This window comes from Actinia tenebrosa, unplaced genomic scaffold, assembly GCF_029948245.1.
Source record: "Actinia tenebrosa isolate PJP-AT-01 unplaced genomic scaffold, QUT_ActTen_1.0 PGA_scaffold0__85_contigs__length_37466705, whole genome shotgun sequence".
Taxonomy (NCBI): Eukaryota; Metazoa; Cnidaria; class Anthozoa; order Actiniaria; family Actiniidae; genus Actinia; species Actinia tenebrosa.
In genome coordinates this window covers 33908541-34127709 of record NW_028292569.1, presented here as the reverse complement: position 1 = coordinate 34127709, position 219169 = coordinate 33908541, and the positions used below count along the sequence as shown (strand labels likewise).

At 35.2% G+C, this 219169-nt stretch overlaps 7 protein-coding genes and 2 pseudogenes across 31 annotated transcripts; 2 read left to right on the top strand and 7 right to left on the bottom strand.

Moving 5' to 3' along the window:
* Nucleotides 1–1866: 1866 nt before the first annotated feature.
* Nucleotides 1867–63785, bottom strand: LOC116307365 (histamine H2 receptor). Of its 11 annotated transcripts, none has more exons than XM_031717567.2 (6): nucleotides 62293–62475; nucleotides 39768–39921; nucleotides 26446–26491; nucleotides 8234–8436; nucleotides 5926–5978; nucleotides 1867–4641 (listed from the first exon to the last, which is right to left on the bottom strand). In XM_031717567.2, the coding sequence occupies exon 6, from the start codon at nucleotides 4615–4617 to the stop codon at nucleotides 3130–3132; it is 1488 nt and encodes a 495-aa protein (XP_031573427.1). In that variant the 5' UTR covers nucleotides 4618–4641; nucleotides 5926–5978; nucleotides 8234–8436; nucleotides 26446–26491; nucleotides 39768–39921; nucleotides 62293–62475; the 3' UTR covers nucleotides 1867–3129. The 11 variants fall into 11 exon arrangements, 10 of the variants coding, with proteins under 10 accessions (XP_031573427.1, XP_031573423.1, XP_031573421.1 ...); XR_004198391.2 differs by lacking the exon at nucleotides 8234–8436 and having other exon boundaries at nucleotides 1868–2157; nucleotides 2251–4641; XM_031717563.2 differs by lacking the exons at nucleotides 8234–8436; nucleotides 62293–62475 and adding an exon at nucleotides 63670–63785.
* On the top strand, nucleotides 40369–200162 carry LOC116307366 (histamine H2 receptor). Of its 12 annotated transcripts, XM_089024779.1 has the most exons (11): nucleotides 64001–64069; nucleotides 66422–66514; nucleotides 109533–109635; nucleotides 125497–125611; nucleotides 134747–134840; nucleotides 137549–137792; nucleotides 146156–146271; nucleotides 155301–155394; nucleotides 157140–157167; nucleotides 164884–164986; nucleotides 167626–169376. In XM_089024779.1, the coding sequence occupies exon 11, from the start codon at nucleotides 167726–167728 to the stop codon at nucleotides 168830–168832; it is 1107 nt and encodes a 368-aa protein (XP_088880905.1). In that variant the 5' UTR covers nucleotides 64001–64069; nucleotides 66422–66514; nucleotides 109533–109635; nucleotides 125497–125611; nucleotides 134747–134840; nucleotides 137549–137792; nucleotides 146156–146271; nucleotides 155301–155394; nucleotides 157140–157167; nucleotides 164884–164986; nucleotides 167626–167725; the 3' UTR covers nucleotides 168833–169376. The 12 variants fall into 12 exon arrangements, 9 of the variants coding, with proteins under 9 accessions (XP_088880907.1, XP_088880905.1, XP_088880899.1 ...); XM_089024781.1 differs by lacking the exons at nucleotides 64001–64069; nucleotides 157140–157167 and adding an exon at nucleotides 40369–40487; XM_089024773.1 differs by lacking the exon at nucleotides 157140–157167.
* LOC116307367 (alpha-1B adrenergic receptor) lies at nucleotides 67266–100382 on the bottom strand. 4 transcript variants are annotated; one of them, XM_031717588.2, is made up of 5 exons: nucleotides 100313–100382; nucleotides 97078–97165; nucleotides 81364–81453; nucleotides 71262–71451; nucleotides 67266–69302 (listed from the first exon to the last, which is right to left on the bottom strand). In XM_031717588.2, exon 5 carries the CDS (start codon nucleotides 69267–69269, stop codon nucleotides 68184–68186), a length of 1086 nt encoding a protein of 361 aa, XP_031573448.1. In that variant the 5' UTR covers nucleotides 69270–69302; nucleotides 71262–71451; nucleotides 81364–81453; nucleotides 97078–97165; nucleotides 100313–100382; the 3' UTR covers nucleotides 67266–68183. The 4 variants fall into 4 exon arrangements, with proteins under 4 accessions (XP_031573448.1, XP_031573452.1, XP_031573451.1 ...); XM_031717592.2 differs by lacking the exons at nucleotides 97078–97165; nucleotides 100313–100382 and adding an exon at nucleotides 93751–93878; XM_031717591.2 differs by lacking the exons at nucleotides 97078–97165; nucleotides 100313–100382 and adding an exon at nucleotides 87572–87780.
* On the bottom strand, nucleotides 170355–172064 carry LOC148914146 (52 kDa repressor of the inhibitor of the protein kinase-like). Its single transcript, XM_089026484.1, has one exon. It carries the CDS (start codon nucleotides 172062–172064, stop codon nucleotides 170355–170357), a length of 1710 nt encoding a protein of 569 aa, XP_088882610.1.
* LOC148914145 (uncharacterized) lies at nucleotides 176416–179745 on the top strand (annotated as a pseudogene).
* Nucleotides 179808–182702, bottom strand: LOC148914144 (uncharacterized; annotated as a pseudogene).
* Nucleotides 182978–184996, bottom strand: LOC148914143 (uncharacterized). The gene is made up of 2 exons (XM_089026471.1): nucleotides 184991–184996; nucleotides 182978–183921 (listed from the first exon to the last, which is right to left on the bottom strand). Exons 1-2 carry the CDS (start codon nucleotides 184994–184996, stop codon nucleotides 183055–183057), a joined length of 873 nt encoding a protein of 290 aa, XP_088882597.1. The 3' UTR covers nucleotides 182978–183054.
* Nucleotides 187069–190602, bottom strand: LOC116307364 (uncharacterized). Its single transcript, XM_031717560.2, has one exon. It carries the CDS (start codon nucleotides 190511–190513, stop codon nucleotides 187883–187885), a length of 2631 nt encoding a protein of 876 aa, XP_031573420.1. The 5' UTR covers nucleotides 190514–190602; the 3' UTR covers nucleotides 187069–187882.
* A 4401-nt stretch (nucleotides 200163–204563) lies between the features above and the next one.
* On the bottom strand, nucleotides 204564–216254 carry LOC116307394 (uncharacterized). The gene is made up of 7 exons (XM_031717644.2): nucleotides 215915–216254; nucleotides 215629–215678; nucleotides 214926–214998; nucleotides 213229–213382; nucleotides 212626–212763; nucleotides 210848–212174; nucleotides 204564–206634 (listed from the first exon to the last, which is right to left on the bottom strand). Exons 1-7 carry the CDS (start codon nucleotides 216168–216170, stop codon nucleotides 205792–205794), a joined length of 2841 nt encoding a protein of 946 aa, XP_031573504.2. The 5' UTR covers nucleotides 216171–216254; the 3' UTR covers nucleotides 204564–205791.
* Nucleotides 216255–219169: the final 2915 nt, after the last annotated feature.

The window sequence follows — 219169 nt, the reverse complement described above, 5'->3', positions numbered from 1 at the left end:
CAATGTTTATCTCCGCGTCGTTTCCTTGCGCCTTCCTTGATTTGCTTTCAGTCTTAAATCATAATTTTCTTAAAAGGGAAACAACTTTCAATTTGTATATGTAATCGTATTTGGCTAAGTAAAATTAAGGATTAATTTCACGATTGTTTTCAAAGTTTTGAAATTGCCCGATTCGCGAAACGTGTTTCTTCATTACATGTCCTCTCTTCTTTCATTTGGACAAAAATACTCCATGGTTTTCTCCTGTACAAAAGAATATCATCGATCACTGAGTTTAAACAATATTCATTTGGCAATTTTCCCTTGAATCCCGCTGAATGAAATGTTAAAGTCTTGAAAAAAAGTACCGAAGGAATGGAAAACGTAAAATATCACGTCAAAACCCATAAAACATGCATTAAACTAGATTTCCTACCGACAAAGTTCTTAATCTGAATCAGAATCCAAAGGAAGAAGCCGAATAAAGTGGCATTTTGACTGATTACGTCCAGACCAAGATGGTTTTGCTGAATTATGACTTCCAGCGATGGCGTTCAAAGTCACATTTGAAGCTGGTGAAGTTGTGCACATTTGAGACTACTTGAGTGGTCTTTCCCAGGCCCATTTGCGGAAAACATTTATCCAAACACCTGTACTCTTTCTAGTGTTCTCATTTTCGCTTGAACATTTTAGTTTTATTGTGGTTTCTTCGCCATTTTGTTTGCAAGAATTGAAAGAAAAGTTTACATTTTATGAGCGTTGCTAGGCAACTGAACTACCAATCATTTTCTAGTAATTCGGCCCCGAATTACGGAAAAAAGCCCTCCTTCATTAGCCAATCAGCATCGAGTAATTTTGCCCTGTATGTGATAATGTTTGAAACATGAAGTGGTTTGTTTAGGACGCGAAATTTTGGCAACCTTAGAAACTTGACGTCACACACGAATTCATGAGTATTTATAATTCCGGTTGATTTTATTTCAAATATGGCCTCTTAACTAGTTCCAGTACTATTATGTTTTTTTATAATCCCCGGTCGAACCGAATAACGTTTCCTTTTTAATAGAATAAAGCTTATATATAAAAAAATTTCCGTTTCCAGAAAAAAATCCCAATGTTTTCTATCATGATTTTGAGTATTTCAAATCCTGACATGACAAGTACTATTAATTGAGATATCAGTGAATAGAATCCATAAACAAGAACACGTAGTTGATTAACAAATGGTTTCTGTTTCGTTCTTTCTCGTAACTAGTTTTCTAGCAAAGTTTTCCCGCCAGTCAAATGTGTTTTTCCATTATTAGATTATTTGCTGTGCATTCATTTGGCGCCTGAAATCTTTTGTCAATGCTTGTTTTGAAAAACAAAAAATGGTTTAGGATGTGCCGAATACGGGGTAAAATTAGTTGGGAAGATTTTAATCTCTGGAATTTCCGTTGTCGTGCTGTGCGTTTTGAAAACGATAATTTTCCCTGCACGATATTTCTTTCAATAATTAGTCGTGAGTTCGTAGTGTAGAGAAAACCGCATAAGTTAGGCCCGTCAGTTATATCTGTGTTTACCTGCTTCACTATATATCAGTACCATGCTTTCAAAGGATAAGACTGAACTCTGAAGTGCCCTCTATTTCTTGAGAAACAAACTATCCTAGCCTGCTGACTATTTTCTAGTGTTCTTTGGTTTTCTTTTAATGTGTGTTGGCGGGAGTTGGAGTTGGGGGTGGGGATTAGGGATTAGTTATGTCATTTTTCTTTATTTTATTCGTCTATTCCAAACGCACGTACTAGCAATTTGACGCCGCTGGGCACTTGAAAGCATAACTCCTTTTTTTATTCATACACGCGCACTTAAGAGCACTTAAAAACTAATTTACAATTTTTCGCGAATGTCTTTTCCCACCGTGTTTTCGTAAGCATTAATTCCGAGCCATTTTGTTTATTACAGGTGTATTATTTTTGCTATGTTGTTTTTATTAAACATCGTAGTACGCGAGTAATTAAAACTAATAGCCACCGTTTTGTTGTTGAATGTCCTGCCGATTTTTTTTTCATTTCATTGCACTAGTCAGCTTTATTCAGTCGCGTCTATCATATTGCGCTTGTTTGTCTGGGTTCAAAACGAAGTTTGCGGTAGTGTCGAAATGGATTTCTGAAACCACCACTGAGGATTCAAATGATACTGAAAACAGAAAATACAGATGTCTGAGCTATGAAACAAAAGGCAATTACAGTCTAATGATTTTAAGCTTCTTATCAGTAGCGTTTTACGTACCTTTTAGTAGTGTCTTTTGAATCTCAACACACGACTTACTTGACTTAGAAAACAAAGTAGGGCTTATACTTCATTTGATTTGAATAATATTTTGTCCCCTATAGTTTTCTTTGATGGATATCACAGGATCATAATAAAGGAAAACACATAAAGGATTGACCTAAGATACTGGCCTTGGTGTTGTAAGATCATAATATGACAAAAACTAACTATCTTGAACTGACAACCCGTTTCTTTCTTTCTCTCTTTTTTAATTTTATTTGTCCTTGATGAATTAATAACAGTGCGTGCCTGAAGTAATTTGTGAACTGTTTACTGACGCAAGTATGTTACGATCTCCAGGCATTACTTGAAAAAATCCTTTAGTTGATTGATATGTATTTTTTATCATTGGGAGATAAGTAGAGGTAAACAGTTGTATGGTCACAGATTGTTCCAACCTATTGCTTCTACTCAGATTACCATCTCGTTCTTTTATTTTTTTCCATATAATTTATTTTCTATTGATGAGAAATACAAAAGTGTTTTCTAGCGTCGTGAATTCTTTGCTAAAGACATTTTTTAAACCTAAAAGAGCACGTCCGTTTCTTCAGCTTTAAATACATGAAGAAATGAGGTTTCTCGTCGCCCCAATGGGGTTGTGAAGACAGGACTTTATAAGAGGAAAGAAAGGGGGTATACACCCCCTTATCTTCTATATACTTAGTGCCTACATTCTATAGAGTCTGAGTTGCGTCAGATTAGTCCCATAAAGCCTCTACACTTTTCTTTTTGAGGTACAATGGTGCAGCTGCTCCATCCTTTGCTTCTTGCATAACATAGATAGTATTTAGCGAAACTCATTGCATATATATTAGCTTTCCCCTTTTCCTAATGAGGTCATACATCAGTGCCTTCATCGACTGTCGGTAACATAGCGTTCCTGCCATTTGCTAAATAAGTTCTTGTTTTAAAGTTCGAAGGGTAGCCACTTACATGCGAAACAGATTGTCTTTGATCAGTGTTGTGCCATGTACTTGCACTTGAACACTCAGACTCCCGGCGAATTTTCTTCCGGCATCGAGTAAATAGCTTTCTAAATGCTCTTCTGTATGTGCGATTAAGACACGTGTATATAATGGGATTGAGACAACTGTTGAGATATTCTAACCACTTGGTCAAATTGTAGATTTGAAATGGCATGCGGTACCCCCTCCCATTGTATGCGTATAGAAGCACGACCACAAAGAATGGGCACCAACAACACGTAAAGACACCAATAACGACTGCTATCGTTTTGGCTGCTTTGATATCGTTCGCGTAGTTCTTTCCAATGCGACGTGCGTGGTAGCGAGCAATTAGATAAATTCGAGTGTACATGACGAGCATAATCGACAGCGGTAGAAAAAAACTAAAAGTTGCTACGAAGTGAAGATAGCTTGGAAAGGGCCACTCTATCAGTCTGGCACACGCCATGCCCGTAGCGTAGAGCCATACGCAACATATGAGTAAGATAGCACGACGTCTTGTCAGTATCTTGGGGTACGAGAATGGGGATGTGATTGCCAGCTGTCTATCAAAGCTTACCGCAGTGAGATTCATGATCGATGCAGTACCACATAGTATGTCCATACAATCCCAAAAGGCTTTCAGTGTTGGGTTGTAATTCCACGCATTGCTATTGAGCTGCACAACTAACCAAAACGGCATAGCGAACAACGACACAAGAATATCAGCCACACTCAGTGATATGATAAAATAGTTACAAATCGTCCTGAGATCGTGAAAAGTGTAGAAACTCGCACACACTATAGAGTTTCCTCCAAGAGTAAGAATGATAAGGATCCCAGTGAAAATCGCTGCAATGACGTTCGATACAGTAGGGTTGAATGCACCCATACCACCGTGAATGCCCGTCCCGTTAGTAACGTTAAAAAGGGTATTAACCGTAGCTTGGAACGACGTATCTGATACATTGCTCGTCGTGAAGTCAGCCATTGTTTTTACGAATGAAGTACTCGGTGTAGAATTGCTTGAGAAGGTGGCCAGTGTCATTAAAACGGCGGTCGATGTAGAGTTGGTAACATTGGCCAGTGTACTCGCTAATACAGAACTTTCTGTAGAATTTGCCGTCATGTTGAGCAGGGTATTGGTGGGTATATAGGTGCTTTGTGTAGTATTCGCTGTGATGTTGGCCAGGGTATTCATCAATAAAGGTTTCACAGTAGCATTCAACGTATTGCTGGCCAACGTATTAACTACTGCTTGTAAGGCATTCCCAGTGGCATTTGCAGTGATGTTAGCCATGGTGTTCATACTTGCTAATAAAGAGTTCGATGTAATGTTGCTTGTTGCTCGAGAGGAATGATCTTTTGAATTGATTTTCATGGACGCATTCCGTCAGTTGTCGCCCTGTTGAGATTACGATAAACATTAATGCAAGAAATGTTAATCTTTTCCGCCTCACCTCAAAAGGCATCCCGGCCCCAAGTATCTTTTGTGCCACCGTTGGTTTCATTTAGTGAGCAAGTTAAATACTCCTCGAAGTAGACTGACTAGTCATTACTTACCTCGGATCACAAAGGAAGTCGTAGACATAGACGCGCAAAACTACTTATCGCAAATAACTATAGGCTTTGTTTTATTTTTACTTTATGCTCCATTAAGAAGCTGTATGCAGGATGTTTAATCTTTGGCATTACTAATGACCTCATTAGATTACCTCTTGAAAGTCTAAATGTGCTTTACAATTAGAACTTTCACTATATTTTTTATAGTTTGCGAGCGCATGCTCCTCATTCATCCTTCAAAAATATCTTTCATAACACTTAGTTGTCCCTCCAGCTCGTCCTACTGTTTTACACCTATTTCAAAAAACGTCGGTTAATTATCTGAAATCAGAAATCTGAGACCGATTGGAAATGTGAGGGACTGAGTGTATTCTCGTTAAAAATTTAATATACACTTACCCAGATAGTTTGCCCGCGCAGGTCATCGTTCAAAGTTAGTATGATCGAGATTTTAACTTTTTGCGAACTACTTATTAAAACCACAAAACAATTTACAGCTTACAACCCACAATTCCTTTCGTTCTCAGATTTCAGATCTCCGACCGACAATGTTTTTTATAATAGGTGTATACGCCTGACATTGTGAGCAACTGCTATAGGCATCATATATACTGTAGTAGTATTCGTTCAATACATGAGTGAATGTCTAATCGCAATCGAATCAAATTCTTCACACGAACAATTACATAATTTGGACATTTTCAACAAAACACAGAGAATTACGTATTTATCTGTTATCAACTCGACGAAGTGTTCACCGCCACGTTTCTCCTACGCCATAGCCACCGGATGCCGAATCCACTCCGCCATAGAGTTTATGAAGTGTTTTACGTATTTCAATTGGCCAAAAATATCAGCAGTTTTATGTCAAAGAACGCGATTATCAGTGTTTCGTTGTCAAGGGTATTCTGAACTAGTCTGAGATTTTCAGGCGACTAGACACTTTTGTGATTTTACTATATAATATTAATTTTTGAAAATCGAGTTATCACTTTTTCTTTCCTTTTTGTACTAATTTTCCACGACGTTTTAGGTCAAGATTTTAGTCCATCTAAGAACAGCACTTGTATTAATCTCTAATGCAAAGTTAGATCATTAGATATAGATTGTGTTATATTATTCTTACCTTTATAGAAACCAGCATTTGACGGCTCAGCTCTTGGGTTATCTTTTAGTTATCTGTTAAAACAAATAGACATGGTTCAGTTTAGAAATATATGCTACGATGTTGGGCCAAGTAACACGTACCCTAAGTTAATAGATGCGCTAATGCTTCTATTTATTATTTATAACGTGTGAAAATAAATATAACCTTGTTTTCTTTGCATTGATATAATGCCATTTATATTATTGTTCTTGTTTTCGTCTGCCTGGGTCGTAAGAGGCCACTAGAATAGCCAATTTAACAATTTATTGTCATATACTAGTAGGAATGTAATGAATTTGTGCCTCTAGAGCCTTTGTTCTACTTTTAAAATGATTTACGAGTCGCTATCTTTGAATAGTAAGCAATGACAGAGCATTCAAGATAAAGATTTGGCATTGACTATATTATCAGTTCTCTAAAGGGGGTTTCAGTTGTCAAACCACGATAAAGATTTTCTATGATTCATCTTTAATATTTTTTTTCCACATGCCTATTCTCTTTCTGCTGAAAACTATATTTACTATTCTTTTCTTGAGAGTGCTTTCCACTAGCCCTGTGTCTTGAACAATCCACTGCTTTCAGTGTGTTTATCTGCCTTCGTATCTAAAATACCCCATAAAAAGCCAAGACTCGTGGAAAAAATTTCATTCCTACGGTTATGACTAGCCCGTGGAAAACATAAGTTCCTTTGTTTTCTACTTATAAGATCCCTTAGTTCAATAAATCAATAGTTTGCCTTATATTTTTACCTTATTCCCACTCCAGATAGCAATATTATGGTTGAGTTGTTATTCCATATCTCTTGTTTTGATTTCTGTCGTCACCTTTTAGCCCGAGCCGTTTTAAAAAAGCTAAGGTTAATAGGCCTACCATACAGGGCGTTCTTGAATCTATAGGGTTATCCCTTTTCTTTCTTCTATTCTATAACCGTTTTTCCTTCCAATCAAATCTGCTTTGATAATGTGCACTAATATCTTAGTTCTTTAGTGTTTTATCGAAGTCGACATCTCTGTCCCCCTGCATCAGATATGTACTTCCTAACACCTCCTTCTCACTGTCATGTCTGTTGATTATTGTCACTGACCCGTGATGTTAATATTTGCCGAGCTTTTAGCCATGAGTTATCTCTGACTTCTTATCAACCACTCTAACATCTACTCTCTCAGTAGAAACCACACCAAAACAAATACAAAATGATCAGTTCAATTATTCGTGATTCTTGAAGATTCGTTCTCAGAAATCACGCGTTGGAATGCTTTTCTTTTTATATTTGTCGAGTGTCTAAGATTTGACTTTCTGGCTGCTCCATTAGGTACGCATTAGTATGTTAAGACAAGCTTGCCACTTGGCCTATAGATTCCTTTTAGGAAATATATATAAATGAAATTATTTTAACTTGTGCTATCAAATTTTGGTTCTTAATGAAATTGCCTTGTTATTGATTGAATTTACATAGTGACATTTCCGACCCCAACAGAAAGCACACGGCTAAATGTCTTCCTTTAATACCCAACCAACTGTATCTCAACTTAAACTTAACGCTAATGTAAGAGATCTTAAAGGAGTCTTTCCCTTAATCATCATTAATGGTCTCTCACAAGTGGTCCATGTTTTTTTAGCGAAAAAGGTGAAAACGGGTCGACTTACTTGTGTTGGCTTGTCTGGATGAGGAAGCTGTAGGCATATACCTAACACTGTCCACATCTATGCGAAAAACAGTGCGCTTTGGAGCAAAATCTCCATCGGTTTCACCCGGGAGAAAATACTGAATATAACAGGTGTATTGCACTTCTTTTTTATCATAAAGTCTGGTATTGGTTGGCTGGTGTGAATTGGAGATTAATTATGAAAAACCACGGCACTCTGCTTATGTATTTACTGCTTGATCATAGCATGAACAGCTAAAAGCAAAACATGTACATACGGCGTGTTTTCTTTATGCTTGGCTGACTAAATATACATTGATATTAGCCCACGTTGTCTAGCTTTCTTTTAATCTTAAAATATAAATAGGTTCTATGGGCTGACATTTATAAACCCTGTTTTATTGTAAGATTAAATAGCTCTCCGCTTTCCTAAGACGTGCTTGCTTAAAGAGATTGAATTAAAAAGGAAAACTTTAACGCTTGGTACCGATAAACACCCCGAGGCTGAAAATATAGTATTCAATAGGAATTTATTTAATTACGTCAAATTTTTTTCGGCACATAAAAATCTTTCTTTGATTTCTTGAAACAAGTGATTTCGTCAGAAAGCCTAAAGGCTCCGACAATATATATCATTTTACCTATATTGCCCGGAGAAGACTTGTATAATGGTACTTTTATCGACAATCTTGTCAGAAGATTTAGGATGTATAACAACAGATCAATCTTGCTTTTCGGTAAAATGATCTCTCTTAGCCTACTCGCGTGATTCTTAGTTTAAATGCTTTGACAGAATCTTCACTTCAGCTCGTCAGCCTCTCCATTGTTCCACGGGGACCCCAAGCTGCGGAGAATATACTTAGTCTTAGATAAACCTGGAGAAGTAACCGCAAAAGGAGGGGTTTTTCTCAGGTAATAAATACGTGTTAAGTCTTAATAAACACAGTGTTTAAATTTATCAGTTCCAAAACTAGTCGATTTTGTAACCCCGAAAATGAAGTAGTTTTCCCCTTAAGTAACAGTTCTGTAATGTATCTTGAAGGAAACATTTACTACTATTTTCCATTGAGTGACGCATTCTAGCATGTGCTTTTACATAGACCAATTTTTAATATAACTATCTGACTGGTAGAAAAGGATGCGGTTATGTTATTACAAAATATAACAGTTAATTGAAATGAATTGTGGATTTATGCTCGACTTTCAAAACAATGACGACTCGAAAATCAACCCCAGGGATGATATGCTATTGTAAAATAATAATGCTCGCATGATATTTTAACGTGGCTGTGTTTGTTGGCTGATGTCAAAATTGGAACCTAGAGGGACATGGTGATCCTAACATATAGGAATGAGAGAAATGGTTAACGTGTGTTAGATTTTAAGGCTCCCTGCGAATATGACTTATTGCCAAGTATGATTAGTAACAGGTTGTCAAAGGAGAGAAGTGGTTAAAGATAGAAGAAGCCCTGTCAGAAAGAAAGAAAGAATGAAAGAAAGAAAAATGAATGAAGGAAAAAATGAATGAATGAAAGAAAAACGGGAGTATGTTAAAAGCTACTATAAAACACAAATTAAGAATAAAAATTAAGAGGAAGAATGAAAAAAAAAAAAAAAAAAAAAAAAAAAGGAGTAGTAAGACGGGAATATGAAAATAAGATATTTGTAACTATAGTACTTTTAAGGTCCCAAAACTAGGCTACTGCTTACACTATTTTTTAAAAGTTTTTCTTAAAGGTAAACTTCGCCATGCGATCGGTAACACCACCTGACCCACACTGAAAATATTTAGTGGTCGGTAAAACGAGAAGCCGCAGAAAACCTTTTAGTAGAAGACCGTAATTCCCAACTTTTTTTTCTTAAAAAGCGTGTGTCGATTGAAATACTTGAAGTTCTTATTTATAGCTATCCGCTTACTAGCAACACTTGTCTGATATTACTGTTAGTTGTTTGCAATACTTGAAAAGTGCACGTAGCTCATTAACTAAAAGATTCCTGTACACACTTTACGTTTCGAAGAACTGCATTGTTCCAAGCAGAGGAAAAAAGATGAACACGGGTATTTTAAGAAAAGCAGGTCTTAACTCTACAGTAGGTTCTTGTCATGTTTTGTCGTGTTACATGGTATACGTCGATAGAACTTGCCCGAGCCAACAGCGAGCGAGTGAGCATGTTTCTAGTATTGCGTGCCATAGGGGCTAAAATTTCTCTAAAGCCCCGTTTACACTAGCGATTTTTGCTGCGATTTTTGCTGCGATTTTTGTGCGTTTTTGTCCATAATAAATAATGGTAAAGAGATTTCCCTAGACGAATGTCTCTTTTGAAGAAGGAAAATTCCCGAAAATTGCCACAAAAATCGCCGCAAAAATCGCCAGTGTAAACGGGGCTTAACAGAAGTTAGCTTAAAAGTCCTGCGTAATAAGTAAATTACGAGCCTTAGATGAAACGACTGAAGAAGAGTGCCATACAAGCCTTTCACGACTTCAAGTCGCGTAAAAAGTGAGCCAGCTCAACTAGAAACTGTGGACAGCTGTTTCGGCCTGTATTGGGCCTCGTCAGCACAGTGTATCTAGTGAGCTGGCAATCCCACGAAAAAGTAGTACTAGATAGATGTGGCAGTGCGCCGTGTGGGATGGGCTCGGATATCAAATAAGAACATGCGTAATAAGTAAATTACGAGCCTTAGATGAAACGACTGAAGAAGTCTTCAGTCGTTTCATCTAAGGCTCGTAATTTACTTATTACGCATGTTCTTAAAAGTCCTGGTTGCTTGTGGGCATATAGGTGGAAGTAGATAGCCATATTGTACTGCATAATTCAGTGTATTTAAGAGTGAAAAGTTTTCTCTTTGTACACATGTAGGCGTAGCGTATAGCAGTCATGGTAAAAAAATGATAATGTCATAATACCTGTTTCTATAGGATAGAAAATGGTTGATTTTTAAGAGTGAGGTGCTCTTTTCGTGCACACTTAGACGTATTTCAGTCCTATAGAGTGGTAGGTGGTGCATATGGCATGATAGTGTGATAGTTGTTTAGATCTAGAAAATGGTCTGTCAGGTTTATTTGTCAGGTGTGTGGTCACCCCTGTGGTTGGTTCCTTTGCATAACTCTTTAGTCTACTTTAGAATGTTTCGGGAAGAGCTTCGAAAATACACCCGTTTCAAATAACAACACATATCAAATTTACGGCTTGTCCAAAGCTAAAAAAATTCCTTTTAAAAACTACGATTTTAAAAACGCTTTACATCACGTACCTTCTTTGCCCACGATATGGGAAGTTGAAAAAGACGTTTTTTCCCCCGAATATCAAATTTAGTTTGATGAGAGTAAAAAAGAAACCTTTTAAAAGCCTTTTAGAGGCTTATGACTTGAAAACCGTGGAGCACTAGAAGCTCAAAAGGCACTTTGGACTTTTATGGTTTTATATATACCTACATGGTATATTTGACGCTTGCTTTAACTTCTTTGTCACAGTTCACTATTTTTATCTCCAAAAAAATTCGTTAAAAAATCAGTCATTGTTTCTAAAACTAGAGCTATTATAGGTGATTCGCTTTTTATTGAAAGTAAATGACAATCAGAAGTTGACACGTACACAAAAAAACTGTATTGTCAACGTTTTAAATTTTGAATATTATGTGACAAGCTTTCATTTTTAGAGATAATCAATATATACACCAATAAACTTTTATATGCACAAATAAACTTTTGTAAAGTTTTTTTCGATTAATTTTGCATGCATTTCAGTTGTATAAATTTATTAGCTATGTTAGATCCATAGTTAAAAGAACTATTAACTATGGCTACTCCAAGTCGTTATTTTTAGGCGAATATTGCATATCTTTAATATTGCTTTTTTTTTTTTCATGACAATGAAGGTGATTTTATATCTGATATAGATTCGTCTTCATTTGCATAAACTTTAACTTGGATTTTCTCTATCAAACTTGGTTCATTTCGTAAAGAATTCAGTACAATATTTTTATTTTTATTTTAATATCTTTAATATCTTTAATATTGCTGGAAATATTGGTACTTCACTCATCCTGTCAGTGTTATTTGTAAGATAAGTACTATACTTCCGGTTTGACTTTATAGTTCACTATTATTGATAATCTATTAAGTCCTATACTAATGAGTTTTTTTTTGCCGCATTTCATTCTTGCTCCTGTTTTTTAATATAGTTTCTTTTTTGTACGATCTCGTGTATAATGATAGTTCGATTAAGGTACTTGGACTGTTTCAGAGTGGGAAAAAAATTTTCAATTTTTGGTCAATCCCTAACTGCTACTGTAATAGTTAAATACGTTTTTCATGGACTTAAGTCGATACTTCAAAGCAATGCGAAATAAAAAAGCCAAAAACTTCGTATCTATGGAAGCCATTTTGATTGAAATATGAGAGAAATTTATACGACTTGACCTTTCTGGGTACAGAGTGTTGACAAACACGGCTAGCGGTTAGGAGATACCTTAAAGTGCTACTATGACGAAAATCGCTCAAACTTGGATTCAGCTGAAACTTCCTAAGAATACTCTTTAAAGGTCCAATAATCACTGTATGAAGTGTTTTCTCGATATTCAGTACGAAAGTATGATATTTTTACGATTATGTTTTGGAGTCTGTGACGTCATACACTCAACATCAAACATTGCTACATATATTTCTTTGTATATAAATCCTTAATTTATTTTATTCCTATGAAGCCCAAAGGGTGGCTAATGTTCTTATTTCACATTACTTGTGACTATAATTTATATTTTGGGGTGTTTGGGTATTTCTTTCTCCCTTTACTACTGATATTTTGATCATAAACTACAGCTATGATATAAAAGAAAAAACTAGTGTTTATGCGTCCGATTTGACTCGGCTGTGCCACTCTTATCAAATTCATTGACCATCAGTTAGGCTTAGGGTATATTGCAACTGAACACATAACTTTGATCAAAGGCATGTTTTACAAATACAAACTTCTGCACGACGCAAGGAGAGTTCGCCCATATACTTACAGACTGTAGATGCCCCCTTTCCGAATCTATACATTTAAAGTTTGTACCAAAAGACTGTAGTTTGTTAGCGGCCTTATCTTTATCGACTGAATAGAATTTTGTACATATATACATCGCATGTTAATGTCATTTCACCTGAGCATCAGTAGGGCTGGGGGTGATATACTTATATACTTATAATTCGTCAGCATTCCTCAGTCGTATTGGCTGGAGGGCTTAATAATCATTATATCTTATTTCTGAGCGCAAATGAATCGTAAAATAGTCTTCTTCATTAGATGTAATCTAATGTCTTTTTGCGGAATTAATTAGAATTGATGGCTATCATAATCCGCGTTAACTTTAATGTGTTTGTGCGTGAAAAACAGCACTAAAATTGACGAATGCTACACCGGAGTGGGAAAACTGAAGGAAGGAGAGAGAAAGGACTAAAAAAGGGGGAAACATTTAAAAAAAAGAGTGAGAGAGAGAAAGAGAGAGAGAGAGAAAGAGAGAGAGAGAGAGAGAGAGAGAGGCAGAAACAACGGAAAAACTAGAGTAGAGAGAGAAGGGAGAACCAGGAAAGAAGAAAAGGGAGGAGAGACAAGAATGGCTTAAAAAAAATAATAAACAGGAATATTTAAATGCCTGTTACGCTCACACTGAGTCTCTTCTTAATAAAAGTAAACCTTGGTATAAGCACTTCAATATCTTGGCAAATTTAAGTTATTCAGCGGGATTCTTTTTCTTCGATCTTTCCTCTATTAACCAGCCTTGTGCTCAGTTTCTTCCGCAATACCAAAAAAGCGTTATCCCTAAAACTGGAAGTTGTTTGGCTACAAGAAAGGAGCGCAGATGTTATGATGTCATAATAGATACCGGGGAAAAAATGGTTGTTCTTTAGTGCTAAGTACACAGCCATTATCGCAATATATTTGTGTCATTCTTGAAACACACTAGTTATAAATAGGCTTTCAAAAGTGCTATGGCTTTAGGTTATCGAATAACATTAGAGGCTACACAAAACACTTCCTTTCTGATAGATACCATCCAAGTGGTGTCATATGTCTTAATAATCGTTAATGATTCGAAATTTATCTATTTTTGATTGGTTTCCATTTGGATAAACCGCTAAAAGCGATCAATAAGAATTCAGGATCACCCGCGCATCATACTTGAATTGGTCACGTTAAAACTGCTTTTTTTTGAAGCATTCATAAGACGATTTTCTTGTCATTCATTAGTAGAGCTGTCTCGGTTTTCCCACTTGAGTGAAAAAAAGAAAAAAACGCGTAGGTTCTAATGACAGTTATTATTATTTTTGTTAGATTTTAACTAAAGCTGTCAATCACGATAAAAATTACGGCGTTGGGCCGCACGATTTCTCCATTTTTTCTCTCGGTTCTTAAAGTTGCTCAAAATCGACTCCAAGCAAAGTAAATATTTCAGTGCTAATTTAAAAATAGTCTCTGCGTGCTGATATTACCGCTCCATACCGATTTACTCTTTTTCCTAGCGGTGTCCTTGTCTTGACGAAAAAAAATATAGTTGTGTAGATAAAGCCCACGTAAATCATAAATCAACAATATACGAATGCGGGGACCTACAAAAATAGCTTTTTCTCATTGGCTCTCTATCTAGGGTACTTTTTAAAAATTCTGTTCACTTGGTTTTCATACATAGATCACGCAAATTATTTGTTTAATTATTAATGCATAATAACTATATGTATATTTTAATATACATCCATCCATATGTAATGAACAAATATCATAGGTTGGTATTTTCCAACGCGGGAACCTAGTCATTAGATCTTTATCTTGTTATATTGTAACATTATTCAACTCTCAAACTCGGATAATGTTGAAACAAATATAGCGTCGTATTTCCAGTCTTTCTTAGGGTGAATTGGTTAAAATACTGACGAAATGCTACAAAAGAATTATGCTGTTACGAAATATGCGGTGTAATACACCGAATCGAAATATGGCGACCAATTTGAATAACTATTGTTCTGCACTGACTAGCGACTGACTAGCCTCCTATACATGTGAAAATGCTTTTATGTTTCCACGTGAACACGAGGCTAGTCAGCGCAGAACAATAGTCATTCAAATTGGTCGCCATATTTCGATTCGGTGTATACTGATAGTTCCTTTGACAGATGGCGCAGGGAAACTTCCAGGGAACTGTGAAAGGAACTATTATGCAATCACTTTTTTTAACATTCAGATAACTCAGAGAACTTCAATATAGTGTTATACAGTCCTTTGACTAAACGTTGTCGTTTGATCGGCTTCATCCCTACGTGCCTAGACCGAAAAGGATCATGGTGATAATTTATTCACAGTTACTAGCTGCCGCATATGTTATCTAACACGTCTTGAGCTCGCTTTTTTCGATCCCATTTAATTTGCTAAAACCATGCCTCGAGCATACGGCGAAGATTTAAACTGGCGAGCAGTTTGGATGACGCAAGTTCTGGGTAATTTACCCGTTATCCTTTTCGGTCTAGGCGCGTAGGGATGATCCGATCAACGACAACGTTTAGTCAAAGGATTGTATACGAATGTGCTTGTGCGTAGCTTCCTGTTCGTTTCCACAAAATCTGCGCGTCATTATATTATTATTTTCCCCGCTCATGGCGGAATTCTTAAACAAACTGTTTCATGCCCCGCCGCATTTGCAGCACTGATCCAACAATATTCCAATCATACTAGTTTAGTTTGTTATTATACCTATATCATTTTTTTCCCCCGCTCATGGCGGAATTCTTAAACAAACTGTTTCATGCCCAGCCGCATTTGAAGCACTGATCCAACAATATCCCAATCATACTAGTTTAGTTTGTTATTATAGACTAATTTGATTTATAGTCGGCAGTGGGTTCTTCATCAGACCTTCATGATTTTGATGTTCGGTATGTTTTGAAGGAGGCTTCGTTAACAATAAATTGGCTCATGCGGGGGCTTTGATAGATATTTTCTAGAGTTAACTCATTATCTGCTTTTGTTTATGGATATTTATAATCTTTATGCCAAATTATTTGAAACTACGAACATCATGAATATAGATTGCTTATAGTGTTGTTAGCGATAGTATTGTATCTCTACTAGATAGGTAAAGGCCTGGTAAATTATTATATTTGTCCTATTAATCTTTATCTTGTTATTCGCCCCTCCATTAATTCACCTGTTATCTGTGTCAAAGATCTTCAGCCCCAATTGAAGAATGCATTGTTGTTAATAAGACTGGTTTTCATCTCATATGTCTTAAGGATGTTTTGACTATTGTTTTGTATAGGATTCATTACTAAAAGTAGGAGGCAGCCTCAAGATCCATTTTTAAAAGATATCAGCTTCTAATATTCAGTAAAGGTCTTGTAGTTTATCATTTATCTTATTTGTAATGCACGTGTCTCATCTGTGGAGGAAGGGAATTAGTTTTTCGGCTCTTTAAGGCAGAGTTCATGTGCAAAGACAATTCTTTGAATCAATGCCGCAATTGTCCCTTTCACAGTTCCCTGCGCCATCATGAAAGGTAGCCGCGCTTTTACATCGAAGCGAGACGAACGGCGAGCTTGCAATGACAGAGATATTTTCTAACACCTTGAACAATTATTATTCACACGTCTCTATCATTGCAAGCTCACCGTTCGTCTCGCTTCAATGCAAAGGCACGGCTACCTTTCAAGATGGTGCAGGGAACTGTCAAGGGGATTATTACATTGTGCCAAAATAAAATGTATATCCGACCAGAAATCATGCCATATCATCATCTGCGCATGCGAAAAATAGACGTGCCGGTGTAAATTCCAAAGTCTGCGTTTTGGCTTTCCACGCTAAAACGATAGGCACCCGCTTTCAAATGTGTCCACTCTGAAGCGCATTTTCAAATAAATGCGTTTTTAATCGTTTTTTAGTGTTGAGTCGCGCAAGGGCAAAACCCATCACAAAGTATGCGTTTTCAAACGAAAAAAGGCATTAGTGTGGGCGGGGTCTTACAAACCTCTGTTCTTCCATTCATCTGCTATGTATGTTCGATATAATGATACGATCCGATAACCTACATTCATCCCCAGGTTGTAATAATCTTCTATCAATGATGATTAGCATGCACTGTACTACTGTTGCTTAATTAGGCTACATAGGTACGCTTGCCATGATGATCTGCACAGCATTTTATCCAGCTTTATATAAGCCAGCTCAGACAGTGGACATGGTTTCTTACCTTAATAATTAATAGCCAATAATTGAAAACTTTAACATAACAACCCTAATTATTACCTTAATAATTAAAAACTTCGACATAACAACCATGAAAAGCTCAAATTAATCCCTTCGGGAAACAAAGTTGTTACCTTTTTAATTAGTATCGATTATTCTTATGTTTTACTAGCGTCTAAGCTTAAACGGTACGTTCGATCCTTTATTTGTTGTTGAATTCCTGGTAATTAAGGACCGCCGTGTGGAATCCAGCGGTGGAAAAGCTGGTCTATTTCCTTTGTTTACCCTAAAGTATCTTCAAAACAATTCGATATTATGCCTATATTCATTAATTGGTATAGCGAAATAGCGAACAAAAAAAAGCACTCATACTGGACACATGCTAGGTGAATAACGTAACCACTATATATAACCTGTAGAAGCTGTAACGTAACTCGGATTAGAGTTTTAGCTGCTGCCTAGCTTTAAAGACAGTAGTACTCTGTACCAATCATTGAAATGTCTTAATTTAACTGTCATTCTTTTCGTTTACATCTAATCATATTGTGACATCACACGGGCTATTTTCAAGGTTTTCCACGCACGCAACACCGCTTAATCACCGAACGCGATATCACTATTTTTGTTGCTGTTCGCCGGCTTTATGATCGAAATCGCACCCGTAGCGTCAACCACTACACCTCGATCATTGCAGCCTTTGTGGAAAAATCAATAGAGGAAGCTGATTTTCTTTATTTTGACTTAACAGTTAACAGGTTTCTCTTTAATTATTTGATACTCCAAAATTGAAGAAAAAAACAACAAAAAACCCCGAAATCCCCGATTACTGAAATGTTTCCCTTTGTGAGGATCAGTATCCCGTGTTGAAGCTTAATTTCTCGATTGATTTTTATCCAGCTCTCTTGCAACTCGATGATTATTTGTTGGTGTTTTTTTTTGTTTGCTACCGGTGAACAGCTGGTTGTGAACTCGCGCTACATATTGAGGTAAAGTGTTATATCCCCATAAAACGAACTCAGGGTTGCCACTGGGCTTGAGAAAAACGTGAGAACAACTAGCCAATGAGACAGTAGCTATTCAGTAATTTGCTTGGACCCGAAGTCTATTTGGTCTACTAAGGGTTATTTTTCTCAGTTAGTGACTACTTTCTACTAGCTTAAGGGCCAGTAATGAAAAATATTAAGGTTGAGTAGTACGAACTATGTTTTTAATTATCAATTTTTATGCGGTCTGATTGGAATTCACGTATCATCGTATGTAAATATGGCGACCAATTTGATATTTCATACATGTGAAAACGGTTTTATGTTTCCACGTGAACACGAGGCTAGTTAATCAGTCCAGGGCCCGGTTGTACGAAGGGTGGATAGCGCTAACATCGATGGATAAATCTTATCCAGTGGATAAATTTATTGGATAACAACATCTCTTTATCCACTGGATAAGGATTTATCCGTTGGACAGTTCTATCCACCCTTCGTACAAACGGACCCAGAACAATTTTTATTCAAATTGGTCGCCACATTTCAATTCGGTGTATACATCTTCTGTCACCTTACTGAGATTATTAACTCTGGTACGTGCATGCATCGTTAGAAACATAACTAGCCTTTGACTTGACAGCGTACCAAGAAGTTATTTCTATACTTATTAGACTAGAAGTCTATAAACTTGTAACCAAAAATAAATAATGACAAAAAATCATAGTTAGGCCTCGGAAACTAATAAAAATGTCTTACAACATTACTGACGCGCGAGAGAAAGCTTGGACACATTTTGGTGTTTAGATATAACGCTATTTGATTTTCAGCTTATTTGAGTTCGCCGATGTTTGTTAGGACCAGACTTTACGCAGAATATTAAGAGATCTATAAATTCATTATAATTTACTTGGATTTTGGCGGAAAAAAAAGGGCAAAAAAGCACTGCCATTTATGAAGCACTTAAAGTATTCCATTTAAAGTTTAGATAATTAGTATAGGCATAATTTTCTAAGTTACTACACCTGAAGCTTCGATACGTTCCCTACTCAAAGACGTTAACTTGAATCTTAATTTTCTCTGAGTTCAGTAATAAATTGACGCCTTATTTCAGTTCATGTTGTAAACAGTCCTACCATTTTTTCCATTAGTCATTACGCGCCTACAAGCAGAACACCCTGTTTACATGCGCAGTGTAATCAGTTGCGACCTTTTTCTCACCTTAGCTCAATGTCTGCCCAGTTTGTCGTTGTGATGTCGAAATAAATTAGTTTTTACACACGAATACGCTTTGCGTTATACTCAAGTAGAGTTCCTCACAAGTGGCAGCCAGGCTATTCACATTGGAATTTAGATGGCTATCGTATGTGCCATTGGTACGCAACCCGACGTTTGAGTACTTAAACTTTGCTTAGCATTACGCCTTAAACTTGGTTATGTGGTTGAAGCAATAACAGCTGTGTGCAAAGATTAAAATCGATAAACTAGTTACCATCGATTCTTCGAGCTATAATTGAAAGAACAACCAATCACCGTTCTCTCATTACATCCTGATGCTATAGGGTATATTCATTTACATATTTATTATTTACAAGATCGTTTTTAATTACCAGAGTCTTTTTTATTCTTTAATATATGTGACATATGTTGGTTCGTGAAAATATGCTTCCTTACCTATCGATATCAAGAATTTAGGTATGGTGCTTAGAACTATTGCCATCCCATTCGCACAAAAGCGTCATCTCCGAAAGTAAACCAAGCCTATTTTTCTTTCTCTTTTTCCCTGTAAATATTACCAATGTGCGAATAATCTGAAGAGATCTTTGTGACTATAGTTTGTACCCTTTATTTTCTAAAGTGTGATCAGCTTGTAAAAATCAGTCCTATTGTACTAAACTCATTTTTGTATCTCGGGCGTGTGAGCATATACAGTTTGCTTCAAACGTGAATCTTGAAAACGTAATTGGTTTGAACGAGTAATCGCTCCCACGTCAGAACAATTAGATTTTCCATCTCTATATTCCGTCGAAAATGCAATGCGTTTTGATCGATAGACGTACATTTGTTTAGCTAATACAGGCTCGCTTCATTTATTCTATAAGGTTTTCTTTTTCCCTTATTTTTTCCCTTGTGTAGAATAATATACCAGTTTTTCATGAGAACACAATAATTAAAAACAGAAAATAAAATTATCGGAAACAATTTAGTATTCTGATCATTGAAAATAATAAATATGAGACATTTACCGCAATTTTTTTTGTGCGAATTAAATACGTTTAGGCGTCACGGAAATATCCGGTAAAAGAATTCGTTTTTGTCTTTGTCTTATTCTTCTCGTAATTCTATCTGGTTACTATTAAATAGTCCAGTACTTACTTTGTGCGCTAGATCTTTGATGTAAATACATTTATCAATGCAATGTTAAATGTTACTCACTCGAGAACCCTATATTTTGTCACCTCCTAGTCCTGCAGGGGTCGTTTTCGTCGCTCCCTCTCAGGGAGTCTAAACAGGTCTGACCCCATAGCATCTCAGGGTTACGACTTGTAACATTTATTGAACTAGATTTGAAGGTTAAAGTACGCTTTCTTGTTACCTTAGCTGGTCCTCGATGTCTTGGTGTATATGGTAAACTATTGAACTCTTTGGTCAGTTCAGCTGTCTATACTTGTCTGACGATGAATAATGATCGAATAAATAAGGTTGTGCTCTGTCTACACTAGTGGCTTGAACAACAACAAAGCTCACTTGGAAATTCTATTCAAATAAACGCGCTTTTAGTAGTGATGCAAAATAAATACGCATCGTTCGCCAAGTGCCGGCTTTACACGATTAATTGTATCATCGCAATTTTATAGCAAAAATCAAATATTAATATGAATGAAATGCAAAATCAAAAAGAGATAAATATCTTCCTATTTAACGTAAGGAAAAAAGTCTTAGTATTTACTCCTGATGGCGGTGGGAAAATAGCCAATTGTGTTTGTTTAGCAAATTGATTCTGATTGGCTGTCGCTACCTTTTCCAGTAAATTGGTAATTGAATGAACCGGATAACTGGACTGAAAAGCATTATACGATGACGTCATGATATTAATAACCAATCAGCGAATGGCATTATAGCATTAATATCAATACAGTATCAATATCCTTTTGATATTGATATTTGGTAAGCTAGATAAGATTTACGATAAAAAAAAGAAGTCATTTTCTTAAAGAAGATCGTTAAACAAGATTTTTAAAATAATTATTGCAGTTGACCAGTAAAGTACGTAAATTTCCTGGTCGTTGTTTTTAGAATAAGGTACCAAAATACCGCGACATTTTACTAAAACCTTTCGTATACCGACCATTAATTAGACAGAGCGATTATTTAAATTATGTATTCTTAAGATTTTAGCCTGTTTAATCCGGGCCCTAAACGAAGCCTATAGTATTTTAGAAACATCAATATTTTAAGCCGGATACTGCTAAGGGAGAAAAACCGCTCAGTTGATGCAAAGGGCAAGTTCCTTTACAAATGAATATTAAAATATTACGACTTTTAAACAAGAATACTATTCAAAAGAAAAATACCATTGAAATAAGAAACTGCTTATTGTGGACATGGTAATTAAATCATATAGAAACATATAACAAGACCGTCGCTTTGTATATGAGATGGAATACCGAAATGCTTTGTAAACTATAAAACTGAGATCATAAGGAAGTGCATTGACCATCCAGCATCGAGTCCTCGCACTAAAACCATCCATAATATCCAAAGGCGATAAGCGATAGGTCATTCTGACATGGAAATGGTTTCGTTGAATACGAAGAACATTGAATCAGTCTCAATAAGAATAAATAACAAATAATAAATTTATTTATATAGCGCTAATTCACTAATTGTTCTAAACGCTTTATATTACTAAGTATATAAAGAAAAAATAATAAATAACAATCTATGATTATGTAATTTTACATGAATAAGATTATAAAAAGTACTAAGGTCCATGTTCTTGACGAGAATAAGAAGCAGAAACACGAGTCATTCCAGGTATTCTTGGATCTCCTATTGCTTTTTGCCTATTGCCTATCGCCTTTGGCGATGACAACGATATATACCCAATTGCCGCACTAATCATTTGACCCTTCTCTCGAGACATCGATATTTTTAATCTTGACTTGTGACCCCTAAATAGGTATAATGCAAGGAGCTGAGTCTATCAATGAACTGTGCTATAAATTTATGGTTCCCTTGATCCACCAAGTCTAGTGTTTTGTTAGTTGTGTTGAAAGAAATTGCTTAAAACTGAGGAGATTCGTGGCAAGACTTTAAATTTCATTTATCTTTAAACGATAGGATTTTTAGAAATTCAGTCAATGTAAGGCCTATCTACTTTAAATGAGAACTTCATATGGGCTTCTGAAGCTATGGGGGAAATGTTTGGTCAATCAAGACTTATCAGGAAAGTCGAATGGGACAGTGAACGATAAATTTACAGTTGATAAAGGTGAACTTCCTATAGCATACACGTGAATACACATAACACACGAGCGTCAACAACAGTCTGAACAATCAAAAGTAAAGAAACGAATGCGAAAAATTTGGACATGGAGGTCGGCAAAACGACAAAGCATATCATATGACAAAGAAATAGAGGCTTTGAAAACTAAATGCACACCTGATACTGCAGTTGTAGCTTATATTTATCGATGACTGAAGCGTGTAAGGCAAAAAAACAAAAAAAACAAAAAAAAAGAGAAACTACTGCAAGACCATATCGATTAAAACCGATCTAAGCATTCTATTTGTAAGATGAAGCAACTGGCATTTGATCAATAAATTAAGAAACTAAAAGATATCGCTGGCCAAAACCTGTATGTAACGACCGCATTGAAGCGCATTGCCCTGATTTACTGACCATTGCCGATTAAAACCAATCTAATACCCCATTCACACCTAAACGTGTTTAATTAAACTGTGTTTTCATTAGGAAAAAAAGAGAAACTAGAAACCTACAATATAATGAAACTTTCTAAAACATTATCAGAGCAAGATAAAGGATAGTTTACATGCATTTCAGCAAAGATTGTGCAGTGTTTGTGGATAGTAGTTTCAAACCTGCTTAGTTAAACCACTTTAAAGCATGTTTAAGCCTTAATGTGAATGGGGTATGAGACTACCAAATGACCAAAACCAAAACCAATGGCAAATAATTGTATATAACGACCTAACTGAACCGCGTTGCCTTGCTCACGGACCGTTGCTGATTAAACCGATCTAAAACCAAATGACCAAAACCTGTACATAACGAGCACATTGTTGAAAGGTTTTTGCCCTGTTCCGCATTATATTGACCACTACACCATATAGGTTACGCCGGATCTTTGTTAATCTAACTTATATCAGAGTACTGTTCGTTTTATCGGGGTAGCATCACTAGATATTTCTTTCATTATTTCATCATTAAATCCATTTCCACTCAGTTTCATTACTCAGTGCGCTGTATCTCGACAAGAAAAGAAGCTTATTCTAAGGTGTACATAAAAATAATCCGTAACCTATTAAATCCGTTTAAAACTAAACGTTTTCTTTCGTTCCTTTGATAAAAAGATATAACTGAATAATACCAAAATGCAGTAAAAATAAATTTCCAGATAAGAGTATCTAATCACACTTTTTTTTCTGTGTTTACTTTATAACCTTTATAATGTCTTTTTAATCCATTTTTCCCTCGTCTATCTTGTAAAGTAAGCTCTTACTTTGGTAAACAGATTTGTTGCTGTGTTTTAAGACCAATTTACTGCGGTGGGGGTAAATCTGTTTTTATTTGCTTTCCTTCTGAAATGTGTGGAAGTCGGCTTTTGCTTATAAATATTTTCCAGGTTTTTTACGTGATAACGAAAGAAGAAAAAGAAAGAAAGAAAAAAGAAAGAAAGAAAAAAAAAAAAAAAACTCAGAAAGGAGAAAAAGGGATATTAAATTCCCCTAAAGAATAAAACTACTTCTAAGAGTACAAGGATATATAAAAGAAGTACTCATAAAAACACATAGAAAAAGCATTAGTTGAAGGAAGAAAAAAAAGAATTAAAACCAACGCAGAAACAAAATTATTTTGATCTTCTTAAATTTTGCGTATTTTTCTTTTTTTTCGTTTTTACTTGGACTGGAGGATATATAAAAGAAGTACTCATAAAAACACATAGAAAAAGCATTAGTTGAAGGAAAAAAAAGAAGAATTAAAACCAACACAGAAACAAAATTATTTTGATCTTCTTAAATTTTGCGTATTTTTCTTTTTTTTTTTCGTTTTTACTTGGACTGGAGATCCGATTACCACTTTAACGATTTTAAGTGAATCCTTAATGTTGCCGTGTCATTAACACGTACTTCAGCTGCCCTAATACCTTTGATGTAATAAGGCTGCTTTTGTGAATAATTTATGTGATTTATGCTTTATTAATATAACCTTACTACCATATACGAACACGGACCAGTAAAGTATGCATCCACCCCCAATCCCTTCTCTCCCCTAAAGACAAATAACTTGATCAATCAAAATTTGGAGAAACTAAATCAGTGTTTTGTCGTTTGCTTTGCCACTTGAACCGAAGCTGACGGTGCGAATTTTATCTCTAATCATGGTTAAGCTATCCCACTTCTTGTATTTAAGCCCTCTGGCGGGATGCACGTTTGAGAGTGAAAGAAAATAGGTTTAAATGAGAGTATGAGGTCAGTTAAGACCTCCAACATTGCTAAATGTTTCAGCACTTGCTAAATTGGCAGGCTGTCAGGAAAAAGTTACACGGCGGTAGCCGCAATCTGATCGGATGGGAAATCTCCAAAACCTTTATTTAAGGAATTCGATTCTCAAGTTAAGGTTTGGATTTAGAATATGATGAATTACATTGAAATACAAATAATGACCATGCAGCAATATCTTTTTGTAGTTTTAAATTTTAGCGTGAAATAATATTTCCTTGTTATGCAAAGCTCTTCCTTGTTTTCGACACATTTTTGTTTGGCAAGAGAAACTTAAAACCTGGAGAGGTTTTGTTTACTGTAAAGTATGTTTTTAACAGCTGCTAATGACTTCTTGAAGAGAACAGACAACTGAATCTAGTACTGAGCTAGGTTTGCTTTTGGTCACTATATGATATTTGAGTACTGTTGCACATACCCATCATTTCTTCAAGTACTTCAAGGTCTTCGTGGAGGTAAAACTTCATCATATCTGGCATACATATATTCTAAGCATGAGCACGTACAAGAAATATAGCATTATTTTAATCATCTAACGCTGACTGAATTGGCCTCGGGCAACGGAACTAATTGCTTCAAAACACTCAATTTTTTAAATAATTACTTCTTCAGTGATGTTTTGATAAAGTTTTTTTAAGGCGGTTTTGGTTTTACTTCCTTCGTTTCCGTGCCAATTTACCTCTTGCAGCTTGGTGAGGTTTTTACCCATACTGAAATGTATGAAGCTAAAGAACAAAAATGAAGACCAATATTTATACTTTGTTTTCAGTCCACTTCCTAATATCACTTCCTATTTAATTTATAACAGTAATTCATTATTTTGATTGAGGCCATATTCGACGACCCATCACAAAATTCTTTTTTTTTTCTTATTCATCTTGCCTATTTTAACAGCAAATAACCACTCGCTGCCACAGAAAATCCATCTTATTCATCATGATATCAAGTTATATCATAAATTGTGCACTCATTGGACTACTATTTATTTTCATGTTTTCTATTCCAATATATATTTTAGCAAATTGGCTCCAGGCTACTTAGAGTACAGTATCTTTGTCTTCCTCGCAATACCAACTAATATAAATTTTATTGTTTTCTTAGTATTTCTTTCCAATTTTCGATAAGGTGTTTGGCAATACTTTTTCCAGGAAACCACCTTTAGGTAACTTTATCTTCTTCATTCATTATGATCGTACCGAACGACATATACCGAACGACTTAATTTTACTCGCTCTCATTTCTTTTCCTTTTCAAGCTAATTTGTCATCTAGATTTTTTTCAATCAATATTTCCTCCTATATTGCTTTAAAACCAGTATAATTCTAATAATGTACTCCACCTGATATCATTTTTGATCAAGCATTTTGCTTCGAGCAATATCATGGTTGATTTTAGAGCTCGTACGTGACGGGAATCCCATTTTTAATAAAGGAAACAGCAATGTAGGCCTGCTTCCTGGCAAAGGTAAAAGAAAAACCGTTTTTACTTTAGTTTTTAAGATTAGTTATTCAACTTTTAAATCCGTTTGTCAACGAATTCCTGATAATTTTACTGAATTAAAAGTTTTAGACGCATTTTAATCTGAGTTTTCGTATCTCATTTCATCGACATGGAACAACTTGACGCAGTGTTTTATGAAAGACGCAATAGATGATCACATTCTATCTAGAGTCATCTCCAAGATATACGATTTACATTCATTAATAAAACCAGCAGACCTTCTCGGTTTTTTTCACGTGTAGCTCCCAGTAAATAGAAAAAATATGTAAATATAATCACTATAAATGCTAGATCTGGAAAATGAAAAACCTTGAAACCTCGAAACCTTGAAAAGAGTGACAGACAGAGACATTGAGAGTCCGAGAGAAAATTTTATGTACAACAAAATAGTCAAGAAAGAATTTACTTACCAAATTAGAGAGTGCTTTCAAAGTATAGACTCCTCTATTGTTGTCCCTGCAAAAAACAGAAACGAGATTGAGCGTTCCTGTTAGCTTTTATAGGAGTGCTCCAGAGAAAATATCAATACCTGACGCCCCTCGTCAGTGTGACAGTTAACACTGGCAATGATTGACAGCCTTGTATAGAGTTAGCGCCAGTTGATTTTAGCACTGGCTACAAAAAATACATCAATGTAGTGATCCGTGGCATAAGTACACTAATGTCCGGATCCATTAATGAGTTTCATAGCAGGGATGTTTAATGGAACACACCTTGTCTTCTTAAAAGGCTATTTATTAAGAGAATAAACGAGAAGGGTTAATTAAAGCTAGAAAGAGACTAGTGAAGTGATGACTGTGTATGACACCCAACTTAAGTGCTCCATAGTGAGTAGGCAACGAAATGGGCAAGCAAGTACCTAAATAGCTGCGATATATAATGTGTGTGGGTCTATCGCAATATATCTCAGTGTCGAAGTACATTTATCAAACACATCTTAAAAAATCTACTTCTGATCCATACCACACAAACAATCCGCTTAAAAAACCCAAGGCCATCTTTCATCCTTTATTATATATTCTGCTATCGTTTTGAAGGACTCATGATAACTGATCTATCAGTTCCAGCATCTTTGAATAGAACACTGTTATCTTGTGGCAGTATTTCACATAAGTAAACAATTTTACTAGAAACTTTTAACCCGCGATTTATTATGATTCATATTAGTAATGTATTTACTTCATAGTGCGAAATATATTGTCATCTATTTATCAAGGCATTGTCTATAAATGAAGTGTCTAAATGCCGGGGTTTTATGCAGTCTGTAACATATAAATATCACAAACTCCCAGTAGCACCAGGAAAACATCTGCGCAGATTAAATCCTCTTTTTAAAAAGAAATTACATATTTTATCCGTTTTAATCCTAGTCATAACGCTTAAGCTATAAAAACCCGAGATTCTAAGGCTGATAGAAACTAGAAAATTCAAGATGCCTTATAGCGCATGCGTATGACATATCAAACGTACCGCATTACACACCTCGATTCATGCCGAGTATTACAAATAAAAATCTTGTTGATAGATTTAAACTTTACTTCTGTTTCTTATTTGTTTGTTTATATGTACTAAGAGAAGGTGTTGCAGATGAGAGAAGGAAGTGTACAATCGACTGAAAAAACGACTTTATACTCGAGGTTTGATGATCCTGCTTTCGAGGAAGACCAACCAAGGAGGTTCCGGACTTTCAAGATAGTAAGATTGATTCTTGATTTATTAAATTGATATTCATTTCACACGTCAAAAACATATATATTATACCATGGATGTACTACACTAAACGGGTTTTTTTTGGTGCTGGAAATAATAAGGTATTAAGTTAAGAACAAATAAGATAATAAAAGAGCATTGTGTTTAAAAAGCTTATTAATCATAACAATCTTATTAACTTTATATTTTCGCAAGTTGTGTGAATTGATCCATCTTAGATACCACGCTATCGCTGCTGCTAGAAACTGACGTTTTCGGTCAAATCCTGTAATTTCTTTCCTAAAATTGTTTTCTTCCATCAGGCTAATGGGTTGGATTAAAGTGATGGATGAAGCTTCGAAATAAATATCTGAGCAAAACTAATATAATAACAGTAGAACCGTAACAAAAGGAAACCGCTCTCTTGTATTCTTTACCGTACAACCTCAAATCGTTCTTTCATTAAAAACAAGAGATATCTGAAAAAAAAAAATTTTGCTAAAAAAATTTATATTTTCAAAAAAAAATTTCGTTTCTTATTTTTGATTATGAAGGGAAATTACCATCGTTTCACTTGAAGTGTTTCATTAGAAAAATATAATAAAAGAAAAGAAAAAAGCCAAGGAAATAGGAAAGAAATATTAATGGAAAAACGTTGTGAAGGTAATATTGATATTTATGATATACAGGTATTTCAAAAAAGGTTGAATACTTTAAATACTTGAATACCAAAGGGCATTAATTGTTAATTTGAAATAAACTAGTAAATATACAGTAATTAACTCTCTACATGTAGTTAGCATATTGTTTTAGATGGAATACACTAAAAATAGAATAAATAATAATTATTAATCCTACTTTAGACAATGTCACTATGACCCACACTGCACTTGGGACTTGGAATGCACTATTCAGTATTCAACCTTTTTTGAAATAACTGTAGGCGTGTTAACGCGCAAACAAACATTTGGAGAGAATACTTTGATGACAGTACATCACATTTTTTGTTTCGCAGTAGCGTTAGAGAGGTTGACCCACTTTTCCATCCCTTATTTCTTCATTCTCGAACTGATTGATAATTCATGAGGACAAAACAAAGAAAATAAATAGCGTGAAGGAGAGTTGGAAATGGGATCTCATTAGCATAAAATTTGGGCAACTTATGCTTTGAATTTCTCCAGAGTCATTATAGTTTGAGAAGCCATATCAGCACTTCAAAGAGTGCTTCATCCTCTATGCAAACACCTCGAATTTGGTTTTTTTCCATCAAACTTCTCTGTGTTTGAAAATCGGATAAAACACTCTTTCCCGTGTTTGATATGTTACGTAAAGACGAGTTTCAGGGATTATCCTGGAAGTATAAAAGAAATGAGGCGAGTTTCAGCCTTTTTGGAGTCTCTCCAGCAGGAGATGGATGACTCTTGGTACTAGATTGCTTATGGTGATACTTAGGGGGAAAAATTATCAAGTTTGTATGTGTTCACATCTGAGCCTGAGATAGTGATCAGGACCTCTAATATAATACTAGCATTTTTTTCAAGGAAAATTGCTAAGCGATTTAGTACTTCTCATTTGGCAAGTTTGCCATTGCCTTACTGGAGCCTTAGAGGAACGAAAGCTCGTACTTACAAGCACTCGATATATAACAGTATAAGTTTATCTATATACCATGTTCAGTGTCCAATTACTCAACTGACACTGAATTAATCCAATCTTAGCTCTGACTATCAACACAGTCGCGTACGAGACCGTGGAAGCAAAACAAAAAACGAATATCAAAAAAATGCTAAACATGAATTTCAGGCCAAACGGAACGAGAACTGCTCACTAAAAGGTGTCATTCGCCAAAGGATCGATTCTAGTTTTAAGCACTCGAAGGAAAAAGACACACGTATAGTGATCGATTAAGATATTAAACAATATGATTGTATAACAAGCAAATAGTCTTTTTGTTAATTATGCATGGTGTTCAATTTTCCGGCTATAATCATAATTTATCTCCTTTACCTCTCATCATTTCTCGTTGACGGAAAAAGAAAAAAAGAAGAGCATTTTTGCAATGTCTTCTAATTGCTTTTGTAATTGAACTTCGTGCGGAAGATCGTTCATGTTGACACTTGATTAGTTCTCACTGGTGTCTCCCCAGGGCATTTCACATCATCATCCCTTTCGTCCAATTTGTAATCATATCTTGTTGTGCTGTATACAATGATAATCTCTTAACTGATCAAGGTCATGCACGAAAATGGTCCACTCTCTTTTTATTTCTTAATTTTCAAGAACTGAATGCTTTAAAAAATCTGGAAAATGGTAACTTCAGGTCCTCATTTATAAAATTAATCTTTTCTAATAAATCGATTTTTTTTTCTTTATTACTTATCATATTCTTTCATTTATTGATTGAAGTCTTTCCAATGAAGTGCTGCCAATTGTCGAAATTCGCACTACTTGATGTTTTTCTTATCTTCAAACGCGACCACATTACATTAAACCTAAACTCACAGTAAAAATAAAGATAACATTACTTATTAAATGCTAGTGCAAGCCTTAGTAGCAGTATATATATATTTGAAATCCAAGTAGGTGGAAATTGCATACAGAATTTAATAAATAATAGGAAATTAGGGTGAAGTAAGATTACTTATTGCGGCTCTAAGCGAACTTTTTTGAACTTTGGGAGTCAAAATGTTACCTATCTTCCAGTGAGTGCGCCGCCTTGTACATTTTGGCTCCATTTTGGCGTTATTCCGTAAAATGCTGGTCAGTTTCTAACGCTCGAGACAACGCGCCAACACCTAATGAGTTCAAGAATCCTCATTTTGAACTTCGTCTTCATCATATTTCCTATCATGCAGTTTGTAAACTGCCATTTTCAAATTTCATTAGTTATGGATCATAAACATCATTTTCATTATCATATTATGCCAGTGTGGCACGTAGGGCCGATATTTCTATTTCTATCTGGAGAAAAAATTTAAGAAAAATCAGACACTTTGAAATAATACAACCAAATCAAGAACTGAAATGTGGTATATAGTTAAAAATAGGTGTAAAGTTATTATTTTGGACATATATCGTGCAGTATTAGGATTAAGGGACCTAAACTCGATCTCTGCGGCACTCCGATATAACGCCATCGAATATTTTAAGATTCCATTTCGTTTTATGAATAACGTGTGTTTGTTAGACTAACATAGAGTATCACTTAATGCGGACTATTTAGATATGACAAAATGGTAAAGTTACCCTTAAAGCAAATCTGAAGGCCACATTAAAATGTCAGCAAAGCTTTCAAAGAGCTTTTAGGTTAATAGTGTGATACTCATATCATAACCTTCTACAAACTTTAGAACTGATAAGATTATCCAAGGATTACTGATCTAGCTAGAACGTTAGGGATGAGTCATTAGATAATTGATGGGGGGGGGGGGGGGGGGGTTGCAGGAATTTTGGTTGCATGGTATTTATTTTTTGGCTCAACCCTTGCACGTTATTATTTTTTTTGCGTACAGTTAGATATCTTTCTTCTAGCAGAAGAGGTTGAACGATTTTTTTTTGAGGTTTAAGTGCTCGCTCGATATTTTTTGGGGATTTACGCAAACCCCCCCCCCCCCCCCCCCCTCAACTATCTCATGGTCCGTTCCTTATGAATGTTGGGCATAGCAAGTATCTCATGAAAGGATCCTTAATCAACGGGCCATTAATCTTTAAAAAATCTAAATCGTGATGCTGGAAATCAGTAACCTTTCCAAATCCGTCTGACTCTTTTATCCTTATAGTCGAACTCATAAAGTTTATAACTTTTATCTGTTGGATGTACTTGTTCTCCTATTGTCTAGAATTTTGAATATTCGTTAATCTATGAAATATTTGGCTTGATTAAGACTGATTTGTAGGGTCGAGAGATCGGAATACCATTGACCAAACATTTGCTGAATCATGATTCTTTGGTTGGATCCAAAACCGTAAATGAGAATCGTCAGCCAGAGTATATCAGTGCAGCAAATAATTCCAGACCATTTATGCCGGTCAATTAAAAAAAAAAATCGACATTAAAATGTGTATTAATGACCTTGTTACGTTCTTCGTTATATCAGTGAATTTTGACGTCGGCCTGGTCTACATCATTAACGACCTCCGTAAAAAATCTCGGGTTATGAGCTATCTATTAACTCTGGAGCTATTAACTGCCTTTACTATCAGGCATTGACTTTTACTACCAGAAACGACTTAGGGGAAATTAATTACTGTAAGATTGTTTATAAAAAAAGGTTTGTAGTATACGGTCATCAATTTGTAGTGTTATGCTACCGCTTTTGTAGTATCAAGGCGTTCAATTTACTGACAAATGTGTAACATTATACTATATTCAGTATACATTTAGTGATTTAGCAAGTCTTTGCTCTGTTGCTCATATCAATGGTGCCTTCGTACGACCTCTCAGATTAAAAACAGGTTCTAGACCTCATTTAAATCAGTCTTTGATTGATTTTCCCGCCTTCTTTCTGTGGCTTAACTACAATTTTTTTATCGTATTGAGTTGACCTTGTTCACAGCCTTAATTTTTTGCAAGCCTCTTGTTCTCGCCTCAGGCTAAATGAGACTTCAAAAGTTGGCTTAATAATTTCGAGTTGGTTCAAGACGTGTCAAGTGATAGAAAATGCAGCTTCTTCAAATTAAATAAATTGTACTCTTGACCTCTGAAAAATTTCAATCGACATGTTCCTAGTATTTTTTTAAAAAGCAAAATTCTTTTTTGATAAAAGGTGGTGATCCTTAGTTTCGAAGGAAAAACTGAAAGTTGTTTGTGCAATAGTCTCCTTCACAGTTCCCTGCGCCATCTTGAAAGGTAGCCGTGCCTTTGCATCGAAGCGAGACGAACGGTGAGCTTGCAATGATAAAGACCTTTTTTTAACACCTTAGACAATTATTCGCATGTCTCTATCATTGTAAGCTCACCGTTCGTCTTGCTTCGATGCAAAGGCACGGCTACCTTTCAAGATGGCCAAGGAACTGTGAAGGGGACTATTGTCCAGATGATGCTCTATGGAAACAAAGCACCAGCAATTTTAAGAGTTTTCGCTAAAGCAGAAAGTATTTTATCTCAGCTCAACAATAAACTAATGCTAAAAAGCGGTAGAGTTAGAGGTCCCAGCATGAACGGTCGTCACTCGCGGAACCTTTAGCACTTACTTAGTCTAGCCTTAGAGTTAAAATTACTAGTTTTTGGACGGTTGAATGGTGAAGGTCATCTGTCAGTACTTGTGAGTCTTGTAAGCTACGATGTTATGAAGTAATAACGTCCCTAATCGAAATTCCAGAAGGTAATCTAAGATCCCAATAAGCTAGGCGTAAGTGGATTTTCAAGATTCACTTCTAAGGTCTGTCTTTACGTATTACAGCCATACGCTATCTGTAAATAGTTTTAAAATAGTCTCCGTAAGATTTGTGTCAAATGCATAATAGTTATTTCGAAACCAATGCATGACTTATAAGAATAAATAATTATGTATGGCATAATGATATGTGCTATATTTTTAAGATGAAAGAATTAGCACCAAATTAATGTCAAGAACGTTCAGCAGTTCTGCTAATCCATCATATCATAAATATCAAATAAACAGCATTGAGTTTATAACATAATCCATGCAACATAAGAGTTTTAAACAAAATCTGAGACCAATGCTGCAATGCTCACCGACTCCCTAAAATCCATAGTATATATTCACGAGAATGGAAATCTATGTATATCCTACAAGTTCAGAAACTAATTTTTTTATGAGACTTTGTAGAGTAAGTTTATAGTCGATAGCCGTTAAAGGCAACACTCGAAGATAACTGCGGTCCTCATGGTTAGTTAAACCTGCAAGTACCGCTGAGCACCTGGCTATTAGAACAGTCAACAAAATCTTCTGTTGTGAAGAGTTCTATTAACGTACGAAACATACTTAAACCTTACCTTAGACCAAAAGGGTTTCTTCGAATATTTCACACTTAGGATCCAATGGTCAGAGTAAGGCGACAAAGGACCATACAGCCGTAGAAATGTTACTTGTGTGTGTGTCCTTACATGAACAGAATTCCATCAGGAGATCGCATGAGCGGAACATGATCTATTGACCCAGAATCTAAACATCAGTCTATTTTAAAGTACTGCATTATTATGAGTTTAATAAACAGATCGAATACTTGATAAGTTCGATTAATTAGCCATCGGCTCAGCGGCAAACGTCCGACTGCTCTTCAGTTTTGTCCGGCAATGATGATTTGCCAATAACAGAACGATCCCAGAGATAGAAGCGGTTTCCTCAAAGAACATCAGGTTCACGACAGTCATATTTCATTCACAGCAGCAGGCCAAAGAAAAATTTATGTCAGTTCATTAATAAGTTGCTCGTGTGCTGTAGACGTAATGTTCTCCCTCAGTAAGAAGATAAGCCATGTGAAGTCAGTCACGTGACAGTCACATGACTATTTAGCTAACCAATTATTTCAAAGCAAATAAAGTGCATACCATATTATCCACGACAAACATTTTAAGAAAATGCAAAAATCTGCGCAAATTAGTATGTTCAGTAGACTTCAGTAAACTTTGCACTAATTTCTCCAATTTTGTAAGCTAACTTTGTCACGGAAAGCCGAGAAGGGTGGGAGAAAGGCATACACTCTATGATTAAAACGCTTTGTGGAGTTTGGCTCTGAAATAAAGCTTTTCTTTATCAATGTTTTACACTCGTATTTATTACGCTTAATAGAAACCATATGCTGGTTTTTTTATTTTTCTTAATGATTCGTGATCAATCGATTTACCTTATCAGTCCATTCGCAAACGCCGGGGTTTCTTTCTAAAACCAATCGCTCATGATACATCTATCGATAATGTCTAGAATCATTACCTCACGATTACCTTTCATAAGTTTTTCCCCCAACCGATTGGTAAACATTTTCTTACTAAACCAGTCATTGAAGAAAGTGATGGTCCTTCAATCTAAGTAGAACTGCTCCGGTTGGACCCTACCAGGAGGGGCCATAAGCTGAACTCGATATATTCAAAACAGAAGAATGAATGATACTGATGGATATAACAGCTCTAAAAAGGTCAACCATTTAATCTAGAAATGTGCCCCCGGCCTATAGAGTTGTAAGGATAATCGTTGGACTATGATACTTAAAAAACACCCGGAAACTTCTACGACTTCAAAAAACGATATAAACGTGCTTGATTACTCACGGCGACTTTAGTTGAGCCGGTATCTGTTAGAACCATATGCATTGGAATTGTAGTCTAAGAGGTTTCATCAAATGAGCAAACACCAGTAAGATATAATGATCAGTCATTAACAGTGCTGTCCATCCATGGTTTTAGGACAGTGTTGATTAATTTCTAAGTATAGTTTCAAAGAATGTGAGTCAGAAGGATATACTTTCCAAGGCTTTACGAAATGCTCCTTGGCATCGTTATGTAGATATAGATATGGCATATATAGAAGTAATAAAGTCTAAAGCCATGTATTTCTAAAAGGATATCTCGACGACTTCCAAGAAGTTTGGCCAGCGGCCGCATACTACATAAAAATAGCAAAGCCAATAGAACTAGTATTTATAGATTCAGAGGATTGTTTAAGAAACACATACATATTGTGAAATCTAGTTCTTATTTGTCGAATTGATTTTTGAGTCTGATCAATCGTTAGTTTTTTTCTTATATATGTAATATTTTATTCCCTTTTTTTATTACTCGGATTAGTCAAGTGATTAGTCAATTTCAAATCTCAAGCTCTTACCTTTTATAGATAGTTAGGCTGCAATATCAGCTCGCTAGCCTTTTTCGAGTACTAGTGTACAACACCTCTGAGCAACGACGCATTTGTTGATCCCTTACTGAGACAATTTTTCAATATCGATCGATCAATTCGTAGTAACTGAACCAAAGAAACACAGAAACATCAATAGCATGCGCCTGACGATCTTATACAGAAAACGACGTCGGTCTCTTTAGTTTCTTCAGTAATGTATTAAGCGAACATGTCGAAAATTACGCCTAGTTCATTAGTGACCATCCAAACAATCTTGTCAAACTCGGATGTGAAGACTGGGTTCTATTCTCAATTAGTCATTAAATCTAGCTAATAACTAATGATAATTTCAGCGCACAATATATATCTCTAGCTAATCTTCTGTCATCAGGGCTTACGATCATGTTATACGTTCGGTATGGTTGTCGCTTTCGAGTGGGAGACCCGACGATCCAAATTTTAATAGCAGGTAATTTACCTCAAGACTGGTCCAATATAACGGCTTCTCGCAAAGTGATGTAACATCCTAAAGCCTAATTTGATAATGAAACGTTTCTCCAAGAAACCTTCTGGAATATTCTGAAATTGACAATCGCATGAGCGCATGACATGGCTGTTTTATGCCGTTTATATATTTATCGTGTTTAAAATATTCTGCATATTAATTTTTTTGGTCACTCAGCTTTTGGTTTTAAATTTTTATAATTTCGTCAAATGTTCACACTAATCGAACGACTTATGGATTTCGTTGCATTTTATTTCTTTTATTTTCTTTTCGTTTTCTTTTCGTTTTCTTTTCGTTTCGTTTCTTTCGTTTTCTTTTCGTTTTCTTTTCGTTTCGTTTTCTTTTCGTTTTCTTTTCGTTTTCTTTTCGTTTTCTTTTCGTTTTCTTTTCGTTTTCTTTTCGTTTTCTTTTCGTTTTCTTTTCGTTTTCTTTTCGTTTTCTTTTCGTTTTCGTTTCGTTTTCTTTTCGTTTCGTTTTCTTTTCGTTTTCTTTTCGTTTTCTTTTCTTTTCGTTTTCTTTTCGTTTTCTTTTCGTTTTCTTTTCTTTTCGTTTTCTTTCGTTTCTTTTCTTTTCTTTCTTTTCTTTTCTTTTCTTTTCTTTCTTTCTTTTCGTTTTCTTTTCTTTTCTTTTCGTTTTCTTTTCTTTTCTTTTCTTTCTTTCTTTTCTTTTCTTTTCTTTTCCTTGTCGTGTTTGTGTCACTAACACCTAACTAACACCTAATTTATGGAATAAATCATATATAACATTTTACTATCTTACTAAGTTATCATTCTAGTCATTGGTCAAAAATGTTGTCAATACATTTACCCACTCGTGTTTCCGATGTATTTAGATTTACAAATTTAATTTACTTACAGACTCCCCTATCGACTCCTTATTTAGCACGGATTTAGACCATTTAAATCGTTAGTTGCCTGTCTTATTCGCTAAATACATATAGGCTATTTTAGACAAGGCCAATTTCAAAGACGACTAAATTGTTTCGGAAAAAATAAAAAGACTCGATGGCTTTTCCTGGTCGTTCACAAACCATAAACGACGTCGGCACAAGATCCTTACTCGTCTAATCCGATTAGAATAGACCAGACAAATCTTAACGATTTTATAAGTATATTTTTGTTTCAGAACACCTTATTTTCAACATAAACACAGATAGCCTCTGCTGTCACCAGCACGACGAAAATAAAACATAACGAGTCGAAAAGGGAAAAAAATCGATTGTCAAGGCTTTTCAGGCATTGAAATTGAGATATCAGACGCTAATACCCTTGTATCTGTATTGAATGTTTTGTTATAAAGTGGGCAGAGTGTAGTCTACGTGTCTGAGCAGACAATTTTTGTTTTTCATCTTAGATTATATTCAAATAAGAAATAACAGATTGAAAGTTATAGTTGGCGCGTCAAATTATCGACTGACGTCTTACCGTCTTTGGTTTACTTGAAATATAAATTATATAGCGATGCCGTTGGCAGGAAATGTTTTGCGGTAAAAGTTTGTCATTAGTTCAAGTTACAGGTTTGGGGTGGATATATATATATATATTTGGTGATCTTTTTTTCTTTCTTGAACATCTTTTTCCTTGCGGAGGCAGATGCCGGCAAACGACGAATTCATGACAATGAGCGCAACGATGATGTATTTTTTACTTGTTTTTTCGTGGGTTAGAAACCGATCGAATTAGATAAATACATTATGACGAGTTTTGAAGGCGTCTTAAACACGCGAATCGACAGTCGCACTAACTTTCTGGTGAATGAAAGACTTGTGCGCACCCTGAAGAAGGGACGCAGATAACCAAGTAGGACTGAAAAGTTGCACAGTATTAAGTTGAAATTCAGCGCTCCGCATTAGATAGTTTCAGTTATTTCTAATTCATCACCCAATGCTTTTTTTCTAACTAATATTTTCTTACCGGTTTGCGTTGTTTGATGGTCATGTAACCCTCTGGATTTCAAGGTGTTCGTGGCATGAGCCTGGCACTTTTATCAGCTCGATTGCCAGGCTTGCCCTTTTTAACTAGTATTTTGTCTTATCTTGATCATTAGCGCCACCAGTCATCAGGTCTTATTAGATGAATGATGGCATACAGTTGCCTGAAGGTAATTTTTCAAGTCAAGGCCCGCCGACTGATACAGCATAGATTCATTCGTACGATAGATCTATTGTCCTTTTGCCAGATTATGACTTGGTGGCTCATTCTTTTTTTTTCGAAAACCACAAAAACTCAAAACCAGCTGTAATTGTGTATATCGGTAACAAAATATTGCTGCTTTCAACATGAGAATGTTCCATTAACTGAATGCACTTGGACAGCCTTGTATAGTAAGAATTACAGCTCCGTATAGCACCGGTGCAGCTCATCGAACTTATGCTATTTTCGCTTTGTTTCTTTAACACTTGTTAATGTTCATTTATTTGCTTGTTTGATTTATGTTTTTGAATTCGGAACTCGAAAGTAGGAAAATAATGTACAGCAGGGTATTGCGGTATTTTCCCGTGACCCAAGTTTTTTTTCATTATTCCGGATCCATCACTAAATAGATTATCAAGGACTGCTTGATGCAGACTGGTCTGCTCGATTTTGATTTTTAATCCGCAGGGCCTCGTCCGCCTGGGACAACTATCAATCGATCCCTTGATCTAATGGTCTCGATTATTTTGAAACAAACATTCTCTCTCAGTGTTTAGTTTATTGCCGATCAAAATCTCATATAAGACCAAATATATAAGAAACCAAAGCAATATCGTCAATATTACTTACTCTACCTGTCAGGAGGGAAATAGCTCAATATACAGGTTATCAAGAAAAATCTTGACGTTATTAAATAAATCTTATATCACATTTTTGATTAAAAACTTCTGGTTCCACTAGAAAGTTTCACAGTGTTGTATAATGACTGACTGACGGTGGAGATAAATTTAATCACGCGCATGATACGTATAAAAGGGTCGTATCCTCCTACAGCTTCAACTACGCAGCAAGAAATCCGGCAGGTTAATAAACTGGTTACGCAATAGAATATTCTAGTTTTCGTTTTATAGATATAATGAACGACGATTTTAAGACTGATCACGAATCTCTCAAAATCTAAAAAAATAGTTTTAAATGATGATTTTTAAACTTAAAGTTTTACTCGAATAAAGCAAACTAGTGAAAGACTGCTTCCACGTTGGAATACTATAAGAGGAATAAAAATAAATAAAACTAAAAGTGATATCTGACTTCAAGTGGATTCTAAAAAATATCCTCTATTTAAAAATAAAAATAAAAATAATAAAATAACAGGAATTTTCCTTTCCGGCATTTTCCGTTTACGTTTAAGCGTTCGTACTAAAAATAGCGCAACGTGCTTGCAGCGACAAGAGAATTATTCTGATAAAATAAAACATACATGCAAAAAGAAAACCAAAAGAATTCCGTTTAAAAAAAATAGGCATTATTTGGACTTGAGTTGCAAATCAAACATATAAATCATTATTTCATACTTCCTAAGTTTTAGTTTTCCTTATGAACAACGTTTGCGCACTTCAATCCTTTTATGGTGACCAAAAATTCCAAAGCTGACAATGCCCAACTGAATTGTCTAAAAATATCTTTGGCGTTTCATGCATAACTTTTTCAGATTGTGTTACAGTTTATCACCCACCAACGGTACCGTATACATATAAAACCCCAAGTCCGTTGTTTAATAATGAAGCATGCCAATTTATACTTATGTATAAAGGCCTTCAGTAACCCACCTTTGATTAATAAGTCTTGTTTCGTGGTACGTGTAGTAAAGTCCAAGCCGGAAATATCAGACCTAGAGGTTGTACACACAGAGCGGTGGACAGGTGGAGCACTTCTCTTCAAGAAGTCTTTTTCCTATGGCGTTTTATTGTTAATACGAAAAACCTGTAAACAAAAGACAAGGCCTATTAGAACTCTGCAGACACTTAGATTATAATGATACGATATTAATATGATGTATCTACAGTTTTTAATAAAAATCGCAACGGGAGGAACCATTCTTTCAAAGAGTGTTCATGATAAAAACATTTTCCTTTGACTCAAACATGCATAAATACATACTTTATATGAATTATTGACTATATCCAGAGAGGTTTCAATATTGTTTTTAGACTCGTATGTAATATAGCAAACGCATCGAAACGTATTTCTAAATATTAAACTGCGATTTTTGTTTCCTCGTGCCAGGGAATCATGTACAGTTAAACCGTTGTTTTTGTCTTATTCCTCAAGATCATGTGCTCTTTTGCTGTCCACATTTTCTTTTCAAACTAATTATCTTCAGTATGGAAATAATTTATTGTCATCAAGGTTAGTTTGCTCATGCTTATTAAAAGCTTTTTCTGTATTGAAACCGCAGATCACAGCCGCATAAGATGACCGTCGATACCACAGATTGTTATGTACCTGGGGGTGTACGACAACTATAGGCAACGAAGCATTTGGCATTGGTATGTATGATTTTTTGATTACACTACTCTATTTTAAAGCAAGCAGCAAAGACGTTTGTATGGTGTATAATATTTTCCCGATGTATATAATATCAAGACAAACCGGCTCACATGCATGTGAACTCATATTCAGTCTAATGCACGACTAGACACTTAAATCAAAGTGATTTATTATTTTTACTATTTTATTTTAAAGAGTATCAAGTCATAATATAGCTAATCACTGAATTGCGACAAAACCGTCTCACTCAAAATCTTCTCTACGATGTGATATGGACGGTAATTTTTGCATGCAATATACTTAAGTCTGATTTCTTTATTAAAAGTGGTTTCGATTCAGACGAAAAACGTTGCATGATCTACAATGGTTTTACTGGAATAAAATAGCAGTCTCAAACACTTCCTGATCTGAGCAAGTCTGTGACATAAATATAGATTGTTTCCGCAATAAGAGTAAATAACTCGCGCTATAGATTGCTTAGGGAAATATTTTCGCGTCAAAAATCGGCATTGCTCCGCTAAAATTCGTGTTTTTTAACCCTGCCAGAATGCTTGGAAGCTGTAGCGTGCGCCCCCGTTGTTGACCAAACTTTTAATAATTGAATGTCCAAAAACCATTGGGAAAATAAAATAAATGACTCTTAAGTCACTACGATGTTTTAAGATTTTTGAAGAGAAAATTCAAGTATATTCTAAAGTTTGAAGGCCTTTTCCGGGCTATTAGGAATTTCTATGGATAAGTTTGAGGTTTATCGCTTTAAAAAATCTGTTTGACAAGCGATAGACGCAAGTCCACTCGCGGCTCCTTGCCTATTTGTTTGTTAAACAGCTTGATCATGTATATATGACACGGCAGTACGGAAGTAACTGTACGCTTACACTTGATTGGTGATTACAGGAATATTTTAAGAGAATAGAGAATTTAAAGATTAATTAAAGACACCTGCATGTCACGCATTAAGCAATTTCACTTAAGTTCCAAGTTCTTCCTGAGTTTCCTGTCATATTCAGGGTTTCTACTTTCGTATTGACCGAAACTGGTTATTATGGTCGTCAAGAAAGACAATACGCGGGCTTAACTCAGTGCAATTATATCTTTTGTTATAAGTCTACAAATTTGAGTTTTTTTGTCATAAACAGGGTACCCCATTCAGAATCCCAGCGGAACACCCCTACCCAAATCCTGGCGGAGTCCCCCCTCCCCCCTCCCCCCCCTCGGGATTCAATGATATCCAAGCTGAAATTTAGCCTTACCTATTACTCATACAGCGGTGATACTGTAGGGGATTGTCCAGTGCCAATAAAAAATTCGTTCTTGTCGAGAAAGATAACGAAAGCCTTTGTTTTGTTTGCTAGCTTGTAATGCAGAAACAATTGAAGCAAGCCACAAACACGACCTAGTTGACTCCTTTAACTGACACGATTAGTTGGTGCATGAAAATTTGTTATTTTTCGAGGTCAGTGTCTCACGGCGAAGTAACACATCTGTTTTAGAAAGTCTGCTGATCAATGTAAATGATTACGTGTAGCGCACTAAGGCTTTTTCTAACTGTCTAACGCTTTAAAAACCACAAGAAGAACCCCCCCTTTTATATATATATATATAAAGCAATTATTTTTCAAGAAGCCGACAATGTTTACAATTCACAGGTGTTGTGAAGTGCTTAAACACTCACCAAAAGCTATCGAATTGCTTCGTAAACTAGACTCCTGTGGATTTTTCTTTCAACGAAAGTCGCAGTCATATAGATCACATTAACTCACACATCTATGATAATTTGAAAGATTTATATAATATCATAGTCAGGCACTTGTATGATTCATAAGTAGTAACTATAGTTATCAATGCCGGAAGGTGAATAAAAGTATCAAGGTATACAGTATAAACGGCATATTAATTTATTTATTGCGTGTGTCGATTAAACCTTTATTAGTATGTATATTCCATGTTTTCTTAAACTTTTGTATGTGGCCCTTTACTTTCCAATTCATACTTAACGTAGCTATTAGCTCCATAAGTGTCCTTTAATTTTATCCAGTATAATTTGCTTTTTTTTGCCCTAATTTATCACCATCCATAACTGGCCAAACGGCAAAGCATTCATTCGCACTACCTGTATTCGAAACTACAAGATAGTTTAAAAGATTACTTAATTTTGTATTATGCAGACTTGTGTTTGAGGAGTAAACCGATTTGTGGAAGGTGGTGAGATCTTGTTCATTCCAAAATAAGAACGAATCCATTAAATATTGGAAAGAAAACAGTAAAAAAAGCGAAAGAAAACAAAGCATATGATATTTATAAAAACGTTAATTTGTAATTTCAAATTGAATTAAAACACTCATTAATAATTCATAAGCTTATGGTCCAATTGGAGCCACTATACACGTCACGTGCATGAACCTTTATACCCGATAAAGTCCTCTTCATTAGTATTCAAGTGATTTTATATAAAGACACATGTGATCTTTATATAAAGACCACTCGAATACTATGAGGATGACTTCATCAGGGATGAAGTATGCATCCAAGTTTAGATGAAGACATAGAGCTTCATCAAGGTCTTAGCCAACCCTAATGATCTTTGACTAACGTGCCTGTCTTTGCCTTGGCACGCAATATCCAACGTGTGGGAGCTTCTATTGAATCTGGTTGCGCATGCCCGTGACGTCAAATCTCTACCGAAGTATAAAAATCCATGTTCGTGACGTGTATGGTGGCTACAGTTGAACCAAAATCTTATAAATTGTTCATGAGTGTTTTAAGCAGTTCAAAAAACTCGTAGATCGTGTTTTATCAGGTATAAAAGCACTCGGCTACGCCTCGTGCTTTTATACCTGATAAAACACTCCTACTCGTTTTTTAAACAGTACTTAAAAAAAAAAAAAAAAAAAAAGAAAAAAGAAAAAAGAAAAAGAAACTAAGTGGACAAACAAGAATAATTTTTTGCTCTGAAATGAGTAGTAAATTGAATCCAGGTGGGTCTATAGTCTCTAGAGGAAGCTTTCCGCTCTCCCAGTCACCGAGGACTGATTTCCTCTTCCAACTAGGCCAACATATTTCTTTTCTCTTCAATTGAATTAGCTGTTTTACAGTTAAATTGGTCAGTCTGTTTGCTGTTCGATTATTTGTTTAAGTTATAGAATATATATAACAAGTATGTTTAACTTATGGTTCGTGAGCTTGTTTCTTTATTCTTTATCAGTCTTTAGACTAGTCTAGTCCAACTAAAGTCGAGAGGAAAAGTCGTCTGGCATCAACTAAACACAAATAAAAGTATATCAAAACTAAGACATATATTAATAATTCTGTAACTTGTTAAGTAATGATCAATACGTTATTTGTATTTGTGATCACAGATTAGAGATTCTATCGTTTTGTAAATAGGTTCAAGCTATGCTGGCATTTGGTAGAGTCTAACGTGAGTGCCAATTTCTTTTGAGAGTGATATCAAACAAAGCTATGTCTACCCCGGCCCATTATATTAGATGCATCTTGAATATTCATATCAATCGAGCAGATTCTCTTGAGATATTTCTCAGTTTGTGGTGCCCGCCCTCTGTAAGATTCAGCCAAGAAAAGATAAAAGAGCAGGGCTAATCGAAATTGTCATTCTCTAGATCATTGATTTATCACGAGAATAGGAGCTTTTTAATTTGGAATGAAAGAGAACCGGAACTTCCTCAGAACTTGAAATAATGAGTGACGATCGAATTGACGTGAAGTGGTTTTTAACGTTTCCTAAAACAAATTAAAAAGACTTTTTTTATATATTTTTTAACATGCTTAGTCTATACATTTTCCTTTTTAGGTGGAGAATATACAAGTATTTTGTCTGATAATGAAGAATGTTTGTGAGTGGACATAGGATCGAAGAGAAAACTATATGAAAAATGTATAATGCACACGAAAAAGGCGGATTTTTCGTGTCATGCATAAAAAAATATTGTCATGTTTGACATAAAGTTCACAGAGGTGGAGGCACTTGTATTTGTAGATGATTCAACTAATCGATGCAGACTTCTTTTGTGCACTTGAGACATTTCATTTCCACTTTTGAACCCCTTAGAAATAATATGACATATCAACAACCAAATAGACTATACAAACAAAATGCCAAATGAAATGATAAGAAACATCTCTACGCATGCATATCAGGATAATATATAAATAATGAGACGGCTTGGCCAATTTCCGTTAGTGGCGCGAGACTGTTGAAGAAGACTTCTTATTAATGTCACTGATCATGCTGTTCCATCATATCTATATAGACTATATAGATGTATCGTAGAAAACCAATGCGATGTGGTGAGTAGACATAACGATATACAGTGTGTATCGTGAATCGATTGGATGGAAGCTGAAGTATTCTCATGTTTAGACAGGTCTGTCAATATCAGTCGAGCAATCGATTGAAATTACAAAATAGCCTGTGGCCGAGATCTTGATATTTGACTGCACCCTAAGGGCTTAATTGGTTATTTTTTGACAGGTTTTGAAAACGATGAATGTGGGTATATAGATAAAGCTACATTGATAGATATAGAAAAACATAAAAAGGAGACAAAATACTTAGGCAGTAAGATGAGTGGACTTTGGTGCACCTGCTAAAGTGATAAATTCATATATTCCGTTCTCTCATTCGATTCAAGAGTGTCATAATTAAGGTATGAGGTTGAACTAGGCTTGATATCCTAATGGAAGAAAGCTAGTTTTCATATCAAAACTAAGATCTTTTTTTTTTTTTTTTTTTTTTTTGGTGGCATATAGAACAGTCTAGGTGCTCTTATAACTTCTTATTCGAGACCCGCAAAAAAATTTTTTTCAGAGGTTTTACTGACAGGTACTCTTTATAGTCGAGTGCCTTCGAAATACTAATATTGGATGTACATGCAGGCTTTCTAGTCTTTTATTTAACTGCTCCACATAACGCTGCCATTTCATATTAAGATGCAAACAAAAACTTCAAACGCCGGAGAGACATAAACAAAAAAACTGTTATGACTTGGAAATGTTATTAACAAAAAGACTAGATAAGAAAATAATGCAAAACTTACTGAATAACTGGAAAGATTATTTGGGTAAAATTTCTTCCGATTTAAATTTTTCTTTCAAAGCTGAAGTATACTTTTTTTAGTTACGTACAGGGGGAAATACAATGCTTAGTTGAAACTGATATAAGCGACATATCTGATAAGACTTGGGATTTACATATAAATATTATTATGTTTCAGAAACGGTTATCAAAATATTTGTGGACCGCCAATATTATTTTTTTCTGACAATACATTTCCTTGTCTTTTTTGCTGCCTACACGGCGGTTTTGCCTGGTTACTGAAAAGCTTTGCTGGCTATTCTAGTACATTTTTATTCCTTTTCATTCCTTTTAAAGATTCGAACAAACATAGCATTCTGTTTAACCGCTACGAAGATTATACGAACCGATTTTATTATTTTTACTTAAAGTTACAATAATAACCCATGTAAGCTAAGATCAACTGCGATCGGCTGTGAAAATTATCTATTGAAAGTAAACTTGTAAGTTTGTTTGTCCGAATTTCGCCTTTGTCTTCGTTTTTATGACGTCACGGTTGCGCTGCGCTATTAAGTTGATCAATTTTGTTGAGCGTATTATAAACAAAAAATCGCACAATCTTCTCGTACAATTCGGAATTTATAGATACTCGTGATGTTTTGAAAGTTCTCAAATTGGACTCGTCTAAAGGCTCGTCCAATTTTGAAAACTTTCAAAACATCACTAACTCCGAATTGTACTCGAGATCGTGCGATTTCCTATACTAATAAACAGACATTAAAAAACAAAAACAATAAACAACAAACAAACATAACAAACAAACAAACAAAAAACCATAACAATCAAACATAATAAACAAACATAACTAACAATTAAACAAAGCTAAAAAGCAAACAAGCCTTACAATTAGACAAAAGTAACAAACGAACATGACAAACAAATAAACCTAACAAACGAAAAATGAAAATAAAGAACAAACCTAACGAATAGCTAAACAAACAAACATAAAAACAACAAACAACAATGACAAACAAACTATTAAACTTTACAAACAAACAAACAAACTAACAATCAATCAAACAAACCTTACAAATAAACAAACAAACAAACAAACAAACTAACTAACTAACTAACAATCAATCAAACAAACCTTACAAATAAACAAACAACAAACAAACAAACAAACTAACTAACAATCAATCAAACAAACCTTACAAATAAACAAACAAACAACAAACAAACAAACAAACTAACTAACAATCAATCAAACAAACCTTACAAATAAACAAACAAACAAACAAACAAACTAACTAACTAACAATCAATCAAACAAACCTTACAAATAAACAAACAACAAACAAACAAACTAACTAACTAACAATCAATCAAACAAACCTTACAAATAAACAAACAACAAACAAACAAACTAACTAACTAACAATCAATCAAACAAACCTTACAAATAAACAAACAAACACTAAACAAACTTCCAAACGAATACAATCTAACAATATGACATTAATCTTTTCTATCTATATGAGGAGCTACTCAGAACATGGTTAACGAAATTTTGGCCTTAAAAAAATGCATGCTTAGTTTCAATTATTTAAGAAAGTGTTGATTTACTACCATTATCATTGAAGTGCGACCCACGGTCCTTAAATGTTAGGCTTGCAAGGACGTCCGTTCGTTTACACTGCCCAAGTTCCTAAACGATTCTGCTTTGTAGCAAATCAAACAAGTACCACTGGACGTCGACACTTTCCTGTGAGAAATATTTTTTTAATGTAATGTTTAAGTTGTTAAGTACTATATGTTCGAGGTCAGGTAAGTATACCATCAACGTTAGAATTAGTTCAACATAGCTGTTTTAAGGATATGTGTGGGTGGTGTACCTCAACTAACAGCCTCAAAACGTGGTCGTGATTGATCTTATCGTGGAAATCACTCCGAAACAAATTTTACTGAAATGCTAAATATGCACTGACTTGTCTCATACTCATGAATATTTAATGAGGAGAAAACAAAGCAAATCACTACTGTGACGGTGGTTTGGAAATGTGTTCTTAATTTGCATTAAATTTCGTAAACTTTTTCTTTGATTTTCTCCAAGAAATATTCATTACTTTGAGAAGTAATTTCAAACACTTGAAAGAGTTCTTCCTCCGATTTCCAAACACCTCAAAGTCAGTTAAAAAAACCCGGCTGCGCCTCGTTTTTTCAACTCACTTTTCGGTGTTTGGAAATCGGAGGAAGAACTCTCTCGCGTGTTTGAAATATTACTTCTCACTTTAAAGATCCGTTTTATTATTCTTTATCAATTCAATCTTTAAAAACTTGTATTTTAAATCCAAAAGTCCTGCAGATTTGATCTTTTGATTCTGGAAGCCTATCATATTCATAGTATTCCTTTCAGCTTGATCACCATAACGTCTTAGTCTTTGACAAAATAGGGATTTAGTTCATTACCTCGCCGCTCATGTCGTGTCAAGAACTCTTATCATAGCCTTGTCATCTATTTTTTGATCTCAAGTCACTGACTAAAAATCACTTAATTCTGCGGATTTTCGATAATCAGAAATCTCCTAGGATATTTTAAACTAAGCCAAAAAGCGTTAAGAGTATTAGTACTGCTTCTAGTGATAGAATCCTCTCAGCTGCCTGACTGCCGCAGCAACTGAGAATTCTCAGTGTTCAACCAACTGCCAGACTAATGCAGCTCCTATGAAATAAGTCTTACATCAGTGAGCGCTAGTATTGCCAAGCTGTTGTCGATATTGTTAGAAGATCTCAGCTGCAAGTTTTTTTTTTCCATCTGGCCGACGACAACAGGAGCTAACGACTTAACCTTACGAAGAGTTGACCGGGGGAGGGGGGGGAGGTACTCCGCCAGAATTTGGGTAGGGGTGTTCCGTTGGGATTCTGAAAGGGGTACCCTGTTTATGATAAAAAGCTCAAATTTGTGGAACCTGTTTATGATAAAAGATATAATTCATTGCACTGAGTTCCTGTTTCAATTATAATGTCATCTCGCGTATCGTTTTGTTACGACCATAATAACCAGCTTTGGTCAATACAAAATCAGAATTCCTGAATATGACAGGAAACCCAGGAAGAACTTAGAACTTGAGTGAAATTGCATACTTGTTTATGACAAGAAGCTCGAAAAACCATACCCTGTTCAGCGAATCATCCCCGCGGTATATAGTCCATATAAGGGGAGTACCCCCCCCCCCCCCCCTCCGGGAGAGTTGAGAAATCATGTATGCGTGACTATTAGAAACTGAAATCCCCTATCAACGATATTAAAATGTTTTGAACACAACCGCTACTGCCGGCTGCTCCAGAAACAATCCTCATTACAATTTCCCTGTCTGACCAATCACGACGATAGCTGATCATGTTGCTAGTCCTATAGCAATTAACCTCTCTTATCCGATCGATTATGACAGCAGTCACTATATCTGCTGTGATATCTTTGTAAACTCTCAGTAAACTCTCTCATACCCGATTAATCGAGACAGCTGAGCGGATCCTTCGATTAAAAGCTGTTTTATCCGATTGATTAGCACAGCTGAGCTTCTAGATTATATAGAGTCCAACTCTTAAACCTGTTTTATGCGATCGATCAAGACAGCTGAGCTTGTAGAATACATATAGAATCCAACTGTTAAACCTGTTTTTTCCGATCGATCAGGACAGCTGAGCTTCTAGATTATATAGAGTCCAACTGTTAAACCTGTTTTATGCGATCGATCAAGACAGCTGAGCTTCTAGAGTACAGATAGAATCCAACTGTTAAACCTGTTTTATGCGATCGATCAAGACAGCTGAGCTTCTAGAACACAGATAGAATCCAACTGTTAAACCTGTTTAATGCGATCGATCAAGACAGCTGAGCTTGTATAATACTTATAGAATCCAACTGTTAAACTTGTTTTTTCCGATCGATCAGGAAAGCTGAGCTTCTAGAATACATATAGAATCCAACTGTTAAACTTGTTTTATGCGATCGATCGAGACAGCTGAGCTTCTAGAGTACATATAGAATCCAACTATTAAACCTGTTTTTTCCGATCGATCAAGACAGCTGAGCTTGTAGAATACATATAGAATCCAACTGTTAAACCTGTTTTATCCGATCGATCAAGACAGCTGAGCTTGTAGAATACATATAGAATCCAACTGTTAAACCTGTTTTATGCGATCGATCAAGACAGCTGAGCTTGTAGAATACATATAGAATCCAACTGTTAAACCTGTTTTATACGATCGATCAAGACAGCTGAGCTTCTAGAGTATAGATAGAATCCGGCCAACAGTAAAACCTGTCTCATTCGAACGGTCAGGACAGTTGACCTGCTAGATTAAAACCTGTCTTATCCGATCGAACAGGACAGTTGACCTACTACAAAATAGAATCCTATAAAACATATCATATCTGAACGGCATACATCACTTGTAACCTCTACAACTGTCAACACCCACAAACCATCCTCTTTACCCCGACAGCAATCTTTGGTTGATCAATTATAGAATACTAAATTTTTAAGGCAAATCTATGATATATACTAGGTGTGTTCTATACTATTTGCACATATATGTGCATATTTGTAGCCTGTCTTTTTCCCCAACAATGGACAACTCTCTGTATATATCAGTTTTAGTTGTCGATATTGTATTACCTGATTTGCGTGAAGTGTGGAAAGGCACAGAGTATGGATCACGATGTGCGAACGATCCTCTTCAATGAACCTCCTATAAGTGCTAGCTGTATTCTGCTGATCTCTGTTACAGTTAAACTATAGTTACTAAATTTATAAAACTACTAACCTCGTCAATAAAACTAAACTTTTTTTCCGTGCGTCATGACACTCAACTGGTTAAAAATAATATATATATCTTCCTCAGTCTTAAAATCAATTAAAGCCACTGAAGTACTATACACGTGATCAATCTTTTATAATAAGATTGGCGACAGAAAAGAAGGGTTCTCTAAAAAAAAGCCACTAAAATGCTGTTAGTTTACGTAAAGCAGTTATTTGAGCAGACGCGAAATGTCATGAAAATGGCTAAAATTGGAGACTCTTATTTCCAAAAGCCTTTTTAAGTGCTCTAAGAGTTTATGTTCGTGTGTTATACGAACTCAAGTGCAAAATAGTACTTGTAGTCTTAAATTTACATAGAGTGCCCAATTCAATTTAGTATGAATATTGTTTCATTTAGCGGTTATTGTTTTTACCATGTTGTGGTTTTGTCTGTGGGCACTTTTGGCCACTTTTTGCTGTCATTTACTTCTAAACTCAGAACAACATTTTTCTCCTCCCCTCCCCAAAATAGAGCGAGATAAAAGAATGGAAAGAACCCAGTTGAAATAATGACCTGCGTGAGAAGAAGGCTTTAGTAATAATGAAAGATATCCCAGCTGGTATTTGCGAATATTAAGAAGAAAGTTACTTTGAATTTAGCGCGAAGCTTAGAAGCCTTCGCCCTTCTCTTTGCGACCGGTTTAGAATATTTGCAGGTGAATGACTTAGAATTCATTGCTAACATCTTCGTGCTAATCTTGTTGTTCTTGCGAAAACAGACGGAGACATAATCACCTGTAAGTCCTCGAATAATCATAATAATTTTCGATCTTCAATCAACATGCACTAAAACATACTTGAACCACTATAACACTAGTGTAGTAAGAAGAAAAGAAAAAACTAATGAGGAAAACTAGTGAATGGAATTTGTTTGGAATCAAAAGCATTGAAATATACATGTATCTTATTAGACATTTTAGGGTGCACTGAGTACGGGTTGATATTCTTGATCTGTGATTCTACTTTTTCTTCAAAGAAGCCTTCAAACAAGTGCTACGAGTTTCCTTTGAGCTAGTTTTCAAAAACCTGTTTTTTTTTCTATAAAAAATAACCTAGAATTTCTCCTGCGGTATTTGTACGGCTACTAGTTTGATAATAATTAAGAATACTGAAATAAATAGTGTTCATGCTCAAGATTAATCGATTTATGATCTAGAATTATATCTAAATCATGTACTGATCCCTATGCAACTGCTGTAGTGCTGTAGTGCTAAAGTGCTGTACCTACCATTGTTTCATTTTAGTCCTAAACGAGAGACAATGAATAGGAAGCGATTAAATAACCAGGGCATTGATAAAGATTCTAGTTCGTACCGGCTCAGTTGTCCTCTGAACAACCAAAGGAACTCAGGAGAGATTGAGAGAGACGGAGAACACCAGCGTTCACCGCGAATGGACCGCGTCAGTTGCTTTTATACTTCGTGTGAGTAAGTAGCGTAGTTTTAAAGACCGCCGCGAATTCTACTAGGCAACTAAAATAACCAACCAATTTTATCCATGGAATCCATGCTGGAGTCCTTTGTGGGGAAATTTCGAGAACGAATCAACCCCATTATTATTTTTTGTTTTTCATGATAAGTTTATGTTTCGGTAAAACAAGTTTATATTTTGGTCAAAATTTAGTCAATGATCAGAGATATTTTTTCCTTACCGACTGTTTCAATTGTTATATCTATCAAAAACAACACTTTTATGATAACGTATAATGAGTTTAAATCCCCGGCCGGCAAACGAAGAAATAAGCAATCAGAAGCGATAAGTGAAAAGTTTACGAAGCTTTCTCTCTAAGGTATTCTTATTTATGTGTCGTCTCTTCTTATGGCTTAAAAATAGAATTGTTTTTAAGCAAGAAGTAATATTGCGAGAAAAATTTAGTGGTTTTTTATTTGATAACCTTTGGCATAATTTTTGTTTATTTCAATATAAACTTAATTTACTACAGTACAAGGGTTTGCTTGCTGCGTGTTTTTGCTAGCCTCCTTTGCAGCCGTTCTTAGGGTCGTCACGCAACATTTCCACGACCCTAAGAACGGCTGCGAAGGAGGCTAGGTTTTTGCATGATTACGTTCATCTACTAATGTCAATCGTCTAGTCTAACTTTTATTACCTAACAAATTATTTTTCTGTACTAACTTACCCGGTTTTACGACGTAAGAAAAAGTATCTGGAATGACTTCCTATAGTCAGTAGAAGTAGTGAATGTCGATTAAAAACAATAATTTCGATTTAGCTGGAAAATAATAATAATAAACCTAAAAAACAAACTTCTAAAAATTTCACTGATTGAGGGGCATTTAACATTGGTATAGCTTTATGGAATTCATTAAAGAGAATGATTCAAGGCGGTAGAGTTTCTCGTTTGATATAGTGTCTTTCTCTACTTCTTGTCTCTCCATCCCCCATGAAGAAAATATACTTCCGAAGCCTATCATAGAATCAAAACATTTTTTAATTATCCTGGCCTCGAAGGGGCCTTTAAGCCCCAACCCTAGCTGTTCGAACGATGTTGAACAATATGTAGTGTCCATGGAATTAAGGGAGCAGATAATTGATATGATGTTAAAATAAAGGAAATTGCATTTTTACCTCTATGAGTTGGTCTTCTTGATGAAACCTTGTTTTGAAGGAGGCCATCTTCAGTTTTTAATATTTTTCTCTTCTAATTATGCCTTATATTAGAAAAAAGATGCTGCTGCCTCTAATTGGATTCAAATATTTTCGCTTCTTTTATTCCCGTAATCATAATCGCCGTCATCAAAGAGAAAGAAAATATTATCAGTCAAGTCATGTAGGCTTGGAAATATGCAAGCCGGGAATAAGTATGTTTCAGAATGATAGCAGCCAAATTTAGAAGAAATCAGCCTCTCCATTCTGTCTCAAGTAAATTGTATTTGATTGGTAAAGGCGTGTTACTCATAGCTTATCGGAACTATCTGTTCTATTTGAAGTGGACTCGCGGGGGCGTACAAATCGTAGCTGAAGGAAGGAGAAAACATCACTAGAGTATTTTATTAATCCTATCAGTAAGAAATAAAAACACTCCATTTTCTGCTCAGCTATCCTTAAGCCCAATAAACAAACTATTTGACGTAATTTCATTTCAAATAAATCCATTTTTACAGCAATTTGTTCATATAGCACAAGAACTTATAGGGGCTATTAGATCGCGTCGACCCTGATTTACTGACTTAGTTTCACACGAGTTCGTCCAATCATTTTTCTTTTTCTTTATTACTTGTCAACAAAAACTAGATTACTATCACTTTCCAATGAATACTTCTGAGAAACAGTGTATGTTTATTTTAATTTAAAGCTCATCATTGACATCTAATTGTTTCCTGACGGAAATCGCGTCGCTTGTCGAGTTCTTTAATTTCTTTGAACTTTCGTATAATGACAACAATAAGCAAGCGATGGACTCACATTATCTGTGTTTATCCTCGTCTCACTGACACAAGGAATGTTGAATAGGAATTAACTATGGAAATGCTGTATTAAACTAAACAAAAATATTACTTTTAACAAGATACATTTAAACGAGAGAAAATAAAATTCAAACATAAGAAAGCGAAAAAAAGGAAAATCTAAAAAGTATATATTTTTTGTATTTCATTTATGCTTATTCTGAGTCACTTTCTAGGAACATTTTTCTTCTGTTTACAAAACGAAGCAAAGTAATAACGAAATAATGATTTGCCGGTGTGTAGTTTTATAGTTTTGTGGAATGGAAATTACATCAAAACTGTTAAAAAGTTTATCTAGACTTAAGACTACACCTGTGGATAACATCCCATAACAACAACAACAACAACAACATCAAAAACAACAACAACTGCTTACTACTACCACTAATACCACAAGGGCGGATCCAGCCAAAATTTTAGGGGGGGGGCTAATTGAGTTTCCTCCGTCAACACAACGGAAAACAATATAAAAAAGCATCGTTTTTTTCTGCTGAAGGGAGGGCTTCAGCCCACCTTTGCCCCCCCCTGGATCCGCCCTTGTACCACTAATACTCAGGCGGCTTCTGACTACTACTATTACTGATTTTAAGATACTTCTGAATGTACCACAAACCTATTTTATTATTAGTTGTCCTTTTTCCTATTGTGTGCCTTTTATTAAAACTTCAGTCGACTGCTACTGATGATGATTATAAGTAATAAATAATTCTTACGGCAACCTCTTAAGCAGTAGGTTGTACCTGATTTATCAGTTTTAATATCCGCGGCTTTGTATGGTTCTAAAACTGAAAATAAGTTTTTTTGAAATGAAAGGATGCTCATTATTATTTTGTAATATAGTGTCAATTGGATTAATTGCATGTTCTCTGATTGTCTAAGTAAATAAAGAGGCACTTAGTTTTGAACTGTAACTATGGCAACGTGATCTTTGAAGTGACAAATATCTAAATCAGAGGAAGGAAGAGAAATAAACAAGTGCTTAATAGAAACCATAACTCAAACCAGAGTACAGAGAAAGAAAAGAAACTGTAGGAAGATGAAATACTCACACTGATCAGCACTTCCAGGAGCACTTCCTGAGCACTTCCCATGAAATAAATGAAGGGAAGTAAATCAAAAGAAAAACGAAAAAGAAACGAACGAATGAATGAAAGAATAAAAGTAAGAACAACAATACTTCGTGATCGCTATCAGAGAAAAACATTTTCTACTTTTGCTTCTAGTATAGATTATTTTTTAAGTTTAAAAGATATAGTATTCGTGTAAGAGATAATGTACTCTTTTCAGTGCGCGCCATTCGCTCGTCGGTTAAATTTCTCGTTGTTTCCGGGAATCTCAGTCCTCACAGCATTATTGCAATGCACTTTTTTTGTAGTTTTCTAATTCTTTGATAATTTTGGCGATATTAATCTTTGAATTAATGTAGAAGTTTCAAAGGTAATTCGAATCAAAATAGGTCGCCTTGAGCAAAGTATGGAGCAAAGAAAAGAAATGTTTCGAAGCGGATAATTGTTTGAAGATTCAAGCGATAAGCGATTATTAAAAGTGCCATTTATTATCAGTGTCTTTAATCTGTTATCGGTATAGTCAGTCGTAGACATGATATTCTTCTCAGGCAGTCAGTGAAAAGTAATATCGTTTAATACAATTATTACAAATGTTTAATTATTAATTCACATTAAGTAAAGAAAAACGGCACGTCAAGAAAGAGCGGATCACGGTTTTCATAAAACCAATCGTTTACCAATGGTTTCTCTTTAAAACCTTCCTTAAATACAAATAGGCTGTCAAACTTATAAATAAATTGTGGTATAACCAACTTTTCCCAGAATGCCTTGGGGGTAGAGATAAAATGACTCGCATGCAAAGTAAGCCGGAATGCGATTCTTAATTTAATAGTATAACGTATCTGCAAAGAGGAAATGAAGCCAAATAACACGAAGGAATATTAGACAACAGTATGGGGTAGCTTGATATTATCTTTCAAAGAAATTATAGCTTGATAGTAGATTGATATAGCTGTCAGCCACATGAAAGACACTAATGTTTGCCTCGCGGGAACTAAGTTAAATTCAGTCCAGTTAATCTATCATGGCATTCATCTTTTGTACTTGAGAGCAATGCCATCCTTCTTCACTAGTTAGACCCATATCATTGTTGTGCATGTATTTAAGTCTTAAGAAACTTACTCACAGCTTATAAGGCTAAGAGCCAAAGTGAATATTAGTCAAACACCTTAAGCTTAAAATGACTGTGAAATATTGGTTTTGATCTAATTCAGCATCGACTTAAAGTTTTAAATTTCTTCTAAGATTTTCAACTATAAATGTTTCGTTTTCCGGCTTCCGTATTTGACGCAATGCACGTCCTTAAACTTTGTTCACACTTCGCTGAAAAAAACGTTTTACCATCTATTCCATACTGCAATAGTCAGAAATGATTCAAAGCTGCGGACTTACAAGTCATTATTACCATACCTTGTTATAATTAACAAATAACTCTTTACAGTCCCGAGTAAAATCCATACCTAGGCTAGCTTTACCATGTATCTTAAGATTGACGTCCACTATACAAGACTGTTGGAACCTCTTTCTCTGCACTAGAAGCCCATGGACGAAGGCTCCAAGTTCTAAAACGTACCAGAATGTACACTGACTTAGTTGCGGTTATTCAAAATCTAATCTATACACCTCTTGACCGGTTATTTTCGTGTCCTTATGGCAGTACTCGAGTTTGATGAGGCGGTCATTTGAGACAAAAATTTTCATCGATCTTAATCCTGTAAGTGCAAGTTGCAAAAAGCTCATAAATCTGTATTATTTTTATGACCTTTTTTTAGGCCTGACACGTCAGATTTGAATTCACTATTTTTTTGTTGTTGGAGGGATGCCATTTTTAATTGAAAATAAGTAACAAATGATGAAGGAAACGGGAAAACAATTTTGGAAATAAAGAAAAACTGAGAGAGAGAGAGAGAGAGAGAGAGAGAGAGAGAGAGAGAGAGAGAGAGAGAGAGAGAGAGAGAGAGAGAGAGAGAAAGTTAAAAAGGTTACTGAGAACTTATGCTTGATGGAAAAAAATATCTTTTCTTAGATGTCAAAAGTGCTACTACTAAATATACATTATAAAGATTTTCTTGACACATTCAATTGCACTTAGATAAATACTCCACTTTGATACTATTATGACATCGTTATGGTCTTTCATCTAAAGTAAGTTCGAAGTGTTCTTAGTATCTTAAGCTGAAACAAGTATACATCGTTATTATCTGCTAAGAGTTTCGGCTTAAAGGTTTTATGGTTATAGTATAGTTTTAAGAAACTGTTTGTTGGCATTTATTTCTCAAAGGTCACGGAAACCAAACAGCCGCGCAAACCACGTCTCCTGCGTCGTTGACGCATGCAAAGAGTAGTTTGTCAGTGTGGATTTGAAGCTAAATATAGCCAGGTCCTTTTGATATATATAGCTCTTTTTAACTATGCAGTCAGGGGTTTTTATTAAGTTCTGAAATGATAGAAAAAGGTCATAAACTAGCCGGAGAGTCGAAGGGATGGACCATTTGATAATTGAGAGGGAGGGGGGGTTAGAATTAGGAACAGGAACTTTATGTTGCGAGATTTTTTTTTTGTAACGACCTCTACATGCAAGTTTTGTTGTGTTTGCTCGATATTTCTTTTCTGAAAGTTACAACATTTTTTTCGTAGGTGAAGTGCTTGCTCAATCATTGTTATTGGGATTTACGCAGCCCCCTATCCCCTCAGTTATCTAAAGGTCCGTCCCTAAGCAAATATTTTACAAAATACTAAGCTATACATGGTAGTTTAAGGCGGAGAATTTTGCTCGTTTACCGGAGTATTTTCAGATCCCTGATCCTTAATGATACTGTATCCCTGAATGCTAATCCATTCTTACACAAAGACAGAAAGTGGTGTAAAGCTACCTTTGAGTATATCAGGATTACTTAGTGTCAACCTTGTACGATGGTCAGAATATGATATTTTTTAAAGATTTTATGATAGCCAGCTGTCAGATAAAAATGCTGAGAAAATAACTTCAAAGACGTCAATACTCTATTTCGGAAATATTGATTGCGTGTCTATTTTTTATGTTTTTAAAAGTACTGATAGGGACGGGTTTTCTTGGATTTTCAACAAACTATTCTAAACACTGACAGCAACACTGTCATCACACATCAGCACCATGACAACCATGACCACCACTACCACCACCAACACAAACAACAACAACAATGACGACGAAAAGAGTAATGTCATCACCATCATCACCATTAGCACCACCACCAACACCACCATGCCCATCACCTACACCGCCAGAAAGCAACAACTAAAATAACAACGAAAACAACAACGAGAAGACGATGACGATGATCGTGATGACAAAAAGAACATGGATTAAGATGAAAAAGAAGCATAACAAGTTAAGTGATGATTGGTTTCCTACAGTCTTAGCACCAAGTGGGTAATATCAAGTACTACTTCCTAGCAACTCGTGAATTTATCAAACGTTGGGTCAGTAGTCTAAAATATTAGGTTAGGTTTCATCTTTCGAGTGGCTGACTCAATAATGATCATTTGCGTAAAGGAAGGCATTTTTATGGATTTAAGAAAATATTAGCAAAATACATTTTAAAAGTAAACCAAACTGTATTTTCCTTGCTATTAAGGTTAACTTATTTTAAAGACTTGATGGAACTTGATCTAATCGATTTAGCTTGTTAAGAAAATTAATCATTCCCAGTTTCAAACTGTTGATTTATACCGACGTTACAGTGCAAGAAAATAGCACTTGAAGACGATTTGAAGACGTAATATAAGTACATAAAAGATTAAATACTAAAATTAATGAAACTAGGAATACATACTCATTATTTTTAGCTATCTTTACTTATACCGACTAAACCCTACTTCCTCTGTCTTCTTTGGATTATTGAATTCAATAGTTTGTGGTTCTATTGTCTTGTCACTGAAATTATTGATAAAATAATAATTCTTACCGACAATTCACAACACTTATTTGACTCAAAAATACCTTAGCTACTTTGAAAAACTGTAACAATCTTCCCACCTTGCATCGCCAAAGGTCCGGAGTATAGTCTGAGTAAAGTAATAAAATTAGGCACTGACTTGAGCCTCTTATTGATCAGTCTGACTTAAATGAACCCCTTGTAATTATAGCCATCAAGTCAGTGTTTTGTAATTTCTGAAATTGTATCTTAATTGAAATGACTTAACAAAAACTCAAACACCGCTCTCCAGACCAATCAATTCTAATTGTCCGAAGCATCTTTGATATAAAAAGCCATTTAGATGGCAAATGCTAAATTATTATTTCTTTGTTAATTTAATTACTTCTTATTTTTTTGGTACTTTAAACATGCTTTCAGTTCCATAGACTATTAACTTGCCTTTGATAGATTTAAGATAATAGCTAAACTAGAAAACACTATATTATGTAATCCCATAGATTAGGCTACGAGCGTAAGGACTAGATATCTCAGCCAAGGAAGAACCAGTTTAGTCTTATTTCGTTATATATTTTTAAAAAATCAATGAGATAAAAAAAAAAAGATAAAGAATTCACCAAAATTAATACTTTAAGTTTGCTTTGGAAAAATGGTCCTAAACTAATTTTGGAGCAAATAATTGCAACCTTCCAGCTGTACGGAACTGAATGTTACGAAATGATTGGTTGGTTATATAAGCTCGGTACTTCGTTGGGTTTCTACTTCGATAATTTCAAAAAGCATGCAGGATAAAAGTATGAAGTGCCTACTAAGGGGAAAAATTTTACGTAAGCAAGTTCGATCTAGAACAGTCTTATCTACATTTTCGTGGTTTTACCTAATGTTTCAACCTAGTTTGCAATATTGCAAGAATCGAGAAGATGAAAGGAATAATTGAAAGTGAAATTGATTCAAACCAGAAAGACCGTTAAATGGAAAGGACGTTCATTTTTAAAGATAAGTGAACACTATTTAGTATCCATTTAGAAACAAACATATATCAATTCAATTTAATAGAAATCTACGAATAACTGAAACAATCACACACATTTAAAACCCAATCCGTCTGTCCTGGCGCCCTTGAACGAGCAATCCTTTCTTGTTTTAATCAATCAGTCGCAGCACGCGATCACACACACACACACACACACACACACACACACACACACACACACACACACACACACACACACACACACACACACACACACACACACACAAAATAATGAATATTTAATAGGATATTTTACTTGGAATTACATGCTCCATGTGTAGTCTTTTTAAATATTCTATATTCGAGCAAATCATTAAATGTCTAGATATTGATATTCTTGCTTTCTTTTTTTTTTGGGAAAGCTGGTGGAGGGAGGGGAGAAGGATGGGCACCTCGGCCCTTGTAGGCGTTACAGCTCTGTTATCATGTGGAACAACTGGAAAATGATTTGTATGACAAAAGCAGCAAAAATAACTCCATGAGTTGTTGTATACAGTTAGATAATGAATGGCTGACTAATGAATAATTACTATCATGTACTAATATTTTACAGAGATAAAAAACTAGACAATTTCACTTTCACAATCATTTTGCAGTCCTGGAATTAAGGTTTAGGTATTTATTATTTATAATAACTATTACATTCAGAGATAAAAATTAAACAAATCTGCTAAATGATGACCAACGTGGCGCTGGACACAATCTTACTTAGCGACACTATCGACAGATAACATGCTTGCTATTTTTATAATTTCATTAAATAAGCACTCTGCATTTCTGGTTTCCGGACACCCTCCAGGATCCTCTAGATCCCAGCAGCTCCCTGGCCTAGCCATGGAGAAGCAAGGTAGACAAGCCGGCAGTGAAGTTGACGGGAAAAAAGACCATTACTTCTCAGTGTGAACATTTTTTAGTAAGCGTTTTTGCAAAAGAAAGGCGTTTTAAAACCCATTACCTCAGTTGATAGGCTATATATAGTAAAGGATTCACCATCATTTATGGGCTCAGTACGTAATGATATATAGATAATATTGTGTGTATTTGGTGACCCCATTAGCACACAAAACAAGGTAATCCAACAACTGGATAATATTGGGCTCCGCACTCCTGGACAGACAATTCAAATTTTTTGTTTTTCTTTTTAAACTTAGAAATCTGAGAAATCCTTAGAAAACTGGAACTCTAGAAATTTCTATCTTCACCTTGATCCATTCATATCGGAGCTAGGAGTAATTAATAAGCCCATCGCTTTTCAGTATAGATATTGTATTGCATTAAACAATCTCGTGGTTATGATCATTACTGATTGATTACCAATATCTTTTTCTTGCTATTAGTGTATATCACTATGTCTTTAGACAAATATAGAAAATTCATTATTGAAAAGTCACAAAATGACTCAAATGAAAGAAAACTGATCTTATATACAAAATACGAAAAAAAACATTGACAAATTCATATGAAAAATATCACCAACACTTGACATAAATTTTTCTCAGTTTTTTTTTCTTTCTCTCTTTCTTTTTTTTTTGAATTTCAGTTTTGAATCTTGACTTCCTGCTTCGTTAGGCCATTCTCGACCGCCTTTAAAACTGCGTCAGTTACTTCCTTAAAAAAAAGTTAAAACTAACATGCAACATTGAAAACCTGCTCTTTAATAAAGCGTACAGTTTGTAGATTTAGTCAAGTTAAAGTGATTCTACAAATAACCTACAAAAAGCGCCGGCCTACCATTTGAATAATTAGGTATGGAAGCCGAAATTCCACGCAAGCTTTCCATACTTTGAAAATGCTTCTTCCTAACTTGCTATATTTTTCTACTTAGTGCGAGAAAGTGAATATTCTGTTCTGTTTTTGCCTGGTTTTATTTTCCTCTAGGCGAGCGTGATATCGTTTTCCTGTATCTCTAATCTAAAGTTTTGTATTTTGAATATTATATTTAATGAATATATAATCATTGTAAGGTTCTATCCATGAATAGTATTTATGTCAATGATAATAATATTCGTTAGCCAGCACTTCTCTCTTTGATCCTTTCTATCGTTAGTTACCCTTTTTAAAGCACTTCTAATTTAAAGTAAAAATCTAGTTTATGCGGACCTACTTACTTGCTCTCAACGTCAGTAACACCGCGGCCAGGCACTTAAGCGCTCATGAGTCTACTGATTTGATGTGGATCTGCACTCGGTTAGTAAACTATGGTCATGATGTCTATCATACTATAGCGTCATACTAGTATATATATATATATGGACAATACTCGACACTCCCATATAGTTAGCTCAGTCAGGATACAAGTCTTGTCTGGTCCCTATTGCCCACACTGAAAGCATTGTTGTCAGAATAATACTGATACGCCTCTTAATATAGAGAAAAATCGCAGTTGTCAGTATAGGTATAACAATTAAGGCAAACAGTACCTTCATATGCACTGAAGTTGGCATGTTGTATGGAGACTAAAATTCTCGACAGAGTTTTTCCTCACTTCTCTACACTGTGCAGGTATAGTGCATGTGTCTTACTGAATTGGCACCCAACACTAATGTTTCTTTTAATATCGAAATAAAGGAAGACACAGTATGTGCTGCGCAAACGCAAAGAATGCCGATTTGTCAGCTATCCAGCCCAGATACCAAAGAACTCAAAAGGTCATCGAAAATAGGCTCGTCTAGTTCTCATTCCCAAACATTTATCTATCGCTGTCAGATGAACTCTATGTGTTTATCCATTGCCTTGTCTTGTTATTTAGTCAGACGCACTCTTTGTTTGTTGAAAGAATACTATTAACAGGCAAGCAGGCAGGTCATGATGAGGGGTATAGTCTATACGAACACAAGGGACTACCACAAAATACTGTCGCTATACAGAGTATCTTTGTTGACGTGAATTATTAGCTCATTTTAGATGTTAAATAGAGAATATCATCCCGTATTGTTTTCTGAAATAATTGACAACAACTCAAAGTATTGACGGGTAGGCATTGTGGTGTGTACATTGAGACCAAAGCAATTCACGTTTCATATGGAGTATTAACGACCTTTTCGATTTGTTCATCGGAATGATTTGCAACGGAAGAGACAAGGTTTTGTCGATAAGTCAAGAAACAACTCATAGATTGTTCTCATAACTTGAAGAGAAAATTAATTGCCATGATTGTCTTTGATTGGGGAAATGAAAAGTAGCCCCCTCCCCTCCCCTCCCTGATACTGAGAGAAAATGGTAACTAGTTTTACTACGCACCTTTTACCCGACGACAAGTCTAAAAAGAATGTTGATTCCTCTGTATGGATGGCATCATAACTACAGTAACCTTTGCTTCTAATCTCAAGTAAAGTTTTTACATATCACTGAGAATGACAAGCAGTGCACTACCATGTGTTTCTGAAGTAGCTAGATAATTGTTTTCCGGCTCAGTATTCAAAGATAAGACTTCAGAACAATCTTAACCATCTTATTCATCTCGCCAAAAGAAAAATTATTTACTTTATAGCAGATATAAATGGTTGAAAACTAAAATACACTTGCTATATAATTGTTTAAACCATTACGATAGCTTTAGCTTGATGGCGGCTTTAGTTTGTAAACCGGCGTTCTTGAGCTGACTTTGAGCGATAGCATTTACACAACTATTGAATTAACGCTGCTTACTAACCAAGGCATGCCTTAATAATTTTGTGGCGGAATCGACTCTCAGGTACCCTATACAGAGACTTTACTGGAGGAACTTTATATCCTAGTAGTACAGTTGGTCCCGGTCTTGGCAAGAGAGGACATCCTTTAATCTCTAATCTTCTTACCTTGTTCAAGATATGTTATCCACGGCTTATTCCAGAAACACTGAAGCTTATAAAACCACGCCCGATTCACAGACACATTCCGATAGAATTATATACCTAATTGCACCCCTTGTCCACACATGAAATTCTCGTTTGCGTCGAGGCAATAAAACACATGTTTAAATACATTTTGATAGCGTCATCAGGTGACATTGTTTTCTTTAGACAAACAATAAATAGTCAAGCAGTCCCAAAAGTAAACATACCAACTAATTATTCGTTACTTGTTACGTTATCAGTCTCAGGATCACACAGCAGGGTTCAACTGGGGTCAGTTTGTTTGTTCAATCGAGTGATCCACTGTTTTGAATCTTAACATTTTTGGTTGTGCAATTCGTCAAGACAGTTTTTTACTATCTAGGTCAGTATTATATTGCAACTAATATTTCTATTATTTACTATTATTATATTGGTGTAAGCATAAAGGTAACTAGGGGTAACTTTTTGACATTCTCGCTAACTTACAATTATATCAAGTAAACCCTCAGATGATCATGAGCTTCAGTAATATTTCAACTTTATTTCGATTATCAAACTCAATGTATTATTGGTTTAAAACAGAGAGAAGAAGAGGGACATACGCGTTTAAACTTAGGCTTGCAACTGGATGCATAATTGATTGAAAAACTATAAAAAGATTACTAGAAATCTTGCGATGGTGCAATACACAATCTCGATTGGTCATATATATAACTGCGAGCCCAGCTGCCTGAGTGATCATACAACGTTGTGTAGATCTAGACGCCACTGGAAATTTTGTATTTACTTCTTCGCTGTTCATCGCTGAGTAGACTTACATGTAATGTTCATAAGAGATGAGGCGGCAAGCCGTGTGGGATGGGCTCGGAAATAAGAACATGCGTAATAGGTAAAATACGAGCCTTGTATGAAAAGACTGACTTCTTCAGTCTTTCCATACAAGTCTCGTAACTTACCTATTACACATTCTCTTATGTGATGTTCATAGTTTAGCTTACTAGTCTTTAATAAGATTCTTATTAAAGAATACACCATATAGTGCGAAAGAACATTTCTTATACTTGCTGGCTCACAGCAATCGGTTAATGTAGCTTTCAGTAAGGCACTGAACAACTGATTGGATTTGGCACGACTCATTGATGCATTGATTACATCCTTCTTTAATAAGATTCTTATCAAAGAATACACCATATAGTGCGAAAGAACATTTCTGATACTTGCTAGCTCACAACAATCGGTTAATGTAGCTTTCAGTAAGGCACTGAACAACTGATTGGATTTGGCACGACTCCGTCGCTAATGTATTGATCACATCCTTCTTTAATAAGATTTTTATTAAAGAATACATCATATAGCGCGAAAGAATATTTCTGATACTTGCTGGCTCACGACAATCGGTTAATGTCGCTTTCAGTAAGGCACTGAACAACTGATTGGATTTGGCACGACTCGTTGATGTATTGATTAAATTTTTAACCAACCTTTTTATTTTCTCCAAACTTTTTCTGATTATGGCATTGCGGAAGACTGATCCTCGTTAATGTTAGCTTATTTATGCCGTGACCATGCAGTCAATTCTTTTGCCCACACAACCTTTTTGGAAAGTCGTTTCCACAACAAAAACGCGCAGCGTCACCGACTTGCTATGGTTTGTTATGATGGCATATGTTTATTTCAACATTTTTTTAAACTCTCCGTTCTCGAATCGCTGCATTTTAGAGAACATTTTCGAAGTGGTTTAATCCGTTTCAGTTTGAAACTCTAAGCAATTCAGCATGCCATATATTGCACACCATCCTTTACACTCTACAGCGTACTAAACAGGACACTGTACGGTACGTCAATTCCACAACCTATCGTACAGTGCAAAGTACAGTAATGATGAAAAGGTAAATTATACACCGTGAAAAGATGAAAAAACTTACTGACGTTTCGGACGCTAGCTCTTTTACTCCGACGAAGGACTAGCGTCCGAAACGTCAGTAAGTTTTTTCATCTTTTCACGGCTGTATAATTTACCTTTTCATCATTACTGTTTCATTAGAAACACCGACGCAGCTCACACTAGTTTTTAGCTAGTTATATCTTTTTGCAAAGTACAGTGATCAGTGTACAACACAATATATAGAGTATAAAGTTGTGCGTTCGTCCCCCTTTCGCACAAATAACTGTACTTTACTGTGTACATTCCACCACCCATCGTACACTTGCACAGTACAGTGCTCAGTGTACATCACATCATGTAGAGTATAAAGTCATGCGTTCCCCCTTTACCAAAATTAACTGTACTGTACTGTACTATACTTTATATTCCATCATTCATCGTACACTGCACATTACAGTGATCAGTGTATATCCCCACATATAGGACCTGGGTATTTAGGACATAAAGTCGATCGGGCCTTTCTTTCCCCTTTCCCACAATGAAACAAACCAGATCATTGTCAGCTCATTGTTATTTTATTGTTACAAGTGTTAATAATTTTCAAACCAATTTATAGACTTCGTATAAATGGATGAAATGGAGCTTATATCTGATTAAAAATATTACTTTTATCACAGCATGCATAAGATAGAAGACTAACCTTATCTTACTATAGATTGAACTAATTAGACAGTCTTGCGCGGTACGTGCCTGTCTATACTAACAATGTCTCCATACGTGGTTTATTATATCCGTTACGTTTATATATATTATATATTTGTTTTAACTTAAATAAATGTCTTTATTTAGACAGCAATTCCATCAAGATCAGATATCTTGGCGTCAGTGGATGCTGTAAATGCAAGTAGAGAAATGTGTCACTGAAAGTTTGTTCACCTAAAGGTAAGGGATTGTCTTTTTATAATCCAAATAGTCTTTATTAAGAGATACAGTACGTAAGGGAATAGTCATTCGGCTGATACTTAGAGTGTACATGAAAGCGTACAAAATGGCCTTCCAAGAACCATTTTTTTTAGAATTTAATAGAAAGCAAAGCATTGGGACTGGCGGGGAACAGAGTGAGAAAAAAGTGACTTCAAACTGGAAGATCATTTTTTTACCCTACGACTGTACTGTCATTCATGTAGTGTAAGTTAAGGGGGGTTGGAAGTATTAACGATCAACTGTTATGCCTCAGTTCAATATTTTCGTGATATTTTCATTAGTTCGAACCGATTGATGGTAGAGAACTCACAATTTCAATTTTCATATAGAAATTGATGTGTTTTATGTCAAAGATAATTGAGTAAAATCATTATAGCTCTAGTACTTTCATTCGAACTTATTGTCATCTCAGTTTTGCTTGAACGCGGAGACAATACACGCCGCGCTAAAGCGTTTGATACTTTCAACTATAAAATAATTCGCCAAAAATATTATTTTACTACAAAAATCTGTTTTGTTGAAATAAATGGTGTCAGCGTTCAATACTTTTACTCTGCGTCGGCCGGAATCATGTAAACAACCTCGAGTAAAAATTAAAATCTTGAGTGATACTATAATATCGAAAGGGTAAAACTAGTACATTAAAAAAGAAAAACTGATGACTTCATTCATGAGACGTAGATCTGATAATCATTTCGTAATGGGCATATTTGTCATCATCGTCATTATCTTTTTATTCAACATTAATTAACGTAACATAGATCTTAGTTAGATACTGTAGGCCTAGATGAAAATTACTTATGCAATTTCATTCATCCAATAAAGTGTATTTACTATAGTTTGAATGATGGCGATTCTGCAGACAGTATGGGAGCAACATATACATTGTAGGCCTAGATGAAAATTACTTATGTAAGTTTATTCACCAAATAAAGTGAATTTACTATAGTTTGAATGTTTGCGATTCTGCAGACTGATATGGGAGCAACATTACAACATCCATTATCCTTTTTATCTCCTGCTTATCTATCTAGTCTGCACCCTTTCCTTTTATGCTATCTTTTATTGAGCTACACATAAACACTGTTCATAGTCTCGTTATCGCTCACGTAAACTAGGTTAATCTTCATCAGTAATAACGACATTTTGTGCAGGCTGAATGCTGCATGAACATTTGCGTCTATTATATGGTATGTACACTTTGCGATTCTTTTTTTTCATCATAATCTGAGTGATCATGGTGCCTCCTTTTCCAATATATATCATAATTAGTTATCATTTTATTTTATTAGTATGATATAAGTATGATCTTTCGACGGCCCACAAAAAGTAGTCAACGAATGACATCGCGTAAAACATCACACATTTTGACATTTCCTCTTTAGCACTATTTTGCAGTTTTTTGCAAGTTACCCCTTTAGAATCAGTAAGATAGATGTCTTGATGGTACTGTCACTTTGTGCAACTTGTTATGGCACATTACGCCCCAAATACTCTGCTCCGGAGCCTGTGTTTGTCTTCTTAAAATCTAGAATTTAAGGGCGCTTGTTTTTCTCTTTTCCTTTTATCTTCGAATAAAACTCGTTGGCTTTTCCTCTGCATTTACTTATGGATCTAAGTATGATTCTCATACACCGTGGCCTTGGCTCGATCCATTCATAAGTGTGACCTTAGCATTTTGTTTCTTATATTCAACTGTTTCACTAGAATTGTCTGGCTCCTTGGTCAGTTTAGTTAGGTCTCCATTGTGTTCAACTGGTCTTTGATATTCACTGACATAATTTGATGATCGGTTATTACTTCCATCATAATTCTTTCCTCTGAAGCAGCTCTTAAACATCTGATGAAAAGCTCTCCGATATGGTCTATTTAGACAAGTATATATTATTGGATTCAAACAACTGTTTAAATATGCCATCCACTTTACAGCCCTTAAGGCTGGAATAAGCTCTGGTCTGTAGACATGAGGTCTGCAGCACAATAAAAGATAAACCGACAAAGTGATCAGGAAAAAGGGCAGCCAACAAACAAGGAAGGTTCCTATGACAATAGCTATTGTTTTTGCAGCCTTTATATCTCTGCTGTAGTTCCCCAGTCTAACTGCTTGCGAACGGGCAACGAAGTAGATCCTTGTGTACATAACGATCATGGAGAACAAAGGAAGAAAGCAACCGAAAGTTACGACGAGTGGAATGTATTTCTCACGCAGGAACTCTTGGTTCCCTATGACTCGACCACTGGTGATAATGATTGAGTAAATCCACGTTGCAATAATGACCACAATCACTCTGTTGTGAGTCAAGATACTTTGATAACGAAATGGTGAAGTGATAGCCAGCTGTCTATCAAAACTGACAGCAGCTAGGTTCGTAATTGATGCTGTTCCAACCAAGATATCCATGCTGCTCCAGAACCTGTAGACAGCAGGACTGATGATATGCAAGTAATCTCTTTCCATGTCTTCTGTTAGCTGTAGAACAAGCCAAAAGGGCATGGCAAACAAAGCGACACATATATCAGCCAAGCTTAGACTGATAATGAAATAGTTACACTTGGTCCTTAAATGATGAAACTGGTAGAAGCACACGACCACCATAATGTTGCCAACGAGGTTTAGTATTATTTGCAAGGCAACGAGTATTGCTGCTGAGATGTTGCTGCCGTTAAATATGAAGGCAAAAGGAGGTGACGTAACATTGCCACTCTGATTCATCTCTGCGATATTGAAATTGCTTACCAAGGTAACCTACAAAAAATTAAGAAAATAGGATCAATAAACTGTTCATGTATATGAAGACAAGCTGATTTAAAAAAATGAATAAAATGAATAAGAAATAAAAAGTAATAATAATAAACAACAACGCACTCCTTTAGTTTATATAGACTTGCAGAAGGAAGGCACATGTTATGAATACAATTTAAACGTTATAACCCGGCTATATCTCCTCTCAGAAATTTACTTTTAGTTTTTTTCATACTTTTAACTACACATCGGGTAAGATAAACACAATCCAAGCCGGTTCGTAGAAACACGAAATGATTAAATGAAAAAAACTTCAACCTTTTATCAAAGCACCCAACACTTTTCCCTGTGAAGCAAACCGACGAAAATGAAAATTGATCAGTTAGTCACGTTAGCTATTAGGGCAAGATAATTAATAAAACCCTTTCCCCCCGGTTAATTCAAAACGGAACTTTTCGAATACGGTCTCCAGAGTGGAACAATTTGAAAACGCCGGCTAGCCGTATTAGTGTGGACGGAGAACATTTCGTATCCGGAACTTTTCGAATACGATGACGTCATGATTGTCATGGAAACTTGGTCGAAAGGCTCAATTTCAGCTTCGATGCACATGCTCAGATAAGCAATGAAGCGTTTTTGCCGCCTCTGATCGGACTAGTGTGGACGCGAAACATTTTCTCCGTTTTTATGTGTGGACGGAAAAATTTTTTTTTCGGTTTCGGTGTGAAAGTTGCAGATTAAAATTTATCCGGCATAGTGGGGACGGGGCCTTAGTTGTACGAAAAGAATATATTAACAATACTGATTTTTTTTGAAGTTTTTTTGAGTTCGTACTATACTGGATACTTTCCCGGCACGGTTTAGGTGGTTGAGATCTCAGTAGTATAAGTTAAAAATAGCTCAATCTGGGTTTGGGTTTAATAGTGGTCAGGTAAAAACTGATGAATGTTTTATGACTTTTGCCTCAAGCATTAATCAAAGATCTCCGCGTGGCGTTATAGAAAACTAACAAACACGAAGCATCCTGTTTTATATTTTCGCGTGATTTACCAACAAAGTTAGATGTTTATCATCTTTAACAATGAATATTCAATTGCTATTTTGTTCAGAGGCAATTTAAAAGAGAAAATCGTAATTATGAATAACGATAGCAAGAAATAGAAGTAAAACTGTTTGCGTGAAACTGGGAAAAATTAAAGCAGAGTGAAAGACCGGTAGTGAAAGTGTAAAGAAAGTAGTAATAGCAAAAAACATAAAGCAGATTGAACACTGCCGTAAGACGAAATCAAGTTATAATCAGTAAATGTGAACAAAAAAAATTGACTTCCAACAGTGATTCAATTGATGTAACCGTTATGCAAATTTTATAATATTCCTTAGCGCAGTGACCCCTTTTTTTAAACTCTAATGATGAAATATTTTATACACTAAGAAACCATTGCTTGGAATAAATGAATACAAGGCTGAGAAAAAAAGGTCGATCGAAGAACATAAAACCCTTGTTTCTTCATAGATACATGAAGTCAATAACGAAGTAAGTCATGATTTGATGAGGGTTTGCTGTAATCGGTGCAAATTCTAAGCGTGATTAACAAGGACTTGTTATTGTCTCTCACGAATGGTGGAAGAGAATGAACATCTTGAGACTATCTTGACATTCATTGTTCTTTGTAACTGTTTTGGTCAAATATATCAAATTCATCCTCAGAGACCCGCAGCTGTTCCACAGATTTTGATTTTTTATCAAAACTAGATAATCACTTAGCTAAAACATGTTATCATGAATTCCAGTTTTTCTTTTAAAAAAACACCATGTAATCCTCTCTGGATCATTGAGGATAAGGGATTTTCTTGTCTAAATCAATCTACTATAGTTGCACATCCCAATAAAGAATTATTTTAATATTTATATCATAATAGAACTCTTTAAATTCATTGCTTTACACTGAATTAATGACTTACCTGTTCAGTGTTTATTACGAGATCTGTAAAACCCGGGCACTTTCAGTGTGGCCCAGATCATCAGCAAATGATAGGGATGACGCTTCCCCTCTCTTTTATGCCACTCTTTAACGGCCTTTAATATTACTGTTTCCCTGCAGGGCAAATGGTTATCTCATCGACCAAATCGCTTTCTGTTTCGGTATCCTTTCTGTCGATTTCAAACAATTTTCGTTTAGTCGTAGAATGAGAAACTCTAGATACATAAAATACGGGCTTAACAGATTGCCCTTGCTGCGAACGCGTTCAGCAATCCGCTTTCAAACCAAAACCCTCCGGTGCGGTAAGTGGAGTTGCACTTAGGTCGGGTTATTTAGTTTTTGAATATTGATTTCAAGAATTATCAATGTCAGACAGCTTTAGAACATCAGTTTTTACCTTGTTCTTAGTATTTACTACCTCGTTTCCATATTCATATGGAACATTCTAGGTATTTATTTCTTATCAAAAATGACAGGCATGCAAGTAGCGCAATATAGAAAACAAGCAAGTGCAGTGTCTCCTTTATATCGTATAATATCTATGGTAGCTGACAACATTGTAATTCACTTGAACTTACAAGCACTTAGGAAAACAGACTAGAGCTATAGATATCACCTTATGCTGGCTTACAGATTGTGGTTGATATAAACTGTTCATTACAAGAAACATTCTATTATGAGTTTCATTTGTGACTTTTGTTTCAGATGTCTCAGGACGCACATATACTCGTGTTTTGACAGTGTCTCTAGTTATTCCAGGATTCAATAGATTAATAATTGTAATTGCCCTCGAGGATAAAAAAAATATTGGAAAATGCCAAAAAGAAAAAAGCTGTTATATAATTACTTATTAATGATCCCAGAAATAATTCACTTTATGGATATTTTAGCCGATTCTTAGATTATTTCTTTAATACCAATACATCCAAAAAAGGGTTGAACAACCACTTGACGATCTTTCATTTGCGGTCAGTTTGGTTTTAAAAAAGTAAAATTCCTTTAAAGTGGATTTTACATAATTAAGAAACATGATACAGACCAGGACCGCAGACATTGATTTAAGATGGTGAGGTTTTCACGGTCATTGATTGGTTTAAGTTACAGTATTCTCCTCAGTAAAGGTTGGACCATTAGATAAATGAGGGGGGGGGGGGGGGGGGGTTGCGGATTACGGAAATTTATGTTGCACGATATTTGCATATTTTTTGAAACAGACCCTGTACGCATTTTTTTTTTTTTTTTTTTTTTTGCTTTTGCTCGATATATCTTTACTGAAAGGAGAGGTTGCACCATAAGTTTTTCCGAGGTGAAGTAATTGCTCAATATTTTTTTGGGAATTAACGCAGCCCCAACATCAATTATCTTATGTTCCGTCCCTACTGAAATTGCTGAGGTAAAACAGGCACTGTCGGAGATCTGAAATCTGAGACCGAAAGGAATTGTGGGTTGTAAGTAAGTAAATTGTTTGTGGTTTTAATAAGTAGTTCGCAAAAAGTTAATATCTTGATATACTAACTTTGAGCGATGACCTGCGCTGGCAAACTGTCTGGGTAAGTGTATATTGAATTTTGAACGAGAAAACACTCAGTCCCCCACAATTCCAATCGGTCTCAGACTTCTGATTTCAGATATCCAACCGACAACGTTTTCTGAAATAGGTGTATAAAAGTTGGACTGAAGGAAAGACGGACGGACCAACCAATCAATTAACAGTTTTCTAAGATAGAATTTGACTAGCTATGATTTCATAGGGGATACATTACACCATTATTAAATTGTTATATGCATGTTTTTTTCCCATGTCAAACATGTCTTTACCCTTTATAGAGGATCTAAAAAAGAAGGCTCTGCTAAAAGGGTAACATATTTCCTGTTTTGATTAATAATGGAGTTTGCACTTGACATCATGATCTAGCTCTTCTCTATGGTTTTTCCTGTTCAAAATACATCCATGTGACCGACACGATCTTACGATACTTACATAATCCTATGATCTTTTACTAAAATCAGATAAGACGGGATAACGTTATTATCCACTTTGAACGTCATATTAGATAACGTGTCGACTTTAATTCTGCTTACGTATGCAAAAGTAAAAAGCTATCGAGATTTGATTTCATTAAGCTGTTAATATGAGATATTTTTTAGGGTTAAAATCGTTCCTTTACGGATGTAAAAAATATCAAATTTAACGCTAAAGGTATTCTACAAATAAACTGTTGGATGTTGGAAACTAATTGGTTATGTGACGTCAGTCCGCTAGAATGTGAAGGTCACCGCGTGGTCTGATTGTACAGAGTTTGTTTTAAATACCGTTAGCTTGTGAACGATTAATAAATTAATTGTCACTTGGGTCTATAGTGTTGTGATTTCTGTGCAGAACGATAGCCATATCGAGGTCGAGCAATAAAACTGTGTCGAGTTCGGCATTCCAGTGCATTGTGGGACTGTTTTAGGGATACAAAACAGACACCACCTTGGAAACTGTCTCTTAAAACAGTCGAGCAACAAGAAACAGAACCAGAACTATAGTAGAAAATAATATACATCTATTGAAAAGCTTTGTTGTAGAGCTAATGTCATTTTTGATAGCCTCGTTACTCTTGACATTGATTGAGTTCGACATATTTACGAAAAATTCTTAAGAAATGCTCTGTGGCATGTCTTTTATTGCTATTCAACCCCTCGAGGCGAATTTTATTAGTTTATTTGGAATTGAATACTTTATCGATATGAGGCATTAATTAAGAAATTCGTGCTTGATACTTTGATGCTTGATGAAACAACCAAAAGACTAATGTTCAAGCTCAGTAAAACTTATCAATGCATAAACCTAGGTACTATAAGACATCCATTCAGTTTCTACTGAAACAACGTATTCCAAAGCTGACCCCTGGTCAACTGCTTAGATCCTTCGGCTGAACTAGCTGGGCCTTCAGGCTTGCGATTCTACGATAAAATACTTGCTCAAAACCATTTACGTGTTTTTTTTTATATTGTCTTTGCCGACATGGTTGGACCTTCACGAGAGGTATATTGATTAATTTTGAGCAAAGAAAAGAATCCATCTTAATTTTAGAATACTGAATAGAATTTTATATCCTATTTCAAGTCAAGGAAGCATCCAAAACAAAGTCAATCAGTAGTACACTGTGGTTTGATTTAGTGACGTGAGATAATATCATATAGGTCTAAAGTTATTATTTATTAATATTTATAATCACAAAGCCAAGGTGTCAGTTTTTATAGATTTTTTTTTTTTGAGATAATGTTTGATCAGCATGATTAGCTATCTGAGTCTTACGGATCAAAAGTAACTTGTACTGGGCACATTCATTCGCAGATTTACAACAAATTGGGTTGTGTAATTTTCAAAGAACCACTATGCAAATAAACCGACTGTTAGTTCATCTTTGCCGTATAAAGTGCAGCTTATAAGGGCTCAAAAATTGAGAGAAAAATGAAAAATTTCGAATCTTTGTGTGCTCAACATAGACTAGACCTGTATCTACACTTAGTTTTAGACACCTGAACGAATAAAGTTTTAAATCAATTTTGGACCACAGGTACTGTAGATGCGTTGAAGTCTAATATAAGCAATATAAGTTAAATATAGTTCGTTTTCGAAAATTAAGGTGGGCTTACTTACACTTTGAAATTGAGGATTAACTCCGGCGTTATTTAAAGATAAGCATGAAAGATTTAATCCACGAAAAAGTAGAAGCTTACCTCTGCAGTGTGCTTGCAATAGCCTGTACCGACTTTTATATAATTTAACGATTTTTACCTAAATTTAATGGAGCGGCTCAAAATCAAAGCGAAGGCCTGACTTCCTGCTGTGACCTCGAATGATGTATTTTTCATCACCCTGTTCTAATTAGCTCAAACTATAGTTATAAGTTTATGTTGTACGACAGGGTTAATAAAGCTGAAGACCTCCACGGATACAAGTAGAAACAAGGAATGAGATCGATAGAAGACACTGGAAGGTTTTTGAATTAAATCAGTCGAAATCCAACACTGGCCATGGGTTCATGAGCGAAAGTAATTAATCGGCCCTCGGAACTACCACTTGAAGTTCAATAAATCGCACTTGTTTTTGAATGATAACTATGTCATGTGCTTGAGTAATCTATTAAAGAATTTTACTCTTAGTATACGGTTGAATTCAGATCGGCGTGGCAAAATCTTTCTAGTTAGTAAGAGCTAAATTTGAGCATTACTATTTACTTTTCTTCCAGACTAAGTGCTTTATTCTGGGATTAAAACTTATGACATTACTATAACTGATGTTTCAAGAACTAAGACAAACTCGTCTTCATTAAAGTTCATAATGTATTTTGAGTGCGGATGTAAAAGCCTACTGAAACCATATCCTGTAAAAGCTTTTATGGGGAAAAAGACCTTATTAATTTGATATAAAATATAAAATATAAACTAAACTAGGTTAGACGTCGAGATGCCTGAGTGCAGGTTTCGCATTTTGTCGCCAACGCCCATTTCTATGTCTCGACGTAATATTTCAAACACGCGAGAGAGTTCTTCCTTAGATTTCCAAAACCGAAAAGTGAGTTGAAAAAACGAGGCGCAGCCGAATTTTTTTAACTGACTTTGAGGTGTTTGGAAATCGAAGGAAGAACTCTCTCAAGTGTTTCAAATTACTTCTCAAACGCATGAATATTTCTTGGAGAAAATCAAAGAAAACATTTACGAAATTTAATGCAAATTAAGAACACATTTCCAAACCACCGTCACAGTAGTGATTTTCTCCTCATTAAATATTCATGAGTTTTAGAACTATATTCAAAAGACCGAATTTCGATCCATGTTACTGATAAAATGATTGATGAGACCATGCCATGACCACGACGCATTGCGATATGCCAAATTAGAACCATGCATGATATGTTTCACGTTAAGATGCATGAATACTATTATCATAATCACATTAGTAATGATACATTTCGTTTTCAGAGTTTGTTAGTCACAGATATTGGCAATGTAACGAACACTCTCATTGGCTGATAGATGATCATGTGACACTGAGTAAACTAAATATATTTCGAGCGGGAAATAATCAATTTAATTTCCTGAAAAGGTAAATGCAGGTGACAAAACGATTAAAATAAACCAGTGCACGTAATCGGCAGAAAAATACGAAAAGCCTGTGGCGTGTTGTTTTGTAAGAATATGAACAACGAAGCGCGAACAGGCATTTTGCAATTTACGCAAGAAAGAATTAGTTTTTTTTATAGTCTTAGTTATAAATAAATGAAAATAAATACACATTCTCATTGAGAAAAAGGATTCAGATAATGAAATACCAAAAAGCCACTGAAAATATTACTGCCACTCCCCTAGCATTTCAGTGAAATAGAAGACGGTAGGTAGTTATCGGCTTATTTTATTGGAAAAAATTATTAGCCACCTTTATGGCTTGCTGAAAGTAAAGTCCTTATCTTATGAATTGACTTTAGCTTCATTATTTCACGGTTGCTCGGGAAACATCGAAACTTTCGGTAAAAAAAAAACAACTATTTTTCTGGTGGCCCGAGGTACAAATGAAGACTGATGACCACAATACATTTCTTTTATCGGTTAATGATTAATGGTTTGTACAATAATACTTCATTCTTTTGAGGACCCGAAGTGAATATCGGGAAATATTATTCAAGCTTGCGAGTCTTCCTCATTTAGCTTCGGTCCTAGATCCCTCACGGGCCGAGAGGATCTGGGACCAAAACTAATGACGGCTTTGGATTAAAAAAAAAAAAACAGATTTAAAAAAAGAGGATTTAAAAATGATTTTAATAAAGCATTTTAAAAAAATCACTCAGAATCACTCAGTGGTGGCTCGACCAATCACAGCGCGCGACACTATATTGACTGAGCTTTAAGTGTACTACATTTCTTAATTAACGTCCAACGTTAACCTAATATTTTCGTGATAAGATTACCGCGATTCTCAATATTCTGCGAACTCAGACTTTTCAACGGCTTGTAGAACTTGGTTTATTGACGCCAGTTTATAATATAAAAGTTACCAACTGATATTATTTTGGTTCAACGGCAGCAAAAAACAAAATTTCAGCGTGCAGGTCACTAGTAGAGGCTGCCGAGTTCGTCGAGTTCGCATCAGATATTGAAAAGTTAACTGCCAGATAAAAACGTTTTTGTAAAACTGGGTATAAGGAAAGGATAGTACAAAACAACGAAAATGATAGGTATTATTGAAAAAACCATAATCATTTACAAAAAAAGAGGAAAGGTATAGACAAGTAGAAAGTAAAGTAGAAAGAAATATCCTACCTTTCCTTTCTTGTTCCTCCTTCCTCTTGCCTTAGTTGCCTCAATGATCGATGAGGACAAGAACCCGTAATTTAAAGTCAAAAAATCGCCTTCAGCGAATCTAATGAGCAATTATTCGACTAATGCACGTAAAAAATCATGTTTTATTCATCTCTATTTTAACTTCTGAGGGTTATTTTTCAGTACAGTTTTATTGAACTCTTTTTTCTTAAACCAAAGCAGTTTTCTTAACTTTGAAAATACTTCTAAAACAAAATATTTTTTATTCTTTTTCTTTCGTTTTTCTTTTTTCGACCCCGAGGCATCAAACAAAAACAAACTAATGGAAACTTAAGGAAGGAAGAGAAAGATTAAGTTTCTTGATAAGGAAAACTCTGAACTGATTTCCTCCAACGTAAACATCAATTTAAAAAAATGCACTCTAGGGCAAAAAAACCAAAGCAAGTCAGAAACTTGAACATTTCTTTTTGAATTCTCTCTAATCCGATAATAAATCGCTGTACTATCTTAAATTTCGATATAAATAAATCATGTCCTATGTCTATCTTATAATAAATACAGTTTCAAGGTATTCTATGAGCTTCTTCGAGTTGAGGCGACGAACTGATGGCACCTGAATTGGCCTATTTATTTATCTTTATTCCATTCTTTATCGATCGATTCATGCATCGATCAAAAAAATAATTAATTAAGTGCTCGTGCGAACAGAACTGATTTGATATAGAGAAAGGAAGAAGAAGAAGAAGAAGAAAGGAAAAGAACGACAATTAGCGGTAACAATAAATAAACAAAAAGACAAACTAATTAAATAAATATCAGAACAGATGTAATTCCTTTTTTCACGAAAACCCACAAAAATATCAATGAATATTTCATATAGTAGCCAGAATATAAATGTTGTTAGAACTTCCTTCTTAATACTAAATTTATTTTTTCTTTTGCCCTTCAATTTTCTTAAAAAAAACCCAGTAAATATCATGATTTTTTCAATATGTTCCAGTGCTTTTCAATTTTGACAAATGCACTTTAAGGCTTTCATTTACTTTTCCATCACGTATTTATATATATAGCACAGGGACTATTTATGCTAACAAACCCTAAAACCTTTTTTGCCGTGCCAACAAACCTGCTTCCTGTAAGCATAGATAGAAATACGACTCTGTCTTACTTGAAGTGAGGGGATAATCTGCAGCCATAATGGAATTGAAATCTAAACAAATGAATAACGGTAGATCAGTTTGATCAAGTGATTTGCTTGTTCGGCTATAAAACCTTTTTCTGAGATTTGCTATCAAAGTTCTTCTTTTTTTAGCATGACAGCCAAAAAATGATTCCGGTTTCATGATGTCAAACCCGTTTTCTTTGGTACTTCAATCAGTGCTTATACTAATATACTAACATGTATAAATACATCACAACATGCAGTATAATTCGTCTTTCTCATAGATTCTGCCCAATAAAACAGAAAATCCTATTATATCATTAACTCCAGCGTAGAAAAACGATAACGTGCTTTAAATGAAAATTCGAGATTAATCACGGCTTCTTACTAACCTGCTTTAAACGAAAATTCGAGATTAATCACGACTTCTTACTAACCTGCTTTGAACGAAAATTCGAGATTAGTCACGACTTCTTATAATTACATAACCTCCTTTGAATGAAAATTCGAGATTAGTCACGACTTCTTACATAAACCTGCTTTGAACGAAAATTCGAGATTAATTAAGTACTTGTTTAACTTCTTACTTTTCAATTTAAAAGTTAGTATGCTTGATAATGCCATACGCGAAGCCAATCATAAGCCCCATAAAACAAGAATAAAAACACCTCACCTGATTCATACACAGAGATAACAGAGGGAGGTTAATGTACTAGTCCCAATTACTTTTTGCTAAAAGCTCGTTTAGTTAAGATGCCGTTAAATATGGCTAGAGCCTTTTAGAGATAATTAAGAAAAGAATCAGTTCAGGGCCGTAGCCACCGGTACGGTTGGTCCGGTTTCAACCGGACCAACTTTCGGTGAAAAAATATAAGAAAAATATTTTTGAAATGTAAGAAAAACTCAAAAACCTCGAAAACCGGACCAATCACAAATTTGTAGCTACGGCCCTGCAGTCCCCAGAATATATTGTAAAGTCAATGCTTTTTGTAATTCTATGATATTACTATATGCAAGTGGCTGTCTTTGAATGTTTTTATGTTATCAATTAAATTTCATTTGCGCGTTAACTAATATTAATTTTATTAAAAGAACATCCATTTCGAGTAGAATCATAGTTAAACTCTGCATTAGAGAACGTCGCTTGGTTGTTCCGGCTTGAGAAATGCATGAGTCATATAGGCGATCCATATATTATCGAGGTCTTCGTTCACTTTATCGGTAGTTTAATGTGAAATAAAATATAAAAATAAAAGCTGAATTTAAGTTATGTCCAATCAATGTGTTTGTTTTATAGAAGTTTTCATGCGAATGTAAACCGTTTCAAAAGTTGTCAATCATGAATTTTTGTCCTATTGCTTACTATCAATCACGTGACTTTTTGGAGTTGACTGGGGGCAAACGAGCGGTTGACTGAGGGGCAACTAGCTGATGTAAAGTCAAAACATATTAAAATAAGTCCTCAAACTATTGCATTTGACTATTTCTACGACATGAAACCAGAAAACAAGAGACCAAACTGAACAACCTCCAAGATTCTACAAGCCATCAAAAAAGAGCTATTACCTGAAGTGACGTCTATTGATAGCAACCTATAATAGGCCAGGTTAGATATCAGGCTCTAGTCGAATGATACTTCATGTATTATAAAAACAAGTCGATCATAAATACATTTATTGGCAAGAATAAAATAATGTGCCATATACAACGTTTCTACCTTTCGGCAATAAAAAGAAAATTAAATTAAAAATGCTCATTGTCAGCGGTTTACCCCTCAAAAATGTTGTATGATCGAAACTACAGCACTATACCTACTTATCCTATCGAGAAACTTGATTTATTTATTTATTATTTTTTCCACATTGAAATTTTGAACATATTATTTCTCAGTATCCTGCTAGAATTTTCTTAATTTAATTTAATTTAATTTATTATTATTATTATTTTATTAATTTTTTTCCACATTGAAATTTTGGACATATTATTCCCCAGCTCACTATCGTGCTAGAATTTTAATAATTCGAACTTGACCTATTTAATATATTTAATACCAAGTTGCCCTTGTAAACCAGACTAGTAACATCACACTTATTCATAATCGTAAAGCACCGCATTAAGAAAGTCTACAAGTCAACTGCTAATGTGTTCGTTTCTTACTTATGTTTTTTAAAATGTTTTCTTGAAATATTTTTTCTTTTATTATTTGAGAGTTTCGTTTTTGTATATCTTGTTTTTGCATCTATCTCTTTATGTCAAGATCGATCAGCTGCTCATTCGTGAGCGAACTTATGTCAGTCAGACATTTAATATTAAGATCAAAGGATACGGACGCGGATTAGATAATTCAACTATTCAGAAGATTTGATATCATAACTAGTATTGTAATAAAATATTTCTGCGCAAACTACATCAATCTAGTGACGCATATATTTCTGGTTTTTATAGCCGCCATCTTGGTTGGATTCAACAAAAAAATTGTCATATCAACCAAAATGGTCGCCGTATCTGTACATAGTAGATTTCTCTTCTAACATGTTCATTTAGTACCTAGCTTGTTAAACTGCATTAGCTATCACGTACATTTTATCGTTAATTAGAATCTCTTACTAACCTGGATTTGGGGATTTTCAGTTACTGGTTCACCAAGTCCTTGCACCGGCACTTTGACTGCGGTGTCTTGTATGATTTACAGTTCTCCTTCCTAAATCAAATAAGTACACATCTCAATTAATTTTCGGCTTATTTCTTGGGCTTTATTTATTAGATATCTTCGCCGCCTTCTTTGAGCTTCATCGCAAGACTTTGTTTTTGCACTTCTGTGTACATGTCGCACAACTGATACGAGTAGTTCAAGATAATGCTAGGCAACACCAAATGTAATCATGGAAATATTTCATTAATTTCACGATTTGAATGCAGTCAACCTTTCTCCTTTTTCACTTGATTGAGACTTCAACTCTGAAGATTAAGGCGTATTAAGTGGAATTTTGGGTATCCCAGTTTTTCTTCTATGAAGACTAAAGCTGTTATATAATCAGTCACCAAGAGAGTAGTTATTAACAAACTCGCTTTGCGATTGGATGATATCCATAGGCACCGACTGGCGATTGCTAGTTATTATAGTCAACAGCCACAAGTTCACTCATGTAATAAGTTTTCTCGTAAGTATATACCAGCCCATTGCTTTAGGCGAAAAGCAATCTTTTGATTGTAAAATGTATGTTCAATACACGTATGGACGGTTGTTCTATGATAACATGACGTGGTCGGCAGACGTAGTGGTATTTTATTGATTAATTCATATTCGAGTAATCGCCTACGAGTACGTTCACTCACGTAATTAATTTCTTAATTAACACGCTTTCCCGTTGCTTGGGTACGTGAATCCGGCTTGACTATTACTTTTTCATGCGTACAGAGTACGCATGGTCAGTTGATTTTTATGATGCCAAGATCAGAATTAGTTGTAACATTGATTAAATTATTTGAATCTCAGTCATCTCGGTTCTTCAATAAACAATGATTTGAAACCAGAGTTCCAATATTGCATTGCAATTCCCTAGTAGCCCTAGTAAGGTACTAACACTTCATGTAAACCTATCAAAACTATTACCAAACAACGCACTGACTAATAAAATTACACCAAAATATATACAAGGGCGTATCCAGGGTTTTTTGAAGGGGGGGGGGGGGGGGTCTCAGGTGTAAATTTTGTGGGCAAAGGAATCCCAGTCGCATTTTTACCACAGGAAGCCCATTTGACCTCAGGAATGACATGGGGGTCGCGACCCCCCCCCCCCCCCCCGACCCTCCCCCTAGATCCGCCCTTGATATATTATATTATTATACATATTATGCTGAAAATAACACCAAAAATGTCATACACGAAATCACTTGCATTGCATGGCTTATTTTCCCCCTCCTTCATGATATATTAGTATAGATTTATTTATTATTTATGCCAACGAATTTTACAATAAAACAAAGCACGGTAAGATGTAACTATGAATAAATAGAAAACGTAAAATCTCATCCTTTTGTAAACAAACATTACTCGTTGAAATTGCCGAAGGGAGTCACAATTTGTAAATCTAGATATTCAGATTCATATATTCAAATATATATTCTATACTTGCATATAAAGTTTTGAATGGTGTTGCACCATCTTACTGTGAATTAATCCAGCCATACAATGTAATTTACGTTCAAATCACCAATATCTTCTTAAGGTGCCTTATTCAAGAACTGTTACTTTTGGGGACAGATTATTCTCTGTGTGTGCCCTCAGGCTATGGAACATTTTACCGCATGACATAAAGACTTCACCTTCAATTGACATTTTCAAGAAAAAACTTAAAACTTCAAAACAATAATGCGACGTTAAATAACATTTTACGAACATTCTTCTGATCTATTATGCCTGTATAAAAATATTTTTCCTATTTTATTTTTCATTATCTAGTTATTTAATTTATTCTGCTTTATAATATTTAATCCTATTATGTATTTTTTTAGAGTATATATATATTGTAAAAGCATTGAGATTTTTAAATGCGTTTTAAGAATTAAAGTATTATCATTATTATCATTATTATTATATGTTTATTTCAACTTCAGACATTTTTGCTACATGAATACAGAATATTGCGGGCATGAATAGTCTAAGCAAATATTATTATTATTATATTATTATTATTATTATTATTATTATTATTATTATTATTATTACATATAGATCTTTACCGAGTGACAAAAACACATTTCAAAAATTATTATTATTATTGTTATTATTATATATCACATCATAAAAAATATATTCACATACATATATTCCAGAAAAAGATCGTTGGAGCCAATAAGCCCTGATAAGTGATCGCGGAACATAGGTCGTTCGAAGTTCCAAGAACAGCTGGAATTAACGGTGTTTCCTACTTATTATACTCTTCAAGAACACGGTTGCTGTTTTATCTGATTTGTAATGAAATGGATGAATGAAACTTTTATAAACACCTTAATCAGGTCGTGCTTAGATGTATACCCACAATTCCTTTCGGTCTTGAATTGGTCTATGACTCCAACAATAGGTGTAAAATTTATGTGTGTATTTTCTAACAAGTTCCTAACTTATTATATAGAGAAATGATCACTGTCAAACATAAGCTTTCCCCCCTACAAATGGATGATTTATCGCGGCATATTGAGTTTTATATCTACGTGTATGTATAATGGGCTAGTTTTATTGTGCATTTTCTTTTACTTTAATGGATTTTGCCACTATCAAAACTAGATTAGTATTTAATGTCCAAGTTCAATCCAATTAATGAGTGTGTCCTAGAAAAATCAATTAGCGGTCAATTTTATAGATTATTTGTTAAGCCGAGAAAGAAGTTTTCCCCTTTGGTTAAACAGCATTTTGTATACCTGGGTAGAAATTAAGCGGTATTTCGGCCGATAAAGGATAGAAATGAGAGAGAAAGAGAAGAAGAAGAAGAAGAAGAAGAAGAAGAAGAAGGGAAGAGAAGACAATAGAAAATAATAATCTATGCCACATTTTTAATATGTTTTTTTTGATATGTTCAACTAGAATATTCTTAATATAAATCAATATTGATGAGAATATCTAGATTCTTATCGCCACGTATCTATTCAATTTATGATCCATGTCATCAAAACTTTGATTTGTCTAGAACCTATTTCCAATCCTAGATATAGCTCACTTTCTTCTCAGTTTAATTATCTGTTTTTCTCGATGGTTTACTAAACTGTGTCGTGAGTAACGAACAAAGCCAGAAAATTCTCGAAGCCTTTTGTTTTCTGCTTGTTTTTGTATACTGTTTTCTTGTTTTGTTTTGTTTCAGTCGGTTGATGAAAAAGTAAGCGCACATATTTGAAAACGAAAAGTGAAAACATCAAAAAATCATTAGGAGGAAATTGGTATAGTCCTATATAGTTGAATGCATATGTATTTTAAAAACAAGTCTCAAAAATATGAGTTTGTTGATAAGCGCTGTCTTTCCTCCGAAAATAACCCATGTTATCTTATGACCCGTATCTGCCCGGGCGCGCGCTCTTAGAAGAACCTTCGGGAAAATGGCGTGAGCAGGGCCGTACAAATCCGTACGGCCCTGCTCGAATCCTGCGACCATATTGACATAATTTGCAACTTTTATTAAAAATATCTTTTTTATTTAGGGTCATGATAAAATGCTTATTGACTGAGTTAGGTCGGGCCGTACGGGAAAATATTTGGCTCGAGGTGATGCTGTACGGACCGAGCGCAGCGAGCCCTCCCACTCAGCCAATAAGTACATATTATTTTCCATTACATTTGAGAGCCCACGCTGTTTATGGCAAGCGGATTACTGTTTCCGATTTGCATGCATAATTCCGTCCAACTAAAGACCCAACTAGATTTTCTCAGTCTGTGTAAATTTATAAGCCAGGTAAACATCGAGTAAACATTCTCCTAATTTCATGCCGGAATCATGAAATGTTGATTCAGGAAAATATCAATCCAATAGGTTGCTCTCAATAGACGTCACTTCCGTTAATAGCTCTTTTTTGATGGCTTGTAGAATCTTGGAGGTTGTTTTGATCTCTTGTTTTCTGGTTTGATGTCGTGAAAATAGTCAAATACAATAGTTTGAGGACTTATTTTGATATGTTTTGACTTAGCATCCGCTAGTTGCCCCTCAGTCAACCGCTTGTTTGCCTCCCAGTCAACTCCAAAAAGTCACGTGATTGATAGTAAGCAATAATAGTATAAGTCTTGATATACCGCATAGGAGCAATGACCATATATACGTAATGATTTATAGAAGGTTTGAAACTCTAAGTCATTCAATATTCTACTCAGAAACGCTTTCCCAGAACCATTTTCTTTATGCACTGTATTTAATTAATGCATGCATACTAAATCACGGATATCAGTATAGGATTTTATTAATTCAAATGCTGATGTTTGGATGTAACGAGTGTACCGATGCGATGCCCACATGGCATCTTTGTCCATGCTAGCGCTATATACAGTCAATTCAAAAAACGTTGTCGTTGACCGACTCAAGCCTACGCTACTGGACCGAAAGCGAACATGGGTAAAAATCACTGAAAGTGGTTAGATATTCGTTCTAAATAAATTGTCCCGCTAGTAGCAAAGATAATAATGGCGAGTAAAAAAAATTAAATGCATGTCTTCTTGGGTTTTAGGGAAAGAAAAACAAAGTAGTTGTTATTCAGTTCACAATTTTGAAAAACGTCTCCTTCAACACTTCCCGCTCGCCTACGAGGGTTCGTGCTGTAAACCAGGCATAACGAGTCAGATGAAATTATGGAGTCAACTCCGCTTCAATGATTGCTGCCCAGAGTTCCTTTCGGTCCAGTCGCGTAGGCTTGTGATGGTCGACGACAACGTTTTTTGAATTGACTGTAGACAACAAAACAATGTGCATAGCACCTTACATTTCATTATAAAGCATGTCTTAAAAGAGACAAAGTAAAAAGAAGTTTAAGCTCTGCTTGTTCAGTGTGTCGAGGTATAATAAATATATTATAGGTATATTAGGTCAAAGAGGAAATGCAAATTAGCGCCTTTTCATTTTATTCCGCAGATTGTTATGGCGAGACTCAGTGTAGTAACAATAACAACCTTTTTTATGAGCCTATATATTTTCATCAGTACTGATACCAGGATGCTATAAAAGATTGTCGAACGTCAGAATACCGACTTAATGGTTTTTCTATCAGTTGAAGCGTCATTCGTGTCTTTAAGTACTTTGGCTGTAGAAGCGACTGGAAGTTTATACAATATGTCATAGATCTTACGTTTAATAACTGAAGTCGATAAATCATTGCCCAAAATCACTAAACAAATTCATTCTACCAAACCTTCATATCCACAACTGCTGTTGTTAAAGCTATTTTTAGCGGCAAAGGTTTAATCATTGGTTTAAAAGCGACTGTGGCTTTGGTTTCTGTTGGGCGGCGCTAAGAAAGGAAGTTAAATTAATCCAATAAATATTGCAATAGTACAAACACAGATTGTTATTTTGAAGGAGGTATTGTTACTCCATTTTCAGAAAGAAAACTATTTCTAAATAATCAAAAAGATGAAAGGCAATCGAGCTATTGGAAAAAAATGAATATACGAACATAACTACTCCGATATATGATACTCAGATATTTCAAAACACTGTCCTTCAAATGGCCGGAGACTGCACGTAGCCACTTTCCTATGTTTCTCCCAACTACAGTACTATACACTTGATTCTAATAATTCATCGATAACTCAGACCTTTTTAGCATGCATAAATGGAAAATGTACGGTGCCTTTCGCTGCGGGATGCAGCGTCTACTCCTCCTTTCGTTCTTATTTTCAGAAAAGTCTCATGAATTTCGGATTATTGTTGGAAAATCGAGAACAAATTCTAACAATCTTGACTAAATACTGTACCATAATACTGAAGAGCCTTTTGAAATTTCAATTGGCAGGAATAATACTTGTAAAAGCTTGTAAATTAATGATCGAATGTACTGATTTCTTGCAGGACAAGTATTATAAGTCAGTCCATTGATTGAATGAGCTTATAACAAAAGTATTGACCCAATTGGTTCATAAAAACTGAGGTTTAAAACTCTGATTTATATTCTCCAAAGATAATCGCATTGATTAAAACAGGAAAGTACAAACTTACTTATCACGGACTCGAAAAGTAATCATAATGAGAAGGGGATAAAGGTTAGCGAATGATTCGCACTTGAAATATTCCTGCACTTGATCAGGCATCACGCTAAAACCTCTTAGTAAAACTTGTCCTACGTACCTCTGAATAATGTCAAAAGCTTACAGAGTTGCGGACATTCCTTTCCCTTACGCACCTAAAACACAGGCACTCAGTCATAAGTAAGACACTGAGAAAGAGGAAGCATATGGTAGCTGTTATCGCTATACAGAACCGGCTCAGCTGGGAGTTGTATGTAAATGTACCACTACAGGATATTGGCGAGATTTAGGAAGAAAAACAAGATCGCGTAATTGCTTATTGGTTTGAACGGGATATTTCATAAACAAGTGTAAACTGTAAACAAGAATAGTTTTCTTTAATCATTCTGTTTTTAATTATATTTTGAAATGAAATGAAAGTTGAGAGTACTAGATCACTCAGTTGCCAGATGCAAAACCGATCATTGAAAGTCATAACGATTTTGACTCTTAAACCACCAAAACACCACAAGACCAGCCATACTGGAGTTCTTTTGTTTGATTCAAGAACTCTAGCGTACATGTCCGGTTGAAAAAAAGAACAATAACGTCGTATTTCTAGCAGTTTTCTTTTGAAATAAACAACTAAAAGGTGATTTAATATAGTACAATGCTACGCTGGGTTTCAAAGGTAGATTTTCTCCGTTCGTATGGAAATTGAGATGAATCTGTTTTGACAACTGACAAGTTCAATTTGTAATTAGAAATCTGTACTAGAAATCAGCTTGCTTAGTCGTTATCAGATTTAAGATTGGTGATAATAAAATTCATTACTTTATAATAGAACTTTTCGACCTTTTGCTGCGTTTGCAATTCAAAGCTAAGTAATTTTCCTCTTAGTTAGTTTACGTCAGGGTGAACTTAATCTGTGTTTACAAACCAAGCACTTCAGTTTCTACTTTTCACTTAGGACTGATGTGATGTTCATGTGACAGCGAAGCGAATTGAAGATACCAGGCTACATCACTAGTATATCTGTAAAGAATTTCTCTTATTTGAAAAATATTTTTATCATTTTATGATTGAATACTGATTTCAGGTTTACGTATGACAGTACATATCTCTGTTCAAGATAGTGACGACTTGCGGTTTTCTGGGAGGATGCTTTCAATTTTTTTTCTTCTTAAATAACGATCTTTTCAATCGAAAAGATCAATAGCAACACATTCAATTCGTTTTTTATAATCGAGGAAGCAAATCATTCAAAATTAAAGCATTGTCTGAATAACTTTAGGTCCATCGTCGAATTCACAGAATTTAATTTTGATCTAGTAATAAAACCATCAATTGCAATTATAAACCATTGCCTGAGTTTGTTTTTTTTTTCACTGCGTACGATCCGCGACACATTTCCATTTACCTCCGCTGACACCATCTGAAACACATTATTGGCTGCGAACGTAACAATCTATTGTAAAGTGCACAGAAATCGGTGGGAGAAATTCAATAAGAATACTTGTGATAAAGCTGATTAAAGCAAATTCACTAAGAGATTCTGTGTAATTGCACTTGAGCGGTGTTACACTTTTGTTCTGTTGTGAAAGGAATACAAGATGTACGTAGACAGACAGGCAGGCAGACATACAAAAATATAGAAAGAGGAATAAATAGGCGCCTTGGTGACCCCTATACTACAAAGTCATTAATTTGATAAATCTTAATTTAATTTAACATTTAAATCAAGTTAAATCAAAAATATTATCTAAATATTTATTTTTATCGTTTTAACTGAAGCAGGGGGGTATTTTGGCTAGGTAGAAACGTAAAACAATAATTACTGCAAATATAAAATTATATAAATAGAAATATTTTATAATCTGAGTGACCCCTATACTACAAAGTCATTAATTTGATAAAACTTAATCTAATTTAACATTTAAATCAAGTTAAATCAAAGATATTATCCAAATATTTATTTTTTATCGTTATAACTGAAGCAGGGGGGTATTTTCGCTGAGGTAGAAACGTATAACAATAATTACTGCAAATATAAAATTATATAAATAGAAAATATTTTATAATCTGAGTGACCCCTATACTACAAAGTCTTAATCTAATTTAACATTTAAATCAAGTTAAATCAAAGATATTATCCAAATGTTTATTTTTATCGTTTTAACTGAAAGAGGGGGGGGGGGGGGGGGGTATTTTGGTGAGGTAGAAGCGTAAAACAATAACCACTACGAATATAAAATTCATAAATAGAAAATATTTTAGCGTAAAAATAATCTATTTTGGAATATCATCTCCATGTCGTTGTATGTCCTGCAGCGACTTAACTTTCTCAAAGCCCTCCGTATTGGTGACCGCCTTCCGTGCGCTCCTTTGTTGTTGTTGTTTGTTTGTTTGTATGTATGCCGAGACGGAAACGCGAGGGCAGTGCTAGATTATCCTGCATATCGTCCTCATAGAACTTTAATTAATAAAGTAAGAGCGGTAGTGATTTTGTTTCTCGCGATCGCCTCTGGGTAATCGGGTTCGATTCGATTGGATTCGGCATTGTACTTGAATTAAGTTAGTTAGGTCTCTCCTTGGACTTGATTCGGGTTTTTTCTCCGAGTTCTCCGGTTTTCCCCACGTTCAATTGCAATTCGATCTGTGAGTTAGCCGTGCCTTAACAGTGACTCTGAGAGCTGTTTTAGGACATCGATCAAAATCCAGTCACTCACTTTGGCACATTCACCCAATCTTTATGATCCCTTAGAGACATTTTACTATCCATACTTCATTTAACGAACTTTTAGGTCCTTGAAGCATTTTAACCTCCCACTCAAGTCAACGGTATTCCTGCCAGATGTACTTTTGCCTATAATACCTTGAAAAATTTCGAATCAATCTCTATTAATAGGTTTTAATCATATGTAAGGTAAGTAGAACGCTTTTAACTCAGACTCTTCAGTATTAGAACATTTTATACAATGTGCTGAGTACCTTACTATTTACGATGTAACAATACTATCTGCGCTGTCTTTAAAATTATCAATGAATGATACGTTAGCTGTAAGGTATAATCAGTAAATAATGTTAAGGTATTAGTATGTACATTAACATCAAAATCCATATGTAACATATATACACATTTACACAATGCAGTTACTAAAAAGTACTACTTACAACGTATATATTTCCGAGTAAGGTTTCTTCGGTTAACGATAGAAAAAACGTCTTTTAAAATACCAGTTTTCATAAAAAGCCTCTTCAGAAAACCGTGAAATGTTTGCATGGCAAATTACCAGGCAGTTCTTAAGAATTAGAGTACCAAGGCCTCATCATGAAAATTTGAAATAAGAAATTGCAAGCTGGCTTATTTTTGAGTATCGTAATCAATCAATTGCATGTTTTGGCACTTACGTGTTGGAGTGAATAACTTCCTTAACAATAACATGATAATAATTGCGGTAACTCATGAATGGCTTTTTCCGCGACTATCCACATGCTGTCATTTCGCCCATAGGTTCACATTTTATGGAACAGCAAGAATGATTGAGGCTTTGCAATCACAATTAAGGTTTTATTGAAGAGTTTCATCAGCTGTAGCCAAGCATTTGGTTAAGTTTTATTCCGCACTTTATGATAAAAAATTTCTATTAGCTGTCGTAAAATAGTAAAATTTTGAAGGTTTCCGCCGACTTTCGTTATGATAGTGATATGCACAATTTGGTTAATTGATTAAGAATAAGGATGCGAAACCCATATTAGAAGTAAGGATGACACTCGAATGCATCTTGCAGTTTTATATCCTAGACATAGTACTGTATGACTCTTTATTTTATTGAAAGTTTCATTAGCCAGTATTCTAGTTTCTAGATTGAAAAAGGACATTAATAGTCTATTTCATTTTGAAACCAAGGAGACGTACGTCAGTTTACGTTGCAGTAAAATGGTTTCTCTAATGTAGTTTGGTATCACGAACGACACTTAAAAAGGTTTTCGTGGACATTTGTCAATAATTGAATGAATCGAATCACTGGTCAAGGCAGTTTTTGTGGTATTACGTATAAAAAAAGTAACAGAATATTCCATTATTTGATTGTCGTATATATTTAATCCAGCTGTTCGGACATTCAATACGAAGCTAACGTCAATGGACTATGATGTTAGCTTCCGCAAAAATACACTAATTGATATGTCACCCACAGGCTAGTAATCGACAAGTCTAACACTTTGTAAAGCTATTTCCTAAGACTAATCCCTATAAAAAGCAGTTTAATAGCTTTCTCCCCCGAAGACCGGTGGCATGTAAATTGTTTTTCCCCTGCCGCGCTATCCAACGCTACTCATTGAATGCCTTTCGTGAGAAATGCACTCATCAAATTTGAATTAATTACTATCGAATGTTTCGTAAACAACGAGCCATGACCTCGGTAATGGGTCTCAAATATATATATAACATAACCTTTGGACATATAAGGGCTTTATGCGACTTATGGCGCTACCAGAAATGATAATTAACGATCATTGGACTTGTATTTGTACAGACTACCAACATCAAATCCCATAAATGAACGAACAATCGTTTTTTTATATACAAAAACGGCCGTTTCACCTCTGTTGTTAATTGACAGCAGTACTGATAACATATGACTATATACTACGTTTTGGAAATTGACATATTTTTGCTGCTTTCATTTATCTTTAAAAAAGTGATTATGTATGTATCGAGTGGCCTCTATAACATAGTTTTCTATTAGTTTTTTTTAAGCTTTGGTTTGATCCATTGAAACTTATATTAAGCTTTTAACATTAGAAGTGCCAATAAAGTGTGCCTACCCTGGTTAAATAAAGTCATATCATTATTGTTATTATTTATGACACGTTTCTCTAATATTTACTATAACCCTTCAGTGTAGGGAAAATATTCTGATTAATTATTGTTTTTAATTTCTTATAGCGCTTTTTCACTTATCGCCAATTGCGTTAACGTGTTATTTAGGTTCTAGCATATTTTTCAGACAAAAAAAAAAAAAAAAAAAAAGAGGGGTAATTTATGTATGTTTGTGTATTTGGCCCTATTTGGGCAGTAACTCCTAACCATCAAATGATTATGATTGCCCAAGATTGCAGATTTGAAGATCATTTTCTTTACATCGCCGAAACGATCATATCGGTTAACTTGGGGTTGGACTTGATGATAAAATGGGAAACTGAAAAGCATTCCTGTGGTGACTGACGAGAAAAAGAATCTAAAAATACGGAATATATCTGTATTGGAGTTTGTTGCTTGAGCTGCGTCGTGAGTTGAATCCATTCTCAATTCACTTTTAACCGAGTTTGTTCGTCTTGCGGTAAACCATCTTCCACTCAGCAGCTGCCCCATTATTACGGATTCATGATCAATCGACTGACGTTCAACGATTCGTTTTTATGGAAAAAAAAAACAAAAAAAACAAAAAAAAAAAAGAAAATAAATAAAAAATAAAAATAAAAAAATAAAAAGATGCCATTAAGATTTCATGGCAAATAATCCTAATCTACTATTCATTTTTAATTACGTATAAATTTGGTGTTTTGTGGATCTTCATAATTTTTGATTCCGGATATCAATGATCGATAAAGATCAATTAGGAAATAACCAAGAAGAACGAAAACAAGGCAGAAAATTAAATACCGCCCTCGTTTGTCAGTGGACGGGATGTACGTTGAAAATACTTCACGTTTAAAATTTTCACCATGAATTTTGTTACTATTGCGTAGAAAAATCCAGTTTCAAAACGCTCGTGCTGCAAGTCAAAAGTCTTTAACGATCTTGAACTAAAACGATGTCTGAGTGCATTGGATAATTAGGCAAAAAGTTTGAAGGCTTTGATTGCCTGGAGTTGCTGTTGTCCCTTCCTATTCACTCGGCATCTTTTAAAACCCTGTCTACGCGAGAAAACGTTTTCCCAAATAACACGTTAGCCGCCTTGGGTCGTATTATTTTTTCTAGTCTTTCAGTATAAAATCGAACGGTAATATTTACAAACTATATCACTCTATCATAAAACAACAATGACGATCGGAAAATAGTTTAAGCGTCAAGTTTTACTAATGAGTCAAAAACTTGAAGAAAGTCAGTCCTTTGAGAAACTAAACGATGGCGCGGCCTTCTCAGCCTAGTTTAGTTTAGAGTTCAATATTACTTCTCGTCAGAAGGCTTGGGATTAGTTGAAAATCTTTCGAGTATATATTAACAAAGCCAAAAATTCAATCCGAAGTTTGTAAACGGCAGCAGCAATATTTGTCTTAAATGAGATCTCTTACCGTACTCAGACGATGGTAGCTAAGATGATGGTAGCTACTAAAGATGATGGTTGGTTTAATTTTCCTCTTCACGATATAAACAAATAGGCCGTTTGGACTTTCCTTTGCTCTGCATAATACAGCTTATCTAATAAAACTTTAATCATCTTTAATTTCTAAAGCATTATTAAGCTACGCTCGACGGGGTGGGAAAAAGGGAATGACGATCCTACGATATATCTATATCTATATCTATATTGCTCTATATTTAGGCTCTTGGGGGTTCACCGATATGGCAGTAGAACGAGCTATAGCTATCAGGAAAATGACAGGATAAGATAAGGAAGCTTTCAGGAAAAAAATATATATATATATAATCTTGAAGTTGAGTGTCTTCCTTTAAATAGCATGCACCTCACCATCCCTGTCAGGCCGTCATCTTGGGATAATGATAAACGTCTTATTTAATAAGACATATTCATCGATAACATAACTTAAGCCACAAAGATATATACTCCTCAAATAGTTAATAATAAATGGATCTAGTCTAGGTTTGAGAGTATTATGGCTATGTATCCCAGATAAACCTTAACATAATCCATGTGATACTGATAACAACAAGTAATAACTCTACGTCATCATGCAAGACTCGGGAAATGTTTCGGTATCCATGGTAATCATTGTTCTCTTAGTTCTAAGCAAGTCATGACAGCAAGGTACATTTTTAATTTTCTTTTATCTGTTCCATTAGTAATAAGCAGTTAACACGGTGCCTGTGTTTGTTTTATTTCTATGATTCTTTGAGGTACAGTCATCGTGGAAATTATGGCAAACAATTGTCTTTCATTTAGACTCACTGAAGGATGGAAATGAACTGAACTAAATAAACATGTCATGTATGTATTAATAGAATCATTGTAAATTGAGGGACTGACAAATCGGACAACCATGGATTGAAATGTTTGAAAGGCAACCCGATCTATTATTATTAGATTATAATTGATTTTTCGTGCACTATTCCAGAGGCTATTATTACGGTTGGCCACCGAAGTAAACAGGAAATGTGACGTCAGAATCCTTAACGGTCCCGCTTTGGTTGGGAAGGAACTTGAGGTACGAATTTGCTAGGACCGTTACTTTCAGTTTTTTCACAAGGCAATGAAACTGCTTCTTCCTTTTGCTGTTTTATTTTAAAAGGCTTTCACTCGATGGAAATTAGAAATAAAGACTCGTTCAGTTATTCAATTATGAACTTCTATTCATGTGCGCAAACAGCGAATACTGATTTTAAATATTCTGAGAAGATATTTTGACAAGAGAGAAATATAGCCAAAACGCAATGAAGTGCTTTTTCTATCAACTTCTATAGCTAGTCGGGACTTTCTTTGACATATCGTCCTTCTTACGGTTCAGATAACCGCAAACCCACAAGGATCTAGCGCGGTCTATCTAACGGCTTATCAACAGCATTAAGTTCGCTATAAGAGCAATTTAGTACAGGATGATAAAGTAGGTAAATCTTATTATTTTTCCTTCAGTTTCTATCTTAAGTTGTACCGCGCTATTTATATTAAAAAGGCAATAAAACCAATTTAATGAACAAACACCAGCCGGATAACCTGAGATATAATGATTATAAAGTCACGAAACGTCTTTTAGCTATTCAATTAATTCAATTTATTACTTAGTTAGGATAGTACGCACGCGCTAATTGGTAGAAAAATGTGTTTTATTAGTGAACGGAGCAAAGTGCTGTCGCCATCAGCGCGCGCGAAGTGCTGCTAGATCCTGCGACCGTTTTTCTTTTAGCGTAAATAAATTCAATACCGAAATAAAATTATTAACTATATAATAAAACTAATAAAAGAAGCTTTTTCCATGCTCCGTTCAGTAACAAAGCGATTAGGAAGCGCCGTAAGCACTCTTTCGTGCTTACGCCACTTTCTGCGTGCTTTATTACTGAACGGAGCACGGAAAAAGCTATTTTATTTGTTAAACATTAAAAATAGCATTGGAGGGGTCTGTATTGATTATGAGTTGGGGAGTAAAAATACTCCTGTTTCGAGTTCCGTATGTTGCTCAGGGATAGCCTCTAATTTGTGCAGAATATTCATGTGTTCTAATGAAGGGCCGTGGAATTTCAAAGTGTTGTGTCTATATTTACTTTCAATCAATCATCCAATCCAATAAGCTATGAATCAATCTACCCGTCGCTATCCAATTACCAAAGTCACCTACAAATGTAATGAGTGTTGCCGCTGAACGTTGACCCAATACGTAAGTGACCAATCAAAAATGTAATGTAATGTAAGCGACCACGACTACTATCTATCAGTTAACCCGATCAACTGAGCGTTACACCAATCATGGTGGTTGTTCTATCATTAATAAAACTGAGCGATATATTCTACTAAAAACAAATTAGAGTAGCTATACAATGATAGCCACAGGAAGATAGCAGCCTGTGATGAATTATAATTCCAATGTAATTATAGGATTTTATTCAAAAACCAGGACTTAACTATAATCTTTTAATTCAGCTCCTGGTCCAACAACAAACATTATATAGGGTAAAACTCGCAGATCGGAAGTGCACAGTCCAAACATACCACAATATACAGTATTGCTGAAAGGAAGGAAGTCCCAAATACACTATGGATTTAGTCGAGGCTAATAGCTATTTGTCAGTGACAAACAATGTGTCTTGTCAGATAAGTAGACAGCTACTTACAAGGTTTGAAATGAAGATTTGCACATGCATGGGATCTTTACTAAAGATACGAAATTCGATTTGAATACGATTTTATAGATTTCGTCACTCTAAACATTCTAATGCTGGCAATTGCGCTTTAAGGCAAATTTTGAACTTATTGCAGTTTGATTTTAGAATTATTTTGCAAAAAAGATGTTAGATTCATAGCACTTTGAAAATAAAATATTTTTTAATTATTTGGTCTTGTCGCATCTGACAACCAATCGCTGATAAAAGAGGTTTCTTTTTTTGCAATACTCAATGAAAAATTTGGGTAAGTAGTTGTCATTTTTTTTAGCGAATCAACTAGTTTATTTCGATTCCCAGATATCGTTTTTCACGCAGATATATATCATACAGCTAAGCTAATATTTATGCATTTTCTTTAACGTTCTAGGTATGGAACACGGAATGAATTGGGCTTATTTTTTAAAAATGTCCTTTCCTCTTTTTTTTTTTCCCGAATTAATTCCGGCAGGCGTGAGCTTTTTTCTCTCTCAATCTATAGCTTACTCTTCGACAAACATTTTTAAAACACGAAGTAACACAGGATCACAAAACACTGACATATAGCTAAGAAAAGAAAAAAAGCTTACCCAATCTTATCTTGATCGCTCCAGCCAGTCACTCACTACTAGGATAGGCCGTAGTTGCAACTGTCCCAACGTAGAGAAATATGAAGCCCTGTGATGTAAATGAAATTTAATGCATAAATGCATGAGCTCAACAATTAAGTTAGAAAATAACTGTCAAACAAATGTACCAAATCGTGACTAGACTAAGACACATTCAATACTTTGGCAAACTTGATTACACAAAACCCGTAAAGTTTGTCTCTGCTGCCTTTAGTTAACACTTCTCCAGCTGTCTGTTGACCATCACTCACTCACACTGTGTTTGCCTCTAATATTTTTGCCTTATAACTAGAAATGAACCCAATTCGTCGACTACTTTCTCTTGCCTGTAATAATTAGGTGTTGAAAGCTGAAAAAACGTTTCTTCTCAGTCCTTAGTTCTTTAAAAGAAAGATCTTTCTTTTTTTTTTTTTTACATCATTATATTCTTTGGTTGAATAGCCTAATGGAGACTACAGCTGGATAAACGTTTTATTGTAAGCCTTCGTTTTGTCACATTTGCATAATCAATTTGTCATGAAAAATGTTTGGAAAAAAGTCCTTTTGATATTGTGGCATACACTAAGCTATACTTCCATTACAGTGTTTTTCTTGCATAAAAGTTTGGATTCTAATTAAGTCCCGAAAGCAGCTTATTTTTATTGGAATTTCGCAACAATTTTTGCTATTTTAACTATGTGTTCGGCTTTTGCTTACTAGTAATCATTTATCTTGAAAGTCATTTTTTAGCTTTGATTTCATGTATCTGGCCTTATCATTCGAATACACCTTGAATACCTTGGTCTATTGCTATTTTTTAGTTAAGTCTTCATATATAGAATTTATAATCCCGCCCATAACTGCAACCCTTAAAAATGCTTTTAAAAACTAATCATAACATACTCTACCTTAAGGCAACTCGGGCTTGTCTAGTGAAATAGGTAAAAATAGATTACTATGTTAGTAACGCGGATTCCTTAGAGAACTAACACAAGAGGTTCGAGGACACTCAATGTCGTAAGATCGGCAGACCGGCTCGTTTGGTGTCAGAAAAGCAACCCAGTTGTAGAACCACTCTGACTTCTGTCAACCACTGCTATCATGCTATATCTTTTTGCTCTTTAATTGGACCGAATATCTCCCTCTAGAAATACTACTTCCTTTGAATTAGTGGGCGTTAATTTTGGGGTTTTCTTTTCAACGTTATACTGATATCGACTCCGCTCCACATGTATAGTAAGAAACATCCGCCTATCTACCAAAAATAAATCCATAAATTTGTCGACATTTTCCTGCCAGGTATAATCCGGGCATTATTTCAGGATTATGAGCTGGAAATCCTCTATTATTCAATGAATTACGCTTATCTGTGAATACGTTTAAGTCGAGATTACTGCGGACTGTATTTAATGAAAAATAATGCCGCTATTGTCTTGTTGGTGTGTCTCGAAAAAGCTGGACTAAATCTGGAGTTCTTTGTAACATTACTTTAATTTTAGCCTTGCTTTAATTTATTTTGTAAATAATCAATTATGCAGTTTGTTAGGATTGAAGTATGAATTGTACGGAGTCAAGAGAGAATGAAAAAAAGAAAGGTATATTGTTTTTGAAGATCAGTGACAGCGTTCGTGTCACACCACACGTTCATCACGCGGCATTCACCCGTTCAACCGCGCTTGCATACAGGTACCATTAACAACCAATATCTACAGAATTCTAACATGTAATAACCGGATCTTCAAGACGTATAAAGGAATCGAGGATTGAGATAAATATTTTGTTTCCTATCAATAGTATTACTGCAGCACTTAAGTCTAAATGTCAAATATTTCCAAAGGTACACCTTCCTCTTTACCTTCTTTTGTAAGCCACAATGGGTTACTTTCAAAAAAAGGACGAAAACACCAAGCAAAGCGAGAAAGACTTTATATTGGCCTGATAACGCAAAATCAGATCATCTTAACATGATTTAGACTGATGAGGTTTTCAGGTCATTGACCAATATTTGTGTACACTGTACACATATTTGCTTGCAAAATCTCCATACCTGACTTTCAATTCATATAATAACAATTCAATTCAGTTATTGCTAAAGTGTTCTCTTCAAATCACAAAACGAATGAGGAAAATATATTTTATTACAGTCGTTAATTTTGTCCAGAAGCATATGACCGCTATAAACGTCATGGTGGCTTAATTTTATCATTTTATTTTGGACTTTTTGGTGCCGATTGAAATGACCCGACGCTGTCACCATTTACTTAATTTCGATATGAAAAATCGTGCCTTTCAAGATTCTATTTTTTAAAGTGAGGATTGTTATTGCTATTTAGAAGCTTCACTTGCGCTCACTCATACAAAGTTCCAAGCATTTGAACCAGTATCGCTAATTCATGCATACAGATTGATTCGATAATCCAATATTGTTGAACAAAACAAGGGATTATCCTTAATTTAGAAGAAAATCCCTATTTTCTTAATTACTCTGACTTTGAAAGTCTTAGTAGGGAGCTGAATGGCCATGTGATTGCAAACTGTCATAAATTCGTTTATAGTTAGGTTATGAGGTGAACATCAATGAAAGCCGCTCCTAAAGTACTCAACGACAGGAGCATATAGGAAGGAACGATGGTAGGGAGACTCTTATGAAGGAACGATGGCTTTTGCTTTTTACTGACTTGATTTGTTTTAAGTGTTAATGAGATCCTACGATCCTACGATCCTACGATCCTCCTTATCTCATATGGTTTTTGATTTACTGTCAACAAAACTTTCCCTTATTATATCACTCTAGCTACCTCTATGATTCATGAATATACCTTTTATAAGAATGGCGTTTTTTATTTAAGAAAATGGTAAGTAGATTATGACGTTCAGTAAAATAAATGACAAGAAAATAGCGAGTGTATACCACTGGTAGAAATGTTTTCCCTCTCTAAATATTTGATGACATTTGTTTTCAGTAGGTTTTGGATGTTACGATATAAAGTAGACAAAATAAAAAACAATAGAATAAACTAAACTTTGAAATTGAAAACCCTTATAACAATCGAAACAAAATCATAAATTGTAGTGTTCTATAAATTTTAAGTTAAAAAAATCCAGTCCCATCGTCGATTAACAAGAAATCACATAAGAAAATGTTTTTTTCCATCTGTAAGAGATTACTTTCCTCCGTCATGTACAAGGCATTTTAGTTTTTCAGTGATGTACTTACTTTCTTTTTTGTATGTCTTTTGAGTTGGTATATAAGTCCGAGGATGATCTGTGTATTTTTCCCTCTGCGAAATGCAATGAATTTACCTTCTAAGAAAACACATATATATAACACACTCCAATTATGTCATGGACATGATTAAGTACTACCTTATTACGAAAGACAACATATTTGGCAACATACGTGCGGACATCAAGAACTTAAACATTAAGGAAACCGCTATATTAGACCGGGTTACGAGTCGGTAGCTTTTCAGCAAAAAACAATTATATAACATTTTAAAGTGTCTTTCACCGATTTTTAATGCAAACAGGCGGAATTCCGGTCGTTCTCATTGGCCCACTTTGTTTTTACGGGTTACCCAGTTGATAAAAGATATAAAACTATGTTATCTTAAAAATAAAAATATAAAAAAGGCAGCAAAAAATAAAAAATAAAATAAAAATAAAAAAAAGCAAAGAAATTGTTTATTGGGAGCCTACAGGGTTTCTCTGGCAAAGGAACTATACGTTTAATATATATTGTTAGAAACATCTTAATTTTAGTTACGATTTGCTGCCCTCTTAAATTAAAAGTGGAACTAATTTAAGCTCCATTTTGTCGAAAAGGCAGAAAATTTTTTTTAAGAAAAAGAATAGAGAGTGAGAGGGAAAAAAGGGAGAGAGAAACAAAAGAAACACGCACAAAATAGAAACAAAACAAACAATCAACACGATCAAGAAGTTTAAAGAGAGCCGACGCATTATTAAACTAGGTTGGTAGACAAAAGATGCGCGCGCATGGTTTATATTCCTTGAATTTTTTACTAAGCGCTTTTTTTCCAATTGGCTAATTCAAAAACGAGCAAGGGACTGGGGCGAGTTTTGAATTTTAAGCTAAAGACGTCTGGAAAGTACAGTTATCAGCGCGCATTAATCACGGATTTCATATATTATATTTTGCTTTTTTTCTTAACTCATAGCCGGTTTTATGGACTCCATATTGGTGTTCATTGTTACTTGATTCCGCTTTAAAAGCTGTTTTTGGAATTATAACTTCGATCGCTACAGTTAACTACGTTATGGTTCCAAAATGGTGGAAAGATTGGACTCTTTAAGTTCCAGCTCGTCCTTTAAAAGCACGCGCACGTTTTATATTCCTTAAATCTAAGTAGCTATAAATTAAATAACACGAAGGAAGCTATCTTAAAGGTGGAGAAAGTAAGGAAATAAGAATGAAAGAATTTCATTTGAGTAACCAGATTAAAATAAAATGAAAAACGAAAAATACAAAACCATTTTTCAACGAAACGGAATGAAGAAACATTGAATATATTTTATTGGAAGATAAGGAATGAAAAAACTTTGGCAACGTCAATAGTTTTTCCCTGATTTTCTTTTCTCTTTAAGATAGACACGAAATTGTCGTGCACCTGTACAAATTTAATAGAACGCATCTTTTTGGGGTATGTATTGGTTACTATCTCTCACTATTTACGAAAAAAAAGAACCCGGAATAAATAATGCTCTTTGCATTTAAAAGTCTTTTTCTCTCAGAACAAGCCCAGTCATGTTTGAAAACAATTACTAGTCTGGATATTAATAAAATTTCTGATAGATGAAAATTTCTTAATTATTGAACGTTTTAGAATGTAATACTAGAAAAATCTAGTTTTAAAAACTGCAGGTGACAGACAACTTTTACGAAAGCAATTTCCTCCTTTCCGACTGAATATATATATTCCTCGTCTCACAGTTGCTTAGTAACCAGGCAGTTTTATAATACGAAAGTGAAGCCTTAAACAAGCAATCGACATTATAATACATAGACATAAATTACATACACCTTGAAGAAATAATCAATAAGAGGTTAACTAAAGCGGTTTCTTTGATCCAGAAGTCGCTCGAACGTTTTACCGAAGAAGCAGGTCGGGTGTTAGTTAGCCAGACTAATTAAAAGCTGGCCTGTGAGCAAAGTGAAAAATTACGATTTTTTTTAATTGTCTGTTTGTCATCCGATCCTTCAGTCAGTTTGACAAAAAAAGTCATTTGCGAATCCTGAGGCATTGGATTCAACCCCGTTTAATTCAATGACCTTCACTACCCGAAGAAAAAGAAATAATCCTCAAATAAACATAAGATTCTCCTAAGAGAAGCAAATATTATTCCACATATCACAAATAGGATAACAATTTCTAATACGGTGTTAATGAATACGCCAACTACATGCGTTTGAACATACGTCTGTCTTTGGTTTTAACGAATAAAAAGCGTTGAGATAACTAATGATTACTTTGACCAAATTCGAATATTAATTCAAATATTGCTATAAAAAAAAACACGCGCTCTATAAGTTGAACAATTGTCTCTCTTTGAGAGAGAAAAAAGACAAAAAACACCCAAAATAACACCAATAATGTGATTGTGATCGCAGGTTGAACTGGCCTAGAGCATTTCCACAGATCTGCCGATAGGATAAAAACGTCTGATTGGTCGGCTTGAGAAGTTCAATTAAAAATGGCGGACCGATGGGTCTATTGCCAGGATATGAATTGATATCATAGGCAGTACCGCACTTGAGATTAAAAAAGGAACAAATAAAAAATAGAATATGGAAAATCAACATTCTCTTCAATAGTGCTTATACGATTGTATTTTTGAAGGTCGGTTACGAGAGACTTTAGGTTAGTTTAGTTTAGTGCATATTAACGAGGGTGTTGGTGAAAACTATATCGGCTGCGGGGTAGTCGAGAGAGCAATTCAGCTCAAGATAATATATTTCATATAATGGAATACAGATATGTTGTGAAGTTGTGGCAGTCGGTCGCACACTAAGATCAGTTGGTTCCAACAGGTTTCGTTTTAGCATTATATAAGAATGTCAGCAAATTCAGCTCAAGATAATTTATTTTATATAATGAACTACGAAGTTGTTACGTTGTAGCGGTCGGTCGTACACTATGATCAGTCGTTTCCAGCAGGCTTCGTTTTAGCATAAAGACTTATTCAGCTCAGGATAATCTACTTCATATAATGGACTACGAAGTTATGAAGGTCGGGGCGTACACTATATAGTCACTCGGTTCCAGCAGGCACTGTTTTAGCATTACAAGACTGGCTAAGGCCACTAGTGTTGAATTCTTTAATATATTTATAGATCCTTTTGGAAAGTATATACATGAACAACGCAAATACTGTACATATAGTCAAATTGAAAAATGTTTTTCAGTAAATGCATGCATGCATGTGTGTGTGTGTGTGTACAATGTGTATATATACATGCATATCATTTATATATATCTATATATATAATAGTTGTCCTCGATTATTTCTTACCTTTCTTATTTCTATATATATATATATATATATATATATTAAAAAAACTATTGTAAAAAGAATTGAGATCGTATGATTATGCGTTTTTAAGAAATAATAATAATAATAATAATAATAATATTAAATATTATGAAATCATGTTCCTTGCCTTGTTAGCGGTATGACTATAAATTTCCAATATGTTTCAGCGGCAGAATATAATCTTGCGTGAAATGAAAAGGAAATTCCGTGAGAATTTGGAAATAAAAGCGCCCAACGAATTACTGATACTAATTTAGACAGATATGCACAAAAGATACAAGCAGGTCAATGTCGTAAAACTAAGAACAGCTAAGCAGTAGACGTCATGATTGCTGTTTCAGTCTACTGGTTTATTATTAAACGCAAGCAAATTGTTGGGAGTTCCGTTTGAAATGCTGGAAAAATGCTTGGAAAGGAATCTTTTAATCGATGTTTAAGAGGCAGTCTTTTTCAAAGTGTTATTAATATCGTTAAACTGACAAGGTTTACCTTTTGATCGTCAAAGCTCCTTTCAATAACTTCTCTTTAAGATTTTTAGTAATACAGTCTTAGTATCGATTAACTATCTGAAAATAACGCATTTATCTTAATATCGTTAAACTGACAAGGTTTACCTTTTGATCGTCAAAGCTCCTTTCAATAACTTCTCTTTAAGATTTTTAGTAATACAGTCTTAGTATTGATTAACTATCTGAAAATAACGCATTTATCTTAAAATCCAGTGGCTTCAAATCACTTGGAATAGAAGGCCATCACAGGCACTGAGGGAAGAAATGGGAGATAATAGCATACGATGTCTCTTAAGAGTCAAAATGGACCACCAAGGTTTGAGGGTTCTATGTATCTCGACACGATATAGCAATACCGTAATCTACTTGATTATCAAAAGAAATATGATTGGCTCTTGGATTACGTGGTGGTTTGCTTGGAGCGATAAGATGAAATGGAGTTGACTACGCGATTGAAAAAAAAATCATCTGAACTAAATCAACATGTCGTTGTGGATCAATAAGGCAGAGACATTTTGTTGGCGTGCCATGCCGAGGCCCATTCAATATTAAGATGTGTCTTTTGCATAATACCAAATTTACCACCCACTCGAGCAACTTAATAAGCGCTGTTTATAATTGATATAGAAGAATACATAAAATATCCGCAACAAAATATTTCTGTTGAGTGGGAAAATCTTAAGCATTATCTTTGGAAACAAGAAATAGTATCGTTAATTAAATGTATAGAAGTTTGTACATTATCACATAAGGAAGACTAATTTTTCCGGCATATATTGATAATAATATTTTAATTAAACTAAATATTTGTTTGATTTTTGTTGGCCTGCCTTAAACGTAAACGATTTAACCGCGCTTTCCGTTAATTCGACGTAGATGGTTTTTGTAAAAGTATCGTAAGCCTGAATAGATATCCGGCGCCAAATCCTCGGTAGATATACAAGCATGAAGTTTTTGTATTGAAGTGAAATAAATGGCTGCCAGAAAACCGTAAATATTCCTTATTTACGTAAGGGAAAAAATTGCTTTAAAAGGAAAAATACCCCTCAGTCATTTGCACCAAGTGTCTTCCGTGTAATGACAAGAAAACGAAGTTCTCATACTCATTAATAATTCATGAGGAAACCAGTCAATCAATGGCCTATTTTTGGGTCACATGATGTTACTTGAAACCTGGTAAAGTCATGTGAAAGGACTGCATTCAGTCTGTAGTAACTGGAACAAAATAAATTCAGTCCTAGTCGAATAATAATAAGCATGTAAAGTCATTTCAAAGCCTCCAATATCGGACTGGACGGGATTTCAAGTCAGCGCAATTATTTCCAAACTAATTGCTTATGGCCTTGAAATCCCGTCCAGTCCCATTGTCGGCTTTGAAATATTACTTCTCATGGAGTGCTCTGTTCAGTCGGTCTTCAGAAAGCAGTAGCTACGGAGGGTATTCAGGTCTATTATATACTTTAGTACTTTTTATACTTTTTATACAATTTATTTTGTCTATATTTCATTACGTTAAAATTTTCAGCATATTATATTATTTGTTAATGGAAATAATAATGTATGAGAAATAGAGTGGGCGTCCGATATTTCAGCGCCATGTCTCGTGTTAATAATCCTCATCAGTGATGACAGCAAATCTTCATTAATAGTTCCCAGCAGCAGAGTCATCACATGGTGAACGTGATTCACCAAATTCCGATATTTTGTTCTCAAATTAAACCGTTATTGACTAAGTATGACACTTGATAGCCTGAACAAACCTTTTCTAGGAGAAAAATGTCTCAAAATTTTGAGGAAATTCAGGGATCATGCCCTTTTTTCCCTCCAGTAGAAAATTTGCGCTCAAATGTGGCATGGCTTAAATAATCTTAACAACAGTTCTTGTTTCTACTGTGAACATTGTACTTGAAATTTTAGATCTGCCACTGCGTTAGGCTGAGACCTTAGATTTCGTTAGACTGGGCATGACATTGAAAAGTACCAGAATGATGTGTAAGGGAACGGACAAAGAACTCAGTGTTTGCAATTAACTCAGCGGTTGGGCGAGAATAGCAAAATAAGATGACAATTTTCTAGAGAGATAGGAATAAAAAACCGTTCAATTTGTATTGTTTAGGGGAGGCATATGGCTCTCTATTTTACATTCTAATTATTTTAACGAAAGTGCTGTGCGACAAGTATTTTTGTTTGTGTTCAACCAACCTCGTTTAGCCGGACGATTACAGTTTTAATGAGCTCCCCCTCCCCTCCCCCCCCACGGTAAAAAAACAAATGGTCCCTAATATAATGTAATGTAAGCAATTGCAAGCGTATGATATATATATAACATATTGGCACAGATAGCCTTAAGAGAGAGGACGGATGCAAGCAATGGAATGAGAATGAATAACGAAAAAAATTTATAATTTATAAATATAATGGAAAAAGTAAAGAGATAAACCGCTAAACAAATAACACTATAGAAGTAAGAAATTAACAATCGGCAATTTTTTTTCAATATCTAACAGAACAATTATTCTCCGAAGGCGAAGTGAATATCGGGGAATATTTACCGAGACGCGAGTCTTCGAGCTGCGAGGTAAATATTCTCCGATATTCACTGAGGCTGGGACAAATAATTGTTTTAGTATGAATACACAGGTGATTCTTTCAAAAAAAGAAGAAAAAAAAAGAAGATAAAAGACTTTTTTTCTGGTAAAAGCAACAAAGCGGCTGGTCGCCATTTTGGATTATCGCTGGAGGTGATTATCGTGTGATAGTGTGAGTTTCTCGACCAATCAGCGCGCGAGATTTTCAATAATCACCTGTGTATTTTTATTAAAGGCAATATATTTAAGGAGAGGAACAAAGACGGGAAGAGCAAATGATTAACATTGATCCGAGAACACTTGAACATCCATAAATAAATTTCAATTGAAATTGCTAAGAAATTCCTCTGTGACGTTTCTGTGAATTTGGAGTTTATTCTGTAGTTAGAAGATAGATTGATATATAAGATACAATTCTATGATAGCTTTCAAGATAATATTGATGAAGGCTTTACATGCAATGATCTATTATGACTTGAAGAAGATGGTGATGATATTCTGGACAGCCTAAAGCCAATAACTGATTCGAAATCAGTCACTTAGGAGCAAATACGGCAACGCTCATTGTGGTCCAAGAAACATTAAACTGGCTTGATGACAGTAATTTAGTATTGTTTAGTCTTAGGAAATTGTTTATTTTTCTTTTAGCTCCTTAGTTACAAAGTTCATCATGGGAACCTTTAATGAAGGTTATCATTATCGTAAAAATGAAAATGAACAAAAGCAGCAGAATTGCAATTCTATGTGGGAATTGGTTTTCTCACGATCGTACTTCGTAATAGTTTTTGAAATTCTTTCACTATTAAAATTTTCGATTCCTTAGAGAATACAATAGTCATCATTAAAGAACAAAAGCCAATGTGAAAAGGATTATGGTCTAGAGACGGGGGTAAAACGTCATCTCGCTTCAGGCTTATTGTATGTGGGAATCGGTTTTTCTAACGATCGTACTTCATGCATTTAATTTCAAGGACCCTAAATATGTCTCAGTCTAGCTGTTTGAATCGCTTAATCTTGTTTTTGTGAAGAGATACTGATGGCTTATCGAAAGTTTATCACATTCTAAGAACTATTTCATTATTGCATTTTTAAGCTTCTGCTAATGATGTATAATAATTAATACTAATCCCTTTCAGTTTTCCTTATCATATAGCATTTGGTGGACAGTTACCTTTTAGTGTCACCTAGACACATCAATCTTACTTGCAATTGTTAAATTCAATATCCACTGAACTTTTAGAATTCCTGTTGAACACTGATGTATCCACTTGGAGTTGATATCTCAATATAGTCCTTTGCATACAGCTTGCTTCTATTTGTATGCTTATCATAACCACTGTGCATTTTTAATACCGATACATCTCCTCCTACTCTGTCAAGTCTCCTTCTAGAAAGTTTTTAAGTACCAATTTGCGATTATTTCCAAGTAGTTAGCCCATCAGGCTTTGATCTTGGAAGTCGAATTAAATGATAAAGATCTTCATTCAAGCAGCGATTCGTGACTTTTATATGATGCATCTCCTTTATTAAAGCGAAGTAGCTTTTCGATAAAGACACTCTAGTGCTCGAGAAAGCGACGTCAAGACTGACCATTAAACTCGAAAAGCACAAATTGGTTTTTGGTTCCAAGAAGTCCAAAAAATCGACCAAGCTTATCGTTTTGCAAGATATCCCTCAGATTCAAACCGATTCGTGAATTTTTGGAATCGAATCTAATCATAGTTAGTAAATTAGGAAATAAATAAGAATGATGAAGGGTCATCACATGTGGGTAGAGTTTGTTAGGTCCATCCAAAGGCTTTGGTCCATTTGGGTTTCTCTGCAGGCCTCTCAGTTTTGTTTTATATAAAACCTACAACACGCTAATCTCCAATTCCATATATCTGTTTGTTAGCCATTCCCTGACTTTGATCGGCCTAAATTGTTGAACTAGTGATAAAATTTTAAGGATTGAAGAACGATTGAATGAATATTTGGATGAATGAATGAATGACAACTTTATTTAAAAGCGGTAATTACATTCAATTAAACAATTGGTTTTCAAGTAAGCCGTTGATAGATTATAGATACTGGATAGAGATACTCGCTGCAAATGAAAGGAGCAAACTTAGAATAAAAGAAAAGAAAAGTTTGTGGTATGCGCGCCATAGAAATAACTTTAAAGCGCCTTAGAATTTTTGTATTTGCGTTATTATTATTATTATTATTATTATTACTGTTATTATTATTATTATTACTGTTATTATTATTATTATTATTATTATTATTATTATTATAGCAACTTAGCCTAGATTATCCAGCAAAATTGTAAAGTGTAACTTATCTCACAGATCAAACAAAAACGTCCATAAAATAATAATAATAACCTTATTTATCCTGAAGAAATGAGTCAGCGTACACAAAAATTGTCACGCTGGTATTAATTCATGTGCAGCAGCATTTTCGAAACGAATACCATGCATAGCATACTCGCTTGGCAGTGTGTTTACAACGCCCCTATTGTAAACCATTATGTATTTTATTGAACAGGCTAGCGTGTATAAATAGACTTGATTTCATCTGTTTGAAAACAATCGTTTTTTTCACTAGATCTAGAAGCTTGCTAAAGGCAAGACTTAACAAGACTTTGCGCGATTTAAGAGAAGGACTAGATAATTAATTTTTTTGTTTTGTTTTATTGATGTGTATATATTTTGTTGTACTTAACCGTGTTTCATGATCCATTGTTATGCTGGCTTTTTGTGATGGTTTACCACAAGTACAATAATCACTTTTTTACTTGAAACAGGAAACATCTGCTCGGCGGTGGACGTGGGATTAATTCAGTCAAATCTAAAGTGTTAAAACTTCAACCCTCTGCCAACTGCTCAAGGGATTATTTCAAATTCAAGGTGAGCCTGAATGATTTCTGGGTAATTAATCTCCTTGGTCAATTACATATCAAATGTACAAGTGATTGCTAATATTAATTAATGAATACCTTATATTATTATTCCAAAATGAAGAGTACTTCATTATATAACCCTTATACTAAGGCGGTACAAATAAATAAACAAAGTTACTTCTACTCTCCATTAAACTGCAACCCGAAGTATTGCGATTTTTTTAAACGATATTACATATAAAAGGAATCCTGAAAAGACAAGTGTCAGCCAATCACAACCGAGAATGCATTGTTAATTATATATTAACATACATCGATCATAACTTACGATATGTCCCACCATAGTGTTGTTGATGAAAAATAAAATCACGATTACGTTTAAAAGGGTATCAGGAAAGACTAACGGTCAGCCAATCACAAACGAGAATGCATTGATAATCATATATTGACATACATCCGTCATAACTTACGATATGTCCCACCATAGTGTTGTTGTGAAAAATGATATCACGATTACGTTTAAAAGAGTATCAGGAAAGACTAACGGTCAGCCAATCACAACCGAGACTGCGCGATGCACTTCCATCAAAAGTTATATATAACTGGCAACGCCATGAAAAATGTCAGCATGAAGTACGAAATCAAAGAGCTAGTTCATTTTGAAAAAAATAGTATAACATAAAATGGTATCGTCAACCCTAATCGAGTTTCCGAAAGGAAGAAGTCGAAAAAAAGGCTATTTTTAGCTCAACATTACTGAAGGTGACCAATTAATCCATAAAACCTCTAATACTACTGGTGCAGGGCGATAACTATCGCCGTCAGGTATAGTAGTTCTTAAGAAAAATCAATAGAAAGAAAATTTCAAGGACCAGAGGAAAGCCTTTTTTCATTTATTTTTTTCGTAATAAAACAAATTAGAAAAAACGCGGAAGTCAGAAGGCGAGGCTTATCAGATCTATCTTTAAACTATCTAAACCACGTTTTACTAACAGCAATCAATTAATCTTTCTTTTTTTTATAGCGCGTGTCTGTGGGTCGGGTTTTGCTCTTGCTTTTGCTATTTGATCGTTACTCGATAATGTGTGCATACAGAGCATACACGATACTAATGTGGTTGGTATAGGGATTGTGATAGTGCATAAGTTATGTTTGTCGGTCTTCCTGTCCAAACTTCGTTATTCTGAGTTTCCGGATAGTGTGTTAGTTCATTTAGATTAATCAGTCTCACTACTGACACAAGAATCATCATTATAATCATCCAATAGGCCTTTAACCAACAGGTCACGTGACCCAACCTCCTTAAAAACGAGAAGTTGTGTCACAATGAACAAGACAAAGTTAGTGTATTTATAATATAAGATAGAACACAACTTTGATAAAAGATTTCCAGGAGTTCCTTGCATTAGCGCAAAGTCTACCGGACTTCCCACTTCATGTGTGAGGTGCAAAATTTGCGTTTGTATGTTATTGATTCCTTACGAGATAAAATCGATAAAAAAAACTGATTATATTAAGAAAAACCTAGCAGACTTAATAAACCATAAGGTTGTTCATCATTAAAAAACGTCTTCTTAGAGTTTATTTAGATGAAACCTTTTTATTAATATTATTAACAAACCTTAAATGAAAAAAAACGCGTATCTGTTGACACTGGTAACGCTTTCTAATATAGGGTATATATATATAATATATGAATATTAGTGATGCTGATGCTGGTTTAGATTGAGCATCTTCAACTTCAACTCAATATGCATTTCGTTAATTATTTTTACCCTTCGATATATGAGTACTTGGTGTTATTAAACATGGATAGTCTGCTATAGTTTAATTAAATACATAACAGTGTAAATGTTATGGTTTAAGAGTATCAGTGTCAATAACAACACGTCCTATTTAGAGGCAAACACTCTACGAGATCAATTTTGTCGGCAACCTGTTAAGTTTCGAAGGTATTGTCACTTGTGACATTACCCAAAGTAAAATCCAAAGCACTTTATCTTTTGATAGTCTTTATTTGTCTGAAGCAACAGTAATATCCTGAACGCTGGAGTTTCAAATCTGAACGTCTTCTTTGGAACGGAAGCGCACATCTTTGTGAAGCCAGTTTTCGATTAGACACCACATGCCTTCAGCAACCCTGATAAATGCTTTCATTTATCCTTACCGTCCATAACTAACTAGATAAAGCTGTTTTTATAAATGGCGCAATCAGTAAGAGAACGAAAAGAAAGGCTGTACATCAGTGAACTAGTGAATCCAGCAGTCTCTGACGCCTTAAGCTTCAAAGCGGGGCTCGTAAATCGTTTAACGGTTTAACCAAATGACTAGACTGTGTCCCTTTTCATATTCCACTTTAAAGAGTAGAGCTGTCGCCCAGGCAATCATTTCATAAATTTGACTAACAGCTAATGAACGATGCTCGTCTCAACTGATGTTTTACAAGGTATGTCAAAATATCATTAAGGACCTTGAAGGAGCTAGGTAAAGGGTTTCTCGATAGTAGGACGCTATTTAAAACTGGAGTTAGTTCAACTAGTAAGTAAACAGGTTAGTGAAATCGATATACGCAAAAGCGGATTCCGAGTCGTAGGTTTTGTAGAAGAAAAACACTTTTTTGTGCTAAAACCAGTGATACTTGCTCGCTGTATTTTTCCTCATCGGGCCGGAGAATTCTTGGTAGTTTTAGTTTGAGGCAGATTGTTTTATGAATAAAGTAATGCTGCTTTTATTTATTCGGACTAAACTCCATAACGTAATTACTGCACCAGGCTAACGCAATTAAGAACATATAGTTTTAGATTGAGTATTTTTGGGGCTATACCGTCTAAATATAGTATAGCTATGATCCTAAAAAGGCCATGATTGGTTATTACGGTAGTCAGGCGTCAGTCACTTGATTGACTCAGTCATGCATGTTAATCCTAGCTTGACTTTGCTGATTTTCGAAGTCATGTTATAAATTGAATTCAATACTCGATGCGTAGCAATGACACTCTTTCTTTGAAGAAAAGACGCTTTTGGATTTTTGCTTTGAAAAAAAGACGGTTTTCAGCCTTGTTCTCACCAACTGTCAGATAGATTGGAATACTCTAAAATATTGGCTAATAGTTTGGAACGCTGCTCGCACTCCTTGCTCAGCGCTGCATGTCGGCGCGTTCATACGCGTGTACCAGGATAGCAAACTTAAGCCGCGGAATATAAAAAGGAAACCGTGGAAAAGAAAAGAAATCCTCGTTTACCTACGTATTATAGTTTATATTTTCCACCAACATTAGCTTTATTTCTGGTCACCTTTTCCTAAAATGTTCGTCCACTCGCAATTTCCGCATTCATCAACCTAGAATTGAGGAATTTTTGTTTTTATAAGTAGCCCGAAAAAAAATTATGATGATAAACTTTATGCCTTTTTAATACGCTTTGCTTGACATATATTGCCGTTTATGAAGCGATAAATAGACGCCTCCAACAGTCATTTAACTCTCTTTTCATAATACCTCACAGCTAGTCCAAGGTCGTATTCTCGTTTTATTACGTTAACTGTACGTTTCTTTGTTTTGTTTTGATAAGGCTGAGTCGATAAGTAAAATCTGCCGGCATGAGCTCCTCTAATCGCAACTCAGTAATGTCAATATCGATTTTGGCGGGAAAGTAAGCGCGCGCGCGCGTCTTACTCATACTGACATTAATATAAGTATAATTCTTGAAGGGCTGTACGTGGAACAGTTATTATCGGTCTTTATCCTTGACTTTGCATCTGATTTTTTCTGTCATTTTATATGAACATTATTCCTGTTTTCTGATGTTATAATTAGCTTTGCTGTCATTTGTTGGTCTTATTGTCTATCTCTTTCACTTCCATTTTGGGCTTTCCCAAGGAAAAAAAATGCGTTCGTTATCTTCCTCTTAATTAATTCTATTATATTATCTGTAAATGAAACCTTGACTTCGACTTCAAAGCTCAGCTTCGCACTTAATTGTATAAAAGATATATTCAATATTATTTGAATTGAATAGATAATATTAGTTATATATTATTGGTTAGTGGAATATAGCAATTATCATGGCAAATGATGCGCCGTTATGGAAGTTCCTATATCCTGTGGGCGTTGAGAGGCTTTGCCCTTCCGGCTAATGTGAATTTGAAAGGCATTAAAAAAGAAAGAAAAAAAAAATGGAAAGAAAAACATTTATATGCAAATAATGATTGATATTTGTCAATTTACCCTAGAAGAAGAGTAAATTAGCAATTTGCCATTAAATTATCATGAAACATAGTTCGACGCTCTCCCGATGTTTTAAAGAGGATTTCCGGTTATTTTAGACCTTATTTACGTTTTGGATCACACACATCCTAATCTAAGATCAAGTTTCTGATTGATTCTAGGCGGCGGTTTTCTTAAGGAAGTATCAAAATCAGTCGGCTTCTCACCTAACGGGAATGAAAATTAAAAATTGCTATTCTTGACACTAGAGAAAAACGTTTTCCACATTCGTGCATTTCAACACGTTTTCTAAGAATTTTGAAGAGTTTAAGCAGAGGTTATAGAGTTAACTCTGGTTTGAGTGAGAAAATAAATGTTTGTTTTCTCAAAGTATACAAAAAATTTCGAGAGTATACTTTTGTCAGATCAAGATACTGTATTAACAAACACAATATGAAAGAATTAGCCTTAAGTTTCAAGCATGGACACTAAGTTTGGGCATTTTGTGAAGTCCAATTTATTAGGCATATTTGAAAATCAAATTTACTTATGTTTTGACTAATTTGCACACGGATTCAGAGCATGCGCCGACGTTTTTCACTCGTGTCGTTATTCTTACGATGATAGTTATTATTTTGGTTAGTTAGTCATCTAAGTACACACGGTGCTGCTACATGTCAAGATGTTTTGATGTTTTCGTGTTTTTTTTTTTATTCAGAAAAAAAAATCTTTTTCCCACTTATTCAAAACAAAAGACTCAAAATCCAAAATTCAAAATATAAGCTTTAAAAGCCATCCAGTATTCGTGAAGAATAATTGTTTTTACTAAGGCAGGAATATTGTTAATAGAAAACTTATCACATATCGATAACAAAAACATTGGTATTGAATATCCCAAATAAATCTACAGCTGTACCTCAAAACGGCTCAATGACAAATGGAAATATATGCCTATTTATAACGACAGTAAAGTATTTTTGGTATCAGCTAGTCTTAAATTAAATCCCAATAAAACTAACATTTCTTTTATATCGATATCATCAAAAACATTGCGGATCAACTTTAGGAAACGGTTAACTCAGAGATCGAGGAAACCCCGCGGAAGAAGCCCTCAAATGGAGAGAGAGAGAGAGAGAGAGACCCAACAAATAATATCCAATAATACACTATTGCTTTGCCACCATTGCTTAAACGAGTAGTAATTATATAAATATATAATTATATGAAAATATATATATCTGACTTTGTTTAGTTCGAACGGGTTTGCTGAATAGTATTTGCCTTATGGAAGAACCTGGCGAGGAAACTCATGATACGTAAATGAATTACTCATCTCGTAGTGATAATGGGATAAGGGTTCGAAATTATATCTTACTCTCTGGCAACGGTGTTTGCATTGAAAAAGGCAATTTATGCATGTCCACCCTTATACCATACCCCCTGCAATTTTCAAAAATGTAAATGCGGTTAAGCTGCAGAGAAGAATGACATCATATACTTTGCAACAATATGGGATCTTCCTTTTTGTACTTTATTGATGCTCATCGTATTTATTGATTTGAAGTTGGAAAACGTTTAGAATTCCCATCATCCCAAATCCATACCTTCGTATGTATTCTCTTTTCACAGTATTAGCTGTTCTTGCCTTGCTTTGATGCGGTATTAAGCGTCCGTTCTTGCTTACCTGACTTGTGCTGATGTGTAACAGATCTGGAGATACATATTAGTATTGAAATCAGTTTACGCTTTAACTAAGGTTTACGCAAACCATTTAGTAACACAAAATGTGTTAAATACGTTCGGTGTTGCAATACATCACGTTGGAGATTATTATTAGTTTGATATTTAAAAGAATAACAATATTGTATATCCATTCAGTCGTCGATCAGATAATATCGTATCGTATCAAACTAAAGGCAAACTATTTTAAAGAAAAGTCGGAAAAACTACTTATCGGAAAGCGTAGTTTGTCTTTCATTGTTATGGTGACTTCTCCATATTAGTTCATTTTGTGTAAGCATAATTCAAACAATATATGAACATGCTAATTCAAACATTTAAAAAACTCCACTAACTATTTCAGTCGTGCCAAAAATTTCTCCCACGTTTTCTTGCATAGAACATATCAGTTGTTTTTGAATGACCATTGATGTCACTATTTTTCAAAAACTGAAATCCTCGCTCGACAATAGAAGCAAAGTGTAGACAGACTTATTATTTTTATTTACAAAGATGTCCGTGGGTAGTGTTTTTGTATATTTATATAATGTTACCAATCAACGGAAGTTTGTCGATCTCTATTGTGTTTAATGTAACATGTTTAACTCCATTGTATTACTAAAGCAAAGTTTAAAATATCAGTATATAAAAGCGCAAGCCAGTGACTGACAAACTTAGGAAAACATTGCAAATGATATCTTCAGTAAAAGAACTAATAGATTCAAATTCAATAACATCCTTTTTGTTTGGTCTTAATGTTTTCCTATTTCCTTTTTTTGGGTTATATCAATCTCAACCTTCATCAGTAAACAAAAACGCTTCTAAAGAGAAATCACACCTTATTTGAAAATGGAAAAGATTAAATGTCGACGTATATATATATTTCTTATATTTGGAAGTCTTTATTTTCCAGTACTGAATAAAATAAATAAATAGATAAAAAAAGTAAGAAAGGAAAGCAAATAATAAAAAAATAAAAAAAAAAAGGGAAGAGTATGAAAAGAAAAAAAAAGGAAGATAAGATTAATTTTCAGAAAAATAATAACTGACCTGATTGTTTTCATCGTAAAAACGCAATAAGAAAATAATACGGTTTTGCTTTGGCTTCATTTTTTAATTTCTTCTCTAGTCTAGGCTTATAGGCTTTTATCTTGGGATCAAATTAGCAAGTCATTAGGACATTGATACCAAGTGGACGTTGGCTAGAGATAATACAGTTTTTCAGAGATTTTCCTCAAAGTGATGATAAAAATGATACCACTGGGGCAACGTGACCTTAGGATTAATGTATCTGGGATATTTGTTTCATCCTTTGTCGTGGATATTGATTTTAGTATATTCTATAGTTTTGTGTTTTATTTGGGTACTGAACTAATTAAGATATTTCGCTCTATTTTCAAATTTTCTTCTTCTTCTTTTTTCTTTTGCACTCGTATGTAAAAATTTAATTACACCAAGAAGAGATGATCTGCGGACCTGATAACTTGCCTTAGGCTGACGTTATGAAATCAAGTTTTTAATTAACTATTATGAAAAGCTTTGTGTTCGTGAGAAAAAATAGCGAGCACTTTCTCGAAGATGACTTTTAAGCTGTTTCAAATATTCAGTTTAATTTGCTCGATTTCCGGATGTGATTAAACAGCAACGATTGCGATGTATGCAGTAAAAAAACATAACCCGTTGGGTATTAACACTAAGATAAAAAACAATAAACGATAGTTTATTGACGATATTCGGTGACTAAAAGTTCTGAAATTCCATCCAATGAAGTTGCAGTTTTTTCAACACTGAGTAACCAAGATGACACAATAGAACAATTTATCTCATGTGCACGCATATCCATTAGGCGCCTCTGTACAGCTGGTGTAAACTTAATGTATTTAGTGTTTAAAATATAGCAAACCGGCTTTGACCAAAAAAGCCAAAACATTGCATTGATGTTCAGTACTTAAGTGTAGATATAAAGAGAGAGTAGTCTAGAGGGATTTCGAGTTTTCTACTTCATATACATATATTTTTTTATGTGGAATTGAGGAGAAAGGAGGAAAATATTATCCTTATCAATAACAATGGAACATCAAAAATGATCATAAATACAATAGTTATGAAAGTATTATAAGCAGCAGCAGCAGCAGCAGCAGCAGCAGCAGCAGCAGCAACAAAATGAAACAGCATGAACAACAATGACAACAACAATGAATAACAATAGCAATTGATGGTTTTCAACCATTCCCAAGAGAACTAAATAACAAAAGACACTGCGGCCATTTGGAGGATATAACAAAAGAATTCATTGACAATTCTTTTGTTAAGTTCCTCCAACACGGCCGCCGTGAACAAACCATCAATAATGACAATGCTAATAGTACTCAGGAACAACGGTATAATTGAGGACGTCTTTCAACATTCTGTCTTTACTTCAGCTATGCAAGCAAATAGTGCACCTTCTTCTAGTAATTAATGATTTTCCAGGTCCTTTTACGAGCTCCGCATCCATTAAAACGACTAGTACTGCGTTAGAAAACATTAATATTTCCGGGAAAATGATATAGCGGAAATAGCATTAAAAGAAGCATATTTTCAGTAAATGTGTTAGATCGTTAACGATGCTTTACGGTGACTCCAACACAATCACAAGTGAATATAGCGATTTTTTAACTCGCTCGTATCGCGTTCGAAAATTAAGGCTTTTAATGATGTATTCGAAATTTTTTTTTGAGTCGTGTTTGCCGTTACGGACCGATATTCTAACAGTTGGGTTTTCACAATATTGTCTTTCCTTTTGTTTAAAAATCGATCGAGCTAAATTCACCCTCAATCATGTTCCGAGCCCTACCTTACCAATTATTCCTTACGATACCACCTGAGTTTGCGTATTTCTTCCACGCACATGAACGTTTGATTTAGAATTGAATTCAAAATATTCTTACTTATAAGAATTCTCCAAGGTTAGGAAGCGGCACGGGATGGTGTACGCTACTTCAGTCCCCCCCCCCCCCCCCCCCCACCCCTGTGATCATGAATGAGTCTCTCTTTGTTTGGCATACCGAAGGAAAACAGACCGTTGTAACTAAAAAAACCATGATAAAACTTCTCATATTGCAAGTTGTTCAATAATGTTAATTTAATTTAAATTGATAGTACTTTTAATATTATCCACCACACCTAAACTACGAGACACTGTATATGAAAGAAAGACAGTCTAAGGATTTCTTAAATAAATGAAGTATGTCTACGTTACTGAATATAAGAAAGAAACGATGATAACACGACATAGAAGAGGGAAGAAAGAAAGAAAGAAAAAAGAAAGAGAGAAAGAGAGAAAGAAAGAAAGAAAGAAAGAAAGAAAGAAAGGAAGAAACAAGTAAAGCAAAATATTTATTAAGTGATTATTAGGACATACGCACGCAAAGAATATAACAGTAAGCTCACTTGTAATTCTCTAATTCACTCACCAGTGCAGCGTTAGTCTTGACAGGTTCGAAATCTGTACGTTTTTAATTACAAACCTTCGAGGTTATGACTTTTACTGCAACCAAAACTGATTACAAAATGAATGACCAAACCACCTGACGTCTCTTCCATCATTAATGAAACACTTCCAATTACTCACTTACTTTAAATATTTCTAGTTTATTGAAAAACGATTTTATTGCCTGGGGCTAAATATATTTTATTCTGAGAATTGCTAGTCATAATAAATAGCTTTCTGGAAATTTACACCTTGTCTTACTCATTAGCACTTGCCGAAACCTTTTCAGTGCTACGCAGACAGTTAATGAATTGTGCCGGTGTGTTTTATGTGGTCGTACTTTTAAAGGCTGGTTTTACAGTGTTCGCAGTAACTAAGAGATTCAATTTACTCAGTTGGTAGTAATCGAATTAGTTGCATTTAGGTCGATTTTGAGGTTGTTTGGAAAATGCAAAAACAGTATTAGGGTTGAATTTTAAAGGTATATTTTTGACAATTCAAAGGGTTTGCTAACAAAAAAAAAACAAAAAAACATTGAACAAAAAACACACAAAAATCATGCTTCGAAACTCTTTATCACCGGGTTCTCTGACTTTCCTTTCTCTGGAAAAATCAACTCCTAAATTTCGAAATTCAAGTCCGTAATTTCGTGCCTACAAGAAGCAGAAATGCGGAAAGGAAGAATGAAAACAATTTGACTTAACCGCCCCCATGTTTGTCTAAATTCATTCTTTCAAGCTCCAAGCTTATTTTGTCCACTCATGCTTTGCGCACAGCGCTCACCGTACAGCTGGATAGCGGTCGAATGTACGATTACTGAAAGTGTGCGTTAAAAGACGTTTTAAAATCGGCAATGAAGCATGACGTTCAATGGATTTACCATATAGCTAGTGGTAGTGATTAAGCATGCTTGCGGTCCACGAAGTCCATGAAGTTAGAGATTGTGCAGTGACCAGTTAATGCTATCAGATTGAAACAAAGTTTGGCTTAGGTTGGTTGATGCAAAAAGTGGTCGATCTAAAGAGGGAAACATTTTCAATTCAAACAAATTAACAAGGGAGGATTAGAGTATTTAGGAAGCACTAGATACAACGGCGTAACTTCAAAGACGATTTTGCTTTAAATGACCGTATTTGCAAACGTAGATAAATAAGCAGGGCATTAATTTTTTTAAGGATGCAAGCAAACTCATTCTAAAAGTTGAACTTAATTTATACTGGGCTATACAGGAGGATAAAAAAGCCACATTGTTTATGCTAGTTACTAGTTAGAAAATTAGCTTTTGCTTCACCAAAACTGAGACAGTTGGCCACCGATAGACAACAGGCGAAGTAGTATATCATGCCTGAGTTTTTTTGTACCTTTAAGCAAATATTTTATACCTAATTTCATTACTGTTTGAATGCCTTTTGATTAGAACGACAATAACAGTGCAATACATCAGACCCAATTCTTGAGTTTACATTTGCCTTAAAATTGAGCAAAGCAACAACGACAAGAAACATACCATCAATTATGTAATATAGTCAAGGTTTGAAATGTTTCTAAAACTGTATATCTTCTGCGCAATTAAATACTAAAAATGAATAAAAAAATTAAAAAAAATTGCATAATACAGTTTTCTATTGCGTGGGTAGCATGAAATATAATTTTTTCAATATTAGAAAAAAGCATTTTAAATATCTTTCCCACCCAATTAGTCATGTGGTATGTCCTCAGTACGACGTATTTCCTTCTGCTGTCCGTCTATTTTCAAAATAGCTATCAGTAAGAAGGCATATATATGCATGAACTAAAGTATTAGTCCTTGCAAAAATGAAATTCTGTGGCTAGAACAACAAGAAAAAAAAAAGTGCAGAGCGAATACGACGAAGTCGATAATGAATTTTATCACAAATATAAATTTTCTCGTTTCCTGATTGGTCGAGATTGCACCAACACGTGATAGGGCATTTCCACACTGAGAAACGGAAACCTTTACATATTATGTACGATGTACAATTAGCAAAAGACTCGCTATAAATACATTCGAGGTGATATAAAATCGAATATAAAAATATATGAATACTAATATTATGCTACTATCAATATAAGGTAGATATCTAAGGTATATAAATATTATGTAAATAAATAATTTATTCATAGTGAATATGTAAAGGTGTGAAATCGATATGTAGAATATAAATACCACACACGTCCACCATGAATGCACACGACTCCCATACAACCAGCACCCAACAAATATAAGTAGTTATATGAGAGCCGTGCACACCCATAGCGAATATGTGAAATATTCATATTCATTATTGAGGTGTTCTTGTAAAGAGAAAATATTTATCGATGATATCAAGCTTGATATTAATCTTAAAAACGTTGTAAATAAAGTACAAACACTATAAGTGTGTAACATAAATACCACTGAATAGAGCTAAATTATGCTAATCCTATTGTTTTCTATTGTTTAATTAGCACTATTTACTACTAAATAGTGCAAAGTGTTGCACACTTTTAGTGTTTGTACTCTATCGAGAATATAACTAAATGCAATTTAACTCTAATGTTCGTAAATGTTATATATTAAGCACGATGTGCCACTGGATGTAGGTTATTATAATGGCGCTATTAAATAAGTCATTCAAAGAGTCATTATCATTTATTTTTTTTTGGATTCCACCAACAATTTGTTTTCTATTTAACCAGTGGCACGTTGCTAAGTGTCTGAAACGGTTTACTTTTACAACCTGAAAACGTGTTCTTGAAGAATGCACCTGAACAGTCTTTTTCAGCTTTAGAGATAAGCTAATTTTTTATATCTGATAACAATCTTCCTAGCTCTGTGGCTGAGGTTGTCATATAAATTTAGTCCATAGAGTTATCCATCAATCTATCTTTCCTACAGAGATATCAATTTGCAGTTTGTACAACACAAGCAATCTCTTTGCTACTATAAGGATCGATATCAGTCACATTTTCAGTAAAAGCACTTTTGAAGTGTAGGCAGTGGATCATATAAGGACCAGTGGTTCTTAATGTCATCTGAATTGCAAATGCGCGTGCGCAGCCTTTTGGCTGTTTAAATAACACATAATAAGATATCTTGAAGACAAATCATCATAACGGTTTCATTGGTTATTAATGAAGTTACACCAAATATTCTCATATTCTGCCTTGTGTTAATCGGTTCAACTGTTCACTGCCGGTGTTTAGTGAGTTAGAAAGTCAGCTTAGTTTTTAAAGCGTTTATTATAAGGAGAACTTGATTTTGACAACCCTGGACGACTGAATTTGGCTTTAAAAACATCAGCTTCTTAAAGAAGAGGAATCGCTTGCTGGTGTTTTGATTTGTGAGTAGACTGAACAGTAACTTTGTGTCATTGTCTTCTAAGGTATTAGGATCTTTTTTTTTTTTGACTGGTCCCGTTTTCGTTTTCCTTTCTAGAAGGCCAACTCGTTCCGCAAAAATTTTAACTCCGAAAATCCAATAAGCCTGAAGCGAGATGACGTTTTACCCCCGTCTCTAGACCATAATCCTTTTCACGCTGCTTTTGTTCTTTAATTATGACTATTGTTCCTATATTCTCTAAGGAATCGAAAAATTTTAATATGAAAGAATTTTAAAAACTATTATGTTATAGAGTCGGGGGTAAAACGTCATCTCGCTTCAGGCTTATTGAAATACAGTGGAAGAGGAGCCACTTTGTAAATATGCCGCCATTGAACCCCATTCATTACTTATTTATTTTGTTATCTTAACTGTTGTGGTATTGCACTTAAAGCTTCTTATTCCATTCAAACTGAAAAGAGAATATCGTTAAACTTTTATTTATTTTTTAACATTTCAATATTGACATCTTCTTTGAAGCATTTTTGCGTGTGTGTTTGTGTGCCGTTTCAATGAGAATATGAATGAGCTACATTTCCCATCAAAGCGTCTTAATGGTGTTTCAACAGCTTTTATCTTCACTGATGGGTCATTTCCAGCACTTGAAATACGGTAAATTTTATAAACATCTACGGTTAACGACATTTCTGTATGATAAGCACATTTAAAAAAATTATATTAAACTGATCAAACTACTAGATAAAACGATTCATTAAAAATGGCATTCTTTATTCGTTATTATTATTTGGGTGCGCCTATGCATCAAAGCCATCAAGGCCCCTTTCTGAATGTATAGAGCTTTGCAATTCTTTCTTTCTTTCTTTCTCTTTTTTTTTTTCTTCTTTAGTGTTCCTGTAGGATAGGAGGAGGGAGGAGGGAGGAGGGAGGAGGGGGGGGGAGGGGGGAGGGAGGAGGGGGAGGAGAGGAAGGAAGGAAGGGAGGGAGGGAGGAGGGAGGGGGGTGGAGGAAGGGAGGAGGGGTGGTGGAGGGGTGATGTGGTGTTGATGGAGGGAGGGAGGGAGGTTGCGGGCGTGGTATGTAGTTGATTCGGTATGATGTTTGTATTATGTACGTGAATGTAGATTCGTCTTTCTTTTCGTTCTTCTTTTCTTTTCTTTCTTCCTTTTTCTTTCTTCCTTTTTCTTCTTCTTTTCTCTTTCTTTTTCTTCCTTTCTTCCTTTCTTCCTTTCTTCCTTTCTTAATTTTAGTTTGAGCGAGTGAAAAGTTTAGTATATCATGATTTACGAATTTTATGCAAGGAAATGCTATATTCCATGTCAAGAGCTCCTATTGAGGTGGTAGCCTAATAGTCTACGTGCATCACGAGGGGATCACGCATATCTTAACGTACCATGGCATCTTCTCAATAAATCTTGTAAGCATTGATCGAAATTTCTTTGATTTTAATCTAGTAACACAAGTTAGACCTTCAAATAATAGGATTAAACAATATACCTATGTTGGACGAAAATTCTTCAAGAAGATAGGAAAGATTAGCTTTCAGTCGATAAACCTTCTGAGGACTGAATATCATGTTCTCGAAAACAACCGAATGTCGAAGTGAGAAGATACCCAGAGACTGGCTAGGAAAAGCACGCCACTAAAACACTTTCATGATATCTTACTCTCGATCTATCTTTAGGCAAATCTATCTTATAACGTCTGTGTAGCTGTAACTTAGCAATTAAAAATTGAGCCGAAGAAGACTGAATATTATGTTCCCGAAGCTAGCAGAGAGTTCGAGAACACAGGTGCTTATTATAGCGTATATGCTGTAACTCAGCAATTCATGGTAAAATGTAGAGGATTGGAAATCATATTCCCGGAGCACACCTACGTTGAGTAGACTCTAGAGACGTAATCCGAAAACTACTCCAAATACTTTTATTATATCCTGCATGATTATATCAGTCTCTGCGTCTTAAGGCGAGAAACAATCCTGTGGCGTCTGTGCTGCCGTAATTCAATCAGAAATTCCAAAAAAATGAGTGGGTTTGAACGCTTTCAATCTAATCCACTACATTCCTTTAGAGTTCTTGAGAGGTTTTACAGAAAAGCCTTCGCATTTGAATTAAATAATCACTCAATTGAAACAGAACAAAATTGAGAGTGTCTATTTTTGGTACCTACAAGAAGTACAACGCTATCATTGCTCCCCCTCCCCCCCCCCCCCCCCCCCCCGCCATTTTTGATCACAGTTGATCAGATTTTAAATTTTGTTTATGATTTTGCAAACCAACTAACAGTAGCTTAGTTATAACGTTTTCGAAAATATACCACATCCCAAGTTTGCTTTAATTTTGCTTGTCAAAATATAATACATACGCTGCGCACAATACATTTGTTAATGACAGGGCTGCCATGTTTATTTTTGACATGACATAACTTATTTCTAGTATCTTTAAGGTTTATCGTTTTCAGGTTTATTTTAATGAGATGTTTTAAAAACCTCTGCTACGATTAACAGGAGCCATGAAGTATTCTTTAGCGTTATAATGATGCATTTTAGCTTCAATTTCTAACGATTTCGTTGAAGTATCAGAGTTTCCAATATTAGTTTTGATAAATGTACAGTAAACAGTAACATAATGCCTGTTTAGAAAGTCGGCAATGCCGATGCGGAAAAAACGTTTAATGGCACTGGACCTTTCTCACGCGGCAGCCTTTTGACTGGAACAATAGATTTTACCACGTAGCCTCACATTCAAGTGCTTTTAGGAAGAGTTACTCTGGTATATACAAAAAATATTATTTATTAGGGTGAGATAAACGAGGCTGCAGATTCGTTAAAAAACAGTCCATCATTGAAGACCCTTCGGGCCCATGTTTTAAACCCTCAGAGGCCGGATCGTTAATATATTCATTGTTAAAGTATACGTTGAGTATACAAAAAATATTATTTATTACAGTGGGATAAACAAGGCTGCAGATTCGTTAAAAACAGTCCATCATTGAAGACCCTCCGGGCCCATTTTTTAAACCCTCAGAGGCTGGATCGTTAATATATTCATTGTTAAAGTATACGTTGAGTTCAAAGGCGGTAAAAAGTGATCCAGTATAATAATAGCTTTCAATTTTCTTTATTTGCAGAGGACATTCAAGGTGGAAATAAACCTCAATAACTGTCTTTGGAAAACGACTACGTCCCCTAGGTTTTTCCAAGCCGCTATCAAAGTGTAAAAGAAAGCTGAAGCTCGATCAGAAGGTAATGTGCATTACTAATATAGGAGTCAATATTATTAATAATAATACTTATTAATAATAATTTTTGGTCGGCTCCATTCATTTTCCGTGAATTATCTTCTTGACTTTTCCTAAAAAAAGGTGCAAATAGTTAGATTTGAAATTCAAACGAAGACAACGAAGACACATATTTTTTATCAATTTGAATTCATGGTTTCGGCGAATATTTTTTTAAAATATTTCGTTCGCTATTCTTTCCATGCAAACAAACCCACAAACACACTGCAAGCTCATTGGAGTCATAGCATGCATTATATATATTTACTATTTATTTATTTATTATTATTATTTATTTATTATTATCATATTATGTTATATTTCTTATTCGTTGTTCATTCTATTTCTTTATTTAAAACCGAGAACTGCATTAAATTTACAGACCTGGTGAAAAAAGAAATTATAGACTAACACAAGTTTTCATTACTGAGAAACAAACGACAACCCCCATCCCCACCCCACCCCACCCCACCCCCCCTGAATTCATAGGCCGCCTAATTGTGTCGTAAGACAATCGCGCACTCCTATTTAGATACTAAAATACATGTGGAAATAATAAATGATATTGTATATATACTATACTAGTGTTACTAACCTTTCTAGTTTTTCCCCTGTTCTTAAGATAGTTTACCATTAACACGTTATTCTGAACGGTAATCTAAAATGTCTGAAAATATTGAATCCATGCAAACACTTTTCGATGAAAACATTTTTAGTCTTAATTTTTTTTGTTTTTTGTTTTTTGTTTTTTGTAGATAGAGATTATAATAGAAGAATACCTTTATAATTATACCGTTTATTCAACTATTTTTATCCACGTTTTCTTTTTTTTGTAGACGTCTCCTTCGAAGCTGTCATTAGTTTCGGTCCCAGATCCTCCCGGGAGGGACACGAGTGAAAAACGTCTGCGCATGCTCTGAATCCGTATGCAAATTAGTCAAAACATAAGTAAGTTTGACTTTCAAACATGCCTGAAAAATTGGACTTCACGAAATGCCAAAACTTGGTGTCCATGCTTGAAAATTAACACTAATTCTTTCATATTGTGTTCGTTAATACAGTATCTTGGTCTGACAAAAGTATACTCTCGAACTTTTTTGTATACTTGGAGAAAATAAGCATTTATTTTCTCACTTATACTCTTTAAAATTCTTAGAAAAAGTGGAAGTGCACGCATGCGCAAACGCTTTTTCCTGGTGTCCCCGGGATGCTGATGGCAGCTGCGAAGGCGCCTATAATGGCAATTGATCAGTCAAAAATTGAGGTTCAACAAAAAACACAATCAGTACGTTATAGAGTTTATTGCACTGCCACAATAACACAGTCATGTCATTAAAGAAATAACCACGTTAAATTAAACTGGACTTAAAATAAATATTATTGATCGAGAGTAGCAGCAATATAGTTACTTCGTTTTCACTCCCTGCGTAAAGTTATTATTTTTTCAATATTTGTTCTGTTTACAATGTGTTTGGGTCATTTGAGACTAGGACTTCCTCTTTCGAGGAAATATAATGCTTTTAAAAAGTTTTCAATATATTTAGTATTAAAGAGCTCCATTATGGAAAAGGTACTTCACATTTCATTAATGCTGTCGAATATGAGCAGGAACTGACTAAATATTGAGTAAACAGTATAGAACCATCAATATTGTAGGGTGTATTCTACCATGTCAATAGATTAGTAAATGGAGGAAAATCAAATGTTGTGATGTGAAAATGTGAATGAAGTTAGATTACTGAAGGAATACTGGCAAAAATCAAACTTAATATACTGGCTAATATATGCATAATGATAACAGGGAGAGGACGACGTAAAGAGGACGATGACAGTAAATAATGAATAAAAGGGGAATTTTTAGATATTGATTGAAAAGTATGGAGGAAAAGAAAATGAAAACGAGAAACTTTGAACATAAAAATATAAAAAAAGGAGAGAAAAGAGAAAAAAAGGGAAAGAGGAAGAGCAACAAAAAGAATAAATTTAACAAAGGAACGTTAATTTCTGTGTGGTTATAGATATAGATGATTATAGCATGATTATAGCATGGTTATAGCATGGTTATAGCATGGTTATAGCATGGTTATAGTTGGTTACAGTATAATATGTAAATCAGACGTCGTGTCTTTTTCCTGGTTCGATAAACGTGGTTTTCGTTCATCTTAACTGTGCCATTTTGGTTTTGTTTGGTCAGTGTTTACTTCCATCTATATTCGTTTCATTCGATTTTTTTATTTTATTTTTATATTGAAGTCAATCCAGTTAATCACTTTTTTCAAGTCAAGTTCGACAAGTCAAACCAAGAGTATAACTAGTTGTTGTATATGATAACAAATAATACTAGACAACCGCACCGGAAAGCCATTCCCAAATCGTACCGTGCATGCGCACTAGTGTTTCGATGATATACGTTTCTTTACGGCAAAGATTGTAATCTGTAAACCTTCTATAATTTCTAAAACCCATCATTAACTTATTGAGTGCTCTAACACAGAGATATATCAGGTCATAAGTTTTCCTACCCGTCAATATCAATCATCCAGCCGTAAACTGGAAAATGATTAGCATATTGTTAAGATTCACTTAATAGGGCAGTATGATCAATACATTGCATTGATCAAGTGAAGTTGTTATTTCCTTTAAATGCAATTACCCTCAAGGAAATCTTGTATGGAATAGAATGTAATCGTTAATTATTTAGTGACAGGTTTAAAGAATCTGTCGAAGCCGACTTGTTGAGAATCGTTCAAAGGGTGCCGACCGATTTAGAGCCAAGGTTCTTGTGTCAAATCGATTGCAAAAACATGATTTATTATGATTAGAACCCACAAAAAAGAAAGCTTTAATACAAATTGAACTTGCGAGTCAAATAGAGACGATTTCACTGGCTCACTTCTAGTTAACTGATTGGAACAACTGGTAACCTATTTGATTAAAATCAACTTGCGCTTAGCCATTTTCGCTCAACCGGCGGATCTCAACTTTTTAAAGTCTATTGGATCAGGTAACAGGTCATTTTATATTTTTTCATTAGAAAAACATTTGACTGTTTCCTTTTATCACTCAACTGTGTCCCAATCGTGAGTCAAATGTCGAGCAAAAACTAAGTTTGGTTGATCTGATCATCCGACGTCCATTAAGGTATTTGCGACACATATATTTTAAGAAAAAATTTACCATCCTAGCTATATAATTATGCGTTTTTATTCTATTGGTAATGATGGTGCATCGTTACGATTTGTTTTGTTTATGGTGTAAATATAAATACAAACTGAATATATTTGTTTAACCGTAATAACTTGTTGGTATTGAAACAACTCAAGCTTTCTTTAAAATGTTGCCGCTAACACCAAATTATTAGAGAGTTTTAGACTTACGTTCACGGCAAACGTGAAACGTCAGTTGACCAGTAAAAAATTCTTTTAAATTACTGAAAAAGAATCGCAAAAAAGTCCAAGTAGTAGAAAAACAAAAGAGTATTTGCGCTTGGTGAGAAGGTTTGTAAAAGGTAAAGTAAAATAAAGGAAAACTATGAAAACGTGGTCACGTTTGCCGTTTGAGTCAATCTAAAACTCTCTATTCTTACTTCAAATCACCGGTTATTTATAGAACCTGCTTACGTTTTTAATGTTCCTTTTTTCTATTTCAATATCAAATTTCAGGGTTAAGCTTCTTTCCTCATATTCATTTCATCATATTTATGTATCTCCTCGAGCTTTACTAATAAACAAAGAAATCATACACAAGGTAACGGTGCATGGCTTGCCGGTTTGTAAGGTCTAGGAATAGGTTATAAGTTTAAAAGGTGCTGCTTGTCCTTGTACATAGATTGCATGCAAGAAACCAACATCTTTACTATGAACTAACACATCAAGTGCACCCATTGTGTCTGTCGGACCACGCTAACCTATTAGCACTCCTTATTATTGATTGGTTTTACACCACTATGACGCCATTATAATACGTGTTCATTGTCTATCGAACTCATTAAGTATTCACTTAGCTGACTCTTGGATCCAATCAGCTTTCATGTCAAGTCTTCGGAAGGATTTAAACTTTGTTATACTCCAAATAAATGTTTCATATCATCAAATTCCTGCTGTATTTAATATAATAATATCCTTATTCTTGCATCTCATTAAGTTTATGTATAAATGTATACTACAACCTTTCTGCAATCAAGTATATAATATATTATATATTATTACATATATATTATATATATATATATAGTAAGATATTCAAAAGCAGTCAGTCCTTTGGACGTTCTGTAGGCTAGGTATTTGAAAGAAATGCATAATATGACTAACATGTTAGGAAGATCGAGAAGAGATAACTAGCTTAAAACTAGTGTAAGCTGCGTCGGTGTTTCTAATGAAACGGTAATAACAAAAGGGTAAATTTTATACCGTGAAAAGAGGAAAAAACGTACTGACGTTTCTGACGCTAGTCCTTCGTCGGAGTAAAAGAGCAAGCGTCCGAAACGTCAGTAAGTTTTTTCATCTTTTCACGGTGTAAAATTTGCCCTTTTATCATTACTGTTAGGAATTAGATCAGAAAGCCGCATATAAAATTGTACATGTACGAATGGAACAGCACTCTTAAAAGGTGGTTCTATTGCCTAAAGCGTAAAGATGAACGGTCTAATGCAGAAACGGGAAATACATTCTAGGTATAAATTTGGCCACTAAAGTAATCTTTTTTGAACAATCATCTCGGTGTTAACAATCTTTATCCCCCATTGTAACTTAAATCAAACGATTAACAGGTTTTAGGAAGTGAATATTTAATTTACCATAGGTGCACAAATGGTCTTATTGTTTATGTGCTAATGTGTATTTATCATATCGGCTGTTTAAGAAAAACAGCTTTGATGGCGGTTAAACACGTTTGTCTAACATCTTTGATGCATAAATCACATGTTCAATAACTATCCAACAAGCAGTGCGCAAAAGCACCTTAATATCTTAGAGAGGGTTGGTTTTCAGGCACGTTTTTTACGAAGTAGAATATTACTTGCCATTGATAAATAATATCAGTATAATAAGAATTTCTATAGATTAATATATTCGTTCCGTTAGCTTTAATGCGTTGTCAGCCTGATGATTAGACTGGAATTTGTTCAAAACGTTTTTTCTTCGATATTATAATTATTGTGGGCCCTGTCGTAAATAACAACTTGCTCTTAAACGGCAGGCACTGAAGATGGTCTTCACCAGCGTCTTCAGTGGCTCTTTTAGCCCGCCTTTTAAGGATCCGTTAGATTTCTGTTTTATATTTAATAATCCGTTACCGACTGAAAGTAATCCATCGTGAAGCTTGTTTAACATTAACTGAATGCTTTCTTGTTTTTCTTTTGTTTTTTGTTTTTTTTGTTTGCTTTTTTTTCTTTTGTTTTGTTTTGTTTTTTGTTTTGTTTTGTTTTGTTTTGTTCTGTTTTGTTTTTTTTTTTGTTTCGTTTTGTTTTTCGTTTTTTTTTTTTTTTGTTTTTTTTGTTTTTTTGTTTTTTGTTTTTTGTTTTTTTTTTTTTGTCTTTATTTTATTTTATTTTATTTTGGTTTTTTGTTTGATTAATTTATCTGCGTAGATTCAGAAAATATGGTATGAAAATTCAACCAGAAAAGGACTTTGTCCAGTCGGACATTATTCTTACTTCTTGCTTCCCATGGCTTTATTAGTGTTTTATATTCTTATTCATCTTCAACGTATAGGCTGATAATAAAAGAAATAGTGGTACTAAGGGATTGAGACGTGATCTAAAAATATTATTAAACAACCAAACAAAACTCTTTTCAAGGATGTAAGATGCCACAGTCGAAAACCGTTCACTGAGTTTAACTGAAAGGATAAACACCTTCTTGCCCCATGATCATGAATACGTTTTCAGTCACACAGTTAAGATTAACATTGACAGGTTGGCTTTTGGCGTTGCATGGATTCACTTCACAGTAGCGTAATAACATGTTCGAGAAGGATGTTAGGTCTGTAATTTATAGTCTGAGGGTTTTTTTTTACCCCTTGTAGCTTAGAAATAATTTCTTGGAGTAATCAAACTTCATTTATAAACAGCGCCTTGTAGTCAGATTATCCATCTGGTAGAAATTAAACCAATTAGTTTGCAAAAGTTTTAGACAAACGCTCTTTTCGTAGTGGTGGTAAGGTATTCAAAATCATAGAAAGATACCCATTGGTTGGCCCTTCGAACCAACTACTGTTTATCTGATCAAGTTGTTCGGAATAGAAGTCACGTTTTCATTTCCAACGAGTCAGGTCTCCACGCAAACATTTCACGCCCGGCCCAAATGCGACCTTTTGCAGGCATTTTCATACATGGGAAGAGAAAAGCTTTTAAAAGTGTATGACTCAGCTTAACTAGAAATTGTAATTAGAGAGAAAAACTAAAGGGAAAAAAAGGAAGAACCAAACAATACGGCCGCAACCCCAAGACCCGAAACGCATGACCAACCTACTGTGAATCGCCTACTTCTAGAATACCAGAATCTGCAGCTCATGATGGCCAAAAATAGTTGACATCCCCCCCCCCCCCCCCCCCCCCCCACCAAACAAATATGGCAAATCAAATTAACAGAAAAATATGAAAATGTTATATAATATACCTTGGTATTTAGAAACGTGATCGATCGAGCTAGCATAAGTAAGGTTATTATGAAATTCGATTAACTGCACACAGTTGTGGAAAAAAGATATCCGATAAGAAATGGAAGGAACCGCAGGTGCTTAGAAAAAAACCCGCCAGGAAGATTCAATTATTCTTAACTATGAAACACAAATTGTTTTAGCCCTTTTCAGTATATTGTAGTCCGTTCTTAAGCATATTTAATAAACAGGCAACGCTAATAATCATAAATGACCCATTTGTGCCATCTTTTTTTCTCTTTTCGGTAGTCTGTATTCTTTGGTTTCGACACTTGATATTGAAAAGAAGAAAAACGACATCCCCAAATCTCGTTTGGCTTAGACGCCACTAATCCGTGCGCTAATTTACCTTCGACTTGCTAATCAAAATCATTCATTGACGTTATTGACATGCAAATGCTTTAAACGTGTTCGACAAAAACGTACACGTTCAAATTCAAGTGTTTTGCTCTCAAGTGTTAATAAACACCTCCAGCTCTCAGTTGCGGCTGGACAAAAAACGAGATTAGATTCTAAATTTGGTGCGCATGCGTCCAGCCACTCGACCAACCCTGCGGGCTCTAGTAGTGGAAGATAAAGTTTGTATCAAACGAGTGCTATCCAATGTTCAATTGATTCCCAACAGCACTAAAGTGTTACCTCACGTGAGAAAGAAGGTGTTGGACAGTGTTTGTAAAAGCAAAGCAGTTGGATAAATACATGTAAGGAATTCAGATCATACTTTGTTGTCTTTTCTGAGATTCTTAAGCACATCAAAACTAAAGGTAATTTAGATAACTGTACACTCAATTGTTACTGAATTTGAACTCCCGATGAATAACTACCTCCAGTGTCTACACCAAAAGAAATATCATAAAAATTCGGGAAACTATAATATCGCTAAATGGGTTTGTTTTGTCCTTGATCCACACGCTCTCTCTTTGTTTGTTTGTTTGTTTGTTTCTTTTTTTCTTTCTTTTTTCTTCTTCCGCGTTTAAGAGTTCTAAATTCTAAATTTTAAATTCCACTTCATACGGTCGATTTTTCTTCTTCGTCAAGTTGACAGGATAATCGAACTGTCGAAATCCGTTTTTGACATTTTGAAAAACTATTCTAGACTCTGCCTAATGTGGGAAGTTTTATCTGAAAATCAATTTTCAAATCTTAATTAAATCTTCCAGAAACGAGAATAATTTATAACTTGGGTTATTTGTGATATATTCAATGGAATCAAAACAGGCAAAGGGCTAAACAAATCACCTAGTTATAGATAGCCTTACATAAGTTCAGTGGAAATTTATTCTTGGGTCAATTATGTATAATCAGCTTGATAAGACGAACCATATTTTTTTCTTCTGATAGTCTATTCGACCAATCTTTGGCAGATCGGCGTCCGAGATTAAATTTTCCCGCTAATCATTCTTCAATTCAGTCTGTACGGTATCTATGGTATTATACAACCCATGGAAGAGGTATTGACTTTTTTCAGTTTCACGGCTTAAATTGGAATCTATTTTTTGTTTATTTTATCAGTTGCCTTGAAAAGAAAAAAAGAAAAAGAAAAAACAGCCCCCTTTTTCTCTGGCGAGCCTTTTCTTTGCTTATATTCATAAAGACGCCAGGAAAGTTCAAGGCGGTACAAAAACTCGCGCTAGTCAATTATCTTTCTTTTCTTCCTATAATTAACACGAACTTATAGCTACGCAATATTGACATTGAGAGAAATGACTAAAGGGAGCCGTGGTGTATTTAAATAGAATTTGCGTAAAATAATATCTTCTGCGTATTGTTCGTATTTTTTTAGGAACAAACACAATTTATTCGTCATTTTTGGTTGAAAGGTTTTTTTCTCGTTACGAGACGATCAAGGCATAAGAGCAGCTCAGCTCAGTGTTAGATTTGCTAAGTGAGATAATCTGTAATCATATATTCATGAATACTTGTTTTGCTTTTTTTGTTGGATTGAGTTTTGATTTTTTTAAGAGCAATATATCAAAATGGCCAATTTGTGAAATCTCTAAAATATGTCGCATGTAACCAGTGAATCTCCAAGTCTCAAAGAAAACCATTGTTGACGCTCAAGCTTTTTTGTTATTGCTCTTCGATTCATCTCTGATACGCTATCCAAATTATGTAAAACTCAAGTTCGTTTGTTTTCTTATTTTGGCGAGGCCAGCTGCTTAGTCGTCTAGATTGTCTGGTGAACCTTTTCAAAACCATATCCTCAAGAGACGTTTTTGTTGGTTAAAAAAACATTACAAGTGTAATTTTTGTAGGGAGTTGGGACCATGGAGGTTGAGTTCCCTACAGAAAATTAAGGGCCACGCAAATTTAAACCTATAAGGTACAACAATATTATTGATCTTTTTTCCACAACTATCTCATCTTTTAATGCCGATCATTCACCTTCGTCCTACTTCTTAAAAAAAATGATAGACAGCTAAAGTTCTTCTTTACTTTACAGAGGTGAGCAGAGACATAAGACTGGTCAGGTTGCTTGTCTTAATATTCATCGGAGGAGGACCAAGAGTGCCTCGGTCTTTAGATTGCTTCAGCGAGTAAGTGCAATATGTTAAATAATTCGTAAGACAGCTTGTTAAGTATATACATAACTGACATTGAATGAAGCTATATTTTAAACTAATTTCTTGAAGTCTTAAGACTCGATTTTATTGCCAACATTTTCCTTGTTGAAGGACACGGTAAACTGCAGCTGTTCAGCTGTTGGAAATGTGACGTTCTAAACATACATTGCTTTTAGTTTGATTTACCGCTACGAGGACATTTAAATAACAAATTACTATACTCTTATGTACACATTGCAGCACAATATACTATAGAAAACATAACGCAGTATATGTGTTTACTACCCTTACAAACAGTCTGTCAAATCACCCATTATGATTTTACTCTGCAATTCTAGCGCATTACGCTATTACGCTTCTGCTGCAAAGTTACTAACATGCGCCGGCCTGTGATTATTCCCCTTTTATGTTGGCTTACTATGCTAGATCAAGAAAAAAATTGGCAGAGTCGGTACGGTGAGCCAAGACAGGTGAAAGTGAGACTGATTTTACTCGACTTTAGAATACTTTTATGAGCCACTATACGTTAATTTTCCCTTTTCTCTCAGTATCGCCTCGACCACCACTGACTCTAAAGTATAGCTCATGAAAGTATACTAACGTCAAGTAAAATAAGTTTCCCTTTCACCGGTCTTGGCTCACTAGTACCGACTCTGCCAATGTTATTAACGATCTAGCATAGTAAGCTAAAATACACTTTATTATTTTGTTTTGAATAGGTTTTGAAGCACAAAATCTTTTGTAAGCCATAGCTATTTTCAATCCGTATACACTATGTGCTGATAAAAATGCCCCTGGTTGGCTATATTTTCTATCTATTTTTTGTCCTAGTTGTGTTCGATTATACTAAAGTAAAGATTCGGTGTATTAATGCGAAAATACAACATAAACTCAAAACCGACATTGAAATAAATTTACATAGTTTATGAATTTTGCTGATATATCTTAAAAACATCCATTGTTTATTTATCGCTGTTTTATCTTTCTAAGTGCTCTTGTAAGTAAAACGCCACGAGATTTATTTACTTGATGAATTTTCGAATGAAAGCCACGTCAGTTTACATTTCCCTATATTTTCCTTGCAAAAGACATAATAGAATTGCCCCTAGATTAATGTTCAATTACGAGAAATTTAAAAAGCGCAAATCAGGAAGTGAGAAAGTAGAAACACTGAATATCAGTGAAAAGCCTCTTAATGAGAGAGTCAAAACCGCTGCAAGCTTGAAGAAAAAAAGGAAATTATTATGTACAAAAGTAGGTTTTGATGATTTTGATTAAGCTAGAACTCCAAAACGAATCGGTTAAATTTTATTTATTTGACAAGAGGGAGCAAAAAAAAACAAAAAACAACAACGAACAAACAAATTACAAATGCACATATATACAGATTGGAAATGTAAAACCATTCTCTAAGGACGATGCTTAATGTGAAAAGAAAACACACACACACACACTATCGAAGAATCAAGTGTTCAGTCAAGGCCATTTTGAAACACACAAACACGTCGTTTTAGTTAGTACTACTACTTCTGTTCTGTTGTTAAAAGTGTTTTTCGTGAATGATGCATTGATATGTTTTAAATTTTTAAATCAAATAACCATGTTGGAGTACGCAAACAAAGCCTGCCAGTCTATGTACAACCGAAGATAAATGTGTGAATAGTTCGAAAGCAATTGGAATGTGTGAATAGTGATCAGTACGGTATTTTGCACGAATGAATAAATCAGCGACCTTAAAATCTGCGACGGCGACTTCAACCGGAAGTGTAAACAATTTCTCTTTGTGGTTCTGTTCGGGAGATTTCATTCAAAACATTGTTAATAAAACTAAACTCATCCAGAGGGAAGACAGACTTTGAAGGCACGAAACCCTAAAGTTGTTTGCACTTCCGGTTGACGATTTGAATTAATGATTGATAAATGGATATAGTCCAAATTTCTGTTTGTTAATTAATAAATGAATGACTAGGTAACAAGGACGTAAGTGTTTTGGTAACACCGAATAAAAATGTGGCGAGCAGAAATCAGAGCATGAATGAATCAATTCGATTAAATTAATTATGGATGAATAAATGCAGGGACAAACATATTATGGATGGATGGATGGATGGAGGGAGGGAGGGAGGGAGGGAGGGAGGGAGGGAGGGAGGGAGGGAGGGAGGGAGGGTGGATGGCTGGCTGGATGGATGGATGGATGGATGGAGGGATGGATGGATGGATGGATGGATGGATGGATGGATGGATGGATGGATGGTCGGACGGATGGACGGACAATGGAATGGCAACTCTTGATAAACCGGTTCATCCATCATTATGAACTAACTTAACGTTTACGAATTCATAGACTGTGTTAATGCCAATAACTATTGTAAAACAAAAGTTTATCCTGTACAAAGCCCTTAAAAAATATTCCTTTCTCCTTGACGCTCAAAAGGAAATTAGCGACAATTCAACTGAAAGGCTTTCGTCATCAAATCAACTGAATCAATTCCAAAGTGTACTCTTGAGCACTGACATTTACTTGGCTCCAACGGCTCTGCTCACAATCATGATCTAATAAATAAACAGCTTGAAGTCAGTAAACTCGTGAATAAGTGTGACTTTATTTCTTTTGCTTTTAGCTTTGAATATGCATCGGAAGTTTCTCGAAAGATTTAAGAAAATTCTTATATATGTTACAGATAACAAACCGCAGTACGTGTTGAAGCTCTTACGTGTTGGTCGATTGACATCACAAGGCTAACAAGCTAAGTGACAACAGATCTAACAAACAGAATCAAACTGGATCAAACTCCTTCAAACCAAACAGCCTACAGAAATGTTTCACCAAGAGAAAAAACATGCACTGACGGTCGCATTGCCTAGGAGTCTTTCCAAGTAAAGATTGTCATTGAAAAACTCGGCGTTTGAAGCGTCCAGCAAAGGGTGAGTACATAAGTCCAGCAGTCTGTCTAGCTTCAAAAAAATTTTTTTTCCCACAAATGGATTAGTACTGCTTTACATAAGTCCAGCAGTCTGTCTAGCTTCAAAAATTTTTTTTTCCACAAATGGATTAGTGCTGCTTTATACAGGGACAAGGGTTTTGACGAAAAGCCTAAGGCAAGATCATTGAATACAATAAGATTAAGGTAAATTAAACTACATCTCAAAAGTCAGAAATGCTTTAATCGTTCTCCAGTTAAGTAGCGATCAGTGTTCTGTGCTTACTTGTTAGTCATTATTATGACAAATTTTTGTCTTCCTTTGAGACCACTAATACCTGTTCTTGGTATTCTTGCTATTTTTAGGTAGCAAGTGGTTCCTCAAATTTTTATCGTAATCTTCAAAATATTTAAAAATAAATTTGCAAATCAGAGGGCACAAATAAAGTTCGATTCTATTCTATTCTATTCTTGGGTGACGAAATGCTGCTGCTCCAACTGTAGGGCTTAGCCATTCATTTATTAGTTACCTGTTTGATTTTTTTTTAAATTTTAGTTGGAACCGGACTATACTTTAGGTGAAATGTCACCTGTCTAGTTCTCCGCAACAGTTTAACTGTTGGAAGTTTAATGAATAAAAGATAAAAAATGAAAAATAAAAAAGAGCCAAAAGAGTATAACTAACTGTAAAATATGTCGATCTATTTACAAAGACAAGTCACTTGGCTAAAACTCTAGGGCAAGGGTATTTAATAGTATAAAGGTGGAGTATCTTAAAAAGTGAAATATTTTAATCGATTTTTAGTATGTTATGGTCAACGTAGATTTGCCGTTGTGTGCCAAAAACGACAAATTATCTTCCATTCTCAGATCATTTCCACTTCTGCAGAGAATATATATATTTATTATATAATTACCAATGAAATATCTATTTTTCTCTATTTCGAAAAATTGATATCTTCACACGTGAAAATAACATGTTATTTTCACGTGTGAAAATAACACCATTGCGATGGCTATTCAAAAATACACGGAAAGAATTGCCTGAAAAAGCCAAAACATACTTCATTGATAATTATATAATAAACAGAATATTACATGGGCGCTTGGAGATACGCAATTTATCTTCTCGTGTTGAAAATCTCTCACTCGTTCGCTGCGTTCACTTGTGAGAGATCTTTTCAACACTCGAAGATAAATTTCGTATCTCCACGCGCCCATGTAATATCCTCTATATATATATATATATATATCAAATATGATATCAAAAATGATCTGAGATATATTTGAATCTAAAAAAGTTATATCCGCAGAGTAACCTTTCGTATAGGTTTGTCCTTAGATTGTGTATAACACACTGTTAACAATAGGATCCTTATTTTTCGTAATCAGTATACTTGAGCCTTTTCATCAGGTGTTGCTGGCATATTCGCTCGATTCGAAAGTTCATATATGGCTTCCTTAAAAGTCAGCGGCTTCACAGTGGGGTGCATAAAAACGAGTCTGAATTGACATTAATCATTTTCTCCGAATCCATGACAGAGAAAACTGAATACCATGAGATATTTCATTCATTTGTAATTTCAGTCAGCTATTTTAGGGATTTCCTCCTCGTATTAGCTATTTCCCATAAAGCTTGTATAAATCTTGCATTTTACATCGAAGTGCCATCTTGCGGCTTAAAACCACCAAATTGTTATCTGATCACCGCACGATCATGTTCATGTTTTACCGAAGGTGTGTGACCCTGTTGGTTTGGCACATAGTGTTTAAGATGTAAATACCAAATGCATTCTTGAACAAACCTGAATTCAATCTTGTAAACAAAAATATTGAGAAAATCCAACAATCACCAGTACTGTATTTTGGTAGTTTTATACAGTAGCGGAGCAATTTAGCATGATCAACGGATTTCCTGGCCTTTTGAGAGAGACCAAGGCTTCGTTTAAACGGTACCTGTGCAAATTTGGAACCGGTTTCCTGTAAACAGAACGTATTTGATACAATTAAAGGGACGGTTTCGCGTAAATGGTATGTACAGGTCAACATTTTGAGGGGTTAAAAATTCGTCTGGTACCTAGTAAACGCAGCCAAGGGTAAGTAATAAAAGTTTGAATCCTTCCCACCTCCCCCCTCAAACGTGAAGTGAAAAGTCGAAAAGAGGTCACCTTAGTTGCGTCATGGGAACTAGAACTGCCTGGTTGACTTAAGCATCCTCTATAAACTTTTTTCATGCATTAATATAATGTAAAGAGTAAGATATGCCACTGCACTGCATGATAGAGCGGCAAAAGCGGCTAAAGGGTCTTTCCTCAATTAGTAACACCACAAGCCACATCTTGTTTTAGCACTAAAACAATGTAACCACATCACGTATTTACGTAAGAATACTCATAATGCACAACCCGCGATTCGAGAAATTTCTTCCATTTGCTCGTCGTATTTTAAACTAAAAAGCTTGACAAAAAAAGGTGTAAATAATTTATTAGTGAGTTATCTTAAAGCGTTTAATTTATTAGTGAGTTGGTTTAAAGCGATATTCTTTTATAATTGCAGATGTCTGGCGCCTTTTATAAAAAGGCCCTGAACGATAATCGCATGATTCATTTATTTCTTGGCATGACTAACATTTCTTCAATCCGCACCGTAAATATGCCAACGGGTAAAAATAAAATTTCGATCTCGAACAGTATATTTAACTCGTTATTTCCATTCATGATCAAGATAGTGTACTTGATAACTACATGATTACATGTCGAATATACGTAAGACTATTTTAGCACTGATTTTTGTTGTTCAATTTGAAACAAAGAAGCTTCATAATTTTCAATAATAAATTTCATAATTTTTACATGTCAACGATTTTATTAAAATATTTTGCGAATTAATGCTTTGGTTAAACTAATAGCAGATATTATAGAGTTATTATACTCTATTACCTTCAAATAGTTGTTTCAAGTCGAGGCATTTGGGTCAAAACAATAAATGTATAGAAAATATAATGGTGTCAAATGCATCAATCGTTTGAAGGTAAAAGAAGGTAACTCTCAAAATATCTTCTATTTTATCTCTGATATGATCTCGTATAGTATTATCTGGTTTAAATAGTCATTTTCTCTTTGGTGAAAAGGAAGCCATGGTTGTCAGATTATTTATCTATGGTCGTCCTTGGTAATTTTTTTTTGCTAGGTATCAAAAGGTGCCGCGACTTTTATTCACCATAATGTATGGTCAATAATGACATTAACAAATTTATGGCTGCGTTTGAGAAACATCTAAGTAATTCGTGTTACTTAATGGAGTCATTAGCTAAAGATTTTTTGTTACTACAAATCCATTAATAAAAGGAAATCATGAAAGCACTTGACAATTCGTCAGGCATTATCAAGTTGTAAGACCGATAGCCGGGTAGTATTAGCCATTCCGAGGTTGAGGAGGAAACTGGGTCGAGTTGGCATTGCAGTGCATTTTGGGGCTGTTCGGGGGACTTCATTAACGCCATCTTGGAAATATATCCCTTAAAATACCCCCAAAATGCATTGCAATGCCAGCTCGACGCAGTTCTATCCTCAACCTTTGAATGGCAAATAGAGCCAGCAACTAATAAGGGTATCTTTACAAGGAAAGAGGGTAACCCATCTAGGATTACCTTAGTAATATGGCTACCCTAGTTTCGATGGGTTTTCTCTTATCTATTGTAAATTTTTTTAACGCACACAGGTTATATTAGTGCTAGGGGTACCCTGTTTGATAGGCTAACCTTTCTTCCCGGTTGACAAATTTACCTATTGTATAACAAATAACTTAATTTTATCTCATGTATTTAGAAATATTTGTTGCCTTTTTAAGCCCTTATATAACAATTAACCTCTTGTATAACAAAATAATTTAGTTTTGCCTCATGTTTTTAAAAACATTAGTTTGCCTAATTCAATCGAGATTTTCAGGTTGTTATAATGCCGTGCGAATTTAAATTATGGCTATGTTTTCAATCGGCACTTTACGTTGTTGTTTTTTTTTTTCACGTTCGGTGTCCATCAAAAAACACCGGAAGTTTGCTTCATACAACACTGAATAAAAAAAATCACGCATTTTTACAAATGTACAGAACAAAAACATGTTCCTTTGAATTTTACGATGCCACCTAACCCAACCTCATATCTAGAACAATAGCACGAAGAATTGTGTTTGCATTTGTGGTTCTAAAAGAAGTGGGGTTTGACACTCAGGACCCTATGAGCTAAGTAAAAAACAACGCAGATCGTTTTCTTGTGTCTACCAACTGAAATGCTGCGAATTTTCACATCAGGAGTGTGAATACATCAGCGCCCCGAACACTTAAAGGGTTTTTGGTATCATTAGTAATGATTTTGACTTTCAAAAAAAAACTTTCAGTATTTGTGTAAAAAAAATGAAATTTATTTGTTATGAAGAAACTTCCGTATTATCATCGTATTCTCATGGAAAATATTAATTGACTTCCATAGAACATGTCCGTCCACAAATGGCAGCCGATAACTATCATAATATCTTTAAATTAATGATTTTAGCATAACGGAAAGCTTTCAAATGATAGGTAGTAATGATAACAATGACGTTCCAGAGTTTGAGAGTAAAAGACTGAATTATTGGGAAGCTATAAGAATTTGAAAAATATTAAAACACCAAAACAAGGCATAACTCGAAGTAACTACACCAGTTATAAGTTCCTTGGCATTTTTTTCAGAACAGCAAAACTTTCCAAAAGTGCGTATTTCAGATAGTTTTTTCACATGGCATTCCTAAAATGTTAAAATATATTCATTCTGAAAATTCAACGACGGCATTTATGAAAGGGCCTGACCTCGATTTAATATGATTCTTGTTGACGTAAAGTGTGTGTGCAGCAAAGCAGGCTTGAGATTTGTCTGAATACCCTTTGATTTCTTTTGGGAGGAGTATGAGATGTGCATTTAAAGTTTTTGCGAGAGCAGTACAAAAAATATGCAGTTTTAGGACTATGGAAAAATATCTGGAGAGGATCGATTAAGCTAGAAACGAAAACGTTTAACAAATCCCTAAAGCAAAAACAAATGGAACAGAGACGAAATGGAATTAAAGAAATAAACAGATGAAATTAAACTGACAGTAAGAGAGAGAAAAAGGGGAAAAAGGAAAATGGGAATTTTCCAGTTTTTCTCAGCCACTCTTTCACTTCATTTTTACAACAAGGCAAGTATTATTTGAAATATATTCCTTTTCTGATTCGTTTGGCATTATTCAGTCTAAGTTCTTGCTTGAAAAAGTCGAAAATAGCAAACTTAAGCTACCAGCCCTTTAAATATGACTGTGCAATGTTTCAGCTAGTAAGTCCGTAAAATGCCATTACAGAGCGTGTGATTGAGAAGCCCTGTAAACTTTATCAAATCCACTACAGATATAATATATTTGATTTCAAGTCGTTCGTTACCTCTAGCAACAGCATTAATTTATATCTGTTTTATTCTCTATCAATTAGTTAGGGTTAATGAACTTGGATTTTAGAAAATAACGGATAAGATTGGAAATTATTGCCTTGTTTCTTTCGACATCAATTTTTCGATCTCTAAGTGCTTTTATTATTCCTTTGCGTTTTATTATACTTCAAACACTATTTTTATGCCGCTAGATAGAACAACGCAAAAGAAGTCGTACTTATAGCCAAAGATTTTAATCCAATTTTCCTTAACAATTTTGCGTTCAATTTTAATAACTTATCGGCCAATAAATACTTTCATTTGAAACCCAGGTTTCACAGATAAATATAGCCTAGAGATTATACATTTTAAGATCTAGGCTAAGGGCATTATGATATATGAGCATATTTCACGCAATGATTATCCCATGAAAAGCGTCCAAAGATGAATAGTTATTTCTATAAGAGGATGCCATCGATAACTCGTAGAAAAACTTTCCATGAAAATACATATTAGCAAAGACAAAGACAAAATCATGAATTCGATCGTATGTCAAATTTAATACATCAACTGAAGATAATAACTTGATGGTCTTTCGGAATTATAGTGGAACCGTCCTATTACCATTAGCCAATCAGCGAGTGACTCTCGTCGGCTTTGGAAATCGATCTAATAGAAATGATTAACCAATTTTCGTAATTTTTTCTTTTTGGTATTTTGGATATGTTTTTTATTTTCGTAGCAATGCCTCCCGCTAGCATGTTCTCACAAGTAGCAATCATGAAACAAACTTGATTGAAGTTTTTCCTTTGACAATCTGTTAATGGGTTTTAGGGTTCCAATGACCCCATCGTAAGACAGGATGTATGATGGAGATAAATAAATTGCTAAAATCAACAAATAAAAAATTACCTCCATCTGTCCTAATGCACTTATCTTAGAAAGAAGAAATTATACATAACTAATTATTCTTGAGATCCAGTTGAGATGCTTTACGCGGCTTTATTTAGGTCATTACTAGCAGGTAGCGATTGAAATTATATCTCCTATCTAAGTCGTGCCCCTAAGAGCTGTTCAAGTTGGCAATTTCGGCTATATTACCTCGCAGGCATTATTATCGTGAACTAGTCGTATTGTGGCACGATTCTCGAGTGTTTGTCCTGACGAGGCCTTACCAGACGACTCCAACTATAGTAAGTAAAAAAATAGAAGGTAAAATTATTTCTCTTTTCAATCAACAATCGCATCAGTTTAGATTTAGATTTATTGTGACCTATTGTGAATTGTAGAGAAAAAATACAGTGATTTATTGAGAAAAAATCAGTTATACCTTAGCATGAAAATATCTTAATACGTGTGTATATATGGAAAAGAAAAGGATGACAGAACTTATGTTTATACCAAAGACTGAAGCTTTTTACACGTGTCTGAGTCTTATCTTTAAGCGTTTTTCTTACCCCCTTTTTATAGGCTTCTTTATAGTCTTCTTTATTCTACTCCATTTGCAATAATCTTGACAGGAATATTTGAATAAATCCAACAAGGAAAAAGTTGTATTTAATTCGAAGTTATTTGTATTTTAATTTTTACATAAACTTTGACCGTCGTCGTTGAATGGTTTTTCCAGCTTGTTATTGTAGCAGGTTTTGAAAAGTGACCACAAAATCTACAATTCGCAATTATGAAATGCGATATAATTCAAAAATCTAAATTACAAGAAACATAGTAGATATCATGCAAAAGCTCCCATTATAAAGATGGCTTAATCATAACAAGAGAAAACTATTTATATGGTAATGATTTTTCCCAAAGACTTGGCTGCATTTAGTGACGCCCAAGTGCAAAGTTGAAAGCAATCATAAAGAAATGACAAAAATGGCATATTATTATGTCGAAGTTATTAGTTTATTTAGATTTTACGTTGTTCAAATACATTTTGTCGGTTGTAGTGATAAACGCAAAGCTACCCTTTTGTAAAATGAAGCTATATACTGCGCATGACTGGACTTTCGACCAAGATTTATTTTCGGCCATTAAGTTGCGTTCTCATTCAACTCGGTTCACTCACTCACTTGGTCACCCGAAGGCGGGCAACCACTAGTCCTCTCCAAATCCTCTTGTCATCCATCAATGAAGCTAATTCGCTAAGTTGCTTTCTCATTCAACTCGGTTGATAGAAGAGAAAGGCTGAATAAAAATCCAAACTTTCTTGCATTCATCATTAATTAAGACAGAAGAGTAAAAGAAAGGTCAACTCTTCTGAAACAGGAATAAGATCAACAATTTGAAGCCTCTTTTTGAAGTTTGATGTTTGATTTACCCATCTGTTCATTCGATTTTTCAAATCATGAAGCCATCTTTTCTTGACGTTGGTCTGAACTCACAGTAGGGTTCTTTACAAACTAAAAAAGCAACAACGAAAAGCAAATAATAATAATAATAATAATAATAATAATAATAACAATAATAATAATAAACAATAAATAAAAATGAACGTATACAGAAAAACTTTTCACGTTCTATCAAGATGATGTGCTTATTTCATTGCCGCTGACCGAGTATCGGATATTTTACTATTGCACTCTACAGCAACAGAAAAAAATTGACAAAAGTAATTTTAAAGAAGTGTTGTACATCAATCTCATTCCCAGAGCCGTCGCTTATTCTTAACGTGCCTGCTTGATGACACGGAACAAGATTGGTTGAATATGGTTTAAGAGATTTATAGCGGCTCATTGCTTTGTCGCTGACCACTGAAGATTTCATTGCCATCCAACCTTGCATTTTGAGCCATGGGAATGAATAGGGCGGGCAGGGGGATAATAAAGGAAGAAGTTGTTCTTGGAGGTTACTAGATAAGGGAATGACAGAGAATATTTCTTAAAAGATCCCAATTCAGATGTCTAACACTATTATCATTGTTGAACCATAGCGGACTTAAACTGGCATTGCCACCCAATAATCATTAAATCAAGCAAGAAGATTGATATAAAGAGAAAACGAGAATCAGGGACTGGACACTTGCTTGCATATATACATATATCTAGGGTAAGCACCGTGTATTTTGGCCCATGTGTTTACAAATTTAAGGAAAACCATTTTACTTTTTTACAGAAATAGAGTTATTATTAATGTTTAACAATTATTCGCCGAAGGCGAAGTGAATATCAGGGAATATTTACCGAGACGAGAGTCTTCGATCGGTGAGGTAAATATTCTCCGATATTCACTGAGGCTGAGGCTAATAATTGTTTTAGTATAAATACACAGGCTGATTCTTTCGAAGAAAAGAAAAGAAAAGAAAGAAAGAAAGAAAGAAAGAAAGAAAGAAAGAAAGAAGAAAGAAAGAAAGAAAGAAAGAAAGAAAGAAAGAAAGAAAGAAAGAAAGAAAAGAAAAAGGAAGAAAAGAAAAGAAAAAAAGACGATAAAAGACAATTTTTCCAGTAACAGCAACAAAGCGGCTGGCCACCATTTCGGATTATCGCTGGAGGTGATTATCGTGTGATAGTGTGAGTTTCTCGACCAATCAGCGCGCGAGATTTTCAATAATTACTTGTGTATTTTTACTAATATAGGATATTATATATTTTTGTGGCATGTCCACATGGACTAAGAGTCTATTCATGCTCTGTTGAAGAAATATATATATATATATATATATATATATATATATATATATTAGTAGTAGTAGTAGTTAAGTAGTGATGTATCAATATAGCTCGGTGGGCAGGAAGAGGAGGAAGGCCTCCACTCGAACAACCAAATTCGTTGTATCAGTTAAAACCTAAATTTGAATTTTCAATGGGAATGTTTTTAAAAATCAATTCATCTTTTGTATTAATTCAATTCTACCTTTCCTTTACAATTGTACTTTGTGTGGTTAGTCGTAATTGTTCTATTTATAGCAGCTGGTAAGATTTCTTTAAAGTTAGTGATCTATTGCGGTTGACATATTAAAGCACAATACCGGTACGAGGCATAAACTCTAGCGAGGAAAAAGACTATGAAACCATAATGGCCATCGAGCAAAATATGTCATATACTTGATTAATTTTAATTCATTGTACCGTAGGCAAAGCGGCATTTAATTTTTTCATTTTTTTAAAGCAGTTATAGTTCGATAGAGGTTAGGCAGGTCTGCGCTTTCCGCCATCGTATTAAATTAAAGGCAGCCGCATATATGACATGAAATTCAATACCCCATGCAGCTCATGCGTCCAAGTTTCCATTAATGTCCATTAATGTCGATTTTTTTAATGATTTCAAAGCAAAATAATATCTAGATTTTTCTTGCCTCAAAGGATGCCAGAATTGAGTTTTAGTCTTCAGACAGGTTCTCAGACATTTAATACGCAACATTACTCATTTTTTTATAGAACGAATGTTATTAATGTTACTAAGTCGTGTGAATGAAAGCACCTTCCAGCCACCTGCGATTGTCTCCTGTGTGGCTGTCGGTGTTTACCCAGCTACGTAAGAATACTTATCTCCAAGGGCAACAAGATCAAATACATTAAGTGGTATTACCTTGCAAACTGAACAACCAATGTGACTGGTTAAGGGGAAATACATTTGCCCTTGAAATATTTCCCATAGATATCTACGTCGCCTAGATCCAAGAGAGAGACAAAAAGAGGAGGAGGAGGGGGGGACGATTCAGGAAAGCACCCGGATGATTATCAAATTATTATTATTGTTAAAGAATTTATAATGAAACATGCCCCGGCCAAAAGATAAGGTTAGTGTGTATTATATTGCTCAGTTTTAGTGCGAGGCTACAGTTGAATCACCTAGCTCAATCAAGGGAACAAAAAGGTTTCACCATGCACATACAAGTTCTTTACTTTTATCAATGGCATATCGTGCAATTATCATAATAATTTTATACACTGTATATAATGGTTTGTGTAAATAGTTCGGTTTTAGAGGTATCGGAAAGCAGCTATGGTATTTTAATACTCATCTTAGAAAAGAAAAACACCCACACAGAGTCGGCGTAAACTCTTTTTTTTAAGTTTCGTTGGCGTATTGGAAGTCATGGATTTAACTTTATTTGAAGTCTGAGATTTTGTTTGACTTTCCAAAGTAACTGCCTAGGTTACTATTTCGCTGCGAAGAATAATTAAAATTCTTTAAAAAATATTACTAATTATCAAACATTAAAAACATTAGACAAGTACATCTAACTATCTCAAAACATTACATTGTCTAGATTTTTGAGATATTTTTAAAAATATGATAAAAATATTTTTAGTCCTTTAATAAAATATTATAATTATAAAGCCAATACCAAAGCTCATAAAAGTAGATTTCTTAGTTACACTCAATTAGCCTTTTAAATTTTTATTTGAAATGTCATGTATTCCTTCAATTAAATAATAACAACTTGCTTTTCCAAGTTTTTAAATTAAACTCTCTACTGTATTTAAGTATTTATTTCTCAAAATATTATTTTTTTAACTCATGAAACTGCGCATGCGCGCGTTGTCATTCTTTAAAAACGATTGAAATTAAGTCAGGCAGAATTGGAACTGGAAGCTTTTCTAGAGCAATATTTATGTTCTGTCTATTGCAGGACTTTGGTAAGTTGAATCCATTGTATTGACACTGCTTCCTGAGTGTTCATTCACTGAACCAGTTGTTGAAAATATCAGTTTTAAAGCAGAACCAAATTTTTGACTACAATATTGAACTAGAGATATCTAATCGAATAGGCACAGATGTAATATCTTTATTGTTCGAATTATATTATTCAACTAAAGGTTTTGCAAAAGTAAATCCAACATCAGTGTAATCGGAGAATATATCCGTCTCAACAGTGCAACCATACGCTTTTTTTTTTTTTTTTTTTTGTCATCTGTATACGTCTCAAGCGTAAATTCCAAACAAGTGCTTACCTACAAGTACTCGAATGTTGAAGCTAGTTTAATTTTTCGCCGTTTAGGATTTACTATAAACCCTAGACATCCTTTTCTTAAAGGCCGCCTCATTATTTTTGGCATTTCATACGAGAATATTCCGGTTTTTAATGAATTACGAAAACTCTTTCCATACCTGCAGGCAATTTTGTAAGTTGCTTTGAAACTGAAATTATAGTATCTTAGATAATGACTGAAACTATATAAAAGAACTAGACTCAAGTCTTTTCGTATGTCCGTTTAAAATTCCCTTTGTCTTTAGTTAGATAGTAAACCTTACGTTCAAATTTTAATTATTTCCAAAATAATATACAGTCATAAAAATAGTCATACCAATTTCAGTGTGCCGAATGTTTGAAATTTTGCGATTTCGTAAAGTTAGCCGACTAGTGGCGCTAAAAGCCTATGGTAATTGACACAATTCCCGATGATTTTGAACAAATCCTTGACATGTAGAAAGAACCTTGCAGGAAGCTAGAAATTCTTGAATCGACCCCGGACTGAGTAATTTAGAAAAATATTATCGAATCATGCATTAGGATTTTTTTATGTCCTTTGCCAATTCACTACTTACTTATTCATAAATAATGAATTGTAAATTGAAATGGCTTTTAGTCAATGTTTATCTTTATGGGTTAGGGTTAATATTCCTGCTCAGTTAGCTTCATGGCCAGCGAAGTGAATACATTGGTTAAGTTTGACCATTTTTCCCTCAGTAAAATGAACGCCAAAGTATTTTGAAATGCAAGGTTAGTCGACAAATTTATTCGTTTGATTATGTAAGTGCATGTCAGCATGAACTGAGTATAGACTCTTTATTCCTCAAGCTTGTGCGCGTTAAGCCCTATGGACTTCTGCCCATTGCCTAACTACCTAAACAGGATAGGATGAGAATGGACAGTTCTTGAAGATTCCCATCAAATAAAATGGCCATGAACGATATGCCTACCAAAGGCAGTCAGACTACAAAAGAAAAATGAAAAAAACTCCAAAGCTAAAAGAAAGCTTCTCACGTATAACTACTAGGCATGTTTGTTTTTTTTTTTTTTTACACAAAAGTCGAAAACTAATTTACCAACGATAATGAATAGCATAACTAAACACCTTAGAAAAAATAATACTATCAGTTTCGACCACTCATTTTAGACCACTCGACCATATTTAGCACGTACTATATAGATAATATATCTCTCACCTACTGCGAATGTAGGTTTCCTTATCTGTATTTGAATAATAAAACAGTAGCTAGATTGCCTGGTATTTGTTAGAGTCCTATGTAGCCTATTTCAAAAGATTATATAATATGATTAAGGTTGTTTTATTTATCTATTGAGGCCACGTTGGCGGCTTTTTGATAAGGATATTTTCTCTTGAACGGCGGCCATATCTACTTTTAGCTCTCAGAGTAGGGCTTTGTTTTATCTACTATCGTTGTAAAAATTAAAAAATCCAAACTCACTTCAAGAACCTTAGAGTCAAAACTGTCAAGCCATTTAAGGATGAAATCAAACGCGAAAATGATGGGACATTTTCCAGGGGTCTTAGAGGCCATATATAGTTTAAGAACCTATTAACTTCTCAGATTGTCAAATATGTGCGATCATCCTTCAGTACTCGATCTTATCACAACTTTAAAACCCATTAATTTTGCTTTTAGTTTTATTAATCCACGTTATGCTATGGTTTAAGAGAAGGTTTAAGGCTGTCACCTTCATCAAGAGATTGTCACAATTCTGATTGGTCAGGCAACGATCCAATTTCTTTCTTACTTCAAGTTTTTTTGTTCGTTAAGAGGTTATGTTTTAAGTATTGCTCAGTTTTGCTTTGCGTATGTTGTCGTTTTTAATTATAACTAACTTAGTCTGTCTTATCTTGTTGTTGTTTTTTAAGTCATAAAGACATATGTTTAAAATCCTTTCGCACATACCCCAAAAAAATTCTTCCTTTCGTGCAGTCAGACTCAGCTCATTTAAACAACTCATGGAACTTGACAAATGTTAAAAGATGCCGGAAAACACTTCTTTGGTAATATATGTATTATCAAAGAGCATGTGTTATTTTCTCGTGTGGTTGTTAATGCTTAGTATTCTTAGTATACTGAATTAACATTGTTTCACTGATTTCATTGCTGGGTTCCGGTCTTACTTGTTCAGTACTGGATTCGCTGTGATTTTGGACAACTTTGGGGACATTCTGGGTTAAGTATTTTTGAGACTGGATAAGTCGAGGACATTTTAAAGTTGAGGTGAGCGTGAAAAAAAAAACAACGTAGCATCAAATTAAGAAATAACATGCAATAACAACGAAAATTAGTCGATATCCCTTATTTCGGCAACAGAAAAAAATTAAGCCATCAAAATCATTTTTAAGCACTAAGAAAAATACAGTGAAAATAACAAAAAGGGGAAAAACCAAATTTTTAGGATTCAGGAAACTACAATGGACTTCATTGATGTGTTTATACATTTGCTGTATTCATTCAAGAAACAAAAGCTAAACAATTAATGACAAGAAAAACGACAACACAAACATGGTATTTTGTCAAAACAACATTCTCGGCAACCCAGGGGTAAAGGATGTAAAACCATTGGCTACAAACAATTCAAGAGCGCCAACAAGCTGCGCAACGAAAACAGCGTAAAAATAACAAAGCGGCAAGCGGAGCTGAGTCTTTCAGAACATTTTGCAGTCGAGATAGTTGACTTGATAATGCTGTTCTGGTTATCTTGGTTTTTGGTGCATCATATTCTGCCCCAGAAGATAATAATTACTTTTTTTTTTCAAAAGTAATCAAGCATAATGAATTATAAGGCTCTTTTTTAAGAATTTATAGAACTTGTAGATATAGCAGATATGGATATATATGCATGATTGAATGATTACGGCCGTTTCAAACAGGAATTTTAGTCCGCTGACCAAAAGTATGCTGACGCTATTCTTGCGCAAAATTGATTTGTCGAATTGATTGGTATTGATAAGTTTAATGAACCTCTATTTAGATACCTTGCTATTTCAGTTCCCAGTCAACATTCTCAAATAAGATTGCTTTAATTAAATTCCTTGTTCAGTCAATTAGTTTATGGCTTGAAAAATTGTAGTGTTTCTGCAGGATATTTCTGGAAAGAAGTTTAAATTTGACTAAATAACAAAAAACAATATTCAGTTTGTGTAATGCAATCTAAAAATAGTAACAGGTTCATTAATATTTTTCAAGGCAGTTGTTTACGACCGATATTCAGCTGCTCTTCATCAGTCAGTCTAAAGAATATATTGTTAGGATAGTTGTAGGTGCTAGTTTTGAATGGACAAAATTACGCTATTCAGCTTTGCCAAATAGAATACAGACTTGTCGGAGAGGCCCTTTCTGTACCTGTTTACTATCACTGTGATATTTGGTCATTAACTGTTGGTTGATTATCACATTCTAGTGCTCTCTTTGATTCCACTGATAATGTGGCGATCATGTCACAATGTCTAATATAAACATATTGCTCCTGGATCGTCTCTTTCATTGTCAAATCGCGCCGCGCTCGAATCAAGTGTGTGCTCTTGTAGTGAAATACTTTGTTGGATAATGAGACGATTCAAACTTTGAAGTTATTAATTTGTTTGCATGGTTGGACGAAGCTCCTATTGAGTAGCGCTCGAGAGAAGCCAAAAACACTTGACAGTTGTCAAGAAGTAAGGATTGGTTGTATATAATCTTATATTTTTATATTCCAGATACATGCGATCTGAATTACTAGCTAATAATTACAAACAAAACCCTTCCCAAAAAAATTACTTATACAGTCAGTCTTTCTGGCATTCGAGCCTAACTTTGGTACATGTATCCAATATTTTTTATTAGCTTTTTATCTGCAATAATATTTTATATGAATCTTATCGGGGGGAAATTATGGGATAGATACCGATTACTTGAACCACTGTATGGCATTAAACCGTCGCAAGACACAAAAAATGATCATTCGTTCGATTTTAACAAACCGGAAAAAAATCAATTCCAATATTAGTTATGCTGTAGCGTCACAGTGTCGCTCACTCCTGACCATGGCGCCATTGCTGTTTTATTTTCTTGAGATATCCATCTCATAACTCAGTTTCAAACGAACCTCTGTCGAGTGGTATCTTCATAATTAAAACCTGTTGTACTTTTATCAATTGGTATCCTAAACAATACCATATGGTATAGGACATACTGCATTTGCTGTTTTCCTTCCACTATGTCCCAACAGGCGCCTATTTGTTTACGTATCATACTATGCTTGCACAGTTTCCGTGCGCCATGGACCTTTAACATGGAAGGCAGACTCCGAGTCTAGTCTAATATCACTGATCCACCGTCAATTATTAGGTTATCATTACTGGAGAACTAATAATGCAAGGATGTCAAGATAACGATAACAACATATAATTAAGCAATATGTCTACAAGTTTTATTACCAAAAGGCGTTTGAGATTATTATCTGGCTTAAAAATGCAAGAAAAATGTTCTTGAAGCTTCTTCATCTTAGTTTTATTTACTATATATTGTATTCTGTTTTATTACCTATCTCGAGTAACTCGGGATGAGCGTCTTACGAAAATTGCCGAAACTTTAGCCTTGTCAAGCAGAAAATAGTTAGCAGTTAACTGTTAACTGACAATTGGCCAAAAAATAGTAGTAAACTGACAAATAGCCTAAAGTTAGTAGCCGAAAAAGGAGTAGTTACTGACAATTGGGTATACCCCCATTGGCACCCTCTATTTGCCATCCTGAGGTTGAAGAAAAAACTGGATCGAGTTAGCATTGCAATGCATTGTGAGGCTGTTTTACGGGGAATATTTCCAAGTTTCATGCCCTAAAACAGTCACACAATACAATGTAAACCAACTCGCCCAAGCTTTTTCCTTGATCTCGGAATGGATTTATGTAGCGATACTCTTCTTATATCAAATAAGTCTATTTCTTTTTCTTTTTCTTTTTCTGCAAATTATACTCACTAATTAATAATGGTAATTGAACTGAGTGGAGTGCAATTTGGTCTGAAATCAAACGCGCGATTACAAAATCGCACGACCGCGTAGCGGGAGTGCGATTTGTAATTGCAAGTTTGATTTCAGACCAAAATTGCACGACACTCAGTTCAATTACCACTTTATTATATCCATTTTGAAATCTTTTTTGAAAAAGACGTTTTTTCCAGTTAAACCGACATGACTTACAATCTACAAGCAGTCGATTCAAACATGCTGTCAAGAGAACTTGTTTATACTGATCGAGCAATGATTCTCATTTTGAAAACCAACACTTTCAATCCAAAACTAAAATGAATTTATATAGGACCAAAAGGCATTACATGTATTAAGAATCGTTTACTTACATTAAATAGCAAAACAATCCTGCCCAAAAGGGTTGTAATGAACTGGCTGTTGTCCATACAGCCAATGCTCACTGCTTGTGTTTTTACGATTTCTGTTCAACATGTTAAGATCACACTTGTGCCGAGAAAACAGCAAAAATCAAAGGTTGTTTAGTCCTTCGGTTGTCCTTAAGAAGTCACGTAGCTCAGCAAAAATCTTCTTCTTAAGAAAAACTTCTTTTAATGACTGTATTTTCGTCGATGTGTTGTTATGCTTTACAGATTGAAAGGAAACCACTTTCCACGATCAATCGCCAAGAAGTCACATTCAAAAGATGCCGATTGCATTTTCCTCCACTGCTTTTCGCTGTAATATCTTCAACTTACTTAAGCAGTTACTTTACAAAGATGCTTTTGACAATTTTAAGTGATTAGTTGGTCTTTTTAAGCCCTTTTTATGGCTTTTTCAGTCTTTTTTTACGACTTTTGACGGTAAAATCGTTCTTCAGAAAATTTTTTTTGAGCCGTGGCCCAACACTCAGATGGATTCCTTGATACAATTGGCTAGAAAATGACATGTCTCTCTTGTGATTGGTTCATATCAGTTGATGTGCAAAATCGTGCAATTTAGAGCTCAAAATCGTGCGATTTATGCTGAAATCACTGCTGCAGGGAACCAATCAGATTGCAGGATTTGCTTGTGATTTCAAAATGGATGTAATAAAATATATAATCATTTGATATTGCCAGGGGATAACTTCCAAAGAATAATCTACCTATTTTATCAATAATCTAATCTCACATTTTCTTTTTATAGGACTGATTCATAGTTATAAATTACACTGAAACCGCATATACCTTGTTTGATGATTTGAAGACATCCTGCAACTGCAAAAAGGGCATATATTAAGGTAAAGTATTTATTTATTATTTAATCAGCAAATCAAAAACTCATCATTATACTAAGACTATTTATAGGGTTGACACTAGAGAAAAACGTTTGCGCATGCGTGCACTTCAGCACGTTTTCTAAGAATTTTGATGAATTTTGACTAACAATGTTAGTTTTCTCCAAATACAAAAAAGTATACTTTTGTCAGACTTTAAATTGCCTTAAGTTTCAAGCATGGACACTAAGTTTTGGCATTTTGTGAAGCCCAATTTATCAGGCATGTTTGAAAGTCAAAATTTACTTACGTTTTGACTAATTTGCATACGGATTCATAGCATGCGCAGACGTTTTTCACTCGTGTCGCTAGACTTTTGCAAACTCAGGCAATTTCATCCCAAATCCTCTTGCGATCTTCGAGGGCTTGCCGACTGGTTGACACACGGATAGTTTCGCAGTTTCTCTGGTTTTTGTAGCTTAAAATTCTCGATTATATTAAATCCTTAGGTGTCTTGCGCGTTATCTAATCGATCCTAAATTAAAATTCCTCCCTTTTCAATTCCGAACAGCAGACTATAAATTACAGTCTGATTGATATAAACTAATATACGATATGTGAAGCCATGTGAACAAAACAAAAAATATGAGATATACGACGCGTGTCTTCTTCGGCGCATCGTGATTTGACGTAGTTAGGTTTATAAAAAAAAAGAGGAAGCCATTTAAGAGTACTTCAAGTGTTTCAAGTGTCCACTTATACTGAACATTTTTATGAAGATTGAAGGTCCCGTGTGGCGACGACTTTTTGGCAACAGAATTTAATGACAAAACGCTGCATTTTGATTGTTTTTTTAGGAGGCCATTTGACCTAGTATTTGGTTACTTCACGAGGCAGACTTTTGATCTCAGTTTGACAGTTACGAATTTCACTTTTGATGCGCCAGCTCGACTTGTTATGCGTAATATAGACTTTACTTTTGGTTATATTGCTTTTCTTGACCTTGAAGGGTATATAGAATTCATAACTTAACTTAAAATTTACTCGGACGCAATATATAAACACTCCTTTCTACCACCTCATTCTCTTTTACTCCTCCGAAACGTCAGTAACAGTTTTTTCACCTCTTCACGGTGTCAAATTTACCTTTTTATCAAAACTTTAGTTGCAGTGTTTGTAAGGATTTTCACTGTCACAGTTCTTATATTTAGAACTCCTCGGTTCGAGGATTGGCACTCGAGCTAGATACTTTTATCACTCCGCGCGCATAAATATTTCATTCCATGTCGCAGATCGGCACGCGTACTAAGACTTACTCTTAAATAAATAGATAAATTACTTTTCAACCGCGTATGGTGTAACGTATCATCCCGAATATGATATTATATTCACACTCTTTGACCTTCGGGTTTAGCTGGATTATAAAACTCTATGATGAAAACGTCTTTTCCACCAAATATTATCCCAAGCAACTAGTTGTCTCTGAACAAGAATTACATGAATTGTGAAATAAGTTACTTCTCTTCCCAGTATACTTAGTTGCTTAAGCTATTATGATGACTTGGTTATTTCAAAATAGGAAAAACATACAGTGCGGATAGATAAGACGGGAGTATTTTGACGTACGCTGACAGGAAGCTCATTGAATTTCACTAGTTAAGATCAGTGTAGCATAAACGTTCGGTTAGTTTGACGATATACACATTTGTTCTACATTTCTTCAACTATGGCTGCTTTGTCTATTCCTGAATTGCTATTTCTCGTTCTAGAACAAGATTGACCAGGGTCTTCAAATAGGTATGTTTAGTTTTGTATAGGATATGTACATAAAAATTATAACTATGTGTAGAACCGACGCCGGAGAACAGAAAAATGTTGATAATGACTAGCGGTTACTAGTTGGGACTGCGTTGGTGTGTTGAATCAACAAATCAATTAGAAGTTCAAATTATAAAGCTTCATTTAGGAATATTTGTAACTATTCTGACGTTTCGGACGTTAGGCCGTTGTCGAAGTCAAAAGTTTGACAATAGTACTTAATCTCACTTACGAGCCCCTCGTCTGTTTTAGACTGGCTGCGGTCAGAATCGGTCCGGTCAGTAGGAACTCAAAAAATCTAAAAATTGCATTTACCTCTCCAGGGTGGATGACAGCCTAATAGATTTTACAACCCACTTAAGGAGACAGCCGATAGATTGAATTAAAATGGCTGAGTTGATTTTTCCCCGTAAAACGCGACAACGCTTGTAAGGTCATTAAATAACGAGTACTGTTTATGATTTTAATTCGTTCTAGAAAAGGAATAACTCGAATAGCTGAGTGGAATATGCATTCTGTTATGGGTTCTGTTAAATCGCTTATATTGTCATCATGATTGTCGCTGAAAAAGATGCAGCTTCTGTTTTGAGCTGTAAGCTTAGTCACGAGTTAGCCTGCGTGCAGCCGGTCTCTAACTGACTGTTAAGTCCGTCTACGGACTATACGAGAGAAAAGTCTGGCTGCACGCAGGCTACGATTAGTGGATGCGATCCAAATCATATGTGTGAACTAGGAACATTCATTCATTCCGCCAGTAGTACCGACGTCTAAATGAGAGGCTTTTGTTTTGGCGGCAAATCAAATATATGTAATTCAAACGACGGCAAATCATGATGATCGTGAAAGATTCCGCCCAGCTCCGTTAACTTTGAAAACAATAACACTGACTGGAGGGTTCTTCAAAAGGGGGCCGAAGTTGGTTTGGGAATGAAAAAGAGGTTTAAGTGCTGGAACCATTTGGACTGATTTCAAGTTTTATCAGCGCAGCAGATGCGGCTCGAGATAGTAGATTATTTGTTACGCGTATTTGCTCATGTAGTTGTAAAATCATTTGGTCGCGCGATAGACGTAAAATAAACTAAACCATGCAGTATTTAGTTGCACTATTGATGTTTCAAGTTGCGCGCCATGATAAGGGTTAGCCATAGAGCACACGCTGTAAATATAGCACCTGAAATAATTTTCTGGTCTAAGATAAGCGTTTATCATAATTTAGTTTTTGTAAAGCATACCGCTCTACTTGAAAGATGTTCAATTCAGTCAAAAAGTAACACACCGAAAAAATCAACCCATGCCATTGTTGTCCTTTTTACTTGCAGTTCTCCTAGGGATAGGGAAATAGAATCTCCGCTTTAATTCAAGGCGTAGTGCAGAGTTCTGATCATTAAAAACCACGTGCTCAAAATTTGATATTAAATCTGTTACCTGAAACAGACGGTGTAATATACGATGGTATAATTTTAGCGCAAAGCTAGAGGCAAACATATTTTTCTATACGATACCCGGTCATTAATATAGATAACCCGTTGGGATGGTAATAATTGTAAGAACCCTCGCTGCTTCCTGGATAAAGATGTTTTAATTCCACTGCTTCCATAAACTCAGCGTGAGAGGCCACTTTAATTGGTTCTAGCCGACTTGCGGACTAAATCCTCTCCTGTACAATCAATTTGGCGGTAATAAAGCAGCTCGTTGCATTTTAATTTATTTATTTTTATCTCCATATAATGAAAGACAATTCAGATTGTGGTGAAGTTTAAAGATGTTTACACACGGCATGCATGTATCTCGGTCTCATCTGATATTTTCTAAAATCTATATTTTCACACGTCCTTGATCTTAAAAAGCATTGCCATTTGCGTCTCTCATAATACCAAATTGGGTTTTACATAAACCTTTTGTGAGTTAGCGAACGGTCCATTTGAATACTCGCCGTTATTAAATGATTGGCAACAACTTTGGGCGTGTCTGGCGTCATATACAGGCACAAAACAAAGAAAATATTGTAAATTTTTCTCTGCAACGAAATGTCCCAACCACTATTTAAAAAATCACTTTATAGTATCAGTGTTAGAAAATATTTTAGTTGCTCTTAAAATTTCATTAGTTGAAGTAAACTAAGTAATGGCAAAGTTATATTGCTGCAGAACGGCCTTTCGGGCTTGTGCTTCACTTAGTAAAATACAGAATTAGATATAATGGTAATTGAAGTATTTTATGGATAATTTTTTCCTCACTTTCATCATCTTGAGGGACGTCTCTCCAATGCAAATCATCATTCTGATAGTGAATAGGTTATTTACTTACTTACTTACCTAGATAATGGCAACTATACCTCTCGCTAAGATAACTCATAAATTGTTTGAAAATTGACAATATAATATGATTGAAAAACTGTCCTGCGGCGAGCACTTTTTTCTAATCAAGTTTCAACAGCTTAAATTCAAATGCACCTGGACAATTTGAGGGCTTTCGGTCGAGCTTCTGGCTGTGGATTAGCAATAATGATAACACTGACCAAATGAATTTAAATAGGTCCTTATAGATTTTTAAGATCGTCTGATACTAGAAAAATCAAGAGGTGAGTGAATAAGTTTTTTTTTGTCGATTAAACTCTATACAAAGCATTCATCCCTATATTGATACACTTATTTCAATAAAGTTCGAGTCACCCGAAAAGCTACAAAGCTGAGACCGGCAAGGATTATAGGTAGATACATTTTACGTGTTTCAACCGCTTGATAACTGTTGATGGACTTGAGATCTTCTACCAGTTACAGTTTCAACTCCTCTGAGCATCCTCAACTGCTGTAGTTTGTGTCAAAAGCTTTACTCGTTGAATATGAAATTTTTCCCATGATCCTCAGTGATCACAGCTTTCTAGGTTTTTGGTGACCAACTTTATTGAAATAAGTATATGCTTTTACAAGTAAAGATATAACGCGTTTCACATCAAGTCTTTGCTAATAGTGTTTCTGTTTTACAGTTTCTTTTCCAATGGTGCGTTGCAAATAAAGGCAAACTGCGTAAACTGTAGGTTATCGAAAATCTATTGTTCTTAGATCATATACATAGATATGATTCTTAGATCCGAGTGTAAATTGTTCGCGAGTTAGCGTTCAAATACCATCTTGAACCCAGATTTTTTTCTGAATTCTTTTATAATATTAGTAAAGTTCTTATCGATTTCTTTTAGTTATATTAGTAAAGTTATTATCGAACGCACTAAATCATCCCTTAAACCTCTTGCTATTCATCCATTCTTTTTCATATGTATGTCTCACATTCGTTCACACAATGTAAATGCAGTATTGTTCCGAGCGCTATCAGAAAGAAAATGTGTGGCAAACGAAAAAGTTTGAACTGAGTTAAAAAAAGGAGTCTCAGCCTTTAGACAGTGGTTAATCTATGTCTTAGAAACATTTTATTAGAAGATGATTCGAGAATTAACCCTTCTCTGTTTTTGCGAATTGCCTTTTCGGTTAGATATTGAGGCTTTTTTCTAGGTTCCTTTTTTTTTTTTTTTTTTTTTTGAAGTAATATTGAAACAAAGGTTCTACTGATAATTTTTGTGCACAGGAAATTGACCTTACAAACTTTACGTAAACAAAATGGGTACCAAACAACTGAACTAACATCGTAATGAAAAATGAGATATTCGATTCTGTAAGACCCTTGTTCATTTATTTCAATTTACTTGACTGTCTCGCGATCTTAGCCATAACCAGACTGTTTTCAATTTGCTTTACGCGACTATTTTTATTAAATCGTAAGCATAATTAATCCTGAACGAAGAAAACGCAATATACATCATATCAAGTATTAATAGATTTTTTTCTTGACAGTATACTTCATGTGTGTATTGAATAGGTTGGTTTCATCTTATAGATGTACGTATCTTTTTAGCTTGACATTTTGAACAGCTGAGCCCGGTTGTACGAAGCCTGGATAGCGCTATCCGGAGGATAAATCCTTATCCAGTTGATAAGTCCATGCTGTTTTCCAATAAATTCATCCACTGGATAAGATTTTTCCGTCGGATCGAGCTATCCAGTCTTCTTACCCGGGCCCTGATAGTACAAATCATACCCAGTATTAATCAGTTCAACAGTCACCAGACTTCCCACGTTGCTCGTTTGGTTTAGTTTCAATAAACCTGATGCCTGTCGATTACAAATACAGCATCAATTCAGTACTTTTGATCCCATTTCGTAGAAATCTATCCTCGGTCATTCATATAATTTTTTTGTGAGTTTACGTAAACGGTTGTCGCGATGTGACTGCTAAAGTCTTCTTTTTTCTCCATTTGTACTAAAGCTCAAACGATAAGTATACTTAAATAAATACAACCCAGACTTACCTAGTCGGTTATCATTTGCCTACCCCTAGCTTATGATTTGAAGAAGAAATAAGCAATCATTGCCTCTTCCAAATATATAGATAAATATAAGTATATTGATTTCATTGCATTTGTTGGTAGTCTTTGGTAATCGGTGGTCGTTTATTTGTTCTTTTTTTCTGCAAAAACAACTGTTTATTTAGAAAAAAAATTGCCATGTGAAAAATGTTTCATTGTGTCACGAATACTTGACATCTATTATCTGTTCAAATTGTTAACACAAACATGTAATTCACAGTTTTGAGAGTAAAGAAACAAAAGGTCCTTAATTTCTTGATACTTTTTTCTGCAAAAACGAGTTTATCAATAAAATCATTGGCCTGACCTGAGCAATCATTTTACTTTCTTAAAAATATGTACTGGGAAGATTGACTGCCTAATTCACGAGATGTTGCTCATTCAAGCAAGGAAGCCTAAATTAAATATTCGTACCAAAGTTTTTGTTTACCTGCACTCCCTCACATTAAACTTGAACTGACTCTAAATCCTTCATTCTAACTCTTTCTGTTTCACTTTGAAAATGATGTCGACGACATTAAAACCGTGAGTTGTTATCACCTGTTTTTATCATTAAAAATATTGGCATTGAAGAAAAAAGTTTAATTGCCTTATCATCATACTCTTTTATCATCAATTAGTTGTACACACTATTAGAAAATAATGTGATCCACATTGTGAGTAAAAAAATTAAAAGTCCTAAATTTCTTAATTGATCTCTTTTTCTTCAAGAACATGGTCTCATTGCTCCTTCTTAATACAATGGTTTGACATCAATTAGCTGCGCAAAGTGTTAAAAAAAAACATGTAATCCACAGTATTGTGAATAAAAGGTCCTAAATCCCCTGATAATATCTTATAACAAAGTGTGAAGCCAATTAATCGTTTATGGGTGATTATTTTGCACACAACCATTACATTGATTTTGGATTTTTTAAGGGTCCACTATTTGCAATTCATTTCTGTTCTATTAGACGCAAACATACTTGATGCCTGGCTAGGATTCTTGGCAGTTAATTGCTCCATCCAATGACATGATTAATAAATGAATTACAGGCAACCTTAATGAGCATGCGTCACAACCCAAAGCCCAATGAACAACGTAAACGAGTTAATGAGCCAGATAAACTGAGGTTTTGTGTCAGGCACATCATTGTAGATGATGCTAGCTACTTGTGGAAGAACAGTTAATAACTTACGTTTCATCGCAGGCTAAGGTATTTGAAATTTCTTAGTTTATTTGATGGATTCATGCAATATCTGATGAAATGCCTTTGATACTCAATATTATATATAAGTAGATATGATAAGAATATTTTTGATTTCTGGAAACATATATTTTTGCTACTGGTTGAGTTTCTTTGGACACTTATAGGAGGCGCAAATTCTGACGGCTTATTAAGGTCCCTAAGGACAAAACAACCGCAAAAACAGTATCTAGAATTGAACCTTAATTTGCCTAAAGCTTATAGCATTTATATTAGCGAATGTGAAAGTTTGAGTTATTGGTGTTAATAAGCAGCAAAGTTAGTGATACGATACTGTGTGGCGCATAGCTTGGCTAGACTATCCCCAAACGCGTTTCAAGGGTCGACCAAAGGTGCAATCATACCAGGTTCCTCAATCTACACCTAGAATTATCACTGTGAGAAAGGTTGGTCTAGTTGAATTATGGAAGGTTTTATTGAATTGTTTTCAAATGTGTAGAACGTCGGGTTCAGATAAAGCCCATGACTGTATTTCGTTTGTCCAGGCACATACCTTGGCACTAAAATTAGCATTGATATCGGTAACATTATGTGTTTCAGAGTGTTCTGCTTTACTTCCATGTCAATATTAAGCTCGGTCAAGGTGAACCATAATCTATATATTTTCAAAATTAAAGATAGTTCGGTTTCTTTACTAGCTGAACAGCTAAACTCGAATAAGATATAAAAACTTGTAAAATCGGCAACTACAAAACGAATTAATTAACGTCATAATGGCTACAGCTACTGAACTGAATACGCGCGAGGAAAGAAAGAAAGAAGGAAAGAAAGAAAAGAGAAAAAATTAAGCCTGTTTTACAAGAATATCGGTGTTGTAAAGACAAATTGTTACTTAAGTGTCTACAGCTTGAACGTGAGACCTTTCTCCATCTAGCATCAGAAATTCTACGTCAGCCAAATGAAAAAATATAAATATTATTGAAATGATAAATCACGATGAAGCATCGCGCCATTACTTAGTCACACTACGATGAAGCCTCTTTCTTTCTATACTCTTTTCTGTTGTCGTTTTCCTAGTCTGTAACAGCGAGCTTGGCATGCGCACAATACATACCTTCGGTCACGAAAGTTATAGTCACTAGCAAAGAAGTATTTTCGCTATAAATTCAATTTATACCAAAGGGGGAAAAAAAAATACTGCCAAAATAAAATTATTAAGTTCTATAGACAAACCTTTTCTTTAGTGCATAGGATTCTTTCGATCGTTAACAAGTGACTTGAAAACATACAATACTTTGCACTCATTATCGACTCTAATCTTGATCAAGAGGCAAATAAACGCAGGTGTAACAGTCACTCTGACCAGCATGCATTTCAATACTCGTTAGACGGGATTACCAATCTGTGTTTTTATTCCCAATCTACGGATACCAACATAAATATTTTTTTGCACTTACAATTTTTTTTTTTTTATTCTGCTGGGAATAATTTTGTATCTTCTGCGCTATCTTTAAAGTTTCCCATTAACGAGCTGCAAAACAACTACTGACACCATAAGAATAAGCAAATACTCCTTAATCGATAGGTGTTAATTTAAGTATGCTTCGTGAACAAACATGCTTTGTATGAATCGGTTCATCTGATAACAATATTTCATGATCAGCCTATTACTGACAGCCAGATAAAACAGTTTGATTACGCAAATATGCCGTATATTTTATCGCTGGCGCATGCTTCAAAAGGATTCTTTTCTTTTCTTTATTTTGGCGTTAATTTCTCTAGTTCGTGTCATTGCACTGACTATTTTATTGGGTACGAGTCAATCTGGAATGAGTAATATTAATCATAACAGCACTGACAGGAACCAATCATCAACACAGTTCTTGCCACCACGGAGTAAACATGGGTGTTGTTGACACCAGCTATAATTAGATCAAATTCATAACAAGACACTTGAAGCTGGCATTCAGTAGATGATCATTATCCACTGCACGATTCCTTAGGTTTGTTTGTAATTCAAGCACTTAGAACAACCTTCCTCCAGCTTCCTCACAATCCAAAGTAACTCAGTTTCGTATCGTGCAATTTCAGGGCCAAAATATCCTTTCCTCTGAAAAGATTTTATTCTGAAAGGAAATCTTCAAGCTGTATAACAAGCAGGCTTTCCACTACTTCAAGGTTTATATCTGTTTCTGTAAGTACATATTCTATTTATTTCTTACATATCTCATGACCATTGGATTTACATTTGAAAGCATCCCATCCACTTCTATGTTTTTTGTTGCTTCAAAGACATTCAATTTGATGCAGAATTAGGCAAAAAATTGCGGGATCCATAGAGAAACTCCATGGCCGGTTTTCTTTAACCTTCTCTGAACTGTTCAGTCTTAATCATACGATTAGGTATAATGTTGCCATAATCCAATCCAACGTTTAAGATTTAATCATAGTCTCTAGCATTGAAAAGTAGTAAGAATGCTATATCTATAAATTCAAAGAGGAGCCTTAAATTATTCAATGTTATAATCATCATAAACGTTGCGGTTGACCATCTCACAAGAATAAACTTTACTCAACGATATCAAGGTTACCAATTAACCATGTAAAGTCTCTGATTTCCTTGATACCTCCGTCCGATGTGAACGAAAGATAACTGATCAATCACAAGACTGATTGGAGAATGAAACTGATTTTTCGAATAGTAAAGGCTTATTTTCTTTAGGTTTGATCACGGCTCCAAGGATAATTTGTTTCTTGACCCGTGGCTATTTGATTTACACGATGTTTTGCTCAGCAGGATAACATGTAGTTCACTTAGGCAAATAAATATATCACGTATTTATATAAAAAAACAGTATCATTAAAAAAGATATTTTGCGGAAAAACGGCTCCAGAATAATAAAATCAATTAAGAATAACCCTAAGTTTAGATTTACTAATACTGAAAACGTAGAAAATGGTATTTTCGATGGATAAATTGCAGCATCTTGAAGCCAAGGCGTTATGATAGAAACACATGTTTAGTCCTTCCTTTTATTTAACCGAACACAGACCTTTTAAACCACTGTCGACCTCTCTTAGAAATTACTTCTTGAATATTTATCCAAGTACATTTAGCAATAAATACTTTATTTGTGGCATAATATCAATTTGTGGGTACAGAGCTGCTGGTAATAGTGGCATTAGGAGAAATCATTATCACCTCTTTATAGTTATCTATAGAGGAATATGTGTGAAGAATTTTGGCTAATAATGAGTCAACGCTGAAGTGGGTCGTTTTATCCAGCTTAATTATTACCTCTCCAAACAAGATGACCTCACGTTTTTATGATTAATAGCTTGTTCACCTTTTCTTTAGTTCGATGACTATGAGGAAAGGCCTTTTAATATGAGGGCAACTGAAACGTTTTGTTTTGCAGTGTCATTTGCAAAAAAACTATCCAAATTATTTACTCCTATTTTTAAGAGATTCGTTTCGTCCGGTCTTGTTCCGTGATTGGTATTATATTCAACGTAACCTATTTTGTTTAAGAAAAACTTGACAATAGCATTTATGTCATTGCTACGCAGATCTCAATGTCACGATCAACTTCGCTTGTTCTCTATTCTTTGTTCTCACATGACTTCATAACCGCCATCTTGGTTGAATTTAAACCAATCAACATGGCCACCGCCGTCTATCGTTATTTCACTCCCTTTGGAATGATTGAAAATCAGAAATCCACAGTTTCTGAAATATGTAAATAGAAAAATTGAAGTTTTTAATCGGATCTCCGCCCACCTTTAATCAAAATATGGCTGCAATGCCTTACGAGTAGTCAATAAAAACATTCTTTTTCTTAATCTTTTAAATAAGACTCAACACGATCGAACTTTGAAAAACACAAGTTGACACAATAAATATTATTGCAAAGAGGACGAGAACCTACAAAGCTGCTAATGGTTTGGGACAGATGCTATTATACAATATCTAAACACTTCCACTCCCCTTCATCCGTGCTTTTAGGCTATAGACATGATTTTAAGGTAGACATACTTGAATACTCACTTAAACTTCATACTTCCGAAGTGGGATTACTTATTATTCTCATGGGATTACTTGAAGTTCTGATTTTAGAAGTATTTAAGAAGGTTAACCTTTTAAGTAGCCATGAAGTTTTCATATGGACGCTAACGATAAGAACATCTGAACACTACCAGTTGGATTGCGACTTAAAAGCAACATATATTGCGTTATACAGATATTTCCTACACTGACTGGGGGAAAGCTAAAAGCCATGTCAACAGATTAAATAACTCTACCTTCAAAACTTGTCCGAATCAAAAGGCAATTGGCGTGCAGAATAAAGTGATCTTCATAGGACGTTTTGGCTGCAAACGATTGAGCCTTCATTACAGAATTTTGTGCCAACGTTTTGATACCTTTCAGCAAGGCAAAGTTATGATTTCTAAACGGAATGGAATTTCAAATGAAAATGTGGAAGTAAGAGATGATAAAGTTCGTTTATCTCGAAAAAACCTTCTGGCTATGATTGCGCTAAGCGAAAAGCTCTTAAAACGATACTTTATAAAACGATTTTTGTCTTTACTTTATGAATGCAGATGTATTCCATCACTCAGTCAAGATCCTTCTGTTATACGCTATGTTGATGGCAATTGCTTCCTAAACGTTATCGAGTACCTAAAGGCACGCAGGTCATTGGCTTGTCTATAAGGGTCAAAAGTCGCTAGTCTTTTCTGACAGCTTTATTTTCACCCACTTTCTTTAAGTGTATCAGAACACATTTGTCTTAGTCTTGGATTTCTTCTTGATTTCTTCTTGATTTCTTACAGGATCCTCAAGGACATAAGTGACAAATAGAAACCACTTCTGAAAACTTTGACTGAAAAGGATTATTTAAAAAGACGTTCTACAAACGGAAACGAAAAAAAAATGGCGTCTTCAAACGAAATGGGCAACTCTTCAACCAACTCGTCAACCTTAGGTTTAGGACCTGAGAACATCGTTGGAGCGATTTTCGTTGGATTGCTGATGCTTGCAACCTTGTTTGGTAACTTCTTGGTGTGGGCTAGCTTTATTACATTTCGAGAGCTAAGAACAAAGTGTAACTACTTCATAATAAGTTTAGCGGTTGCTGACATCATGGTTGCGTTGCTTGCTATGCCATTTTGGTTCATTTTGCAACTGGAGCCTGACTTGAAGAACTCAAAAATATTGGATCAACGATCGATGCAGTTTTGGAATTGCATTGACATTCTTTGCGGAACTGCCTCTATAATGAATCTATTAGCAGTGAGCGGTGACCGCCATCTTGCCATAACAGCACCCTATAAATACCACGAGTTCTTGACGTCATTGAGAGCGATCGTGATCATTTGCTTCGTATGGATTTACGCAGTTACTATTTCTTTGCTGAACCTTGCAAAGTTCAAAATTCCAAATAATGGCTACCATTACTTGGTGTCAACCACTAGCTTGATACTACCATTGGTGGCTATGATTATCATGTACGCACGGATTTATATGGTTGCGAGGCGACAAGCTCGCATGATCAACCTCCATCAGAATTACAAAACAGATATTAAAGCTGCGAAGACTATTGCTGTCGTGATTGGAGCATTCGTCGTATGTTGGCTTCCGTTTTTCGTAATGATTATTGGATATGCTGTTGATCAGAATTTTATCAGTGACCCTCACTTTAAGGTTCTTAGAGCCATAAAATGGATGGAATATCTGAACAGTTGTTTAAATCCTATTATCTATTGTTGTCTAAACCGTACCTACCGAGGCGCATTTAAAAGACTTTTTAAAAAGTGGCGAAAAGCTTTGTTGCGGCTGTTTTTTTCCAAATACCAAGAAGACAACGAAGATGATAATTTCAATACTACTCTTAATAAAACCCAGAAGACCCCTATATTGGGCAAGTCTAGTGAAGACTCCGGCAACAATTTGACTCATGTTAACGAAAATGGCAATCATTTAAGGAAAGAACTCTTGGAGTCCAATGCAAATGGTGTTCACAAGCAGACCCAGGTTTAAAAGTCAAATTGCATGTACTGTATTGGATGGCTCTTCAATTGGAATTGAAGCTGTGTAAAACTACTTGAGTGAGGTATCTCTAGCTACTAATAGAACATGCTGGTATATTACTTGATTGCAAAGTGTTTTGCAGTCTTAAGGTTTAAGAAATATAATATTATCAACACTGAGAGCACTACTTACATCCTTAAATTTATCATATTACAAGAAAAGCAAGCAAGGAAGCGAGGCGAGCTTGATTTTATTCTTCACATTTTACTGCGTATACTACGATTAAGTAAAAGATTAAAACGTGACTACGACAAGCTGTACTCAAGAAACTATGTACACTTAGACACACCAAAGTTATAATTATTGGTGATGAGCGGCTTTGAGATCTAATTAGCCTGCGTAGCCGGTCCTCTTTTTGGCCGGCTACGCAGGCTAAGATCTAATCGACCCAATTGATCAAGCGTCAGATATCATCACAGGAAGTAAATAACAGCTAGAATACTTAATTTGTGTGTGCGTGTGCACGGTGTACAAGGGAGGAGGGGGGGGGGGGGGGGGGTTGAAGTCGCTTTCATAAACCCTCCCCCAGTAGATTAAGATTGCCTCCCGTGGACAATCAATAGAGATTGGACTTGATAACACACAGTAAATGTATAAGTACTCAAAGTCGGTCCAACCTAATTCACTAAAGCGAATTTGCAAACGTTTCTTGAGACTTTGATATGACACTTTAGACGTTGGATGAAGTGGTCATTATTTTTAACGGCAGCACTGGATACGCTGCACGTCTTTATTTTGGTACAGGTAATATACGCATATCGAAAAATGGCGGGAAGCCATCGAGGCATGTAAAGACCTTGTAAATGCTGTCATGAGGTGCACCACTAATTTAGTTTCATAAATTGTTTATTGATTTTCATGGTAAATCAGTGAAGTAAATCGGTCAAGTGGTGAAACTCTTGCTACGGGTATACTAATTTCAGTATAAATATAATACCTTTAACGTAAGTTAGCATGTCACGAATTTTATAAAACGAAGACTCGCTTTAGTACTAAATTCCATTCCATTTCTCTTTCTTGAAATGTTAACATGTGTAGTATAATTTATTGAGATCAGGTTATATATATATATACAGTGGCGGATCCAGGGTTTTTCAAAACGGGGTCCAGATCGGGGAATAGATTGCTATGACGTCATATTGACGTCATATGATGTCAAAGTATTAATTGTTTCGTTGCTTTTACCTACTATATAAGCGCTGTTAGTTTGAATAAAAATTATAAAATTTGTCTTAATAATAATAATAATAATAATAATAATAATAATAATAATAATAACAACAACTTTATTAGACAGGGTAACACCGTTACCATAAATGATAATTTTCAGGTGGCCCTTACCTTATTCAATCGCCCAAAACAAAGGACAACCTCATCTTTCGGGGATGGAATTGCTCGAAAGCTTTTACCAGCTCTACCATTTTATTGTCATCAAAAGCTAGTTTGTTGCAAAGACTTTGATGAGCTTTCATCAGGCCAAACCAGATAGCCTATTCCCTGACATCGTTGAACGCCTATCAGTCTTAATAAGTTTCAGCTGACTGAAACTTCTCTCGCTTTCACATGAAGTAATGGGTAGAGTTAAAGCCAGTTGAAGCAATATGTGTATATTTGGGAACTGCAAACTGCTACAGGATTGAAAGGCATCAGCCAATTTATTTGGAACCTTAGAAGGATTGCCGTTTGATTGCTGTTTCCACTTTCGAATCCACATCTTATACTCTGTTGGAAACATTTGCGAATAAGGCAGATCATCATTATAGAATTTAACCGTTTCAGCAAGTTTTACTGGAAGCTCAGCATCGTCTTCTTTATTGATGCATTCACTTGGAAGAAGGAAAAGTAGGCTAAGTGTAACATCATGAGCAGGGTTATGTACAAATCGTTCCTGCAGCTCGGCAATCACATGCGAGATGAACTCATTATACAATGTAACTCGGAAATAATCTTCTGAGCTAGATACGTTATGATTGTTTCTATTCATCTGCCGTCTCACAATTCTAGGCTTCTCCAGCTGGAACTCCTCTCCATAGAAATGTTGTCCAAGCCTTGTCGTCTCCTGGAAAATCTTCTTAAACTCTGCTTCAGACTTTTCTCTCATAGTTGTTAGTGTAGATACAAGAGAATGTACTTGCCGGTATGCATATGCAACATCAATTGCTTGCATCTGCAGCTTAACTGTTAGTTCTCTCAGTAAGAAAAGGACCTGCTGGAGAATCATGATGCATAAAAGGAATGTCGATGACTCAATTTGAAACAAAAATCCATTTGCCTTTGTCACAGTTTCGCTATCCCACATCCAGTTTGTACCGAGCTCTTCATGTTGGTTTGGGTACACCATGGCCTCTAATGCTGTATGGATGGCGGGAAGCATTTCTACGAAAACAATGTAAGCATCAATGCGTAGAACCCAACGCGTTCGGCAAGCATCCTTTAGCTTCTTTGCTTTTGTTCCTTGTGGATTCTTTAATTCAAGAACTCTGTCCAAAAGACGCTGCCTCTTTGCTGAGTAGCCAAAGAACCTAGCAATTTCACCAACATACGACTCTGCGTTCTTGAATTCTTGAACTTTGCAGGCAGAAACTACAGCAAGATTTAATCGATGAGCTGCGCAGTGAAAGTAAATTGCCAGAGGGGCCTTCTCTTGTATAATTGATTTGCATCCTGACTTTGCGCCTGACATATTGAAAGCACCATCATAGCATTGACCTCTGAGATTGGCCAAAGACAAACCATTGCTTGTCAGCCATTGCAAAATAGATTTTGCCAATGTCTCACCAGTGATTCTTTCTACTTCAACGAAGTCCACAAATACTTCCTTAACGGCAGAATCAAAAACATAGCGGAGGCATAGTGACATCTGCTCTCTGTTTGAGACATCCGTTACTTCATCTGCTATTACGGTGTAGTACTTTGCTTCCTTTACTTCGTCCAGTATATCCTTCTGGATATTCTTGCCAATAACTTCAATTAGTTGATTTTGTATGGTTTTCGATGTATATTTCGCATTGCGTGGCGCATTTTCCAGGTGTTTAGCGAGCACTTGATCCGTCTCTGCCCGAAAACGAACAAGTTCAATAAAGTTACCTTCAGCTGAATGTTTATCCTCTTCTTGCTCCGTCCAGCATATTTTATCGTCGCGGTGTCCACGTAGTGCAAAGCCTTGTTTCCCACACAACATTACAATCTTTAATAATGATTGAATTACCCGTCTATTTTTTCAATTGTTTTCTGGGCTTCGCTGTCTAAGATGTTGTTGATTGCTTGCGAAGGGTTTTTGTAACGAGAAAGAAATTCAGCCATTTTCGCCATAGAAGTTAAATGGTAATCTTGTGTTGCATGGCCGTTCATCTTTTCGCATATGTTATTCCATTGTTTATAAGGTTTATTCACAAAGCAACCAGCACCACGTGCTTTTACTTGCTCTGGAGCAAACATTGCGCAAGCACGACAGAATACACCGTCAATGTGAGAACTATAGTGAACTCAAGGGTGTTTTAACAGCCAAGACGGTTGAAACTGCCGTAAAGTGGATGACGTGTTACAAAGCCGTGTACGCGGGTAAGACGATACATTGGGATCAGGCTCTTTGGTAAGAATGTTGTATAAATCGTCTCTACTGATGCTTCGAATGTCAGTATGTGACTCAAAGAGCAAACCAATATCATACGATTTACAAGGCAACGAAATACTACTGACTTCCTCGTCCATGGAAATCTCCCCACTAGGATCTATAAACAGTATAGAATGTGAAAATACTTTCAAAATGGGGACATTTAATACTTTTAAACGACACTTGAATACAATAAATATTAAATCTGACAAATTGATAAAGCGTAGACTCTGGAAATTATACATTTTTTTCTTTATTGCGCTCATACCTAACTAAGTGCTAACTCTAAAATTTAAGAGTCAAAGTGCTCCAAATAATTACAGCAAAGTGTGTGGTTACATTATTTTTTAACTAATTTGTTAGGATTGCACAAGAGTTGCTCCAAGTCTTTCTTGCTCTTTACTCCCGAACGACGAACGACGTTTTTCCGAAAAGTTATCGTTATTCCGAAGAGATTTCCAATCGGAATAACGGTTCATTGTTCGGTAATTTCGCCATCCGTGATCGCGCCGCTCTAGAGTAAGCAGCGCGAGAGACTTGGAGCAAGTCACTGTCTAGGATTGCACTTACTGTCCTGATCTGATGATGGTGTCGTTACATTTTTCTTAAAACTTGCATTTGTTTCTTCATCTATAATTAAATGTTTGAATGTGAAAATTCAGCGAATCATGCTGGTGTGCATGATAAATTCAAAATCTTTGGGAGTATAATTCTATAATAGACCTATTTACTAGAGATAATTCATGTACCGTAAATGATCTATTAGACGCCCACTGTCTAATAAACGCCCCTCTCTAAAGTAACAAACGCCTCTTATCTATTAAACGCCCACGGCACCCTTCGTATACGAAAATTTAATAGGCGTCTAATAGATCATTTACGGTAATGATTATGCAGCACCCCAATTGCAATTGCATTCTTAATGTAAAACTTATTATAAAACAACAAAGTTAACACAACACTCTAAACGACATCCTTTGTGATTATAAAACAAAGTTTAAAAACTAGTACTAACGATGTTTTTTCATCTCTAGCTGTCATTAAGTAAACGATAACCGGATGTATATGTTTACTCGCTGTCACTTAAAATCTCTGTATCACAGTCACTTGACTCATTGTCTGACGGCTCCCACTCATCTGTGTCTTCGAAGCGTATAAACACGTCTCCACCTTCCACTAATTGATTTCGCGGATTTATTATCTCCTCTTTTCCTGGTAGGGAAATCGTCATGCCATCGTACAATACGGTTCCAATTTCATCCGGCCTTCCAAGAAATGGCCGAATAATTGGGTGAACCAAGCCTGGTATATGTGTTTCTCCAGTCATGAAATGCTCCACAATTTTAACAGTTATCAGATATCTTAGATTATAAATGTCAGTTTCAGGATTGTCCTTGTTAAGTGTGAGCTCCACGAGAAGAGATTCGAAGTGCTGTTTGCAAATATACCGATGGTTGATAAATAAGCTCAACATCTCAGCCATCACGAGTCCTTTTGGCGGCAAGCTTTACTCAGGACAATATTCTTGTTGATGAATAAGATGAAAATACAAATAATATTGTCAATCTTTGTTTACCTTCGCTTTTTTTCTTGAAAAATGATGTGATTGCTTGAAGTTTTTCGTTGGATTTTCGCTTGCTCATCTGATTACATTGATTAATTTAATTTTCGGGAATTCCAATATGGTGGTTCAGTTCTGACAAGACTGTAAGTAGACTACGCATGCGCGCTGTATTTCAACACAGGTAGTCCAAACAGTTGGTCGGGGATCGGGCCGGAAAGGCGATGGCTCGAACTGTTTGGAGTACTCGAGCTACCAGTGCGACGCCAAAAACAAGCTATAACTACAGGATACAACCCAAAACTTCTGTAATCTTTTTAATAAAAATTTACAAAATATTTTTTCCTTGATATCCAAAAATTCAAACCAAAAAAAAAAAAAAAAAAAAACTTGAAAAAAAAAACGGGTGCAGCGGACCCCGTCGCACTACCCCTGGATCCGCCACTGATATATATATATATATATATACTGGTAAAAATTAAAATAAAATCTCAAGACACAGTTAAAACTATAAAAACCTCTCATTATAATCACTCAACTCTCAAAAGTTATTCGCCTTTTCCGGCCTAAAAGGAAGACTGGTAACGACTGCCTCGCAAATAAGATTGTTGGAATGCATTTTAAACTATTAGATCGAAAAGTTCCGCCCTCGCTTCCCCAGATTCAGCTGCGGAACATGATGTATGCGAATTATGATCCATTTATTTTGCTTTATCATTTTTGCTTTTGTCTTTATATATTTCCTCCTTTTCCTCCTACTTTTCATTCAGTCATACAATCATTTTCCTATCATTGCCGCCTTAATCATCCACAACGGATCGAATACCGACACGTATTGGAATAACTAACCGCTGATTGAAATCCCCATATTTCTTTTTGGCTTTCGGTTTTGCGTATCAACTCACACGGCTTACACGATGTGAGGTCAAGTTCATGTCGAAGAATACAACACGAGACGCTGATAAACTAAGAAGTTATCTTTAACCCTCGTCTGCTATTGATAGGACAACCAATGTCAGTGAAAAATCATTTAACTTCAGATAGGATATCGGGACACTTTATCTGGAGATTCGCAGGCAGCACGCTTGCGTAAACCTTTGTCCTCTACCGGCACTGTGAATAAAGATACCTCGTGATCGCACGTTTAAAACTTTAGGTAGTATAGCTTTCCTGAATCTCTGGGGCAAGATAGTCATTGTTTAGTTTAATTAGTCCAGTGTTCTGTGGTTTCCTCAATCACTGTCATTAGGCTTGTACAAAATGCATAGTATAACGTTAGGCACTAATTATTTGGTATTGTAATTGATAGTCAGTCGGATTAGTAGTTACAAAGTCAGCAATGGTGAGAATGTCAACTATTCACACTTATTAAAGCCTGCTCAATATGATGAGCTAATAGTTTTTTAACTGGGAGGTCGGAACAGCTTGACTTCGACGATTTAAAGGTACATGTCCGCCTAATTCATTCATTAGATTATATTTTGCCGTTTAAATTAAACAGCAGCTGGGCCAGGGAAACGGGCGTGGCTTAGCAGATAGGAGGATCGCAAAGTTAAAGTCAAACACTGAAATAGTTTAGCCTAGAATATCACTTCGAAAGATCGATTTCAGGACGCCTCGGGGCAGTTTATTCAAAGCAACGACAATCTCGATTTCCCTGTAGATAAGCATGCAATTAATCTTAATTCTGAACTACGTCAAACATTGAAGTTACATGATGAATTTTATGCTAATTATGCTACCTTCAAATATTATTTCAAAGTAATCTCAGCATATTTAGGCAAATAACACTTGAAGAGAGTCAAGTTCTGTATTCGGATGTTATGATAGATATCAGTCTGGATTATATTAAGGTTATCTCTCGTTAATCTGTAGTACTTGAATGTCTTCATTTGTTCCTGACTGAAGTCAAGTGTAGGTGCTTCAGTGCCCTGAATAAGCGTTACTCAAGTGCTGATTACAACATTTAAAATTTCGTAAAACAATCCTCACGCCTTTTCAGTCAAAACTATAGCTCAGGTCTAAACTATAGGCTCAAGTCTAAAATAGTACTAAATAATTTTTAAAACCGGTGCACCACGCCAAAGTAATGCTTTCTGTGTTCATTACATTTTTGAGGGGGAAGGGGGTGGGGGGAAAGAGGGGGTTGTCAGCGCCCGAAGCTGTATTGAAAGTACTGAGTGTGTCATTCGATCTAGCCAAGTAAACTGGTATCAAAGTAGACAAGCAAGTCTTTTTTGCATGCACCTCATATCTTTGGCCATTTTAAAAGTCAAGTAACCTTAATCGGAGTTATATTGGATCTATATTGATAATAACTCAGTGATAAATAACGTTTGAGTACTATCAACTTAACACACACCTGTTATGACGGAATAGTTTTCCATGGACATATATATATACTTCACCGGTTATTACAACACAAAGCGCAAACGTATGACCCCGTGTATTCGCATAATTCTATGCACGGGTTTCGTACGTCAAACCGACACATTTCGATGCGAAGCTGGCTGGTGTTTAGTTGTTCTAGCGCTTTCGCACCAGTTGGCGACACTTTTTCACTCACACACACTATCGCTACATTTGACCTCAGTTTTATTTTCATGTAGCATTTCAAAAGTAAAAAATAAGGATAAGATAGTGATGACATTGTATTTGAACAGCTAGGGGAGCCATGTTTCTGGAACATTTTCAATGAGGCCCTGTGTATTGCTAAGGGTTGGACTGATTTTTTTTAGTGTAATTTCTTTCTTCTATTCTCGGTTTTCACTCACGTGACCAAATCCTTGACAACCGTTGCTATCCGCCATAGTGGTGTACAAACAAACACTTGAAGTGCTCGTAGTATGAAGTAAAGTTAATAATAATAATAATAGTTAAGATGGTTCTGTGCTTATTTGTGGATTGCCACTTAAGAAGTGGTCGAGATAAAGATGTTTCCTTCTTCAGAGTGCCAGTAATTGATAGAAATCACGGTGAAGAGGCAGAAGAGCTTTCAATAAAGCGTCGAACGAAGTGGATCGCGGCTATAAGCAGAGATGACTTGACGGAACAAATCCTTAAAAACGACCGTGTTTGTAGCCGTCATTTTATCTCCGGACGTCCAGCAAAACCGTGGGATAAATATAATGCTGATTGGGTGCCTACACTCAACCTTGGGCACACGAAAACTAACAACAAAGACAAGGGGAAAATAGTCTAGGAACGAGCAGAGAGAGCCAAAGCTAGAAGAAAGAAGAAGCTTGAAGACGCGAAAGGGACGATCGAAGAGAAAAGACTTCGGTTGAATGATAAAGGGACTGAAGTCTCTAATATCTCTTTTGCATCTTCGACAACAGAAGAAATTGATGTGTCGTTCGCGGAACAAAACATTGATGAAAACGAAAAATCATCGCAGACTGAGGTCAAAAGCTTTGCCGAGATGAGCACTCAGACCGAAGGGTTGGCACGTACGCCTAAGATTAAGTCTTATGATGCCTCTTCACAGACAGACGAGTTTGATTATTAATTTAAGTCAAACGAGAAAGTCACCGATTTTAACGAAGATTATTTTAGAAATAGCGATGATAAAGTACTATTTTATACTGGCCTTCCCTCTTATGAAATCCTGAACTTTGTGTTTGAACTCGTGTCACCGTTTGCCTCCCGTCGCTCCCAAACCCTTAGTCCTTTTCAAGAATATGTAATGGTCTTGATAAAGTTAAGATTGGATGTACCATATCAAGACCTTGCTTATAGGTTCAACATCTCAGTGCCCACAGTATCTAGAACATTTCATTCTTGGTTGACAACTAAGGACATACGATTATCTCCATTTATCCACTGGCCAGACCGTGAAAGCTTGATACGATCAATGCCACAATGTTTTAAGTTCAGCTTTGGAACTAAAACGACCGTAATAATTGACTGTTTCGAGATTTTTATCGAGAAACCTACAAATTTACTTGCTAGAGCACAAACATTTAGCTCCTACAAACATCACAACACCATCAAAGTCTTGATTGGAATAACTCCACAAGGCACAATTTCATTTGTTTCTGAGGCATGGGGTGGTAGAACCTCAGATAAGTTTTTGACAGAGAACTGTGGGATTTTAAGCAAGTTGGTTCCTGGTGACATGGTGATGGCTGATCGGGGCTTCACGATACATGAGAGTGTGGCATTCAGGAGGGCAAAATTGGTAATTCCAGCTTTCACCAAAGGCAAAGAGCAGCTTGACCCTGTTGATGTTGAAACCACAAGGGGAATTGCCAATGTTCGCATCCATGTGGAAAGAGTCATTGGTCTTTTGCGCAGCAAGTATACAATGTTACAGGGAACACTGCCAACTGATTTTTTAATGAGCAATCCTCATGGACCTACTGAAGATAGAATTCCAGCACTCGATCGAATCATAAAAGTTTGCTCTGCTCTGGTTAATTTATGCCCTGCTATAGTACCATTTGACTAGGCAATTTCAGTTATTTTCATGTGGAATGAAGCTAGTTGGGGTCACTCAGGCAGTGATGAGCAATCAGAATTTATTTTTAAAAAAAATGCATTCAATTTTTGTCATAGACTCCCTTCAATGATGAGCATCATGCTCTTGGAGTTAATCCTGACAAAAATATGTTTTAATTAAAAAAAAGATCCAAGCTTAAGGCACTTCCACAAACTTACATTCCACAATTATTGAGAATGCATTGTTTTCTTTTTACTCTTAAAAATTGTCCCCCTTTTAGTGCCTGCACTGCTGACAGAAACAATTCATAAAAATAACAAGACATAATTATTTGATATTACCCACAGTGGAGGGGGCTATGCTGTATTTATTGTAAATGGATTATTACAGGGACTTGCAGTTTTTAAATCAAAATTCAAATTAAATGGTTATGTACAGCCTCCATTTGTAGATTTCAGCAGAGTTTTCATTTCAGTTTCTCTCTACATGGTTTACTTACAAACTGCATTTTTTTCTACTTTCTCCTTCATTATTGTAGTTCTGATGTACTTCCTGACAGCATTTTCAGTCAAATGCTAATAAAATAGTTTCACTTTAAAAAATTTTAAATATGAAATATAGCAATTGTTTCATTGATTGTTGATGTGATATTAGCAATGCTGAGTTCTTCCTTCGATCTTGAATAAATTGATTTCAAGCTAAGTGTCCATCATCAGGAATGCACTCAGTAATAAGAATGTTACATTGAACCATTCCACCATTGATGGTGGCTGACTAATAAGCTTATCACAGGTTGAAAAATGACTCGGCTGATTGCTAATAAAATTTTCATAAGATTTTACAGTTTCCAATTATTAATCACACCATTGCATAATAATTATCATTGAGTGAATAATAAATAATCTTATATCTCAACTAAAATAAACAATAACATGTTATTATATTTTAAGCATTTTTAGGTGATGACTTGATCACCCTTAGGGAGTGTTCATATTTTATCTAGAGGGGGTTTTATGAATTTTTTATTTTTCCCTTCAAAAGATGTCAATCAATCAAGGTAAAGTTATTTTATTCCTGGGGAAATTTTTGTTACCCCCTCCCAAAAAATCATTTATGGGAAAAATGGTACCCCCCCTCAAAATCCTCATATTCCCCCCTCTAGAAAAAATTTGAATACTCCTTTAGATCCTAGTGGTAGGGTACTCTTCCATTATATTTTGATAATAATAAACTTGTATACACTATTACACTTCTGGTTAATATTATTTTAAATGTAAAATTTATACCAGTTTATAAAAGCTGTACAACTCTATGGAAATGGGGTGATCACTCCAGTTTTTAAACATCTTGATAAGTGTGGCCGCATTTGTGGTATATGAAATTTGGCTGTACCAGGGTTGAGACCATGCACAATACATGTCGCAAATGTGACAGAGAAAACACCACAATCACTGCCGTTTCTTTGTTGCTGGACTGGTACAATATCTATTCTTACAAATTTGTCTGCCATTAAATCTTTCACTTGTTGTTCTACTTCATCTACAATGACGTCATGAAATAAACTGTCATACAAGTTTACTATGCCAGGTGAACAGCCTACAGAACTCGTACATACCCAATGCTGATTTCCTGTATGAAGAATTTGCACAAATTCGCTTGATAACACATCAAAGTTCCTTACTGGTCCCAAGGTGGTTCTTTGAAAACCATCAATCATTGAATTTACCTGTTTCAGGACAATGTGGGCTTGTTGAATGATGGTGCAGTCTAGCCATCCAGTTGGGGATTCAATGGTATCATAGTCAGCCTGGGTTAAATTTCCCAAAGAGGCTGTCTTATCAGTGTTTCCCTGAGTAACATTAGTTATCTCTACAGCATCATCACTGTCAGATGGATCATCAAATAGGTCATCATCACTGATGTCAGATAGATCATAAACACTGTTATCATCATCACTGCAAGTAAGATCTTGTGGACTCAAAGAAGTACAAGTGGTAGATTGTTTGGAAGAAGTTGATGTAGAACCATTACATTCAACTTGTGGTGTGGTGGTGGCATGGGATGCTTTAGGTTTATTTTCTTTGTGGGGCTTTCCTTTGCAGTTGTTGCAAATCCATGTACTCTTGCTGTTGTTTGGCATCCTTTTATAATTAAGGCAGTCTAAATGAAAGAATTTTCCATTTTGACAGTCTTTACTGTGACATTCAAGAAGCCTTTGATCTAATCTTGGCTTGGACTTACGAATGCAGATGCTATCCAGGCTGAGTGCTTTGTTACATGTATCCTGCTATGCTGCATTCCTGGTTTTTGCACTTCTTTTGAATTCTGGCAGCAGACGACAGGTAGGACAATACCAAATCCTCAGGACTTGATCACTTATTCCCAGACATGACGAATGAAACTTTATAAAAGGGCACTTGGGGTTGGAGCAGGTGATGGTTTCCTCTTCAGTAGCTTTTCTGCAATAACAAATAGAATTGTCATTGCAAACTACTGAAACTTGTGTTAGACTTGGCATGTGGCATTTTCTTGTGTACCATCGACCCAAAACTTCTGGGAGAATGCAAATCCTCCAAAACTTGGTCAGCTTTGGTTGTAGTGATTCCCACAGGATGTAATCAGGATATATCCTTTCATGATAAAACACTGGTTGATTACTAGCATTGAAGGCAAAGACAACAAAGTCACAGTACTTCATCTTAGTTATATTCAGCTGCTGCTGGACTTGGAAATAGTACTGGTGGTTTCTCTTCATCCTGAATTGACCATTTACCTTTTCAAGACAGGAGGTCTTCTTTGAAATGTAGGAATTAAAATCACCATTTTCAATTCCATAGGGACATTTAACCTCCCCACAACCATCACCACAACAGGAACAAGAAGGCATGAAGTCAGGAGTGGCATGCAACCAGGGATGTTCTTTATCCACAATAATTCCACAATACCCAACTTGAAAGTCTTTGTGAATCTGCTTCATAAGAGAAACATATGCCTCAACAGCAGATGCCTCATGTTTCTTGCCATGGGTAACAGCTTTCGAGGTGACTTTAAACAAGTGGGGGTAGCAGAGAGACTTTATCAAAGACTGTGAAGGCTGCATCGCATTACTGTGTGCCACAGACCAACTGACTGAAGCACCAATGCGGCCAGCCCGATGTCGGTAGAAGAGGTTACCCTTGGATTGCTTTCTTGTGTCTGCTTCAATGGCATGTAGTGCTCTATCATCAAGGTTTAAGTTGACTTCGAAACATTTTTTTAGCAGGTCTGGATAGCTGAGGTTGAGGTAACCAGGGTCATATAAATCTGGTATTGTAGCAACATGTTGGCTTCTTGATATAAATCTATCACAATAAGGTTTAAATAGACTTAGGATGACTGGTTTTGCATTCAAACCATTCAACTTTTCCAGCTGAGCGTTCATTTCATCCTCATTTGGTGGTCTTAAAACGTTCGATGTTTTGCAAGGCCTTGCTTGAGCGCTGGATTCTGACTGTTTCTCCCCCACACAGGCATCTATCTTAAAGTCCAACTCAGCTTTTAGCTTCTTAGATGATTTAAAATTGATATCCCGAGCTCTAGCGTAGGGAACTTCATTCACGTAGGTCGGCAAAAGCCACGTGCATTTGACTTGGGTACATGCTAGTTTTCCGTTGATTCTTGTCCATGCTTGGATATAAAAAAGCACGCTTGCAACATGGGAACACGTTTCCGCTAAACCTGCCTTACATCCCATGCAGTGGGCCGAAATAACAGTTCCTTCTTCACTTGAAATAATCCAAATGGGGATCGGAGGGTCATTCATACGCTGGGAATGTCGCACCTTTGCTAAGACCACGTACTTTCCCGCGATAACCTTCCCTTGTACGCTGGTGATAAATCCAGAAACCATCTGATTATACGCTTCCAAACTCTTAAAGGCTTTGAACTGCTTAGCTGTATAAAAGCTGGTATCCAAAACCAAATAGGATAATAGATCCGTAGCTTCGATAGGAGGTAAACATTCCGGATCCAACTTCGCATTCCACAGCGTAGCCGGGTCGATACCAATCACTGAAATTTTCTCTACATAACGACGTTTTACACGACTTTCTAGCTTTTTAGAGTATTCCGATAACAGAGGAACAAGAGGGCAATCTTTTTCATCGGGTTTTTCTAATATTGCTTGAGCAGATTCGTCAGATTCCTCGCTACAACTTTCAAACATACTAAAACCTAAGCCAAAACATTGCAATTTGACATATGCAAATTAGCCGTCTGTACACCAATATGGCCGACGACCGGAAATACGATACCCTATGACGTAAAGTGAAAACCGTAAAGTATTGAAACTTGTTAAATACTCAATAAATTATTATTATTATTATTATTATTATTATTATTATTATTATTATTATCAGCAGTAAACACGTTTGAATGCTAATTAGGTAAGCTAGATAGGGCGTAATTTCGTAACCTACCAGCATGACAGGATTAATTAATAATATATACAATCACTTAAAACCAATTATTAATGTTCTTAAGATGCAGTTTAAATACTTGGAATGTTTGAAATGTCCTTAAGATGTGATTAATTTGAATGTTCTTGCAATGTTCACTGTGCAGCTTAATACCGCTTTCTGCATTCTGAGTAATACATCTTTGTATCTTGCTCCAAAGATATTCTTCATCTCAGGCTCCATCTCTTTAGACCATCCTCCAAGAACGTCCAAAATGAGGTTCACTTGCAAGATCGTGTATCCTGGGTGTTGTTTTGTGAGCTCAAGTCTAAGTGCTCCATACTTCTTCGTCTTCTCTTTGTCTTTCTTTTCTCGGTTGTTAACCCACGGACAGCTCATTTCCACCATGAGTACTTTCTTGTTATTGTGGTCGATGAAACGCGCGTCCACACGGTTAGATCGTACATACATGTGGTCAGCATATACAGGTACATCCCAGTATGCTTCAGCGTCAGTTGATTTGTAGAGTGGTTTAGGTTTGACATCAGAAAACCATGGGGGTGTACTATCAGCCAGTTTGAGATCTCTTAGCATCTCAAAGAAAAACACTTTCAAAGCAGCGTTGTGTCTATCCAGGTACTTGGACTGTGCAAGAGACGGACATCCAGCCAGTACATGTGCCAGACATTCGGAACCCTCGCCGCACATTCTGCATGTGACATTATTCTTGTCTGTTGTTCCCGTCTTGTAGGCGGAGTAGACTCTCGTTGAGGTTAGCTGTTCGTACAATTCCATAATGCCTGCAACACAATGGGTAGGAGCGCTTACCCACTTGTTAAGCCATGCAAAGCAGCCTTCATGACTTAATTGATCATCCTGCCATCTTGCTTTCAGTAGACTTCCTTGCCAATGTTGATCTTCAACCTTCCCCACGAGTTTTTCATTTACAGCTTTCTTAAGGTGTTTCTTAATGTGCATTCCCTTGATCTGTATCTACGGTTCTTCTAATGGGCTACATGACGGTTCTGGGGTATTTAGGTTCAGAGTTGTTCTCAGTTCCTTATTATTATTATTATTATTATTATTATTATTATTATTATTATTATTATTATTATTATTATTATTATTATTATAAAGGGAATGTTTATAGTAGCGATGACATGGATCGGATGATGATACTAGTATTTGGACAGAGAGGGGGGCATGTTTCTAGAGCATTTTAAATGAGGTCCTGCGTATTACTGAGCATAATGGATTAAATTAAAGTTGTATAAATTCCGAAAGAAATCAGACATAGATAAAGCTATAAAAAAATAACAAGGACCGAAGTGCAGTGTTAATATTATTCAGGTATTTAAACTGAAAACTAATCAAGAATTGCTTTATAAATGCGATTGGGAATCCGTAGCTGTATCTGAATCTGTTTGGATTTTTTTATTGGGGTGTAGGGTTTGGGCTCTAAAAGATGACTACGTATTCTACTATAAAACAAAACCACTGTCTACTAGACAGAGGTTTTGAACATTTTTTTTAACTGAAAAAAAGGGTGAATCGATCAGAAAAACATACATTACAAAAGTCCATATCAACTGAATATGTTTAGTTTGTAATCGTGGTTTGTAGACATTGAATCTAAAACTTTTGAAAGTTAACTTTGACTGATGATAACTTTCACGGACAGGAAAATAGTATCGATAACAGAATCTTAGCATCATTTAACTAATAATCCATAGCAACTCTTCTCATCGTAATCCTTAAACCGATTTGACCAAACAATGGCATATTTTCTTAAACCGCACCGCTGTAAAATGAAAAACTTTGGAAGTCTTCAAAGGTCTTGGGAAAGGAATTTTGGACTCGATGATGACAGCTGATTTTATCTTGTTAGTTTTTCAATGAAAGACAAGGGGGAATTTAATTTCACTCCGAGTTCGGCCATCATGCTCATCATGAGGCCACACAATGTGTTCTTTGAAATGCAGCCTGTCGGAAACCAAACAGCTGAGAAAGTATTGGAAAAATTAGAGCAAGAAATTTGGGCCGGTGTTAAACAGACCTCCATATTACAACTGTTAACTATGTTAATTACAAGCTAAAAAGAAAGAAAAGAACGAAGGATCTTTCAATGAATTGCAAGCCTTAATATCTTTAAGAACTGAGTGTCAATACATTTTGTTCAATCTATAAGTATTTTTTACGGTCCTAGTTCTTGAAAGACTGCCTGTTCTATGTAATTTATGCACAGGAAATATTTTTAAAAACTTTTGTTTGTTTTTGTAATATAAGGTTTAATACTAGGTTGAAAATGATGCTCGTACTCGTATTTATTAAAGTTAATCTGTTTTTTTCTTGAATCAAAATTTAAAGCAGTTAGGCAATTTTTGCAGTAGATCCTCACCATATGTACGTTTTTTTAACACCATGATCATGAGATAATATTTATTGTATGAGTCATACAATTCTTACCAATCAATTACTGTCGAAGGTTAGAGTCATTGAAGTCTCGAGCAGCTATTTTAAGCAAACTTTGGAATCTTTTGTTCTTTGATCGTGCGTTTTGACATTATAGAACAGCTTGAGTTAACAGGTGTAACTTTGTGTCTGAAAAAAGCGTTGTTCGATCACAGGCGAAAAGAAAATTTAATTTTAAAAATATGTTTGAAATTAATAATAGTTTTTTTTTGAATATCCATTTTCTTTTCCTACGGAATTCAAATATGTTTCAAATCACAAAAATGGAATCTAGAAAACGGCGCGATGTTACATTTAGAATGGTTGGATCGTTTCGTGTTTTCTTAAACATATCTGGAATCACTCAGATGATGTACAGCACAATAAACTTAAAAAAAAAAACTCACCATTTTATTCATTACAAAATTGGGTTTAACAATACGGTGATAAAAGAAGATCTGGGCTTACAATGGCTATGATTTTGGCTTCGTCATGATGTGAGAACCAATAGTTAAGACATTTTGTTCAGCTATTAAGATCTTTTCAATTCAATCATTTAACATCGCTTAAGGCAAGTGACTTCATTAAGTCCTTAATTGAAAGTACCACTGGTGGTTTTAAAGAAGGGCAGGTTTTACGAGATAAGATCAAGGGAAACCGGGGAATTTCCCTCACGAACTACGTGCGCGCTCGAAGTCATTAAAAAGGCTTGAAGACAGCTCAGGCTAAACCTGGAACACATTATCAGCTTTAATCTTCTTGTTTGTTGTAAAGTGAAAGTCAAAGAATACTGAGATTCGCTATTTTTAGACACAAATCTGTATGACACAGTAATTGAACGGACAATCAGACAGCCATTTTAGGTCATGTTTACAATTTTGAATCATGAAGCCGCAGTAAATTTCAAAGCATTCTTGGTAAGCGATGCCGTTTTTCACTGGCTAACTTTGCATATATTACAAAATTTAAAAATAGAATAAGCACCTCTAAAATGCTTTATACGGGAATTCTTAAGCTTTTAAGTATTTTCACATCAACCACTATGACAATCACGTGTTAAGAGGTTAAACATTAATCATCCATCACAGTTAAAGGGCTCGAGGTTTCCATACCTAACAGAAGCTACTTGGTTTTGTTACTTTTCAACCTCGTTTGATCATAATGAAAGAATTCTATTACAAAACCTAAATATGTTGGGTAAGGCTCTATTGGCCGTACGAAGTTAGATACGTTACTGAGTAACAGGTGATTTACTAATTTTAATGTAGCCTTACTCGTTGTCAGCCCTGTCTTTTATTAACTTGTGTCTATTTTAAATCTGGAATTATTAAGGGATTATTTTTAGATTTTGAAATTACTTGTTGATAAATGGAATAAAGATTATTTGATATTTTTTTATTGACTAACTCCGCCAAGCTTTACTTTACGAGCACATTTGTTGAACACATCGTAAAGTTGGTCAACGAAGAAAAAGATTTTTGATAATTTGCAATTTTGATTTTACACTTTTGAAAAATTTATGCTATTCAAAAAAGAAACAATCATTCATGAAAGCAGCACCTGTTTAATGGGCAATTAGGAGTTAAATCCTTTGAGGGTTGATTATTTCTTCATGGCAAAAACTCATTATTTTCATTATAGTTTATTCCCAAAGTTAATTGTGTGCATATAAATAGTGACAATCTTATGAATGTATAGTTATATAGGAATATAAAGAGTAATATATCACACGTCAGTGAGACTTTCTAAATGCATGGTTCGGTAAAAGTATGTTTATATTAGTCATTGTATTAGTTCTAATTAGACGTCTCTAACTTATCTTAGTCACACGATATAAAACCAACACTCTTAATCAGTGTTTATTAGTAAGTTTCGTAAGAGTGAGGATTGCCAAGTTTTAAAGAGGTTTTTGCAGTTGTTTAAGTCTGTATCAAGGTGCTTATGATTAGAAACAAACAAACAACAGCTACAACAACAACGACAACAACAACAACAAAAAAAACAACAATGAAATTAAATAAAAATCTATGTAGAAAATTTCCTTTGTGCGCGAGAGAATCAATATTTCAGATATGGTTTGGATTCTCACATGACACAAAACGGCTCACTTCAAGTTAATTTAGGAATCCAGAGCTAAAACATCATGAACAAGCATTTGCTTTGTTATTAATTTTTTGTGTGAACTTTCTTGAGTCTTCCTTCAATTATTCTAGTGGTTAACAGGTTTTAAAGTGATCAAGTCAACGTTCTCAAATATATCAAACATCATTGGCTGTTGCATAAGCTAGCTCATAAACTATAGTCTTAAAGGGAAAGGGATATCAAAAGGCTCATTTTGTTATGAATTATTTTTAAAAACTGGGAATTGGATATTCTTACTTTCTACCTTAGTTTTAAATATATACATTTTTTAAAGATAATGACTGAGACTAGAAAAATTTACAGCGTGATTATAGAACGTTTCTCAGTTCCAACTACATAGTTGTTTATATTGTTTTCAAACTAAACAGACCCCAGATGAATAAGGGTGGGTAGAGACGTAGTGCATTTTCAACGCATTCTTCTGATAAAACGCTCTGTCACAGAATTCACACTTGAACGGCTTGTTCGGCAAGTGTATTCTCTTGTGGGTGTTCAAGGTTGAAGCAAGAGTGAAACCTTTACCACATGTCTCACACTTGTGTGGACGCTGACCGGTGTGTCCAAAGATGTGTGCTTGTAAGTTGCTTTTCTGGTTAAAGCCCTTGTCACAATATTGACATTTGTACATCCTCACGTCTGAGTGGGTCCTCATGTGGTACTTGAGATGTGTTAACTGCTTGAACCCTCGCCCGCATTTAGCGCATTTGTGGGGCTTCTCTCCTGTGTGGATGTAGCGATGTATTCTCAAATCTGCTTTCTGGTGAAATCGTTTGCCGCAAAACTCACAAGCATGGGGCTTGTTGGCGGAGTGTGTTCTCATATGAGTGTACAGGTTCGATGTTCTATTAAATGTTTTCTTGCAAACGCTACAAATAATTGCTTTCTTTGAATTTGAATCATCTTGATTCTCTGCAGCTTGATCTAGGGAAATCTTTGGCTGTGTTTCACTGTTCTTTGGATCTTCAAGTGCTTTGGTTTTCTCCTTTTTCACTTGGCTCACAGCTATCAACTTGCTTCCACTTTCTCCACTTTTTTCGTTTCTTTCTTCTTTTGTAGTATCACATTTCTTGCCTTCCAAAATTTCCTTACTGCTTCTTGATTCATCGACTTTATCTTTCCAAGCTGTTGGTGTTTCATCGCCGTTTGCTTTTCTTTCTGAGTTGTGAGCTGAATAAGAACTAAAGATCTTGTCTTTTCTCCTGTCTTTGTCGATACGCCTGATATGATTCTCTGCTGTTATAGTTTCTTCTGTGGGGAAGTCCTTCTTGGAGAACTCGTCTTCCATTACAGTGGCATGGACTGGTAAAGGCACGTCTTTGAATCTTTCTCTTTGCCCCCGACTTCTTTTCTGCTTGTATCCCAAGTCATTCATATGGATTATTCTCGCTCCTGCATCGTCCAGAATCATCGTTTGTGTCTGATTGGTAAATGGAACTTCAGATTTTGAAGCCTGAAATTCATCAAACCTCTGTCTCTCATTTCTGGTGTCCAACCACCTTGCATTCGATGTTACGTTATTATAGTGAATGAGTGGTATTTCTTCGTTACAGCATGGATAAAAAACTTTCTCTTTTTCGATAAATGCTAAGCTTCCATTATCTGTGACAGGAAATGGACGCCGAATGTCGAACGGCACGTTGCTCAAGCCATTGAACAAAAATTCAGGCTTTGGTGTGGGGATCAGCATATTTGGAACTGGCAAATATCTAACATATTCTCCAGTTGATGGTCTATTCCCAGGGTGTTGCTCTGTAGAGAACGCATCAAAGGCTTTTGTCTGGTTATTTCTTTCCGCGCCTGGATGTTCAACTCTTAGAAAGGCAATCCTTTGCTTATCATAAACATCATCTTTACCTGCAATTCGGTTAAAATAAGGCCAATTTGAATCTGCCTGGAGTCGGTAGGGATAATGATGTTCAAATCTTTCCTTGGACTGGAAACCACCATCTTCTTCACTCTGTTTGAAGCTCTTTGGTTCGTTTTTAGAATAGCATTCGGATCTGTTCGGGTTGGCAAATAGTACTCCGTACTTAGGATGCCACCTGGGCAAACGTTCTTCTTGCAAAGACCTGTAAGCCTGTTCGTCAGGAACGTATCGTGCGCTCGGTTCTTCAGTTATAAAACACTTACGATTTCGGGGATCAATCGAGGGTAGGTAGGCAGAATTCCTGTGAACCTGCTCATTATTTGGTCTTGGCCCTAGCTTACAGCCACTTCCAGCAACAACGCGGTAATCTGATGGCATTTCATGGATTCCTATTCTTTCGTACGTGGGATAGGGATCTGCGTACGTTTTGTTGAACTGAGTATAGGCGATGTTGTTGGCATCTTGAGGCATTTTTCTTTCTCCTTCTTTGGCCTGATGCCATATTGGGGCCTCCAAGGGACGGGCATGACTTGTTGGATGAAATTCTCTGAAATCATTCCTAAGTGAGTGTTCCTCTGTATGTAGTTCATAGAGCTTTCGTTTCTTGTTTGTTTGCTTGGAATCTTTCCTTTCATTTGGGCTGCTCATTTCTGTAGCGTCATGGATTTTGCCACCGTCTCTTGATACGTCAGTCTTCCTTCTTTGGGTACTTTCCTTTATTTCATGGAAATCTTTCTCGGTTCCTCCTACTTCTCTAGTGTCTTTGGTATCATTAGAGGAACTTTGGTTGCCTCTTCTTTCTTCTTTGACAGCAGCAAAATTGGTGTCTTTAGGAAGGCGTGGACTATTGCCTTTCAAAGAAGTTTGGGCCTCGTAGAAAAAACTTTTCGGCCTTGACACATCAATTCCACTCTGGTGCTCATCGTCGGTTTTCTCTTTCTTTACTTGTACTTCTACGACAATCATTGGGCCAGAATCCACATCGTTTACCGCTGCCGTTTCTCTCTTGGCTTTGGCGTTAGGGTCTTTTACTACTACAGTTCTTTGCTTTAACATGTTATGATAGTGGGAGCGTCTCACAACGTTAACATCAGAGTACGAGCAACCATATGATTCCATTTTTCAAGCCTCTTCAATTTATTACAGTTTTCTACTTTCAAACTAACAGATGTTTTCTTCTAGAAGATTCACGCTGTTTAAGTTGTAATTGAGACGAAATTTCTGAAACGAAAACAAACGTGTAGATTAGAAAAAAACTTCACAGCTTGAAAGATACGCACGCGAAAAGACTAACCCCTTTGTTTTATGCACAAAGAGTAGATTAGCTTTTTACGATACCTTTAGGGGCCCCTAAAAGACTAAACGCAATAATTACCTAGATAGTTATCAAAACATTATATAGTGGTGCCTTGCTGATAACAATACCAGTAATCCTCCTTACTTTTAAACAAAGTTTTTGAACATTTATCTGACAACTGGAGATATTTTCATTACCTATTGCAACTGGATAAAAACCTGTAAATTAGTTTGTGAATGTGTGTGAGTCAACGAAAACCCTTACTAATGCTCTCTTGATTATTACGCACATTGATACATTTAAGTTAAAGATATTCTCTATGATAATTGTAAGGTGAAAAACCGAAGAACGCGAGGGTTTTCGGAATGAGCACACGCGCAAGTTGATGACGCGGCACGGGACAAGGGTGACGCGCAAACTTAGGCCCCGTCCACACGTATCCGGAAATTTTTGTATCCACAATTTTTATTTTTTTTATTTTTTACGGATACGGGTTGTGTCCACACGTGCCCGCCAATTTTTGTGTCCGTATCCGCAAAATTTACGAAAACGGACACGTGTGGACGGTGAAAACGATTCAAATACGCTGCGTGTGGACGCAAACATTTTCGTATCCGTAAAAAATAATTTGCGGATACAAAAATTTCCGGATACGTGTGGACGGGGCCTTACAAGGGTAAACTGCATGCAGTTACTAAAAAGAGCCCAATAGAACAAGGAATTTACATGGCGCGCGCGTTATTAAGAAGTCCCCCTCTCTTAATTATGCTCTCTTGATGTAATAATATAAAAAGAATAGATGAGAACAATCTCAACCTCATGAATTTCAAAATAAAAAATAATCCGGATTTTTTTAATGAACAATTATGCAAGGGGCATTTTGGTAAAAGCTTAGAATTTATGGCGGACCATTATACGGTGCATCATACACCGGATATCATTTAAAACCAATATGCAAAACCGAGTATCGATTTTATTGAACCTTGAGAGCTTATTACTCCTCTTAGATTCTTTATTAACATTGATTAAAGTGCATAAGACACTAAAAAAGATTAATGTTAAAAGTGTTAAAAATTAATAAAAATATCACGGTTAAATTCGTTTTAAAAACGTATTTCTCTAGAAATTCAAGAAAACTTAGCACAAGTTGTGACGTCTCCAGTTTTAGTTCCAAATACACGAAATATGTTTGAATGTAGAATCTTAATTTCAGGTAGTACAGTTTTCAGTTTCCCAACATTTGAAGAGTAGTACGTAAGCTATCAAATGAAGCGGAATAGAATATGCCTTTTGTCGTTATTTTATACGAATTACAATTTATATTTAGTGCTTTACTACCGAATCTACAGTACGTGTCAACAAAATGTCGTCACAAATTGGGATTAATTTTCTCAGATATCTCAAGAAATAAGCTTTTGAAACAAATTTTATTGCGATATATTTATTATTACTAACAAACTATACATTTTAAACGATGAAATGTTTTCGTGTCATATACACTTTAAACATTTCCAATACAGGTGTCCCCAGGTGCCCTTACCTTGGACTTGACAGTAGAATAGTATCAATTAATGTTAACGAAAAATTTTGAATTGTTTAATCAGTTAATATTTATGGTAATTTCCATAATTTCAAATTCTATCCAATCCGTTGTCGAAAAATTAAAGAATTCCGAATATATTAGCTATCAAATTACGTGACTACACATCTAAGGACGAAATACAATTAATTGAAAAATGAAAATGAAGAAGAAAAAGGAAATGAAAGTCACGTTGAAGGAACTAAAACCGTTCAACCTTTACCATATTCTTAAGTCATCAGTTTTCAAAAGCCGTTAGATTTCAAATCAAATGGCAATCAAAATTCAGCATCACCTGTGTGTTAGGTATAGTCTCGCATACTACCCTTTAAAAGTAGTCTCAAAGAGTAGTCTCAAAGAGTAGTCTCAAAGAGTAGTCTCAAAGAGTAGTCTCAAAGAGTAGTCTCAAAGAGCTAGCTTACTGAAGCCAGCTGTCATAAGATTTATTTTAAGTTTTCGTGCAACACAGCAGTAGTGTACCGGTTAAATTAGTCGAGACAATAAGCGCATTAGATAAGAAGAGTTTGATAACTATGAGTTTTATTACTACTAGTTAATTTGTTTTCCTTTGGTTCTAGATTGTACTTTAGTTAATCTAAATAACTATTCATTCATAATTATCTGAAGTCCAAGTAAAGAACTTGTTACAACAGTGAAACACTTGAGCCGTGAACAGTTTTTTTTGGCATCACTTGAAAAAGAAAAAAAGAAAAAAAATGCCTACTTAAATCATCCCTTGAACCAATGTATTGGAAATAATATTCATTTGGATCTCTCGGTGTATTTGAATTCAATGTTTCATTGTATAGGGTTTGAAACAGTAGAAAGCTCAGGAAATAATAACATGAAAAAGAAAAAAAAAAACTCGAATTGTTTTCACCGGTACGAGTGTCGTTACCGTCATTCACACCGTATACGAATAGTTCCTAAACTGAATGAAAACTATATTTTCAAAGTCTTTAAATTCTGTAGCAAGCTAGGTATTTGAGTGTTTTGAACCTTGACAATATGTCATGAGCGATGTCGTGCAGTGTGCCCATACATTTTGGGTGCAGCTGTCCTGAAAAATGTACGATTTATTTTTATGTATATAAGAAAAGTTGGAGTATTCAGAATTGGAAATTGGCAATAAATGTTGTGCTTGAACTATATATGATAAAATATTGCTATAGCACAGTCATCTTTTTCTGTCCCATTTTGCATGAAATGTGTCCATCGACAAGCAAAAACTGTGCAAGAAAGAACAACTCATAAAGCAGATTATGATTTTAAGGGACAAAAAAATTATGAATTGGGCCCGGTTATATGAAGGGTGGATTGCATAACAACCGAGCCCAGAACTGATGCCAAAGTAAATAAAATGAAGTGGGAATAACTAACGATAATTATTACAAACACTAGCATTCCTATAGGAAGAATCGCCGCATATATCAAAGTGTTAGTTGGTTATTGAGTAATAATAACAGATACTTACTTGATAGATCTCACTTGATCTTTCTTTTCATTGTTTTTCTGTTTTCATCACATTGGTTAACAATTTTATCAAGTCGTTTTGGTTATATTTCCTATAGGACACAAAATATACACCACTCCGGTTCAATTTTTTCACAACAACGTATTAGCCAATCAGTGAACATTTTGTTCAAAGCTTTCAAATAAATAAAACATATCTTCGAAAAGATTCACCATTGGCAAATTTTGTTTTATTTCGGATAATGATGATTTTTCCTCGCCAATAACTTGAAGAAAAACGTACTAATAATAAATGAATAATAAAGAAGAAAAAAAAGGGGAGAAGGAAATTTGCGTCTGCTTAATACTAAGCAGTTACCATATAACATGTTGACTAAAGACTTTGTTATGGTTATCTTAATGTTTTCTTATTCTTTTTACGAAAACAACTCACACTGACCCCAACCTTCGGACCCCCTGGAATTGACTAAACCTTACTGGTGGTCTGTACAATGGAAATAATTCCATCGAAAATATTTTTCATTTCAAGAGAAGAAACCCCTAATTGCTTTGGCCCTTGGGATACCAGTGAAGTTCACTATGGGATCAAACTGAACGGTTAGACTAAAAAAATTCCTCTGGCTCATCAATATTTAAAAGCTTAGTGATCTACCTCCACCACCCCCCCCCCCCCCCTCTCCCATCTCCCCTCCCCCGACGATAGACTTCTATTCCTACTTACCCTCTCATTTTCCAAACAAATAATGACTTGTTATGAATAAGAATAACGTAACGAATATGAATAAAAATTCTTATTCTTCGGGTATTTGAACGTATTTCGAACCACTTTTTTCAATATTTTCGAAGAAGCCTTGTTCTTTAGAGTAATATACTTTATCGTCAAAACCCGAAAAGAAAAACTGAAAAAAAGAAGTAAATAATGAAGCTTAGTTCAAAGTGCCACATGTATTTAGCGCTTAGTTTTCGCACTAATAAATATGACTCTAATTTTAGGCATTTTACCGCAGCACCGAAATACTAGTGCCAAATAAATTATTATTTTGTCTTTTGTTTCGTCAAAACGTTGGGGGATCCATTGATATTGGTTCAATATGCATGACTTTAACATTAGGTGAACTGATAGAGTAGTCTTTCAAAAAAAGAAGTTTTAATAGATTTGAAATGAGTCATTGATTATGGATACTGTACTAGAGAGAAATCAAAGCCTGAAACTGTGTTTTCCTTGGAGTTCCTCTTACATGATAGTGCGTTAGCTCTAATTTCGTTGCAAAGAACAAATCATCTTTTTTTCTGTCTCTCTCTCTCTTTCCCAAAGATGGAAATAAATTCACCATGCTGCCTAGCAACGGGTACTCGGTTGCCTAAAAAAAATATAATGCCGGGATAATCAGTACGAAGCACTGCCTATATTTTCAACTGTAACACTGAATTGGCTTCCCATTGTTTCCATACGTACACTTCCTTATAGGAAAAATAGATTAGCTTAAATATCATGAAATATGTTGAACAATTTGGATAACTAGTGTTCTACACTGACTAGCGACTAATCATGACTAGCCTCTCATACATGTGAAAACGCTTTTGTTTCCACGTGAACACGAAGCTAGTTGTCGCTTGTCAGTGCAGAATGATAGTTATTCAAATTGACCGCCATATTTCAATACGATGTTTAAGACTACCGATTTACACCAATTCATTCATCTTCACGTTTTTCTGATATCAATAATCAGTACAAATATATATCTAAATTCCGCAATAATCTAACTTGTATATGTCCCGTTCACGTTAACATCTTTTATTTAGTACACATTTCATCGTTCGGCGCGATTTCGTATAAACGGACTAAATATACTAGATCCGATCCAATGCCGGCTTGCAATGATGGCAAAGATTCTAGCAATTTCACTTAAGCATGCTTTGATGACTATCATCCAATTCCATAGATAGTATTGTCTTACAGGATAGTCAGCAACGTTAAAGAAAGTGAAAGCCACTTGTGTGAAATCGATGCACATGAGACGACACAGATGACTGATACTGAACACATACTTCAACATCTGCGCACACTCAGTACTGACATCAATATTTCTATCACTCGACTTTATTTTACCATCATGAAAGAAAACTTATTAGATTAGAAACTAGGCTATCCGTGATATTCGCGGTTTCTATCAGTCATGTTAAAACTGCTTTATACATACTTTGACATCTAAGGAATAAGTAGTGTTTCTAAGTCTCCTGCACTGCATTGCGCCGCAACTGCAAATATCAAATATTAGAATTCATAACAAATGCTAGATATAGATGCAATCGTCCAATTTTTCCTATCGCGCATTCTTTTTTAAATATTTTGGCGCCAGGTACGTTGTCTCTCATGGTATGGCAGGATAAAATGCTACAAATAAGTCGCGCATCCCATTCTCATTTCAGCGAGAATTTTCCTTGTTAACTGTCCTTTGTGTGGAACTATATACTGACTCAATTTTCAAAAAACAGAAGCAAGATTTTCCCATTTTGTTCAAAATTGTTCCCAAGAGTACCCCCCCCCCCCCCTCTCTCTCTCTCTCTTCCAATTGCACTAGTAAAGTTCCGACGACTTTCATTTTCTTTGGAAAATCGCTGGATCGATTTTACTAGATGATTTTTAGCTTTCATTGTTATAAGTAGAATCAAAATAAAAATCGACTGAAGGGTATATAAATTCTCATTAACAACGACTTCTTCAGACATTGCATAAATATTTAGCACTGCACTTATTCACGAGAAAGAGCAAAGGTTAAGTTCGTCTCTTTTTCCACAAATTCAGTGTTTTTGATACGGATCAGCTAAGTAAACTCCTTTAAAAACCGAAACAGTTCAAACAAAAAATCAAGAGACCTTACTGAAAATGTAACTAAGGTTATATGTCAAAGCTAGCCCATGGATGTGTTACTAAGTTTGAGACTTTTTTTGTCTTGGCATTATATACAGTGCGCAATAATAATACGAATCCCTCTTTAACATTGCATATTTTCATACGGACCGATTAATATCTACAGTGTTTAATCATCAATGCCAAGCATAGCGACTCAATACGGTTTCTACTCCTGCAAAATAGTCGCCGGCTTTGAAACCTTTATTTTGCAAAATTCAGTGTAGTCCTTTCAGACGAAACGTCTGCTGTCAGTCATGGGATGTATGTATTTATATGTATACTATTTCTGACAATTTGGAAAAGTTTGAAAGTGAAACTACTGCGCAAAGAACAACGTTGTGACTCTATCGATGTTCAGAGAATGCAACCATTATATTGTTATTCTTTCCTTTCGTGCAACCAAATTCAACGCGGCTCCACTCAGCGAATGATATAGCGAGTAAGTGTGATCGGTGACTATTATATTTCGTATCAGCCTTCTTCTTACTTAGATTCTTATCCCTGACTTTCTTTTAAAGTACAGGGGTTCTAATACAGAATAAAACAAATTTGGTTAAGGTTACCGGATAGTTCTAATTGAGAAAGTCGAAAATGCATGGATAAGACTCCCAAAATAGGCTAATAAAACTTTTCAAAAATGTTGAATAATGTGCGTAAACTTAATATATGAAAGGTGTCGATTCATATATTTGCTTTAGTCAAGTTTTTATAGCGAGCGTTTGGTTACTCTAGCTTGTTAATTATCACCTTTTGACCGCTATTTGCCTGTACCTTAACACCGAAAAGAGTCATTGGTGTAAAATATATCTATATACCCTTACATTCGTTAGAACAAACAATTATTCTTTTCCAAGGTAGATTTGAAGCAGCAAGACACGCCTAAAGTACAAATTCTTCATCCATCACATTTTTGAAACTAAACGGTTAAATATCCTACCTATAGAAATATTTTAACTTTTTCAATACTTTCCTTAGAAGAGTATCAACTAAAGCAGACCAACTACATTCCTTTCGCCGATATTTTCATTATAACTTGTTTCAATTCCGTCATTCTATAAGATTCTTGTATTGTTTTCAGCACTTGTTATCCAAATATAGAGCGAGACATTTCATTACGCAAGTACATATATAGGAAGGCTTGGTCAAGGTGTAATCCACTTTTTTACAGACTTACCTATCTTCTGTAGTCTTTTAAGAACAGCAGCTAGCACGACGACCAGCATATAGCAGTGTTGTGCGTTCGTTGCGGATTCCAAAAGAAACTGTTTTTCTTTTCGTCAGCCCGTCTTTTATCAAGCTGAGCCTAAAATAATCAATAAACGAGTGCCTGATTTTCATTGTCAAGCAAATAGAAACGGCACGCCTTAGCGGCGCGACAATAATTACATTCACTGTTTTTAGTTTTGATAGACATGTGTTTCTTCAAATGCGTATGCCTTGTCAATCTTCAACCTCATCACCCCATATACTAGGAAAGCTACACTACCTTCACTAAGTCATTTAAGGGAATGTTTTTAATATCGATCTTTACATTCCTCGGCCAAGTTCTCGTAATTCTTGTTCTTTTTCAGTCTAAACATTTTATTGTAGTAATAGTTTTGGCTAGAGATTGACTATAATAATCTTAGTCTAAATACTCTTTGAGATAGCTTTCGCGAAGAGTAATTACGACCAACAAGGACTTTAATATTATTTGTTCGTCATCAAACGGTGACATTTTATCTCTTATTTTGTTCCAAAAAATTGCCGTTCGTTTAGTCATTTCCTTCATTCAATTCAGGACACCCACAAAATCAAGTTACAAAAACATACTAAACTTTTCTCTTACTAAAATTGTTTGGAAAGAAAACTTAGATAATTAAGGAAACTAAAATATCATAATATGATTCGAACGTAACGTGTAGTAAAACACATATTAATTCAATGTATCTTGGGAAAACTGAAGTTTCTGTTTCTAAAAATAAGAACGGAAGCAAAAGTAAAGCTTTCGAGATTAGGATGTTGCATCAGTATTCTACCTAGATGTTAGGAGAAAGCCTATGCATTTCTCTCCAAATGTATTGTTTTCGCGTAATTCGTCCCTATCTAGTTCGTGTGACACCTTCACAGTAATCTACGATGTATTTTTTATGAGCTGGCTTGCTGAGCCTTTGACTTGCTTGAATCACCCACAAATAGATTATTTCAGGAAACATGATATGAGATAAATAAAGGGTTACAAAAATTTAAAGAAACTGCAAAACGAAATATATATATATTTGGTAAACAATTGGAATTCCCAATTGATTCCTGAACTCAAGATTGTGAAGACTTTTACAGGCTTTGTTCTGGTTGTTGTTGTTGTTGTTTTTTTTGTTTTTTTTTTGTTTTTGTTTTTTTTGAGCCGTGTTTTCTTAAGAAAGTTTTATGTTGTAGCAGGTGCCGATAGTTTGGTAATATATGATAATATTCGTTAATTTGACACAATTTAGTTTTCGTTAGAAGAGTATTGTTTCAAAGTTTTGAAAGAGAATAATAATAGTTACCGAGACGTTGCGTCACAATGATACTGAGCAAGGCCATCGATATTGCGGAACAACCGTGGGCCGTGTTTGAAATCACCGGGAAGTGTTGGTTTGAAGATCAGCAAAACAAAAACAAACAACAGCCGAAATGAAAAGAATAAAGTCCTAGCTCCAATTTATACACTGAGAAACTTAGTTATTTTGTTTTCAAAGAAAAGCTAGAGCCAAGTGGAACGGACAAGCAGATGGTTGTTTGGTTGATCTGCTCTATGTTCAGCAGACTACGAAATTATATGAAACTTATGAAAATCAATTGTTCTGCGTTGTCCCCTCCCATGGTTTGACACTAAAGAAGGGCGAGCGCTAGAGTTTTTATAATTTAGTTTTACATTATCCTTATTCTGATTAAAAATGCTAATTGGTATAGAAACACTTGACTCTTGAAGTTTTTAACTCGTACTTGAAAGTTCGACATTTTAATACCTCAGTCTTTGTGTCGACGTCTTTATCCTTAATCTGTCATATAGATTGCGTTTAATCGCACTCGCTGAGAAGTCTTCGTGTTAATAAACTTTTGTAATACAAGATAACATATACTATAAATACAACTTTCTTTTAGAGCTATTTCAAGCCATGCTAAATGAGATCGATCCCGAGTGAAGAAAACTTTACGACTGAAATTAGAGTGGGGATAGCTGTGGATCCTTTCAAAAAGAAAAGGGTGAAAAAGTTCAAGTAGCAAAGTTTGGTGCCTTGTATAAGAAAAGAGAAACTTTGAAAAACAATAATGGTAGACTAAAATAAGCGCGTGGCTGAAAAATATACTCAAAATAAAATGAAAAAGTCCAAAGTCGTTTATGTTAACTTTTCTAAAGAAATGCTGCCCATGAACCATCAGAACAAAGCCGCTGTGTTTACAAACACGAAGCGGGAAAACAGCTGACTCGAAAAACCCTATGTTAAACCTTTTATTAGAAGAAAAACTCGAATGAATAGCTTTTCAACCCGCTCACGCATGAACTACTGTTAATTGTTAACAGCAGGAGTGAGATGTGTTCTCATCAATTCTACAATATTGTTTGTTTTTTTTTTCTCTCAAGGGGACGTTCTAGATTAAAGGTATTGTCCAAATGGTACTCGACGTTTTAGAGAATATGCGACAGTTTTTGAGTTAAATATGAATGCGTAAATACTCCGAATACACGAGGTCAAAGACTGAAAGACATTTTGGAATTCCTAACCAACCTGAAATGATCAAAATACTGAGATTACGAGAAAGATTCGATCATTTAAAAGACATTAGAAATCGCTACAGCCAAACAAAGTCTATGCCTTAAGCTTGAAAGAAGTGATTTCTGTAACTGTTAATTATGTTTGGGGTAAAAATAGCTCATTGCGCCAAACAAGTGATACAAGTGATAGGACTTTAGCAGACACTTGAAATATTGAAACGTAAACCAGTTGTCATGACGGATGAATTCGTTAGTCTTCAAACGCCCTGAGGCAATGCTTAAACAGAGTTTGTTGATTAATTCCGCACACTTCTCAGCGTTCCTACATTTATTCAGGATTTACACATTTTAATGCAGTTCCATTAATTGACGCCAGACTACTAAATGGAAAGGAATATCATGGACTGTTATTAGGATCTAACTATGTGGACGATAATCGCTAAGTGATTGATGCAATACAATCAAGTCGTCTTGAATTAGACTAATCACGTGACTGTACTACCTAAACGAAACGCGGGAAATCATGGAAAGTAAGAGCGTCTAGTCAAATATTAACTACAGTACTCCATACTTCTCATCATACAAACAATAAGTATTTCTATCTCAAATTAAATGGTAAATATATTTTTGAGGCGGTTTTTTGTTAATCTCATTAACTGAACAAGCATCAAAGCCAGCACTAACTAAGAAAAAAACACACACACAATTAAACCACACACACAATTAAACCACACACACGCACACACACAATTAACACACACACACACACACACACACAAAACAGGATTTGAATGGATCGAAACTATTTGTCAATCCCTAAAATAGAGCTCTTGTAAATATAGCAAAATAGCTGAAGAACTTTCAATGGCTGAAGATTGCACGGTTGGCGCGTAGCGGTGAGAGCGTTTGCCTCTCACAGAGGCGACCGTACCTCCAGTGCTTTGAGGGTTTTTTTCCGGGCGTTTTCTGGTTTTCTTTCCTCTGCTAAAATCAACTTCTAAATTCCAATTCAGTGGCACAGTGGAGAGCCACAATATTATGTAAAAATGTCACAGTTAACTGATCCCGGCATTAGGAATAAAACATAATCTTTTCCTCTTCTCTAATCTTAAATATTGTTTTTCAACTATCACTCCCCGTACGGGGCTCTTCCGCGAGGTTCCCTCCACACGCACTACCACTGCATTTTATACTTACGACATACATCACTCAACTCACATGTTAATTTTCACGGAGGGAGGAAACCGGAGAACCCGGAGAAGGCCCTCGTAGCATGGGGAGAACAACACATCAAACAAGCTGACATATGAAGCAGTATGAGCCATCGCTCGAGCCCGGATCACGGCGGTGAGAGGCGAACGGCAAGCCCCTACACCACCTATGCCACTCCCCCCCAAAAATGAAAAGTTTCATTCTATAAAAGTAAACTAGGGGAAACAGTGCGTGCTTGTCGTATATATAGCGAGTCGAATATAGAGTAGTAGTAATATGTATGCGTGGAGCCTAATGGGCGCAGCAGGGAGTCCAATCATGGCGGTGCCTTAAATCCTGAAAGCACATAAAGCTGACAGTATATAACTATGTCTCAGATGGTTTAGCAAATCCCCGCATAGGTCCAAAGTACAACTGACCCAAGTTTGCTTGAGAAGCCTGCGTGCACCCAGCCTTTTCTCTGTCAAGTCACGCAGAAAGGAGTTGTCTATCAGACACTTAATTCTTGAGGTACAACTTTGTACCGTTGGAGTACGATTACAAAAATGAAGGCCGCTCGGGTCAGTAATAACGGGCACGTTTCTACAGAGATGTTTGCTTAGACAAATCCACGAGGACGAGACCCATTGTTAACCGACCGGCCGCTTATTGCAGGGTAAACCTTCCCAGCTACTCAACGACTTCAGATACTCCACTTCTGACACTAGCTCCGCCACAAATCATGAATGGCAATGGAAATGCTATCTACATTTTTAGATTGCTTCAAATATTAATTCTCTTTTTCAAGCCCCAAGAAACGGTCACAGGCTCTGGAACTATAATTTACTCCCAGACATAAGTGTTTGAAAATTCACTGAATCCCTTGCTTTGTTTATTTTTCCATTATTATGTTATTTCATTTTTCCATTAGTTTATACCAGTTACCTATAATTTATCATTGTGGATTCTTTTGGTTTTATTTTGTATTCTTGGTGTGTACCAACATAGCTTAACCAAGTAAATAAACTAGACTAGAAGACTAGTCTAGTAAGTAAGAGTTAGTACTAATTGTAAATCTACATAACAGCTAGCCCGCGTGTAAAACTAACTATACAGTGACAATAATATAAATATATAAAACAAGAGTTTTCAATTTTTTAAAGTCAGAGACAAATAAACATCTTCGAGTATTATCATGAATCCTGATTTCAATGATTCTAGTATATTGAGGAATATCTGTATGGATAATTCTAGTGATAAAATTATGTAGTAACTTACATATAAATAAATATATGTATAAATATATAAATAAATTGAAATATGTAAGAGTATATGTACTACAGAAAAATAGTCATAAAGATTACAAAACGACGTTATATATCCTTCACATTGACGGTATAATGGTATTCTTAAAACGAATAGTGCGGAAATGTGGAAGATTGAATCTATGCCTATGACACTAAAGTCGAGAGCTTCGAGTTTCCACCAAACTAGCAAACTAATTTAAATGCATACGTAAACACGTACTTCAGTAGAGAAAACGATCAAATATTGATTGATGAGATTCTTATATATGAATAGAAATATGGGGAGTCAGCCCTCAATCCTTTGTTCCTGCCAAAGGGCGGTTGTATATTGAGTTTTAATTACACATGGCGCCGGCCAGACGTTACTTCCATAAGTGAAAATTAAAATAATTTACTCTTAAGGACGGCGACACAACGGCTCAGTGGAATGTAGACTCATACATCACTTAACCGAAGATTAAAATATTTAGCACCTGCAACTTTTTCTTCAACAATATTAATTATTTTTCCAAGACTAAACATTCTTCGTCTTTTAGTAAAACGAAAGTTTGATTGCCTTTTGCAGTGCCGCCCTTTATTTCATGACTTGGTAAACTTTTTTGATTGTCGTCCATGTGAGTAATGAGAGATCTATGACTAAAATACGAAATATAAAAGGTATTTGATAATAACATGTTCAAGACAGTACGTCCGCTGTGATTGGTCACCATTAAGAACGTAATTTTCTATTTTCGAAACGCTGTTGTATATCCAAATCTTTTATTTTTATAAAGAACTTAAGTCGCAACTCGCAATTTCGATTCAAATAATTAATTCGTAACCTCCACTTTTAGGCAAAATTACTTTAGGTTTTCAAGTTTTCTTCGTGCTGTAGAATTATGGAATATCTTATCAAAGGACTGTAAAAGCTGTGCTCTCTATCGTCGCTTATAAGTCATAAGCTCATTACACTCTGTACAAACTTCCGTCCTACCTTTCGCCGTAATGTTTGCATTTGTGACTCAATTTTTGTGTACATTATCAATTTTAGATGTTTTCATTTCTCAATATTATGTTCTTATTTCTTGCTTCATTTGTGTCTTATTTCTTTTACTGTAAGGGGGCGGATGTCAATTGGGACTCTATAGTCCTGTTACGCCTCCTGCTAATTGCTCGTCTTTTCTTTCGTTATTTTGTGCTGTATTGATTGTAGTTTCTACCAGGCGTAATGTGTTTATTTGTTTATCCGCTTATTTAGTTTTCTTGGTGACGAACTCAATACTAAAAAATAAATAATAAAAAGTGTATGACTGACAACATTTACTGTGTCGACACACTAACCGGGACCTCTTGAATAAAACTGACCAATCAGATACCAGTAAACTAGACAGAGATTGAACTGATAACAGCATTAGCCAATCAGATTATAACGTTCTCACTTTCTTATTATAGTTATGCGCTATCTGATGGGCTGATAAAATATTGAACTAAATGTTGCAAGATGCATGATTGGTTAACGATACACTGAGTTTATCCTATTTTTTTCCGTTTGGAGTATCCGCACAGTAACTTCCGCGCATAGTGAAAAAAAGACAATATGAATATAACGTATCCCATATTATAACTTTTCTGTCATTCGCTGCGATATTAAAATCTTTATTTTATTAAGTTTTAAATATAACACTAAAATATTAATATAAATATAACTGTCATGGAAGAACTATTTACAAATACATATTGTTCGTACGCGTATGAATTATCATGGATGTAACTTTAGATATATACATGGTGTTTGTCGTTACTGATTACAAATAAACCTCTTTACCTTGGACGAAATATTTTCCTATTTCATACCACGTGTCATTCCCGTGAGAATGCGATTTGTTTGAGTTGTATCCATCTTCATGTGTCTTCTTATGCGCAACGCTTAAACAAAGAATCGATACTCTAAGGAATGACTCTTGGTCCGAAATGGGAAAAGATTACACCCAAGCCAAAGAGGTCTTTTAGATTTTCCTTCATTATGAATTTGTGGGTATCAAAATAGTTAATATATAATATTATTAACAAATACTGATATAGAGCAAATGACTTATGATCCTGAAGGATGATTGAGAAAACCTCATTGTATCTGATTGGAGGAAATTCAGGTTTTTTTTATTTGTTTCAAGCCATTCACATTACTTTGTATTGTAACAGCAGCAGATGGTAACAGACCAAGTGTCGTTAGATATTTCAGAATCCTGGAATGTTTGCACGAGGTTTTCTGGAATAAAACTCCCGATTGCCATTAAATTTTCACGGACGATAGATGACAAGTTTACAGCGCTTATCTACAGCATTATCGTCTGTGAAATTTAATGGCAACCTCTCAGTATATTTATCATACGAATGACTTACATTCATAAATATTCTCCCTATATTGCTAACGAGAGAGAACGCAATATGTAACAAATGGGTTGGAGGCAATACTACATATGTGACGTTGGTGTTGTACATATTGAACAAGCTTGCATTAGGGGAGGCGCCCGTGTTTTGGCGCGAAAACTTCCAATCTCCGAAGTCTATACAGCAGCTTTCTTGAATATATTAGTTAGCTGTAAGTTTCACGCTGAGAGTTCTGCTTTTAATGTAGAAAACTGGGAACAAATGTGTCTCGTATTTTGTTGTGCAGCTGAGCCAAGAGGTTACAAAAGCAAACACCCGTACCTCTTCACGGTCAATGAAAGACAATACTCTTCCAAGAATTACTTTGAACTTTTAGATGACAAAATATAAAATATTATAATCTATTTTGTCGATTTTTCAGCTTGATTACTCCCTCCAATCCATTTTACTTCAAGATCCAATAGACTATTTCTTTTCTCATTCAGCTAAATACCTTTGTGTGCTACAATACGATCTGTTCGGGAAGCTTATTGCTAAACATGTGTTCCAAAATGGTTGGTCTCACTGGCAATCAACTGATGCAACAGCGGTAAATACTCCAAGTTCTCTTTTCCTATGATATGCCAAATATTGCAGTCCATCTTCTTCTCTTTCTCAGAGAGAAAAACAGAATCATTCAAGTATTGGTAAGCATCGATAAACCGCTTTGTTCCGAGATTTTCTTCCAAGAATACTCTGACGGCTTCCATGTGTGCAAAGGCTGACTTGGCGTCTGTTGCATTTAAATGTAGAGTCTGTCCTCGGAACTTGAATTTCATTTCAGTATTATCATTTTTACTACTGGGTACTTTACTATTCTTTCTTATTTTCGCTTCAGTCTCCGCTGCTTTGGTAGCACAAGAATTATTGTTTTCTAATTCGGTCGCAGCCTTTGCCAAGAGAGAATGATTCGTAACGGCTGCGCATGCGCTATCTGGATTAACAGAAAATTCTCGCCGCGATGGCCCAACGTCAACAGCCGCACTAATTCTTTTCGCTCTTCGTCGAGCTCTATCTATATGCGCCGCTTTAAGCGCATGGAACTTGGTTATAGACAGCTTTGGGTTTAAAAAAGTTGAATCAGATTTATGACGGCCACTGGAAGATGATTGGTCGATCTTGGTGTTTGAAGCCACTTCAGTTACTACATTCCTTGTCGCGTCTGGTACAGACATCAGTGGTAAACGACGAAACTGCGCAACTTTGTAAGTTTGGCATCGCTTGAATTCAGTCGGTTCGACCACTGCGATCTCTGCGTCTTTTTCTTGAAAAACTGCGGGGGCTTTAACTTTCGCTAGCACCTTGGAGCCAGCTTGTGTACGAGTTGCAGGATGGAGCTATACAAAAAGAAAATCGAAAATGAAAAGTGTGATATTGCTCCTGTCGTGGCAAGGATTTGTGTCTCAGTATAAACATATTTTAGTTTTTGTAAGTATATAGTCCATTTTAATTTTTCATTTAAAAGCTATAATTTTTTATCGATAAAACTTTAGAGGAATTGCAATTAGAATCAAGGGCTTGTCAAGAAGCATTTTAAATATTATTACATAGTGTCCTGGGTCCGGTTGTACGAAGCGTGAATAGAGCTATCCGGCGGATTATTCCTTATCCAGTAGATAAGTCAATGCTGTTTTCTAGCAAATTTATCCAGTAAGATTTGTCCGTCGGAAAGCGCTATCCAGGCTTCGTACAACCGGGCCTGGTTACCATCTGTCGAAATGAACATTAAATATGGCCTAATTAAAATCCTATCTTATTCTCCTAAAGTTCAATCGCTGCTTTACAGCCTTAATGCTAACATTCGGGTCAAAAATTGTGTTGAACAATAAAATTACCAATCAGTTGTTATTCTGAAAGAGAAAAACGTCGAGAGAGTGGCAATACGTTCGATTCTTCAGGACGATTCTAATAATAACTCAGCGTTACCACAGGGAGTCATCTCATGTAGGGTATGTGTATGATCTCGAGTTGATAAGAAAAGGAACTTAATAAAACCACCTGCAACTGGAAAAATGAAGAGCTCTTTTTGATTTAAGAGGCTGTCTCTGTAAGAACCTCATAACCATTTTGGATGAAAAAATAGATTTCTTTCAAACTTTGTGTGTGAGTGTGCCCTTCCAAGGTTATTTCCAAAACACATTTTGTTTTGTGTCTCGGCGCTTTTTTTGCAAAGTTTCAGGGGGGGTCCCCTTGGAGGCCAAATTAGTGATTTTGACTACTTCTCATTCATGAAATTTGGGCGATGTTAAAAAATTCGTAATTCCATAACAAATCATCACAACACTAAATCCTTCCATATTATAGTAGATATATATCTTATGCAAAGATGAGTGGCCTTAAAGTTAAATATGAACTTATTTATATCTAGATATTTTAATTTTACCCACCATCGATAATCGACTTTTCCCAGTTGGCTAAAATATGGCTTAGGAAAAAAAATCAAAACTCAAAAGTTAGACTTCGTAGGACTATAATATTTGAGTACTGCAGAGATAAAAGATAGTTCTTACAGAAATTAAAATAATATTTTGCGGCCAGCAGGTTTTGAGAAGTGAACAGGTCGACAAACTTTCAGTATTTTTGAGATTTAATGTGTTACGTCAAAAAGGTGCAAATAGTTTTGAATGCGATTTATCTTTAAATGTATATAAATTCACTGTTTAAACTGGTCTAGTATATTTTAAAAACATTTTAACCACACAAATTGTAAAAAACGGTTTTAGAAAACAGTATTGGAATCGAAAGACTGATATCACAACATGCCTTAACTTTAAGGTAAAAAGCTGTATACTGTCATAAAATACAACGATAAGTTCACTCGAAATAAATAACTGTAAATTATTTGCACGATGAACAAATATCAATCGATAAGCAAATCACAAGATTATTTGTTCATATTTTGCCTACAACCAAAAAAAAAATCCAAATAATCCAGATAAACATGCCTTTGAAAACGAGTAATCATCTGCAGTTCGATACAACTGTCATGTTGATACATTTAGGCCCAGAAGTATCCACTTTTGGTCTTCAATTTCGTCCTCATTTCTGCCTCAATGAAGTCTTTGAATATAGTAATATACTAAAACATTATTCTTGTAACTTTATCGAGGATATTAGTTTAAAAAAACTGCCTCGTTATTTTCCTGAGTTCATCTAGTAGTTGCTCTTTTCTAGTAATCTAGTAGTGAAAGCCGCTGACCGGCGAAATAGATTCAGCTGTCACGCGTGGACCACAGGAAGCCCATTCTTTGTTTATTTGTTTTTATACTATATTAATACTATATTTATGTTTTGGATAGATCTACCAACCAAAGACATCATTGTCATTAACTTAAAATTTTCCTGACCTGGCCAAGATAAGTTGATACTCTGTCATGTTTTCTCGTGAAAGATGGTACTTTAGAATATGACCTTGAATATCATCTGTACATTCCAGTAGTTTTACAAGATTTACCTTCCCTCTAGACTCTCCAAAATTTTTATCCGCATGAAAACAAACACATACACACATACATACGCGTGACAGCTGAATCTATTTCGCCGGTCAGCGGCTTTCACTACTAGATTACTAGGAAAGAGCAACTACTAGATGAACTCAGGAAAATAACGAGGCAGTTTTTTTAAACTAATATCCTCGATAAAGTTACAAGAATAATGTTTTAGTATGTTACTATATTCAAAGACGTCATTGAGGCAGAAATGAGGACGAAATTGAAGACCAAAAGTGGATACTTCTGGGCCTAAATGTATCAACATGACAGTTGTATCGAACTGCAGATGATTACTCGTTTTCAAAGGCATGTTTATCTGGATTATTTGGATTTTTTTTTGGTTGTAGGCAAAATATGAACAAATAATCTTGTGATTTGCTTATCGATTGATATTTGTTCGTCGTGCAAATAATTTACAGTTATTTATTTCGAGTGAACTTATCGTTGTATTTTATGACAGTATACAGCTTTTTACCTTAAAGTTAAGGCATGTTGTGATATCAGTCTTTCGATTCCAATACTGTTTTCTAAAACCGTTTTTTACAATTTGTGTGGTTAAAATGTTTTTAAAATATACTAGACCAGTTTAAACAGTGAATTTATATACATTTAAAGATAAATCGCATTCAAAACTATTTGCACCTTTTTGACGTAACACATTAAATCTCAAAAATACTGAAAGTTTGTCGACCTGTTCACTTCTCAAAACCTGCTGGCCGCAAAATATTATTTTAATTTCTGTAAGAACTATCTTTTATCTCTGCAGTACTCAAATATTATAGTCCTACGAAGTCTAACTTTTGAGTTTTGATTTTTTTCCCTAAGCCATATTTTAGCCAACTGGCCAAAGTCGATTATCGATGGTGGGTAAAATTAAAATATCTAGATATAAATAAGTTCATATTTAACTTTAAGGCCACTCATCTTTGCATAAGATATATATCTACTATAATATGGAAGGATTTAGTGTTGTGATGATTTGTTATGGAATTACGAATTTTTAAACATCGCCCAAATTTCAAGAATGAGAAGTAGTCAAAATCACTAATTTGGCCCCCAAGAGGACCCCCCCTGAAACTTTGCAAAAAAGCGCCGAGACACAAAACAAAATGTGTTTTGGAAATAACCTTGGAAGGGCACACTCACACACAAAGTTTGAAAGAAATCTATTTTTTCATCCAAAATGGTTATGTGGTTCTTACAGAGACAGCCTCTTAAATCCGAAAGAAACAAGCCTAAAAATAAAAGCTGATTTTTTGTTATCATCATAAAGAAAGAAGTCTTTTAGTCTTCTAAAAAACTTAGTTTTTAGTTGGCAAAATGGTCTCCCATTTTGACTTTCATTGTAGTATCATTTACTTATATATTTGACCTGTTTTTATCGTCATAAATGACAATACAATACGCCTACCACTAGGCCGGAAAGAAAGGTCAAACGCATTACTAAGCGTAAAAGCCAAGGGCTACCAATACTGATTTGAAAGAAAGATGCAAATTTTGCCTACTAGAGTTATCACAGCTAATATTATACCTGTCTAGACACGTGGTAAAAACTATGCACAGAATCCTAATCAGTTGTGTAAACTATAAGTTAGTATTTGATAAACTGAAGACCTAGCCTTTTATCAGTGGACTCGACCGGCCTTGAACCTTTTTGTCTTTTCAAGGTGGCATTAATTTTGGTTAAGGAGACGATTAATTCCATGTATATCTACTTTCCTCTCGACCTACTCTCGCACAAAGAGCCTAAATATTCATAACATCCAAAGATGACTTTATGCAAAATCGTTCACAATATACAGATCTAGAGTCTAACGAAACTGACTAAAACCGCATATAACTTAAGACCTAACTGTTAAAAATGTGTGGTTATTGGTTCGTAAAACGAATAATACATGACAATATGTCTTTGCTGCCAAGTGCATTAATCGTAGTCACGCTCTTTGAAAGCACCAAAACAAAGACAAACTCCCGAGGCACAATGGCTACTAATTCTAGTAAGAATACAATCCTTAAATCAAGACCAAATGATTTCTTTAATATTTTATCAATTACTTACGTTTTCCTTGTTGAGTGTCTCAGAAGACGTAGACCTTGTGGATTTTGCACGAAGTCTTTTACAGTGATACATGTGGTAGTTGAGTGACTCCCGAGCTACTCGCCGCCTTGCGTTTGCTTCTACACCACCACATGGCGTGGACGCGGTTCTATCACGTGACTTGTTAGATGTACCATCTTTATCGTGGGGTGGTTTCATGCGGGTGATATTGTGAGAACGCGGTTGTGTAATGGTGTTCACCATCGCATCTTCTTCGTCGCTGTCGGTGGAGTCAGTGTCACTGCTGTGACTGTCGCCCTTGTCAGACACGAGTAGACGTGCTGTGTTCTTTCTCTCGACATCATGCGTTTTCCTGTTTAGTTCATTCCTTACATGTGTGTGCGCTGAGCATGACCTACGTTGTCCTCTAGATAAAGACGGCACTTCATCTTTGCCTAATGACTTCTTTTTATAACCGCTGTTTTCAGTAGATTTCTGAATCATTTTGGGTTTGATTTTCAACTCTTTGACACCAATAAACTTTCTATGTTTGGTGTTATCTTGAATGCAATCTTTTTTAATGCCACTAACACACTTAGACGATCCCGTTACGTCCGAGTAAATCCTTTCAGTTCTCGTTTTATATCTTGCTTTTGTCTTGTTTTGGTTTGAATTTATTTCAACGTTTAATGGTCGCACACCGGAATCGACCGTGGAACGCCTTTTCTTTTGATGTTCTTTCAATATTGATATCTTTATACTATTTCCTATTGATGATTCAACAGATTTAGCTTCTTTTTGAATACCTCGCCTTCCAGGAGACTTTTCACCACCACGTTGCGCATTTCGTAGTATCTCAACATATGACATACTTTCTGCTCGCCTTTCTTTGCGAATAGCTGCAGCAGGGCAACCATTTGTCTTTTCCCGGCACATCTCTTCTTCAGATGCACTATATACTTTCTCTTTCCTTTCCAGTTGTTTTTCAGGCCTCATTTTTACAACCGAGGGCGCCTCACAGTGACAACGTTCTGGTTGTTGTGATTTATGACAAGAAGCACTTTCACTCCTATCTCTTTCCACTTCAGTTCCTTTACTCATAACTTTTTCCTGACTCTCTTGTTCTAATAAGTGCCAGCTTTTGGCTTTTCCACATCCGTTCTGTATTTGGCTTTCGTTTGATTCTGTAACCGTGCTATTTATCTTCCCTCTAGGAGCTATCACAGCGTATTTTTCGACGTATTTCTTCATAGCGGGCACAAACAGAAGCTGCTTTGCCGAGGGACGATCGTTTGGGTTTGCACTCAGAAGAATCGCTATAAGATCTTCTAAAAGTGGACCATACTCACTAAAAAAATATCAAAACACCCAAAATATTATTAATAAAGTCTTATTGTAAAAGGCAAATCGTTACTTAAAACTTGAATCTTTGCTGATGCTGTTTAGGCCCTTTTCTGTACGAAGGTGGAGTGACCTTCTTCTTGAAAATAAGAGGAAGAAGGCTTGCCTTTAGCAAATGGTCACTGCCATTATGTAAACGAGATCCTTAAGTAGACACCTGATAAGCAATAGCTCTTTTACTAAAAACAATAGCTGTTATGAGAATACCAACACAGCTTGATGCTGAGGTGGGAGGTTCTTCTTAAATGAAGGTGTAGAAAAGGAAGTGTAAAACTTGGCAACTTCACTTATTCATTTATGGTCCTTTCACTTGATGACAAAAGATCGATCAACTGCAAATTAGTGCCTTTTTCATATGATCATTGAGAGCCATGCATAAAGAGAAAATCACAGGTTACCTGGGTATTGGTGCGTATTTCCCATGAAGGATTTTGACAACTAGAGACGAGAAACAGTCAGCAGTAAAGGGGTGCTTGAGGGATGTAATCTCGTACATCACGCAGCCTAATGCCCACATGTCACTCTTTTGGTTATAGCTGATCTTAAGTCAGGAAAAACGCTCTAGACGACAGAACTAAAACTGCATGGATATGAGAGCCGGGTACGTCATGGTGGCTTTCTTTGGTCATTTTGATTGATGGGAAGTAAGACAGACTGAGAAATATTACAGTGAAACATATTGTATCGTGATGTTTTTTCATACTTCAACAGGATTATTTTGCTCTTCTGTTCATCAGTCGTTCAAGGATGCAAAACTCGGGCAAATCACCTACGATCAGTGTACGGTGTAACTGAACGTGAACATAATATAAAAATATAATTCAAAAACGGGGAAAAATACAAAATGTCTCGCTATCCAGAGATGCCTTTTACATGAATCGTGCAGCTTCTTGGATGACTGAATCACCCAATAAGAAAACAAAACCTCTCATTTTCGAGTGCATCAAACTTTAACAGCGAAGTAAGAAAAAACGTAAGTTAAAATCCATTGTCAAGGATACGGTTGCCGTTGGCATATTTCAGGTGACAGGTAATATGGCGTTCCTACAGTAGTTTGCGCATGGTCAGTGGTACTGTCCAATATTCGAGCGATCCCAAAGTCACCAAGCTTGATGACGTCACTTCTGGTCAGGAATATATTTTGGGTTTTTAGATCTGTTAAATGAATGTAGGGAAAGGGTTTCCGATTGTGTTTATCTTAGGTTTACTGGTTCATGGAAAACGTTTGATCAGAGAAATGTGACGGAATTATTCCCCTCCCCTCCCCTCACTGTTTCGATCAACTATGGGAAGTTATTGATCATGGCCCGGTTGTGCGGATAAATGGCCCTATCCAGTGAATAAGTCGATCCTGTTATCCAATAAATTTTACCCACTGGAAATAAGATTTATCCGCCAGATAGCGCTGTCCACCCTTCGTACAACCGGGCCCAGATAAAACAACCTGCTCAGATGCATAGACTATATTTGACGGCTCTAGGCAATGGTTACGTAGGGGAGGACAAACAATTTCATAGCAGGAGATTTCAACTGCTGATGTTAATCTAATATTTTCTAGATATTTATTATGTGTTCCCTATTCTTCGATTGCACGTTACGTCATCGCGGCCATGTTGGTGTCATTTAACAAAAAAATTCTCATTAGCATCAATTGTTAACGGCACCACGATGGCCGCCATGCTTTTGTCTTTTGACTCTCTTGGGAATGCTTGCAACCCATCAATTTTTCCGATGAATGAAATACTCGAACTTGGACTGCTTTGGGCACTAGTTTAGAAAACAAAAAGTCAGGGACAATTTAGTAAGAGTAAAAATCTTAAAACTACATGCAGATGTTTTGGATAGTTTGAAAAAATAATCTAAAAAATATTTAAATCTCAAGCACAAGCCGTTCTCTAAAAAATGATATCTCGATCCTTCTAATGTTTGCCCCCATTAGAGACCGCATGACTAATTTGCATTTGATAAGTCTGAAAACCATCAAGGCGTCTGTCTTGAATATAGGCCTATTGATGGATTGCAAGCATCTCGAGAGAGTTTAAAGACAAAAACATGGCGGCCATTGTGGTACCGTTAACAATGGATGCTAATGAGAAATCTTTTGTTAAATGGTAACAACATGGCCGCGATGACGTAACGTGCAATCGAGGAATTGTGTATGTAATGTGTCGTAATTTTACAAAGCTTTGCAAACAATCAAAGTATGAAGGACTGTATGTCATGTATGTGTTCCAGATTCGTGTGATTCCGAGAATAGACACGCCCTTGGGTATGAATTCTTTTTAACCACCTAACGTTATTTCTTTTCTTTACAACATGTTATTCCCTTAAGTATAATTTCTTTCTTTGTTATTAAAGAATTTGGAAACCTCGTATGCATTGCAAAAATGGGGAAGACCTACGTAGCTCTCAGTTGATGTAATGTATTCAGAAAATCTATCGTATTCTATTGTCGTTCTACCTATTGTATTTGGTGTGATTTTTATGAATACATTACATCAACTGCTTGCTACGTACGCTCTCCCATTGCAAATGCATGCCTTCACAGAAGCGACTTCATATCAAGTCGAATATCAAATAAAAATCCTTCTAGTGGAAAGCAGGAAATTTGAAGGTTAGTGTGATAAAATAATAATAATTATCATTCTTAACGGATTGGTGTATTTTGTAGCTGTGATTATAGAGTTTGATAGTTTACCTCGATGTAGCATGTTTAGTCCATGAATGTGTTTGAGAGCGAGTAACAGCTGCGTAAACCAGTCAAGAACTTGCTATAGAGAATTAAAAAACACAACATATTTCAGTGCACAACGGAGAAAACAATATTGAAATACATAGTATTCAAGACGCAAATAAGAGGTTACATGGATGTTAAGAGTACAAGCGAGCACGAGCAAAGCATGCATAAAGAATATAAGCTGAGTAATAAGCATCTCGAATAGGAACTACGGTGTAAACCCCTTGTACGTGTTCATTATACATTGAATGACAATATTTAAGACTGAGAAATATATCAAGACACATTTTTATATTGCCTACTATAGTGCATACGGCATCGGACGAGGCCGGCTAGACGAAATATAATTTCTTAAGACAAGTATAGGAGTGCGTAGTAAACAAAGTAATCGAAACATCAAGATCTAAAGAACTAGTACTGAACAAGTTTCAACTATGATATTTCAGGAAAAACTTCGAAATATGAAGTATCTTTATCGGCATTTTCGTATGCATTTTCTAAAACACGTGCCAAATTCTGAGTATTTAAACTTCAACCTGCAGAGAATGGGACAAGTGTCTAACGATTTGAACTCGTTTATCAATTCATACTTTTTTGAGCACAACGACTTTGCAATTCTTTTGTGTGCGCAAAGAAACAATCAATCATTGCATGATGAACTAACCTCTTGTGGAAAGAGACTTGTGGACTGTTTGATCTTCGAGTATAGGTCACCTGATCAAATATATAAATAGTTACTACAATGAGAACGTTAAATTTTCCCTGAGCAATTTGGTGGCTGATTATTTGTGATTCTACATGATCTAAATTTGAGATTTGCTATCAAAGGAAGAATTATGCTGTAATATTTTTGTTCAACTAGTTTTCTTAACAGAACATTTGGTGTTATAATATTACACTAAACCAAAATGTTATCAACATAGCAAGAGATATTCCTCATTAAGTTTTACCTCCTTCAGCATACTCCATCACGATGTAAAAATTACTTTCCTCCTCAAAGGCATTCTTGTAGCGAATAATATTTTTGTGTTTAAGAGTGGAGAGAATTTTGACTTCGTTCAAAGCAAGATGGCGGTCGGCAGCTGTCATAGTACGAACGCTAAGTTCCTTGATTGCATATTTGTATCCACTCAACTTCGATTCGACGAGCCAAGCTGAACCAAATGTTCCTTTACCAATCATTGCAATCTTGTTATATCGATCCATCGTTGAATAAATATCGTATGATTCCTAGTTTAGCAGACCTTTCTGTCACTTTATAAAAGTATATTGAATTGATGTGTAATAATGATTTAAATTTCCCGCCTTTTTAAGTTTAAATATCTTGATACCAGGCTCTCTCGGAGAATGGCTTTTCTTTGGGAACTGGTGACTATAATGTACTCTTCAAGGCAATGTGAAGTTGCACATTTTTTACTATAACGGCCTTGGCTTGCCTTGGTTTATACAGAGGATATTAATGGTTTGTTTGCTACTCTATACACCTGTAGTTCGTAGCGTTCATGGAAACAGTTATGTGGTACGTTCGTAGCTAGAGATTTAAAGTACTGCGGGGTATCAAGAAAGAGATTAAGAATGAAAGAAAGAAAGAAGGAAGGAAGGGAAGGAAGGGAGAAAGGGAGAAAGAAAGAAAGAAAGAAAGAAAGAAAGAGAGAGAGAGAATGAATGAATAAATGAATGAATGCACCTTTATTTGAGGACGATAGTTTCATAAGTGTCATACACTTCTTTACATGAAAGTCGTACTTCATAAGAAAGAGATTTACATATAATATGTGATATATTTAAAAATGAATTAAATAATATGAACTATATATATAGCTATTAAAATGCGTATAAATGATAAATATAAAGTGACTAGGTACTATCCGACTGCCAATTAGACAAATTCTTATTAAAAACTAACCTAGAGGATGAAGTTCGGATATGTGAAGGAATAGAATTCCATAATTTAGCTCCTCTGTAAGAGAAACTTTTTTTAAGGAATTCAGTCCTTGGAATGGTTTGAATTTCTAATTTATCTTCGATATTTCTCAATTTAGATTTATAAGCATTTGAATCCTTACTTTTTGAGAAAAGATCTTGTAAATAAGATGGAGTATTGTCATGCAAAATATCATACATCAAGAGAGAAAGGCGCTTTTCGCGTCTTATAGCCAAGCGGTCCCAATTCAATTGTTGCAAGATGTCTGCTGACCTTATGTCATAGCCCTGAAAGGTTATGATTCGGGCAGCTCTGTTCTGCAACTTTTGAAGTCGGTCTGCTTGGCCTTTGTTTAAATTACTCCAAACAAGATCACAGTAATCAAATAACGGTTGAATAAGAGCCTTATACATAAGTATTAAGGTATCAAGAGGGACAAAATCTCTGGCTTGTTTTAAACCATTAATGGAAGAGCCAGTTTTCTTACATAAGTTTTCAATATGAACATCCCAAGTTAGGTTTTGATCTAAATACACACCAAGGTGTTTTGAAGAGGTTACCCTCTTTACCTCTTGATCCTTAATCATGATATGCGAAGAAATTCCCAAATTTGAAAGCTGAAAATTTGATCCAATTAACATATATTCAGATTTTACTACATTCAAACTCAGCTTATTAGCCAATAGCCAGTCACTGACACACAGTAAATCTAAATTCACTTTATCATAGAGTTCAGTAGTTGACTTTGATGCGTAACTAATTAGGGTGTCATCAGCATAAAGACGAGGCTGACTAATTTCGAGACAATGAGGCAAGTCATTAATATAAATTATAAACAGTAACGGACCTAAAATCGAGCCCTGTGGAACACCGCTCGTTACAGTTACTGGATTTGAGGTATAGGTTTCAATGGTACAGCATTGACTTCTATCAGTTAAGTAAGAACGAAAGAAATCTAATGCTACTCCACCAACCCCATAGTGCTTAAGTTTAGAAATTAGGATGTCATGTGAAACAGTATCAAAGGCTTTCGCTAAATCTAAGGAAACTACAAGGTTAGTTAAGCCACTATCCATGTTAGTATACCAATCATTTGTAGCCTCTAATAAAGCAGTAACAGTAGAATGTAAGGGTCGAAAGCCAGATTGATACTTAGTTAAGAGATTGAATTTATTAAAATAGGCATATAATTGGTCATAAGCTGCCCTCTCACAAATTTTAGATAAAATAGGGAGAATAGATATTGGCCTATAATTATTTGGATCATTACGATCCTTGGCCTTATGTAGAGGGATCACTTTAGCTCTTTTCCAAAGTGAAGGGAAAATTCCCTTAGCAAATGACGTATTTATGATATTAGCTATGATAGGAGCAATTATGGGAGCAGCTTCTTTTAAAAGCCGACAAGATATGTTGTCCAGTCCTGTGGCTTTATCTGTTGGCATATTGCTTAAAAACTTCAGAACTAAGTCACTAGAGATCTCCACAAAATTGAAATTAAATTCAACTGGTCTGAGGAAATCCTGGAAATCAATGATACCTCTCTCCATCTCTGCGACCAGTGTATTGCCAATTCTGGAAAAATGATTATTCATTAAGTCGGCAATTTCTGCTGGGTCATTAAAAGTGCAATTGTTAATTTTTAATTCAGTGATGGAATTACTTGTAGAATTGCTTCTACCAGTAAGGTTATTTATTGTTTTCCACAGTGCTTTAGGATTTCCATAATTGTCTTTAATTCTAGAGTGATAGTAAGAAACTTTAGATTTCTTAATTTCGTTAGTAACCATGTTTCTAAAGCTCTTATACTCACTCCAGGATTGTTGATCACCAGATCTAATTGCTTGTCTCTTTAAATAATTTCTATGAATAATTAGCTGTCTGATATCTCCAGTGAGCCAAGGAGAGTGGTTATTTCTAACCCTACGTGTTCTCAAGGGAGCATGAGCATTAGCAACTCGAAGAAAAACCTCTTCCCATTGCTCTACCATTTCACTAGGATCAGACAAATTGTCAATAAGAGACCAATCTATGGAACTCAGCTGAGTCCTAAACTTATTCGAATCAAAATTCTTAAAGCATCTATATGTAATATACTTATGACACTTAATATTTGAGGGAACCGCAAATTTCCTTATAGCATATATCAGGCTATGATCGCTCATGCCTAAGTGGCAAACACCAGATGCTACCATGCGGTCAGGCATATTTGTAAATATTACGTCAATTAAAGTACTGGAAGTTCGCGTTACCCTGGTGGGCTCTTTTATAATTTGAAAAA

Excerpts from the sequence above, each read along its gene's own strand:
- LOC116307365 (XM_031717563.2), bottom strand. The coding sequence starts at position 4,617 with ATGAAAATCAATTCAAAAGATCATTCCTCTCGAGCAACAAGCAACATT.
- LOC116307367 (XM_031717588.2), bottom strand. The coding sequence starts at position 69,269 with ATGAATCAGAGTGGCAATGTTACGTCACCTCCTTTTGCCTTCATATTT.
- LOC116307366 (XM_089024781.1), top strand. The coding sequence starts at position 167,726 with ATGGCGTCTTCAAACGAAATGGGCAACTCTTCAACCAACTCGTCAACC.
- LOC148914146 (XM_089026484.1), bottom strand. The coding sequence starts at position 172,064 with ATGTTGTGTGGGAAACAAGGCTTTGCACTACGTGGACACCGCGACGAT.
- LOC116307364 (XM_031717560.2), bottom strand. The coding sequence starts at position 190,513 with ATGGAATCATATGGTTGCTCGTACTCTGATGTTAACGTTGTGAGACGC.
- LOC116307394 (XM_031717644.2), bottom strand. The coding sequence starts at position 216,170 with ATGGATCGATATAACAAGATTGCAATGATTGGTAAAGGAACATTTGGT. Across the intron at positions 214,999-215,628 it reads CAAGTCTCTTTCCACAAGAG|CAAGTTCTTGACTGGTTTAC; the intron begins GTTAGTTCATCA and ends AATTCTCTATAG. Across the intron at positions 206,635-210,847 it reads AGACACTCAACAAGGAAAAC|CTCCATCCTGCAACTCGTAC; the intron begins GTAAGTAATTGA and ends CTTTTTGTATAG.